Source organism: Aphelocoma coerulescens, chromosome 18, assembly GCF_041296385.1.
Source record: "Aphelocoma coerulescens isolate FSJ_1873_10779 chromosome 18, UR_Acoe_1.0, whole genome shotgun sequence".
In the NCBI taxonomy this organism is placed as follows: domain Eukaryota; kingdom Metazoa; phylum Chordata; class Aves; order Passeriformes; family Corvidae; genus Aphelocoma; species Aphelocoma coerulescens.
In genome coordinates, this window is record NC_091031.1 from 11566457 (window position 1) to 11816068 (window position 249612).

A 249612-nucleotide genomic window follows, 5' to 3' on the forward strand; every position below is an offset into this window, starting at 1 on the left:
CCAAATCCACTCAATGTCTTTAACCCATGGAGGGAAGATAATATTTCTGTCTAACCCAGGAGACTGGAAAGAAAAGAGACTGGAGAAAACAGAAAGAAACATTTTCCATATAGGATTTTTATTTGAAATAGAAACTCAGCTGGTCACTAACCCTAAAATTGCCCCTCTACCTTTACACAGAAGCCTCTTGATACCATGGCTACCAGGGCATGCTTAAGGCAAAGCCTGTCCCATGGGTGTTTCCAGAGCTGGAACCAGGCAGGTAAATAAGAATCTGAGATTTTTAAAACAACACGGAGGATTTAGGCAAAAAATGCTCCACTGTTTCTAATTTAGAGGTTTTGCTACTGGTGGCATGTTCTGGAAAGCTCCTTTCCATACTGGATGATGTTCCCCTCCAGCCCCAGGCTGCTTGGGACAAACTGGGCAGGACACACTTCTGCAAGGGGAGAACCCCCCTGGCATCCCACAGCTGCTTGTTCTGTCCCGTGTCCTTGCAGCATCCACAAATGAGCCAAAAAACCTCATTCCTTGGTTATTTGTCACTTTTGCTTCCTGCACAGGCTGGTGTCCTCCCTTTCTGTCTATGGAAGCTTTTGGATGCATCTCCAAGAGTTACAGACCCGGGTCTGGCCCCACCCAGGAGCCCCTACAGAGCAGAACATCTTGGCCTCTTTCTGGGTCAAATAACTTCAAGCCCTGAACGATTTTGAGCCAGGGTTTAGAGTCAATATTTCAATGCAGCTGTTGCCCATGCACAGAACAAGGTTTGTGCTTAGTGGTGACAAGGGGATGCCTAAATGAAATCCAGTTCCCAGTTTGAATCCTGACCTGCCGTGACTTTGGGTGGCCACAGCACCTCCCCTGCCGAAGGGAAGAGGTGTCACTGTGCCCATTTGCCATGTCAGAGGTGAGGTCACATTTGATGCACAAGGTGCTGTGACTCCTTCGGAGGAAGGTGGAGGAAAAGGAAGAATTGCTCATGTACAAACCGGCTGCTTTGTTGTGTGGGATCAAAACAGAGAGGTGTAGGAATAAAAGATAAATTATTCCACGAAAAAATTGCTTTATAATAAACATTTCTATGTGAGAAGCTTGAAAGGAATGGGAAATTCAAGCCTCATGCTTGATGCTTGAGTTTCAAAGCTTTCTGAGCTGTGCTAAATGGCAGTAAGATGAGGTTACATTTATTTCTTGCAGCAGACTGTCCTCCAGGGCCACACCAGTTATTTTATCTCGTGTGTCAATAGGAAACGTTCCCAAACAGGAGGTGTTCACACAGGGATCAGCACCAAACACGAGTTCCATTGTCTCACCCAGCATACATTTCAGTCCTGGAGAGTTTTAAAAGTTCGCTAAATCAGGAATGGAAAGTCTGCTCCTTCCTCTCAAAAGGGGATTGCACAAGGGTTGCTTGGCCAGGCTGCTGTGAACCTGATGTCACATCAGCAGAAATAGCCACCTCTGCAGGGCGAGTCAAGGCCTGAGCTGCAGAGGGACGGGTTTGCCTTCGCTCCGAGCACACCTCGCCAGCCCTGCAGACGTTTCCTGGCTGTGCTGGAAGCCAAGGCATTCCATGGAGCATCTCGAGCCTCCTCGAGCAGGAAGGGCTGGAGCAGAGGACAGGGGTGGGATCTGTCCTGGATCATGCTGCAGGCATGCTGGACCACGACCTGGGCGTGCAGGGGGCACCTGTGCTCAGCTGCTCCTTGCTTTGTCCCTTCCTTCCCTTCCCTCCACCCATCGCGCTGGGAGGAAGTGGAAACTGGGAAGGTAGAGCAGGATTTTCACAACTGTGCCTTCCACTCTCTGCACAAGGGTTTGGCATGCAGGGCTCTTCCCTCAAGGAAAAGGAGGGCTCATCCTCAAATCTCGGCTTAAAACCATCCAGAAATCTGAACCTCCCTTCTCCCCTCGAAGCAGGAATTTGTTTGCCAGATCTGCCCTTCCCTGCCCTGCTCACCACGCCCTGGGATCGGAAATGTCCTGGGAAAACCATGTGCAGCAGGTTTGGGAAGCTGCCCTGGTACTTGTGTCTGACTGAGAGCTTCCAATAATCATCCCAGTTACACCAGCTTGCACTGCTGAGGCACTTACCACTTGCAGTATTGTTTTAAGGGAAATTATTTAGCCATCATCAAGGCCAGAAGAAACTTTTATTGGGCATCTCAGGATCAGAGGGTAAATCAAGCTCAAATGAACATCACAGGATCATCTAGTTCAACCTAGCTGGGATCTTTCAGACTTGAATAAAGAGAATGGTGGAGGGTTTCCCATGGAGCCACTTGCAAAGGGCACATTTCCCCAGCGATCTCTGCCTTGTCCAGAACTGGCCTTTACTCAGCACAACTGCAGGATTAGGTGTGTGGATGCCAGCAGGATGAGCCTGCCATGCAGAGCTCTCCTGATGGGAAAGATTCCCCTCCTCACATTTTGGCTGTGGGGTTTCTTTGTAGCCTGGTTTCTCATGTCCCACAGACAGGGCTCAGTCCTGGTCCACCACCCAGCACCCTGGCTGGAAAATCTATTTATCCCCTGTTCCTCTGCCCACATTGCTGGGGGGACTAAATGCCCCATAAAATGGGGAGAGAAATGCCCCATTTGTACCTGGGCAGTCCCTGGGCAGGATTGTCTGACATCTCTTGTGTACAAATACAGAAGTGATGCCAAGGCACACGAGCCCCCTGTGTGGCCCAGGGCTTCTCACCACCCTGCACTGGCCCTTGGCTGTGCTGAAGGGACCAAATCCTTCCTCTTGAACCAGAACCTCCATTTGACACCAGTCACTACTTTGTGGAGAAGACTTAACTAAACCCATCCATTCTTTACCCAATTAAAGGATCAGAAGAGAAGAAACAGTGCAGAAAAGTTCCCATTGGTGCCCGTGAGGGAAGCCCTGGCCATGGCCTGTGGACGAGGAGAACAGGCCTGGCAGAGCAGGGCATTCTCTGCAGGACTGGGGGCCAGGCTGTGCCAGGGGGGTGGGATGCTGAGTAATGAGGGGACCCTCGGGCCAGGGCTGCCCCAGGTGTCCCCCAGCCCTCGAGCTGCACTGGTAGAACAGGATGGGGCCACACTGCCAACCAAGCCTCTCCCTGCACATCCCAGCTCCACCTCCCACCTGCCCTCAGGGGCTCTGCCAGGGCCCACATGTGCCAAGAAGGAGAGAAACCCTTCAGGGCCCCCTCTGAGGAGCAAACCACACAAGAACTGGGTGAGGACAGCATCCAACAGACCCCAGAGGAGAACCTCCTGCCAGGAGTGGAGATCTGATGGGTGCTGGGGTGCCTTGGGAGCCTGGGCCCTATTTGTAAAAACAAATAACACATTTGGGATGTCTCCCTGCCTGTGAGAAGGTGTGAGCTCCTCAGGGCCCACCTGAGGAAGGCACGGACGTTGTCCAGCGCACCAGCAGTCCCACCACACCGGCAGCAGTGTCCAGGGCCAGCAGCAACTTCAGCTCCTTCAGACCTGACCATAAGAGTTTGTGTCTGCCTAAAAAACCACAGAGAAGCATTCCCAAGCCCTGCCTTGTGTTTGGACATGGGCACAGGCACAGCCAGCTCCCCTAACCTTGTCCAACCCTCTCACACTTCAAAGGTGTGCGCTTGCAGGGCCAGGCTTCAGCCCTGCGCCTCTGACCAGCTCCAGTGGCCTGCAAGCGGCAAGTGATGGCGTGCAGGGTTTGCCCAGGCAATTCCAGTGTACTGGGGGTTTTCCCAGCTCCAGTTGGAGCCTCCTGTTAGACTCTGCAGTCCTTAATTGGAGCTGATTTACAGCATTTTTATTGCTGCAGACAGCCAGCAGTTGGCACAGCAGGCAGCTTTAATATTACTTTTGCATTTTGTTATTGAATCACTAGCTCGGAAGGCAATTGCGGGGCTTTTTATAGCTGCAGCCTGGCATCACAGCTCCTCCCTGGGCTTTGGAGAGCTCGCTGGGCCCCTCAGAGCCAGTGGGAGCACGGCCAGCTGACCGGCAGCGGACCCGAGCACGGGGCAGGAGTTTGTGTGAGCAGCTCAGGGAGCCAGCCCTGCTCAGCAGCTCCAGCACGACGGCCACGGTTCAGCCCTGGCTCCGGGGCTCATCATGGCTTCAGTGGCCTGGAAGGTTGGCCTTGAGGTTCTTACCTGGAGATTTTCACCCTCTCAGGGTGCAAAACTCAGCTTCTGCTGTGGAACAGGAGACACCATCCAGGCTGGAGCTTGAGGTCCCAGTCACTCCCCACTCAGGACAGCTCAGAAGATGCAGAGGAGCATGTGCCAGCTGCTGTCACCCTCCTGTGTCCAGCAGAGATTGTGACAGGCACAGTGGCTGTAGGATGTGTCTTTTGCTGCAGCTCAGCCTTCCCACCCGTGGTATCCCTGCATTTCTTGGTCTCACAGGCGTGAAGGATCTCTGTCCTGGTCCAGTTCACCTCTGTGCAGGGGTGTGATAAAGTGTGCCTGAGAGGGAGCAGGGTGGTCTCCTGTTATCAATTTATTACACACAGTTTGTTTTACCATGTTCTAAAGGAGCCCATTGCCCTTCACAATCCTCCTCATGGCTTGAGAGCAGGAGGGTGAGGCCTGCTGGACACCAGCTCCAGACACTGGTTAATGCGAGCTGGAGAAAGCCTCACCCGTAGAAACCCAGCAGCTGAGTGCAGTGCCTGCGAGCTGGAAGATGAATTCTCGCTGGGGAATGTCCCTCAGTCAGTGTCCCTGCTCCCATCCCTAGCACAGCTCTGCGGGGGAACGGGGAGTTCCCTTGGCAGCCGGGCTCGCCCTGGGATGGCAGCCCACAGACACCGTCTCATTCAATCTCACTCAATCCAATTTAATGATTGACTGAACCCTGCTGGTTTAATTAACCAGCCAATACTCAGCTATCAGCTGGTCCGTGAGTTTGTAACTCATATGCCAACCCCTTCCCTGGGCTGGGGAGGGAAGGGGGGGATCGACCCCAGCAATCCCAGCGGACAAACGCCCTGGGGCAGTGAGGATGAGCAGGGTGAGGAGCAGTTAACCCCTGGCACAGCCCACGCAGCCCATCAGCGCTGCAGAGCCCAGCCCCAGCCTCACACGGGCTTCCCTGGGCCGAAGGGAAAAGGAGCTTGCATGTCCCTGCTAGGGTCAGGGAGTGTCCCCCTTTGTTGCCTGAGCACTGGGATCCTGCTGGCAGTGTCTGGTCCCCTCCAGACCCTGTGAATGTGCTCTGAGGGTCTACCTTGTCCCCAAGCCACAGCCCTCAAAGGATCACGGCATCATCAGGGTTAGAAGGGACCTTTGGAGATCATCCAGTCCAACCCCCCTGCCAAGGCAGCGTCACCCTGAGCAGGTGACACAGGAACCCATCCAGGTGGGTTTTGAATGCCTTTGTTGATGGGAAGGGTGGTGATGTGGTGAAGTGTCCCCAGCCGGCAGAAGGGGACCTGCAGCAGCTGCCTGGGCTGGGTGGGGAAAGCTTCAGCCTCCCCTTCTCACCGTGAGCAATCCAACACTGGCAAAGGGCTGGAGCAGAGCACTCCCTCACCAATCCCAGCAGGGACAGCTCAGCCATGGGGTGACTTCGAGAATATCTCCAGTGCTTGTTCTCACTCTGCAAACGGCACCGGATTGTGCGCTGTTGGTGGGAAATGCAGGTGCTGCCATGGGAAGAGTGGGAGAAAACCAGGACACAGAGCTTGGAGCTCTTGGGTGCCACAGAAATGGGTGCCAGAAATGCAGAGCACAGTTCTGACAGGGTGACATTGGGGCTGAAAGGGCAGAGCACCTGGAATCAGGGTGCAGCCAACATGGGCATCCCACTCCTCTCATCAGCATAACCTGATCCCCATGGTCATCTCCCAGTTCCTCTGAAAATCAGCCCATTTCTGTGGTCCTGTCCCTGTTCCTGTGAGCATCTCCCCATTCCCATGACCCCTGCCCTGCTCCCATGCAGGCAGCATTCCCAAATCCCACCTTGGCATTGGCACAGCCCGTGCCAGTGGGACAGAGAAGCTCACATGCTCCTCAGTGATTGCTCCCAGCTCCCAGACAGAGGAGGGCTGAGCACCACAGAGGCCGTGCTTGGGAGAGCTTTAGGATGAAGAAGACAAAGGTGATTTGCAAATGATTCAATGATTTTGTTTTTAATTGGACTCGTGCCTTTCCTCACCTGTTTAAGATGGATGGGATTGGTCTGAGCCTCTGAACAGGCTGTTTGTAAAACAAACAAACAGGCTATTAATTATCCTGGATGTTAACCTTGGCTGGAAGGCACTGGAGGAAGGTCTGCTGCTCCTCAGGGATGATCCCTTTTGGGTTCAGGTAACCAGGTGCTGCTCCTGGTGCAGGGGTTTGTGTATCAGCACAGGAGCGGCTGCAACCACCCCCATTTAACCCATCTACAGCCCCAGTGGCACCAGTTTAATGAGCCTATCTGGCACAGGAATTTAAGGTCCTCTGCAGATGAAACCACCGTGACGTCCCCCACCTCTGCTGCAGGATCCTGGTGCTGCATATTTAACAGAGATTCCCCTCCTCTGCGTGCATTGGCACCCTGGGGTTTAAAGGGGCTGAAATGAATGGCTCTTTGGTAGCTCGGCTTTTTGGCAGGGTTTATTTATGTATTTATTTATTATTTTTTACTTGTCATTTTATATGTGTGCTGTTATTCAATCACCAGCAGGGTGGAAGCTGAACCTGATTCTGGAAAGAATAAAATGCCCTTTTTCAGTGTTGTTTTCTACTGGAACAGCCTCTGCAGGTGCTGCTGTGCCTGCAGGGCAGAGAGTCAAGGGATTTTTCAATGTTAAATCATGTGGAAATCAGCATAGAGGGGGAGTGTTCATACAGGGACTGTGTTTGGATAGTGCTGAGCAACGATGGGTTTGCATGGTGCAAAGAACACCAAAGGAGATGAAGCAGCACAGAAGGAACCAGCAGAGCTTCGAGGTGAAGGAATCCCCTAATTCCAGCCCCGCAGCAGAGCAATGTGGAATCACTGACAAAAACTGCTGGGCCACTGCACCCAGGGGCCACTCTCAGCTCTGGGGGCAGGGAAATACCCAGGGGGGAGCAAAGTCACTATTTTAGGGTGTGTAAACCCCTTGAGCAGGCTCGGGGTAACTGTGTCAGCACCACATCCAGGCAATTCCCGAGCCCATGCTGCAGGGAGCAGAGCTCGTGATTCACAGCGGGACATGCAGCCAGTGGGGGGTTTCATGTACACATCCCTGTCAGGAATTTCATTTTTCCATAGGGCTCCTTCCCCTCCATCCTCCCGTTTCAATTTAAATTCCCTGTCAGTGTCCCAAAAGAGGCCAATCTTCACCCCCAGCCGAATGTCTGCAGGACCTGCAATGAGTTAGGGCTGAACTCCTGCCAGCCCTTCTGGTAACGCTTAGAGAGGCCCTGGCTCCTGGCCAGAGCCGAGCACTGGAGGAGAGAAAGGCAGAGCTTGACAGGAGTGAAGATATTGCAGGATGTCTGGGAGACAATCCCACTTCGGGTCAAATCACAACCTCGGCAGCCGATCCATAAACAGGGAAAGGCTGGTGGGCTCTCTCGGAGCCTAAAGTCCCTTCAAAGCCTGGGAGGCAGAATGCAATTTATTTGTTTCTCGTATTCAGAAACGTACTTGGAGACATCTTGGGGGGGGGGGTCAAGATTTCAAATCCTCCTGTGGTGTTTTGTTGTTTGTTTGGTTTTGTTGGGGTTTTTTTGAGGGGGAAACAGCCCTTTTCTGGAGCTTGGTGTAGCCACAAACTGGGCAGGCCCTGTTCAGCAGAGGATGGTTTCACACTCTGTGTTCCCAGCCCAGGTTCTCCAGAGGAGGCAGCTGAAAGTGCTGCAGAAGAGGGGCTTTCCAGCCGCCTCCCACAGGCTGGATCCACCGAGGGCTCTGCCTGGAGTGCAGATGTGGGATTGGTGTGGCCAAGCCCGACCAAACGCCCCACAAGTTGTCCCTGCACCCACCCGTGTCCCCAGCAAGAGGTGCCAGGAGGAGGGGGAGAGTGGCTGCCCTGCAGAGGGGTCAGGGCACGGCCCCTCAGCCCCTGAGCTCTGGGAGCTGGGGAGAAACCGGGTAGATTTTCAGAAGAGATGAGGGGAGGCAGCAGCCTGAGATCCCACTCGACCCCTGCCTCGAAATCAGTGCTCCAGACTCAGCAGCCCGGGGCTGGGACGTGCTGGGAATCACGGGGCTCATGGAGATGGGGTTAAAGGAGCCCCAGGGACCCCCAGGGCACGCTGTGGCCGCGGGGACAGGCTGCAAAAGCATCCCTTCACAGCTCCGCAGCTCCTCCGGGGGAAATCCCGGGGAAATCCCGGGATGCTCGGTGAGGGCTGAGCCCTCCATCGCGGGCCAGTGCCAGGCCACCGTGTCACCGTGCCTGAGGCAGCACACGCTCGTGTGGTCCTGCACTTGCTTTCCTGCCTCGCTTTTTGCTTCCAAAGGCCTTTCTCTGCCTGCCCATGAGCTCCCAGCGTGTCCCTGCGGGGCCGGGGGTGGCACAGCAGCACAAGTCACCGCCGCGCATCTCTGCGCGACAGCCAGGAAAGCTTTCCCAGCTCAAGGATCCCTGCGGGCTATCCCACACCTGACTCAGGGATCGCACACGAGCGGGGAAGAACCTACATCCCCCCAGCCCTCACCAGATAACCCGGGATTTCCCCCGGAGGAGCTGCGGAGCTGTGAAGGGATGCTTTTGCAGCCTGCCCCCGCAGCCACAGCGTGCCCTGGGGGTCCCTGGGGCTCCTTTGACCCCACACTTGTGGCCTTTTCTGTGCCCCGCCGAAGGTGTCCCCTCTGCCGTGCTCCCTGGACCTGCTCCTCTCAGGCTCTGGGGACCTCAGTGGCAGCACCTGGGTGTCCATGAGCCACCTCGGTGTCCCACGCCTCCTCCCCTAGCCTCTCCTCGCAGGAATGCTGCGAATGCAGAAGCCGACAGCTGCCCAGACCAGCTTCTACCCTTACAGAGGGTCTGCTCACACTCTTCCCTCCTGGAAGCGGGGCTGGGAAAGCCTGGTGACAGTGTGGGAAGATAAAGGGCCGCTGCCAGAGAGGGGATAAATATTTGTCGTTTTCCATCACTTTGTAAGAGGCATCGAGGATCAAAGGCAACCCGCAATTAAACCGGACTCCAGTGTGATCAACCCCGACTGTGCCGACCTCACCCTCCGGCGCCCACCCAGCTCCGCAGGGGTTAACGCTCCTCCACCAGCGAGCAGACTGTCACCGGGGATTAATGGCAAATCCCAGGGCTGCACGCGGTGCTCCGCTGGCAGCAGGGCTGGATGCAAACAGGGCTGGATGCAAACAGGGCTGGATGCAAACAGCGGGGACAGCTGGGGGCGGGGAGGGGTCCGTGCTGAGCCCCTTGCCTGCCACAGCCCGGGGTGCTGGGAGCTGCTGTGCCAAGGGGCAGCACGGAGTCCTGCTGGCTGTGCCAGCTGGGGCGGGTGTGCTCTAGGGAAGTCTTTTCAAGGCTTTCTTTTACTTCTCATTATCCTGCTCTGATTTTGGTAGCAATAAATTCCATTAGTATCTCTAATTTGAGCCTGTTTTGCCCGGTATTTGCTGAGTGATCTCTCCTGGTCCTTACCTCAAGTCCCTCGCAGCACCTCACTTTCCATGCACTCACCCCACCCGTGGGGCTTGTCCCGTGTCCCTGGAGCTGGCAGGAGCCTGGCTGCACATCCCCTGTGCCCCCTCAGCACCAGGGCTGCGGCTGCCAGCTCCTGTTCCCAGCGTGAGCTTCTCCAGTGTCCCCAACACGGGCTGCTGGGCCCCAGTCCCCACTGTGACAGTGCTGCTGGTCCCTGCAACAGAGACATTTGTCCCCCAGCTGGGCAGCATCCCCGGCTGGAAACTGCATGGGAAGGGGCATGGATGCAGCCAACCTGGAGCCAGGCCTGGTCCCACAGCACTCCAGGGCCCAGAGCACCCATCCCCAGCTCTCTGCCAACTCAGACTGGGTGTTCACATTTTCAGCCTTCCCTTCGCAGGCACAAAAATTAAATTTTTTCTCTTTTTCAGCCCCTCGAGTCTCTGGTTCTCTGAAACATCCTCATTGCTGCTCAGGAATAACCAAAAGCTGGATGTGTAGGGGCAGGAATGCATGCAGGCAGGCTCGACCACACAACCCAGCCCAGGAGCTGGGAGCAAATGGAGCTGTTAATTCACAATTCCATCCCCCCCTTTTCCTGGGCTTTCCTGGAGGTGCTGTCCCTGCTCCACAGTGACACCGAGGAATGATCCACACACCGTGGCTGGATTAGATGTAACCCACTTTCAAAGACCTGTTTCATTTCTCCCCTCCCTGGTTCCACTACAGGTGTTTTGTGCCTGATCTCTGCATTCCTGACATGCCTGAAATTCCCTGATGCTTAACCTCAGATCCGAATTTCCTGGATTTGTAACATTTGGGTTTAAGTGAGTGGCAATGACCTTGTACAATTATTCACCCCAAACCACTGCTGTTTGAGCCCCTCCATAACTCCAGCTCGATACCATTTTTGAATGTAATTTATAAATTTGTTTGATGCCAAATCAGCCTCCAGAGTGTCAGCTCTGTCCTTCTGTTCAAACCCATCTGATATCCCAGATCTGGTGTTGAAAGGAGCGAGCGGCTTCAGTCAGAAATCTCTCCCTCTCTCACACACACGTGTTGTGCAGCTTGGTGGGATGCAGAGCTGGAGCACACCCGAGCTTCCTCCAGCTCCCACCCAGCACTCCGACCTCTCATCCCACAGCCACGAGCAGTCCCACGGGGACAGCTCACACCTCCGGGGAGCTCTGGCTGACTCCCAGCCAGCAGCTCGCTCTTTCTCAGCACTGAGGAATCTCTTCGATGTTCCCCAGCTGCTGAGCTGTGGTGCAGAGCTCTTCTGCTCGCAAGGAGCCACACGGTGAGCGGGTGTGGGGCAGCTCCAGGGGCTGCTCAGGGTCTTGTTGCTTTATGCCACATGAAAATGTGGCCTCTGCTGCTTGCAGAAGTTGTGTTTCCTGGGAGTAACTGCAGGGCAGGTGGGTAAAGGGTGGAAACCTGAAAGCCCTTGAAGGCAAACACCCATCGTGGAAATGTGTGAAATCCTTCTCAGGGAGAATTTTGTCACAGAAAGGGTGGCCAGGCAGGGGATGGGGCTGCCCAGGGAGGTGGTGAGGTCCCTGGAGGTGTCCAAGGAAGGCCTGGATGTGGCACTCAGTGCTCTGGGCTGGGGACAAAGTGGAGATCGGACACAGCTTGGACTCCATGATCTTGGAGGTCTTTTCCAACCTCAGCGATCCTGTGATCCCATGTGTTTTACACCGTGCGTCACCTCCCACCCTGATCCGAGCAGGAGAAGGTCTGGTGGCTCTGGCAGGCTCGGTGCCCGTGGGGATGGAGGATGCAGAGTGGTCCAGGCAGTGGTGGGGTGGAGAGGCTGGCACGGGAGCCAAACCGGCTTTCATGGCTGGGATGGGACTGCGCGGTGCTGCCCTTCCTCCGCACCAGGAGGAATTGCCCCGCTGGGCTGCCTGGGTGGAAAACCAGCAGGATCGGGGCCAGGGCTGACTCACGGCAGCACGACCCGCCCCACGCCCTGCCCCTGCTCACTCAGCGGCTTCCTATCGCCGGGAATCGCTTCCCATCGCCGGGAATCGCTTCCTCGGAGGAGCTGCTGCCGGGGAATGGCGCTCAGCAAGCCTGAGCAGCCCCCACGCCCTGCCTGCAGCTCAGCCTCCCCTGACCTGCCCAGCCGGGGATGATCCTGGCCAGGGATGTGCTGGAGAGGAGGAGGAGGTGATGATCCAGGACCCATCCTGGGAGCGGAGGGGGTGTGGAGCTGCTGCCTCACACCTCACCCTCGCCACTGTCACCTGTGGGCAGCCCTGCCAGGGGCCCTGCAGTGGCCTTTGGAGAGACCCTGGAAGACAGCTCAGAGCAGGGTCCCCCTCAGCCCAGCCCAGGTCCCCTCAGCCCAGCCTCCACAGCAGCCCAGCTGATGCTCTTGCCCAGGACCAGGTGTCTGGTGCCTCCCACCATCCACAGTCCCTTCTCCCACCCCTAGAAGCCTTCCCAAGGACGTGGCCCCCCGATTACTTGGCTCCCAGGTGGGCAGCCCCCACATTGCCATGACTCCGGGGCTCCCACAGACCCTGGGGCTGTGACAATCCCATGCCCTGCTGGCCAAACCCCCCAGCTCATCCAGGAGAAACCACAACCCACAACTGTCCCCGCAGAGGGGGGACTTCAGCTGTCTCCCAGTTGAAGTGGTTTGATCTTTTGACTTCTCCCTTCCTTTGTCACCCCCCATAATCACATCATTTTCTCTTTCTGAAGACCAGCTTGGGAAGGAGAGGAAGATTCCATGACTGATGGAGCGGGTCAGGGGAAATCCAGTGGGGACAGTGGGCAAAAATGACCAGGGCAGAGTAAGATTGGTATCAGCAGGTACAGGTTGTCCCCTGGACACATTCCCAGCCTCCAACTTCTTCTGTTGTGCAAGATTTTCTGAGCCTGGTGTGGTTTGTTGGTTTAGCAAATCTCCACAGATCGCCTTTTCAAGCACTTTCTCAGTGCCTCCTGGAATCCACCTAAACCTTCTGCAGACACAACTCTGGCAGGGAGCTCCCTGACCCACCCCCTTCCCGGGATGAGCCACACCTTCCTTTGGGCTAGGTTTGGCTTCTCCTGCCTTCATCCTGGGACCCTCAGCTTTGCAGTGGAGGGGGTGATGAGCTCATCTCCATTTGCAGGGGGTAACTCTGTTCTCCAAACCCTTGGGCCATCTCCAGTCCAGGCTGAGCAGCTCCAGGGGCATTGCTGCTATCGCAGAATTCAGCTCAGAGGAGCTGAGGGAGCAAATGACCAGAGCCAATTCACCATCCAAAGTGGGTCATGTCCAGTTCTGGTCATCACTGTATGAGGAACAAAATGGAAAGAGGTCTCCCAGCCCAGTGCTGCCTGAGCAGACCCAGTGAGCGATGGGCTCTGCTCCCCCCATCCCCACCCAGACAGGGTGTGCAGGTGTCCCTCAGTCCCCGTCCTCACACGGAGGGTTCCTGCTGCTCCTCACCCCGCAGCCCCACAGCCAAACCCGCTCTGCCCTGACCCCTGAGCCCCTGCAGCCACCAGCACCTGGAGCAGAGGCAGCTCCCAGGAGAAACCTGCACCTTCCATGTGTGCAGGAGCCGGGCTGGGACCGGGGTCACACACCGACCCTGCCTGCAGGAGCGCCTGTGGCTGTGCCAAGAGAGGCACAAGAAGGAGCTTGATGAGTGTTTCCTAAACCTGCCCGTTGCCTCGCTCCCAGCCCAGCCTAACTGGGCTGAGCAGGGCTGCCCGACTGGTTTCTATCCAGCTTGGCTGGTTTGGCCGTTGCCTCGCTGGCTGCTGGCGAGACAACTGTATTTTCTGGTTTTGCGTGCAGCAGCTTTCATGTGGGATGAGCTGCTCTGCTCCTCAGAGACCCAGCCTGGGACTGGGGGAGCTCCTGTGCACACACAGATCTGTGGTGGTGCCACCAGGCAGGGCCAAGGCCTTCTCACCGGTGACATCCACTGGGAGTGTCCCAGTCCCAATCCACGCTGTCCCCTGTGTGGTAGCCCTGGAAGGCCTCGGTGGCTCAGCACTGCTCTGCTTCCCGTGCCTGGACATGGGATGTGCATCCAAAGGGCAGCAGGGCTCCGCAGGTAGCCACGGGCTCTCAGTGTTGGATGGCCAAAACATGTTTGTCCTAATGCCAGGGAGGCTGAGAATTGGCCCCATCCCTGAGAAGAGAGATCTGTCACCCCTGGAGGTGTTCAGGACGTGGCACTCAGTGCCTTGGTCTGGTGACAGGGTGGTGATGGGTCACAGGTTGGACTCGATCACAGAGGTCCTTTCCAACCAAATTGATTCTGTGATTCTGTGATCACCTGGAAAAGCTGCTGGAGGGTTTGGGTTTAAGGAGGCTCCTTACTTGACCCAGGGAATGTGCAACAGAGCCAGGAGTTGGATGCAGAGCTCCTAAATCTCCTTTGAATCTCCTCCACCAGGCCTGGCTTCTTCTGCCAAGTCGTGCCAAGGGTCAGTGACAGAGGTGAGAGCAAGGAACCAAACCCAAGTGCCCCAGCTCCTCCTCACCTCTGTTTGTTTCCACCAGGTTGAGTCTCCACAAATAAAGGATTAATTGAGGCTGTTACAGTTAACCTGAAAGGGCCCTGCAGCATAAATTCGGGATCCTAAACACAACCAGTTTCAGGTTAGTAATTAGTGCACTTCATTGCAGGTGCACCCTGGGAGCTCTGAAACAAGTACAGGATCAGCAAGAAAAATATCTGGAAGCAATGGCAGGTATTTCAGAGAACTCTCTGGCTTGAACACCGATTGGATTGCTGCTGCCTGCCTCATTAGAACTGCTCCGTTACTGGAAAGCCTTTGGGAATTGGGGAAAAATCCTGACACTTCATCTCCAACCTACAGAGTGAGGGCCCCCCATAATTCCCATATCACGGGGCTGGCTGGACCCATTCCAGTGTGAGCATGGACAGGTCACTTCAGCATCCTGGGGCTCATTTTCTTCTCTAGAACAGCAGCAGGGTTTCTGTGCCTTGGAGGGTGAAGGGTGTTTGCACAGAGCTTTGGGGGAAGGGCTGAGGGGATAAAATCCCTGTGCAGGGCTCAGGTTCTGCCCCTGCTTCACGGCAGCCTCATGGAGCTGGGGAGCACTTGGAGCATTGCTAGGGACCAGCACCCAACACGGGACAGGAGGAACAGGATAAATCCCAGCTCCTGCTGAATCCCCCCACGGGCAAACTCGGAGCTGCTTTGTCCAAGCTTGTTGGGTTTAATGCGTTAAGAGGAAGCCGACTCCTTTCTCCCAGGAGCCGAAACTCTTCCTGAACAAAGAGACATTGTGGGATGTGATGGGCCTTCCTGGGCAGTGGGTGGCCTTTGTGCAGTGCTGGGGGCTGAAGGCTGTGCCAGGATGAGATTAGCAACCCTTGGGTGGGGAAAGTGAGTTCCTGCAAGTGTTTTTATTTCTGGGGTTTGCACAGTGCTGTCTTTGTCCCTCTGCTCTCAGCCCCCTCACCTCCCCAGCATCCTGGTGGGAGCATCCTGCTCGGGTCAGCCCTGCAGAGGGACACAGGGGTGGAGCCTTTGCTGCTCCAGCCCAGCATCCTGTGATGCTGCTGTGACAGTGGCTCCGGCTGCAGTGGCCCCAGCGGGGCTGGGGGGGTCCCTGGTGTTGGAGCAGCACCAAGGCAGGTGTTAGCTCACCCTGGGCCTTGCCAGGAGGGGATGTCCATGGAGCTGTGCACCAAATCCCTTGTCCTCATTCTCTCTTTCTCTCAGTCATCTTCCTGTGGTTTGTGATTTTCCAGCCACCCTCATCTGTGATTTACCAGGAATTCTTCTCTCCCTCCCCATCCTGCCCCTCCCCATCCCTTGACAACCTCCTGTTTCAGGTGTGTCCAAAATTAGGCAAAGGACGTTCTGCCTGGGGCCCTCGAAGTCCCTTGTGGGGAGGTGCCTGTGGTACCTGGTGACCAGGGCCATGTCCTGATGTGATGGCCCAGGAGTGGAGGTGGCCCTGCTCGAAGCCAGGGCCGTGGGGACAGTGCAGGAGTGTTTATTTCCCCTGCTCCTTCCCCTGCAGCCCGTGGCACTCCCCTGGCTGACAGTGGGAGCACCACTGGGTGCCCTTGGATGGGTGAGCTGTAAAGGGTTTTCCAGAACCCTTCCCTTGGCCAGGGAATCACCCAGCTCCCTGCAGAGAGGCAGAAGAGCCCTGAGGTGCCCCAGTGCATCCCCACAGGAGGGGCCAAGAGCAGAGGCAGGCAGGACATTGCCCCAGACACCCACACAAGGGTGGAGATGTGCAGAGCTGACACAAGCCTGCACTCACACCCTGCCCCAGCATTCTGCACATGGAGGAGGAATATTTCCACTGCTTCCAAGGGGGAACATTCTGGGCGAGGTGACTCATGCCAAATAATCTGACGCTGTGTGCATTAGCAGGGTCTGGCAGGTAGGCTTGGAAAAACAGGAGCAATCTGGTGCAGCTCCTGCAGGATACTCTGACCTCACTCCCGCTGGGTGGTGAGCAGCACCGGGGGTGGCACAGAAAAATAAAACCATGGAGCTGCTGGAGCCAGTCCAGAGGAGGCACCAGGATGGGCAGAGGGATGGAGCAGCTCTGCTGGGAGGAAAGGCTGCGAGAGCTGGGATTGTTCAGCCTGGAGATGAGAAGCTCTGGAGTGACCTCAGTGTGGCCTTGCAGGGCCTGAAGGAGCTCCAGGAAAGATGGAGAGAGAGGATTTCCAAGGGAGGGAGGGACAGGAGACAGGGAATGTGTGGGTAGATTTAGATTAGGTATTAGGAAGAAATTCCTCCCTGTGAGGTTGCCAGGCCCTGGCACAGGGTGCCCAGAGCAGCTGGGGCTGCCCCTGGATCCCTGGCAGTGCCCAAGGCCAGGCTGGACATTGGGGCTGGGAGCAGCCTGGGACAGTGGGAGGTGTCCCTGCCATGGCAGGGGTGGCACTGGATGATTTTTAAGGCCCCTTCCAACCCAAACCAGGCTGGGGTTCTATGGTTTTTAAGGGCGTGTTGGGCATTTCGTTTTACACCAGCCATGTTGCAAAGAGTAAAGGAAGAGGCTTCATGAGTCTGAGCCACCCTTTGACCCCCAGAGCTGCGGGGCTGCGGCTCAGTCTCAAAACCAAAGGGAACACAGTAAATCGCCCACGATGGAAATAATGTGCCTGAGTGGGCAGTTGGTGCAAGAGGGTGTGGAAGGTGAGGGTGAGGGTCTGGCAGCAGCCCCTGCGATGCCAGCAGGGCTGGGTGTCCCCAGTGTGGCAGCTCAGTCCCACAGGGGTGAGCCCAGCCTGCCCACAAAGGGCACTGGGCATCTCCCCAGGAGAGATGAGGCAACATCAGAGCTGCCGAGGAATAGGGGAGGGGGCACCATAAAGGGGCCACAAAGACCCCCTGTGGGACAGCCTGTGGTAGCTGGGACCCCCTTTAACTTTCCAGTGGGAATTCCTCCATGGACAATTCCCTGTTGTTCTCCTGCAAAGGGCTGCAAATGCCGCCAGGAGCTGTTGGTCAGTGGGACCCCAGGACATGATACCCATGGCACGGCTGAGCCCAGAACACAACCTGGGCTGGAGCATCAAAAGCCCCGGGAAGGAGAAACCAGCGTGAATATTTCATGTCTTTATTCACAGAGAGCCAATATCAGTGAAACCTGCCTGACAAACTGCCCCCTCAAGACCGCAGAAATACCTTTTCCATTTCTTCAAATGGGCTGTTAATAGGAGAAGATTTAGTGGCTCCAAATGCACTCCCGGAGCATTTGATAAAAGTGTGTGGGAGCAAAGTCCAGAGCCTGAGCTAATACCTCTCTGCTGGATCAGAAACACTCGTCTAGACTCTGGCAGGATGCAAACAGTGCCAGAGCTACTGCTGGGGAGGCTCGGGGAGCTGCTGGGTCACTGCCCCAGCACTGCTGGCTCTTTAGCAGGGGCTCTTTATACCCAGTAGGGGCTTGTCAAAAGCTTGGTGATTCATAAGACAAAAATACGGTCTAGAGGATATATGGTGTTGCTTCAGCACTGGAAAATCTAAGATAAAGGCCAGAAATATTTTAAACTGAACTCCAGCGAGCGCAGAGATAGGGAAGGACGTTAGGGCTTGTTGCATGTGCCAAAAATAGAGTACATCAAGGAAAATAGCCTGGAACAATGGTGCAGGAAAAGCTTATCTCCAGGAGCAAAGGAGCACAGGTTTCTCTATAGTGCCTGAAAAAACCCCAACAAAACAAAACGATGACCTTGTGCTAGATCCTGATTCTCAGCTTCCTAAAACAGCTCTCCCAGATCCACCAGAGCTACTGAGGATGCAAAGCACTGAGGGTGGAGGTGGCTCACCTGGCCAAGCAGGGCTGGCCACACGTCAGTGCTGATGTGGCTCAGTAGTGAAAAGTGGAAATTCAGAATTTAATCTTCACTGCCACAGCTCCATAAACGGGAGCAACCCGAGGAGCGCCGTGGTGAGATCACCCCTGGTGCCAGTGCAGGCAGCTCCCGGCTGCTGAGGAGGTGCCAGAGCCGATGCCATGGGCAGGGTGAGGTGTGTGAGCTGTCAGCAAAGGCAAAGCAAGGTCCTGGCCCAATCTCAGTTGGGATCTGCCACAGCTTCCTGAAAAATCTCTGGTCACGTCTCCCTGCAGGCAGTGCTGTCCGTCGGGAGGGGGCTGCAGGAGGCACCCCTCGCTCCCTTCTCTGGGGGGGGGGGGCCTAGAAAATCACCAACCCCTCTGCAAACCTGAGAGGACGGGAGCGCCAGGTCAGGCATTCATCCAGGAAGGAATGAACACAACCTGAGGGATGTTTGGGTAGGACGAGGTGGGCTGGACAGCAGTGGGTCTGGTGGGATGAGCTGGGATGCACAGGGAGCTGCTGGGTGCGGTGGGAGGAGGTGGGATGGATGGAGCTGCTGGATCACAGGAGGGCTGGTGGCCTGGAGGGGAGGAGCAGCTCCTTTGGGCACTCCCTGGCAGCCCAGGGTGGATGTGGCTGTGGTTCACAGCCCGTGACAGGACAGGGAGTGCTCCCTGCCAGCAGGATGTGGCTTTGCCATCGCTCCCATCTGTCTGTGTGAGCAGAGGGGGAGGAACACCTGGGCACCTGCCCAGAGGGCACTGCCCAGTCCCACAGCCCCAGCCAGTGCCACTGCAGGGCACCCACACTCCTGGGCAAGGTGGGCAAGGGAGCCTCTGGCTCTGGGATGTGCAGGAGCAGATCCACAGCCCCGTGCTGAGCACGCTGAGCTGGGCAGCCCAGGGTCCACCAGGCTCTGTCCTGTCCAGTGCTGTGCAGGGCTGCAGGTTTGAACCTGCTTTGCCTTTAACTGGCCCAGCCCAGTGAGTGAGAGCTCTCCCTCTCAGCCCCAATTCCATGGATGTACAAAGCTTCCATGGAGGTACAAGGCTTCCAGCTGCTGACAGACACAGCTCCTTGCAGGCACCAGGGCAGGGTGGGACAGGGACCGTGGGCATGGGGAAGCATCACAGGGACTGTGTGAGGTGCCCGTGGGCACCAGGGCTGGAGAGACCAGCTCGGGATTTGCTCCCCTGGGCTGGGGCGATGCTCGAGGGGCACCTGCTGCAATCAGGAACAAAATCCCTGGCGAGTGCAGTATCATGAGGATTGTGTAAATACTTTGATTAACTTCACCTTGAATCTACATGAAGGGGAGATTTTTATCGCATTTACTGACAAAACAGCTTTTTTTTTTTTTTTTTTTTTTCGGGAGGGAGGAGGAGGATGAGTAACTGCTAGAGGAGAATTCCTGCAGTGATTTCACAGCAGATGAAAGCAGCCAGATAGGAGCTGCTGCTCCCCGGAGCAAGGGGACAGCCACCCCCAGCAAGTGCTGAGCATGGAGGACTCGCAGTTCCTGGTGACTGGGACACGTGTGACAGCTCGGAGCTGACACAGGAGCACGGGGCAGCACAAGGAGCGTGTCCAGCCCCCGGCAGCTCCCGGCCCTGGCTGCCTCCTCCAGCAGCTCTCACGGTCCGTGTGAAGGGCCCGGTTTAATCCCTGTGTGCTGCTGCCAGGGTGTCCCTGGAACTGGCACAGCCTGGGCATATCCCTGCGCTGGGCTGGGGCGGGGGTGATGGGCTGGGCAGGGCGGCTCCTCTGCCCCACGGCCGGAGCACAGCACGGCCTCTCCCTGCCAGAATTCCCCAGGGAACTCCGGCGGAGGGGACAGCAGGTGCCCAAAGGGCCGGAGGAAGACCGTGACTAATGAAGATGGGATGGGTGGCATTTCCCTCAGCAGATTGGCCTCGGTGAAAGCCATGGCAAGGGACTCTGTGGAGGAGGCTGGGAACAGGGAACAGATCCAGAGCTGAGGCATCACCGGGGCCTGGATCAGTCCAGGGGTGTGGACGGAGACAGAACTGCAAAGCTTCACACCTCGTCTGCATCCCCAGCCCCGGGGGCTGCCAAAGAGCGCCCGCGGGGGATTCCGCGGCTCCTCGCTCGCTGCGCATCCATCCCCCCCGCAGCCGGGAGGATGCGCGGCCACGGCAGCGGGATGGCAAAGGCCTCACCCCTCGGCCCATCCCGCTGCCGTCCCACCGCACCCCGGGAGCATCCAGGGGCTCCTACAGAACCACGGACGCCTTCTGTGGCCCCACTTTCCTGTTAGAAAATACACCAAGCTCATCTTCATTTCCTCGGGCAGGGGCTCCCTGGGGCAGAGCCCAGCGCCCAGCACGGCCAGGGACAGCTTTGGCTCCGAGGCCACAGGGACTTCGAGTCTCCTGTGTAGCTCAAACATTTGTGAATGCTTTGCAGGAAAGATCTCACTGTGCCTCTTGATCTGAATAGAAGAATGGAAATAATGAAAATATGGTTCAGGGCATGAAAAGGTGTCGGGGCAAAACCATAAAACCTTTGGTAAGACCCCCAAAAAGAGAAGTTAAACCATTTTTCCCAAAGAGTTTTCTTAAGGGGAAATTTGCTTCCCTCTCAATCCAACAAAACCACGGAGGCATCTTTTGGTGCATATTCTGTGTGTTTTATCACTGGAGGAGTGTGTGAGAGACTTGAGTGCAGTGGTGGGGAGCTGATGGGGGAGCTGGGGGCACTCAGGGGTTGGCTGTCCTGAAAGCAGCCCACAGTGTCTGCATCAGGACTTTGGGGGCAATTTTGGGCTTTTTCTCTGCTGGAAGAAAGCCCCAGAAGGTGCCCTCAGCACATGGGGGTGCAGGGGCCACAGCCTTGCTGGCAAATTAAACAGTTCTGGGGAAGGTCCTGGCGGCTGCTCTGGGGTCCTGCAGCTGCTCCCGGGCTGTGTTGGCTGTGCAGCCCCTGGGACACTGCTCGGAGTGAATGAAAGGTGGCCAGGCCAACTCGATGGCACGGGTGGCACCGGCACAGCCCGCGGGTCCGGAATGTCCGGAACGTCACCGCTCTGCGGCTGGAACGCCCCGGAGAGCAGGGGGACACAGCCCCATGATCCGCAGCCCTCACTTATTGCTCAAGCCCTTCTTGTCAACAGATCGCTGAGATAAGGGCAGGGACCGAGCTGCTCCCGGGGCTGATGAGCCCTGCCCGGCCGGGAATGCTGGCAGGGAATGCTGCCATTCCCTGGGGATGGCTGTCCTGAGAGGTGACTCACGGCTGGGACTGCTTCTCGTGCTTTGGAGTCTGCAACCCCCCCCCAAAACCCACAACCTGCAGAGCTGTGGCAAGGGAACAAAGAGAGCTGTGCCGGTGCAACCTGCAGAGCAATGGGGCACTCTGAGATGGGCACTGCCCCACCTGCAGCCCTGGCACGGGGAAAGAGGGGAGGCAGGGGAATAATGGGATTTCCGACCAGCCCTGGCCACTGAGGGACTCCTTCAGCTGCCTAAAAAGTGGCAAGGTGAGGGCCGGGCTCTTTGCCCAGGCAGCCAGTGACAGGACAAGGGGAGCCCTCCATCCCCAGTTTGGCCCAGGTACATTTTCAGAATTAATCCGTTTTGGTGGCTGTTTTCTCTCTGCCATGTTGTGTTCACCTCCAGCCTGGCAGTGCCCCAGGAGCGAGGAGCTCCTCACCATTTCAGAGAGAAGGTCAATTTAGTGCAGTAACTGCTGCATGAGGAACGGGTTTGGCCGTGGCTCTACGGGTCCAGCGCCCTGTTGGCAAAACTTGTGCTGGTTGTCACACGTGGGAGCCCCTCACCTTCATCTCAGGGCTCCCTGGTCCCATCTCACCCACCCTGGGGACAGATGATGTGCTAGTGGGGGCTGCAAACCAACACCCCAGGAGTGTGCAGACAAATCCAGGCTCAGCTGTGCTCCAGCCCTCTCCCTGCACCCCCTCAGACCCTGGGTGCTCACCCCACTTCTGCTCCGTGGCTGTTCCCAGATTCCAGCCCTCTCTTCCCTTCCCCTGCAGCTGGAGTGTCCCTCACTCTGTCCTGTGGCTGCCCCTGCACCCCCCAAGGAAAGAATGCAGCTTTGCAAAAGCAAGGCAGGAGCAAAGCAGAAAAAGAGCAGTTTTGTATTATTTTCTTTTCTTGGCCATTTTGAATTAATTAAGGAATGTGATCTAAACTATAAATACCCTCCTTCACGTATGATTTATGGCCTGTTTGTTCTGGATTGGTATGTGCTTAATCTCTAATTGTGAGCCCACCATCTGTTTTTATTGATCTGCTTGCCAGGAGACTTATTGCTCTCCTTGGCCTTATATGGGAAAATTAGGTATGTGGTGAGGGAGCCAGAGCCAGGGCTGCCCTGACGTCAGCCTTGGAGCCTCGGGATTGTGCTTCCCAACATTGCTCCGGCCTCGTGCTCTTGCCAGGCCCCCTTTACCGTGTGAAACTGCAGCTCAGGGGTCCCACAGAGCCCCGTTATCTGCAGGAGCATCAGCCCACCCCAGCTCCCTCTGCATCAATCCCCCTTCAGCCCACCCCAGCTCCCTCTGCATCAATCCCCCTTCAGCCCACCCTGGCTCCCTCTGCATCAATCCCCCTTCAGCCCACCCCGGCTCCCTCTGCATCAATCCCTTCACTGCCCGGAATGGGTTTGCTCTTCTAAAAAACAAAACAACAAAAAAACAAAAACAAAAAAAAAAGGGGGAGAAGAAGAGGATGGCGTGGCCTTGGCGTTTTTTGGCTGTAAATCAGGATTCCGCCAGCCCAGCCTGAGTGCTTTCAATGGTGGGAGTGTCTCCATGAGAAAACAGGATTTATTCATGGGACCTGCAGGGCTCGGGTGTGTTATTAAGTGGAGAGATAATAGAGCCCAAGCCCAGCCCGTGTGCTCTGCATGGCCGGAGCAGGGAGGGGAGGATAAGAGCTCCCAGGAATATTTTAAGGCTTAAAGGAAGCCTGTGGATTTGAAGGAAGAAGTGCAATTTACCTGCAAAGCTGGGGAGCGGCGAGAGGCAGTGACAGTGCCACGGGAGAGCCACCCCCAAAGGGAAGGGGGTCTCTGTCCCCCTGCACCAACTGGTCCCAGTGGGGCCAGCTGATCCCTCTGGCTCCCAGACCCAGCTGGACTGGGGTGGGAGCCCCAGCGAGGGGTGGGATGAGGCTCCCTGGGGCACTGCGGGCACGCAGAGCTGCTGTGGCACAGGTGGTGGGGATGTGGCGATGCCACAGCCCGGTGCCTGCAGGGAGATCCGGGAGGTTCAGCCCCCAGCCCGTCCACGGACAGGGACAGGGGCAGGATGGGGACCATCCCTCCCCATCCCGTGGCTTGTGTGGGCTGAGACCCTTCCCCACAACCCCCGGAGATGGGGTCACATCGAACGCTGGCTCTGCATTTATGTATCCTCCACCAAATGCCCCAAGACACATCTGCAGTCAGGAAGGAGCTGCTGTAATTTGCTCAGTCTCCCACATCCTCCCGTGGTTATTATTTTAAGCCATTTCCCTGATTTCAGGGCCTGGTCTGGAGATCCCCATTCCCAGACTGACTGATGCCTGCGATGACAGAATTTCTGCTGTTGGGCAAATTAATTTCCCATGGGATTGTGGCCTACTACATAAATATAAAACTGACACATTTTTACCCGGTTGAAAGGAAAATAGCTCCAGCTCCAGCTTGCATGAGATAAGGCTTGCAGGAGATAAGGCAGCAGTTGGAGTGTGAATTGCCATGTGGATCCCATCTTTCCCACAGATCCCTGGTGATGTTTGCTGGCCGGGCTGTGCAAGCCCTTGATAAGCGTCAGCAGCATTAATGCAATGCTTCGGTTCTGCTTCATCTCACCCACACCTGCCTTTTCCCGGGCACAGCAAATGGCTGGGAGGGTGGGAAGTGGGAGTTCCGTGGCCCAGTGTGCTTGGAATTCACTAAGGGATCTGCCTGGAGCTGTGGTGGTGCTGGAGAAGCTGGGTCAGCCCGCAGCCCTGAAGCCCCCACGCCTGGAGGAGGGCAGCGAGCCCCTTCCCACAGGGAGGAGAAGGACAAATAGCCAAGGTCCAGCTGGACTGAAGGGACGTGGATCTCCTATGCCCTCCTCCAGGAAGGGAAGCATGGAGAAAATCATCTGGGGAATGGAATTTCCATGGCTCTGGGCAGGACTGTGCTCTGGGTGCTGGCGGCTGGAGCCGAGGCTCCTGTCCCGCTGCCCAGGAGCTGCTCTAATCCAGCGCTGTCTCCAAGGCCCCTTTGTGCAGGAGCAGGAGGAGGTGACCCCGGCCTGGGGGTGGCTCGGTGCCCCAGGGACCAGGCTGTATTTGGAGGTTGATCTCAGAGCCCTGGAGCCCTGGGTCCGTTTGCTCACGCAGCAGAAATGAGGGTGTTTGATCCTGACCTCAGCCCTTATAAATAACCCAACCAGGGCCGTGCAGGCACCCAAAACAATTTGTTCCTCTTCCCTCCTCTCCTCTCTTCCCAGCTCCCTCACTGCCCTGGGAACCTCCCCTCACCCCCAGGATGATTAAATCCTGAAGAATGTGCTGGGAGCCCTGCAGGACCAAGGCTGGGGCACACACACGGTGTGGGGGGCTGGAATGAGCAGAGGATTTATCTGCACTCTGTGTAACCCAGGCACGGCCAGAGAGCTCTTGGCTTGTTCCTGTGTCCAGGCAGAGCCATCCCATCCCATCCCATCCCATCCCATCCCATCCCATCCCATCCCATCCCATCCCATCCCATCCCACCCCAGCCTCTTTGCTTGGGGCCTCTGTGGTGTCAGAGGTCACAGCAGCTCATTCCTGAGCCTTCCCTTCCTCCAGCTGTGCCGCCTGAAGGTCCCCCAGGGATGGATCCGGGGGTCTCTGCTCTCCTGGAGTGACATTCCTGTTGCCATTGGTGGCTCTTTGAGCTGTCACACACTGCCAGGCCCCACCAGCCACGGGTGACCTCTGGAAAGGCAGCCTGGGACCTGCCGTGAAGAGGGAGAGGCGCATCCTGGAGTGCTGGGAGCACTGGGGGAACACGAGGTCTCCTGCAGGCTTGGGGTGGGTGTATTTGGATAATCCTGGGACAAATTTCCTTGTATTTAAATCTGGAGCATCCAGACTAGAGCAGGGTGCCTGAGTGAGGGATCTCCCCTACCAGAAATCAGCTCAGAGCCTAAATCAGCAGTAAATCCATATTTATTGTCCAAAAGGGCACAAATTCATTTTCTTTTATGACAGAAAAATACAAAATCCAGGAAAAAAAGCAAGGGATGATGACTTTGTAAATATTTGCAAAAACACTTTTATTGCAGAGGCTTAAACTGTTCTGTTTTCCTGCCTGCCTGTCTGCTGCCTCTACTCAGCTGGAATATGCTGACCACTTCCCATCAGCCTCAACAGAGACATTAAAACGTCAAAAATGGTTTATTCCTGCAAGAAAATCTGGGAAAGGAGAGACCAGACCCACACTTAGGCTGCCATCAGGAGAAAGTCATCCGTGTGAGCTCAGCTCCACTGCCAGACATTGGAAAAATGCACAAAGGAAAAGAAAATCAAGTCTCAGAGGTTATTTGAGGTGGGAGCCGGATCCTGAAATGCAGCTGCTTTCCAGTGGGGTTCTCCAGCTTCCATGGCTTTCCCATCCCTGTGGGTTCAGCCACCCTGAGCACCTGAGGCCACATTTCCGAAGGGGAATGTGCTGGGAAGAGGTGTCGTGGGCAAGCAGCTCCTGACAAGTAGATCTGAGCAGAAAATGCCAGACCTGGAAGGATTTGTGCTCTTCCAGAGCACCCTGCCTGCCAAGCACGTGCAACACTTAGAAAGAGCTCTGGGGTGGATTGCAAAATCTACCCTGTTTGGAGTTTGGAACACTTTAATCCCTCTTTAATGATACTGCCCAGGAAATGACAAAGCTTTGGGAAAACAACCGGATTGGATTCTGGCTTGGGACATTGCAAATTGTTGCACACACTTTTTTCAGGCAGCTCAGCGAAACCCTACAACATCCTGCCACAGCTTTCCTTCCTTGTTTCCCTGACACTTCTGGCACAAAAATTGGGCACTGCAGCAGATCCCAAGGCTCAGTTCCATCCAGGTTTGCCCCGTGCTGGAGGGATCTAGTTTGGATGACTTTTTCAAGTTTATGGTGACAACTGCTGGGGGATTTTGGAAAAGGGCTCCCCCTGACACTGACACTTGGTGTTTCTTCCTCTGCTGCCCCTGCAGTGATGCCTGTGGATGGACACTGCCAGGGACGCTGCAGTGGGAAGAGATTTGTCTAAATACAACAGCCACATGCAGTGCCACGGCTCAGGGAATGCCAGGTAGGAACTGCTGGGTGCCCAGTGTCCCATAGGGACCATCTCAGCTGTGAGCTCAGAGCAGGGACTTCTCAGAGCTGAGCAAACTGCGCTGGGGAAAGGAAAGAGAATAAAACATTGGTGTTCTTCCAGTGGTCAATGAGTAAATATTAAGCTGTTTTGAGGTTTTGTTACAGGAGACTTTTCATGGGGTTATTGCTTTTAAAACAGAACATTGAGAGCCTTTGTGCTGAGTCCAGCTCATTCACAAGAGGAGGTTACACTTGAAAAAATCCACATTAGCTTTAGTACTGTTTGCTTTAGGCCACAGCAAGAAGGGAGACCCAGGGGAAGGATCAGAGGCATCTCAAGAAATCCCTTTGGTCCAACCTGGGCCTGCAAACACTGAAAAGCCAGGTTTGGGTTCGTGTAGGGCTTTTGTGAGAGCAAATCTTGCAGCCACAGGTCAGGGGCTGGCACCTGAACCACAGGACAGTGTGGGGTGTCCCAGGGAAGCTGATCCAGCTCAGCAGGAGCTGAGGGCTGAGAGCAGCCAGGGTGGGCAGGGATCCTGCTCCGAGCCAGCCCATCCCAGCCCTGGCTGCACTGCCCTTCCCTGGGCAGTTCCCTGGGATGTCACAGCACTGGGTCTGCAGGGCTGGGGCAGGGTTTGATGCTGTCCCCCCCTCAGACATGGTCAGGGAGCTGCTGCACATCCCTGCACCCGGCTGCAGCTCCAGCACGACTCCTTTGCTCTTTCCCGGGAGATTTCACACAAAAATGCTGTTATGCTTTGTCCTTCCCCATCATTTCCTTTCCATGATAGGAAATCAGTGTCTTTCCTCTTCCTTGACAATCAGTGGTGTGGCAGCACAGCTTTGGGCTCGGGAGCCTTCACTGGAGCAGTTTGGCTTAGAAAGCTGTGTGCAGAAAGCTGCAGCCACAAACGTGGGAATTCCTCCCCGGGAAGCAGGTGGGAAGGGGCTGCCAGTTCCTGTCAGCCATCGGCTGTCAGGGGCATGTGCAGCAGATACTGATTTCCTCCAGGACCTTCAGACATCAGCCTGAGTGAAGCAGCTCATTAAAAGCAGCTAATTGCTGCAGTCATTTGTGAAATGAGTTTTTCAAGGTTAATTTAGTTTAGCATTGAGAGGCCTCCATTTAGCTCTGGAGAGGGTGAACTGCACAGCCCTCCCTGCCTCCCTCCCTCCATCCTCTGTGGACAGAGCACCCAGGATGGGGAGCTCAAATTTGGGGCATCCTCAGGGATGGCTGCGAGGGAGCGCCCTGAGCTGTGACAGGGAAGCCCAGAGGAGGCAAAGGGCTGTTCCCACCGTGGCAGGGTGAGCAGCAGGCCAGCTGGGCTTGTGCTCGATGCAGACACCAGCTTTGCTTTGTCAGGAGATGAGCAATCCCTTCAAAAGTTCTTTTAACCATTTACTGGAGCTCGCAGGGATACTGGGGGACGCACAGTCTGAAATGAGATGTGTTCAGTAAAGCTTTGGGGTTCACCTCCCTTATCCCATTTCCTCTTTGCCATGGAGTTTCCACAAGCAACCCTCCCTGTCTGATGGACGCCCAGATGGGCTTAAAGACAGCAGGGACAGTCTGTGGGGGAAAAGGGACATTTGCTGCAGCTGGGATGGTGCCTGCTGGTGGAATCATTTTCTGCTCCTTGCAGACTAAAAGCAAGTCCAAGGAAGAAGCAAGTGCAAAGCCTTTTGCTTTCTCATTGTGGCACAAAGGGCAGGGGTCTCAGTGCTGTGGGACAGCCACAATGGGGTCTCTGCCCATGTAGGAGCAGTGGGGACCTCTGTCCATCTCTCCACTCCCATCATGTGCATCATCAACAATGTCCCACATTGGAAGGAATCAGCTGCAGAGCCCAGACTTGCCCAGAGCTTGCTCCAGAGCTGGTGGAGCTGGAGAGAAGATGGTGGAGTTGGAGCAGAGCTGGTGGAGCTGGAGCAGAGCTGGTGGAGCTGCACGTGTCCCACCTGAGCACAGCCCCCCTTGGCGCTGGCCTGGGGGGAAATCGGCTGTTTAATGGATGCATCCTGTACTTGCAGAGCGCTCTCCAGCTGTGACAATGCAGATGTTTCCTGTCTCCCTGGATCTGCAGAGAGCCTTTTCCCAGCTGGAAACAGTTCCTGCATGTGGGCTCTGTCTCTGGGATCACAGACAGCCCCTGACCTCAGCCAGCGGGACGTGCCTGGGGTGAGTGACCATCGCAGCCTCCCCGGGTCAGTCCTGGCTGTGGCCAGGCTGGGAGGCAGCTCCAGGGAGGAAAGCCCAGCTCCAAGGCCAGTGCAGGCTTGGCTGCCCCGTGGAGCGATGCCAGCCCTCCCAGAGAGTGTGAGCAGCCCTGACAGGACGTGGGGATCTGCAGGTAGGCAGGAAGATCCCACGAGTGAGCAGGATGGGAGGATGTGACTGTACTGACTGTCCCCCCTTGTTGAGTCTCTGTCTTTTCCTTGTCTGGACCCCTGGAGCCAAGACTGCATTTGGGAGACAGATGAAAGCCAGGTTCAACCCCTCTTCAGCCGGGGCAGAGCGCAGCTGGTGGAGCCCTCACAGGTAACTTTTGCTTTCCAAAGCTGCTGTGCTCCGGAGGGACTGCTGGAGCCAACCTCGCTCTCCTCCCTGCACAGCTTTTGGGGCTCCATGGCAAGGGCTGAGCTGAGGGAGGGGTTTCACTCTGAGTTTTCCTCCGGTGCCCCCTGAGCTGCAGCGAGCCCCGTCCTGGCTCTTTGCTTTCCCTCCCCAGTGACAAACCTCTGGAGCAGGGAGTGCCTGGGCATGACCACGGCCTCACCCGGGCTGACCTGAGCACTTTCCCTGCTGCAATGAGCCAGGAGCAAATATTTCCTGTGATGTGTCACGCACGGCAGAGCTGGAGCAGGCCCTGGGTAAGGATGCCACCCTCAGTGAGGATTCCTACCTGCACTGTTCCCGATGAACTCCCTACCTCCCAGCATGGAAATGTGGAGGCAAATTCGCTCCGGTCAGACTGCGAGCGATTGTCTCTGCGTGGAGCAGGAATGCTCCCTGTCGGGAACAGCTCACCAGCAGGCCAGGCTGTCTGGGGCACAGGGACAGCTGGATTGTCACTGGTGTCACCTCAGACAGCCTCTCCACTTCTCCTTGCCTGGTTTCTGCAGACCCCGGGAGGACTCGGGATTCAGAGCAGGGCAGATCCCCTCCAGCAGTCCCGGGGGAGGCACGGTGGGTCCTTGGGGGCAGTTCCAAGCTGTGGTTGAGCTCAGGGAAGCCTGTCCTTGTCCTCGCAGGGCACCCAGGACCCTGGACAGGGATGCGGGACGGGGTGCTGAAGCACAGGCTGCTCTGTCCCTTGGTGTCCTGCGGTCACACAACCCCTTGGGATCCTTCCCGCTGAGCGGGGACCACTGGCTCCAGGACAGCTGTGGACCTGTGCTCTGCATCTGCAGCTGCGGAGCTGCAAACTCTGCTTGGATCCTGCACGGAGGGGGCAGGAATCGTTCCCCAAATCATTCCTTTTCCTACCTAGCTGCGGGACGGCCTCGGTGACCTCCAGCCCTCCCTGCCTGCCGTCTGCTCTGCCCGGAGCAGCACTCCCGACACCGAGAGCAGAGCCCCTCACCCTGCCGCAGGCTGCAGGAACCGGGGTGGGAGTGGAGGATTCCCAAATGCCTCAAAACCAGAGGAGGTGAAAAACTCGCGGGAATTTAAGCCAAAACTGGACAATTCCGTCGCTGTTCCTGGAAATGCCACGTCAGAGCCAGAGCACTCGGCACCCACCTGCATTTCCCAGCCTCGGCCGTGCAGTCCCACACGCAGGGACGGGAGCTGTGGGGAACGGGGCTCTGGGAGAGCACTGCTGACGCATTCCTGACAAAACCGGGGTGAATTTCCCAGCAAAGGCCACGGCGAAGCAAAGGGGAGAGGAGGAACAAGAGACAAAAGCACAAGCGGAGCGCTTCGGTCTGGCAGCCGGAGTGCCGTGCTGGGAAAATCCTGATTTACTGCAGGAGTTCTGGCAGATGAGGAAAGAAGGGAGCAGAGTTTCTAAGAAGTGACGGCTCCCTGAGTCTTTTCTTTTCTTCCCTGGCCAGCTTTGCAACCTTGCTTGAGACCTTTAGTGGGTTTGGGGGATCTTGTGCTGGATTGCTGAGCCCTAGTGCCCAATTCAGCTTGGGAACAGGGCTCTGCCAAGCTCCTTGCACTACCCCTTGCTCCTCATGAGAGCCTTCATCCCACCGAGGGGACTCAGTGGGCACAGCTGAGCCATGGATGTGAGCCAGGAGCTGTGCTCCTGCTCCACCAGGAGCCATCCCGATGTTCACGGAGTCAGGCTACAGATGTGCCCTGGACTCTGCAGGAGCCCTGGGAACAGCTTTGCTGCACGAGGAGAGAGAGGGAGTCAGCATCCAGCCCAGGCTCCCACAGCTCCAGGTGATGCGGGTGGTGAGCCTTGGGAAGCATTTGCCTGCCCATCCCGGCAGGTCTGCACACGCTTTTCCACTCCGAGCTGCTGCCGGAGGTTTCCATCCCAGGAAAGCCATGTGAGAGCAGCAGCTGTATGTAAATCAGTGGGGGAATCGGTGGGTGGCAGGGAATTCCCATGAGGATGGGGGTGGGAGGCCCTGGGAAGGCTCTGCCGTGCACCCCCTGTTTCCCCTGCTGCGGATGGTGCATCACTGCCCAGCAGTGCCCGGCTGCCCCGTCCCTCTCTCCGGGAAAACCCTCTGCTGTTTATTGCTCCCGGCGCCTGGGGATGGCATCACCTCCTCATTGTTTGGGATGTGCGGTGAGGAGCCTCCAGCTTTCCCCATCCCCTGCACCCTGCAGAGCGCGGGTGAGGCTTGTTTGGGTGGAAAACAGAGATGCCACATTAAAACGCGAGCTCTTCGTGCATTTCCAGCCTCAAGTCCCCGGAGCTGCCGGGTCAGGGACCTCCTGTCGCCACGGCCGTGTCCTGACACCGCCCGGCTGCCGCTGGGGACACGGGCAGGGCTCGTTCCCGGTGTGCAGCGCCAGCTCCCACCCCAAGCCCAGCGATTCCTGCAGTTATTTCTTTATTCCTTATTCTTTATTCCGCCTGGCCAAAGCAGGAGCTGGGGGTTCCCACAAAAGGCTCCCTGCTCATCATAACTTGGCGCTATTTATACTTTTTAACAAACAAGGGCATCAGCCTTCACTGATTGCTGATCACATAACTTCATTAATTTTTACATTTTATTAACTACAATGTACATCCAAGCCCTGCTCGCTGGGTGTATCCGGATCAGTCTCTTCCCTCCTTTGGAGCTGCTGCCCGTTTGAGTCAGTGACTCGGTGGCCGCAGCCTCCCACTGCCAGAATTCCCTTCCCCCAGGTACTGCTCATTCCCGCTGGTTCCCCTCCTGGTGGCTCCAACCCAGACATCCCATTCCTCTTGGGACTGTCCCCTGGATACCCTGTGGAGGCTCTGAGCCATTCCCAGTGTGCCTGTGTCCAGCCCTGTGTGACCTTTGCCATCGCGGCTCACGCTGGGCCCTCCTGCCAGCGCTGGCACAGCCCCGAGGCAGCCACAGCTCCTGCCCCGAGTGGCTGCAGAGCTGGGACGGGTGGGATGGGAGGTGACCCCACCTGGGAAAGTGTGTTTGGGGTGGGAGAGGTTCTCCTGCTGCAGCCAGAGCGTTCCCCGTGGCCTCCACCCCTCCTGTGTCTCACAGAGCGACACCAAATGCTCCCATTCCTCGTTAGAATGGCCCATCCCGGTGATCCCACTGGGGAATCTCCTCCGTGCCCAGCCCTGCAGCCCCACGCCCGCCTGGGCTCAGCACAGAGCAAAGGGCTCAGCCCCAAACGTGGGGTCCCCCCGGGGCTGTCGCTGCCCTGCAAACTCCAGGCAGGGCTTTGCCATCCCCGGGCAGCGCTTCCAGCCAGGCATGGGAAGAGTCTCTCCCGGTGCTGGTGGATCCCGGGCAGTCCTGGATACCCACGGAGGCTGCAGAGCTCCGTGGATGCTTGGAGGGTTGTGCTGGGCTTGGGGCCAGGGGGAAGCGGATCTGAGAGTGTTTCTGGTGAGCTTTGGAGCTCGGTGTTGGGTTTTGCCTGGGCTCAGAATTCCCACAGAATCTGCCCGTGCTACCACTGGTTTGCTGAGCCCCACGCTGCAGACAGGCCAGGGAGGTGTGAGAAACTCCAGACTGGCTGCCCTCCCCTCCAGCACCCCAAACTGGGACAGACTGGGTGGAGTGGGCTGGCTTTAAACTGCGGGAGGGGACCTCGAATGTCCCCAGGGGCAGCGCCCGCAGTCCCGGTCCTGGCACTGCCTCGCCCTCTCTCCACGGCACCAGGAGCGCTGATCTGATCTGATCTGATCTGATCTGATGTGATCGGAGCGCGGAGGGGACGATGGAGAGTGGAGCTGCCGCAGAGGTGGCCACAGCCCGGCCGGGGGTGGCCAGCGCGGGGAGGGGTCCCCGTGCCCGTGGGCGGCACACGAGGGGTGTCCCCACGGGAACTACGCGCTCTGGAAGCCCCACACTTCCAAGAGCTGCACCTGGAAGTTCTCCTGGCAGAGCGGGGGGTTGTCGAAGGTCTCGCAGCGCTCCGTGTGTCCCCAGAGCAGGCTGGCATCCAGGGACAGGGCTTGGCCTCCCCCTCCACCTGCAAGGGCGAGCGCAGGGTCGGAAGGAGCTCCCTGGACTGGAGGAAGAGGGGGCTGTCCTCTCCTCCCCTGACTTTAACCCGATATCCCGAACCGGGAGCTCTGTGCCTCTGGAGGCAGCTCCGGGTTTAACCCGGAGCGGGGCCCTTCCAGCGGGGCAGCGGCGGGCGGTGGGTGCCACCCTGGGGAGTCACCGATACCGATCCTTGAACGATAAGGGCCCTGTTACTGATAGCGAGCCCCCCTTACCGATAACGATCCTTTAACGATACCGATAACGATCCCTTTAACGATAACGAGCCCTGTTACTGATAGCGAGCCCCCTTACCGATACCGATCCCCCCTTACCGATACCGATCCCCCCTTACCGATCCCGATCCCCCCTTACCGATAACGATCCCGTCCCGGGAGCCGGACATGAACATGGAGGCAGTTTTGGAGGGCAGGAGGAAGTGCCTGATGGCCAGGAACGGGGACAGGCGGCCTCTCCTCTGCGGCGAGGGCACGGCGAGGTGGTTGGGGCTGGAGCTGCGGCTGTCCCGGGAGGAGCCGAGCCGGGATTCGGGAGCGGGGGAAGGCGAGCGCTGCCGGGAGCGCGGCACGGCCTTGGCCAGCTCCGGCTTCTTGATGAGCACCCACTCGTACCTCTCTGCCTCGGGGCGCACCTGGGCAGCGGGACACACCCGGTGAGCCCTGTCCCTGCCCCTGGAGCACCTCGCCACCGCGGTGGGAAGGTGCTGCTGCTGCTCAGGGGGCTGGGGCCAAGTGCTGCGTCCAGGTCTGGACCCGGGGCAGGGAAGGGACAGGGCGACCTGGCAGGACAGTCATGAAGGGACAGACCCAGACATAAACCGTGACTTACAGTGAACACAAAGCACTCCCCTGTCCCAAAAAAGCCCGATGTGGCACCGCTCTTCTTCCTTTCGCTCCAGTCGGAGGAGAGAAACGCCCCACACACCTTGGGAGAGAGCACAGGGAGCCGTCAGGGGATGGGCCGGGGGCAGAGGCAGCCCCGGGAGCGCCGGGCATCGCCCTGGGCTCAGCAGGGCAGGGGCTCTGCCCCTTCCCCCGGGAATCAGAGCCAAATCCTGCTGTGCCAGCTCCATCCTGCACTGCCCATCCCTGGTGCCCTGCACTGAGCCCACCCAGCCCAGCGCCCAAGGCTGACCCTGCTGCGGACACCCCTGACCTGACCGTGGCTGGAGGGGCCCTGCCGAGGGCTGGGAACTGCTGCCTGTCCTTGGCACAGCCAAGGGATAACAGGAGCTAAAACCTGTAGCAAACAAGGTTTTCTAGGGACCTTCCCTTGCCTGCACGAGGCCCTGGGGTGGCAGGTGTTTATCTCCACACCACTGAAGTGTCAGGCCTGGGACATCAGCACTGTTGGTCAGTAAATCTTTGGGAGGCCTGAACAATTCACAGAATTTTCCTCCACTGTGGGACGAAGAGTGGAGAGATAAATTAGGGGTTTATGAGGCACTCAGAGTCCCAGGGAAGAGCCCTGGCTCAGGGGCCTTTGCAGTTACCTCAGCAGGAACTGTCCTTATTTCTCCTCCTTTCCCTTGTGCGGCTGCTCGTGCAGTCAGGGAGAGAACCTTGCCTTTAGTGCTCTGAAAGCAAGTCCTGGCTCAGACAAAGCATCTGCTGACTTCAGGAGAGTCGGCTCAGCAAGGATTCATGAGTCAGTCTGTATTTGCAATTAAAGTCTCACTCGGGGCCTCTCTCCCTCTCGCCCACTCCTCCCGTTTCCCCCGGCACCCCGGCTGAGGTGTGTCCTGGGGGCCAGAGGTGCAGTTTGTTCTGTCCTGGGAGCTGGGACAGACCCGGGGCGGGGCAGGACAGGGACCACACAGCCCGTGGCTGCTCCAAGAAGTGCCAGTAGGGTCACCCACCCTGTCCCCTTCCCAGCCCTGCCTGGGACACGCTCACCTCCCCCTCGGTGGTTTTGATGAGCAGCACCGTGGGTTCGTAGCCTTCACAGCACGTGTAGAACCTGCAGAGATGGACACGGGGGTCAGGCTGGGGGCAGCTGGAGCCCTGGGCAGGGTGTGCTGGCTGTCCCTGGGCGCTCACAGCGTGCCTGGCACAGTGTGGCACACGGGGACATCCCTGCGTGGCACATCCACGGGCCCCGTGTGCCCCGGGCGGTGCCCAGGTGTTGGTGGCCATCTGGCCCAGCCTCTGCCCTCTCCCCTATGCCCCACTCAGGACCCTGAATCGAGCCCGGGAGGGTCCCCAGCAGCCCCTGGATGTGCCCTGGTCACCGTGTTTGCTCCTGTCTCCAGCACCAAGCCCTGCCCGGGTTTCTCCCCACGCCCGACCCGCCCGGCCCCGTGGGGCAGGGGAGGCTTCACCTCTGCAGGCTGCAGCCGTGCTCGGAGGTGGAGAAGAGCAGCAGCGGGGGGAAGAGGGAGAAGCGCTCGGGGATCCAGGACCAGACGAGGCGCATCTCCTGTGCCGTGACAGTGCTGGAGCTGAAGTTCTGCATGTCCACGGCCAGGTGGAAGGACGGCCTGCGAGGGGAGGGACATCAGGCCGGGCTGGGCCCCCTCTGCTTTTCGGGGCACAGCCCCCTGCGGCGGGGCTTGTCCTGCTCTTTGCACCGCGAGCTCTCTGCCGACATCCCCGGCTCCGGCTGTGCCGTGACCCCTGGCAGGGTCCCCGGAGGGGCTGGGAGGGCCCAGCACAGCCACAGCTGCGGGAGGTGCCTGGAGCTCCCCCCGGGCGTTCTCCACGGAACTCACATTTTGTCAGCTCAGCCCCAGGGCTGGGGAGCGCAGAGCTCTCCTCACCTGCTCTGCACCACGGTGATGCCCCTCTCCATCAGCGCCTTCCTGTTGGCCATCTGGAGAAGCCAGATCTCCTTGCGGGAGAACAGCCGGATGCCAAAGGCCCTCTCCAGGAGTTTGTCGACGGTCACGTGCTCGGCGATGTTCCTGACGAAAGCCTGCAGTTCTGCCTTGATGTCGGAGCCCTGCAGCCCGGCCGGGGTCACCGAGAGCCGGAACTGCTTCAGCAGGGCCAGCGCGATGCGGTACAGGACCTTCTGGCCCTCCAGCAGGAACACGTCCAGCACCCGCACGGCGTAGCCGAAGGGCAGCCCGGGAAAGAGCCACGACAGCCACTCCGAGTAGACCTCGAGGACGTTCTCGGCAGCGCCGGCTATGAGCTTGTGAGCTGCCGGGCAGTGCTTGTTGGCCAGGTCCCCGAAGGTCATGCAGGAGGCCTGGTGGGCCAGGAAGGACTGGTCGATGTAGCCGGCGTGGGGAGCGTTGCTGGCGATGAGGCGCGAGACGCTCTCGAAGCACTGGGCCTCGTCCTCGCTGTAGTGCAGCAGCAGCGCCGCCAGGGCCGGCAGGAGGGGGCTGTGGGTGATGTCGGGGAACAGGGCGCCCACACAGATGAGGATCTTCTTCAGGGCGGTGACCCCGTGCGGGCTGAGGCAGTAGGTGGGCATGGGGCAGCCCTCCAGGAACTCGGGCAGAGGGTGGGAGCTCACGCTGGGCTTCCCGAAGAGCCGGGCGGCCACGTCCCTGTACACGAGCGCGTCGGGGGTGACGAGGCGGCAGGAGACCTGCTGGATGAGCCGGGGGTAGAGCCGGGCCCGGCCCGCGTGGCTCCCGGCCCAGCAGCCTTCCCTCGCCAGCCTCTTCAGCTCCTTCGGGGGCCTGCTCAGGACGTCCCGCGGGATCTGCGCCGGCTGCTGCGGCTCCGGCATCTTGTCCCAATCCACGAACTGCCCACAGCCCAGGCAGGACGAGGTGTCGATGTCCCAGCTGTCAGCCTCGGACGTGACCACGATGGTGACTGGGCACGAGCCCGGCGCCTCTGTAGGACAAAGACCTTTTATTGAACACCTTTCACCGCCCCACCAACAGCGCTTCACCCTGGCTGAGGGCGCTCCGAAGTCTCACGGCCACGTCCTGGATTTCTTTATTCTCCCCTGCAAAGGGAAGGGTTCTGGGCTTTGCCCTCTCCCACTCCCGTCGGCTCAGGGCCCTGGTGAAGTGTGGGGCCAGGTTCCAAATGGGTGTCAGGGTTTCTTCTCCCACTGTGAGGGGCTTTTCAGCCCTCCAAAAGCTCCGGACTTCCCAGCCTGTGACCTGCTGAGAGGGAGGTGCAGAGGGCAGGGACACGGTCCCTGTGCCCCGGGGATGACCATGGGACATTGTCACACCTCCCAGGAGGACGAGCAGCCCTGTCCCAGCCCAGCTCTGCAGGGACCAGGAGGGACCCCACGGGCAGGGGGGTCCCAAGCAATGCTGAGGCTGAGAGGGACCATTTCCATCGTGTCCCCTCCCAAGGACAGCACGGGGCAGGAGGGTCCTGTCCGTGTCTGGCAGCCCAGACCAGGCTGCTCTGAGCCCAGCAGAGCAGGCAAAGCCGCCCTCGGGTGTTTGCCCTCCTCTTGGGCCTCCTGCCGAAGTCTTCCGGCCCTCCGGCCCCTCGGGTGTCAGAGGAGGAGGGAGCAGAAGCTGCTGCAGCCGAGGGGCTCGCCGGGGGTGCGGGGCCGGTCTGTGGGGGCAGAGGGTCCCCGTTCCCCACGTGCCCCCGTGCACTGGAGGGACCCTGTCCGGGGACGCAGCGGGGGCTGCTGAGCCCCTGAGAAGCCCCCTGGGGACAGCAGGGGACCCTCGGGGGAGGCTCCCGCTCACAGCCCCGTGCCGGGCTCGGGCAGCCGCCAGCCCGGCGCTGGGAAGAGCAGAGCCTGAGCTCCTCCTAGAGAGACGGGAGCGGCATTTCCCCGGGGCCGCTGGAGAGCTCGATCCAAACCCTGCAGGGACACGGGAGCCGTCCCCGCGTGGGGAGCTCTGCTGGGCACTGACTATCGGGCAGGGATAAAGGCAATTAGCGCACTCATTAACTCTCGGATGTTTTTATCGTGGATGCGCTCAGTTGCCGGGGGAGCCAAGGATGGATTCGCACTGAGCCAAGGGGACACGGGGGGACAGCACGTGGTGGCCCATCGGGACGGTCCTGACGCCCGGGCTGGCTCCGGCTCCGGCTCTCCAGCTCAGCTGGGCGCTTGCCCAAGGCCAGCAGGATCGGGCTGAGTCTGGCTCAGGGCAGGAGCTGTTGGATGCGGGGCTGCTCGGCCCCGCTCCCTGCCCTGGGCACAGCCTGACCCGAGCACAGTCACGGGGGCTCCTGGCCACAGAACCAACACCGGGGGTGAGTCAGGGGCTGTTTGCACCCCACGATCCCCAAATTCAGCTCGTCCCCTCCCCAGGGTGCTGCCCTGCCCGGGTACCGAGGAGCATCAGCCCGAGCCCGCCCGACCGCCGGCGCCCCGGCCCCGGGTGCTGAATGGAGGCTCCCGCTCTGCCCGCCCCGGGACGAGCCGGGGGGCTCGGGTCAGGAATTTGGGTCTGCCCCAGCCCCTCCGCTCTGCCGGCCGGGTCCCGGCACGGGCGGGTCCCGCTCGGCGCACTCACCTCGCCCGGTGCCCGCGTCCTCGCCCGCGGCCGGCTCGGCCATGGGGAAGGCGCCGGCCGCGCCCCCGGGGCAGCGGGGCAGGCTGAGCCCCACCTGCAGCATGTGCCAGCTCGGCCACCCCTGCCGGGCCCCCTCCGGCCCCGTCACCTGCCCGCGCTTTTAAGGTGAGGGCACCGGGCTTTGTTTGGGGTAAATACAGCGAGGGGTGGAGCAGCTCCGCGCCCGCATCGCCCCTTCCTGCCCCAATTCCGCTCCGAGCCCGGGCGGGGGGGGGCTGTAAACACCCCGTAGGCTGCGATACCATCAAACAGCAGCACGAGCACTAAACGAATCCTTTATTTTCCCGAGGATAACCTTCACGTTCCCGCTCCGGGGTTCGCTCCCTTCGCAGGAGCTGCTGCGGGGCTCCGGCCATGGCCCGTCCTTGAGCAGGGAACCCCCGGCACAGCGAGCGGGGCTGGCAGCGCTTCCCGCTGCGGGGCCCGGGGAGCCGGGAGAGGAGCTGGGAGCAGCAGGGCCGGGAGCCGGGGCCAGGCGGACACCGGGGCCGCGGGGAGCAGCGACCCCCGGCTGCCCCCGCCGTGTGCGCCCTCGGGCGCTGCCCGGCGCCGGGGCCGGGGCTGCTGCAGCACAACCGCGGGGAAATTCGGGGCGATGCGGCCCCGCGGCCCCGGCTGCCGGCGGAGCTCAGGCTGCGGCTGCTGCGGGCACGGCCGCGGGGCTCCGGCGTTCCCAGCCTGCCCCCGGGAATGGTTGGTATCGATTGATTTTAGCCTCCAAACGCGCTGCAGAGCTGCAAACCGAGCGTTGTATTCACGGGCAGAAGAGCCGAGCTGGAGGAAAAGCAGCCTCCAGCAGCTGGGAGAGGCTCCCAGGCCGGCGGCCCGGGCCGACGCTGCTGCCGCAGAGCTCTCAGCTCAGGCTGCGCTCAGCGGGCATTTTTATAGGCACCGGAACGTGCGAAAGGATTTTTATTTGCCTTTGAAAGTCGGATTGTTTCTGTTGTGATAAGAGCAGCCGCAGGTTGCTCCTGACCGGCCTCCCTGCCCGCAGGCCCGTCTGCCCCGCAGCACATCCCCGAGCATCCGCTGGCACCGCGGGCCTGGGGCATCTCCCAGCAAGTCTCCCTGCGGACCCTTTCCTCTTCCTCACCTTCCCGTGTGTGCCAGGATTCCTTGGGAGCAGCTCGGCTGTCCCGGCGCCCCTCCCCGCCTTTGCTCCTGGCAAGCTGGGAGCCCAGGGAGTGGGGGCGAGGGGCTGTGTCAGCAAAGATCCCCGGGGCTGTGCCGGGTGGGAGGGAGGCGAGGGGGTCTCCTAGTGGGAATTATCCTTATCCTTATCTCCTTATCCTTATCCGCCCCCGGAGCCCGCCGGGGCGCCTGATGGGCGGCTCTGCTCCACAGGCTGCTCCCGAAGGGGCAGTGATGGCCCCAGCCCCGCTCCTGGGGCCCGCGGGTCCCCACACCGCACCCCGCTCTGCTTCCCGGTGCCAAGGGGCCGCTCGTTCTCTCTCCAGCTCCCAGCCTTTGCCCAACTCTGCCAGCAGCGGCTCCCGCTGCCTTTCCCCGGCCCCTGGCAGCCGCCTTATCCTCGTTTGCCTTTTCCAGGACAGCGGACGCCTCTTCCTGCCAGCCCGACGCAGCTCTGAAACCTCCGGCAGCCGCTCCGGAGATGGGAGATGGGAGATGGAAGCGAATTAGGGACAGGGCGAAAGGAAATGTCGCTTCATGCGTTTTTAATGGCGTAAAAATGAAATATGTAGAGGCCGTGGGGCTCCGGCTGAGCAGCGCAGCCAAGGCCATGAATGTTTGATGGCCGCGGCTGCGGGAGCATCTCCGGGTGTGCGGAGAGCCGGGCCGGGGGGACAGAGCCCACCCCGGGGGGCTGCCGGGGCCGGCGGGCGGCTCCGAGCCCCTCAGGGCGCTGCTGGCACTGGGTCCTCGTGGGCAGGAGCGGGACGTGTCCCTGCTGCCCACCCCAGCGTGTCCCCAGCCCTGCCCAGCCTAGGGACAGCAGACGGGAACCGAGGGGTGCCCGGGGTGCTCAGCGCCTCCCCAAAGCCGCCCCGGCGTTGGGGACTGGATCGGGGCTGGTCCCCAATGCTCGTGGGGCTCCTCTCGCTCCGCGTTCGGCAGCCCCGGCCCCGGGGCACCGCCGGGAGCAGCGCGGGGATCGGTCCCCGGCGACGGGAACGTGCTGACGAGGATGCGCTCGTTGTCGTTATCATTATCGTTATCAATACCGTTATCACTACTGTTATCATTGTCCTTATTCCTATTGTAATGATTGCCGCTATCATTGCCCTTATCACTATCGATATCAACACGCCCCAGCGGTGCCGCAGCAGCCCCGCGTCACGAGGGCGATAAAGCCTCGCTGGCAGCGCCCCAAGGCTGCTCCTCAGGCACCCGGGTTGTGCCCGATTTGCGTCACCGATCGCACCCAAAAACAAAAGGAGAGGTCAAATCCTGGCGGATCAGGAGTGGGAAGGGCTTGGACGGAGCTGCTGCGGGAGCGAGGGGCTGCGCCCACCCGCCGGTGACTGCAGCCGAAACAGCGACAGTGCCAGGAGCGCCAGTGTCACCCGGGAGAGGGGGAACGGGAACACCGGCGTGGGCAGGGAGGGCAGGGACTGTCACTGGAGACGGGCAGAGACAGGGCACAGGGCTGGGCATTTGGAGAAGGAAGCGGTGCCACTGCTCAGGGTTGGGTTCATGTGGCATCAGGGAGGGGTGCGGTCAGCTCTGGCTCTGTGCTGTGCACATCTGCACATGTCTGCACCTTGTACCGCGCACCTCCACACCCTGAACATCTGCATCTCTGCACCTTGTACTGCAAACCTCCGTACCCGCCCCTCTATGCACCGAACCTCTGCACCCTGAACACCCGCACACCCCGAACATCTGCATCTCTGTACCTGCACCCCTGCACGCATCTGCACCTCTGGCCCCTGCCCCTCTGCCCCCGGTACCGCACACCAGAACCGCCGCAGCACCGGGCACCCCGCTCCCTGCACTGCTGCAGCGCTGCGGCCGGCGCCCCTCTCCCGGCCCCGTTCCCCGGTACCTCTCTCCCCTCTCTCCCCTCTCCATCTCTCCCCTCTCTCCCATTTCCTTCTCTCGCTTCCCTCTCGCCTCCGTCCCCTCCCGGCGCCTGCGCGCGCCGCGTCCGGGCGGATCCGGCGGAAGCTCCGGGAAGGTTCCGGGGCCGCGATGGCTCCGGACCCCTGGTGAGCGCCGGGCCGGGCCGGGGGCTGCGGGCCGGGACCGGGCTGGGACCGACCCTGCCGGGGCTGCGGAGCCTGCGGGGCCCGGCACGGGCGGGGCGGGAGCGGGGCCGGGCAGCGCCGCGGTGGGGGGGTTGTGCCGCTTTAGAACCCGTCCCGGGGTGGTGCCTTCCCCTGCCGGGGCTTCCCCAAAACCCATCCCGGGGCTTTCCCCAAAACCCATCCCGGGGCTGTGCCTTCCCTTCCCGGGGCCCTTTCCCAAAGCCCATCCCAGGCTCTGTGTCTGTGTTTTCGGGGTGCTGTGCCTTCCCCTCCCGGGCCCTTTCCCGAGGCCGGTCCGGCGGGTCCCGGCCGATCGCAGGGTCCCGGCTCCGTCCCGCGGCCCCGGCGGGTCCCGGCTCCGTCCCGGAGTCCCGGCGGGTCCCGGCTCCGTCCCGCGGGCCCGGCGGGTCCCGGCTCCGTCCCGCGGGCCCGGCGGGTCCCGGCTCCGTCCCGCGGGCCCGGGCTCAGCCGCTGCCGTCCCCCCAGGCTGCCGCTGCTCGCCGCCGCTCGCCAGCTCGCCCAGGACATCGCCGAGAAGATCCAGGAGCGGAACCGCTGCCAGCGGAGCGGGGAGAGCTCGGCCAAGGTGCCCCGGCGGGGAGCGGGTTCGGCGGGGTTTGGGGCTGAGCTGTGCCGGACACGGGCTGAGTTTAAATGTGCCGGGGTCAGACGGGCCCGGAATTCCCGGGATATGGGGCAGAGGGAGGCAGGAGCTGCGGAAGGGGCGGGTCAGGGCCGGGGCTGTGTCGCTGTCGCTGCCGGGACCCGCTCGGGAAGGTTGGGTTCCGTGGCAGGAACCCAGCGCCGATGTCTGTCCCTTAAGGTGTCTGTAAAGGAACGGAGAACGCAGTTTCCGAATGAACAGTGGCTTTTCAGTGTCACAGACCCTGTCTGGGCTTAGCAGCCGTGAATCTCTGCGTGCAGCAAGGCTGGTTTAAGGCAGGAGGTGTGGCAGTGCTGGGCACACAGAAGCTCAGGGATGTTGGGATGGAGCTGTCCCGGAGGCTCAGGGATGTTGGGATGGAGCTGTCCGGAGGCTCAGGGATGCTTGGGGTGGAGCTGTCCCGGAGGCTCAGGGATGTTCGGATGGAGCTGTCCCGGAGGCTCAGGGATGTTGGGATGGAGCTGTCCCGGAGGCTCAGGGATGTTGGGATGGAGCTGTCCGGAGGCTCAGGGATGTTGGGATGGAGCTGTCCGGAGGCTCAGGGATGCTTGGGGTGGAGCTGTCCGGAGGCTCAGGGATGCTTGGGGTGGAGCTGTCCCGGAGGCTCAGGGATGTTCGGATGGAGCTGTCCGGAGGCTCAGGGATGTTCGGATGGAGCTGTCCCGGAGGCTCAGGGATGTTGGGATGGAGCTGTCCGGAGGCTCAGGGATGTTGGGATGGAGCTGTCCCGGAGGCTCAGGGATGTTGGGATGGAGCTGTCCCGGAGGCTCAGGGATGCTTGGGGTGGAGCTGTCCCGGAGGCTCAGGGATGTTGGGATGGAGCTGTCCGGAGGCTCAGGGATGTTGGGATGCTCCACAGCTGCTCTGTGCCCTCTCTGTGAACAGGGAACAGATATTTCTCCCCCAGGGCTGGCTCTTGCCTTCTTCAGTTGCTGCAGATCAGAGGGAATAGGAGTTTTGCAGCCTTGTTTTAGGTGCATTTCTAACAAAATGCAAGCTCAGAGTTAAATAGGAATGAGAAGCAGCAGCTGGAGCTTACCCAGGAATGTCGTGTTCCCCACGTTTTTCACACTTCCTGTTTAAGAAATAAAGGTTTTCATGATGCTGCTTTCCCGGGGGCTAAAAGCCTCGTCCTTTCCTTCAGGAGGAGGTTGGAGCCATTAACTGCTCCCTTGGCTGTGTTCAGATGAAAATTGCTGCAAGCCCTTGAACTGGTCTTTTATAATAATTGGCATAATTAAAGCCCCACTGGTTGTTCTCGCCCCTCTCTATATCAGGGGTGTGATGCAATGCCTGATCACTGGATCTGCAGGGTCACTCACTTTGCTGAGAGCTGTTCAAATCAAATGTCATTTTTGAAATGTTTCCTCGGAAGAAATGCTGAGGAAAAGTGGGCAGGCTGTGCACAATAATCAGTGCTGCTGAATGGGTGACTCAGTTCAGCAGGAATTGAGAAGGGGTCTCAGGAGGCCCAAATCAGTGGGATTTGAGGGCAGTGTTTTCTCTGGCTTTGGGGTGTTTGGAGGTGCAGATTAAACTCCTGCTTTCAGGATGGTGAAGTATCCGAAATTGTACAGATACACCTGAACCACAGCAGACCAATAAAAGATTGCTGCTCAATCTGTCGGTATTTATAGAGGGCAAAGTTCTCTATTGCCATCAGTGCCACCTCTGACGAGTCCAAAGCCCCAATGAAACGTGGTGCTGGTGTTGTTGGGAGCCTTTCTGGGGCTGGAGCTCTCCGGGGTTGTGTTTTATGGAAACATTGCACGGCTGACTGACTTCTCCATAAAATCATTTGTTCCATGCCCTGTGTTTTCCAGTTTCCTTTAATCCATTAACAGGTAAAGAGGAATATTTGGCAGTGTTTGATTCTACTCTAAACAAGTTTCCAACAACGAGAGAGGTGTTTTCATAACAGAAATGCCTGTTGAGAAATCCACGGCTGAGCAGTCGTGTGTCCTGTGCCTCCTGAGTGCTGTAATGCAGGAAAATGTCTTTGTACAATGTTGGCCTGTTGGGGAGAATGTAAACAGGGTTTTATTTTTGTAGTATTTTGCCATTAGCATGGATGACAAATTTCTTGCTTGTTGCTGAGCCAAAAATAGAGCACAAAATCTAAAATGGAAAAATAAACTGTGAGGAAAGATTAGAATCCAGCACTTACCATCTGTGAACTCTGCTCTATTAAGCTGATCATAAAACTTCCACTGGTTTCTTTTCTTTCTTCTTTTCTTCTTTCTTTATTTTCTGTAAAGGAGGTGAAATCTTTTGTTCTCTCACTGCAGTTTCTGACCAGGTGTCTGCATCTGGTGACTTTTTGGCCGTGTCACCTTTGTGCTCTGTTGCTGTTCTGGGTCAGTCTAATGCAGCATTCTCCACCTGGACCTGAGAACAAATGAAAAGACCTTTAATTACCTGATTGCAGAGCTGGAGGCCACGCAGAGGCTTCAGCATTCCTAAAAGCACTGATCCCCCATCCTGGTTTGGATCTGTTGCCATGGTGGTCTCGGGCTGCTTTGGGTCCAGAGGAGGATTTTGGCTGCCTCAGCCTGGGTGCCTCTGCTCTGTGTTGTATTTGGTGGTGTTTGAGAGCAAACCTCACTGAGCCAGAGAGGTTCCATCTTTGGAGGCTCTGCTGCTCCATCCCTGAGCAGACACCCAGGGCGGTGTGGCCGTGCAGGGTCTGGCAGCACGGGGACCCTGCAGGGAGCTGCTGCTGCCTCTGTGTCTCCAGGAAAGCAGGACTGAGGGTGGAAGCAGATACTCTGCTGTGTTCCCAGTTCCCCACGGAGCAGCTGGGGTTGCTGCCCATTGTGAGCCACAGCAGGGCTGGGAGCTTGTAAACAAGAGGCACAGCAAGTCTTAATTAGGATGACTTGCATTGTTGATTGCAGTTGGAGTGTTTTTTCTACATGACTGGAATGAAAAGAAATAACATTTGAGGAGGAGAAACTCGGAGGATAATATGAGTTTGACATGGGAAGGGGTGGGAGAAAACAGGAGGATTCCTGCAAGCCTGGGGTTTGCTTGCAGCAGGGAAGAATGAATTACATTTTTAGTGAGAACAGACACATCTGGATCTTGGGCAGGTCAGTGGTGAGAAAGGATTGGGTGCTGCTGAGAAAGGAAGGGGAACAATCTGAATTTCTCTGGGGTCTTAAGTTTCAAGTCTGGAGGAGTTCAGTGCAGGGAATGTGTGAACCTGTAGCAACCTTCCCTCTGATCCTGGGAGCTGGGAAAGAAACCCGGTGGCCAAAGAAGCTGGTGCCTGTATTTGTATTAAACATCAGAGGAGAGAGCTGGAAAATTATCTGGAAAATATTAAAATGTGCTGAAATGTTTTGCCCATATAAAGAAGTGTGTTTATAAAGACTTGAAAGACAGCTTTCCATATTCAACAGCGTTAATGCCTCAGAACTGTGCTTGTGAAACTCTTCCATTGTTTTGTAAGCAGCCTGAAGCGACTTGTGGCTCTGAGCAGCTCCGGGGCTGCAGTGGAGCCCTTCACACCTGTGCAGTGAGAGTTAAATACATTGCCATGAAGTGGGGTGAAATGTCATGCAAATACAGCAGGCCAGGACAGCGACCATCTCTGTGTCTCCCCAGGTCAATGTGGCCATCAGATCCTCGCTGCAGAGTCTCAGGGAGAAGATCGAGGAGCTGCGGGAGCTGCTGCTGCGGGCGGTGTCGATGCGCCAGATGTATCTGTGTGAGCAGCACCTCTGGGCTCTGGGGCACGGTGGAAAATGTGCTCTCATTCCTCTGCCACGCACTCTGGGCTTTCCCCTCGTGCCCTTTGCAGACGTTGTCACCTGAACTTTCTCTGTTGTTGTTTTCACGGCAGCTGCAGTGCAGGAAGGGCTGGGCACCCCTGGGGCGGTGGGAGGGAGCCTGGCTCTGGTCACCTCTGTGTCACCATCCTTAGCAGCACGGTCTGAGAGGAGCTTAACGAAATGGCCGAGCCACCTCTGAGCTGCCTGAGCTGCTGGGGTGTGAGCAAGGTCACTTGTCCAGCGCTAAACTGGCCAGGTGACAGTTTCTCTTGCTAAAAGGAAGGAGGAAGCTTTGTTCAGGCTGTGGGCAGGGCTGGGGTATCCTGACTTTGGCTGACTTGAAAACAACAGATTGATGTCAAAGTGCTGCAAAATACGCCTTGGGAAGAAATCACAGATTCTCTGCTAGGAGTGTTGCCCCATGGCTTGGCTTGGATATGCTGGGAGAGGCTGGTTAAGGAGTCACAGGTATGTCCATCGCCCTGAGGGTATCCAGGAGCAATCTGGTTTGAGGGAGGAATGTTTAATGTCAGCCTAGCACAGCAGAAATCCCTCCTGAGCCCTTGGGTTCTGTGCTGATGGCCAGGGCTGGAACTCCCTGCCCAGTGGGTGCTGGAGCAGGCCAGTGCTGCTGCTATGGCAGAAAGCACACGCAGACCGGCTCAGGCACTGCTGAACCCACTCAGCAGTACTTGGGGCAGAGTTAGAAGCCCTTCAGGATGTCACTAAGGTTAATCTAAAAAAGCACTCCCAGGTCCCCTGTGGAAGCCACAGCTCTTGTTCCTCTGCTCACCAGTGGCTGTCGGGGTGCTCTGCTCATGAACTGCAAGTGGAAACAGATGCTCAAAGGAAAATTCTGGGTTTTCTCTTCATCACTGGCTGGGAGCTGCTCCCCTGGTCTGTGTGAGGAGCCTCCAGTGAAGGGAGATGAGAAATACCCCGCTGATTTTAAAGGCTCTGTTCTGTTTGGCCCTGCCCTGTTGGTGTAATTTGGAGCTCTTGTAAGAAATCTCATCCTTCCCTGAGCTTAACCTGTGCAGTACTGTTACACTGTCAGTGCTGGAGACCAGCAAATAAACAAAACATGGCTTTGGTTGGATTTTGCAGGGGGAAATGCTCTTCTTAGTGCTAATTTGGCAGTAAATGTCCTTCCAGTCCTCTCATTACTTTGAGGTGATGACATAAAGATCATTCTGTGGCCACTGTATGAAACCTTTTGTTAGAAATATGTAAAGAGCAGAAACACACTTAGAATAACAGCAGATTTCATCCAGAAAAATGTGAACAATCCTCTTGGAGCCTTTTTTTGGTGTTAAAATTTTTCATTTTGGTGATCAGGAAGTCTGATTTATTTTAAGAATGTATAACAGGTATTACTTTATGTAATGAAATGAAAGCTTTTTGAGTTTGGTCCTTAACCCAGAGCCATCAGCACGCAGCTGGAGGGAGACAGGAGGCAGAATTTGGTGGACAACCTCCTCACACGGCACAAACAGCTCGAGGCATCCTACAGGAACGAAGGCCCGGAGCCAGACATGACCAGGTATGGCACTGTCCCCTCAAAACCCAACAGGATCTGAGCTTTGGGTGTATCTGAGGTAATCCCTGAGCTCATTTGCCCCTGCAGGTAGCAAAGGGAGTTTCATTTGCCTAGAAATGCTGTGTTTCTGTCAGGGACAGTCGTTCCTGGCAGTTCTCCGTGGGTGGTGCCTGTTGGGCACAGGCACTGGTTTTGGTGACACTCAGAGTCCAGCTGGTGCAGTTCCCTGCCTTCCCTGTGTGTTTGTGCTTGGTGAGGGTCTCTCCAGGGAGGAGGTGCAGGGGTTGGGTTCAGTGCTTCTGTTCTCTGGGGTGCTGCCCTTGTTGCCCAAAGCAGCTGGGGCTGCCCCTGGATCCCTGGCAGTGCCCAAGGCCAGGCTGGACATTGGGGCTTGGAGCAGCCTGGGACAGTGGGAGGTGTCCCTGCCCATGGCAGGGGTGGGAATGGGATGAACTTTGAGGTCCCTTCCAACCCAACCCAGTCTGTGACATGTGGTTGTGATTTTTTCAGTCATCTTTACATAACCAGACATCAGGGCAGCACCTGCTGCAGGTGATAAACCTCCAGACTGTGGCTGAACCCAAACAGTTGCTCTAGGTTTGGATTCTCCAGAGCTCAGTGCACATCCAGTTGTTGTGTTGGCTCTTAAATCTATCCCTGAGTCACCCAAAATGTGTAAAACAGTGAGTGGGTGAAATGTCTATGGGTCTGTGACATGGGACTCTTGTGTGTCGCCTGCTCTGAGCAGTCCTTGAGCTGGAGTGGCCTCTGTGGCCATCCCTGCTGTGGCAGGGCAGTGCTGGCAAGGTGCTGCTTCAGGGATTCAGCAAACAGGAGGAAAATATCAAAGTCCCCTGATAATTTCAAGCCCCATTAGAAATGATCAGGGAATCCAGTATTTTCCAGCAGAAGATAACATCAGAGAGTATTTATTTGCTGGTGTTGCAAGGCTTGGTGTTTTGTAGTTCTCTTTTAACCTCTGTTATTAAAAATGGATAAAACTATGCCAAATATTCTGTCTGGTGAACTCCCACCCCTTCCCTATTGTCCGTGTGGGTCTGGTTTTCAGGGGTGCAGGCAGAGACAACTCAGGGCCTGAATCTTGTGCCAGTGAATCCAAATTCCCTCTCTTGCCTGAGCCTGGGCTCTGTGGGTCTGTAGGGAAGGGGCTTGGAGGGGGCTTGGAGGGATCTTGGGAGGACCCTGGAGGGATCTTGGAGGGACCTTGGAGGGATCTTGGAGGGACCTTGGAGGGATCTTGGCAGGAGCTTGGCAGGGGCTGGTCTCAGGCCCGGAGCCCCCAGGGTCTGTAGGGCTCAGCTGCCATTCCCAGCTCGGGGTCCCTCTGAAATCCTTGCTGAGTCCTGGCCCAGCTTTGGGATTCTGGAGGTGGCAGAGCCCACCCTGGAATGTGCCTGGAGCTGACACTCAGCTTGTCCTGCATTAGAAAAATCGGCGCCTGGAGTTTGATGAAGCTGAGCAGTGACACTTCCCTGGTTTGTGCTGCTTTTCCATATCTAATCCAGCCCTGATGTGACAGCCCACGTCGGCCAGGTCCTGTTCTTGCAGCAGCCCTTCCTTTCATTAACCTTCCTGCACCACTGATCACAAATTTATTGTCCCAGGGCCTGGGGCTGGGAGGGTTTCCCTGGAATTAATCTGGTTTACGTTTGGTCACCACTCAGTGAGTTTCACCTCCTTTGAAAGCTGCTCTGAAGCCGTTTCTGGGGCGCAGGGCTGTGGTTTAATGCTCTCAGGGTTGATCCCAAGTGACAACTGCGGGCAGGACGCTCCGTGGCTTGGGGACGGCATTCCTGCCCCTTCCGGCCCCTTCCGGCCTTAATTAAGATGCCGCTGGAATTTTCCAGGGAAAGGTTGTGCTGTTTGCGTGACTCCCCGTGAGCAGGGCCAGTCAGATTTCCTTTAATTGGGTTTTAATCACAATTTCAGCATCTTCTGCCCCCTTTTCTCCTTGGGAGAGACCTGTGTGGGTTGTGAGGGCCATTAATGGGGCAGGATTCCCAGGGTTTCACTCCATTCCAAAGGCAGGGGTGGAAAAGCAGCCAGGAATGCTGACTTTCTGGATATCACATGTCAAACTTTTAGAGTATTTAAACATTCATGGAGACAGAGGAATGGGAATGTTCCTGCTCCTGTCTGACCAGGTCTCAGGCTGGAGAGGTCTGTTACCAGTCACCAGAGAATCAATAAATTAACTGGCCTTCCTTGATTTCTCTTGGAATTCCTCAAAAATAGAAACAGCTTCTGGTATCTGTGAGACACAAAGCACCTTCGGTGAGAGCTACCCCAGGTACATTTCAGAAGAGTCCATATTCTTTTTTCTCTTCAGTGTGGCTCACCATTTTTCGTGGTTGAACACTTTCCTGTCAGATGTAAAGTATTTCAGCCTTGATCCGAACAGGAATTTTTCCAATGCCAACCAGGCTTCAATCCATGAGTGCCCCCTTCAATCCATGAGCCATCAGGTGTCAAATGCTTTTGGGAATCTGGCTGTTGTTTGTGGGGGGCAAATGCTCTTTAGGAAATAAGATCAACAATGGTTGTTCAGGTGCCTGTAAAACTCCTTCCTGGTGTCCTTCCTCCCTCCCAGTTCCTGCTGGAGCCCCCTGGCTGCAGCTGGAGTGTCCTGAGCTGGGATGGGATTGGCCTCAGCTCTGGGAGGTGATAGGAAGGGTGGGAGAAGAGGGAATTGTCCATCCAGGAGAACCCCTGAGAGCTGAGTCCCAGGATCAGATCTAGGGATGGGCTGGGGTTTTCCAGGATTAATGTGCCTTTGGCTGTGTGGTCATGAACCAGCGTGGTCAGGATTGTCCAACACTCTCCTCAGGCAGCACATGCAGCTTCCAGTCCTTGAAGCAGTGGGACCAGTGAACCCAGCCACAGGGAAGTGGTGTCGAGAGCAACATGGAATTTCCTGGAATGTGGGAACAGCAGTTCTTGTGCTGCTGGGGCTGCAAGTCCTCTGCCAGCTGCAGGGAGTGCTGGAGGCTTCCCATCAGGAGCAGTTCTCGTGGGGAAATATCCACCTGGGATGGTACCTGGAGGGGATTGGGAAGTGCCTGTGCTCTTGCGGCCTCTCATGGGTTTTTGGAGGGATAGAGAGCGCTTTTATTTTGCATGGTAAAATTATATTTGTTTTATTTATTAGCTTGGAGCTTCCTAAAAATACAGTGTGAGCACTGTAAGTGAGAGAATGCCCCAATCCTTCCTCACCCCTGTGGAGAGTGACCTGTGAAGCCAGGCTGGGGCTTCAAAGAGCCTCACTGTAGTTAAGGGAATGTTCAAGTGATCATCCACCCAGCTGTCATATGACCCAGGTTTGTTTAAGACTCAGTCTTGCTGATCAGTCTTCTAAAGCCCTAAGCCTCGATGTGTGGCCTTGGCCTAAAGTAAGTGCTGCTTGAGTAATCTAAGTTACTTGGGAGGTGTTATAAGAATTATCAGTGAAACAATAAGATAAGCCCTCCCTTGTTAGGCAGTGACATAGCTCCCTGATTTTAAACCCCATCACCTTTTATACTTGGGCGCATTGCTGAGCCCTGTAATTAGTTAAATCTGCTCCTATAATCAAAAGCTATCCCCACACTCCAGTGCTCTGTGACGGCTTCCAAGATTTGCCTGATTAACCTGGCGGAGGCAGTGGGTGGCTAATTGGATAAGCTTTAATCTTCACACCACCGAGGCGAGGCAGGGCAGGATCAGAGGAAGGAGGAAGTTGTGCTGCCTTGTGTGGGAAGGTAGTTACCAAACATGTCACAAAGATTATTGTAACGAGCAGACCACTTGTCATGACCCAGCCTACAAGAGCAGGGCAGAGCACTGGGGGGAGGGAGGGAGACAGAGCCACAGATTATTTCAAATTTGCTTGCCTTGGCTGTTTTTTAACAGGCAGAAATAGCCGTGCTCTTTTTAGCAAGCAGAGCGCTTTATGTTCCCTTTGCTTTAGTTAAACAGCTTTGTCAGGTGTTGTTACCCTGGATTTTGTGTCCTTCTAATTGAACTGAATTGGGTGAACTGCAAGGGTTTTTCCATCTTGAGCACTGTAGTGCTTCTGTCGTGTTCACAAACCTGGTGCCAGTTGTGAGACTGGGAGATAAAAGAGCATGTTTAATGCCCCAGAGCAGGGAGGAAGGCTGGGTAGTGTGTAAAACTTCATTCCAGGTGTGTGTCAGTTTGTCCAATCAAGCCCGGTTGCCAGCCTCGATAAATACATGGAAATTTAATGGAGGTGCAGGGCTGGAATGCAGCAGAATCCCAGCTCCTCTCTGGTGCTGCCCTTGATACCCAGCTGGTCGTGGCACAGCAGGGCTGGCTCTGCTCTGGTGTTCAGCATCACTGGCATGGTTAAGGGACATGTTGAGATTTATAAAAAGTGATTTTTAGCCACTTTTAGCAAAAAAAAAGTGGTTTTTTTTTTCTATTTTTCATTCTTGAGCTGGAGTCCCGTGGCCCTGTCCCAGTGTCCGGGGAGAGGAGGAGCTGCAGAGCTCTGTGCGGGGATTTTCCGGCCGTGCTGCTCCATCCCACGGCCAGGAGATGTCCCCAGCTCCCCAGAATTCCTCCCGGAGCTCCGGCCCGAGCTCGGGGCTGTGCTTGGACACCCTTCAGTGTCAGCAGGGCCCTGACCCCTCCTGGCCCCGCTGTCCTTGTGCAGAGTGACCTCCTGCCCCGGGGCTTTGGCCACAGAGGGATGTCCAGCAGATGTGGGCACTGGGCAGCATCAGAGCGTCTCCTGGAGAACAGCTCGATTGAAAACTCGATTAAAAACACCAAAACAACTGCAACATGCAAATTTAGGTCTTGGTGTAATTAAAAAACATCGAGAATTTAAGAGATTCTAGAGTCCTCTCAGTTCTTCTGTTTGGGGAAGTGCTTTGGGAAAGGGCGGGGAAAAGGTAAAATAGGAAAGAAATACAGAGTTTAGAAAAAGCAAAGCAGAAAGCAAAAGCTCCAACTTGGGAACATCTGTGGGGGAACCGACCTTACCATGACTCCCCCTGAACCTGAGCTGCAGTTCTGGGTTCAGGGGACTCTCAGTCTGTCATGAGGTTTGTCTTGTAGGAAAAACCAGTGAAGAGCTGAAAGGCAGAAACCAGAAATCTGGTATTGAGGAAATATTTAAGTGGGGTTTCATTTTACTGATTGGATTTATGTGCCCTGGACATGGAAAACTTGTTTTCTGTGGTCACCAGGGAAGTGTCTGTAACGTGAACAATCTCAAGTCATAACTCTTTGAAAAGAAAACCCATTATTTAATTACTCTTTCATTTGAAAGTGTGTGTTCCTGGCTTCTCGTTCAGGTTGATGCCAGAGTAGGAAATGCAGGGGGGGAGCTGTGTCCACCTACAGCTTTTGAAATTCAGGAATGTTCCTGGTTAGGTTTGGTCAGGATTGCAGGGAATTAAAAGTCTCATCTGATTTGCATCTCTGTTAACAAGTGGATCCTTTCACTGTTTGAGGCTGTAGCAGTGTTTTTATAAGTTTGTGTTCTGATCATGTAGCAAATACAGGCATAATGTGCATTCCCAGGAATGTTGTGTGTTCTGCACACAAACATTTTATATGGATATGTTACACAGTCTGTGGGATGTATTTCACTCTGTAGCCTAATTGTTCCCTGTGAAATGAGTTCTCTCCTTCATTACCACGGCCAGCCCGTGAGATGGATTTGTTACCGGGGGTTGTTCTTGGCTGGTTTCTCCTGGGGTTGCACAGAGCCCCATGGAGTGCTCAGCCCTGGGTGCTGCTGTCTGCCAGGGGCTTGGTGTTGGACATCACTCACTGAAGCTGTTTTCAGATCCAGCCTCATGGCAGGAGGGGTCAAACGAGGCGTCACCAACCCCTGGCTCTTGGAGGAATCGGAGGAGACCAGAGGACTCGGCTTTGATGAGCTCAGGCAGCAGCAGAGAAGGATCATTGAAGGTACAAGAGTCTTTCTGGTTGTTTTGAGCATTGCTGGGACCTGAGAGGAGCCTTTATTTGAACCTCAGTACACCAACCTGTGCTGAAGTTTTTTTATTTACAGATGTCAAACACAACAGCTCCAGGCAGCTGGAGCTTTCTGCTTTCTGTTTTTGCAGGAGCAGCATTGTGCTTGCAATGCTCTGAACTGGATGCAACTTCTTAAATTAAATTTTGGAAGTCCTGATTTTGCCCATATTCATGGTTTTGGTGTGCTGTGTGGTCCCATAACTGCACTGGGTGCAGGGGTGGTGCTGGGTGCATTAAATGAATTGGAACGAGGTAAGAATTAACTCATCCAAAAAGGGTCTTTAGATTTTGGCCCTCAGCACCCATAAGGAATCTCTGACTTTGGAAGTGTTGAGAAACCTCAGTCTGAGGACTTCAGGTGGTTAATGAGGTCATTTCCAGGCAATTAAAGTATTGGAAGTGGTGGAATGAAATCAGTCTCCAGATAAGACCTGCTTCACTCTGCGTGAGTGTCCAGCAACTTGTGTACAGCTCAGGAGAGCAGCCTGAGCTCTGTCTGGATGGTCCAGGAGGAACCTCAACTGCGTTTTTAATTACATTATAGGTAATTAAACTGAGGTGAAAGAGGTGCTGGAGGGCCATTGAGGAGAAGGGGGTCCTGGCCACTCTGTTTGGGCAGCATCACTGCTGTGCCCTGGGCGCTGACCCTCCTGCAGCTCCTCTCTTGCCACTCCCTGGCAGCTTTGGGCAGGGAGAGCTGCACATTTTGGCTGAGGGGCTCCCTGGTGCCTGCAGGGCACGGGGGATGTGGTTCTTCACACAGGAGCTCTGCAGAGTGTGGGAGCACATCACACTTCCACTGCCCCTGTCCCCTCTCCCTCAGCTCTCCCCCAAGCTCTGCATCCTCTTGCAGCTTTAAAAGTCTCTCTGAATTCTTTGGTGTTTGCATCACCTGTTTTCTTTTATTCATGTTAAAAGTTGCTTGGAAAATTTAAAAAGGCTAATCAGGAGCTTGCTGTGTATGCCAGAAAATCCCCTGCATTTATGATTGAGTAACAGCTGAATGTTAAATTCTTGGATTTTGTTTTTTTTTGGATCCTCAGCAAAATGTCCCAGCCAGAGCAGAGAAATTATTTACCCATCATTCACATTATTTCAAGAGTACTGTTGCCATAAGGATTAATTTTCATGTTGTGTTCATGTGGTTTTCTTAATACATTTTAGCCCTTTAAGCACAGAGTAGATTTTTGTTCTTCACTTCTACCTATTTTATGTAGCCTGGCATAACAGCAACTTTTCGAAGTAATTTAATATATTTTCCTGGTGCAGAACAAGATGCTGGACTCGATGCTCTTTCTTCAATCATATCCCGGCAAAAACAAATGGGGCAGGAAATTGGGAATGAGCTGGATGAGCAGAATGGTAAGGACAAGATTTTGCCTCACTTTTATGTAAGACTGGGATTAATTTTTTTCTCTCCTCGCACAACTGCTCTTCCTGCCCACAGAGCAAGCAGCTGACACGAAAGGTTTATGTTCAAGCAACCACTGCAGATTGTGCCCATTCATCTCCTGATTTTGCTGTGCCTCTCTCTGTTCCCTGGGGGCTGGGTACAATGTGTAACCTTTGGGGTGCTTCCCCAAGCCTGACTTTTGAACAAAGAGATTGGTGATTGCTGGTCCAAAGCACAAAATTAATTTTGTACTCGATCTTCTACGTTTTTCTGTTTCATGACAGTTTTTATGTGGTGCAGGGCTTCACTTGAGCATTCTCATTCTGTGTCTTTCCTGATGAACTGAGTGGAAAAGTCTTGAGCCAGCGATTAAAGGGGAAGCACTGCACTGTTTGCTCCAAATGATTGGGTTTGGGAGGGTTCATGGCAGTGAATGTAGATCAAATTAAGTGCAGCACTGAAGCAGGAGTACCTATTTCCTTTCAGAGGAGCCAGTGTCCGAGTGGTGGGATTGCTCTCCGGGTAAATCCTCTTTGTTGCCCGCTGAGCTGTGCACATGACATGAGCCGGCCCTGGGAGAGCAGATCCTCCAGTGCTCCTGACTTTTCCATTCCTTCCAACTGCTGACAGTTCAGTGAGGGCCCTGCCAGCTTCTCCCTCTCACAAAGGCTGCACCCCTGTGCTTTGTCCTTGGCTTGTGCTTCCCTGCTGAGGAGGGCAGCGTCCTCTTCCTTGCTAATAAATGCTAACCCTGAAATCTGCTTCTTCCTGGGATGGTATTTTCCCTTTGTATCTCCCTGTGAGTCTGCTCAGAGTCAGGAGTTTCCAAATTCACAATCACTGCTGTGAGGTGCTGCCTGGGAGCTCTGTTCTGAAGCAGAGGGAAGCGAGAGGATGGATTTCTCCTGTTTGCCATGGCTAAATCCAGGAGGGATCAGAAATGCCTAGAATATGTCTTTGTTTATTAATCTTAAGGTTGTTAAGGAACGGTTTGTGCAGCTGGGAGAGACTGCTCAGTGCTCTTGTCATGTTCTGATCCTCTGCCTCATGTGAGGAAAGACATTTTCAATTAGGGGTCTCATCTCATAGGTTTCTTTATTAATCATTGCTTAAAAAGTCACATTAATTGCTTTTTTTTTGCTCTAAACAGGAAACAGGTGGGAAGCATGAGCATGTTTATGGATTCTCTGTGAAACTTTGGTTTCTCCTCAGGAAAATACACAATCTGTGTCCCATTTCTCTGTTGGGGGTTGGGGATGGTTTCCCCAAATCCTTACGTTCTTGGGACCCTGAAGGTTCTGTGTTTTGTGCCATTGCATTTCTGCCAGCCTTTCTCTAGCAATGAGGCCTCAAAACATCTGTGAGATGGAATGTGTTTAACCCTCCTTTTCACAAATAATGCAAATAATTCTGGAGGTGTTTGTCTTACAGACAGTTACAAAACCCTTGAGCAAAATTCCTGTGTTTTCATGGGAGCTCTTCTTTGAGCTACAGGCAGCTCTTTCTCAAAAGAGGGAAACTTTCCCAAGTGCTTGGAGTAGGAAGTGGTGAGGACTGTCTGTGCTGATCCTGAGGTCCTGAGGAAACTGCTCAGAGCCTGAGCTCTGCTCCTCGTGTCCCACAGCCACGAGCAGCAAACCTGCCAGCCGTGTAGGAAGTGTCATCAGGAGATGTTTAAGCTGTCCAGAGAGTTGGGAAATAGCCTGACTTTACAGATGTGGGGGCAGATCACTCAGCACTTGGCTTCATCCCTGCCAGGCAAGTGGAACTCCCATGTTTCCGCTGACTTTATGCAATCCCTTTTTTTGGGATTTTTTGGCGGATATGGGGGGATAAGGTCAGACATTTTGTTGCCACTGGCACCCTGGAAAAGCTGAACTCCTGAGCAATATTTTCCAGGGGCTGTTTTCCTGTGCACATCTTACTTCATGCCCTGTGCTTAACCATGAGCAGACTTTGCTCAGGCGCTCTGCCAAGCTCCTGTCACTGCTGCACGCTCAGGTTGATGAGGATAACTGCCCTGCAATTTCCCCTTCCCTGGAATCCCTTTCCTTCCTAGTGCTGAGTGATAATGGCATCGTCTGTATTGTGGGGAGGCAGGGGAAGTTCATCTTCATTAAGTGCTGCTTCAACGTTTCTTTTTCCTCGAGTCAGACTTTCCACCAAACCTCCCCTTTCTGTGGGAAGCTTGACTTCCACTTCCCTGACCTGCTGGGGATGTTCCCACCTTCTGCAGCTCAGGAGGTGCCTGTAGCTTGTCCCGGTGTTAAAATAAAATGTGGCTTCGTTCAGAAGCAGCTGATAATGTGCATTAACGAATCAGGCTTTGGGGAGTTGGGTACTGATTTTCCAGACTTGTTCCTCGGCTCTGCTTTCTCCATTCCGAGGCAGCTCCGGCTCTCTGGAGATGTTTGCACTTCCCAGCTCTCCGAGGTGGCCAGAGGCATTTTCCCCTGAGTGCCAGTTGGTGTAGCTGTGCATTTGCAGATGCGCCAGGACCGAGGGATTAATTATGCAAAGTTTACTCCTGCCCGGAGCTGGTACATGTGAATCCTTTGTGTTTGTTAAATGACTGCAAAATGATTAAACTTTGCCTTCGGGAGGGAGGAGCAGTGCTGGAGCTTTGTCCCAGGGCATCCCCGGGCTTTGGTGGGAGCTGTGCCCAGGGAAGGGTCGGTCCCTGTCCGTGGACAGGCGGTGACACGAGGTGACACCAGCCTGGCCCACCCATCTCTTCAAGAATCTTCTGGAGCCAGCAGGGACTTGCTCAGGTGGGATCCCTCCAGCCTGCCTGGCACAGAATATCCTGGAAAAGCCCGTTCCCCCCGGGGCTGCAGCTCGGATGGAGGTGGCTGCTGTGTGGCTGAGTCCCATCCTTGGCTTTCATTGTGCAGCATCCAAGTTTTAATGGGTGTCTCACGTGGTTCTCCACTCAGGTTTTCACTATAGCCCTGTCCTGCAGATTTTATGGCTCTGCTTAAAGCTGATGTGCCTTTGCAAACCTCCTGAGCAGGGCATTTCGCACTGATGAGCAAAATAGAAGCAGGGTACCAGGAGGCATTGTTTTTTTCCAGCCTCAGGAGTCTGCTAGCAGTGGGGATTAGCAAAAGAATTTTCCCATCATTAGCTCCAAATTTGGCCCCAGAAAACTTTCTGTAATCCTTTCATCTGTTCCATAAAAAAAAAAAAAAGAAAGAAAATAGTGTAAATGGCCTCTGGCCCTGGTGATGAGGCAATCTAATCTAGTGCAATAATTGTGGAAGAATGCTTTCAGAAATTTTGAATGCTGTTTGTTTTACCCTTATAGAGAAGTTGTTTTCTCATTGGGACATGCTTGCATGAGAATGGAGTACTCTGGGATGGATGGTAAATATTGGGAGCTTGCAAAACTTGCCCTGCTTGGCATTTTCACCCTGTCAGTGTCCGTTTGCTTTGCTCCGTTGAGGATGGGTTCTTTTGCTTCTGGCTCCTCTAAAGTTCATAGCAGAGTGCAAATAAGTTCATAAATAGATAAGCTACAAAATCAGACACTGTTTGTGTCCTTTTCCTGGTTAGGAGAATGCTGTACCCAGTCAGGATGCTCTTAACCAGAATGGATCATTTTAAGTAAACTGTCTCTCATAATAATCCTTTAATTACATGGTTACGTAACATTTTCAATTTCTTGTCAAAATCAAGTTTCCAAAACCGACCAGAACTTGTAGCATTATGTTTTTGTTTACAGTAGCTTTGCAAGTCAAGGTTGCAGTGTCACCTCTGGTCACAGTGGGTGGCACAAAATCCTCCAGGCTGATTCAGCTCAGCCTGGTGTGAGATTTTTGTTACCCTGCTGCTCTGCCATCAAAATGCTTGAGACTGCAGCCCTGTTCTGGCTGCTGCTCTGCACACACCTGGAGAATTGTTCTGGTGTCATCAATGAAGGGAGTGAAAATATTCCTGGTGGCGCAGAGACTTACTGGAAACAGCACCAGGAATGTGATGCCCCCCTCCCAGGGCAGTGCCCAGCCCCAAGCTCCTGGTGCAGTCAGGATATGGACAGTAAAGGGCTCCTCCTAAAGATTATTTACATGGCTATTGCACAGTCCAAAAGTCGTTTCACATTTCTGTTTATTAGGAGCATTTTTGCTGTAATACAAACTAATTAGCACTGTGTATGGGCTGTGCTGGAGTTATGAGCCTCGGACCAATGGGGCTGTGGGTGCATTGCATCATTGTTAGGATTAGTTTGTAAATCAGAAATGATTGAAGATTAAATTTTTAGAGATGTTCATCATCCTGTCTAAACAATATCTGTTTTCTTCCTATGGAGTTACAGCCCTGCCTGCTGTGACCCCCTTGGAGATGGCTCCAGTCCTGCTTGGAGGGCTCTGGAGGTGTTCAGCATTCCCTGGGAAAGGCTGAGCACCAGCAGGTTCAGGTTTGCTAGAAACCTCCATAGAGAAGCATATGTTTCTAATATTCAGATTTAAAATAACCATTCCTAGCCTGAGTGACCTCAGACCATGCAGACAGATTTTAATTTTGCTTCCTGAGCTTATTGTATGGAATAGAAACAACTTCAGTGTTACTGAGGCACTGCTCTGTCTTCATTGCACACTGTTTAAGTGGATTTAACCCTTCCTGGGGGAAAAATTGACTTTGCTTTTTGTCTTGAGTGGTCTGAATAGTGCAATACTTAGGCTGGATATGAGCACTGAGAAGCTGGGAAATGGCAAACCTGAGGTTACACAGCACTTCTTGCGTGTATTTCTGGTCCTAAACCACTTGCACGCTGTTTTCTGCAGGTCTTGCCTCATTTTGTGCATAGGACTGCATCTCTTCTGGGGTTGAACTGTGTGTATGTAGTGACAAAAACCATTTGTAAGGTCCCTGCCTCATTCCTTCCAGGTGTGGGAAAACGTTTAGAGAGTGAGGCGAGGGTTGTAAGAGGAGTTTGTGGCAGCAGCAGCAGATAAATGTTACCTTAGAGCATAAAACTGCCTGTGCTGCTGCCCAGGAGCTCGGTGTGAGGGTGGTTAAGCCATCCCAGCTGAGCTTTTCCAGGAGTGATTCCCTCTGCATGCCTGCCTTGGCATCCCAGGCTCTGGTTTGCCGAGGTCTGGAGCGCTGGCACTTGGCAGGAGCTGGTGCAGGCTGAGCTCTGGATGTGATAAATCAGGGAATGGCTGGGCTTGGAAGGGACCTCTGGGGATCATCTGGTCCATCCCCCAGGAGGGATTGGGGAATGCAGAATCATTTCATTGTGAAAGACCTTTAACATCGCTGGGTCCAACTGTAAACCTGACACTGCCAAGTCCACCACGAAACCACGTCCCTGAAATCCATCAAAATATATTAAATATTGCTTGGAAAGGTAGATAAGGTTTGGTTTGCATGTGGTTTTAAAAAAAGAGAGAGGTTCAAACTCTCTTTTACGGAACATCCAAAATAAACCTTAACTATAGTTTTCCTATTTTCCATCTGAGTTGCAATAATAGCGTTTCATCTCCCAAGGAAGCTGTCAAAATCAAAATACACTCAGACCTGCTGGCAGGAGGGCCATCGTGGGAAGCTCTGTGAGGGAGCTTTAACTCTTCAGAGCAGAGCTGGAGTTGTGTGCAATCCATGAGGAATGCAGCCTTGTGCTGGGTGATGAGGATAAAACAAATTATTTGGTATCTGTCAAGGAAGTAACCCTGCCTGTGCTGCCTGCTGGGTGATGGAAACCAAGGCTACACTGAATTTGCATTGCTTTGAGAAAGGTGTCTACACAAAATAGTATTTATAGTGTTTCCTAACCTTTTAAGCACAAGACTTTGCTGCTTCTGTGTTTATTTATCTGTGAAATTTCCTGGTATTCTTAAAAGGAACATGGAAAAGCAGGGAAGCCACTGCAGAATGGATCTGTCTCCAAGCCTGGGTCAGCAGCCAGATGGGAACCTGCAAAGGGAGCTCTGGAGCTCAGGCTCAGGGTAATTTCAGCAGTGTTGGATGATTGGAGCAGCATGAGGGAGGTGTGAGGTGTCCTGCCCGTGGCCTCACGGAGGGCTGCTGACAGCACGGGGAAGAACAAGGAGCAATCACCCCTGTGCTGCCTGTCAGCCTCTGCTGGGATGGGTTTCCACCCCTGTGCTGCCTGTCAGCCTCTGCTGGGATGGGTTTCCACCCCTGTGCTGCCTGTCAGCCTCTGCTGGCATGGGTTTCCACCCCTGTGCTGCCTGTCAGCCTCTGCTGGCATGGGTTTCCAGCAGTCAGACTGGGACAGCAGAACAAACTCCTTGTAAGCACAGGGGAGACAACAGCTCTGTCCTTGTAAAGAGTCAAATGAATTGGGATTTTTTTCTGGAAGAGCCTTATGAAAAGAATTAGGTGTCATTTGAACTTCAGGGCAGCTTTGGTGCTGTTGCATGAGACGTCCTTGTAAGTCTGTGGCAGCATGGGCACAAATGATTTCCCTTCCCTGGGTGTGTCAGGGATTGGATAAATGTTCTTAGGGACTGGCTGTTCATGGTTGGAATTAAACACGGCTTGAGCTGGGGTGCCTGGCTCTGTCTGGAGCTAAGGTCAGGAGGAGCAGGAAATCCTTCTACCAGGAGTGACACAGCCTGTGTCAGGAGGTTGGGAAGTCCTTGTTGTGGGACACCTTTAAGGAGCATGTATCGTTCCAGGTGGCTTCAGCTGAGTTAGAGCAGGAGATGGAGCAGATGAGTTCTTATTTTCTGTTGTGACCTTCCCTAGCTCGCTCTTCCCTCTCTCTTCTACAGCTTGGCTTCCTTCTGACTTCTCATTCTGCTGCTTTTATTGATTTGATCTTTAATTTCCCCTTCTGAGTGTGTCTAATCCTCACCTTTGGAACCACCCATCCATATTCCAGCATTCTTGCTCAACCAGTTCCCCTCCTGGGTCCTTTTCCATCCCCCTCTCTCTTCTGTGTGTGTCACTGAAAACATTGGGGTACTGCAGCTCCCGAGGCCGCTGCAGAGTCTTAGCGTGGAAGAGGCAGCGTTGTTCTGACATGGCTCGGATATTTTGGCTGAAACTCTAATTTTATTTTATTTTATTTTTGAAAATTCATCTGGCAGCAGGTTCCAAGCTGGGACTCTCGAGCCTGAGTTGTTACGGCTTTTCCTCGTTGTGAGCGACTGAAGATGGGGCTTCTCCTGGGAAGCAGCAAATGGCCTCAACAGGGGCCTGTGCTCCCCAGCCCTGGTGTGGATTTTGCTGCTCTCCGTGGCCGTGGAGATGCTGCTGCTCCTCCCGGTGGTGCTTGCAGCGCTCCCAGCCCCGTGTGAAGCACCTGGCGGGGGATGAAAGCGCCGCTGCTGCCCAGGGCTGCGAGCACACACAATGAGCCTGGCTGGCCCCTTGGCACGGGCAGCCTTTTTCCTTGAATAGTTCAAGCAGTAAAATAACTGTTCAACATTTGTCTTCTCAATTATGTGGATTTTTCCACAGTTAGTCAATCCCTACCTCACCCACCCCACGCTGGGGAGGGGGAAGCCGTCTCCCTGCATCTGTCTGTGCGGGGACCAGAGCTGCTGGAGAAATGAGTTTCCAACTTCTTTAGGCCTTTCAGGATTTTTTGATAAGAGTTACGATCCTAAACATCTTCTTTGTTAAGCCTTGTCTTTAGTTTCCTAACGGGGAGCTCTGGTAGAAGCCTCAACCTTTAGCACATGAGAGTTTCCCATCTGCTTCTTCAGACGTTTGATTTAAACTGTTTAAAAAGAAAACAAATCCTAACTGTAATTGTAGATATTTCAAAACGCTGATGATTTTTTTCCATGTTAATTTAGCTTTTCCTCCGTTCAAGAAAATCTCAAGACCAGGGAGAGGTGATTTATTTTCCCAGCCTGCTTTCCTGCTTTCTTAGGATGTCTGTCATGTGTCATAAAGGAGCAGGAAGGGACAAACCCAGCCTGTTCTCCTTTACAGCCCCTTTTTGGTAGATCCCTACCTGTCTGGGAGCAACTGGAATTCTATATCCTCACCTTACAGTCGCTGCTTGTGGAAAAGAAAGGCAGGGGATAAATGGCCCTGTGCAGAACAGACTTTGCTAGAGGATCTTGGAAAATGTTATGTGAGTTTCTGCATAGTTTTATTTATTTTACCCTCGTAGATACACCAAGGTGTTCTACCTTACTCATTCTCCTCTGGTTTTTGGCTGAATCAGGGAAAGTTTTAAGGTTTGAGACAGGATCCCAAATGCTTCCTCTCTGCCCTGATCTGGTGTTCACTGAGCAGGACACGGCTGCTTCAGCGTTTTCACATGGTGACATTTCCCTGTCTCTGGGCAGTGTTTTATTCTCGAATCCTTAAGCACCACTTAGGCTAAAAATAATGTTTTATTTTTAAATATTTGCTATTTGTGGCAGTGAAATACAGCTTGAGGGTTTCTACTTCAGTGTATACATTAAAGACTCTGACTTCAGTGCTTCCTCTGTGCCTCCCCCTTCTCGGAGGGTTTTTTCAGGTTTTATGGGGGGAAGGAGGAGGTGGCTGCTCAGTCCCACATCCCTGGAGAAGCTGCTTGCCCAGACATTACTGGAGAGGAGGTGATGTCCAGGCTTTAAAGAGAGTCATGCTTGGTGGGAACCAGATGCTCCTGCGTCATGGTGATTTCGGTCAGGGCTGGTGGGCACTTAATGGCCTTTTAATAGATTTCCCAGAAAACCTGTAGGGCTGGAAGCTGCACGGTTACAACGCAGGGGAGAATAAGAAAACCACGTTTCTGGGCACGTTGTGCTCGTGAGGTATTGCTGGAATCTGAGGAGTGCTTTGAACTGGGCTTACTCAGCCCGAGCCGGCAGCTCAGGGCTCTCCAGCACATTCTCCTGGTTTTCCCATTACCTCCAAGTGCGTGTCCAGCTCATCTCTCCTCCCATCTCTTCTCCCATCTCTCCTGTTCTCCTGGACACTGAGCACAATATATTGCTGCTCTGACTCTTATGGCCAGTCCTCTGGAGATGATGGCTTACCGTGCCCAAAATGCCTGGTGTGGAATTGTTCCCCATCAGGCTGGTGTCCAGCACAACTCACAGTTCCAGTTTGTTGCTCCCAAGAAGTTGGACTTGTGGTGAGGCAGCAGAACCAATTCCTAGGTACAGCACTGGGGTGGATTTGTCACGTAATTTTTAAGTGTTCAGTTTAAAGAAGGTTCAAGTGCCAGGTTGTGCCCACAGTGTTTGTGGGAGCTGATTTTTTGGTGGGGGGCGGATTTTGGCCTGTGCTGTGTCAGACCTTTTTGTTTAATGCCAGGGTCATGGCAGCTTGATGAGGCAGAGGGAAAGCTGGGAGCAGTTGCTTCCTCAAAGCTGTGTTTCAGTCAGAAATGTAATTAATGTGACATAAACATGGCATTCTTTTAAAGTGGTCAAGGTGATATCTTGGAGCATCACTTAAAAACTGATCAAATCATTTTGCTGTAACTATTATTATAAATTAAAGTAACTTCCTTGCAAGCTTGAGTGTAACCTTTTTGTTTGAATTGCTGATGTATTAAATGTGTTTCATCCCTCTGCATCCCAAACCAGCTGAGCTGATGTGGGTATTACCCTGTTGATGCCATGCATTGTGAAAAATATTCTGCCTTGCTGCCTGACTCCTGTCCTTTCCTATGATCCCAGTGAGCTCTGGGAACAAGTGGGATGTGCTTGTTGTTCCCAGTGAGCTGCTGCTTCCAGACATCAATAACTGGAATAATCCTCCAGCACAACAGTAGTGCAAGTCTTGGATGTGGAAGCAGACAAAATTCCACTTTGCTTTCTCCCACCAGTTTTACAAGAAACGCTTCAGCATGAAGGGAATAAATCACACAAGGTCCCATAACGTGAAGTGTCTGGCACCAGAGTGCAGGGGCACAATCAAATCTGGCTTTTGGCTGCGTGGATCACATCGTGCTGAAACAGCTCCAGGGGTGTTTGATCTCAGCATTTTGTTGGAAATTCTCTTACAGGACCAAGTTTGCTGAAAAATGCTGGTTTGGGGCCAGTCTTTAGTCTGAAACATCTGGGCCTGACAGCTTTTTCCAGGCTCGGGGTAGGAATTCAAGCGATACCTTTGTGATAAAAAGTGATGGATTTGGCTCTGAGATAGCAAGGCCACAGTTCCCAGTTTGGAGCAGGATCCCCTGGGCTGGGCTGGGGACCAGGGACCCCAGGGTGCTCAGCTGAACCTGCTCCTCCAGGTGTGAGCACAAATGCTGAAGGGAACATTGGCTTCCAGTCCTGCCAGGATTTCAGAAGGTTGGGTTTGGTCTGGTTTGGGCAAATCATACTGAAAAATAAGGTAATATTTGGTATAAACTGCCCAAGTGTGTGTTCTGTATAACCCTGAGCTTTGTGTTCATAGTGCTGGGTTGGAACAGGAGAGCAGCACCACGAGACAGCCCCGTCCCGGTGACAAAGCCCCAGGTCTGTGTCAGCACTGGGGTTGTGGTGCCCTGCAGCAGCACTGGGAAGAGGGGTCAGGATCCAGCTCCTCCTCCTTTGTGGGGCAAAGAAGAACTTTTGGGGGTGGAGGGAAGATTTCTGGTTCTCACTGGTTGGTTGCCATGGGCTTTGCTGTGTTTGTCACTTTGTGTGAGGGAATCAGAGTGGGAAACGGTGATTTGGCAGGAAACTTAGAAATTATTTATTTCACTGTGTTGAAACCGTTTTAAATTACTTTTGTGTTGCAGAGGTGTGTTATCTCTGCTGTGGCATCGACAGGTAGGGGTGGAGGGGACTGATGTGGGAGGGGCCTTGGCTTGAGGAAAAATCCATCAGGACTTGGCTGAGCTCAGGAATCTCCTGGGGGATGCTCCAGCAGAGACCTGTCCATTTGTCTGCTTCATTTTCTCCAGATGGCATTTCCCTGAGCAAGCTGTGCTTGGGCCTGCAGGGGTGAGCAGGACCGTTCCTTGTTCCTGGCTCTGGAGGCTGGGACAGTGTGGAGCAGGGAGAGGGAGAGCAGGAGGTGCCTGCTGGCTCTGGGGCGTTCAGTGGGACAGGGAGGGATCATTCCAGGCAGGGACAGTGCCCCAGGCAGGCTGGGGACTCGGAGGGCATCTCCTAATTTTGGTGTTCCTTGCCTCTCAGACTCCTGCATCCCCACGGGATCTGATGTTAAGAACCCTGTCACCTGCCCTTATTTTGGAATATGAACGTTTCCCACATCCCTGTGTTACCCAGTTGCTGTGCAACAGGGTGTGGGTATCACATTGCTGCAGTTGGGTTCTCAGCCAGTGTTTGCAGATAACGTGGGGTCTTGCCAAGGAAAATTAGCAGTGTGAATTGAACTCTGAAGTGGCCTTCCGAAACGTGATATTTGAAATGAATAGAAAATCAGATAAGCTGGGAGGAAAGCTTCCTTCTGCTCGGGCTTAGGACATGGGCTGCTTTATATGTACTCATTGTAAAAAGGTATTTTCACTTGGAAATTATTATTAGGACCAAGCTGTGTCAGAGCACCAGCCTGGGGAAGATTCCAGCATGGCACACATTCGTGTGCTAATTATCACAGTTCTGAGTTTTGGGGCTGGATTATGATTTTCTGGTGCATCTGGGTGGCAGCTGGGGTCAGTGCTGGGTTTTCCAGCTGTTCCATGTCACTGATCACAGGTCACTGTGGTGGTGCTCAGACTTGAACTGGAGCCTGTTGAGCTGCATGTGGTTCTTTCCTCTGGTTTAGCTGCTGTGACTTCCCTTCGTACGGAAAACCCCCATTGGATGCTTTGTTACAAGAGGAGCTGCAATAGTTCTGCTCCTGGCTAATGTGGGTGGTGTGTTTTCAATGAAAGGAAAATGACTTTCGTAGCTGGAGACCCCAGGACTTTTGTGAGGGAAGGGCTGAGGGTTTGAGTGTAAAATCAGTGTATTCCTCCCTTGTGTTCCAGGCCAGCCTTCGCCCTCAGTGGTTGGGGTGTGCTGCTAAACCTCCCTGAGCACTCGGAGCAGGTTGTGTGTCTGGGCATGTGCTGGGGAAAGGACAGCAGGGCTTGAACCCAGTTCTGCCCTGACCCGTGTCAGTGTGCAGGGCAGAACACCTGTGAGCTGTCCCCCACGTGCAGGGAGATGTTGGAGAGGTTTCTGTTTCACTTGCTGGCATGAGGGAACGCTCTGAAATGGGAATTACCCCCACACCTGCCCTGTGCTTCCTACCCAGCTCTGTGTCCAGCTGGAATTCCCGTTGGAAGGGAATGGCAGGAGGTTTTATTGAGTGAGGGGAGGCTGCATCCCTCAGAAGCAAAACAAAGCAAAAATACAGCAATCACATCTGATTTAAAAGAAATCTTAGAGCTTTGTTGTAAGCATAAGGCAGATTTCTCACTCTGCTTTCTGCTGGGTATTCACAGGGCAAGTGTGATGGCAAAGTACCCTGAACAGCTGTGTCTCTATGTGGTTTTATTCTGAAGGTAAAAATTGTTCCTCAATCCCTGCTGAAAGAGGGAACTTTCAGATTTCTGTGAATAATGGAGGAAAAACCCATTGATACAGGGGCTGGGGAACCTTTTAAACAGAGCACGTGCCAGGCTTGCTCTGCTTCAGGCATCGACTGGTGCAGGATACCAAGCCAAATTAATGTATTTTCTGGTATGTGTGGAGTTTTCCCTGGTTGATATTTATTAAAGATGGTCATATTTGGTTTTTTATCATAATCTGTATGTATTTGATATGCAGCTGAGTTGAAGGAGGAGGAACATTCCTGGCTGCAAGTGCAGATGTGGCCCTGACCCTGTCAGACACCTCCAGGGATCACCTGTCTGGGAAGGCAAATCCAGTCCCATGCACAAAATGCCCAGGAACTTTTTCCTGCTGTCCAAGTCCTGGTGGACGCTTGGTACCATCACCCTCAATTAGATCTCAATCAATGTTTGCTGGAAGGTGCTCAGCTCCTCTGCAGGACTTGGGGACTCCTGGTCTGTGAGAGCTCATCAAGAGACCTTGTTGGAGTGAGGGCAGAGGGAAGCGGAGTGGGACCTCGGCATTTCTGTGGCCTGGCTTCTCCTCCAGCTCCTTAACATCACCCACACTGTGACGTGGTGACAGCTGAACAGTTTATCCCCTGAAGTTAGCAGGAAGATTAAGGAAAACTCTCATTTCAGAGTTGCCAGGAGCCTTTATAAGGGATGTATTTTAAACAAGCCTCCCAGTAGTGTTTGAAGAAATTGGAAGGGGAAAACCAGTTTTAACAGGGATTAAATAGAGCAGCTGGGCATTAAAGGCAGCAGATCTTGTCTGCCTAAATCATCCAAATGTACAGACATTGCCAAACACAAACACAGCCAAACCCCCATCCTTCAGTTTGGGATAAAAACATGTCATAAACTGACTGGCACTGCTGGCTTCAGCGAGAGGTTTGGTTTTTGAAAGGGGGGAAGCTCTCCAAAAGCTCTCACTAACAGTTATTGTGTGAAAATCAACCACAGACACTGCACAGTTCTGGTCCTGCCCAGCTGTCCTTGGTAACTTGGGCTGTCCGTGGCTGCTCCGCTGAAGCTCCCATCACATCCTCTGGTGTTTCTGGATCAAAGGGATGGTGAGAAACACTGAATTCTCCAAATTTAGCTTTGTTCAGGAGATCTTGGGTAAAATGTGTCATTGCTGGCAGCAGCTCTTTCTGCCCGAAGCTGCAAACTGATGAGCTGCTGACACAGCCAAAGCTGTCCCCAGTGCTGCAGCGGCCGCTGGGTTTGTGTTCCCTCCTGCAGAGGATGCTCTTCCTCTTGTTCCCACTAATAAAAAAGGGTTTTAGCACCAGCTGAGGGAGTTGGGAGTCGAGCTGGTGGAGGCTGCTGTGAGCGTGTGGTGCCTCCCGTGTGGTGCCCAGGGGCTCAGAGGGGTCCCTGCACTTGGTGCTCCCTGGTGCTATTCCCATGCACTCTGCTCTCCTGGTCTGCTTTGGGGGTTGGAAGACTCCCTCCTTGTGGAAAAAAAGGAGGAGGAGTGGGGGAAGAGAAATGCAGCAATTTAATGGGCTTCGGTGTTCCTGCGTGTCCTTCCTCACATCCTAAACATGAAAAATATCAGTGAGTTTCCCTTTGGCCCTGGGGGAAGAGAAAGGAGTCTCCAGCTGGAATTCATGAAGGTCTGCTGGAGGAAGGAGCGGTGTCATGGGCTTGGGGTGATCTCTCTGGAGCACAAGTGCTGTGCTGAGAGTGAACAGCCGGTTCATGCACACTTAAACTGTCCTGAACCACGACCCTCCCCAGCATTTCTTCATCCCCTCCACGTGGGAGAGAAGCACAGGAAAAACAAAACGTTGGAAAAGGAGAGTTAGAAATCCAAAGGTACATTTTGTCCTTTGTGAAAAGAAGGCACTGCTTTTCTGCTTGCTTTGAGTATTGCCTGAAATAATGGCTGTGTTTTATTTTCAAGGTGCTTTTCAAGCATGGGGTCAGCAGTAAGGCTGGATGATGCCGCAGTCCTGTGCCTGGCAGTGATGCTGTTTCAGAGGAATGTGTTTTTCCCCTCTTAGACTTCTTCAGACAATTGCCCAACTGTTTGAAAAAAGGTAGTGCTGCCTGAGGGGAGGAGGAGGAGGTGGAAGTGTTCCTGCCCAACCGCAGCGCTGCAGCCAGGGAAGCCTCGGCAGGTGGAGCACATCCAGCTCCTCCTGATGGAGTCTCTCCCCTCTGGCCTTGTCCTGGGAGAGGGTACCAGGTTCCTGGGGCTGTTTCTCCATCCCAGCAGGGAGATGCACTGGTGCCCCTCGGGTGTGTTTTGCACGGTGCTGAGCCCAGGTTTTGGTGCTGCTGTAACATCCGTGTCTGTCCCTGCTGCTGTGACTCGGCTCCTCCAAAAGGGTGGCTCTGCTCATTTGGTTCTCCTGCTCCTGCAAACAGCCCTGAGTGTTTGCATTTCTCCTTAAGTTCTGACAGTCGCTGCTGGACTCTTCTCCAGTGTGAGAATGCAGTGAAGGAAATAAGGGAAGGACTAAAGTTCTGCATCCACGTCTCTCTTGAGCTGCTCTCGGCTCAAGGTGCTTCTGCTGATGGGGAGGAAGAGACATTGACCATGCAATTCACAGTTATTCCTGCCCCTCTTGGGCAGGAACACCGAGCTCCTGGGGGTTGTGCCTGAGTTTCTTTGGAGAAGCTGTCCTGAAGCTGTTCCTGTGCTGAGTGTGGTCCCTTTGTGCTGAGGTTCCCAAGGATGGTGTTGGACCCGTTTGGCTCCTCATTGTGCTTGCTGCCCTATTTCTCTTGCATTTCGCTGATTTATTTTAGTTGTCTCCCCACTTGTGCTACTTGTCTCAGTGAGAGGGATGTTGGTATTTTAATTTTCCCTGGAAATTAGTTCCTTTCATGGCACTCGTGTAGTCGATGGCATTAATAAAACACGTGTGCATCCTCTCCATTTCTCTTGGAGAACAAGAGAAAAAAGCCTTCTGTGGGTTTCTGCATTCAGTAACCAAAACCCTTCTTAGCAAATAGCTCTGGCTCTTGGGTTTGCTGTTTTCAGCTGTTGAATTCCTTGCAGGAATAACACAGGCAGGGCTCTGCCCGTGTGGGCTCCAGGAGCCTGCCGTGGTCACGGCACTGAGCGTGGCACCAGCGCCGAGCAGCCCCTGGTGCCTGCAGGCCAGGCAGCTCCTCCCTCCTGCCGGGGTGCTGAGCCCTGGATGGGCTGGAAGAGGTGAATTCCTTGCCGAGTGCTCTCGGTGTGCACAGGAAGGGGAGGCTGCCCTGGAAGCGGGGCCGGCGGATCCCGGCGCGCTGCATTCCTCCAGCTACTCCCCGTGGGCGCTGGTGGGATGATGGATATCTCAGCATCTTTGTTCTTTGTTTTCCTTCTAACACTGGCAGAGTTTAAATCACAGCAAGAGAGGGCTTGACACTCCTCCAGTTACACAAACAAGTGGTGCTGGGCTCAGCAGAGATGAACAGCGTGTGGCGGGAGAGCCGAGGCAGAGCCCGGCTGCCATTCCTCGGGAAGGGTCTCTGGGACTCACGGCTGTGACAGGGGCGTTGGGCTGGGAGGGGCTGCAGGAGTGGGGATGTGACTGCAGGGCCTGGGATGCTTTCCAGCAACAGCCTCACGAGGAGCTTATCACTGTGTGGCGTTTGGGATGGATCCTGAGAAAATATACTGTGTGTTGTCAGACACTTCACTAAAAGAAAATAGAAGCTGTTGGCTTACCTTTGTGCTTCTGCTGGTTCCTTCTCTTAAAATAATAGTTCTCAGGGCAATATTAATTTGTTCCAGCTTCCATGCAGCAATCCCCCGTCCCCCGAACCTCAACAAGAATAAATATGACTGCGTAGGTGCAGCTTCACCAGAGGAGGAGATCTCAAGTTGCACATTAATGTCAGCTTCTCAGCAGTAGCATGTGAATTTAGAGGAATCCAAGCTGTGGTATCAAAGGTGCTCTCTCCTGTACACCCAGGAGCAGCTCTGTTGTGGCTGCCTTTGAGTAGTTGTGGTCTGGTGGTCGCATTCCTGGCTTGCCCAAGGACTCACTGTGTGGTTCTGGGCAGGGTTCTCTACCTTGCCCTCTGTTTCCAGGCCCCCCAAAAAGGTATTTCCCCTGTGGTGGTGCTGGTGAACCTGAGCTGCTCTTCTCTGAAAGCTGATTTGCTGAAAGCCGTAGCATCTTTGATGGGCCACGAGATTCCTCTTGCCAGATCCTTCATATTTTCTTCAGCGTGGTTCAGGTCCTGGTGTGATGAGGGTGGAGTTGCTGTAAAGTTGTGAGGATGAAGCCCTGAGTTTGCTTTTGATCCTTTGAGCTGCAGCAATGGACTGACCACGTCCTGAGCTCGTCCCAGCCCTGACCTGATCTTTGTGGGTTTGATGGGGAGAGAAGCTGAGGTGGAGCAGGTGACAGCTGTGCCTGAGGCTGAGACAAGTCACTGCAGCTGGACACAGCTTTGTGAAAAATACTCTGAACTTTCTGGTTCTTGTTTCAGGAGAATAAATTGGAGGGGAAGAAGGTGTGGAGAAGAAGTGAGGGCTGTGGAAGTCAGTGGGAAAGCACAGAGAGGGCTCTGGTGTCTGGGCTGTGCAGTCTGGCCAGCTGGGGATGGATTGGAGATAATGGTTTGCTTTCTGTTCGTGTTTTGGCAGTAAAATATTGGGGAGGGAAAAAACTACTGAAGCTAAGAAGGATATTGGTTCAAGAAAAAATGGGAATGAATTGACCATAAATAGTACAGATGAGAAAATTTCTTTTTTAACTGAGAGATGAGAAATTCCAAAGGAGCTTCCAGAAAAAATGGGCAAAAATTATCAGTTTTTGAGGTGGAGTTCAGTTTAGTAAAAAGTTTGTGGCTTGATATGGAGGGAACTGGCCTGGATCTGCAGATATTTCTGGGGTTTCTATCTGTGAATATGTGCTGCTATTTCAGAGTAATAAAACCAGCTAAACTGTGTTTGAAACTGACTATTTAATGTATAACACACCAACAATGAAAAACCAGCTGTATTTTGAATCCAGAGAGTGGCAAACCCAAGTATCAATTATTTTCATTCTTTCATTCTATCGAAAGGTCTGATTATCAAGAAAATTACCAAAAAATCTCTGTGTATTCTGAGAAGGCCACTGGGTTGTGTAAGGCACAAAGATGCATCCAGGGAAGGAACCTGCAGCCCAAAAAAAATCTGCCCAGTCTGGTCAGCAGCACTGGGGGAGGGAGGGAGATTACCATTAATAATTTCTGACCTTCATGGGCGTACATTATGCTGCTAATTTTTTCCTGCTGCTGAATTCATGTCAATGTTGAAAGTATAAACAATCCCCTGAATAAAATTGTGTTTGGTTTGCCTTGTCCCACGGATTAACAAATCTGATTACTGCATTTAAATTTAATGCCCCAAAAATTCCCTAAATGAGTGATTCAGTGTGAGGCCATGAGCAGATGTAATTATCTATGAAAACTAATGAATCATGTCGTTAGGAGAGTTCTCCTTGCAGCTGCCTCCAATTAATCCGTCCGTCAATGCTGGGAGTAACGACGTCGTAATCCCAGGGTAAGGTACTGCCACATCTCTGCTCTCCCCCGGCCTCTGAGGCAGGAGGAATCTTCCCTCACTTCGGGGTTGTATTTTTGGAAAGTGCAAAGCACTGAGAGCGTGTGTTGCCAGTACTCGTGTGGTGGAGCGGTGTTTGATTTGACTGCATCCCTTTCATCTTTCCCTAAACAGCCAAGCGTTTACAGAAGTGACTTTTGGGGAGGGTTCAAAGCCTTTCCCTGCTGATTCTGTCTGTCAGTGTTCTGAGCTGGGATCAGGGTGTTCACGTGGGAGGCTTCTGCTGAGCAGCCCCTTTTTCTGTGCAAGGCAAGTCGTAGTTTGCTCAGGGGACTCCGGTACTACAGGAGTGGATCAAGGAGCTTTTCCCCTCTCCAGATAAGTGGCAGAGGATGTTGAGTCTTTGACAAACAGCTCAAATGTCCTGGAAACAGCTGAGTGAAAGGAGTTAAGTACTAAAGGAGGCCTCCAAAAGCCTGGGGAGGAGGGATTTCCTCTTGCCCAAGTTCCAGTGTTTTGGTGCCCACGTGGCCCTGTGGAGCTGGTCCTTGCCTCTCCACCAGGTCAATGTGCTCAGTAATTATTTTCACCTTCATTATTTTGTCTGTCAATAACCAAAGCTTTCCCAGGCTGGGGGTAACGTAACCAGGGGGTTCCATGCCAGATGTAGGTGTGGAGCAGTGGTCAATCAGCCTCAGTTTTCTGGGCTGCTGCAGTTGGGTTGTGCACAACAAACCGAGGGATGCCCAACGCTGCTGGCAGTGCTGGAAGCGTGTTTGAGTTTAACGTGTGGGTGGTGGGCACCTGAGAACTGCTGAAAATGGTGAGAAAATAAGCTCCATGGGTGGTTGCAGTACAAGGATTTTGGAGGGAAGAAGGAGCGAATCCCTCGCGTGGAAGGAGGGATGTGGCCCAGCTTTTGAGTGTTAGTGGGGACAAAGACCATGGCTGCAAGAAGTCTTTTCCCACATCGCGTTCCCAGTCTCCATGGATATGGAGAGCTGGATAAAGGGGTGTGGGGTGAGGACCTGTGCAGGAGGAGAGGGGGGTGTGTGCCTGAGTCCCCTCCCTGCAGAGAGGGAAGGGCAGGCTCAGCGCGGGAGCTGCTCGTGCCTGACCAGAGCCCAGGCAGGAGTTTTGTTGTTGCAGGGAGCCCGACTCATTTGCAGTGGTTACCCCTGCTAGAGCAGCCCTGGCTGGTTCCTTGTACAAATGGAGCTCCTGCTGGGAGCGGAGTCGTTCCACCTCGGGCTCACAATAACATTGGCTCTGTCCCGCCTTGTGGATGTATTGATGGGGTCTCCTGCGAGCACAGCCTTGCTTAGAACCAGGATTAAGAGGGAAACCGAGCAGATTGCAGGGTATTAACAACTTGTTCTCATTCCTGGGGCGGCGGGAAGGGACGCAGAAGTCGGGCTGCTGCGATTCCTGGTGAGGAATGTTTGCTTTGTGGTGCTGCTGGACAGGCACGGTCCCAGCACAGCGCTGGCGTTTGAGGCATGAGGCATCTGTCAGGCTGTGGGCTTTGGGACACCTGTAATTGCAATTAGCAGCAAGCAAACAAAAAGTCACGGGGCTGGAGGAAGGGGGGGAGAGTTGGAGGGGACGTGATGGAGTGGGGAGGTGGATGTGAGCGGCGTGGCCTCTCCTCAGCACGGGGAGCGTTGTTAAAACACCCGAGTTCGTTTTCAGTCTGTCCTGGTGATCAAAGCCAGACAAAATGGGATTTTCCTGTGCACTTAGGGGGACTTCCTATAAAAGGACTGTGTGAGGTTTGTTTATGAAAGTGCAAACCTGGAGAATTGCAGGGAGCAGGAGTTGACAAAGGAGCGGCAATTTCTGCTTTTCCCAGTGAGAGTGCGCTCGCAGATACACGGACGGTGTGACCCCAAAAACACCCGGAGTCGCTGTGCACGGAGAGGGAGCTGGTTTGTTGTACCACCTGTACTGCACTGTGTTCTCTTAGCTGGTTTAATAGCTAATTAATCTTGATTTGCTTGGATTTAAGAGGTTTTTTTTTCTCTTTTGGCACATATGTGCAGCCTATTATATCATAAATCCCACACATTTCAGCAGATGTCATCCTGATTGTTCCCTACAGCACAGCATCCTACTAGGGAAACATTCAAGGTCAGGAACTTGGATTCTTTAACCACTGTATTCGAGGAAGCCGATTTATTGTTCTGTCGCAGCAGAACGGGGTAATTTCTTTTGGACCTATATCACATTGGCAGCCAATCTGGAGAGGTCAGGATTGCCTCAACGCTGGAGGGTTTGTGGGTACATTAATCTGTCTTAATAAATTAACTGTTGCACCCCACAGATGCCAGCACAGGGCATTTCGGAGTATTTAGTGCTTTTATATTCCTCTAGAAGCAGGAATTATTTTTGTGCACTCAGTGTTTCACCTGGCTCTCACATCCTAAAATCGATACAAGTATTCCTTGTCCTATTTCCTTGTGTCTCTTGAAGGGTTTGAAGGAGTTTACTTGGGGCTGGAGGAAGTGACCTTCATATCAAATAATCCTGACGTGGCGAGTTGGGGCTTTGGGTAGCTTTCTTGTGGCTATTTGTGCTGTGAAAGCTGAATAAAAAATTTGCAACCGAAAGTCTTAAAAAGTGAATTAGGTAAGTGTTGACTGCAAAGAGCCATTAGTGTGTCCTCAGCGTGGGATGTGCCTTGTTTTTCCTTGCTGCTTAATGTATAGCTGTGTCTGACCTTCTCCCCAGGTTGTTTTGGTGGGCCTGTGAAGGAGATGTCAGGAGGAAAATGTGAATTAAAACATCTTGCATAAGGGAATGACTTTCCTGCTCTTCTCCAAAAGGGAAAAAACCCTGAAAATAAACGAAGAGGGAGAATCCTCTCTTAGTTTGCCACCTCTAATGCTTTTAATTCCTGTTTCCTCTTGCTTCAGTTGCAGTACTGTATTTTTTTCAGGTGTGTGTGGTGCTGGGGTGTCCGTGTGTCCTTCTCCATGTCCCTGCCTGGCCCCTGCAGGAGCTCTGGAGGTGCTGTCACTGCCTGGCTGCTCCGAGCAGCATCACACCAGAGCTGGGTTCTGTGTAAAACTCCTTCAGCCCCAACAGCTGAGTGTTCCCTGAGGTGGGATTCCCTTCCCAGGTAAAACAGAGCTTAGCTCAGACGTTTTGTTAAGTTTAAGTAGCTAAACCAAACTTTGTAGACATTCCAGTTCTCAAATCTGTGGTTCGAGCTCAGAAGCTTTTTATTTCCTTTTTCAGAAATCTTTGGGGTGTTCTTTCTTCCTTACAGTCTGTATCAGGTTTTTCGAGTACTTAGTGCTGATCAATGGTTTTATGACCAGGAATTGCTGGGCTTTAGGGCTCCTGACAAGCTCCTGGGCGGTGCCTGGGTGCAGAGCCTGTTGTACAGCACAGCCCTTTCACAAGCAGAGTGGGCTTGTGGTCATGTTGACAGCTTGACACTGCCATGGCAGTGATTTGTTAAAGCTTCCTCAAACACCCCTGTGAGCAGAGCAGACAAAAGGGAGGCATGGGCAGGACCTCCCAGAACGAATTGGGATTTGAGAGGAGGCTGGGTTGAGAGATCCCTGCGGATGCTGGAGCCGAGAGAGGCGCTTGGCACCAGGATCACGATGCTTGTGCAACAGAGAGGCTTGATTCATCTAAATGTGGTGTTGCAAAATACACTTTTGAGCACTTGGTTTATCCTGTAGCAAACTATAGGAGGAGAGGGAGGAATCTCAATGGGAGAGGGGAGAGAATACTGGCAGTGTAGGTTGGGAGGAGCCTTAATAAAGGTGGGAGCTTTAGCAGGGGCTCCTGAAGTGGACTCAGAGCTCTGAAGTGTTGAGGGTAGAGCAGTCCTGGGCACTGGTGGGTGCAGGAGGGCAAGAGATGGCTGTGCCCAGCCTGGGGAGCTCTGAGTGCTGCTGGCACAGCTCCCTGCCCTGCAGAGCCTGGCTGCTCTTTGCTCAGGGTGACGAGGACTCGCTGGGAGTCGGAGCTGGGGAAGAGCTGGGATCTGATCTCTTGTGAGCTGTGAGTGGCTGCAAATACAACATGAATGGCACGAGCACAGGCAGAGCTCTGGCAGGAGGGAACTGCTCTGGGAAACACGACATCAGGGTTTGAATTAAAAGTGTGATAAGCATGCACAGCGTTCTGCACGAGTTTTGAAGATTTTCTGACACAGATGCATCAGTCCTACAAGTACGTGACCCACTGTCACAGACCAGCACCAGTGTCCTTGGCTGTGGGGAGACTCAGGGTTAGAAGGCACCCAGGCAGGAAAACTGATTTAATACAGAGTGGATCTGTGCTGGGGTCAGAGGATCAAGTGCCATCAGCTCCTTTCCTGGCCTGGAAAGTGCTAAATTCTGTTAATGTCCTAAATTCATGGGGCCTGAGATCTGGTAGGTGAAGGTGAGTGGAAGGAGAAGTGCTCCAAGTAAACCAAAATACTCCCATTTTTTAAAAATAAAAAGGCTTGTGAAGAGAGGGAAGAAAGATGTGTCAGGGTGAGTTTGTAAGAGTGGGTGCTGCTGTGTCCTCACGGGAGCTGAGCTGGGGTTTGGTGTGTCTGCAGGGAACAGGAGGGACCCAGAGGGGGAAGAAGTTGTAGCTGGGCACGGGCAGCCAAAGGGCAGCACCCTCTGTGTGTGATCCTCGGGAGGCTGCTGAGCTCCAGGGAAATGCCCAGCCCTGAAGGAAAGCAGCAGTTTGATGGGCTGTGTTCTGCCTGTGGGAGTCAGTGCTCCTGGGGCTCTTCCCCAGTTACTTGTTCCCCTTGCAGGAGAGAAGCTTTGGGGTGAGCTGGTTGCAGTTTTCTGGTACCTGAAGGGATCCAGCAGGAAAGATGAGGAGTAATGATTTCTGAGGGATGGAGGGACGGGACAAGGGACAGGGACAGTAACAGAGGGCAGGCTTGGGTGGGATATTGGGCAGGAATGCTCCCTGTGAGGGTGGGCAGGCCCTGGCACAGGGTGCCCAGAGCAGCTGTGGCTGCCCCTAGATCCCTGGCAGTGCCCAGGGCCAGGCTGGACATTGGGGCTGGGAGCAGCCTGGGACAGTGGGAGGTGTCCCTGCCCACGGCAGGGGTGGCACTGGATGACCTTTAAGGTCCCTTCCAACCCAAACCATTCTACAATTCTATGGTAATTAACTCAATTACTGCCTCATTTCACCTGGCTGCTGCTGAGCTGTGCTGTGCTGGTGGCAGGAGGGAGGGTGACTGGGACACTGCAATGTGGGACACTGGTCATGCCAGGCACTCATTGGCACCACAGGTACAGGGAGACCAGACATGTGGAGTGAATCACTCCGTGGTGCTGTGATGCTGTTTGAACACACTTTTTTTGTGTGTTGAATGCAGAACTGACAAAACGTGGCCGGGAGGGGTCTGTGCAGAACAAATCGCTGTGAATGCGGCTCCTCACACGTGGGGTGTTCCCCTGCCTGCCCTTTGTGTCCCTGACACTTCTGCCAGCTCCTGGCTGCTCTGGGGAGTTTGCCTGGGGCTGTGTTTTCTGTAACAGCTTGCATGGAACAGATATTAATTTGTGGGAATTTACTCACTGTCCTAAAACTAAGAATGGAATAATTGCCCGTTTCCTCAGCTTCTGATGTGCAGCAGAAGGTGAAGGTGCAGTGCTGGTGTTCCCCAAATAATGCAGTATCACAGCACAGCCAACAAACACCGTCCCTGCAGTATCTCACCAGAGCCCCGTGACTGCAGAGGGATTCTGGGCTGATTTCGGTGCCCCAGAGTTGCTCCAGGGAGTGAAGGATTTGTGCTCCGGAGTTGCCACCTGCCCTGCCCCTCTCTGTGGGCAGTGCAAGGTGTCCCAGAACTGGTGCCCAGAAGGTCACTCAGCTCCTGCCAGCTTTAGGTTGGGATTATTGCCTGGGGCTCGTGGTTTTTACCTCCCAGATCAGTCCCAGTCTGGAGGAGCAGTGGTGGGCTCAGTCCTTGTCCCGTGCTCCCCACGGCCCCACACATTATCGGGGCTCAGCCTGCCCTGGGCATGCTCCATCCCTTGGTGGGCCAGCTCAGACACAGGGAGCACAAAGGGCAGCTCTCCTTTAAATCTCCTTCAAATCAAACTGTCCACCCTGTGTTTTCTGCTGCTGACATCCAAAGTGAGCACACCAGGATCTCTCCCATCCCTGGTTTCAGTCAGGAAGCGAGGCAGAGTGCGGCTGAGGAATAAATACTACCTCAGATGAAACTTAATCTGTTTTTAAAGAACTCCCTCCCACTGAAATAGGGGGATTTTTTGCCTTGTTTTTTAACAGTCCTCCCCTGAAAAGCGTCTCTTGGGGTGTCTCTCATCCTCACTTAATGATGTTGAGGTTTTTTTCTTTTTTATTCCAAGTTTCTGGAAGCTCCGTGGTTTTCCCTGTTACACGTTTTTAATTCAAAATGCCTCCGTGAGCCTTTCCTGTTCCGAATCTCCAGAGTACTCCATGGGGGAAAATTTAAAAAATAACATGTAAGCTTTACATAATTTACTATGAGAGTAATTGGGTTTATACAGCAGTTCATAAACCTTTAGCTGGTAAAAATCAAAGTACCTTAATCTCAAAAGCAGATGGGGAGATGTCACGGTGAAGGCTTATAGAGTTTTCAAAGACAAATTGTTTAATTCCATCACTGCTAGGAAAAGAAATAGTTCTGCTTCTCGATTGAAAACAGAAACATCTCAGAAATGAGACTTTCTTCGCTTTCAAGCATTGTTAGCTTGACAACAAAGAAATCCAAAGAAGCTTGGTGGAAAGATGTGATGGGGTTCCAGTTTATGAGAAATGAAAGGCGAAAGCCTCTAAACCACATTTTACTATTCTTGGGGAATTTTCAAGTGCCTTTCCTGCGCTGCTTTCAGGCCCTGACACTGTGTCCCAGGCATGTGTTTGGTGTGAATCAGCGAGGCATGGGATGTCTGCAGGTCATTTCCTTCTATCCACGGAGGTGGCCGGGCTGGCCACGGTCCGTGCCTAACGACGGGAGCGGTGGGTGTGGGACGCTGCTCCCAAATCCCACTTTTCAATGCAGCCAAACAGTTTGCAGGGGTGGATTGAAAGCTGGGAGCCATGCCTTGCCTGTGTAATGAAGGCTGCATTTGTACCCCCACAGTAATGCTGCTCACAGTCCAATCAGTGGTATCTGGCCAGCACATCCCCTCCCAAGTGATGGTCTTGCTTTAGTCCTAATGGACTGATGAGATCACCTCTAATTTGTGTATCAAGCTGGTTTGTATCACATCGTTCAGGAAAAAAAGAAAGGGGGTAAAAAACGCCACACAAACCCAACAAAACCCTCTTTATTTTTTCTTTCTCCCTTGCTGGACTTCAAAAGGTTGCATTATACCCAGTGTGCTGTGCCCTGTGAAAGCTCAGAGCCATTACCTCAGCCAATAACCAGCAGAAAACGAGCGCCCGTTTTGGTGGAGGCTCATTTGCTCCAGAATTATGACAGTGCTGTCAGTCCAGGAGGAGATGCCTGGAGATGGTTGCTCTGGTGGCTACCTGGGCTGCTGACTCGGGCTCTGATCCGCTCTCAGCATCCACAGGTGCAACATCATCCTCCTGTGGCCAAGGGAATGAAGGAGACTTGGAGCAGGAAGCTTGAAAAGCTGGTGGGTGACAGCACAGAAATAGCAGAGGAAGATGCTGAGGTGGCTCAGGGAGCTGATAGCAGAGTGTGGGGGGTAACAAGGTGCTCCCACAGAGTGTTTTGGGTATCCAGGTACAGACACCACAGCACTCGAGTCATTGGAGAAAAACTTGCTGTGTTTTCTTGCTCGCTGAGGAAGCAGCCAGGAGAGACTGAGTGTGGATTTAGTAGCTGTGTGTGTCAGCAGGCTGGCTGGGTCACAGGTATGCTTCTTACAGGGTGAGGGGATTTCCTGGCAGCCTTCCTGCAAGCAGCAGAGCGTTGTGGTGATGCTGTTAATTCAGCAGAACTGGATGGAGCTGGTTGTGAAGAGTGTTTGTCCAGTTTTTGGAAAAAGAGGACTCAGCCACGGCGTTCAGCAGTGATGGACTCGTTCCTGGTGGGCTTAGAGCAGTGGAGACGCAGGGAACCAGAACTGAAGGGATAAAATAATCCTCAGAGCCCAGCACACAAAGCTCTGCATTGTGTTTGGGAGGGAGAGAGATTTAATAAAGTGCTTTGGTATAAAGTATAAGAAATAATGGAATTGGGCTGTTGGATATTTGGGAAGTGAGTGCTGACAGAGGAGTGAACCAAGCACAGCACTGGTGCTCAGTATCTTCTGTGCATCAGCCAGGCCTTTCTTCCAGGTTGTTCCAGAGCTGAATTAACCTCAAGTTTGTCTTTTTCCAAAACTGCTTTCCCTCTAAAGGAAACAAATGATTGGCAGAAATGGATTTCTTTTTAGCAGCTAACTTTTAAATCTAAAAACCTAACAAATATATGCAGCAATGATCAAAAAATGTTACATTAACACTTCTTTATGACCTCAGCTGAGACACTTGGGAACATGCTGTTGTCCTGGGGCAGTTTTGATACTTCCATTTTTATTATTTTTACTCTTCTACACCCTTTTGTCGCTGAATGAGTTTTGCATATTGCAGTGCTGGCATTTGGACTTCTCCTGAAATCTGGCTGGAGGAATTTAGATCTTTGGAGATGAACTTGTCCCTTTCTATGTCCTTGCTTGTGTCCCCACACTCGTGAGCAGCAGAGTGGGAGCCCAAGGGAGCAGGGAGCTGGGGCTCCCAGGGACTGAGCATTCAGCTCTCACAAGGCACGTTTGGAAACTGCAGTTTGCTTATGAAATCAGGGTGCTGGCTGTAGAAAATGGTGCAAAATTCAACTGTGTAAGTTGCTCTCAGTGGGCTCTTAGGTGTCTGTTTGGGATCAAACCCAGGTAAGTGATTCTGCTTCAGTCTGAGGTGTTAGATGAGGTTGGTTTGCTCTCTCAGGCAGCAGGATTCACTTCCAAAGTTGTCTTGGGGCTGCCTGCATTGTTTTGGCTCTTTATGCTGCCTTTCTTGCTGAACTGGGCCCGCAGTTAATGCTGAGTTTCGATTTCCATGACAAGTTCTCCTCTCAGAGATTTACAGCTCAGCTGCTTTGGTTTGCCAGGCTAATGCTGTGGAATGCAGGTTGACAGTCCAGATGTGAAACCTTTCTCCTCGGAAAGAAAACAAAGGATTAAATGCGTTTTAAGAGGGTCTGCAAAAAATAATTTAAGGCTGAGGCCCCGAACCCAACATCTGAAGCCTTGAAATACTGCTGGGGATGTGAAGCTTCAAAATCCAGACACTTGGAAGCGTGGCCAGGCTGTGAGTTCCCTGAGGCTTTTGGAGCACCTGATGCTGCCTGTCCTGGGGCTTCCCAAGGTTTTACAAAATGTCAAATAATCAAATTCTGCACCTTCATGCAATCAGTGCAGGTTCAAGAGTGGTTTGGGTTTTGCCCCTGCTAAAAGCTGTGCAGTGTGGGGACAGCTGTGGGTGCTCACTTGGAAACGACCACGTTTCCCTGATTTTCACAGCTAAAGATAGTAGCTCATGTCTTCTGATTTGACAAACTGACAATTGTCCTGATCCTGTTATTATTCCTGAATTATCCCTGTTTCCAGGGGGTGCAGAGGAAGGCCCAGGTGGTGCAGGTTTGTTCACCAGCGTCCCCATTGCAGGGGGAAAGGTCTGACCAGGGTGCAGGGTCATGACTGAACTGGGAAAGGGTTTAATAGTGGTGTTTAATGTCCAAAACATCTTTTTTAAGAGGGAAACACAATGGCCTCAGCCGAGCCATTGAATGTGATCCTTTGTGCTCGTGAAGATTTGTACAATGCATCTACCCATGAATGCCCGCTTGGGTTTCAGAATTATTTGGGTTGGAAACAATGCAGCAAGAGTTCATTGTCCCTTCAGAAAAATGATGAAAACATCCAGAACTTTCTCCCAGCCTGTATGGGAAGAGCAAACATGAGGAGTCTGTACTACCAGATGTCTTAAAATTGAGCTTGTAGCTTCAAAGGTAGAAAGGGCAGACCTTGCAGGGCAGGTCATGCTCAAGTTGCCTTGGGGAATATAATGGGGTTTATTGGGATTTATTAAAACTGGAGTTGTAAAGTAAAAAGCTTGTGGCTCTTTTTTTGGGACTAATAATCCTGTGGGTGTTCTCTTGTGGTCAGGCTCAGGAAGCCTCTGCAGAACAGCGACTTTGCTGTAGAAGAGGCACATTCTGTACACTCAGGTATTTGATACTCGTTTTGTTCAGAAAGGTCTCTGCCCTTTATTCCAGGTTGTGGAGCAACAGATGAGTACAAGTATGCTAAAAAACAGGTTCAACAAATGATAGAAATGGCTTATGTTTTTCCTAGGTAAAAATCAGGAAAAAATTAAAAACCCTGGGCTAAGCCTGCCTTTTGTAGTCTCAGTGTATCTTTTTTTAAAGTGGGATGTCCTAAACGGAGCAATTAGGAAAAAACAACTTTGAGATTACACACATAGAACTAGGAGTTAATTTTTTGCCATATATATACTCATTTAAAAAAAAAAAATACTACCTCTTTGGAAAAAATGTATTTTGGCTAATAAGATGTTGTTTGGTGTTGAACTCTGGCTGCTGCAGTCGGGTCCTGTGCTCCCTTGTTCCCATGCACTGAGAGCCACCAGAGCTGTCCTGCACACAGTTGCAGGCAAAGCACAATGAGCCCCAGTAATCTCTGCAGGTTGATAAAGCCTCTGCTTGTGCAGCTTGATAAAGCAGAGGCTCGAGGTTTCCTTCCTGCGCTGGGCTTTGTCACGCTGGAGTTCAGGACTCGTGTGTGGAGATCAGAGCAGGGTTCAGGCACTCAAGTGTCCCCAGCCTGGTGGCACTGACCCCTGAGCTCCGGGCAGCTCATGCCAGTGAATCTCTCTGGGCCCTTCCAGCAAATGGGCTGTGGAGAGGAGAAAATCACAGAGGAGCGGAGCAGCTGTGGAAGGGTTCCCTCTGGGTAACAGCCTCCCCTTGCTCTGCAGAAATCCGTGGGCACAGAGCCACCCCAAACACCAAGTGTTCAGCCACATGTGCAGAAAATCCATGGGAGGGCATGTGGAAAGTTGGCACAGCTCTTGGTGGGAGGAAGTGGGAAGAAAGAAAATCATTAGCTAAGGCTAACGGGGATGTGTAGACTCGAGGTTGTCTTATCTGTGGAAGTTCTTCTTCCACCCTTTCTGTTGTTTTAATCACTTCTGTCAGTAATCAGAACTTTTTCCGTGCTTGCAGACTGGGAATGGAATATTTTTGAGCCATCAGCTCTGGAGACACGTTTCTCTGCTTTTGGCCTGTCGGACTCCTGGGCAGGTGGCCGGGCAGGCAGGACACTGCGATGCCAGCAAGATCCAAGGAGTGCCATCACTGCAGGGCATCTAATTCCTGCCATTTGCCCAGCTCTGAACACGTTGTTAGGCAATGTATTCCTCTTGCTAATTTACTCAATTTATCACTGATTCCAGTAGAGCTTGATGAAGGATGTCAGCTGGAGATTAGTCCCAGATGCCTGGGTTGACCTTAGCTTTATCAGCTGCTTTCAATACTGTAACCATGAAGCACTTGCAAGTTTTCTGGTTCCTTCCATGATTGATAGCCCAGTTCTGGAGTGGCTTTCCTCCTCCTTTGTGATCCAAGAGGATAATGCCCTGCAGCTGTCCACAGCATGGTGCTCTTGTGGTGAGCACTCTGATGCTCTGCTGGCTCCCTCCCAACCCGAATGTTTATTAACATGGCAGTTGTGTTCTGCAGGCCTGACATCCCACTGATACACGGTTCTGCCTTCTCCTCTGCTCTAAATATCTTGAGCAGAGTGAAACAAGTCCCTTAATGCTGAGGTGAGGCTGAGGTATTTTAGGAGAGGTTTACCTGTGGATGTGCGGAGAGGATGGACAGACCAGCAGAACCTGTGGGAATCAGCTTTTAGCACTTGGCAGCGGTGTTTGGTAGATTTGAGTGGGGTTTTGGGGAACTTTCCTGGAGTTCTCAGCTCCTGTGGGTGTAAGGGGTGGGCTGGTGAGGAAGATCTGTCCTTCTGGCCTCGTGACCTCTTCTGCTGTGTTTGTCTGGCTGTCAGCACGTGGGAATGGGCTGCAGGGTGGCATCTCCCCAGGCTCTGTACATTAGGGTTCAGAAGGTTGTGTGGACTCCCAGTATTCAAGAAGCTGTGGGAATTCTGAGGCTCATGGCCGCCTTCCCATGATTAAGAGCCAGGACTTGACCAGTGGAATTTTTTTACCCTACATTTTGCATCTGCTCCTGCCTGGTGTTGGGGTTCTGCAGAGAGTATTGATGGGGAACTCACCATGTTTGAGTCACTCTTTCAGACACAGCGTGTAGGGTCAGGCTGCTCTGGCTGTGGGAAGGTGCTCGTTGGGCTTCTAAAGTGCATTTTCATTTAAAAAAAATGAAAAAGAAACACACCAAGCCCCACTTTCCCTTAAAGGGTGAGGGTGCTAGGGCATGAGCTCTGTCCTGCATTGGCCACCTCATGAAACCCTCCCCAGTGTGGTGGCTGCTGGTCCTTGTGTCTGTGCCACGGGAGAGGGGCACTGGCTGCTCTGAAAATGAGTGAAACTGGAGGGACAGGAAGGCTCCCTTCAGCCAGAGTCCCTGGAGTCAGCATCCATCCCTGTTCTGCTCCTCAAGCTGCAGTCCATGCTTTGGTCTCCAGTTGTGCAGGAGCACTGCTGGTCATTTTTTCCAGTCTTCTTTAATCTGTGTCAAAACCAAGAGCACTCAGTCTGCAGCTGCAGTTCTCCATTGTAGGGCCGTGGCAGCAGTGAAGTGTTTCACTGGTTTGGAGCTCCTTAATGTGAGAAATGGGGGCGTTCTCATGGGTTGGAAATGGCCTTGCAGTTAACGCTTGGGGGACGGTGTGGTCCTGCTTTTTGGATTGAGTTTTCTTTCATTTGAGTAGGAATGAGTTTATACATCCTGCTCAGCCTGCTGGACATCCCAGGAATTTCGGTATTCCTTTCTTTGAAGGTGTTGGCCATGGAGCCGGGCGGTTCTTCCCAGGCAAGCTGAACAATCCGGTGATTTTTTCTCCTGGGGACAAAATGACATCAGTCATTTATAACCATCCCTTTAATCACTCTGGAGCTGGGGCTGCCTCGTGGGCACGTTTCGAGAAATGAGGTTTATTTCATTCAGAGGTGCTTGGGAAACTCCTGCCAGGGCTCCTTTGTCCTGGAGGGAGCAGTGATCCATCAGTGGTGGATCCCACGTGTTCCAGGGCATCACAGGGGTGCTCAGGACCCCATCCCAGTGCCTGGCCAGGGTTTAGGCACGATGGATGCATGGATGCATGGATGGATGGGATTCCTGCAAGGGGGTTTTTGGCAGCACCTCTTGTGAGTAAACCCTGAGCAGGCTGTCGAGGGCATCCTCTTGTTGAGGCATCAACTGTGGTTGCTCTTGCAAAAATAGATGAGAATTGGTTTTTATCTCATGGCAGGAAGGTGTAGATCTGGGTTGAAGTGGCTGCGACCAGAGTGGATGAGATGCTCTCCTCACTGTTCCACTTCATGTTTTTCTCTGTGAACTGAGGCCTGGTTTGTTGGTACCCACAAGGATTGGGTTACGTTCCTGGGGTGGGTCCACCTTTTAGGAAGTGTAGGAGCAGGAATTGCCAAGGAGATCTTAAAAGTGGCAACAGCTGCACAGAGAGTATAACACAGGGTTTTAAATTTTTTTAAAAATGTTTTTGTTTTGGTGTTGGTTGTTTTGGTTTTGGTATTTTTGTGGGGTTTTTGGTTTTCTTTGCTTTGCGAAATGGACTCGAAGCCTCAGCTTAGGGTGTTCAGTAGCCAAACAATGTTTAATGGGATATAATGTAGCTCTTTTGGACTTAGTTTTCGGTGGTTTTGTTTTGGTGTTGGTTGTTTTGGCTGTAGGTATTTTGGTATTTTTGTGGTGGTTTTTTTTGGGTTTCTTTCTTTGTGAAATGGACTGGAAACCTGAGCTTGAGGTGTTTAGTAGCCAAACAGTGTTTCATGGGGATTTGCTAAACCACCTTAGGAAATTGTGGCAACTGATGTGTATTTGTAATGAAAGCTGTTGATATCTATGGAAAAGGGTTGCAATGGTGTAAAAACTTGGGAAACATGAGAGTTGCTAAAAGAAAGCAGGGGTAAGTGTTACCAACAATTTCTGAAGGCAGTATTTTAAAAAATGCTGCTCAGATTTTGGATAAAGGGAAAACAAACAAATGGGGAGTCTGAAGTAGCTTCTGTCCTTTCATTTTCTGCTGTAAGTTTGCAGAGCACAAACACATTGTAGCAGGAGAAGTGTTTTGCTTGGCAGGGATTTGCTATAGCCATGGAAGTGGCCTTCCAGCCTCCCAGTGCTCCAGGCTTTCCTAGACATGCGGATTTTATGGGTATTTTATCTATTAGCAGGATTTCCTTGCTTTTTCCCAGAGTCACGTCTGTAGGAAAATAATTTGATGACATTGTCCCTATAACGTGAAGATTTTGCTGGAAGTTTTGATAGTCTGGCCCCAAAATCTCTTGTTTGTGTTGCTGGGGCTCTTGGGTTTGGGATTTGGATAAAAATAAATATTAGTTACAAGTGCAGAGAGCCCAGTGAGTGCTGTGAGCTTGCAGTGCCCAGAACAGTGCCCTGGGTGCGTGGCACTGGGGACTTGAGCCACTGCTGTAAACTGGAGGCAGCTTTTTATAATTCCTACAGGAGTGTTTTTGTTCTAAAGGGCTGTTTGATCTCAGGTGACTGTGCTGCTGTGCCTTAAGCACGGTGGGTAAAAGGAAGGGTCACTTGTTGGGAGCAAAGGGGAGGAACAAATGACTTTACACTCAAATACTTCCAGGGAAGGAGACTTTTATCTCCTCGCAGATAGCTGGGAGAGGAAACTCCAAATGCCATATCATGTGAATATAGTTCTTGCCTGCCTTGTATCACTGCGAGTTCTCAACACATCTGGGCTGAGAGCAGTTCCAGTAACATTCAAAAGTACTATTTTGGTTGGCACACTGGGGCTGTGGTAGATGCCAATTAGTAATGGCTCTTGGAAACAGCCTGCCTTGAAACTGTCCCTGAACCATTCCCCGGAGAAATTATTCAATTAAGTACAGCTAAAATTAATGTCCATGGGTTTTGTTCGAATCAAACAAAATAAGCAGCTGGAGAAGGGAAAACTTCTCAGTGTGTGCTTTTAAAATAACAACTCTTAACTAATAACTGTGTGAGCTGGAATTGATAGCAGTGTTTGTTTTCCCAGCGTTGCTCTGTGGCTGTGGATGAGCTGGGGAGGGCTTCCAGGGCTGATATCCTTGGATGGTTCTGTGTCACCTCCACACAGTCTCCAATCACCATCTGCTGCTCCTGGACCTGCTTTGGAGAGGATGACGTGTTCTGTGTTGCTTGGGGGTATCAGAGTTTGACCCAGATACAGTCAGATATTTTAGGATGGATGAATGCAGCATGGAAGGTGGTGTGTGGTGGAAGCAGTGGTCCTGGACATGTCCTTGGAGCAGGTGGTGAGGTTTTCTGTGGCAGAACAAACAGGTTCCTCTTGTTCTGGCATGTGTTAGCCCTGAGGGTGGTGAGGGTTTGGTTGGGGGGAAGGTGTGGGCTGGTGCTGGGCTTTCTGAGCTGGGTGCTGGGGCTGCTTCTCACTTGCCACAGGCAGGCAGAGGGCACAGGACTCTGGAGCAGCTCATTCTTTCCAGTCTGTGCCTTTGTCACTGCTGTCAAGAACTTGGGGGAGCAAGAGCAGTCCCTGTCCTGAAGGAGTTGCTGTTCTTCTGGAAGAATTCCTGAGGCAGAAGCTGGCATGGCCTGGAGCCTCTGTTGGGAGGAGCAGGACCTTCTGCCAGGAAAGCATCCAGTGCCTCGGGATGTGACCTGGGCATGGAGCAAGGGCTGGAGGTGTCACCAGCTGTGAGGGCAGAAGAGCTGTCCTTCCCTGCCAGCTCTCCTGGACACTGCACACAGCTCCTGCCCCGCTCCTCTGCCAGCAGGGCAGGGACAGGGAAGGGTGAGAAATGTCTTTGTGCCACCTGGACCCTATGGAGCTGCAGGGGAGGCACTGGGGGTGAGATCCCCTCTGGCGTCCCTGCAGCTCTGGCACTGCTGTGTTCACCTTCATAGCAGAAATGTTCATGTAGGAATTACAGATGGTTGTCTCCAGTTCACATCCTGACACATTCCCAGCAGGAGCCCAGAGAGAACTTCTGAACCCGCCTGTCCCCAGGGGCCATCAGGATCCCTGTTAATTAAAAGAGCTAAAGAGTGAGACAGCTGGAACACAGAGGAACAAGTTGGTTTGACCCCTTGGACAAGTTTGTATTTTTTGGGTTTTTAATGCTTACAGGAAGTTCTGCCAAAGAAGAGATTAAATGTCCTCAGTTAAATTTGGGATGGTGGAGGGAGGAATCTTGGTCTTTGCTTGAAATGCAGAGCTCATCCCAGCAAGGAGTGTCGGTGTCCCGGTGTCCTGAGCAGCACCGAGCGTGGAGCACTGAGCACCACTGGGATTCGAGGTGGAGCTGAAGGAGGAGAAGCCCAGGAGTGCACTCCTGTGTTGCCTTTGGCACAGGGAGCTGCACACCTCGGAGGGGCTGCAAAAACCAGGCACGGCTGCAGCCAGGGAGAGAAATTAGGATTCCTGGCTTGTGTTTTTTACTGTGTTTTTTCTCTTTTCACTCTGCCTTGACATTACAGCTGGCACATCGTGCTGAGGTTCTTCAGGTTTCTGATGCACTCACATTATTTGCAGTCTTCATTTCATAGCCCTGGCACTTGGAACAATGCTTTGCTTTCTTATTAACATGTAATTATGGGGTTTGGACATACAGAGGTTGGCATTCCCTATGTGATTCATTTATTTGGTATCCAGCTCTTCTCCTGAGGCACCAGAGACCTGAAGGAGGGAGGGAAAGCCTGCTTGGCTTCTCCACTAAATTCCAGCCTTACTGTAATTGGTTTTGTGTCGGGATTTTAGTTCTCTGTGTGTTTTCTTAAGGCTGACTGGAGTCTTCCATGACTCAGTGGGGTAGGCCATGGAGGTGCATTACTCATCGATAAATGCTATTGAGTGATCCATAAATTTCAATCCACGGAAAATCCAAACAATTCTAAGGAGACGTTTGGTCAGCAGCACCGCTCTGCTAAACTGATCAAACCCCAGATTTGTTTCTCTCTTCCAGTGCTGAATTTCACGTGGCCACTTTCGCTTGGCTTTTGGGTTTCTCACTCCACAGACAGAATGGGTGAGGTCAAAGATGGAACTGCCAGAACCAAATGTGGCTTTTTATGCATTTTAAAGAAACCAATCAACCAAACAAAACCGATTAGTGTCTAGTCATGTATGCAAGCAGAGCTCTAAAACCTGTTCCACTTCGTGGGAAGAGATGGTCATCCTTCCCAAGGAATTCCATGAGTTAAGGAGAGGGATTTAAAAAAAAAAAACGCCCTCAGAAGGGTGGTGCAGCTACGTGGGACATGGGGAGAGACAGGGAGTCACAGGATGGGAAGGAGCCAGGTTATTTTCCTGCTCTTGAGTGAGGAAGGAGTAGGGAAACCCCACATGGTTTCCTGCAAAATGAAACATAAAGTTCCTCATGCTCTCTGCCTCTGCCTGGCTTTCACTCCCGTAAGGAGCTGCTCGTTTCTCCAGAATGAGCTGTTTAATCGCTCAGGAAGGAGCTCCTTAACAGGAGAAACATCTCGGGTGGCCCGTGGCACTGAGAGGGCCGGGATCAGCTCCGTGCTCCGTGTCCCTGTGCTGCCCCTCACGCTGGGGCTTGTCCTCTCCAAAGTGGCACCTTTTTGGCTGGAATGTGCACCTTGATCCCTGTGCTGTCACTCGGCGTCCTCACTGCTGTTGGGGCCGTGCAGAGGACGGTGGAATATTAATTTGTGGTGGGATCTCATGGCCTCACAGTCGATTTGCTCCTCTGCCCTCGGGCTGGAAAGGGAGGAAAGACAGAGTGGCTGGAAGAGTTGGAATAGGGGCTCCTGCTCTCTGGAGAAGTTTGGGCTCCTCGTTCTGTTGGCAAAACAGAATTTCATTTGGTTATTCACTTCAGGCTGGCCAGGGAGGAGTTCCAGCACAAAGGGCACCCTCGAGGAGGTGAGATGCTGGCGGGCCCGGCCTGCGGAACGCTCTGGGATGGGCTGGTTTTGTCATCGCTTTCCAGGGGAAGCTGTTCCCTTGGAAAACTTCTGGCCAGCTGTAGAAAGACTTGATGGCTGAGCTGACACAGAAGATGGGGCTGCCAGAGAAGTCCCAAATGGATGGGAAGGGTTGTCAGGAATGTCAGCAGAGAGGTTGGGGATGTGGGAAAGGCAGCTGGGAGTGCTGCTGGCAGAGCTGTGCTGGGCTGTGCTGCTTCCCGGGGCTGTGGGCAAACCCAGGGCCGGAGCTCGTGGCCTTCTGAGGGGAAGCAGAGGAGAAAAGCAAAAGGATCTGTTTGGACAGCGCAGGCTGCTGCGGCCCCTGGCTCGGCTCAGCTGAGGTTTGCCCTCCCTTCCTGCAGGGATGAGTTACAGCTCCAGCCTGGGGGGCTCCTGTCCCATGGGAGGCACTGAAATTATCCATGCCGTGGCTGGAGAGAAGCAGAACCAGCTTTTTACAGGAGGTATCGGTGATTTCAGGAACTAAAACAGAACATTTCTGATTTTCATGGCAGCGGCAAAGTCTCTGAAGAAAAAAGGAAATGAGGAATGAGCTTTTTTTTTTTCCTGAGAAATTCCTAGGATCCCATACAATTTCTTCTGCTCAATTTTTTATCATCTGTCTTCCCTTGGTGTCCTTTGCATAAATCTTTATTTTTTTAGCTCTTAGCACATGTGGTTTCAGGGATGTGTGTAAATCCACCCTTACTGCTGCTGCCAGGTGGTTGTTCCCTGCAATTCCAGGGAAGGATTTTACACCCTGGGAGTGACTTTTAGCACAGTCCTTGTGAAACCACACACACAAACATGCACATGGATGGACCCCAGAAACTGGGAACAGCAAGATGTGGTACCTGTGTGGCTTGTAATGCAGCTGATTCAGAGATATTAAAAATCATCTTTCTTAGCCTTTCACAGAATCCCAGAATGGTTTGGGTTGGGAGGGACCGTAAACTTCAGCTCATTCCCACCCATCTACCATGGGCAGGGACACCTTCCACTGTCCCAGGGTGCTCCAAGCCCCATCCAACCTGGTCAAGTGATTTTTGTGTTCATCTGTATGGGTAAAAATTTGTTTAATGCAAATTATTAAACAAAACTGAAATTTATTTGGTGTTTGGTTTAAAAAAAAAAAAAAAAAAAAAAAAAAAGGAGGATTTTCTCACTGTGCTCAGGCTTTTTCCAGTAAACACCTCTCTGCTTCCTGGGAGGCAGGGTCACCTTGGAATGGGAGAGGGCTGCACTTCCAGCCTCTCCCACCTCTTCCTCAGGGATGCTTCTGACCTGGACCCATGCTCAGCCTGCTCTTCACTGTCCAAAACACATTGCCTAAGATCAAAAACTGCTGCTGTGTGATTTTGAACCAAAAAAAAGTCAAGTGTTTCAGCATATATCAACCTACATTTTTCCTGTCATGTGCTGGCTTTGCTGCTCCCTCCTTGCATGTTTTCTTTGTAAATCCCATGTGTGGAATTGATGCCGGTGTCCCGAGGGCTGCCCTGCCCTGCCCTCCCCATGGCTGCAGGAGCCAGGACAGCACTGCAGCCACACTTGTGTCCCCAGAACGAAGACCTGCCATGGCTTTTGTCCTGCTTTCATGTATGTCTGTGTTGACCTCAGATCCCACCATTATTTTGCTGTCTGACACATACCTGAGGAAATCCTGCCCTTGCTGAGGGCTCCATCCCAGATTTTAGAGTTTGGCTCACTGGGAAGAGCACCCAGATTTGTAGGGACAGGTGGTGCTTCCCTGCCACAGCCTGGCAGGAATGAGGTGGGGAGACCTGGAAGTGCCTCTGCCTTCCTAAGGGGACCGGGCCCTTCCCATGGGGAAGGTTGGGCTGCCTCAGCTCCTGCCTGGCTGGTGGCTGGCACTGCAGCACGGGGACACGTGTGCAGGGATGGGGACAGCTGTGACACTGGTGTTTGAGCAGTCCCTGCTGATGGAGCAGCTCCTGGCCGAGCTCACCTCCGGCACTGACCTTCAGACTGCTCCCACTTCAGCTCCGAGTGACTCCGAGTTTAGTGCTGGGGTTGGGCACCGGGTTTTTATCCTCTGCTTCAAGATCCTGCTTCCCTGAAAGGAGACCTTGGCTAAATTTGTGTTCCTGGCTGGGTTGTGGTTTGCAGTGCTGTGTTACAGGAGTGTCCTTTGGAAGGTCACCAGCAGCCAGCCTGCCTTCCCCGTCTGCTCCCTCCTCATGGGGGGACCTGGCTCCTTCCCTCTTTTCAGGTCTCTCTCCATCTCTTTTTAGCCTGTTCCTTGCATAGCCAGCTAAATGGGTGGTGATAGAACATGGAATTGCCAGACTGAAGGGCAGAGGGGGTTGCAGGTGGGTCAGGAGAGGTGGGAACCTGTGGAGTGTCCGTGCTCTGAGGACTTCCTTGGCCACGAGTTACTTGGTGCCCACCTTAGAAATTCAATACTAACTCTCAACTCTGCCATATCCAACACTGATTTCCTTTGCTTTGGAGTGGGGAGAAATGTTTTCATTTCCAGGGAGGTTGAGCACTGCCCTGTGCTTGGGTGTCACCACAACAGGGGGTTGGTGGGTGCAGACGATGGATGGGTGGGTGGATGGGTGGATGTTTCTGTGCTGGGTGTTTTTGGTTACAAGGACACCCTGGCCTGGGGAACCTGCTGGACTGGACTTCTGGTTCAACTGGGAGTGGGGTCAGACCCTTCCTCCCCATTCCAGCTGCTCAGAGCTCCAGGTCCTGCCATGAGCACTCCAGAATTCTCTAGGTCTCAACTGTGACATCAAAGGGGCGGGTGCTTGTTGAGCTTTGGGCTGTGTGTTGGGTGAAGTGCCCTGCTCCCCTGGAACCTGACTGTGTCACAAAACATGTTTATATATCTATATATGGAGAAATGCTTCTTCCAGGATGTCCAGGGCAGCCCTTTGGTTCAGAAATGAGTCCTGGCAGGGGGATGGGAAAGGAGAGGCTCTACAGAGAATCCAATTTGCAGTGCCTTGGGCTTTGAAATGATGACAGAAAATTTTCCTGCTCACATTTGTTCTCATTTAGCTACAGCTTGTTCACCAGGATGTTTTTCAAGGAGGGTCTGGTCAGTGTTGGCAGAGGAAAGTCTCCAGTTTCCCAAGCATGCTTATCACTTTGTCCTTGACAACGATGGGAACTTGCAGCACTTTTTTTTCATGGAGAGGCAAACATGAGCAGTCCTGCCCTTGCAGGCAGCATTGTCCTGCTCTTCCTGTGTGCTGAATCACGCAGGACAGATAAAGTTTCCCCAAAATATTGTTGGCTTTGCAGATGTCAGACCTGGGAAAGTTGGGTGGAAGGGGGAGGAGAGGGAATATCTGAACTGCAAACTGAACAAACCTTGTAGCTTAAACAAAATGCCTCCCATCCCTTGGGAAAATCTGTTTTGTGTAGGGTGGACAATACTGAGTATAATAATATTGATGAACAATAATTTAAAGTATTGCAAACAGCTTTAGAAACATGGAGGGTTTGTGTCTGGAATAGAACAGTATTGGTGGGGTGGATGGGTCGGATCTGGAGGATAAAACACAGGGAAGTGGTTGATGTTTGCCCTCTGCCCTCCCTTCGTGGGGATACAGGGGTGGTTTGGGCTGCAGGACATGAATCAGGAGCTCATGTTTTAGGAAAGCTGTATATTTTCAAAGTACAGGATTTTTTAGCTGCTGCTATCATTTTACATGGGGATTTGCTGGGGATGACAGAGTGTTTGTGGAGCAGATGGAAACATGCACTGGAGGGATGATGCTTCAATGTCTCAGCTCTCCGGGAGAGTAAAACCTCCGTGCTCTGTGTGCCTTGGACATTTCCTTTGTGCCTGCAGAACTTTGATAATTGTATGTGGTTTTTGTTATCTCTCTGTACGATCAGATGGGTTTTATCTGTATGTGATACAGTGCTTGTTCCTTGATAAGACTGAGAACATAAACACCCTCCATAAGGAACATCTGGGGCCAGAGGGAATGGCTGGAGCTGTGTCAGCAGAGATTTAGGTTGGATATAAGGGAAAGGTTCTTCCCCCTGAGGGTGCTGGGCACTGCCCAGGCTCCCCAGGGAATGGGCACGGCCCGAGGCTGCCAGAGCTCCAGGAGTGTTTGGACAGCGCTGCCAGGGATGCCCAGGGTGGGATCTGGGGTGTCTGTGCAGGGCCTGGAGTTGGATCAATGATCCTGGTGGGTCCCTTCCAGCTCAGGAGTTTCTGTGATCTTCTGCTGAGGGAATGTGAATGATGGAGAAAACCGTTCCCATTCAGTTCCTGGTGTCAGAGGGATGACAGCAGGGAAGCTCCAAGAGCTAATGTCACGCACTGGCACTACTCTTGGAAGGACGAGGGTTCCTTGCTGTCTCACAGGGAAGTTTGGGAAGTAAAAGGAATGCCCTTGTCACTGTCGTCCCCTTTTTCCTTGCAGAGACATTTGGGAAATCTTTTGTTTGAAGGAATACAGTCAAAACTAAAAAGGCTTAATAATAAGGGCCCTGTCCTGTTGATGGGAGTTGCATTCTTTAAATGTTCTTTAACCCTCTGCCATCATCCCTACAGGGTTATGATCCATAAATTTGGGCAGGATATCACTTTATCTTGCTAACTGGATGCTGTGTGCTCTGACTTCTGCTTTTGTTGCTTAAGGGCTGTTGAACCCAGGGTTTCATTGGGGCAGAGCTGCAGTGCCAGGACCTGCTGGGGTACAGAGGAGCTGAGGGCACGGCCACTGAACCCAGCCCTGCCTCAAAGGCAGGCAGGACTCAGAGAGACAGGGCTCAATATTGGGGAGAATGCTGGAAGTGTAAGCAGAGCAGGAGGCTGTGCAGCAGCACTGAGGGCTTGGCTGCTGTCCTCTCCTGATTTATCATGCACGAGGGAAGCCTCTCCTACCTGCGGCGCCCAGGGCAGCCAGACGTGGTGTGTGCACACACCAGAGGCACTGGCTGTGTGTTCCAAGGAAATCAGAGCGTAACAGGCACTGAGAGGGAAATTTAGTGCCTGAATGTGGCTTTTAATTTTCAGCCATCCCATCAACCACTCTCACTGTAAGCCTTGTCCCAGCTCTGATTTCCAGGACAAAATTAAAGCCATCAGTTACAGGAGGTTGAGGGTGGGTTGGCTTGAAGTTTTCCTTTCTCCTCTCTTTAAAACTCGATGTAGGGGAAACCTTGCCCACTTTCCTTTTCCCAGAGGACCTTCTGGGCTGCAGGAAGAGCTGCCAGACCCACAGCTCCAGGAGGGAACCAAGGCAGGACTTTGTGACCTCAGTGGTCGCATGGTCAGGACTGCACTGAGTTCTCTCAGAGGCCTTTATGGAGATGGTGCTTCTGGATGTGGTTTAGTGATGATGTCGTGGCCAAGTGTTGAGATGCTGTTCCAGGGACTGAAATTCCAGAATTCCTATAGCAGAGGCACTAATTCCCTCACTTTGGCTCAGTGAGGGAATTCACCTCAGCTTTGAGGCTGCCCTCCTGTACCCCTGACCTCCCAGACTGATGCTGCTGTTTCAGGCTGTGTTTTTTCCTCCACTTTAGGCTGTACTTTCTCCTCCACTCTTGCAGTGGAGCACTGCACTGAATCTGAAGTCTATGGTGCAGTATTTCCCAGGATTTGGACCTTTCAGTGCCGTGTGAGCACTGCTCTGTCCCAGTGGGGGACAGAAGGATGCAGCTGGTTCCCATTGCGGGGCCTCCAGCAGGAGGGTGGTTGAGCAGGGATGCTGTGGGCTCAGATTTAATGCTGCTGTTCCTCTTTCCCCAGAGATCATCGACGACCTCACGAACCTGGTGGAGAACACGGACGACCGGCTGCGCACCCAGACACGGCACGTGAAGATGGTGGACAAGAAATCGACGTCCTGCGGTAGGAAATGGCTTCAGCACAAATCCTTCGATGCCAGGGCATTGGTAACTGATGATGTGCAGTTATTAACTGTCACTAATTGCTGTGCAATGCGCTCCCCCCCGAGGACAGCTTCTTTCAAAGGCACAAACCCCAGCACTCCAAACATCTCCAGCAGCTCTGACTCGCTGTGCTGAAGTTGCCGTTGATTTCCTTGAGCCATTTCACTCCAGCATTGCACAATATCCTGGATGTCTGAAATGGTTTGAAATTAGAGCGGTGCATGTTAATTAGCTTTACACAAACTTGCTACCAGCTCTCACAAAGCTGGCACAGCGGGGAGCGAGGCCGCAGGGGCGTTTCTGGGGATGTCCTGCAGGGATGAGCTCTTAACCCAGCAGCATTCAGAGCCTGCCAGGCATGAAACCCTTCCTGGTGACTCCTGAAGTGATGTGCAAGCTGCTAAAGCTAAACTGGCTTCCCTCTCCATAGAGCCAGGGAGAGGTGGCAATCACAGGCAGGTTTGATGAAGAGCTGAGGGTTGGTAGCAGTGACCAGGAGAGAATGCTGTGGGTGATGGCAGAAATTATCTTTATGTGGGGAGGGTGAGTGGCTGAGGGATGAAGTCCCCGGGGAGGTGGTGGCAGTTCAGTTCTGGAAGCAGCACGTCTGGTTCTGGTGTTCGTTTTTATCGTGCTAGAAGACTCACAATGCTCTACAGAAATTTGACTTACAGTCAGAAATGGAATTTGTTAAAATTTGGTTTATGTAGTTTAGTAAAGAGAAAGCCGAGGGCTGATGTGGTCACATACCTGTTTGTGGCTGGTGGGAGATGGCATCCTGTGGAGTGAGGCTCTGGCTGCAGAAGCTCCCAAGCTTAGACTGGCAATGAGGCATCTTTCCAGCTCTGACAATTCCAGGGATTTATTTGGCTCTCCATCAGTGATAACTTTTCGAAAGCTTGGTTGATGTAGGTTGATGAAAACCTGTGGCTTCTTCTGGAGGTTAAAGTTGACTTGTCAGAGTCATTTGTCTCCGAGCTCTCTCGTACCAACTGCAGATGGAATTAAAGGCGTGACTGCAGAGTTCATGACTGACTCTTTTATTTTAGATCTTGAATGTTGATGCAAGATGGATTTAATTTAAAACTAAGTGCACTTGAATGATGCTGAGCACCCCGTGTGCCTTTGGAGTCTCCCCTTAATTCCTGTGGCTTCGTTTTCCGCACGAGTTCAGGGCAGCTCAGCGTGACGTGGGGGGCAGGCAGGGGGTCACTCCCGTGGCTTCCAGGAGGGATTTCTCCCCATTTTTAGGTTCCTCATGCAAGTGCAGCCCCAGACATGTTGCTGCATGATGAGCCTGTCTCTTTAACTTGGGAAGCCCATCCTGGCTGCTTGGGGAATTTCAGAGGAGGAGGAGGAGGATGGGAGAAGCGAAGGCTGGGAGGATCCTGGGCTGGATTCCTTGGAGGTGACCTCTCTCACCCTTTGCACATTGAAAAACATTTTGCTTTGGTGAGAAGTGCTGCCTCCGGTGCCTGTTCCCTCTGCTCCCATAGGTCTTCCTGTGTTTGCATAACAATTTGGGCATAAGTAAACACCATATTGCCTCAGATGGCTGCTTCCTGCTGCCCAGGCGAGAGCTTTAGAACAATAATGCTGAGGACACAGGCTTTAATGGCATTCCTCCCATCCCTCTGCCACCGTTATCCCTGGCACTGGGATGAACTGGTGTGCTGGGATGAGAAGTACCCCCCCTGGATGTATGATTATCCCCGGAATGAGGCCAAGCCACAGGAAAACTGGCACCTGCTCGGGGACTATGTCAGAGTGCTTTTTTTATCCTTTAAATTGATAAAATCCTCAGTAACTCTTTGGGTTTGGTGTCGCACTGTGGATTTAAAGCAGGGTGAAATGCTCAGCCTTCCCCCTTGCCCACCCCTTCCTTACTCAGACCCAGTCTCCACTCTGCTCCAGCATGTGGCTGTTGATGTGTTTTTCCCTCCTTTTTGAAATCATGGTGTCTTTTTATTTTCCTGATGAGTGCCTGTGCTGGAGCCACGGGCTGTGGATACAAGCAGAGCACACTGGCTGGAATAATGGAATAATCCCTGTTTTACAAGCAGGAATGTAATGCATTAATGGGTGTGTCTTTGTTAGCAGCCAGTATAATCATAAAATCAAAGTATTGCTGATGAAACCCAACTTTAATCAATATTTCAACATCTCCCTCTCAGGCAAACCTTGTTTCCAGCTGTGGGGGCTGCTCCCAGTGCCCGCTGTGGTTTGGGCTGTGCCCTCGGCGTTACCTGCCTGGCCCAGGGGCAGCCTCTGCCCCTCTGCCCTGCTCAGGCCTGGCACAAACCCCCAGGTTGTCCTGGGTGGGTTGTTTCATTCACAGCTTATTTCCAGTGCCATTTTTCTCGCTGGCCCGAGCGCTGTTGACAGCGCCCGCCCTCGCCGTGCCCAGGGAAGGCTGTCCTGTCTCCCTTGGTGGCCTCGGGCAGCCCCACACTGGTGTCACTGGGAACTCCCAGGGGTTGCAGCGGGAGAGTAACCACGGGATAGACTCCAGCCTGCTGCATGTATGAAATTATTGTTGAAAATCATCAGTCATCCGCAGGCAAATGTTTGCACGCTGCCTGGCATTGTTTTCGTCCTTCCCAGTGAGTGCTGGGCATTAGGAGGGGTGGGGGGACATATAAGTTTCTTAGATTTCAGAAATTTGCATTGAGCTTTCACCAGAGTGTTCACACAAATCATCAATCAAGTGCTAGGCTGCCTGTACCAGCTTTGCTGCAGGAATGGCTGCGTGCACAATCCTGACTTTTCAGCCTCACCACTGGTGCTCTTGGGTTGGTTTGTGCTCTCTTTTCCAGTCTGGGCACCTTCAGGGGTTTCTGCAGAGCAACACTCACTAACCATTTCTCAGTAACTTTTTTACTACAAACTTTAACCCTCAGAATGCCCTCTTAAGAACTGCATTTCAAAATTTGCAAAGAAACTAAAGTATAATTAATGCTGAGATGCTAGGGGATGTCGTGGTTTAACCCCAACCCCCCAGAGCCACCCTCTCCCTGTCCCCACAGGAAGCATCCCTGCAGTCTGTGGGCCACCCCAGGGAAATGTCTGTGAAAAGCCCATAAAAGTCCAGAAGATCTTCCCTGAGTTCATTTAGTCCACGGCTCTGGACGCTGGTGGCCACTCAGGACAGGTGAGCTGGTGTTCTGTGGTTGCTGGGCACCAGAGCCAGCTCAGGTCAGTGCTGCACTTGCACTGCTGCTTGTAGGGCTTCTCCACACTGGGTCAGGTGGTTCCTGCCCCAGTGAGTCCAGTAAGGTGCAACCCAGCTCGTGGGTCACATCCATCACAGTGTCCAGCTGGCTGGGTTGGCGTTCCAGGCTTCACAGCACAGACTCACTGAGGCTGGAAAAGCCCTCCCAGACCATCGAGTCCAGCCTGAGCCCAATCCCCACCTTGTCACCAGCCCAGAGCACTGAGTGCCACGTCCAGGCATTCCTTGAGACAAGAACCAGTGCAGTGAACTCCTCCCCTTGCTCCCAGCCTGGCTGGCAACAGGGGTTTGGTGCTTTTGGGTAACTTTCCCCCCATCCTTGAGTTTTGTAGTGGGATTTTTTGTTTGGTTATTTTCCTTAGAGACACAAGTAGGCAGCTCCCTGCAGACAGGATGGTTAAGCCAGGCTTTGGCTGTGATAAGAACATCCTCAAGTGTTTGTGTCTGGAGGAGCCAAGGGGATTTTAGTTACTCAGGCCACAGCTGGGAGCCCTGTTGGCAGTTGTGACCTGTGCAGAGGTGGTTGAATCTGAGCTGTGCCATGTGTGAAGTCAGAAATGTTCTTCAGGTCCTGCTGAACCAGACCATGAACTGGGGAGGGGACCTGGGCATTGCTGGTTCTACTCCTGCTCCTGCCCCAGTCACTCTCTGGTGGTTCTCCTGTAGCCAAGGAGAAAAGCTGCTTTTGTTTCCTGGGGAAGCAACCCAGAAAAACCATGACTTTGTCACAGTAAAAACAAGCAAAAAAAGAGGAAGCTTTTATTTCTGATAGCTGAGTCTGTGTCCCTCCCCCTGCCTGAGGGCAGCAGACCATGTTCTCCCCGTGTGCATCCCTCTGCCCTTTCAGATAAATGAGGAGAATGAGGACCAGCCACAGCAAATCCCCTTCTGGGCCAGGGCCTGTGTCCTGGAGGGCACCACCCCACTGCAGAGAGGGGCCCTGAGCAGTTTTTCCCTGTCCCTGGTTTTCTCCTGTTCCACAAGATGGCAATGCAATCTAATCGCCTCCCTCAGCGCCAGGTAGATGCTCTCAGCTCGCCTTTGCCTTCCTCCCAGGGAGGGGCTGGGGATGCCAAAAGCAGGCTGTAAACTACATCAAATTAATCTGTACCAGGTGGGGTTTGTTTTGTTTTTTTGGTTTTTTTTTTTTAATCTTACCAAATCACCTGAATTAAAAACAGAGCTTTGCTAAACCCATTAATTGGAGTTTTTGGAAGGTTTGGTTTGTTTTAAAACAGGGTAGCTTGGATTATATAAGGTTTCCTGTAGAAAATAATGATTCATGCAGGCTGGGGCCTTTTTCTGCCAGGTTCTGTGATCTCTCTGTTCTAAGTTTTGCTTATTTTTGCCATGGATTTAATTTGTTTTATAAATTATGATGGCAGTTGCTCAGGTCTGTTCCTCTGACGTATCCTGTGTGTTTAGATGAGCAAGTCCCCATCCATTTGTTTTTTTCTCAGTGGAGAGGAGGAGCTGGTTCAGTTGCCATGAAATCAGCCTTTCCTGCAATCTGACTCTTGGAGAAGTTACTCTGATATTCCTCCCCAGTGCTGCCCTGACAACTGCACTGGCTCTGAGTCACCTGTCCAGCCTCTGATGGGATGAGATTTCTTGGCCTGGCAACTTGTGTGTTTTCCTGAGTTTCTTTCCTTTTTTTTTTTAATTATAATTTTTCCTTCCTTCAGTTTTGTTCTGGGTTTGGGTTTTTTTTAGCGAATTTTTGTCCCATCTGCTACCTGGAAGAAGGACAATGCTGGTGGGGGGGGAGGGCTTTGCCTGAGGGCCAAATGGGGCAATCAGGAAACTAAAGATGGGGCTGGGTGTTGGAACAATGTGCTGAAATGGCCCTAGCTGGGGGGCTGGATAAAGCTGAGACACCGAGACCTCGTGGAACACGGAGAGGTTGGAGAAAGTGATTCAGAAGTGGAGAGGGGGGAAGCCTGGTGCCTGGAGTAGAGGACACCAGGGAAGAGGAGGAGATCGATGATGAGGAGGTTGAACGCGGGTGATGCGTCAGCGAGCACAGGAGGGGAGAACTGAGGAGATGGAGGTGATGGAGGTGATGGAGGTGGAAGATGAGGGTCGGTCTGGAGAAGAGGCCGAGTCAGAGTCCAGGTACGAGGAGCACACAGACAACGAAGGTGAAATGGAGCCACGTCTCAAACCGGTCTTCATCCACAGGAAGGACCAGATCATGGTTCAGGAGAGAGAAGCAGAAGCCCTGGAGCAGGAGGCAGAGAGGATGGCAGAGGAGAGGCACAAGTACACGCTTCACATGGGAGAAGAGGAAGCTAAGAAGGAGCTGGAGGAGGGCAAGCAGCCACTGGCAGCACTGGATGCGCTCGTACAGATGATGAGAAGGATGGGGAGGAGTACGAGGCCTGGAAGGTCTGGGAGCTGAGGCCTGGCAAACGGGGCCGTGGAGGAGGAGGAGGCAGGGATGGAGCGGAGCAGGAGCGCCAGGCCAGCAGCAAAGTCACCACCAACAGGGCAAGAAAGGGCAAATACAAATTCCTGCAGCAGCACTGCCACCACGGAGCCTTCCTCAGGGATGAGGAGGAGGTGCAAGAGGGAGTTCGGTGCTCCGGCCCTTGGGGGCAACTTCAAGCTTTTCCACTGTCACATGTTGAAAAGTTTGTTCTGAGTTGTTACCCCTGCAGGAAGAGTTGAAAAGAAACTTCAGCAGAAGAATGATGAATCTGTTGGTTAAATTGGGCTCATTTCTGGTGTCTCACTAATTAACTAATAACACCAAGGTCGTGGATTTGATCCCTGTATGGGCCATTCACTGAAGAGATGGACTTGATGATTGATCCTTGTGGGTCCCTTCCAACTCAGAACATTCTGTGATTCTGTCTTCACTGATCACTGTTGTCTTTAACCACACAATCCCAGACTGGCTTGGGTTGGAAGGGACATGGGCAGGGACATCTCCCATTGTCCCAGGCTGCTCCCAGCCCCAATGTCCAGCCTGGCCTTGGGCACTTCCAGGGGTCCAGGGGCAGCCCCAGCTGCTCTGGGCACCCTGTGCCAGGGCCTGCCCACCCTCACAGGGAACAAGTTGTTGCTTTGCCATCTTGCTTTCCCATAATATGAAACACTTTTCCTTGGTTTTGTTACCTCGGAGCCCCCAAGGAGCAGGTGAGGAGCCCCCAGGGGACTGATGGTGAGAGGGGATGTCCCAGAGGGTGTTCCCAGCTCAGCAGGGACACTGGGACACATGAGGTCAGTCATGGTGCTGAGGTGAGGCCTGTGCTGGTGGCAGTGTCCCACAGCCTGGTGCTCACTCCTGCAGTGCCTTTGTGCCCTCCAGCCAGCTCGTGGCCTCGCTCTGCCTCCTCTTCCTCCTTTTCCTCCTCCTCACACTCACTGTATTCACTTCTCAAATATTTGCCTTAAAATTGCTCATGCTGAGGTGTTGGAATGGATTCAGCTGATAAAAGAGAATGGACCTAAGCAGTCATAAACAGGGTTTTTTTGTAAAAAATAAAGGTGGTTTGGGCTTGCTTTATGGCTCCCCTTCCAGGTGGGAAGCACAGCATGTCCTGGTGCTGGCAGCTCTGTGTGTTGAGCAGGAAAGGACGGGAAGAGCCTTCTGGGTCAGAGGATCCCTTCAAGATAAATTTCTGAGAACAAGCTTGTTTTTTCCCCCCCATTACTCCTATTGGAAGGCTGGAATGGTCATAAACTTATTTCCAGCCTGGACTTGTCAGGGATACTTCATGATGCCCACGTGCAGCCCTTGTTCTGCTGTCCTGAATAGTTCTTTCCCCTTTTTTATTTCTTTTTCCCTCCAGTATGTGTGTCCAAGAGACCACTCAGTGTGCCCTCCCAGCTTTTGTTTTGCAGGGCTGAACAAGTGTCTTTACATTTTAATCTCCTAAATTAATCTGTTTTCTGCCAACTGTTTTTTTTTACACTTCTTCCTACTTAAACTTTTTGAATTTTTAACCACAGGAACCAAGTGCAGCTTCCCCAGAGCCTTCTCAGGATTCTGGGTTTCTGTAAACCCTATAACCTGGCTTGTCCAGCAGCTCCAGCACTTCTCTGGCTGTTGGAAATACTGCAGTTCCAGCGTGTTGGTGTCCCAGTCATTTTGGTTTTGAGCTGTTTGCTTGGGCCTTTCTCACTCTTGAACATTTTCCACTCAAGTTCATTTTCTTTTCAACTCACAGCAAAAACTATTGTTTATCCCCAGTGCGTGGCTTCCTCTCCCATCCCGTGGAATTTCAGCCTTCTTCCATTCATCTTCACAGTTCCCCCTTTTTTTCCCCCGTTCAGTCCCAGCTTTCCTGTGTGTTGGTGCTGCTTTCCAGCTTTGTGTCAGCAGCAGATTTCATTAGCACACTTACTTCTTGTGCCAAGGTCATTAATAAAAATATTTAATAAGATCAGCCTGCTGACCATTCCTGGAGGAGCTCTGCCGGTGACCTCCATCCATTCTGATCCTTCTTTCAACGCCACTTCCCCTTTCACCAGTTTCCTGCCCTTCCAGTTCTGCTAATCCCCAGTTTTTCATTTCAGGATTTCCCATGTGGTGCTGTATCACTTTGCTGAAGTCTGTGTGGGTAGGATCTACCTCACTTCCTTTGTCTAGAAAATTCATTATCTGACCAGCTAACCTGGTTAGCTCTGCATGATCTGATTTCCCCTCAGTGCACTCCCAGTGTTTACTACCCCTTTTAGCATTTTTTTAATGTTCTAATTAGTCTTGGTTTGTTCTGGAGCTTCCATCCTGCTCAGGTTGGTCAGACAGCCCTGATTTTAAGGACACCCTGAGAGTGGCATTTCTGGGACTGGGCTGTGAGATGTAAATCGGGCAGAGGTTGAAGCCTGGAGCTGTGAAATGCCATCCCTTCCCATCAGGAGACAGGGTGAGGGGAGAGGGGGAGCAAAAGGCAATAGACATCTTCTTAATTACATTTGCATATGCAGCTGTTCAAACAGACTGAACTTCACCAGTGCCTGTTCATACCTATCAGGAGATTTAGAGCAGCTGTTGTCAACCCCCGTAGTGAGACCCTACAAATCTGGTGGTAAAACAAGCCCCTGGGCACCCTGCTCACCCAAGCTGTCCATCACTGCAAAAGGCCAAGCAATTAATTGTATTTCAATATTGAAAAAAATGGAATTGTGTGAAATATCCATGGGCGACTGCTTACAGCTTGGTTTCCAAGGATACATGTTGCAGAATTAAATCATTAATTTATATTTCTGAAAATGGTGATGAAATGTGTTAATTTGTACATGACCAAAGAGGCTCAAAGTTGCCTCCTTCTGCCTTTTCTTTCCTAATATGCTCAATGACAAAATAATTGCTCTCCCTGATCCGGAGCTGAAATACAACGGTGTTCAGGCTCGGGGATTCCGTGCCACATTAAAACCTAAATTAGGGGGCAAATCATCTGGGTTAAATGTTTTCAGTGTCCCTGTTTGCAGTAATTCCTGCAGACTGAAATTCTGCCTTAGTCTTTGGCTCCCGAATGCTGGGCCTTCTGCAGCCTCCCTTGGTCCTGTCACCCTGAATGCACCCCGAGCCAGAGCTGTGCTGAGCACACAGGGCCTGGGCAGAGCAAGGGTCCAGCATCTGGAATTCTGCTTCCCAAGCCCCAGGCGCTGCAGGGACACAACAATGCATGGAGGATGTGGTCAATGGAGAAATTAGTCTGCTAGAGACAAGTGGTTATGTTGTCTCTTCAGGGCTTTGTGAGATGCATGGAGGATGCTGATCCCACCAGAATCCGGGGATATAAATCAGCAGGGGCTGTGAGCTCAGATATTTCTTGTTTTGCAAAAGTGCAGTAGGATTCCTGCCAGTGGACTGGAGGGAAAGTGTCCTCAGGCACATGGGAGGAGCAGTAAGAAAGCCCTGCCCTTGTGGGGGGTTTGTCAGGTCTGGGGATGGGGGGGTGTTCCTGGTGTTGCTTTAGAAAATGTACTGACTCCAAGTGAAAATCAAGGTATTTGTGCAGCGTTCACCCCATGGCATTCAAACCCAGGAGTCCTGCTTCCAGCAGAGGGGTAACGAAGCCGCGTTCATCCCACGTCTGGAGCGGGTGGTTCTGTTTTGGGAGAGGATGAGGATCTGTGTGTCCGGCCAGGCCCGTGAGCCGCGGCTGCAGAGCGGCCGGGCCGGGCAGTGTCCCTGTCCCAGGGCTGTGCTCGGGGTGCTGGCAGCGCTCTGGCATGGGTGGGATGTGGGGCTCAGGTGGGAACGGCCCCACTGGGAACGGTGGGTCCCTGTGACCCTCAGGAGGTTGGGCAATGCCAGGTGCAGGGTCCTGCACTGGGTCAGAGCGATCCCAAAACAGGCTGGGTGGGGACGGATCGGGAGCTGACGCTGGAGCTGCTGTGCCATCCCTGGAGCTGCTGTTTGCAGCGACTTCCACACCTTCCTGGGGAAAGCAGAGGAGGGACACTGGAATGTCCCACTTGTTTGCAAACCCAGCTGGATGCTGGTGGTAGGAATGCTCTCCTGCCACAGATCTGCAGCAGCGCAGTGGGGTTGGCTGCTGGAATATGCAGCCTGTCTGCTTCAGGAGTGCGGGGTAGGGAGGGCAGGGGTTTGTGTCTGCTGCAGGATGATCACCGTGGGACTTTGGTGGGACACTGTGGTGCGTTCTGGGCTCTGCAGGTGTGAGGCTGTGGCTCGTGGGGCACTGGTTGCATTGTGGTTGTGTCCCCAGAGGGATTGTAGCACACAGTAGCTCCTGTGTAATACTTATCTCCTAAATATTCAAAAAACCTGCACCAGAACATTGCTCTGTTGGCAAGGAGAGCAGTACCACTAGCTCTGTTTCAGTGGAAACTTCATTTCCCAAGCCATCCTCTCTGAATCCGTCTGGTTATTACATTTATCTGTGAGGTGCATTGGGAAGGCTTGGAAAACTTGCCTCTAATTTGCAGTAGCCTTTTGACGGAGGTGCTGCAGGCTTGCACCTCACCCTTGGGTCTTTGTGGGACTGATAATTAATTATATTTATCACTGTGGCTCCTGGGGCTGAGGGAAGCAGGAAATGGTGCAGGGTGTCCCTGGTCTCTCCTTCCCACCCCTGCTCTGCAAGCATCTTCCCCTTGATGCTGTCTTTTGTCAGAAGCCTGAAAGAATACACTTATTTTAAACTTCTTTCTGCCTCCACAGAAGGACAGTTTTATAGGATACAGACACAGTGCCTGCTGGGATTTTTATGGCCTATAGTTTTCTCAGCAAATGGTTTTGAGCACAAGTTGGCTCGGCTGGAATGACCTTCTCTTGTTCATTAACTGTCTGTTGAAAAATATGCGTGTGGTGGTAGTTGGAGAGCCTTGATTGGGGTTATTTTAGGTGGTGCAGGGAGGTCTGGGCCTTTCCTTCCCTCCTCATTATCAAGCAGCAGAGGCTGCTTAGGGCCTGGTTTATTTACCTAATAAACTGCCTCTTTATCGTCTAGGAAATGCTCACATTTTTCAGCCAAGAAATCCTAGTAACAGGCAAACAGAGGTCTAGCAGTCAGGTCTGGGGAAACAACAAAATGAAGGTCAGCTAATATTGCTGTTATTCTCTTTCCTGGTGGCCATGACAGCAGGGGTGGTTTATTTGAAGATCCCAGACTCGGAGTCATTGCTCGCATTGTTGGTCCCCCGAGCATGGGAGGCTGTGCCAACACTTGGGATATTAATGTATTCTACAGATCAGTGAATGAGGAATTCCTCTGCACTCCTTTCTTTTGAAAAAAAGGGGGAAAAAAATCCCCTTCTCCCCCCGTCCCCCTTCTCCCCACACTTTGTTTGCCGTGGCTTTGTCTGCGGGGTGTTGCTGGGCATCCCTAATGAGCCGGGCAGGAATCGTGGCTGGGGCCGGCTGTGGGCCCTGCGGTGGGGCCGGACACGGCTCCAGGTGTGGCAGCTCCCACACGGGCCGGGCTCGTGCGAGGGGATCCCCGAGGAGGAGGAAGGAAAAGGCTCATCTGGGACACGCAGAGAGCCCTGATTTGCTTCCTCCCAGGAGAAAATCCTGCCCCGTCCCCCCGCGATGCCTCAGTGCTTCCTTAGTATTCATCCCAGCTCCCAGCCCACCCCCGGCAGCTGCTCCGAGGGGCAGCATTAAAGCAATTCCTGCTCCCAGTGACTTACTGCCAGGGAAAAAGTGGGATCTCTTTGGGAGGAACACGGGGCAACTCGGCCCTGATGATGGAATAAGTGCAGGGGAGCAGGGGCTTGGTGGGATGGATGTGCCGAGACTTTCGCGGGGTTCAGTGGGAATAAAAGCTGGGTCCATGAGGAGACAATTATCCCACAGTAATGCCAGGGATCAGGGAAAGGCACCCGAGCAGGTTTTTATATATTCCCGTTCCATTGCAGGAATTGTACTTAGGTATTTTTTAATACATTCTTTGATCCCTCATGGCAATATTAATGAGACGAAAACTCCTAAAGAGCTCTCCAGACACTGCCCTGCTTTGGAGAAGGGTGGACTGAAACACAGCCCCTCCGAGGGCTCCTGACACACAAGCAGCCCCTTTGTTCCCTCCTCTCTATCCCAGAGACACGTCTAAAACGGGAGGGAAATGAGAGGAGGCTGAAGAGGCCGGGAGGAGGCCGGGCATTCCCATTCACAGGAGGAAAATCCCGGAGCAGCTATTGAGGCCGGGCTGCCGGGCCGTGCTCCGGGCGTTTGAAGTCCAGACAGAGCTACTCCCAGGACGTAAGTGGGATGCTTGTGGGCTGCCTTTCACTTGGGCTTAATTAAGAAACTCCCAGGCTTTGTCCCGAGGGGGCTGTTAATGTGTGAAGCTCGGGCCCCCCATGCAGAGGGGCTGGGCTGGAGGGGACGCGCACACGGACACGGCTCCTGTGCCGTGGTGCCAAACTGCAGAGCAGTGAGTGGGGGCTGGCACTGCCACAGGTCAGCCCTGGTGTGGGAGCTGGCACTAGCACAGGTCAGCCCTGGTGTGGGAGCTGGCACTGCCACAGGTCAGCCCTGGTGTGGGAGCTGGCACTAGCACAGGTCATCCCTGGTGTGGGAGCTGGCACTGCCACAGGTCAGCCCTGGTGTGGGGGCTGGCATGAGCAGAGGTCATCCCTGGTGTGGGAGCTGGCACTGCCACAGGTCATCCCTGGTGTGGGAGCTGGCACTAGCACAGGTCAGCCCTGGTGTGGGGGCTGGCACTGCCACAGGTCAGCCCTGGTGTGGGAGCTGGCATTGCCACAGGTCAGCCCTGGTGTGGGAGCTGGCATGAGCAGAGGTCATCCCTGGTGTGGGAGCTGGCACTGCCACAGGTCAGCCCTGGTGTGGGGGCTGGCACTAGCACAGGTCAGCCCTGGTGTGGGGGCTGGCACAAGCAGAGGTCATCCCTCATGTGGGGGCTGGCACTAGCAGAGGTCAGCCCTGGTGTGGTGCTGAGCTGCCTCAACCACAGTCAGCCCCTGCCCCAACCCCACTGCCTGTGGGGAAACAGAAGTAATTCCTGAGGGTAGAAAGGGGTTTTGTCCATGCAGGATCCTTCATCTGTCCCAGTGTTGGGGCAGAGGTTGTCCCAGTAAAGGGCCAACAGCGGCTTGTACGTAGCTGGTGCCTGGGTGTGCGTTTATGTGGGGAGGAGTTTGGGGTTCCCCATCCCGGGAGGTGTTCAGAGCCAGGCTGGAAGGAGCTCGGAGCGCCCTGTCCTGGTGGAAGGTGTCCCTGCCCACGGCACGGGGTGGAATGAGACGTTCTTTAAGGCCCCTTCCAGCCCGAGCCGTTGCATTATTCCATGATTCTGTATTTTGTGTCTAGTGAAAGTGTTTCTCCCACTCCAGTGGGAGACTCCAAACCTTGTGGTTTCACTGGCATTTGCCCCTTGGCTCCTTGTTTCTGGGTGCCTGTGGGAAAAGACAAGTGGTTTACACAGCCCAGCGTGTGTCATGAGGGGTAGATTTGGAGCATTGTAGGCATATTTGCAAAACTGTCCCGAATCTACCAAATTCCAGGTGTTTGGAAAGTATAACCTCTCCAGAAGTGAAGATATTCCTGGCTTTAATGCTTCTCCCTGAGCTTGGAGATTTTATTTAGCTCTGAGGTTTCCAGCTCCTGCAGGGCTGGGTGGGTTGGTTCTGCAGCAGTGTTTATTATAAAGTCTGGGGGATCCCAGCAGACAATGTTTGGTGTTTAGCTCTAGAGCATTAGCAAGGTGACAGTGCTGCTAAAAAGCTTTGGAAAAGCACCTTATTGGAGCCAAAGTGACTCATTCCTGCTAGAAAAGCCACAAATGTTTTTCTGGCATTTAAGTAAAATGCAAAAATATTCATTTCCCACCTTGATATTGAATTAAAGACTCAAAAGTGAGGGGAAAAAGCCCCGTGCTTAGGCCTTCTAGAGAAACAGCAGCAGTGCCAAATGATTCATGCTGGGTATTTTACAGCATGGGGCAAGGCAGTGCCATAAACAGGAACATTCCCAGTTTCCTGAGATGAGATGATTGGATTTCTTCCTGTGAGTTGTGCATTCTGTGTTTCCAGACTTAGGAACACTCCATTTGGCATGGTGTGTTTGGACAAGACACTCGGATCCCTTGGGATCTGAGTTTGGGGAGAGGTTTAAAGCTGGACTCTGTTTGCTGTCAGACCTGCCGGTTTGGATGGGGGATGTGGGGGAGAAGTGGCTCTTCAGCCTTCTCACTGCACCTCAGCCCTTTGCTGCAATTAGAATTCCTTCATTTCTGCACCTTTCCCAGTGTCACTGCTTCTGCTTTACTGGTTATGGTGGTAGTGACAGCACTATTGACATTCCCTTGGTTCCTTTGCCATGTCCTGAGCCTCTTCCATCATTCAATGCTTTAATTGTTTGCCATCACCTTTGGTACCTGGGAGATGCTGTTTGCTCTGGCTCTGGATGCAGCTCTGCCCGTGAATGCAGGATAAGCTCAGTCCTCCCCTGTGTTCCTCTGCCCTTGTTGGAGCAGTCACAGCGTATTTGTGTGTGAATGTTGGTGGTTACAGAGAAACTGTCTTGGACAGGAATATCTTGAGTTTGGATCAGGCAGCCCTGCCCAGTGATGAAAAGCTGTTCCTGTGCTGGGATCCTCTGCTGAGACCTCTCTGCCACTGGATTTGCTCCAGGCCGGAGTGTATCCAAGGAGCTGCTGTGCTGGTGTCCCTGCAGCAGAGTCAGGCTTTACAGCTTCAAAATAAGGAGCTGGTGAATGTAGGGGCTCGCTGTGTTCTGTGCTCTACCAGCCCTGAGGAGACAGGGAAAGCTGAGTTCAGGTACTCAGCAACTGCCCAAAATCCTGGGTGGGGAGGCCCTGGAGCAGCCTGGGACAGTGGGAGGTGTCCCTGCCATGGCAGGGGTGGCACTGGGTGGGCTTTAAGGTCCCTTCCAACCCAAACCATCCTGTGATTCCATGATTCCAGGATGCCCAGGCTTGCTCCCCTTACAAAATCCATGCTGTATTTTGGCTGCCAGAGGGGCACTGGAGATCATCTTCCCGGGAAGGAAGAGTAGAACTGATTCTCCTTTGCTGCTGTGTGAATGAAGATCAAAGCGGTGCTGGTGGCTTTTTGGTGGCCATCTTTTGTCCTGCTAATTCTGGCAATAAGGACGTGGTTAAGTCATCAGAGGGCCTGGAATTGGGGAGTATTTAGGTGTTAAATGGCCTGGAAGTTGAGGTGGCAGCTCCCAGAAGGGAATGGTGTCCGTAGGTGGGCACTCAGGTATTTTTATGGGATGTGACTGAACAAGTTCTACAGCAGACAAGTTCCAGTCGTCTGCTTCCTGCTTGATTTGGCACAGGACACGGAGAGCCCAGCGTGAGGTAAGGGTGGGTTTGCCTGGGCTCTGCTCAGTGCCTGCCTGTGGTGTGGCCTGGCTCTGTGACTTGGAGATGGGGGGGGATCCCATCTCCTTTTCAAGCCTGCATTCAGCATTAGTCAAGAAAGAAATAGGGATCGGGGGGGGGGCAGGAAATGTGTTATTTCTGCTTTTGGGTCCTTAGAGAAACACAGAGTGGTCTGTGTTGGAAGGACCTTAAAGCCCATCCAGTGCCACCCTGCCATGGCAGGGACACCTTCCACTGTCCCAGGCTGCTCCCAGCCCCAATGTCCAGCCTGGCCTTGGGCACTGCCAGGGATCCAGGGGCAGCCACAGCTGCTCTGGGCACCCTGTGCCAGGGCCTGCCCACCCTCACAGGGAGGAATTCCTTCCCAATATCCCATCTAACCCTACTCTCCTTCAGCTTAAGGCCATTCCCCCACCCTGTCCCTCCATGCCTTTGTCGGAACTCCCTCTCCAGCTCTCTTGGAGCCCTTTTAGGCACTAGAAGGAGCTCTAAGGTCTCCCTGGAGCCTTCTCCAGGCTGAACAACCTCAAGTCTCTCAGCAGGAATACCTAGCCTGATACTTTCCTTCTTCGGAGCTATCCCACCACGCAGCTTCCAGGAAGATGAGCCCTTCTCAGCAGGTTGGTCACTGGGTTGTGCAGTTTATCCTTTTAGGTACCAGGGGTGAAACCTTCCCTGGTGCTGGAGTTTCCTTTGATGGAACTAGACTGCACTTGAGGAGTCCTCAGCTGTCTAACTTCTTGCATAAGAGACTTTCTTTGAGAGATATTTTTAAAGACATCTCTGATAAAAATACCACAGGTGGGAGGGAGAACTCTCGGCACACTCACCTTCTCCAGTGTGATGGGGTTACGCCCTTTGCTTTATATAGATCCAGAAAACGGGGGATTTGTAATTCATAGGATAATGGAGGGTTGCTGAATAATGCTGTATAGACTCCTGTTAAACTTGGAGTCTTTAGTGACATGAAGTGTTACAAAGCCGTGTCTGAAGCCTCGGTGGAACGCCCGCTCCTCGTGTCATGAGTTGGCAAAAAGTCGGGATTGCTGCCAGTACTCCCAGTATTCCCGGCAATTAATCCCCAGCCTCAGTCCCAGTGCTCTGTCAGGTCATGGTGAGTGCAGAGAGGAGCATCACCCATCTCCCATGGGGGCAGCCAGACCCTAACTGGGACCTCAGAGTCTCTGTCCCACAGAAGCAGAGCCCAGCCCCAGCGCTGCAGCAGCCGCTGGCTCTCCTGCCACAAATGGGATTATTTCCCCTCTTTTTGGACTGCAGGGGCTGCTGTGCTGTGCTGGATTTGTTCGGTGCTCAGGGCAGATAACTGCTGCTCTCCTGTGCAGTCCCAGGTGCCTGTGGAGGCTCTCATCAGCGGTCTGGGTGACCCTGCTGGTCCCAACCTCGCTCCAAAAACGCTGATGATTTTCTGAGTTGCTTCAGCATGAACTGCTGGCTTGCTAAACGCTGCTGCAGCTTCTTCCCCTGTAAAATTTTAACATCATCTTCCTTTTTGGCGGGGGGGGGGGGAACAGCGAAATGGAAGTCCATTGGGAAATGAATATTTAATGCTGCCAGGGAAGGTTCCTGATTGCAGTGGATCCTGGAGCTGGTAATGAATGTGCACTGTCGGGGCCGGGGGATTTGGGGTGTGAATTTCCCAGGGTCTAATCATCTCATAAGGCTGCTGAGTGTGACTCCTTCCCCAGTAATCTACTTAACTCAGTCATTTACCCCTCCTCTTGCCTTGCCAGGAGAATGAAGCTCCCAGGTTGTTTGCATGACAAGTAGCCCGGGATTGTCTGGCGCTTTGAGGAAGATGCTGGGAGTTAATTGGAGCAGCTGGAGTTGGTGGTTTCCCATGTTCACTGGCTGAGGAGCAGAGCTTTTATGGGCAGCTCTATTCCAGGCTTCACCATGTGTTTTGATAGCTAAAATACTAAAAAAAAAAAAAAAAGGTTTGCCTTCCAAAGGATATTTTTCTCCACCAAAACTAATCTCAAAGGAAAGTGATGTTTGGTAGCTCTAGAATTATTGGATTTGCAGATAGGAACTGCTGTGCTAATGGCAGCTACTGACTGATGACCAAAGCAGCTAACTGGGAGATGTTCTTGGCAGCTGGTCCTGCTAAAAACCTCCTCTCAAAGCCATGAAAACCACAGTGAACAATATTGAAATAACAAAAAAAAAGCTGCTAGCAAGCAAAAACTAATCACTGCATCCACCTCTTCATTTTAAAATTAAGGATGCTCCATTAGAAGTGTTGTCTTTTCAATTTTATTAGGATTCCCTCCACCAAACCTTGATTGTGCTAAAAATAAAAGGATAAGCATCCCTTCATCTCTGTTTTTAATTTGCCTGCTCTTAAAGCCAAGCACTGTGAGTAAAATTCCTGCTTGGAGATGGGCTCTGGGATACGTGGTCAGCCTGTGCTGGCTTGGATGGGAGCAGAGACAGAAAGAGAGGCTGAAGCACTGGATAAACTGTACAGGTTTTATTTAAATTATTGTCATATTCTGTGGCTTGCTTGAAATCAAACCCTGCCAGGCATCTCACTGCAGTCCCAGTGGTTTGCACCTAATATGCATTTCATTAACCATTTGCAGATGACTTTGTTCCTGCTGTAGTGCTGTGTGTGCAGTGTGGAGCTTTTGAAGTGATCGAGGCAGGAGTTGATGAAACCTTAAAAAAAATTCTTTTAGCATGACTTGAGAGTCATTCATGAACAGCCCTGGCAGGGTGACACCAGGCAGGAGTCCTGGTGTCACTTTTCCTCAGGGTGGCTCAGAGGTGGGATTGTCCTGGAGATTTTCTCGTGCTGGCAGGGCAGGGAATCTTTTGTGAGTCTGTCTCAACCCCCTGTTCTGGTCTCCAGCTGCCACCAAGGTGGGTGCAGATGTTGGGGTTCAGCTCCATCTTCTTAATATTGAGCTGGTTTGATTTTTCTGGTTTCCAGCCTGTTTTTGGTTTCACAAATGACAGAATGGTTTGGGTTGGAAGGGACCTTGAAGATCTTCCCATCCCAGCCCTGCCATGGGCTGGGACCTTCCACTATCCCAGGCTGCTCCAAGCCCCAATGTCCAGCCTGGCCTTGGACACTTCCAAGGATCCAGGGGTGTCTGTTGCTTCTGCCCCTGTGCTGGACAGGTCACAGCCCCCCCAGGTGAGCTCAGGCCCCCCTTGGAGTAGCCCCATTCCTGGCCACTGTCCTCAGGCTCGTGGGAAGCAGCCTTGGACCAGAGGTGGAAAGCCCACGCTGAGTTCTCCAGCCCTCTGCACAGATTCCGCAGGGCTTTGCCTCCAGTTCCCAGTGGGAATGACTGCATCCAAGTGGAGTCCATCTGAGCACAGCTGGAGGCTGCTTGGGCTGCAGGGTCAGCCCTGCCTGTCTGCAGGACCAGGGAGAGCCTGGAGAGCCAAGGGGCCTCTCCCTGCTGCCCCACGCCTGCATGAGCCCAGCTCTTGTTAGCACAGCACCAACGTGATCCGTGGTTTTCATGAGGAAAGATAAACATGAAAAATCATTTATGTAAACTCTGTATAAGCTGGGGGAAAATCAGAATGAAATCCATGTTGCAATTCCAAAAGTGCATGGAAAGGCATATTTGTTTGTGACTCAGAAAGACGTAGTTGGCTTAAGAGTGTAATTTTAGCAGAACTGTATCACTTGGTTTGAGTTAATGTTTTGGAGACAGCAGAGTCCTCAAAACAACGTGAAATCTGGGGGATAAATAGGGATCTTCCCCATCAGAGCCCACGTGGAATCAGTGGAAGGCTCTCATAGGCAGCATTGTCTCTGCACTGCAGACTGATTCCCCTTCCTCAGACCTGGGGTCAGAAATGGGGACTGGCAGGGCTGGGAGGGAGCAGAACCTTCCCGCAGCAGGGGCTGATCCGTGGCATCCACGGAGCCTCCCGGGAGCAGGGCAGGGGCTGGAGGTCAGCTCAGGCCAATTCCACGTCCGTGCTGCTCCCAGCCTCGGAGCAGGGACGTGGGGGAGCCCAGGGTTCCAGCAGTTCCCAAGGGACACCCAGGAACACTCCTGCTCTTTATCCCCCACCTACTCTTGGCCAGGCTCGGCGTTCCCGTGCCGGGATTGTGGAGGGCTGCGTGCTGTGCTAAACATTCCCTTTCTTCTGCCAGCCCAGGGACTGCGACTTTCTTAATTGTGGATTCTTTTCGTTAATTGGGAGTGTTTGGAAACGCCTTGCACCTCAGCAGGGTTCAGTCCTGCGGGGTGCCAAGGGCTTTGTTCCCCGGCCAGCAAAGCACTTCAGCCTGGCTCTAAGAACACTTTACAGGCTGGAATAAGCTCATTGATTTCGGGGCACTGAAGGATTGAGCCAATACCAAATTTCTTCCAATGATCCCGGCTCAAATAGTAACATCCAGGAAAGTGTCCCTTGAATGTTAATGCTACCTTAAATAGCCACGGCTCCGGCTCCACAGTCAGGGAAACAAAGACTGAACCAGTGTTTGAGGGAGGTTCTTCTGGGAATAGAGGAAAAGTTGTGGTTAAAGGTGATTTTCCCCCTCTCCCCCCTTTTTTTCCCCTTCTGTTCTGTAGTAGCAGAGGTTTGCTTTAACTGTGGTCATCTTCAGCGAGCTTTTAATAGATGAAGAGGAAACTGGAAGAGTTTGGAAAAGTTTAGAATAAGCAAACACTCCAGAGGGACTTGTAGTGGCAACATGATTAATAAGGGACAGTCCTGGTAATTCTATCAAAACAGAGCGATTGCAAAAGCATATGGAGCATCCCGTGTTTGGGCAGGAGCAGGATTGAGGCAAATGATCCAGGGAGATTTATGTGCCTCTTTGCTGCGAGGGTTTCTTCTCCCTCTGGAAGTGTGAGGGGAAAAGCTCTGTCGATTTAACCATAGGATTAGACTCCAGGAAAAAAAAAAAAGAAATTAGTAAATCAGGCAACTTCCTTGGCTCCCAAGTATTTTTATGCTGGTTGGTTGGTTGATAACAGGCTCCAATCCTTACACTGATCTTTTTTCCTTAACTTAAATATTTATCGTTTTTCTCTGTCAACCCCCACACGTATTCTAGGAATAACCTCAAGGAGCTGGAAAAGGGAAATGTTCTCCAAAAGGAAAATATGACACAAAATACAGAATCACAGAGTGGTTTGGGCTGGGAAGGACCTTGAAGCTCATCCATTCCCACCGCTGCCATGGGCAGGGACAGCTTCCACTATCCCAGGGTGCTCCGAGCCCCAGTGTCCAGCCTGGCCTTGGGCACTGCCAGGGATCCAGGAGCATCAACAACTTCACTGGGCAACAGAGGAGGTTTTCCAAGGCCTCCTGCCTCTGCAGGTTGTCCCAGTGCTCTCCTGGGTTTGCTGAACAGAAGTCCCTGCTGGGAGTGGAGGTGCAGAGCTGTGCCCTGGCAGTGGCGCAGTGACAGAGCAGCGTCACCGGCTCAGCCCTGCTCGTGTCACCCAGGCCAGGGGTTCCCCAGCACTTTGCTCTCAGAGCAGTTATTTCCTTATTTCCTTTGAAGACTTTTACTGTGCAGCTGCTGCAGCAGCTTGGAGCTGTCATGTGGGGAGGCAAAAGCAGGGAACTGGAGTTAAGAGCTTATAAACTTCTCAGCTTTTAGGAAGGTACAGAGATGAAATGATACCGTGGTTTTTCCCTCCTCCTTTCTCTTCTTTTTTTTTTTTTTTTTTAACACAAAATGAGAGGGGACCTCTTGTACTGCACGTGCATAAATTGTACAGGTTTGGCTCTGCTCGAGGCTGAAATTAAAAAATAAAGTCAAATAGTCATCCTGACACATGAGACAATGCAGTCGTCCAAAACCAAAATAGTTCTGTGTAGTACTCTGCATATAGGAGTCAGGGATCTGTGTGTGGGCTTCAAGAGATGCCTTGCCTTCTTTTTTTGGAGAAGAAACTTCTGTTAACGTCTAAATGATGTCAAGAATTCAGCAAGGATTGAATTCCCTGCTTCATCGGCATGAAATTTTCGCATTGCTACTGAACTCTGTTATTTTATCAGCCTCCTGCTCTTTAGACTCCATTTTCCAAAAACTTTTCAAGTGATTATGCAAGTCAGACCTAATTTCTTATCACAGTTCTTGTGTATATTGGCTCAGTTGTTTGCAAGGGATTGTTTCACCCACCCTGTTTCCCTTGGCATTTTCAGAAGGTTCTTGTAGTTGTTAGCAGCTGTAAATGGCATTAATAAGGAGTATTTGGTTGCTGGTTTCTGCAGTTCTCTCTGCTGATTAGGCTGCGTTGCCAAAGGTTGAGCAAGTTTCTAAAAGCAGGATTGTTCTTTGAGTTGTGAAAACACAATTCTCAACAAAATAACAGCTGGATCTGTGTCAGGAATCCTACAGGCAGGCTGCTACACCCCTGCAGAAACTGGGGTGAAACACTTCATCCAAAGTGGTATTGGTGTTAACATCAGTGAAGTTTCACCTGAGTGTTTAAAGATCCAGCCAAGAAGATGCTGAGGTTCTTTCCCTTTCCTCAGGGTTGTGTTTGAGGTGAAAAGCACTTCCCCACTCCAGCATTTCCCTGCTGTGCTGGGCTTCCCAACGCAGCTTTGGTGGGTTGGGAAGTGCCCTCCTCAGAGCAGCACGGGCTGGTGGGGACAGTGGGCACATCTTTGGCTGGGTTTCATCCAGGGCAATCCAGGGTGTGGGATCCCTCAACAGCTCCATGTCCTTAAGGGTTTCCAAGGCTCAGGCTGACAAAGCCCTGAGCAGCCTGAGCCTGGTCTTGGAATTGTGGAATCATGGAATATCTCAGGTTGGAAGGGATCCACCAGGATCATTGAGGCCAGCTCCCTAACTTGACCCTGCTTGGAGCACTAAGTTGTGCTGGAACCTTCCATGATCCATTTCCTCTGGATGTTTTTATGAGTGATGACTCCAGGTGTCTTTCTCCAGAGCATGTCCTTGCTGTGGTCACCAGATCCTGATGTTGGAGCAGGAGATTCAGCCAGATGAAGTTCATGGAATGAATCAGCTGAAAATAAGAGCTTGAAAAAAACCCTTGGTATCTTCCCAAGATAAACATTGAGGTGAAACTTCATTGATTTTAACAGCAATACCACTCTGCACAAATGGTTTCACCCCAGTTTCTGCTGAGGTCTGTCAGCCTGCCTGGAAAGCTCCTGACACAGATGCTGCTGTTATTTTGTAGACCCTGCAGTTTGAGCCTGGCTGCAGGTGGGGAAGGGCTCAGTGAGGTGGGATTCACCCAAGAAAGGAAAGCTGATGCCCAGCAAAGCCTGTTGCTGGCTGGATCCCATGGAACAGGGAGTTTGCCATCTGTGTGGCAGCAGGGATGGGATTGTCCAGCCACAACACCAAAGTCAGGTTCACTTTCCTCTGGGGCTGTCGAGGAGTAACCACGTCCTACCTGTGCTGGGCTGTGCTCAGGTGAAGGCTGCAGCTTGTGCTCCATCCAGCACGTGGGGATCAGCCTGTGGCTGAGGGTGTGGAGGGACTTCAGGAAAATTGCTGGAGCAGAGTGAAGGTGTGAGCAGCAGATTGGAGGTCAGGTTCCCAGTAGAGCCCCTTCGTGTGGAGAGAAGTGACCGTGCCAGGAAAATGGCTCAGAGCTGCTCGGGCACCTCTTGCAGCCAAACCTCCCCTTTCTGGGGAGCCCAGCCCCTGCTGGGCTGGGCACCCTGCACTGCTGGGGCTCGGAATTCCATCCCTGCTGGCTCCTGGAGACACAAAGGCTCTGACAGTGGAGGCTGAGCAGGGCTGGCTGCTCCTGTCGGCGTTCCTGGAGAAGCTGCTCGGCTCAGGCAGGACATCAGTCCTGGCTCAGGCAGGGGCCTCCTTGCTGCGTACCTGGAATCACCTCCGAGCTGTTCTCCAAGGTCTGTAGCAGATGGAGACAGACATCACGAGCAGAGGGGAGAACAGTTTGGGCTTCCAGTCCGTATGGACTGGAAAAGCAAAAGGAGTTTTGGGTGTGTGGAAGCAGTTCAGATGTGCCGTGTCATCAATCTTCATCTGTGGCTTTTAAAATCGGCAGCAGCCAGAGTCTCCCAGATCTGAAAGTTGTGTTTGTTCAGATGGAGTGGATGTGCAGGGAATTTTTTCTGAACTTCACCCCACCAAGGCAGGTTTGTGTCAAGTGGATTGACTGGAGCAGCACGGCGTGGCTCTGACCATTGCAGCAGCCCTGGCTTACAGGGTCGGCCCAGTGGTTTCATGTTTAAAGTTGTCACACATTTAATTCTTGACTGTTTTGTGCCCATTCTTAATTTCTAAAAAGAAAAAAAAAATATCCGTGCTGCTTTTGAGCTGAAATTTCTCATACTTAAGTCTGTGCAAAGATGATTTATGGTGCTAGAAGGGCTCCACTGGAAATGCAAGATCTATTATGAAGTGGATTGAATGGCCCATGCTGAAATGTTTATTGCTGTCTTCAAAATAGAATACATCAGGGTTGATGGGGCCTGTCCAGGAAAGAGAGAGAGTGCAGTGCAGTGGGGCTAGTGGGGTATTTTTAGTATTCCAATAAAAGACAAGGCTTTTAAAGGAAATCACTTATTGCCATTTTGCAATCAAGAATGCAGGAGTGTTCCAGGGACTGCAAGAAATATGCTTCAAGAATGTGGGAGCCATAAGGAACTAATCATTAAATATTCTCCCGTTTCCACCCCCGGCCCTGTGCTGAGGAAGCCATTTAGGAGCTTTGCAATTTGTATGGAAATCTCAGCCCTCCTGACCACTCGGTCAAGCATCCCAGGGGCTTGGGAGCCAGCAGCCCATTTGCAAAACTTCCTACAATTCCTGGGCAAGGAGGGCACTTTGGAAAATGGGAGACACATGGACCAGCCTTCAAGAACACTTAATTTGACCTTAAATGACTGATATGAACACAATATGATCTTTTTTGTGCTGCAGCCTCTTCTCCTTGATCAGTGCCTTGCTGGGGAAGTTGTCCTTGCAGCTTTGGATGGATCAGTAAAACTGGGAGGTTGTTGCTGTTGTTGTTCCACTCGTTTGACTGAGCTGTGCTTATTTCTATTTCTTGTTTATTTTTTTCATGTGATGCTTGAAACATTTTGGAAGCGTTTTGTTGCTGTAATGCATCCATCTAAGTAGGGAGGGAGCAATCCCAGCAGTTGCCAGAGTGAAAAACAAAGGCAGAGGCAAAGGATAATCTTTTCCCAAGTGATTCAAGAGCCTAATGGGACAATTTAGTGATGCATCTAAGCAGAGCTGGTGGTTGCCTGCTCCTTCTCCCCACATTCCCACCTTTTTCCCTGTCTGGCCCTGGTGTCCTGGTGAGGCAGCTCAGGGAGCTACAATGGCACAAAAGTGACCCCACCAAAAACAAAGCCGGGCTCTGGGGCTGGTGGCAGATGGACGTGTGCAGATGTCCCCTTCTGCTCCAGGCCACCAGAGCTGGCCTTTCCTTTGATTATTTTTCTTTCCCCATTTGTTTTTGCTGGAGAAAGTAGTGCAGGAACACCAGTTCCCTGCTGAGATCATCTGTCACAGCTTCTGCCCGTTCCCAGCTTGCTGCAGGTACCAGAGCTGGGGTGTGACCCTTCCTTTCAGGAAAACCCTTTGGAGTTTGCCAGCTGGGCTGGGCTCCTGCATCCCCTGCTGGAGTCGGGGCTGGAGAGGGAAGCTGAGCTGGAGAAGGTCCATGGAGGCACAGATTTGGGAGGAACCCCAGCCCTCAGGGCACTGCCCCATCCCTGGGATTTCACTTGGCCCAGGCTGGTGGCTCCTTGCAGCCAGGGCTGGCAAACCCCCCACATTTGCAGTGCAGTGAGAAGTCTCTTCAGTGACCTGTGACTTGTGCTGCTGAAGGTCCCACCTGGTTGGATTTTGCATTGGAAACCATTGGATTTTTGGAGGTGATTTTGTTCTCCCCTGGCTGTCCTCCACAGCCTGATCCCAGCTCTCTCCCCACCACGGTTCATGGCACCGTTTGTGCCAAACCCTTCTGTTCCTCCATGCTTGTGCCATGGGGGGATATCTTGGGGTGGAGATGGGGCTGTCCCAGTTAAACCTCTGCTTTCTCACCCTTCCTGCTGGTTTTTCTTACTCCAGAGCAGGAGGGTTCAGGTGACACCCTTGGTGTCATCCTCGGCTTGGTCAGGCTCACTTGAGTGAATTGAGTGCCCCTCATCTGAATTAAGGGATTTTTAGAGCCTTTGTGCTCTTGTTTGAGCTGTTTTGCTTCCTTCCTTCCGGGAAAGCTTCACACTGAGGTTTGTGAAACTTTCACAGGTCTCATTCCAAGCTGTAGCTCTGTTGCTCAGAAGTGCAGAGTATTCCTTGCCTGCTCCTGTTCCCTGGTGTCCCTGACGTAAGGGAAAGGATGCCCGAGAGTTTGGAGGAGGGACAATTGGAAACTGTGCGTGCTTGTTTAATTAAAAAAAAAGGGGAAGAAAAATAAGCCACATGCAAAGAACTCCAGTAACCACATCTGCCGATGACCTTTGGGGCTGGAAAGGGTTTGATGATAGTGTGGGGCCAAGCAAGGAAAGTCTGTGAAGTCACTCCAGAAGAACAAAAGGAAAAACCATGAGGATGTTTCCAGTTTGGGGCTTGTCGGGAGCTGGGTGATCTGCACAGCTCTGCCCCAGCCCACCCCTCAGAACAGGCAGAGATGGGTTGAGGTTACCAGTTTTGGGTTGATTTGGGGTTTTTGGGGTGGGGAGTCCCTTGGAGAAGCTGTTGGCCTCTCACACCTGCTCTTCATGCGATGGTGAGTCCAGGAAAGGATTTTATTATCCGGTATTTTTGCAGAAGGTGTTTGGGTCTGTGTGTGGATTGCCTTAAAGCTCTCTGGTTCAGTCATTCTGTCTCAGAGGTACATGAACCATTTCTCCACCATTGTCCTCTCCCAACTACCTGCTGCTAATTGAAGGAGATACAAATTTAGCTCAAAGTGTTCCCTTTCCCACAGACTCCTCTGAAAGTTAAAACTTGTGACACTTTAGTTCTTGCTGTGCTCTTGCCTCGTCTTCAGCTCCAAACAAATGTCTTGCCTGTCTCTGAGCTTCACTTCTGGTGGCTCAGAAGGTAAAATAATTTCTATTTCCTAATTTCCATGGGCAACTTTCCTGCCTTCAAGCTGCCCTTCCTGACTTGTGGTTCTCAGGGCAGCGCAGGAGGCTCAGGAATTGTTTCATAGACACAGAGTCAAATGTGCCCCCTCAGACCATGGGATGGGAGCCTCCCAAAGGCAGGAGGTGACCTTCCCATGGAGCAGCTGAGCATCAGAGGTGCTGAAACGTGAGCAGCAGTTGGAGGCTGTGAGCAAAGCCCTGAGCTGCTGGTGAGGTTGGGTTTGTGCCTCTTCTTGAAGGAATTTGGGATTTCGGTGCAGTTGTGCTTGGAAGCAGTTCAAGGCATTACCTGGCACGTGTCTGTAATTTGAAAAATAGATTAAAAAAGAAGCAAATTGAAGTATAACAATAATGGATTAGGAGAAACACTTATCTCACTTCCCTTCCCTCAGCCAGGCTGCACATGGGGTTTGGGACACAAAGTTTGGGATTACTGGATTGCTGAAGTCGTAAAGGTTTGGATCTAAACTCACTCCACGCTGCTTCTGGGGCTGATCTGACATTGTTTTCTATGGTGATGGTTTTCATCCTGCTGGTTTTTAGCCACTTTGTTTGCCCCCAGGCCCTTCTGTCAGTGAAGTGAGGTGTCTCCATGCCCTGATCAAAACTTGTGTTAGCAACAAACTCATCTCTGTGCCCCAGAGGGAGCCCTATCTCCAACCTGGGATGACCAAACCCCACAAAAATGCAATTTCTAATGTGTGAAATCATGTTGACTGAGGAGTTAATGTGCATAAACAAAGTCTGCACCTTTCCCTCAGATAAATCGTTTCTTCGTGTTAATCTGGCATCGCGTGAACAGCTCCAAATGTGGAATAACTCATAGACCAAGAGTGTTTTCATCTTACATAGGAATGACCTGGGCTTTTCTTTCTTCCAAATAAGGAATTAATAATGCAACAGTTGTTGTTTCCAACGAGCTCAGCTTTTTTGAGAAGTGTCTTTTTTCCCCTCCTCTAGACCCAGTGAAACACGTGAGCATTTGGAGCCTTTAATAACCGCTCGCGGAGCCTGGTCTTGATTTCTCTGAGAACTGCCAATGATTTTGATGTCAGGGCTGAGAGGTACAATTGGAGTGTTAAATTTCTCGAGGCAGAGCAGTTGAAAAGGAAGGTCAAAAGCAATAAGGGCCAGGTTCCTCTGGGCGGGCGGGGGCGTGGGGTAAGGCAGCGTTTCCCCGGCCCTCTCGCCCAAGAAAACGTTTGGCTGTCACAAAACTAATAAAGAAAAACCTCCAGAGAGGTGCATTCAATGATGCAGGTGTAGGAACCAGGGCTGTATTTACACACAAGCCAGCTTAATAGCGTGGGATTTCTGCTCAAGTGCTTCTTAATGCAACACAAATTGAATACCCGGCTCGCTCGGCACGGGGAAAATGTTGGAGGGAAAGGCTCTTTATGGCTTTTGGGGGAGAAAGTGTTTGGCTCTTTTTTAGGGAACATAAAGGACAGCAAGATGGATTTCTTGGGGTGCTTCCCATGTGAAAGTAGTGCTTTAGGTATGTGCAGAGGGTTCAGAGCCAGCCTCCGAGCTGGTTCTCTGCTGCCTCGAAAAGCAGGGCTTTGAAGGGATTTGGGCAGGGTTTCTGCCATATATCTGGCAACACGGGCTTAAAATTAACTTACTGAAACAGCAGATAAAATTTGGGCTCTTTAAAACTGTGATATTAAATAGAAGTCTCGAGGAAAGCAGCCAGGCCTCTGCAGCCCCTGGTTGAAGCTCCCATCCTTGCCCTGCCTCTCTGCTGCCCTATAAAACAACAATTATGTGGTTGTAAGTTACTGCTCCGTGTCCCTTATAAAAGAAGAGTTATTCATAAACTTCTGGATAGACAGTTCTGTGGGAATATAACTTCCTTGGCCTAAACCAAGCTTTTTTCCAGATAATGTAACACTCTACAGGCTCTGTAAAGTTAGAGCATGCTATTTATTGTTATTTTATTATCTATAAAAGACACCAGTGTTGAACCTACACTCAAATCAGCAGGAAAGATAGGGAAAACCCCAAGGACAGCTGCTGTTCCCAGAAACCCTCACCAGCAGGGTGCTGGGGGATGCTCAGGGCTTGTTTCAGGCCTGCTTTCCCTGCAGCTCCTCTCTGCAGACACAGAGCCAGGGCATTGCCATGGGCACATCCCATTTTTGGGGTGGGATTTGCCAGGTGCAAGTTGGACATTGTTGGAAGGGACTTGGGTGCACCCTTGCAGCTTCTGAAGCCAGGGCAGAGGACTTGGCCACACACACACGTGCACATGCCTTAGAATTCTTTTTTAATGGGCTCAGATCAGAATTTACTTCAGTCCCCAGGACCCAAGCACCACGTGGCTGTGTTTGCTCTCTGAATAGCCTCAGTGCTGAGCCCACAGAGCCACCCAGCCCACCCAAGGACAGCCACTTCCCAAGGCTCCAGGGCTCCAGCTGAGGTGGATTTGGGGTTGGCAGATGGGATCACATTGGTCAAACCTGTCCAAAGGAGAGTTCCTGCTCGCTGTGGGGAGGGGCTGCCCTGGCAATCTGCTTCCAGGCTGGAAGAGAATCCAGGGCTGGGCACCCCATGGAGAGGGGACATCCCCCCTCAGCATCTGCCCAGGTCACTGGCCCTGGACACCGAGGGGCCAGTGGGGTGGACGTTCCTCTCCTGGATGCCCTCAAGGTGGGTTTGGACCTCTAGGAATTATTTGTGTTTCTGTGTGAAGCCAAGCTGGAAAGTGGGTGGTGTGGGAGTAAATCAGGCACGGTGGGGAGGGTGTCCATGAGGAACCCCAAACCCTCAGAGCTGACACATCCTGGGCAGTGGGAATGGACTGGGGACTTGGGCTGCCCCAGGAGCCCTGGGAAGGGGGGCTGTGGTGTGAACCCCAGCTCTCAGGGCTGGCCAGAGCAGGTGACACAGACCAAAGAGCAGTTTTAACCTAAATTACATGTATTTTAACCTTTTCTTTCCATCTTACACCTGAAAATGTGATCCTGACTTCATTTGGAAAAGGTTTGGTGAGATCTGGAGTATTGAACCCCCTGAGCCAGGGACCGGGGGATGAGCAGAGGAGTGGCTGAGCTCAGCAGTGGCATCAGAGCCATGGGAGTGCCATCGTTCCCAGGAATGTTGGGGACATCCCCACCCTGCCATGGGACACACCCTGGGACTCTGTGCGAGCTGGGAATGCACTCCCTGCGTTCCTCGGGGCTGGATCAGCAGCTGGAGCTCCGTCCTTTGGCAGAGGGAGCTTCAGGAGCATGGCATTTACTCCAGCCTGCCTTAATTACTTGCTCTGTAATTGCACATGGAATCCTGCTTCCCACCTTTCCCTGGGAGATGCAGTTTGGATTTGTATTCCTGTCACTGTTTTCCTTTGCACGAGAATCTTTTCTTTGTTCTCTTCCGACTCCTGTTGACTTTAAGAATGGCTTTGATTCCTAAACTTCTCCTTGGGGGTTTCTTGTCAGGGGGAATATTTATATTTCATAGCATTTGAGCAAAAAAAGGCAAAGCAGGCAGAGACCCCAGAATGCAGAATTCCTGTCAGATCCTAGCCACGGCTTTTGTGGGGAAGGCACGTGAATCAGCCAGGTTTTAAACCTTTGGATCCTTCTGATCTGCTGTTCTGAGGTGCAGGGGGAGCAGCGTGTGCAACATCTGGTCTCTATCGTGCGAGAGGTGCTCTGAGCTGTGTGTGCTGAGGGCAGTCCACGTGCTCCTGGTTTGGTGTCCCTGGCATTGCCTCTGACGAGGGCAGCACCTGGCCACTGCCCTTTGGCTGCAGGTTTTTAATGCCAGCCTTGTTCCAGGAATAAAACGAAGTTTGTTTCATTCTGCTGTCCCTCTCTCCCTGCCCTGACCGTGCCCTGCAGTTCCCTCACTCAGCACTGCCCATTAGCACTCCTTTATTAGTCCCCCACCTTCCCCTCTTCCTGCTGGGGAATCATTTGGGGTTTATGTGCAGTTTTTCTTGGGACTCGTCAAAGAATAATTACACCCCATTAACTCCCCTCCGTATCATTACTAATTCACACCTATGGAGGATTTTCCAAGCAGCTGATCTCGGTTGTCTCTTAATTGCTGGAGTCCATAAACTCTGTTAGGCTGAAACTGTGCGAAGGATTTGCACCCTCTAAAACTTCTCCCTCCAGTGCAAAACATAACAGAGAATCGGAATGTGGCAGCTTTATCAGATCTGACTTCTTCCCTATTTAGGCAAATTATTTGCTTCTGGCTCTGTTGAAAACTCCAAAATGTACATTAAGGTGTAAAAAATATGAGACCAAAAGGGTGAGAAAGTTGTGGCTGTTCAGCCTGGAGAAGAGAGGGCTCCAGGGAGAGCTCAGAGCCCCTTGCAGGAGAAGGACTGGGGACAAGGGATGGAGGGACAGGACACAGGGAATGGCTTCTCACTGCCAGAGGGCAGGGCTGGATGGGATAACAAATGGTTTCAGCTGAGCATAGGAGAAAAAAATGCTGGTGGTGGCAACTCTTATTTCCCTGGAAAAAAATCCTGGCCCCCTGGCAGAGAAGCAGTTTCTGCACAGAAAACATGACACTATTTACAAAAAGCAGTGTCTAATATCCTTTTCCAGCTTGGAAAGAGGAGTTTATTTTAATACATCCTTTTTTAATTGCCATGAGCTGGCCTTGTAAATATTGTAAGTGGTTGAGTAATCGTCCTCTGTGAGCAGAGCAGAGGAAGGGACAGGTTTTCCGCTCCTGGAACCCTCTGTGTTCCCTCAGCTCGGGCAGGGAGACAGCACGGAGCAGATACTGAACACAGATTAAAGCCTCTTAATTAAAAGATCATTTAAACCCAGGGGATGCCCATGGGTGTGATGCCAGTGCCCAGCACTGTGATCCAGCTGGGTGAGGAGGTTGTTTCTTGGGGGTGGTTTGGGAGGTGGATCCGGGATATTCTCACTAAAGCATTTCTTTCTTTCCTCTAAAAAATGGGAGAGAAAGGGGAGAGTTCTCCCAGAGAAATGGGGAGCTGGGGAGAAGGGAGGGGATCTCGTTTTGTAGGATCTCATTTGTCATTGAGTTCTGCAGGGATCCAGTGGGTTTTGGGGCACATGGAGCCACACAGAGGTGGGGCAGAGCACTGTGGGGTTCTCTCCAGAGCTGGATGATCCCTGTTTTCCCAAGTCAGGTACATGCCTGAGAGCCCAGCTCTGCACAGAGTTCTGTCTGAAAGCAGGAGTACTTTGTGTTGGAAACAATTTCCTGGTGCAATTCAGATTTCCTCCTGAATAATCCTTTGCCCCAGTGGGATGGTACAGAGGGATTCTAGCAAAGCTGAACTGGCCTGGCTGGGAGTTCAGCATATCCCTTAACGTTTCCATGGCAGATGTTCAGGCAGGGACGTACCCCACTGCTGGAAAATCTTGATTTGAAGGGTCAGGAAGGAAGGAACTGCTCTGCCAATGTGGGGTTTGGGTCCAGGTCTCTGCTCAGGTCACCAGTGTGCAGGGCCTGTCAGGGGTGAGCAGGGGGAAATCAGGGAGGAGGAGTTTAACCCCAGAAAACCATTTGTAAATGATGAAGGCAGCAGCCTAAACCTGGTTCTGTCTCCCCAGGGATGCTGGTGGTGATCGTGCTGCTGCTCATCGCCATCGCCGTGGTCGCGCTCTGGCCGACGCATTAACCCGGATCCCGCCGGAGCCGCTGCTCTGTGGGGAGCACCAGGGCTCCAGGGAGGGCCCCCCTGCCTGCAGGGACCTTCTGTGCTGGGAATCAACTCCACAGCTGGGAATCAACTCCACAGCAGCAGACTGAGCAGCATCCGCCAGACATCCGCTCTCCTTGGAGTGCAGCTGAGGAGCTCTGTGGGATCTGGAGGATTTCAGCGGGAAAAGAGGATTTCATCCCACCCTTCCCACCTTCCTCTGGCACTCAGGCAGCTGCAGCTGTAGGATGGACCCATCTCTCCTGCATCTGCATCTGAGGACTCGCTGGTGCTGCTGCCCTGCCCGCTTTGCTGAGCTCAGACCTCCCAGGGGCCTCAAACACCGAAATCCAGGAGTGCTTTGGAGAACAGCAGCGTTCCCCTGCTTCGGGATCCCTCCTTCAGAGAGAAAATGCTCCAGGGTTTTCAAGGAACAGTCTTGGGGAATGACTGCATCTGGATTCTCATAGGATGGGAAGCGACAGCCCTGCAGGACCCCCGTGGGCTGCACAGAATCGCTGGTGGCTGGGTCAGAGCTCAGCCCTTGGGGGGAGGTATTGGTGAGTTATTGATCTCCAGGGATGGAGTTACTGCTGAGTTTCTGATCTCCAGGGATGGAGTTACTGCTGAGTTTCTGATCTCCAGGGATGGGAGTTACACAGCAGCAGGACTCAGCCCAGCCTGTGAGGGTGCAGAGCTTTGCCCTCGTGTGCTGCCCAGGGGCTCTGCCAGCCTGGCCTCGGGAGATGCCCCAGAATTAACGTCCTAACTGAGCTCTGCCACTTCCTCTGACAACTTCTCACACACTTCTGCAGCTGAGGGGAAGGATTACCTATTTCAAAACGAATGGAAAAGAAGTATTAAATGTTTGCTTCTGGCCAAGAGAATAATTATTTTGTTACACATGCCAGTTTGATTTCAGGATTAATAGAGCAAGCAATAAATACTGATTAAATCCATTTATATACAGTTTCTCTGCCTAGGGTTTTATTGTTTCCTACTCTCTTGTGTTGTCTGTGAATGATTTATCCAATGCTGCCATATCCTAAGAGCTGGTTTGGAGGAGGAAATAAGCAATTTCTGTCAGACTTTGTGTGTGTTGTGATACATGGAATACACAGAATCCCAGAATGCTTTGGATGGGAAGAACCTTAAAGCCCATCCAGTGCCACCCCTGCCATGGGCAGGGACACCTTCCCCTGTCCCAGGTTGTTCCGAGCCCTGTCCAGCCTGGCCTTGAACATTCCCAGGGATCCACGGCTTCTCTTCTTCACCTGTCATTGGTGGTGCCGTGTCCTGCAGCTGTGGGAGCCCTCCCCTGGATCCAGAGAGCATTTTCCTGTCCTTGTGCTCCTGGGAAGGGCAGAGCGGAGTGGAGAGAGGAGCTTGGTGGAGAGAAAGGCCCAGAGATCCAGCTGTGCCCCTGCCAGCTTCAGACAGGGCTCTGTGCCCGTGCCCAGCCCATCCTCAGCACTCAGAGCTGGAGGAAACTGGAGGTTGGAGCTCCTCCGGAGTCTTCCATGTCTTTCCATGGAGAAAATCCTTGAAGCCTTTACAAGTCCAGCCCAGGTTGTGCCTGGTCAGTTTTCTTGGAGAGAGGCTTCGCCTTGTGGCTGTCGGAGGAGGGGAGGGGCAAACAGAGGTGCTTTGATGTTCTCTGGTTTTCAAGAGGACACAGCAGGGCTGTGATGAGTTCATTGTTGATGTCAGATTAGAACCGGAGCTTTAAGCAGGGCTGCTCCAGCTGGAACCAAGGAAAGGCTTTGGGGAGGGGTTCCAAATCTGTGCATTCCTGCAGCTCTGCGGAAGGAGCAACACTGGGAATGTTCCTGGAGCTGTTCCTCAGCAGCAGCCCCCGAGCCCAGAGCGGGATTTCACTCCCAGTTCTGGAGCAGCCCCGTGGCTCTTCAGTGACAGCGGGAGAGCAGCAGGGTTTGTTCAGATGAGACCACGGGCCTGGGCTTCTAATTAAAGCTGTCAATTGTGGAGGGAATTACGGCTTTGTTTGGATTCCCAGGACACGCAGGGTGGACGTGGAACTCATCCTGATCAGCGTTCCACAGGGACTTTGTCCTGGCCGAGGCTTTCAAAGGCACTTTCTGACCCACTGGGCCCTCCAACACATTTTTCCTGTGAGTGCCTGGGAAGGGTGGAAACACCAGGGTTTGCTCGTTGTGCTGGCGAACAAAGAGGTTCTGAGCCTTGCCCTTTAGGTAACATTTAATGTGTCGTGTGGGTGAGGAGTTTTATTAAAAAGCAGTGGATTTGGCAGCGCTCTGCTGTGTGCAGGGAAGCTTTTCTGTCTCCCTAGAGAAAAAGAAGGTTAAAATATGAGAGACTCTGGGGTTTGGCTCTGAGCAGCGGTGTTGGAGAAGCCAGCCTGGAGTGGCTTCTCCAAGCAAAGATCTTCCAGGAATGTGCCCAGAGACATCCCAGGCTTCTCCTTCCCTGCCACCTCCTCCGTTTCTCTCCTGGAGGATGTGCTCAGGAGTTCAGCTGCTTCCAGCTGTAGTTCCATCAGAACTCGGGGTGCTGGGGCAGGTCTGGTGCGTGCTCCAGGCACTTGGATGTCCCAGTGCCCTGGGAAAAATCCCCACCTCCTACACGAGAATAGGGATCATCCTGGAAGGCTGCTGGGCATTTTCACGTTCCCTGATTCCTGGTGTGAGCTCGGTGTGTGGATGGCTCCTCTCCCACACTGCCTGGTGGGAAAACCACTCCAGGTCCAGCCCTCTGTGGGAAAAGCCTCATCCCCCTCTTTCCAGAGCCACCACGTCACCTTTGGACAAGTGGCCACCTGCAATCTGGGAAGCCCATTTGCCCCTCGGAGCAGAGGGCTGGCACTTGTGACCCATTTGTCTCTGCAATAAAGATCTGACATTTCTGACCCCCGGGATGTTTTTGGATTCATAAATTCCCAGCGATGCTGAAGGCTCAGGTCAGCCGGGCTGACCCCCCGGCGCTTTGGCAGCACCTTTTGCCTGCACTTTTGTCCCTGGAAATGTTTTGCTGCCTCAGTTCCCCCCCACCTCCAGCTCTCCATGCTGTCAGTGCCACCAGCCCTTGCCTGGCCCCACAGATCCTGGGGTGGAGCTGATGGAGCCCTGAGCCCTGCACTGGATGGGGGGCAGGAAGGGCCAGCGCTGCTGAGCAGCCTCTGGGTGGGACAGAAACGGGTCTGGAGTGGGGTTGGAGCTTTCCTGACTCCAAACTTTGGCTGTCCCCTGTCCCCACACCTGTCCCCCAGCTCTGGTCCCACAGGTTCTGGCTCTGTCCCACTGCAGGGCACAGCTGAGCCGTCAGGAGCTGCTGGGGACCCCCCATCCCACCCACCCATTGTGACCCTGCTGTCCCCAAGGCCACGTGGCCGCTGCCTGGGGGTGCTGGGCAGGGACAGGGCTGGGACTGACAGCCAGAAGTAGCTGTGCCACCTCAACCCTGCCAGGGGGACAGCGGCAGAGCCAGGGGCTGGAGGGGACACCATCACTTCCTCGCCCAGGTCCTTGTCCCACAGGTTCTCCGACCAACGGGGTGGGAAGAAGCAGAAATTCCTGATGGTTTTTACAGTTTACAAGAGTTTATTCCACTGGTTTCTGACTTTAGTCCTACCGAGGGGGTGCTGAACAGTTACAAGCTCCTTCGGGTCAATTACAGCCAATCTAACGAACGAACAAACAAAGGGGGGAAAAAAAGGAAAAAAAAAGAAACAACTCAGAAAAACAATAAGAAAATCCACAACTTTTTCACGTGTCATTAAATATATTCATATATAATAACCATAATATATTAGTATGCATTGTAAAGAAACATCGCCCAAAGCAGTCTGCCATGGTCATAACTAAACAACATTTACAGTTCAAGATATTAACAGAAATAATAAAAAAAAAATCAACAAAAAAACCCCAAAACGAACACAGGTTTGTGAGGGGATGAGGCGGGGGCGGGGAGGGGGCACGGACACGACGAACAGAAACGAGACCAAGCGACTTCTGTCGGGTGCTACGGTCAGTGATGATTGTTTTGGCATTTCAGCTGCTCTCCGAAGCCTCTCTGAAGGCACCACAGCCCCTTCCCGGCCACCCCACTGTCCTCGGGGTCCCCACTCCTGTCCCCAGGGCGATGGGTGGGCGCCGGGTTCTTCGCTGGCCAGAACGGGGTTGGTCCCCCAGAGCCGCCCCCCGGCCGTGCAGGTGTTTAGGGGGGCACCTTGTCCCTCTGGGTGACCTGGCAGAGCTGTCCTGGAGCTGTCCTGGAGCTGTCCTGGAGCAGGGGTGGCTGCAGGGAAGAGCTGCACCTCTGGACCCCGAAATGGGGCTGCTCTGCCCTCCCAGCAGAGGCTGTTCCAGTGCCACCAGTTCCAGCAGCAGCTCCTGCAGGTCAGGGTTACTGGGAGCGCATGAAGGGCACTGGGATGGAGTGAGGGGGTTTTTCCTGGTCTGACTGGAAAGCACAAAACTCCAGCAGGGATGAAGGGACAGGTCCTGGTGGGACAGGGCTGGGGACTTCCCTCCGTGGCAGGATCTGCGCTGTTGTGCCAACTCATTTCCTTCGGAGTCCCCGGGCTGTGCCAGTGCCTGGAGGGGTCTGGCCGTGGGATGAGCGGGTGGGGGGTCTTCTGCAGCCTCCGAGACCAGTGGGAGCAGGGAAGGGGCTGGAGGGTGTCCCTGGGGGGGTTGGGGTGTCCAGGCTGTGCTGGGGAGGGCGGCTGTGCTGGCCAAGGGTGGACCTGGGAGTGAGCACTGCGTGTCCAGGTGTGCTGTGGGCAGTTCCCCCGGCCTTTCCTTGCTGCTCTCCAGGTGGAGAACTGGCTTTGGGTTGGATCCTGTTACTTTTAGGCACCATTTGAAGGTCTCCAGAGGGTGGGGACATCCCAACTCCATGGGGATGTGCTGTCTCCAGCTCTGTGGGTCCCTGGCAGCAGCTGGCATTGGCTGCAGGAGAGCATCCAAGTCCTGGTTTGGGGCTTTAAGCCTCCATTTAGACACTTGAGGTCAGATTTTATCCTTCAAAACTTGGTGGCTTCACTTCCCTTGGCTGCAAAACCATTGGCTCTCCTTGAGCTCTGAGATAAGGAAAACCAAGTCCATTTTGGGAAAGGGGAGAAAACACAGACTTGGAGCAGGGGGGGGGGGAGTTGCTTGATGTCCAGGGTGGGATTTTTCTCCTAATACCCAGATTAATTTTGGGGGCCTTGTGGTGGCAGGGGAGGCTCAGCAGAGCTGGGTCCCTCCGGGTGGTGTCTCCAGCAGCCCTGGGAGCCTCCTCTTTGCACCTATTTACATGGCTGCTCTGCTTTATGGTGGTTTATGTCATTATATAAATATTGTCAATTGCTATAAAACAAGGCAAAACCACTGGAAAATGTCATAAAAGAGATGTTTCCAAGTTTCCTAAAAGGAAAAATACCGGGGAGGTTTTGCTTTTCATAGCGACTAATGTTTGCTTCTCCTCCAGGTACCCGTCCTGCCCTCCCTGCCTTCCTGCCCCAGCTGTTCCCGGTCTTCATGGATGGGGTGGAACTGGATATCCCCATTCCCCATGGGCTGGTGTGGCATGGGGGTGACAACTCCAGAGCCCGTCCTGCCCGCAGGGTGCCCAGGGGAGGATGCTCCAGTCTGAGGTGAGGCGGCCTCCACTGTGCTCAGTGCATCAGTGACTGGAAATTGGGAATTTTGGATTGGCTGTTTCCCCCCCAGCAGGAGGAGCAGAGCTCCAGGTGGGTCACACCTTGCTCCTGGCTGAGACCCCTTCCCTGGGCACTGCCCTGTGCGGGCTCTACCCCAGCCCAGCCTCAGAGCTCTGCACTGACCCCGCTGCCCATGGGGACAGTCCCTGGCACCCCCTGCTCCCCTCTTCGTCTCCAAGACTTTTTGCAGGGATGCTGGGGAGCTGCAGCTCCAGAGGGAGCGAGGGCAGAGCTGGTGTGGGTTTCGGAGAGCTGCCCGAGTCTGGGCCCAGCACCTTGGTGTCACCTGCAGGGATTTTCTACCATCTGAGGGTTCCTGGTGTGCTGACAGCAGCAGAGGGGACTGAGCCACAGTGGAGACTCAGGGACTGAGATTGGCAGGATCTTCCAGGGCACTTATGGGATCTGGATGCCAACTCATTTTTTGTCAGGTCTGGATGTCTCCTTGGGGATCCTGGTTATGATTCTTTGCCTGTGAATGGGTGGCTGGAGGGCGACAGGGCACCAGTGGGCTCACACTCCTTCAGTGTGGTGGGGGCAGCCTCCTCAGCACCAGGGGCTGAGCACGGAGCCATTCCCAGAGTCACGCACAGCAGGAAGTCACCCACCAACGAAGTCACCCGCCAACGTTGTCCCCTCTTGGCTGTGCCTAAAGTGGACCCAGAGCATCAGCACAGCTGGAGACCTCGGCCGCCCCAGGCACCATCAGTGGGTGGTGGCCACGGTTGTCGATACCAAAGCCCTCCAAGAGCCCGCCCGTCGATCCTCGGGTCTGTCCTCAGCAAAAGTCTCGGTTTAGTTTCCTCTACAAGAACTGTCTCGGTCAGCCTAAGTTGCAAATACGTATTTTGGGGATGGGGAGTTAATTTCCAGCGGTGCTGTTGATTAGTTTCTTACAGGGTGGACGTGCCCATGCCGTGCTTTGGAGGCAGCAGATGTTGGTGGCTGGAAGGCAGTTTGGTGGCTCTGAGTTCTTCAGCAGCGGGGCAGGAGGGAGCTGGGGGGCCCCGGGTGCCGCACACCCGCATCCCACTCTGGGTTCTGTCCGTGTGTGTGTGATCTGTTTCGTTGGGTTCTGTTGGGTTCTGTTGGGTCCTGTTGGGTCCTGTTGGGTTTTGTCTTCCCTGGAATACGAGGTGCAAGCCCAGCACCCCCCAGCCGTGCTCACTGTCCCCCTGTCCCCCCAGCCCGCCCTGGCAGCCGGTCCCTGCCCGCCCCAGCTCTACACAAAGCAGCATGCACAGTCAGTCTCTCCCTCTCCTCCTCCTTTAGGCTTTCTTACACTTCCCCTTCTTCTCCCGCTGCTGGAACTTCCGGAGCCGCCGGGCCCACGTGTCCCGCCACTGGATCACCAGGCTGGTTTTGTCCGCAATGATGCCGCTCTGGTCGGGAGAGTCCTCGTTGTTGCCCAGCAGCAAATACTTCTTCATGGGCTTGATTTTGGGGCACTTGCAGGCTATGTCCTTGGAGTGGATCCACAGGGTCTGGTCTCCGCGCCGGATCCGGTTGCTGCCTTGTTTGTAGACAGAGATGATGTTCACCGTGAACTTCCACCAGTCCGCGTTTTTTTCCGCCTTCAGGATGTGGATCTGGACAGCTGGAAAAAAACAACACACGAGGCAAGAGAGGAAAAAGTGTTACTCTTTGAGCTGGTGAGGAGAAAATGAACTCCAAGCCTTACCTAATGCGCTGTGGGAGGGAGTTTGTCTCCAGAGCCCAGGCTGGGGCACAGCAGCCAAGGGTTTTGGTGCCCCAAAACTCTGTCCCCAGGCCACCCCCAGGAGCAGGAGCAGCTGGTGCTGCATCTGAGGGTCTCAGCAAAGCTTCCAAGACCACCACAGGCTTGGGAGATGCTCTCCAGCTCTGAGCTTGGCAGAGTCACTGGAGCATCTCTGCAAGTGCTGAATGGCAGCGCTGGGCTCCAAGGAGATCTCCTGGTGTCCTGGCAGAGGACTGGGAGAGCACCAGCTCCCACAGCAAGACTGGGGTTGGAGGACAACCATGATCCCTACACAAGGTGGTGGTGATGCTGCTGCTGCTGCTGGTGATGATGTTCTCCAAGCCCGTGGCTGATGCTGTGTAACCTCCTCTGTAGCCATGGACTGAGGAAACCTCAGCCCTCCACCACTGCAGCCCTTGGTCTTTCCTGGAATAGGGCTAAAAATCAGCTTCCAGGAAAACACCTTCCCCAGGCAGGGCCTGCCCAGCCCTGCTGGGTTTGTTTGCTGACTGTGGGACGAGGAACCCTCAGCAGCAGAGACAGAGGGAAATCCCAGGTGAGGATGGCCTGGCTGGGAGAGCAGGCAGGGAGAGCCTGAGCTCTGCACAGGCTGCTGCAGCACAACCACAAAGGGCTTTTTTAGCCAAATCATTGAGCTGCTCCCTTTTTCCCCACTCTTCCCTCCATGCCCTGGGAGCTGTAAACCCCTGCCCATTCACCTGCCTGGCTCAGCTCCAGTGGGGCCAATCCTGTTTGTATAAATTAACAGAGGCAGAAGAAACTCCCCCAAACCCCGGGGAAAACTCTCCCATTTGCCTTGTAACAGTTTTCCCCCCCGGGTTGGTGGTGGAGGAGCATCCCCCTGTCTCTAAACCCAAGTGATTCCAGGCTCTGGGAGGAAGCAGAGCTCTGCAGCCCAGCACAGCTTTTTAACACGTTGCAAAATATATGGGGTATTTTTTTTCAGAGCATGTCATGGAGGCCAGATGCTTTCATTAAAAAAAAGGGAAAAAAGGGAAAAAAAACAACCCTCTGCTCTGACCGTGTATTTCCCTGTCTGGTGTGAAGGTAACAAAATGTGAGGAGTAGCCAATTTTTATTTTTTGGAAACAAATCTTTCCAAAAAAGCTTAAACCTTTGACCTGCCTGGGTCCTCACTGACAAAATGGAGAAAATGAATGAAAAGGAACCGGAGAGAGGTGGTTACAGGAAACTCTGCTCTAAAACACACAGTCTGTATTTTTTTTTATGTCAAGGCCCCCGTCTCTTATTTTTCCCCTTTTTATTAATGAAGTGGAAGGAGTGAAAGCTTTGAGGAAGGCTTGGCTGGCGCAGCCACAGCTGCCTGCCCTGACAGCCAGATTTCTGCCCATAGTTTCCCATCCAGGACGCTCAGTTTTCCTCCTGAGCCGGGTTTTGGAGCCCAGCTTTAGCGGTGTTTGCCTGGGTATTTCAGAGGTGGGATGGGATCAGCGCCTCCAGCATCTCCCAGGGAACACAGGATGTGCAGAGAGGCAGAACTGGGCCAGGATGAAATTTTGGAAGCACCTAAGCTGGCTCCCCTGAGGAAATCCCCAGGGATTTAAAGGCTCCCTTCCCATGAAGGAGGTTTCAGTCCCTTCCTGGTTTGGGGTAAGGGACTTGGCTCCCTCCACTGTGCCCCTGCAGTCCAAAGCTGGCTTTGGGGCTGGGTTGTCCTTCACTTGCCATCTCCTGGGACAAAGCTTGGCCATGTGGTGAGCTGCTCTCACCTGGCTGATGTTCCCATCGAACCCCTGTGCTCAGGACTGTCCCTGTCTCTGCATCCCTGGAAGAACATCCCTGGGAAAACATCCCTGGAGAAACCCCTGGGGCAGCAGATGGGAGGATGTGATGGGGGATGATGGTTACTCATAGGGATGGTGCTCCCCTCGCTGGGGTCCCCTGGGAGCAGGTGGTGTCCTGGAGCAGGAGAACAAAATCAAAGGGGCTGCAGCTTCCACAGCTCCAGCTGAGGCTGGTGACACTGGTTTCACTGAGAATGGGCTCTGATCCAGACTGGTGACACTGGTTTCAGCAAGGAGGGGATCCAGTCCAGCTCTGGACCCCGCTGGTGCCTCAGGGCTGCCTGTGCCTCCTGCCTGCTCCTCCCTGAGCTTTGCAAACTTTGGGCAGCTGAGCCCTGGGGGAAATCTGGGGCTGCTGCACCCCAGGCACTCCCAGAGATCCAGGTTCACTTCCCCGCACCCTGCTCTGGCAGTAAATGGGCCGGGGACAGCTGGGGGACAGCTGGGTCCCCGTGAGGGCAGCGGCTGCCCCAAGAACCACATCCCACCTGACACCGACACCTGAGCCACAAATCCCACCTGGCTGGTGGCTTCTCTGTCTCACCACCTTATGGTTCTTTGCAAGAAGAGGGCGGCCGAGTGGTCCCTGGGCTGTGGGAGGGGACAGAGGGGCCCCGGTCCCCTCCTGCATCCCCGCAGCTCAGGGATGCTCCTGGCTCCTCGAGGCCTGGCTGGGAGCCTCCAGCCACAAGAAAGCCCCAAAGGCTGGAAGCTGGAGATGAAAGCCCAGGGAGGGATGGTTTGATGTTAATGAAAACAAAACCCAGCCCAAAGCCTCAGAACAACGTTTGAGGGCAGCTGCTGAAGGCTGAAAGCAAAGCAGCGCCTCGCAGCATTCAGGGATCGTGAGTCAGGGCCCCAAAACTCCTGAGGCTGCCATGAAAAGAGGGAGGCTGGGGAAAACCTAATTATTGAATTATTTTTTTAATTTACATTTGGGGTTTTTGATAAATCTCCTGAGTTCAAGGCTTCCCCTGCTAAGGCTGACTCAGGGCTGGGCTGCAGGGCCAAATCTGTGCATCCTGCTGTGGAATCCTGGAATATCACACGTATCCCATGCACAGACCTGTCTGTGGGAGCTGGAAATTTGGGGGACATCCTTGTGCTGGCCCCTGGGAAAGACCCCGAGGAGCGGCAGTGGGAACAGAGCGGTTTGAGGGTGTTCAATATGGCCAGGTGGCAGGGGGTGCTGGGGACAGCGGTGGCAGGCACAGATGTCCCGGTCCAAGGCAGGGTTTTCCAAAGGTTTGGCTCCCCTCTCACTGCACAAGTGGAGTGGAGTCCATGTGGATTTTATTCCAACCAGCAGCAAAAGGTGACCCCGACACCATCTGGGTTTGGGAATGTAAAGGGCTGGCTCCTCGCTGGAGCAAAGACTTAAAATGGGATTTTTTTTCCCCCCCTTTTTTTCAGTTTTTAATTTATTTGGCGGCAGCTTTGCCTCACTCCGGTTGCCAATTTCCTACCGGTTCAATATTGGAGATTTATGAGCCCTAATCCCGGCTGGCCTGGGTGTGCCCTGGTGCTGGGGGACCCCTCACTGCCCCGGCCCTCCCTCAGCACGTGGCTGCAGCCGGGATTGCTCCGCTCCGGGAATGGCATTTCTCCACCTTCCCGGGCACTGAAGGGGCTGTGAGCACCGGGCTTGGTGCTTCCCCCTGCCTTGGCTTTTTTTGGGGGATTCAGGTTTTTCATCCCCCCTCCCTCCCTCCTTTCAAGCTGCCTTTTGAAAACACGTTTTGCTTTTTTCCAGCAGCCCCTGCCAAGCTCCTCTCGACAAAGGGGGTGACTAAGAGAAAGCTCCACTGAAGGAAGGATTTTTTTACTTTTTTTTTCCAAGAAAGGGCAAAGTGAGCAGATGATCTCACCTTTCGGATGAGGATTCTGTTCCTCACCCCCATTCCCTCCCCAGTGCTGGGATGGGGACCCAGGGCCGGCATGGGAGCGATGCCTGGGACCACAGTGCTGGTACAAAAACGTCCCAGCATCATCTGGGCAGGATTGGGCCCTGCTGCAGCACAGGGAGCTCAGAATCGGGGCAAAAGGGAGATGTAAAAACTCCAGATTTCCTTTACCACAGTTGCACCCCACTGAGAATGGAAAAAGCCCCAAAATCGGGCTGAAAATGTGTCACCTGAGGGAGTAAAGGATTTTCTTCATCACCTGGATGAGCATCATCTGCTCTCATCAAATAATCCCCTCTCCTTTTGGGAATCTCTGCCCTCCGTGGGTTCAGCAGAGATCCCTCCTGCTTCCCCGGGATTTCACTGCCCCCACCCCAGCAAACCCCTCCTCTCTCCCTGCTTTTCTGGGAGCTGAGTGACCCTGCGCTCCCCCACGCAGCCAAAATAAACCCAGAAGAAGCTCTTCTGCCTCTGTTCCTGCCTCCCCCCTCCCTGAATCTCCCAGCCTGCCCTCCCCGCGTCCTGTTTCACTCCAAATATTTGCACCCAAACCCATCTCGCGGGAAAAAGCCCAAATTAAAATAAAAAGAAAAAAAAACACAAACCCGACAAAAACAAACAGATACGAAAAATAAATAAGGGAAAATATCCCCTTTGAAAGGCTGAATGAAGCGGGGAGCTAAAAGGCCCCATTGAGGAGCGCGGGGCGGATGATAGCTCCCGATTGAGCCTGCGGGAGAAGGAACTCTGTTCAAGCTAATTAGGGCCTTTTAGGACATTCAGCCCAGCGATGCCAGCAGAACGGTGAGGAAAAGAGCCTCCTAATTGGCTTCCTGCTGGGGTGTCAGTCCCAAAGTCTTTATTATCCCTCCCTGCACCTTTTCAACCCTTTCTTCCCTCCCTGGCCCTGGTGAAAGCCTGGGCTGCCCCGGCACCGCTCACCCTGCTGCCTCACCGCCATGGTTTGTCCTCCAAAAAGCAAATTTGCCGTGGTTGTGGGGCTGGTTGGGGCTGTGGGGGACCCTTCATGGCCAGGAGGGTCGGGTGGGAGCGCCCCAGTTCCAGCACTGGGACAGTCTGAACCCCTCACCTGAGCCAGCCCCAGCAAGCGGCTCTGGCTCGCTCGTGAAGCCGCAGGGGTGATGCTGAGTGAGAAAAGAGAAGGGAAAAGCTCCTTCAGCTCCCCTAATCACTGCTCCAGCGGCATCTCTTCCCTATTCATTGCTCCGGGGGTATCTCCTGCCTAAGACACCTCCTTGAGCCACCCACACTCCCCTTTGGAGAGCTCAGCCCTCGGGAGATTCTGGAGAAGCCAGGTGGGAAATGAAGGGATGCACATCCACGTGCGGGAAAAGTGCATCGTATCAGCCAGCAGAGAATCCGGCCACAGGAAAACCCCACGGCTTTATTACCTGGGCCCAGCCTCACTCCTGCCCTTAAAAACCCCATATACAACCTGAACAACCTCCAGCAGCTTCTCGGGTGCCATTAAACTCTTTTATCCAAGGGAAGCCATTCCTTGGACTTCCCAGCACCTGATGAACCTCCAGCAGCTCCTACAGGCATGGCCTTGCTGGACAGGGACCACGATCACGCCCCAGCTCACCCTTGCCAAGGATGCTCACTATCCATTTTGCCCCATGGATAATAAATGGGAATGCAAATAAAACCTTTGCCTCCAAGCCCTCCTCCTTCCCCTGGGCTCCCAGGGAGGTGCCAGAGCACAAAACCAATGTGGAGCATCCCTTGGCCGGCTCCCCCTGGGGTCACCCTGCCTTTGTCCCACATGAACCCACGTTAGAAACAACCCCAGGAGCAGAGAGGAGCTGAGGGAGTTCGGGATGCGCCTGCTCCGAGCCGCTGCTCTGAGGCAGAGCTGTGGAAGGATTCCCAGGGCCTTGAGTACCAGCAAGGATTCCAGAGTCTCCTGGCTTGTCCCAGGACTGCACCAGCCTCTGACGTCGCCTGGGAATGACAGGGGGATTGGATCCAGGTGACAGGGAACTGCTTGCTGCTCATCCCCACAAGCAAAGGGCAAGCTTTAAAAGCTGTGGCACATAACAGCACAGTGAGAGGAGAGGGGACGTGGTGTCATCCTAACCCAGAAGACACTGGGAAACACTTGGAAAAGATGAGTCTCCTGCAGATGCTGAGAAAACCCCCAAATCAGAGAGCCCACAGTGTGCTCATCCCAATTCCCCGAGGGACACACTGCTCCACCAAGCATCGCCGCCCCGGGCTGCCTCTCCAAACCTGGCAAAAACCATTCCCAAAATTGCTCAGATCCCAGCACGGGCTGTGGCTGGGACCCAGCCTGGGCTGGGTGGGCTTTGGGACGCCCCGAGGGGATGGATGCTCCTGCCCCGCATCCCTTTGGCACCGCTCCTCCCTCGGACGGGGGACACTCACCGTAGTCTTTCTTACAGTACTTCTTCATGTTGATCTTCAGCTTCCCCTTGGAGGCTTTGCAGTATGAGTCACAATCTGCACGCAGAGAGGGGGAGGGCAAGAAAACATTAACAAAACAAATTAGCCTTAAAATGAAGAAAGGGCTGGGGGGAAGGGGGGACGGCTCAAAGCTGCAGCCTGCCATGAATAAGCAGCGTGCCTGTGATATCCATCTGCCAGAGCCCGATTGGGTCGTCGGAGGGGGCATTGAGAAAGCCCTTCCTTTCTAAAGAAAGCTGCTCACAAAGGAGCCCATCCTCCCTCCCGCCCGCCTCCCCCGGCCCGGCTTCCCCGGGCCGCTCTGTCTTCCTGGGAGACCCCGGGGGCCTCCCTTATTGTGCCACCCAGAGCTTTTGAGAGCCACACAAATTCCCCCTGTTCTCCAGCTCCCAACTGGAGCCCGCCCGGAGCCCACAGAGGCCCCATTGTCACCCCTAACCCGGGCCGGTGTCAGCCTTTGGCATTCATTGCCGGCAGATTCGGGCTGGGGTCAGCCCGCCACAATGCGGGTCAGAGAGGAAATTAGCAGCCCATGAAGCATTAGCAAAGCCTTTTGGTGTCCACTCTACTGAAGTGTGCAAATAAAATACCCCAGTAGGAACATTTCATTTCTAATGGGCCCGCACCGCTGGGACACGCTGGCCGGGCCTGGGCCGAGCACGGCCGGCAGGAGCCTGGCACGGCCCCCTGGCACTGCCGCGGCCTGCAGCCCGCGGGGACGCGGAGCCCTGCCCCGGGAGCTGCTGCCCCTCCGCTGGGTGGGCAGTGCCCTCCGGCCACTGCGGGAACGTCCCCGTGGCACCGCGGCCAGGCCAGTGTGGCTGGAGAAGTGCCAGCCCCATGCCAGCTGCCAGGATGGGGCTGGGCTCGTGGATGTGCTGTCCGTGAACATCCACGGCTCCTCAGCACCCGCGGGTGCCAGAGGGAGGCCCCCAGCAGCACAGAATCCCCTAATTCAGGGGAAAGGGACACATCTGTCTGCAGTAGGAGGCCTTGGTACTGTGACAGCCCTTGGAGGCCTCCATCCCTCCCAGCATCATCCTTCCCCAGCTGCTGCTGGAGCACCGGTGTGGGACCTGCTGAAGTGCCCCAGAGGAGCCCCAGGGGGGTTGCTGGGAAGCTGGGAATGCTGCTGGCATCCCATGGCCAGCACACACCGGGTGCCAAGACCATGAGGAACCCCCTCAGCAGCAGCCCCTGTGAGCCATGTGTGCCCCAGCCCCTCTCAATGTGGCCATGCAGAGCCCCCATCTGAGCCCCATCCTCCTGCCCCATGGCTCCCTGCTGCTGCCACTCCTCAGGAGAGACCCTCAGGAATACAAGGCTTTGTGCTCTTCCAGCAAGACCCAGCCAGGGCCAAACCCAAACCCTGTGATTTCCTCCTGCAAGAGCCCCAGCTGAGATCTCTGCCCAGCTACAGCCCAGCCAAGGCCCCTCCAAACCCTGAAGACTCGGGGCTTCCAGCCACTGATGCCTCCCATTTGTTTTTCTCATCTAACATTTCTGAACATCAAGTAAAACTTGAAATGCACTGGGAAAGGAGTGGATATTCCATAAAAACTGTAGCTCAGTGGATGGAGATTCGCTAGCAAAGCCCCAGCCATGCCCACGTGGCAGGATGCCACCATGCAGTGGGACGTGGCTGCCTGGTGTCACTGAGCTCAGGGAGCAGAAACATTCCTGATCCAGTGCACTGTAAGATGTTCCTGGCCATAAACATTGAAGGAAAAGTCTCTAAGGGAACTGAATGTCTATGGAGTGACCTAAGAGCCCAGGGAAGCTTCTCCTGAGCTTTTTGGGGGAAGCAGGGAATGCCAAGGGACAGACAGGCCATCGGCTGCTCTGCCAGGCTGCTGGCACCGCTCTGCTCAGTCCAGGCTGCTGATGTCCTCAGGACACCAGTGTGGTTGTGATAAACCTGGTGATGGTTGTCCCTGGCACAGAAATCCTGGAGCTCTGTGGGTATCCACAGCCCCTGGGCAGCACAAGAGGTGACACAAGGACAGGTGGGCAGTGAACAGTGGAGCAGGGACAAGCTTGGAAGCTCTGGCTGCACATCCTTCCTGCCCTGGCCAAATCCAGGACACACTGGCCAGCAGCTGCCCCCAAGCACTGGGGTGGGCAGCAGCTCCCACCTGCACATTCATGGCTCAGCCCCACAAGGGATCTCCAGCAGCCAGGCTGGCAGAGCCCACCTGGAGCAGATCCTCCTGCAGCCCCACTGCTCTGGGATCCAGGCCAAGAAACAGCAATGAGAGACACCATTGCTCTGGAGCCCAGTCCAGAACCCTCACAAGAGCAACCCCAAGTCACCTCAGCAACCTCTCCCCTCAGAAACATCCCTGAGCACAGCCAGGCTCCCCATCCCTGCACCATGACAATTCCACTCTGCCTGAGATGACAGGAATCCATCCCGGGGCTCTCTGCCAGCCAGGGAGGCTGCGGGGTGACGGGACAGCACTCAGCTGCCCCCCACACCCTACAGGACAGCACCCCATGCCCACAGCACCCACGGCCTCTGTTTCTGCCAGGGTGACAACCTGGGGCTCAAGACACCCAGCTCCAGCCAGGGCTGACCCTGCTTTTCCTGAACACAGCCCTGTCCTGCCCTGTCCTTCTCTTCCTCGTTCCCCAGCCCCACGGGCTGTGCCAGAGCCTCAGCTGGTTTGAATGGAGCTGGCCTGGCCAGAGCCAGCTCGTGTAAATCACTGGGAATCACCAGCACTGGTTTCTGTGGGTGGGGGATTTTCTCCAGTTCATTTCCTTTGTCTCCCTCGTGGAGAGCTCTTCTGCCTCCTGTGTGACTTGGAGATCCTCTGGGGCCTCTTTGGGAGGGCAAATGGGGTTCCTCTGAGCCAAGCATTGAGCTCTGTGTGTGTGGGGTGGTGCTGTGGGGTTCCTCTGCCTTAGGGGCCGTGCACGGAGGGGATGCTGTGGGATGTTGTGTCAGTGCTGCCAGGGACGGACCCTGCTCTCCTCACCAAGGAACTCTTCAGCAGTCTGGGCTCTGGGGAAGCATTGCTGAGCTGCTGCTCCCAGCTGGAAAGTGATGGTGGAGCTGGGGAAGGGATGGGAGGAAGGATCAGCCAGTGGAAAGGGGGGGAGAGGATGGGTGTGGAGCTCAGTGACTCGCGGGCGTGCACAGGAGGCACAAATCTCACAGGATTTGTCCGCAAATGTTTATGTGACAAACCTCTGGAATCCCAAGACTTGTGCTGCCTGGCTGTGCCAGAGGCTCCTTGTCCTGCAGGTCCCTCTCACCCCTCTCCATGAGGCTGCAGAGGATCAGCCTGGGATGACCTGCCCATGGAAGGTGATGCCAGAGCCCAGCCAAAAACCAGGCTGAGAAGGAACAGAGCTGCCTGAAGGACACCCTTTGGCGTGGGGAGCAGCCTGGTACCTGCAGCGTGGGGGGTCAGTGTCCAGCAGGTCCTGCAGGAGCGACGAGGGGGGCACCAGGACGGGTTCAGCCCCAGCTCCCTGTCCCACTGTGCTGCCCCAGTGTCCCCTGCCCACGGCGTGCAGAGCAAGCCTTGGTCTCACCCTGCTGCTGTCCAGCCCTGCCCTCCTGGCCCTGGCAGGGCTCAGCTGCCCTCAACAGACCTGGGACCTCCCTGAGCCCCTCTCAACCCGTGTCCAACCCAGCCACCCTCCTGAAGCACCCAAACCCCCCTGGCCGCATCCCCACGGTGCAGGACAACCCCGTGGTAACATCCAAGCCCCCGGCTCTTTTCTCCCCGCCTTTGCTCAGCTGCACAAATATTCCAGTGCAAATCCCCATTTCAGAGCCGCAAGCCCAAAGCACACGCAGCCCTCGGTGCTTTTTTCCTGTCAGCTCTGCATCCCGAGCGGGGACATCCTGCTCCTCCCTGCTCTTCCCTGCGGCCGGCAGCCCCCGGGCTGGGGAAAGCACAACCTGCCCACGTCTCCCGGATAAACAGAGCGGGAGGGATCGGGAAGAGGCCGCTGGAGCTGCTTGTTCACAGAGGGAGCAGGTGGCGGGCGGCTGGTTCGTGTCGCTCGCAGCTCAGTAAAACGTGTCAGCACAGCCTTCAGCAGCTTTGCAGCTCAGCCCGTCCCCTTGATAGAAGTAATTCTCTGGCTGGGCAGAGACTTTTCACAGCTAAACACCTTCTTTGTTTTGCTTAATTTCTTCTTATTTATTTTTTTTTTTTAGAATGTTGAATTTTTTCTGTTTAAACATCTTCGGTTTGGGGGTTGTCTGGGGTTGCTGCGATGAGGCTGAGAGCTGCAGGGTGCTGAGTGCCATCCCACGATCTCTCTCTTCCCAGAGCGCTGATGCTCCCAGGGCTGGGCAGGAAGGAGGTGCTGGCAGCAGGGCTGGGGGTGCTGAGTGTTGTTGCAGGGAAGACCCTGCACCAGGCGCCTCTTGCTGTGCTTGCAGTTCCAAAATCAGCTTTGGGCCGCTGCGAAAGCCACATGTCGGGAACGGAAATTAAAGGCCCCTTGATTCTGACATGATAGAGCGATTAAAGCCACATTTCTTGGCCTGGGTACCTAACTGGAAATGCAGATATAAGGCTTAGATCCCCAAGGGGATTCAGATTTCTAATCCCAATTTATGCAGCTAAATTCCTATTGATTTCCCCCAGGTAGGGCCCTAAATGCCTTTGTGGGCTGCGATCCAAGGCGGAGGTGTTGTGGCTTAGGAGGGGAGCCCCAGCCCTGACAGTCTGACCTCAGCACTTGGGGGTGGAGGGCATTTTCCTGCCTTCCCTCCCAAGGGCTGTGCTCTCTGCGGGTGGGGGTCTGGGTGCCCCCATCTCCTGTTGTCACCGGGGAGGGGATGTGCAACCAGCCTGAGCCACCGAATGACGGTGCAGCTCCAAATATCAAATCCTAAATCTGTGATTCCTTCACCAGAGAGAGCAGGACGGAGAAAATGGGACTGGGGTCTGCCTGGGGTCCCAGACACGCCCAGAGTGGGTCAGTGCAGATCAGTGGGGCTGGTTTGATTTGCTCTAATGCAAGGGGAGGCTGGTGGTGAACAGCTTTCAGATTCCTGCCCCTTTCTCTCCCTCCCCAGTGTTACTGGTCACAAATCCTCCATGCATGAGCTGCCCCTCCTGATGGGAGTGAGCAGCAGTGACCGTGGGGGACACGGCAGCTTCCAGGTCCCCACTGGCTCTGGGTGAATCTCAGCTAAACTTCTCCACAGGCATCCCTAAACCTGCACGTTGCTGCAACTCCTGGCTTTCCAATGGCCCCTGCAGTGGGAGGGTCTGTCCCCACCCGAGGGATGGGGTTTGTATTTCAGTGTCCCCCACGAGTGCCCAGGGGGAGGAAGGTGCATTTTTGTGTATTTATTGAAGCTGGGTCTGAGTGATCCCTCCCTTCACCAGGAGCTGGGGAATCCCAGCTCTCGGCTGTGTCTGTGCCCAGACCCCCCTGCCATCAACCACAGCCCTGGGCTGCCTCCCTGAGCCCATCCAACAACCACAAAACTCTTCCAGGTGCTCCCAAGAGCTACTGCAGTCCTGTGGGATGTGCAGGACATCGTGTCCAGCTGCTCCACAGCTCTGCAGAGCTTTCTGCTGCCCCATGCCCATGGCACTGAGAGCTCCTCCAGGCTGCTCAGACTCTGGAAAGAAATTTCCAGCCCCTTTCACAGGCAGCAGCCCCACATCCTCAGCTTGTGGCTGGGGCCTGGAGGAAAAGCACATGGATCCAAACATTTCTGAAAACATCTCTGTGAGCTGTCCCAGAGCATCCCAAAGGCAGGTGGGAGCCACGTTCCCAGGTGACACGGGACAAATGAAATCCAGCACTGCCCAGCCCTGGGACTGGACAGGATCACCCTGTGCCAGGGTTGGCCTGCAGCACTTATGGCAGGGATGCCTTTGGCTTTCAGACCTCTGGAGATTTCCCTGATGACCGTGAACTCCTGGTTCACTTCCCACTGCACTGAAGCTGCCCCTTGCTTCCATCCCAAAGAATTATTTTACCATCTCCTCCATCAGTTCCAGGGGAGGACTGGTGGAGTCATTTGGAGAGCTCCAGCTCTGCTTGCTCCGAGCTTCTGGCTCTGGGCCTGTGCTAACCACACGTCCTGAGGGAGGGGATGCTCTGGAGTAGCCCTGTCCTTTTCCAGGGAGCGTGGATGGGATCATCCCCGTGGGACAAGAGCAAGGACAGCAGTGTCTGGCTCACAGAGCAGGCGCTGACTGTGAGGGTTCACTGCTGTAATTTAATTTGGGCTGGACTCCGCTGGGACTGTCTCAGAGCTGGCTGCTTTAACGTAAAGAAGCTTTAATAAAACAGCAAAGCTAAGGCAGAGAATCCTTCCCAGGTTATTCACTTGAGCGATGGGATCTCTTCTCCTGTGCTTTGCTGCACCCTTGTCCGGCCACTGAATGGAGCAGGGGTCTGTTACCACAAAACAGGGTCTGTTATCACTGATTGGGTCTGTTATCACTAACTGGCTCTTCTCCCCTCACCTGGCTGTGACCCAGCTGTCCTGAACGATGCCCTTTGCAATTATCATGTGCAAATTAGTGCCCTGCATCCCTGTCCAGCTGCAGGACAGCCGGTGTCCCCAGCAGGATGGCCTTGGCCGTCCCTCCAGCATGGCCAGGAGCTGGAATAGGGAGGCACATCCCTTCCAGGCCTTGGGATGAGCTAGGGCTGGGCTGCTCCAGCCATGCTTGTGTTACCTCCAGGATGGTCCCCAGGTCTGAAGCAGTCTCAGCCTGTGGACAGAGATTCCAGGGGTCTGGATCTGCCCCCTGAGAGTCTGTGCCAAGCCCTGGTGCACAGCAAGCCTCTGGCACCGGGTTGTATTTAACCAAGTGACTGTGGTCTGTCACCACAGCTGGGAGGAGCTGGCAGGGATTTGTCCCACGAGCTGAGGTGGGTCTGTGACCAGTCTGTCAAGGCCGAGGCACCTGCTGGGCCCCAGAGCATCTTCTGGTCCCCAAAGCGGGCTGAGGAGCCCTTGGCACCAGCACAGGAGTGCGGGGGGCACCGAGGCCAGCCCTGCCCTGTGCCAGGCACAGCCACCACGGCACTGAGCTGTGCCACTCCTCGGCGGGGCAGGAAAAGCGGGAGGAGTTATTTCCACTCTTTTTGGTTTGTTTGCTGTGGTGCTCTGCAGACCCAAACCTTCCCCGGGACCCCACTGGCAACGGACACACAAAATCTTCCTGCAAGACGCCTCGGCTCCTTGGGAGCACCTGGCAGGAGCATCCCGAGCCCTGCCTGCAGCGGATCCTCACAGTCGGCGTGTCCCAAAGATGCCCGGCTGCTCCGTGCCACCCCGGGAACTTGCTGCCCGTCTGCGGGAGAAGATTCCCGGAGCTCCCGGCCAGGCCGCCGAGGGAGAGCCGGGAGCGCGGATCCCAGCGGATAACGGCCATTAACCTCTCCCTTGGAACAAGAAGGTGCAAATGAGCCCACAGCAGCCTCCTTTCTTCTGGCTGAGCAAGATTGATTGAAAAACAAATTGGCGCAAATAAAGCATGTAATTAGATTAAAGCCTCTCGCCTGGAGCGGCTGGAAAGCGGCAGCGAGCGATTCCCGGGAGCCCGAAGCCCCTTCCCACCTCCGCAGCCCCAGCGGGGCCTGGGGGCCACCGGCCCCAGTGCTGCAGCAGGACCCCGGCACCTCCAGGATGTGCCCAGGCTGTCCCCACCTCATCACGGGAGTGTCCCTGGCAGGCCCCTCGTGCTCGGCCACTCCGGTCCCGGCTGTGGCCCAGCAGCATCCCGGCAGCTGGGTCCGGCACGGCTTGGGTGCCTTTGGTCCATCCCTGGGAGCTCTGGTCATGGTCAGAGGGGACCCATCCCAGACACCACCCCAGCCCCGCTGCAGCTCAGGGGGAGTTCGCTCCCTGCCTTGGAGCCGCCGGGGGCCAGTTTGGGGATGGGGATGAACGGCCTGAGGGATTTTTGGTGTTTTGGGACAGGGGTGCCCAGAGCAGCTGTGGCCTCACAGCAGCATCCCAATTTTCCCGAATGTAAAGGGAGCAGGAGGCAGCGGCTGTGGCTGCTGGTGGCACAGTGGGGACAGTCCAGCTGTGCTGGACACCCACTGGAAACCCTGCACTGGAAACCCTGCACTGGAAACCCTGCACTGGAAAACAAACCCTGCACTGGAAAACACCTCACTGCACTGGAAACCCTGCACTGGAAAACTCCACACCAAAACGGAGTTTTACGGCTCATCCACCCCACCTCTGCCCCCTCCTCAGCCCCCTCCCCGGAGCAGCCAGGGCTGGCTGCACGTTTCCTACCCTTTCCCACAGGATTTATCGCAGTGATGAGCCCCAGGACACGCTGGGGACATGGGGTGCAGATCCAGGAGTGCCCTGCCAAGCGCCACTGCCAACACCATGAAATACATTCCTAGGAAAACATCTGTCCTCGGGAGCCAAGCACCCCATAAATTCCTGCCTGACAGCAGCTCCCAGCCGAGCAGGAAAATCACAGTTTTCTGTTTGGGGGGAAATGCAGAAACAGGGAGCTGATGCTGGAGACAAAAGCTTGGTGTCACCAAGGGGAATCAGCGTCTGGAAATGTCCCAGGATGGGGAGAGGGAGCTCGTCAGTCCTGGCTCTGAAGCTCGAGGGTTGGCTGTGGTGGGATGTGGGGATGAAGGGCTGCAGGAATGGAGAGATATGGGGATGAAAGAATAAGGGGATGGAAGAATGGAGGGAATCAGGTGCAGGGATGTGGGGTTGGAGGAATGCAGGGATTTGGGGGCAGAGGCATGCAGGGATGGAGGAATGAATGGATGTGGAGCTGCAGGAAGCCCTGCACTGGGATGATAAGAGCACGGTGCAGTTGTGCATAAAGCTTATCTACATCTCAGCAGTTTTGGGGGGGTTGTTTGAGGTTTTTTCCCCAGACTTTCTGAGCTATTTTGAAGGGACCAGGAGCTCCCTCACTGGAAGCCCCTTTCCCCTATTGTGCTCCCAGCCATTCACTGGAGATCACCATGAGAAACCTTTCAGAGGGAGCTGGATGCTGCTGATCAATCAGTCAATCAATCATGCAGTCAATCCATCACCTCACTTACAGCTGAGACAAGCCAGAGAATGCCCAGGCAGGGCTGAATGAATTCCTCCTTTGGATGGGTACAAAGCTGGAGACCCCCAGGCTGAGCCCAGATGTACCCCAGGGTGAATGAAATGACAATTTCCCCTCCCAACTGCACTGCAGGGAGCTGGGCAGTGCTTTGTTCCCAGGCTCTGGGATGCTCCTGGCTCTCCACAGGGCTGACACTTCCTCAGAGCCAGGAGCTCCGGCTTTTCTCCCTACCAGTGCAAAGTCTCCCCATCCCTGGATTTGGGAGCATCCTCACCAAGAACAGCCGGCTGTGCCCCAGCCTGGCAGCTCCCCCAGGCAGGAGCCCTTCGGGGAGGAGGCTGAGCCCTGTTCCCAGCTCCAGCACTGCTGATCCCATGCACACACTCCTGTTCAGGGAATATCAGTGCTGGGAGATGGCTCGGACCGGTCCCTGCTTCAGATCCAAAGGAAAGCTCGGGCTGCCTCCTGTGCCCCTGTCCCCACGCTGTCATTTCCAAGCAAGCCTGGCACCCAGATGTTGTGGAGGCAGCTGGCGGCTCACAGGGGTGACTCCTTGTTTCCAGCTGCTGCAGCTCATGAGAAGGAGCTGTGGGATATTTAATCCTTTCCTACTGTCACTTTTCCCTTGGAGCTGCTGCTGCAGTGTTTGTGTGGCTGGAGCTGGGGACAGTTGAGCTGCTCAGCCAAAAAGGCCACGTTGCCATGGGGATGCCCAGGTACAGGAGGGCTGGAGGCTGGAAATGAGGTGTCTCTCAGCTGTCCAAGCCCTCGACCTGCAGTGGGAGAGGGGATTTCCATGTTCCCCCTGTGCTTTGTGAGGTTTCCCTGGGCTGGTGCAGGTGCTGGGGGCAGCACACCTGAGGGACCTCTTTTCCCTCCTTGTCTATCCATGGGAATGGCCTGGGAGCCGCCCCCTGCAATCTGCATTTTGCCCTTCTGCTGAGGGCAGAGGAGTCTGTTCCTGCTGCTCACCCTGGGATTGTCCCAGGAGAGACAGAATTTACCTGGGAGCAGAGGGTGGCTCTGCCTGACCTCAATATAGGCATGGGCAGGCAAAAATCAAAGCTGTTGACATCCACACAAAGGAAAACCAACCCTTTTATAGGGCAGGAATACTCTGGCTACCTGCAAATGATGCTGAAACAGCAGTTCCAGCTCGTCAGGGTCAGTGTTCCTCATTCCTGGTTCTTGGGGCAGGATTCAGGCTAGAATTTGGATTCCACGTACGCCCATCTCTGCACTGGGTCTTCTGCCCCCTGGGAAAGCTGCAACCAGCAGCCAAGGCTGCTCTGGGTCTGTGCACCCTGGGGTCCCTCAGAGCTGGCTTTTCCCTTTCCTGCATTTACATCCAGCCTCTTCCTCACCAGCCAGGAACAAAAGGGCCCAAAATGACGTTTGGAAGGGCCAGATCTGGTTTTGAAACTGCAGAGGTTGATTTCCAGGGGAAAAGCATGGGGAGCTGCATCAATCCAATCACCTGGTTTTATTTAAGCCCACTGGCTGAAATCATCCACCTCCAATAATCATTCCTGAGAAAATCTGGATTTGATTCAGATAAGACAAGGACTGACTGGCAGGTTTGTAAACCTTCACCCCCCACTGCTATTTTTGTTTGCCCTTTCACTGTGGTCTCTTCTGTCTGAGAGGGACCAAAAAAGGACCAGAAAAGCTCCTCATGCCTGGCAGCAAAAAGGAGCAGCAGCCCCTCCTCATCCTCCAATCTCCCGGCATGGGAGAGCATGGATGCATTTCATCTAAACAATCCAGTTTTGGACTGTTTTCCCAAACTGATTGGGACCCCTGAGAGTTCAGCAGAGCCAGGCAGGACCCCCCACGCCAGAGCTGATGTTGTCCCACCCCTCCTTCCAAGGCCAGCTCTGGCCCCTGCTCCTCTGCAGTGGCTCAGGTTGGGCTGATGCTCCCTCAGCTCTTGGCTGCTTTCTGTCCCACGTGGCCACGAGCACAGGACATGGCTCAGGGTTCAATCCAAGGTGACATCCATCACTTTTAGTACAAACTCCTTAATTTATGAACCCTCCTGCACTGCTGAGACAAAAGTAAACAGCTTTTACACCTTCACAGATGGGGCTCAAACACCCCGGGAACCTCCAGGCAGCAGGACAGGACAGTCAGCCTTTCCTGGGACCCTTTGGCTCCTGCTGTCATCCCCTGGTCAGAGCTATCCGACACGAGGGAACTGGGAACAGGGGAGTCCCTCGGTGACATGGGATGCAGGTGTGGTTTCACTTGGATACAACACTGGGTAACCCCCCTGTGCTCCCAGATCCAGCAGGAAAACCTCCTGCACCTTCCCTGCTCTCCCAGGTGCTCCAAGGAACACCAAACTCTCAGGATGCTGCACACATGTTTCCAACACATTTGGCCATAAAAGGAAACTGCTTGTCCCGGCACAAACAACAGGATTTATGCATTTAATGCAATTTATCTCGAGGGAGATGATTGCTGAAGAGACGTTTCACCGAGATGCTCCAAAAGAGCAGAACGTACCTGCGGGCTCCTCGGCGCTGCTGGCGGCCGTGGTGGGAGGAGCAGCCGGGATCTCTGCAGGGCAGCCAGGGGCACACGGGAACAGAGAGGAGAGAAAAGGAGGAGTTATTCCAAACCCCAAAGAGCCTGGTCCCTGCAGGTTCCCTTCCCCACCATGTCCCCCAGCAAGAGCCCCCAAACCAGTGCACCGGGAACTGGGCAACCAGGCATCCCCCGAGGGTGTTGCAAAGAGGGTTTTTAACAAAAAAACTTCGGCTCGTGGCTGCGTGCTGCACTGTGCCCAGTCCCTGCGGGCTGCTGTCCCTCCCTGTCCCTGGGGTGTCCCCTCCAGCTGCTGTCTCCCCCACGTCTGAGGCAGTGCTGGCACTCCCCTGGTGTGAGGCAGGGTGCAGGTACCACACTGCAGCTCTGCTGGGGTGCCAGGGGTGCCTCCCGCATTTAAAGGAAACACAAACACATCTGGTGCCAATTCCCTGGTTCCTGGCTCTGATTTGGGGCCAGCTTTGCAGAGCTGAAACCACATCATGCTCTGGATGTTCATTCCCAAGCCTGGCTGTGTTTGGTGAAAGGATGGACTGCGGATGGGGGCAGTTGTACGGTCCCAGCCTTGCAGGATGCTCTCCTTCCCCAGCTCCCACCATGGACGTCCTTCCTGCATTTGGGGCACGGTGCTGCCATTTCTGTGCGTTGCTGGGAATCCTGGTGGGGGAACACCCCACAGTCCAGCTTCGAAGTGGAATTTAGGCATGAGCTGGGAGTGGGCATCTGCCTCTTTCTGCTTGTGCTCTTGGGAAGATGCATGGCCACAGAGGCAGGGTTTGCACTCATAGGGGTGCAGCCCAGTCAGCATCGGGTGGTTTTTGGGTCACTCACCTTCATGCACAAGACACGGTGCATGGCCAGGCAGCACTGAGAGCCAGCCCAGCCATCCCAGAGCCAGGGCTGGGGGTGCTCGTGCCTGGCCTGACACAGACCCCATGGGGGTCTTGCTCCTTCCCCCAAGGTGTTCTTTCCATGCCTACAAGTCTCTGGGAACAGGGAATTACAAGCCGTGGTAAATCAGAGAGCGGCTGTGCCCAGCCCCAAAGCCTGGATGGGCCATGTTGAAATCCTGGGTCTGTCTTTATTTAGTGCCAGGAATCCCGAGGGAGCTGATGCAAGGAACAATTTGCTCTCTGATTTCCCCGGGCCCTGAGGAATGAATAATGATAAACCTTTGTGCACACTTGCTGCAGAGCAGACTGGAGCCACAGCTGGACATCTTGGGGACAACAAGCATCTGCTTTGGGCTCTTGCTGTCCCATTGCGACACGGGGAAGAATGGATCTCAAGTGACCCCAAACCACCCTGGAATGTGTTTCCTTCAGCAGGAGAAGGTGGAGAAAGGGTCTCTGCCCCAGAATTTGGCAATGGCCATGCTGAGAGGGAGAACGGTGTGGGAGCAGAACGTGGGTCCCCAATAAAAGCCTTATTCTTCCAACCTTCACTTTTCTTGGGCCTTTTTCTCCTTTTGGCAGCAGGGGATCACCCTCTAGGGGAGCAGTTCCTCCATCCCATCCCATCCCATCCCATCCCATCCCATCCCATCCCATCCCATCCCATCCCATCCCATCCCATCCCATCCCATCCCATCCCATCCCATCCCCACTAATGTTGATGCTTTGTTTTGTTAGGGCAGGTGGAGATTTCCCACAAGGTGCATGAGCCACTGAAACATCCAACAGCAGCAAATCCAGCAGGCAGCAGGAAAGCTTTCCTTTTCTTCTGCAGCATCCTTGGGAAGGAGCCAGCAGAGAGGGGCACAGGGCTAAAACCCAACTTCCCAGGCAGTGAGAGCTCAGCAGGGGCTGGGGGGGCTCCTGGTGTTTGCAGAGCAGGTGCTGCAGTGGAGGCACTCTGGGAGCTGTACTGGTGCTTCTGCTGTTGTTTCAAGAGCAGAGGGTGAGAGCAAGCCTTGGGAAGGAAAATGGAAAAGCAAACCCAAGGAAGCCGGTGGTAAAACCACCCCTGCTTCTGGGAGGGTGGTGTGGGTGCAAGAGCCCCTTCAGCAACCCAGGTGTGATGGCAGCTCCATCAAATGAGCAGCTCCTCTGATCTGAGCTCTGTGCCAGTGCAGCACAGCCTGATTTTGGAGAGAAAAACCTGTTGGAACGATCTGCCTTAACACCCAGACCTGACTTGGCACCCCTAAATAAACGTGCTCTTGGGGCACCTTTGTTCCATGGAGCAAAACAAAATTCCCAGTGAACTGGGCTGTAGATGCACTCACAGAACCCGCCCAAGAAGGCAGGTGAGCTGCTGGAAGCTGCTGCTGGATTTGGGACCACGTTTGGGCAGTGTGGAGGGCAGGGATCCCCAGGCAGCTCTGACCCCGAGCACCGGTGGGGTTCAGCAGCCCCCAGCCTGAGCAGCGGCTCTGGCAGGTTTTCAAGGGTCAAAATCTCTACTCTGCAGCCACGGAAAGAAGATCCACCTACTTATGCAGGGGGCAATGGGTGAGCGGCTCTGCTGGTAGCCCTTGGCACAGCGGTTGCAGGTGATGCCGGTGACGCCGTCCTTGCAGGGACACTGGCCCGTGGTTTGGTTGCAGGTCTGGCCGGCGGCACCCACGGGGTGACAATCGCACTCTGCGGGGGGAACACACGACAGCAGGGTCAGGGGAGGGCACAGCGGGGGCAGGAGGCGATGTGGCATCGGCGGGGAGTGGGAGCTGCGGGAGCTCCCCCGGCACGGCTCCACTTCTCTGCCGCTGGCAGCTCCGGCAAACCTCCGCGACTGAGCTGAAACAGAGCTGGCATTTGGCACAGGGCGTGGGGGCAGCGCTTGGGCACGGGGGCAGCCCTGGAGAGGGGGTGGCCCTGTCACAGCCCCGCCGCGGAGATGGAAGTGCAGCCAGGATGTCCGAGCCCGGGAGGCAGCGTGGGGATGGGTCCCACGGACACTCCTCACCCCATGGGTGCTGAGATCAGGAGTCTGCAGGATTTAAAGGGAGGGGAGCAGCACCCGCTGTCGCCGCCCAGCAGCCCCAAACTGCCCGGGGCTCCCGGGAGCAGCGGTGGGGCTGGTACAGAGGTACAAACCCGGCAGGGCTCCATCTCCCCTCAGCACACCGAGCTCAGGCAGGCAGCAATCGCTTGCGGGGAGCTTGGGAATTCATTTCACGTGCACTCGGAGAAAAATCAAACCAGTCCTTTCAGAGCTCTCGCTCGAGCCCTTCCCGCTGAGCAGCATCCCTGGCAGCTGGCACTGCGGGCACAGGAAGGAAATGCCCTTGTGGGATGCAGGCAGGCTGGAGGACCTGCTGTTCCCGGCCAGATGGATGGAGCCTTGACGGCAGAGCCGGGCAGATGTGAAGGGTTTGGCAGGGGATGTAAATACTGCACTTGAAAACATTCACCATCTCATTTCCCACAGTGCGACTTCACTGGCGCAGCTGTTCGGGGTAAAAAAATTTTAAAAAAAAGGCAAAAAAGAAGAAAAGCCAAAAAAAAAAAAAAAAAAAAAGAGAGAGAAAAAAGAAAAAAAGAAAAAAGCATCAGGGCTTGTTATCATCACTGCTCCAAAAGGATTACGGCCTCACACATTTGTTAACAGCCCTGATTTCTAAGAGCTGCAAGCGCCGTGCCAGACTGTGGTCTGCCCCTGCTGAGCGGTGGCAGCGAGAGGCAGGCAAGCAGGAAAGCTTTCCTTTTCTTCTGCAGCATCCTCGGGACGGAGCCAGGCAAATCCCTCCCTGGGGAGCACTGATCCCCTCTCCTCCTGCCCCTCAGGGGAGCTGCCTGCCAGGAAGAGGGGCTGGGGGAAACCTGTCCCACTGCCTGGAGGGGGCTGGGCTGGGGGTCAGGGCCAGGGCGGGTGTCCCCATGGGCACCAGTGGCTTCAATCCCCCCAAGCCCCCCAAACTGGGCACATCACTCCCATGAGGACTTTTCCTGGACCCTGCAATGCTGCTTTGTTTGTTCTTCATCCCCCTGGCTCTGAGACACCCTAAATCTGCCTCATTTGGGGGCAGCAGATCACATCCCACATTGATTTTGCGTTTCCAAGTTTTGGTGTTTGGCTGGAGGTTCCCTCCAAGCCACCCTAGCACGATCCTGCTCCCTGCACCAGCAGCGCTCAGTCTGACCCTTACTGGGCAGCAGCTCCCAGGCTGATCCCTTCCCAGCAGGGTTGGGATCAGCCTGGAGCACCCCTGCTCTGGGATTGTCCAACTTCTCCCTGCACGGGACACCCCAGAGCTCCAGCAAACTGCCACCAGCCCTGACCCCACCAGAGCTGGGTGGGAAGAGAATGAGCCTTGCCAAAACACGAAGATTTTTCACATGAGGGGGAAAAAGACCCTCAAGAAACCAAGAAAGCTTTTTTTCCTTTTCTCCTCTTTTCCTAACACTTCTGATTCGGGGTTCTCGATTAAAAGTCCTGCTCTTCCCCCTACCCCGAGCTGCCCCTGGGAAATGGCTGCTTGCAAACCTGCCCACAGCAGAAATCTGCGTTTCTAAAGCTAATTTAGACCGGAAAGGTTTTAACGTGAAATCAGCGTGGCTGGTGATGAGCAGAGGGGTGTTTAAGTGGGAAAACCTTCACACTGCAGTCCCAAGGGATGGCTCAGGTAGTGCTGGGGGAGAGAAAATAAAACCACATTAAACGAAAGCCTGAAGGAGGAACAGGAGAGAAACGAGTTAAAGAAGAGCAGAGAGGCAGGAGTTAATAGAAAAATAAGCAAATCAGGGAAAGGTTACCCAAGAAGAGGCAAAGGGCAGGAGGATGGGGACGAACACGCCTCATGTTTCAGGCGTCCCCTCCGGGGCTGCTCCCAGGCATCGCCTGCAGGGCCCATCCTGGGAGGAATCCTCCCCCATTTCAGTGGGACCGCTCTGGCGAGAGAGGGAAAAGAGGGGGAAAAAAGCCTTGGTGATGAGTAAGATTTCCAGAGTCAGGCTCCTGGAGGCCGGGCTGAGAGCACAGAGCGCTCTTTGGACAGCACAGAAATAAATAAATCGCGATGCTGCCGCTTCCTTCCCCCATGAGGTAACGGCTCGGCCAGAGCTGCCGGGGTTATTTTTACAGCCCTGTTTGTCTGGGGTTGTCTCCTCTGTCACGAAGCCGGCTCCTGTGGGGCTCTCACGTCCCCATGTGTGATGTTCCCGAGGTCGCAGGGGGCACGAGTGACAGAGGGTCTGGGACTCAGCCGCCCGTGGGCCAGCATTTCCCCAGGATGAGCTCCCGGCCGATCTCTGCCAGCTCGCTCTGCCGCTCCGTGGGGAAAACCCTGTCGGGATGCAGGGACGGGCTCTGTGTCACCGGTGCCCAGCGTCCCTCCGGGGCCCCGCGGGCAGCGCAGCTCCTTCCGTGCCCGAGCCCGTTGTGCCGTGTCTGTCTGCCCCAAACTCCGGGAATCAGCAGCGGCTCAGCGCTCCCGGCGCAGGGAGGCAGGAGGTGCTCTCGGCAGTGTCTGCAGATGTGGATTTGCTGTCCCTGTCCTCGAGAAACTGAACCAGCGCCAGCAATTAGGAGCAATTAAAGGTAATTTACAGCTCCCCGGCCAGTGCAAACACTTGCAGCCAGCAATTACGGGCTCTTCTCCTTCCCCAGCCATGGAGGGCCGGGCTGCTGGTGCTTGATGCTGATTTTTCCAATCCAGTTCAAATTCCTTTGGGTTGTAACCCCAAATGGAGGGAAGCGTGCACCAGCATCTCAGCGAGGGGGTGATTGGTGCAAACGCCCCTTTGGCATCGCTGCCTTCCGATGGGCGCCTTGGGACTCACAGAACGGGTTTGCATTCCTGAACTTCCCTGGCTTTCATTCCTGAACTTCCCTGCGTGCAAGGATTTGTGGATTTGGTTCATCACCCACCGGGGCGCGGAAATTCAGCAGTGCCCTGCACTGAGCAGAGCCCTCGAGGCATCAGAGCTGAGGGAACCTCTCTGATCAGGAAGGGAGGGTGTCCGGGGCATCCCTGGAGATGATCAGTGGGATAACACGTGGTTTTCCCTCATGCCTTGCTCGAAAGGATCCCACCACAGAGGGTAGAGTGGGATGGGAGAGAAGCAAGCAGGGATGCTGCTGGAGCAAGAAAAAGGGGTGTCTGCAGTCTGTCAGCCCACAGAGCATCAGGAGGAAGGGGAATAACTCCCAGAATTTCGTTTTTTCAGAAAATCTTTGAGAAAAACTTATGCTGAGTGTCTGTGGCAGAAATGACCAGGAATTCCTAGTGAAAAATGAAGTTATTTTTTAGTTGAAAACATGGCTGTGGAGGAGAAAGCAAGGAGTAAGAATGTGTGGGGAGGGCAGCAGTGGGGGTGCCTCTGCTCCCAGAAGCTGATTTTTCCTGTAAAACAACCACGGCCTGGGAAGCAGGGAGCTGAGAGCACTCCCAGGTGAGCATCTTGAGCGTGGCTGCTCCAGATGTGAGGAGACCACGTCGCTCTCTGCGAGACAGACCCAAAGTGGCCGAATGGATGAGGGGAGAGCAGCCAAAATCCGGAGTGCAGAAGGATGCATAATTGGAAGGAGGGAACAGGATGGCTCATCCACGCTGAAGGGTCCCAATTAACTGCATCCACTCCAGGAAAAGATCTAGGAGTCAATGAAACATCTGGCTGATTGCAACGGAGCTCAGAAGAGCCACAAGATGGGAGGCTGTGCTGTGAAAGGGGGAGAGAGAAACTCTGAATTCATATCAGGGCACTATAGAAATCAATAGCACGTCCTCAGCTGGGAGCCAGAGTGAAAGGCACGGAGAGCACCCACGGCAAAGATTCGGGATGCCTTGCCAAGAGACGGTGGAGGGCTGCCAAGCAATGCACAGCGCCGGGAAGGTCAGACAGGTGCTCCTCTTCACTGGTCCTCAAAGCCCAGCGACAAAGGGACATTGAGGGCGTTGAAAAGGCAACCTTTTCAGTGATAAAAGGAAACGCTGCCTTGCACCGCATGTAATTAACTCGTAGAACTCCTGCTACGAGACACCATGGCAAGGGCCCAACAGGATTAGATAGGGCTCTGAATGAGAACATCTGTAGTTACATTAGCTGGGATTAATATATATATATGGATATAAGCACTGCCAGGCAGCTCCTCAGCGCCTGCAGCCAGGAGATTTCCCCCGGGGCCAGGCTCTGCAGAACTGGCTGCCGGGGGCTTTTATAGCTCTGTCTGGAGTTTCCAAATGAGCCCCTATTTTCTGTACAAACCTGCTGAGGCAGAGCATCGCCCACCCCAGCCCAGCCAGCGCCACGTTTCTGTGCTTCAGCTCAGGTTTGGGGCTAAAAAACACCTGGAAACATCTTGGGGCCGTGCTTGGGATAAAAAAAAACCCCACAGTTTTTCAGTTCAAGTGGTTGGACTTGCTGAGATGGTTCTGCCTCACTGAAGGTTGACAAATAGCACGACAGAAATGCAAATATTTTTGCACCCCTGGTGTTTGGGCAGAGGTATTCCCAGCTGCTAATCCTGCCCCACACTCGTGTGGTGAAGGGTAAACAGAGGGATAAATCTCCAGGCTCAGCTCTCCTCAAGTGTGACCTTTATGGAGAAGGTACCTGAAAAGATTTGCATTTTTGGAGAATTAGCATCTTCCTGCTTTTGGGGAAGCTGCTTCCTTGGGAGGTTTTCAGAGTGATGAAAATCCTTTTGCCCGGACAAGAGCAAAAGGCTGGATTTCCCAGGGTGTGCAGATTCCCTTTTATCACCCTGGATGTGCCAGGATCACAAACCTCACAGGGCTCCAGATCCAGCCTCTGGACAGAGCAGGAACCCAACAATGCATTAAACTGGAAAAAACCCTTAATTTGCAATAATCATTGATGAAGGCTCCTGTATTCAGGAATCACACTCAGTTTTAAGTACAAATTCAAGTCCCAGGTAGCCAACATGCCTTAGGTGCACGTTTATATTTCACCAGGCTTTAAAATGCTTTTCCAGAATCGTGGCCAAAAATTGCTTCCCTTTGGTTGCTTCCCTTCTTTCCTCCAAAGACTTCAACAGGAGTGAAAAAATGTGGCTACAGAAAACTTCTGCTGGAAAACAACGCAACAAACCCAGGTTTGTTGTCAAAATGTCAAAACAAATTCAGCTTAAACTCTCCTGTTGCCTCAATAAAACATCCTGATGCAGCAAACATATCTCACTTAACCTTATGGTTTAGTGTTTATGGGGGTGGTTCTGACATTATTACTTAAGTGAGGGTTTGTTGTTGTTGTTTTTTTCCTTCTCCACTGTCTTTAGGAGCTCAGGTGCTTTTAATCCTGCTCCCTCTGAACACATCTAACCAGGGAACTCAAGGTGGGAGAATTCCTGGGGTGAGTCCTGTTGTCCCCCATAGCTGAAATCCATCCCAGAGGTGACCTTGAAGTGTTCCCAAGGAGGACAGGATGTTCTTACAGCTTCTCTTCGGCTCCTGTCTTTGGGAAATCAATTCAAAACAAGCAGGGCTCCTTCCTTTGGATCCCTATCCCGGTTGTTTGTCTGTGGGTGAGGGAAGTCTGAGCTGAACCTGTGCACTTGAGTGCTGAGGAGAGGTTTGTGCTGGCTCTGGGGACATCCTGTGGGGATGGGAGAGCCCACAAGCACCACCAGAGCATCTCCAGCATGGGCAGCATGTCCTGCAAATCCCATGGATTTATGGGGAAGAGAAACTGGAATCTGGTGCGCACCCACCCAGCCTGGCCCCAGCTGGTTTGCAAAGGGGTTGAAATGTCTCTGTGCTAACTCTGCATACCAATAATGACCTCAATATTAACCATTAACTGCGAGCTCGGCAGCCTGTCTGCGACACTGGGAGCCGGATTTAGCCCTCCAAAGGATCATGTTCATGCTCAATGTCCCTCAGCACATTCTCCTGGAGATTTAAAGGTTTCTTGCCAGCAGAACATGAATTCCTCCTTTTATCAGGCAGAGCCAAACAATCTCTGGGTGTCTCCTGCTGTCCCTCCTCCTGCCCCACTTCTCAGGGCTCTCCCGTTTCCCCTCCTGAACTGGCACTCGGGGGAGCCAAGGGCTTTGGTGCCCTGCAGTTTGGGCCAAATTTCACAGATTAGACCTTGGCTTTGTCTCCTCCGTAACAAGGAACAGACAGGGCCACAAAGCCTCCACTGAGCCAGAGTCGCCGCTAATCCGGAGGGGCCTTGGAACCCCGGCCATAAATCCACTTTTTGGGCAGGAGCTCTGTGGGCAGGCATCAGTGACACACACAATGGGGCAATTATGGCAGCACTTCCCAAAATGCTTGAAAATTCCCTTGTTCCAAGATGGCTCAAACTTCCCCTGTCCGCTGAGAGCAGCACCTCCCACTGATTCCAGCAGGGCTGCAGAAGCTGCCAGCGATGCTGAGATGAAGCATCGGGGCTTCCTTCACCCCACTTTGCTGGTAAGACTTGGGTTTTATCATGGGGGATGTGATCCCTTTTATTTTTCCATCAGAAATGCCAAGTGTGGTCCAAGAGCTGCAGGTGCAAGAGCAGCAGGTCAGTGGGGCACGGTGTCCTCATGGATCTAAAGCAAAACCCAACTCCCCCTGCTCTCAGGGGAGATGTCGCATGAGGAGGAGTGGGTTGGGAATGCTGTTACTGAAGGAAAAACATAGAGGCAAAGTTTTTCTCTTCCTGATGCGTTTTTAGCCTGGCTCTGGAGGAAGCGAGGTTCCTACAAGTGCACTCTCCCACTAACAATAAAAACCAAATCTGGCAGCGGAGCAGAAGTCTCAGAGATAATGAGGTTGCCACAAGCCTCAGGAAGGGAGGCAGTGGGGAAGGTGAGGGAGAAGCTGGAAAAGCTCTGCAGAAAAGGATCCTTTTGGTGTGCACAGCCCTTGTGGGACACAAGGATCCACAGTGGGGAGAGTCCCCAGCTCCCCAAGAGCAGGGAGAAATCCCAGTGAGAACTCCTGGGGCACAAACCCCAGCCCCTGGCTTGTGATGCTCTGAGAAGCATCTGTTTAACTGGAAAAGAAATCCTTTCCTACCAGAAAAAAAACCCCTTTTCATTTTAGTACACTGAAAACTGGAGTGTGGGGATCAGCAGGACTGAGCTGGGGTTTAATTCTCAGGATCTGAGAGCCTGAAGGACTTTCCACTCCTGAGAACTGGTCTGAAGCAGGAAATTATCCCAATTATTGGAAAACATTTCTGGGCAAGGCAAATTCTTCCTTTTCTTTCCTCTGTCTTGCAGATATGCAAAGGTCTGGCTGTGCAAGTGAATTTAGCAACTTTTGTCCTTAGTCTGAGACCAGCGGTGGAGAGCTGGGCTTTAGTCTGGTTTTATTTTCTTAACGGGGTGCAAATTCCCCTCTATTGTGTCGCCACTTCTGACAAACCACAGTCCCAACCTGCCCTCCGGGATTGCTCCTGGATGTTTCTCTGCTGGAAACCCAAACCCCAGTTTGGAAGGTGGTCGGCCCCCAGATCATCCAGTAAACTCCTCCTGGGCACCAGGATTGCCAGGATGTGATTTTTCAGGAATGCAGAGCCGACTCTTGTCAGGGAATCAATGCTGTCTACATTTTCCTATTCAGCCGGATCACCCACGTGTCTGCCATGGATTTGGGACTCAGCTGTGTGTCTCTCCTCTGAAGGTGCTGAGGTGGTTTCCAGATGGCAATGGAGCCTCCAGGTCCTTCTGAGAGGCTCTGGAGCAGCCTCCTCTGTCCTCCCCACGGCTCCCTGGATTCAGCAGCGTCCTGCCCTGAATTCCACAACTCAGCAAATTCTGCCCATTCTGCCTCACACAGAGGCAGCTGCCTAATTTGATGTGTCTGCTCATCCATCATTAAAATGTGGATTTTAGTGGATGTTTAAAAGGCTGGCATGGCCAGGGAGATGCCTTGCGTTGAGCTCAAGTCTTCATCCGAACAAAAAATCCCTGCTTTTCCATGGTTTCATTCTGCAAACTCAGAACAGCTTAAGAGTTTCAGCAATGCTCATGTCCCTTCTTTTCTCTGGGAGCCTCCCAGCCCAGGTGGGTGAATGGTGCCACGGAGTCCTGGGGGTGCCACGGAGGAGGTGGCACTTGGTGGCACTTGAGCCTCCTGTGCTGCCCCAGGACACCCCCGCAGTGACCCGTGAGCATGGACAGCATACAGCTGCATTTCTAGAAACCTTCTCCGATGGTCTGTGTGTGTCTGGGGGCTGTGATGACAAGTTTTGGATGCAGGAGCCGTAAATCAGCTCTCAGGGCTTGCAATAATATCGATATAAGGAATTATGGGGCCATGGGGAAGGGGTGGCTCAGGCACAGCCACTGACAAATGCAGGATGGAAATGCAACTAGAAAATCATTCCTGTGGCAGTGGAAGAGAATCTCCACAGTCCTGGGGAGAAATTAAAGTCTGTGCTTGGCAGATCGATGCCTGGGAAGTTTGGAATTTCTCCAGGGATGTGATTTCTCCGAGGTGACCAAGCCCTCACACAACAGCCCAACCCAAGCCGGGCCAGCACCACGAGCTGGCTCCTCTCTCATCTCAACAGTGGCTCCAGCTGGAACCCAAAGAGCAGGAAAAGGAGGAAAGGAAGGGAAGGAAGATTGGCCATTAAGGACAAACTCCCTGGGGTGAATTCCTGGAAAGTACTGCCTTGGACTTCTCCTTACAACCACAGCTGATCTGGACGAGAGATGGGCATCCAAATGAGGCCGCTCTGGAGAGGGGAACATCTCCCTCAGGCTGCACCTCAGCCCGTCCTGAGGTGACCCCAAGGGCAGAGCTGCGCTGGCCCCAGCAGAGCCCTGAAGGAGCCACCCCGTGGGCCCTGCTGGCCCTGGAGCCCGGGTGTAGGGGCTCCAGCCAGGCCATCCCAATGTCTTTGGGATGCTTCAGCTGTGAGCTTGTCTGCCCCACCCAGGTGTGGGTTGGGGACCGTGGTGACAGGGGACATCCCCAAGGCTGGAGGGATGCTGACCATGACTGGAACCATGGACAGGCTGCCGTCCCTGTCCTACACTGGGACACCAGCAGCGGGACACCTCTGGCGGCAGTGGCACCATCCTCAGGCTCTGCTGTCTGACGTGGGTGTTCCGCCCGCCACCTCCCGCACCCCAACTTCCCAGCGGGATCCGGCAGCAGGAAGAGAGAGGTTCCATCTCCCCCGGCCCAGCCTCCAGGGAACGAGCTCTCGGCTCTAAGCTGGTCACGCAGCTCCCTCTATAGTCAGTGGAGAGAGACGGGGACTGGTGCCACTGGTCCTGTCACCGGGGGCTCTGCTCCGCTCTCCCGGCGGCATCCGGAGCCAAAGGGGTTCGGGTGCCCCCCACTCAATGCCTGCAGCTGGGTGGGAAAAAACCGCTTTATCCGCACTCCTGGAATCAAAGACAGGAGGCTGAGCCCGCTGGGACAGATCTCACCTCCCTCTGCTCCAACCCAAATTGCCTCCAAAATGCAAATGTCAAGTCTTGACCCCCGGTGGGTGCAGGCCGGGCCGGGCGGGGAGACTGGGAGTGCTTTTTGGGGTTTGCACAAGGCATGAAATCCTCCAGCACAGCTGGAAAACTCCCCAGGCTGCAGCAGCACCAGGCGCACAGACAATCAATCCCATTTCCTCCCCAAACGCTGAGCCCTGATGAATGTGACCTCTCCAGGTGCCAAATCCTGCCCCTGCACGAGGGGTTTGCGCTGGCAGCCTCAGCACAAGTGCATTCAGAGCACGTCTCGTTTGTCATCTTTTCATCAAGAAGTGTGCAAAGCCTCTCCTGAAGTGCAGAGCTGTTTTACAGCCAGGCTATAAAACCCTGCAGACCCTACTCCAATGGAATTACATTAGTGCCAATAATCTGGCAAATATCAGGAGGGAATTTAATCAAAAGAACCAACACCAGGGCCCTGATTTACAGCAGCCCGTGACAGAGCAGAGTGGACGAGGGTTTGCAGGACCCAGATGTGGAATTTCACTTGCAACATCATTTGGAGCAGAGGGAAAGCAGAAGGAACTGGAAGCAGGGCTTCGGCGTGCTGGGAGCTCTTGGTGATTTCTCAAAAGCCAGGGAGAAAAGAGGGACAATTCATCCTTGTCTGAGCCTGGAAAAATGAACGTGAAAATTTCTCATACCCCGAGTTTTGTTTTTCTCGGGACAGCCACCACATCAGGGGTGTGTCCAGGAATAGGGGTTGGATGTCCCTGTGCCCCAGGACAAAGGGCATCCTGCTCCCCTGCCCGCAGGGATGAGCCCATCCATCCCCCTGGAGGAGGAGCAGCAGGACTCCTCCAGCCCAGGATCCGTGGCTGGGGCAGGGATCAGCTGCAGCTGGACCTCGGAATGCCAGGGGAGCCCTGGCTTGGTGTCCCTGGGCTTGCCTGACCACCCACGCGCAGCAGCCACATCCTCCATGCCCAGCTCCATGCCCAGCCACAGCCTGGCAGGCTCTGGCGCACACCCAGCGTTGCCACTCTGTGCAATATCCCTGCTCCATCTGTCACCAATTCCTTTGCCTGTGGTTTGCAGCCTCCATGCCACGGCCTGCCTGGCGTGCCTCTGTCCCAGGGCATCTCTGGCCACTGACAACTGCCAGGCTTTTATCAACTTTGCAAGGAAACCACTGGAAGCAAACACAGAGCACAGCACCTGGCACGGCTGGATCCCTGTTATCCACCAGGGAAAACTATCCTTAAACCCCAGCTTCTCATGCTCTTACCTGCACTGCTGATCTGAACTTCAGATCATTAGAAAAATCTTTTCTCTAACAATTATTAAAGGTTTGGCTGTTAGCAGCAGCCCTGAGCTGGCCAGGGGGTGTTGCCCAGCTCTGCTTTCAGCTCATCTTTTGCTGCCTGAGCCTCACCCGTGCCCTGCAGCACGTGTGGAAGCTTGTGGAGCTCTCTTTTTCTCCAAGTTAAAAAGAAGGACACATTGTGCAAGCGTTTCTGCAATGTTATATTTCTGCATAATTACCCAAACCAACCATCCCAAACAATGCAACTCCAGCCTCTTTAATTTGCTGATGTTTGATGTGCTGGGAGCTGAGGCACCTCATGCATGGGATGGAGTGGGAGATGAGGAATGCAAGGGAGAGGAGTAGCAGCTTAGCTGGATGTGTCTGTTAGGCTGAATTAATGGAGTTGAATTAATAAAAAAATGCCTCTGGCAGCTCTTTCATGGAGCCTTTGCTGTGAGTTCTCATTGGAAGAGTTTTTTCAAGGTAGAAAAAGGCGAATAGGACTGTCTGAAAAAGGGATTTCTTTTCTGCTATGGCAAAAAGTGTCTGTTTTCAGTAGGGAAAAAAAAAACAAAACAAAAAAATTTAAAATGCTGGAGACACAAAACTTCCCAGCCAAAAATACCCATTTGAATCCAAAAAGCTTTCCATTTCTTGTTGAAATGAATCTTTAGAGAGAAAAGAGCTGAGGATTTGTGTGGGAAACCCCAGCATTTTCTGACCTGGCTTTTGAATGTTTGTTTGATTCCTTTGCTGCGCCTCAGGTTCAGGATTTCCATCTCTTCAGCAGCAGCTGAGAGTTAAAAAGGTTCATTTGCAGCATTTGTTCTTCTTGCTGCTCCCGCCCCAGCTGAAGCCCCGCTCGCCTCCACGGCCACACGAGGAAACCTCAAAATACTCTGAGCTCAAAATAAACTCGTTTCCCCTTTTTCTGTTCTCTCCTCGTCCGGAGGAGTGACAAGTTCTGTGCGTGGGCTCAGCTCTGCCTGAAGGGTGGGAGCTGGAGACGGGGCTTGGAGGAGGCTGATTTAAATCCTACATCTCACCCAGAGCTGGGACTTTGTGCCCCTCTGCCCTTACAGAGTGATGGCCAGGTCAGAGAAGATGAAGAACAATTTATAAGTGATAAACCCTGAAATAATTTGAAGTCATCCTCAGCAGTGAGGACTTCTCTTTCCATGGCCTCGTCCTCAGCAGGAGGCTGGGGAGACCAGGGAGAGGTGATGGCAGGGGATGTGGGTGGCCTTGTCCTCACCGGGAGGCTGCAGAGGTGACAACAGGGAATGTGGGGGCATCAGAAGTCATTCCGAACGGCAAAAAAAGCAATTCCAAACCGGTTTGGGAGCGGGAGGAGCGGGAGGCGTTTGGCGGGAGGAAGAGCTGCGGAAGCAGAGCTGCAGGGAGGGGCTGGGGAAGGAGGAGCGGTGCATTCCCACCCCCCGTCCCTGAGTCCCTGATCCCGTACCTTTGCAGGCCTTGCGGTGCGAGATGGGCTTGCTGAGGTCGCGGTAGAAGCCCTCCTTGCAGTAGTGGCAGTGCCTGCCCGCCGTGTTGTGCCGGCAGTTGAGGCAGACGCCGCCGCTCTTGCGCCCCGACAGCTTGAAGAGCTCCATGTTGAAGCGGCAGCGCCGCGCGTGCAGGTTGCAGTTGCAGGCTGAGAGAGGCAAAGAGGGGACATTGTCACCATCTGTGCCCAAGCAGGGAGGTGCCAACCCCGGGGAGCTGCTGCCAACCCCTCTGTGTGTGCCCTGTGTGTCAGACGGGGGGGGTCACAGGATGCGAGGCCCCGGTGGCACCTCTGGCTGTGGGAAGCCAACTGCTCACCCACATCCCTTCCTGGCCTGTGCTGGGAGGTGGGCGCAGCTTTGTGGAGGGGAAAATGAGGTTGCCAAGACCACATTTCACTGTCCTGACTTGCAGTAAGAATGGCTTTGCCTCTGCCTGCTCGCAGTGTGGGTTACGGGTGGGCTGTGGGGACAGGCGCCCGTCCCTGGCTGGAGAACAGCACACAAACCCCTGTGGCACCTTCAGCTTTGTCACAAGCACTTCCCCCATGGGAGCACCGCTCATCTCCCTTCTCATCCACCCTCACTTTGTGTTGTTACTGCTCAGTGCAAAGGTCCCCAAACTGCTGTGAAACCCCCACTTCCCAGCGCCTCAGGAACCCCCTCTGCCCTGTGGGAAGGGGTTTCCATCATCACCTGCCCGACCTTCCCAGTATTCCCACTCTGACCAGTTCTAACACACGTGTTTGAGCTCCAAACACCATTCCAAGACCTTCCTTGCTGGTTTCTCCCTCAGCTTTCCACACCATGGGCTCTGTCACTCATCTGCAGCCCTGACCATGCTGATAATCCTCATTTCTGCCCCCACATCCCCCATCCTGCCTAGGACAGTTAGCCAAACTCCAAAAAAGTTGGAGTTTGCTCCAACTTTGCTCCCCCTGCTTTGATTGCTGTGGCTGAGATGTCCAATTCCTCCACCATATGCAGCCTAAAGTCAACACCGAGCCTATTTTAACAGGGGGCCTTCGCAAAGGACAACTTCAGGACTTCAAAAGCTCGACCCCTCGCCTGCCTCTCCCCAGAGCTGTCACGGGGCCATCAGGAGGCAGTTGCTGGGGCTCTGTGCTTTGCTGAGAATTTTATAGCTTGTTTTCTTTTCCCGTGGCTTTTATTTGCTCTTCACCCCTGAACAATGCAGCTGTGCCATGCCAGCCCACAGCTGGGCCCCTCGCCTCGGCACAGAGGTGTCACAGCTCCGGGCTTGTCACCTTGCCTCAGAGCAGAGACATCTTAATCCCTCATTCCTTCCTGTTTACCTTATGGTGCTCTCCCAGCACAAAGCCATGCTGTATTTGCTCAATTATCAAGTTTCAGCCCAGAAAATGACAGTGCAGCTCCGCAGTATTTCTCAGGAACAATCCCCAGCTGACACACGCCCTGACAGCACAGGGGAGAGCGGAACCCACCCGTCCCCACGCGCCCAGCGGGACGGAACCGCTCTCTCCGTGCTCTGCCGTCGGAATTCCTCCGGCTGACGCAGAGAGGCCAAACCTCACGTCCCCACCAAGGCTGGCAGAGCAGGAGCAGCAGGCACCGACGTGCTGATGGTGACAAGAGCGGCCTGGGACTGCTTTGCCAGGCATGATGGAGTGAGATTCCTGCCACGGAGCTGGGCCACAGCTTTGAGCCGCGGTTTGGCCCTCCTGGGATGAGCCCAGCAGCCTGCAGGAGCTTTTGTCATCTCCCCAACAGGACACAGGCATGAGGGAGCCCGGAGACACCGCTCCTGCCTCCAGAGAGAAAGGCCGTGTTTCAGATCTGGCCCGGTCCCACATGTGCTGAAGCTGCACTTTCCGCAGCAAAAGCAGCACTGGAGCACGCACCAGGCACTTGTGTGTCCCCCCTCGTGGGTTTTCCCCTTCCGTGGAAAGCTCGGGAAGAGCAGCCTGCTGTGTCCTGCTGGAGCAGCCGCTCAGCTCTGCTTTCTCCTCGTCCCACACGTGCTGAGCAGCCCCAGCCGCCACCACAGCTCCACCACAGAAAGGCTTTTGGAGATGATTCCTGCCCTGCAGAACGCACGAGCAAAGCTTTTTCAAAGCAGGTGGGGGTTTTAAATTCCTCTTGTTTTACAGAGGTGAAACGCTCTTCCTGGGGGTGCAGGACTCAGGGCTGGTTCCTACCCTCAGGGCAGAGCCTCTCCCCGGGCACAGACCAGGGCTGGGACACAGGGAATGATCTCCTGGCCACACCAAACCCCCAAGGCAGCACCTGTATCCATGGCACAGCCTCAGGACTTGGCTCAAGCAGAGGAGAAAAGATTTAAATCCCTCAGTCTGAGGGCTGTTGTAGGTTGTGAGCACGTGGGCGCATCTCCATCAATGCAGCTCTGCCTTTGGTGCCACAAACCGCAGGATTTAGTCCCTGTTGATCAACACGAGGGGACATTTCTCCAGGGAGTGGCATGGCCTCACAGAAGCCTTAGTTCTCCCTCAAATCTGTCAGAAATGCATGTTTTCCAGGAAAATGAAAGCTCACCTCCTCCTAAAACTTGTATTTTAGGAGAGCTGGACTTGGCACTGGAGTATTTTGCAAGATTGCATTGGCAAATCCCTTTTTAAAATTCAAAGCTGAGCCCACACGAAGAGCGAGTGAAAATCTTCGCATTTCTTTGGGTTGCTTGATAAGCAGAACTGTTTTTGCAAAGCCAGGAAAACGGAACTCTGGGGATTTTCTCGAGTTCTTTGCTAACATTTCCCCTGGTGCCACCAGAGCAGAGCTGAACAGGAATGTGGAGGAATAAGTGGAGTGTGCAGAGGAACTCCCAGCTCTGCTCCCACGATCAATTTTCCTTGGTGTTCCAGGGAAAGCAAAATCCTGAAGGAGGGAAGAAGCTGAACCACACAAGAAGCTGCAAGGAGCTCCCCAAAACAGCCATCTCTGTCCTCATCCAGAGTCAGTGACAGAAATATTGCAGATGCCTTGGGGATAAAGCCTCCAGGGAGGCAGTGAACGAGCTGGGAGAAGGCGTGGTCTGGCCCAGCCCCACTCCATGACCAGCATGGCCTCCCTCGAGCTCCCCACAGGCATCCAGGGAGTGACAGCCACCCCTCCACAGTGACCTCACAGCTGCTTTTGGCTCGATCCACTCAGCCTTGGTTCTGTCTCCTCCTTCCACTCCCAGGGCACCAAGGAAACAGCTGGGCACCAATTCCCTCCCAACCCCACACACTTGGCCACTTTTCCATCATCCACCCCTCCTGATCCACCTGTTTCTGCAGACAGAAGGGGCCAAACTCAGGGAGTGTGACTTTAATTGCAATTACTGTATCCTGTGTCCACCCTGAGTGCCTGGCTGGAGTGGCCAGTGCTGTGCACCGCTGGCCACCAGGCAGGGCAAGCTGGCAGCTCTGTCTGTAGCCTGGTGTGTTTGTGGGAGAGGCTTGGTGTGGCTGAAGGAAGCATCCTGTTGCTCCTGACAATAGCACACAGGGATGCAGGAATCGAATCGGGGCAGTCCAGGAAAAGTCCCAGCCAGGCGTCACAAAGTCCTTGTGGGGACGAGGCTGGGACACGCCGTGATGGGATCACTCTGGAGGTGCAGAGCGTGGGCAGTGCCTGGGCACGTGGCTGGCCCCAGCAGCAGGTCGGGTGGTTTTGGATGCCAGCTCCGGATCCCTGCATGTCCCCAGGGCGTGTGGCTCCCTGGCCACGTTTTCCCTGGATGGAGGCACTCAGGAAACGCGGCTCCTGCCGCCCTCGCTCTGCCTCGGCCCGAGGTTAATCCCCTGCTGTGCTGAAGCCTTTTGCCTTGTTCCTAACATGACTTGGCCTGGCTTTAATTTTCAGCCACTGCTTCTTGGTTTGAATTTCCCTGAATTCAAGTGGCTCTTTAGCAACCCATTTTTTCTTTCTATGAACGCCTTTGAGGGCTGTAATAAAAATCACCTCCCAGGACTGGCATCATGTCCATTCCTCAAGCTTTGCTTTGCACCTGGTGGAGAAGACAGCCCTGCACCCCTGCAGACCCAGCTATGAGCAAAACACAAGCCAGGTGCTGAGGGCTCTGCGATGAAAGGTTTTGGCTCCGGTTGCTCCACTAAGCCCAGTCCTGCTGTCTCCCGCTCTCTTCTTCCTCTTACTCTGCCAAGGACCTCACAAGCCTTTTGTTCCCTGACTTTATTGCGCACAGATGTGCAGAGCTTCATCAGAGCATCCCTACCTGAGCTGCCAGGCTCAGGTCTGGATAACCAGACTTCATTTAAACACAGATGTTCCAAAACCTGGAAAAGGTTGGAGAGGGAAAGAGGAAAGCTGCGGTTTGGAGCCGGGCGGGGAAAGCACCGCGGAATCCTCTCCACGTTGAAACCAGCGACATGGTCAAATGAATTCCTCAAAGAGGTCAAGGTGGGCAGGAATTTCCACGTGGGAGAAGGAAAGGAGGGACATGGGTGGAGGAGCAGGCTGGGGCTGTGTGCTGGCAGCTGTGGTTGTGGTCTTTGTGCTGCCACCGCGTCCCCCGGGCCCCGCATCCCAGCGCCCTGCATCTCCCAGGACGAATTCCTCTCCGTGGTTTTCATTCAGCAATGACAATGCTGCCCTTTCAAAAGACCCCACCCTCCCAAAGCTTATATTTTGGCAATTTTCAAAATGCAAATTGCTTTTTAAACAAACGAAAACCCCAAAACATTTTGTTTTAATTTTTGCAAACAATAATTCGGGGGAGGGGGGAAGGAAAAGGGGAGGATGGAAGAATCCAGAGGCTGAAAGTAATCTCTGAATTTGACTTGAATTTACGAACAGTCTCAGTCTCCTTAAAATTTTCCTTTTCCCAAACAAGTTTTTTTTTTTTCCCCAGAAAAGTGCTAGCTCAGCCTGAGCTATTATTTCTTTTCTGCAGGAGAAATCCTGACGTGCAGGGTCCTGGTCCCTGAGAGGGACACCCTGCCCATGCCCATTTTGGGGGGACTTTGCTCCCAGGGAATCCCTGGAGATATCTTCAGGGATGTTATTTTTGAGGACCATAATGGTCAAGGAAACACCCACAGGGACAACAGAGGTGACAGCCAGAGCCAGTGGAGACCTGTCTGGACTGGGAAGTGGAGAGAAATCCCCCGTGGACACAGCAGGAGGGTGTCCCTGGTCCCCCACAGTGTCCCTTCAAGCCACTGCCGACTGGTTTGAGGTTTTGGAGCAGCTGGGCATGAACTCGGATCTGGGGGATGAGCTCTCACACCACTACAGGTGACTGGGCCACACCAGTCCAGCACAGGCTGCCAGGGCTGTGCCCGGTGAGTGATTCCAGGTGTGGCCTTGCAGGGATCTCTCCTGGGGGTTGGATGCTCCCAGGCTAGGAAAGGCTTTCTGTCCATGCTTGCAGCAGCAGAATGGCCAAGCAAGGATGAACACCAGTGGCAAAGTCCTGCAGAGCAGAGTCACCACATGTGGCCCCAAGAGCTTGGATCCATCAGGATTTAGGGATCAGATCTAGACCTGCTCATGGGGAAGGCATCCCTGTGCCCTCCCATGTGGCCCAGTGTCACCCACCACAGCCCCAGTGCCACCCACTACAGCCCCAGCGTCACCCACCACAGCCCCAGTGCCACCCGCCACAGCCCCAGTGCCATCCACCACAGCCCCAATGCCACCCACCACAGCCCCAATGCCACCCACCACAGCCCCAGTGCCACCCACCACAGCCCCAGCATCACCCACCACAGCCCCAGTGCCACCCGCTGCAGCCCCAGTGCCACCCACCACAGCCCCAGCATCACCCACCACAGCCCCAGTGCCACCCGCTGCAGCCCCAGTGCCACCCACCACAGCCCCAGCATCACCCATCACAGCCCCAGCATCACCCACCACAGCCCCAGTGCCACCCGCTGCAGCCCCAGTGCCACCCACCACAGCCCCAGCATCACCCACCACAGCCCCAGTGCCACCCACCACAGCCCTGGTGCCACCCACCACAGCCCCAGTGCCACCCACCACAGCCCCGGTGCCACCCGCTGCAGCCCCAGTGCCACCCGCTGCAGCCCCAGCTGGCCACCACCAAACAAAGATGTTTTGCTCAGGGAAATTCATGTGCGTGAGCTGTTGAGTGTGAGTAAGGAGGAGGCTCGGAAGTTGGTTGGGTTGGCTCAGGCAAGGGGAAATCCACGGGGGTGTTGTGGCTGCGAGGGGCAGACACAAGGTCTGCGCCAGGCCCAGGTTTTCCTGACAGTCAGAGCTAAAGGATGGAGGGAAGTGTGTGGACACACCACAAAAAATGCAGCTGTGGCTGGCATCGCCCACGGGGCCGGAGCCACAGACCTGGCCTGCAGCAACAGCCAGTGGGGATAGGGGGAGAGGGAAGGAAAGGCAGAGCCCCAGCCTGGCTGGGACGCCCCTGTTGGGGTGAGAGCTTTTTGGGGAGCCCCTCACACTCTGATTACTCCTCATGAGGGCAAATGCCTCTGAGCCTGCTCCACCCGTGAGGGCAAGGAATGTCCAAACTGCCAATGCAGGAAAGGCAGGAGAGCAGGATCCTGAGGAGGAACACACTGCGGACATCTCCTCCTTGGCACAAAAAGGCCTTGAGGATCAGAACACTTTTCCATGCCTGAAAATCCTCAGGAATGACAATTCTGGGGAAAAGCTCTGGACGAGAGACGTCATCAGAGTGACTCAGGACCTCCCTGGGGAGGCTGCACAACCCAAGTGCCCTTCACTTCCCACTTTGCCAGTTCCCAAATCCCCACACGCCTCAGGGACAGAGAGGCCCTGGAGATGTCCCTGTCAGCGTTGGTTCTGCAAAGTAACAACTCTCTGTGACACTGAAGTTGGTAACAGAGCAGTGACACCCACCTGGGATTTCCAAGATAAGACCCTCATTCTCTTTTCCATAAGAAAAGCCAGACTCAGTGTTTGGGCTGAAAGGTTTGAGGCCGGGTGTCTGAGTCAGGCTGAGCGCTTCTAGAAAAGTCCCTGCTAAAATGATTCAGCTGGAAATGAGAAACAAGGCGAGTGAAAAATCCTGGGCTGTGCCAACCCCAACAAATTTGGGGATTTATTTCCTTAGACAAAATCTATTGTCCTTATGTTTGAAGCCAAGGCTTAAAAAGAAGAACACTGCTCCTGCTAGGCATGTGTCTGTTGCTGTCTCTAAGAAGATCAAGCTTGGCTGCATTTCTCAGTCACTGAAAAAGGGGACATTTGGTTAAAGCTGATGGAGTTTTGCAGCTGAATTCCCTGAAAATCTGATTTTCATTGCCCAAACCAAGCCCAAAACCAGGCCTGTAGAGAGAGGGCAGGGGATTCCTGTCCTGATGGTGGATTCTCAGGTGCTGAGTGTGGCAGTGCCACCCTGATCCCTGCCTGAGATCCACCTCCATCCATCAGGCTCCAAGGGAGCCCTGCCCTGCCGTGGTCATCGTCAGGCAGGAAGGGAGAACTTCCAGCGATGCTGGGCAGTGGGGAGGAAAAGCAAATGCTAAACAGTAGAGCTTGGCACATTGAACCCGCGAATGTTTTGGGGATTGCCCTCACCCCAGCAGACAATAGGGGCAAACCAGGCATGTCCATGCTGAACCAGCTGTCCATCAGCACCCAGAGCCAGATGAAATAGTGCTCATCCAAAGCGGGCAGCAGATGGACAGCTTGGCACGGCCAAATCCCAAAATGCGGTGTCTGGTTTTGAGAGCGGATCCGGGGAGAAAGTCCAGAGCTGTTCACAGATCAAACCCCAAAGAGGAAAGAGCAAGTCCTGTCAGATCAGCTGCTGAGGGTTAATTGTCAACACTCAGAATTATCAAATTTCTCCAGCGTGGTGAGACCAAAACTCTTCCCAGCAGCAGCAGATCTCTTTGGAGAGTACCCAGCAGCTGCTGCCAGCCAGGCCCTGTGGCTGCCTGTCCATCTCCCAGCCCCACAAGCCACGGGGGCTGATCCCGACAGCCACGGACACCTTGGAATTTAACCTGCCACGTGAACCTGTCAGACTGGGGTCTGACCTAGGTTTGGATTAATTTCACGGAGGGAGACATTTCCATAACTCTTTCCACATTTATTGGTTCCAGCCTGGACTGGAGCACCAGACTCTCCCGAGGTATTTCCTGGCTGTACACGTGGCGTTTCTGGCCCCACAGGAAGCATCAGAGGAGCAACAGCAAGACTTCTTCCTGGGAGATTTACAGCTCCCAGATATTTGGATTTTGAGCCAGATTCGAACAATCTCTGGGCAGTGAAGCTCTCCCCACTGCCAGGCAGTACACGTGGCCAACAGCTGCTGGCAGCCCTCGAGGTCCAGTGGAGCTGTGTGTTCCTTCCTGGAATCCTCGGGGACATGTCCAGTGACCTGCAATGGCCCCTTCAAAGCCACCAGGCAGCTGAGGGTCCATCAACAGGCGGTGGGGGTGGAGGAGGAACCTACGGGCCCGTTGAGCTGCATTGAAATGTTGGGATTTGTGGCAGCCTCTCACCCAAGGCATTTTCTCCCAAGACAAAAGCAGTCTTACTCAATACAGGATGGGGAGCACAAAGCCGGCCGTGCCCTGGTGCAGCACACACGGTTGGACTCAAAGCGCCTGGAAATGGGCTGTAAATTGCCTTCGCTTCCTCCGGAGTGCAGAGAGGGGACAGCGCTGCCCTGAGACTGGAGCGGAGTCTTCTGCCACGCGGAGAACCTCTGGGAGCTGTGTCAGGATCAGCCTTCAGCCTCACCAGGAGTCTGCCTCAGGAGCCAGCTCTGAGCGCTGGGATGGGAGCTCCAGGGGGGTCTCACCCGAGGGCTGCTCCGTGGCGTGGGCAGAGCACGTCCCCTGCTCTGTCCCGCACTGACCGCCGGCATTCTGCACCCACATCCAGGTCCCGGAGTGACAGAACCAACGAGCTTGGAAAAGACCTTGGAGATCATCGAGTCCAACCTATGACCTACCACCACCTTGTCAGCTAAGCCATGGCACTCAGTGCCACATCCAGCCTTTTCTTGACCGCCAGCGCTTCCCCGCGCATCCCATTCCAATGCCCAACCCTCTTTTTGTAATGACGTTTTTCTAATGTCTTGCCTAAACTTTCCCTGGCACAGCTCAAGACATACAGCAAAAGCTTTGACTGACCAGGATTTGATCTGGATTTTACCATGAGATTTTCTCTGAAAATCAGGTGCAGAAAGTTTGCAGATAAGATTCAGATTGGAAAGAGTTGTGGAGGTTTTTTTTGGTTTTTTTTTTTTTCTTTTTTTTTTGAGAAGGGAAAAGTCAAGAAGTGAACTCTCTATTTCACTCTGGGAGATGCTGCCAGCCTGTCATCAGCTTGCTTTGTTTAATTGCACCATCCAAACCCAGTCTCCTGAGATTGTCAATCCTTTGAAATGAATTGTTTGCATCCCGTAATTCATCCAGATGCCATCCAAAGGCAGGAGCCGATGGGAGAGCTCACCCTACAACCCCCAGGTTATCAGGGATAGCACAGAGCCCCCAGCCCCCGCTCTGCCCCCCTAGCCCAGCTCCAAGGTGCTCCTGAAGTGTCAGCGTTTATTTAAAGTTGAGGGGAATCCTCTTGGGAACAGTTTGCCCACTTAGACCCTGCCCTTGTGGTTTCCCTCTTATCTGGTACCGATCTCAGCAGCACTTCCCTCGCTGCTCCGGGGCTGTGGGGCTTTCCAAGACCTTTCTCCTCTCTCTACCCCACACCTTGGTGTTCCTTGTCCAGCCTGATCACCTCAGGGCAGCTCTGAACTGCTGCAGGTTGAGGGAATGTTTTTCAAGTCGCCAAAAACCTCATCCCAGTCCCCAACGGCTTGGTCTCATCAAATCGTTTGTGTTTCTCTAAAACCAGAGCCCTGCAGCTCAAAAGGAGGGCAAGTGGGGGAGCTGAGCACCCCAAAGCTCCAGGTGATCCTCCTGGACATTTGCCTATGAGCTTTCCTGCATTTCTGAGCCAGCAGGGATCAGCCACTTCAGTGTTAAAGCCACAGCACAGATCCTGAAAGCATTTGCTCATTCAGAGCAAAGGTTACCCAAAATGCACAGGGCTGATAACGCAACCAGCCCAGCGAAGAGTCGAAGGCTTTTCAAATCTGGATTAGAACTGCACAGCCCAGAAGGACCAGGGATGCAAACAGCCTCAGCTCGGCTTCCATCGGTGCCCCAGGGAGCCAGGAAACTTGGCCGTGCTTCCCCACAGCCAGGGGTGAAAGCAAAGCGAGGCGGTTTTAAACCAGCTCAGGCTGTGCTTCCCCCAGGGCAGACCCGGCTTCAAGTGATGCCGCTCCCGTGCCCGGTCCCTGCTAATCCAGCCTCCTGTGAGGTCGGGCTGAGCCGGCCTCCTCTTCATAAACAGCGTTCAGGAACGTGTTGTGTTGTTTTAACCCCAGACCATTTCCCAATCTCCTCTGGAGCAGGGCCAGGGGAATTGTTAAACCAGCCCCAGCCAGCCTCACTTCCGAAGGGACCCTGTGGCTGCAGCCGGAGCCCGGCACAGAGCTGGGCACAACCCAGGGCTGATCATCCCTCCCCAAACCCAGGAGCAGCCCCACCGCGGTGCCACTGTACCAAAAACACCTCTCTGAAGACCACCCCTGCAGGATTTCCCTCTGGAGTCTGCATCACTCTCTCCTTTTGTCCTTTCCCCACCACTGGCTTGGTGCTGCCTTCCCTCCTCTCTGCCAGGACCCTACGGCCTCATCCTCCCAGGCACTGCCAGTGGCTGCAGCTGTGTATTCACCCCCCTGACCCCATATCCCCATGGCAGCAAGGAAAAGGGGACGCCTACACACGGGAGGGATAACACCCTCCTCGGAGAGAGCATCCTCCTTGGAGCTGGGGAAGCACAGTATCCTGCAGGCAGATCCCAGAAATCCCACAGCATGGACAAAAGGCCCAGGGAGGGGGACTCTCCAGAAACAGGGGTTCCCCTCTGTTTTGTCCCACATTTCTGGGACTGGACCTGCCTGTGCCTGTGGGTGCTGCTCCAGCCATGCCTCACCCTGGGCGATGGAGCTCAGGGTGGCTTTGGGAGCACTCCCGTTCCCATGAGTGACAAACCTCAGCCTGGCCACTCGAGGTGCCAGACAGTAACCCAAGCTTGACAGATGACAGCTCTCGGGAAGGGTTTTGGTTTCTCTCCGAGCTGAGCTGGCTCAGGGGAGCTGTTGGCAGCTCAGCGCGTTGGTTCCCACCCGGCGGAGCGGGACCGAGCATCGGGGCTGGGGTGGAGAGCTTGGCCCTGGGCTGTCCCGTGAGCCAGCCACTGCTGCTCAGCTGCTCTGTCCTTGGAGAGGAGATGCTCCCCAGATGCAGGAAAGGTCCTGCTAAGGCTTGGCCTAACTCCGCTGTGCCTCAGTTTCCCTTTCTGGAAGTAGGGAGAGGGATCCTGGGAGGGTTTTGTTGTGGCAAAGGCTGAGAGCTCTGGGTGACAGGAGTCAGAACTGTCTGTGGACCTGCAGAAGGATGTAAGATGATATAAAAATTCAGCTCTAGATGGGAAACCTCAGCAGAGATGGATTGTAGTTCTGCTTTCAAGTCTTCCTAAACCTGAGCTGATCCCACAACCCAGTCCAAGCAGGAATCACGAATCACAGTGATTGGTGGGGTGAGCATCCAGCTCCCATCCCGCAGCCACCGGGACCCGGCATCGTTCCGGGCTGGCTTTGGGAAAGCCCTACAGGTGTGAAGAGCTGTGTTTGCTCAGGGATATTCGCACCTTCAGGGCTGTGGACAAAGCTCTCCTGCGTGCCCTGGGTAAACAGAGCTATCTTATCTCCGGGACACTATCGGGGCATCTGCGAGGGGAGGAAAACTCCGGCTGATGAGCCTGACCTCCCAGCTGTTACCCTGCAAGGACATGACAGCATTTCAGGGGGTGTTGGGACGAGCTGTCTGCCCTGCTCCCCCCACACCGCGGCTTTCTGCTCCCGGCCGGGCTGGGCGGTCCCGGGACTCCCGACAAGGCACTGGTGCGTTTTGTTTTCCTGGAGATTGGGGTTTTATCGAAAGCTGACAGGCTTATCCTGCCTTATCAGGGCAGCTGTGCTACTGTGAATGGTTTTCTGTAACGGGGCAGAAATGTGGATTGTGCTGGGCTCAAGCAGCTCAGGGAGGCCGGGCGGCCCTGGCTGGGCTCAGCATCCTCTGTGGGGTCTCCATGGAACGCAGCACCACGATCCCGTGCAGGAATGGGACCGTCCTGCACTGCCCATGTTTAACATCCAGACCCCAAAACCAGAACATTCTGAGGCTCTATCCCCCTCCCTGGAAGGGAGCAGCTGCCAGCCCGGGGGTCCCACACCCACCTGGATCACAGCATTTCCCCTCCTCCCTTGCCCTGGGCCATCCCTCCTTGCTCCGCCACCCCAAGGCTGTGGGTGGCAGAGATGTGAGGCTCCTAGGGAAAGAATTCATGAGCTGGAAACACAAATCTCTTTGGGGTCATAGGACCTGTTGTAGGGCAGGGACTTCAAGCCAAATCTCTTCTACCTTAAATCCGTGTTTGGGTGGAAAAATGCCTGGTGAAAATGCCTGGTGGTGCAGGACCAGGGGAATGGGTGGGCATGGACACACTGCCAGCAGCAGAGGACACCCTATGAAGGACACAGCTCCTGTCTCTGTCCTGAGGTGGTGCGGGGCTGGAGTGATCCCACTGACCCAGCAGCACCAAGGATGAAGCAGGCAGATATCTGCTCAATCCCGAATCCAAACCTGAGCCTGCAGCCTCCCTCGGGCAAGGACAGCACACCTGGAAATGCAGCAGCTCCACCCTGTCCAGCCCTGAGCCTGCAGCTGCCTGCTCACTTTTCGGGGTCGCTTAGGGCAAACTTTGATGGCTTCAAGTCAAAACACACAGGAAGGCCGTTCCTGTTTGTCTCTGAAGGATTTAATCCAGATCAAAGCAGTCAAACACAGGGATTTCCCAGCTATTCTGCCAGGATCAGCCTCCCGTGCACGCCATGGCCCTGGGACACTGCCTTGGCCAGCCTGGCCCTCACTGCTTCTTTCTCCCAGGCAGGGAGGCCAGGGAAGAGCAGGACTGTTTGAAGAGGATGGGTAATCCCTGGATGGGACAGCATTCCTGGAAACCGGGCAGGTCTTTGGAGAGGAGCTTGACATGAACACCCAGACGCACAAAGCTGCACGTCCTGCAGGGCAGCAAAGGTGGCTTGGACTGTGGGAAGCCTTTACTCTTCATTTTGGCCAAAACTTGAGGAGTGGGAGTGCCTGGGAGTGGGTTCCCTGGGGAGGAGAGAAGGATCCTGTGGTCCCCCCTTGCCTAACACCACATCACCCATGCTTTCTGAGCCCCCTGTTCTCCACGGGGCTGTGGCCATGCAGCCACTGCACCCAGGTCACATCTGTAACCCCAGGGTCACTGCCAGAACCCACCTGGAGCAGAGTGGTGACACCGAGACAACCCAAGAAAAGGTTCTGACAACGCCTTGAGGGCAGGGGAGGAGGAAGAGGGGATGTGATGGAGCCCTGGGCGTCCCACCAGCCGCCTTCTCTGTCGCCCTGGGGGACACCGGGGCCACCACACGCTCCTGTGCCTGCCAGGCGGATTTTATCGGGACCCTTTAATTAGCTGATCACGGGCAATTAGCTCTGACTGCCCCCGGCACAGGCTGCAGACCTGGCTGGTTTCAAAGGAGGGCTGCAGAGGTGCAGACATTCCCGGGAATCCCGGTGGGCCGTGGGGAAGAGGATGCTCAGAGATGGGCTTGTGCCAGTCAAGCAGTCAAGCCCTGGGTTGTGCCAGTTTGTCCCTAAAATTGTCTGACCCTCCACCATGAGGGGGAGGCTTCGTTCTGTCCTGGACCCACGGTGGGGGTCCCTGACCACCCCTACAGGAAGGATCATGGCTGGTGCATGGACACGGGACAGCCTGGCACGGGAAGGAACTGAGCCATGTGCCCACAAATCCTGGAGCCAGCCATGAACAGATTCCCATCCCAAAATACCCTGCAGTTATACCCAAAGCTTAAACCTGACCTGCCAGGGACACTGCAGGGACTGGCTCATGCCCAGAGTGTCCTCCCTCCCTTCCATCCCATGGGAAGGGTCTCTGGATGAGTGACCCCGCAGAGGGGCTGGGAACAGGGAAAGCTGGGCCAGGCCAGCCCTGTGCCAGGGCCCACGTGGTGCTGACAGTGCCAAGAGGGTGACCTGGCTCTTGTGGGACAGCGTGGCCACAGCGTGGCCGTGTGATGTGGCTGCTCCTCAGGTCACACCTCAGGTGACATCTCCGTGCCGTGGGACAGGGCTGGGAAAGCTGCTCGCCCTGGGCTGGGAGAGGAACGATGTGGAGCAGGGTGACAGCCTGGTCCCTTCATCTGAGGGGTTTTTCTTCCTTTTTGGACATGATTCCCCCTTTCCTGCAGTCCAGCTGCTGCTCCAGACTCCCATGGAGTCTGTCTCGGTGGGAGACTGCTCCAGGCTTCAGCTGCAGTCCCTGAATTTTGCCCAAAAGTTACAGAGAGGAGATTGCATTTCTCTGAAGGAAACTGCATTTCCTCCAGTTCCAGCAACAGGCTGGGAGCAGTCCTGGATTTTAATCTGGCCTCTGCCTTTGAATCTTGGATGTTGCTCTGAGCCAAACCTCTGATCCTGCTGTGGTTCATTTTCAGGCGCGTGTGCCCCAGAAACTTTTTTTTTCTAAATTAATTTTTCATACAGAATTCTTTTGTTTGATGGATGCAGTGAGAAACTATTTCCCAAACAGGAAAGAGGACCTCCCTCCCCCTGCTCTGCGCCGTGGATGTTTTTAATAACAACATCAATTGTCTGCAAACAACTTATTCCTTTCTGACCTCAAAACAACTCCTGGTTAGTGCATTCCAGCCTGGCCACAGACCGAGGCTCGGTGACTTCACAGGCCCTTCAGGAGCTTTTCCATCACAATGCCCGCTCAGAGAAGGGCCTGATCCCAGCAGATGGGAGCTGCCTTGGCTGTGCTGGGATGAGGGTGCTGAGCAGCTCAGCAACACACCCCAAGCCCTGGTGCTGCTGTGCCAGTGGTTTCCCTGCTGTTCCTAATTCCAGCTGCCCCCTCGTCCCCCAGCTCTCCAGCCAGGAGGACATCCCTGCCTGTCCTTTGTCCTGAAAACCCAGAAGAGTTTCTGCTGTGGGCTCCTCGTGCCTGAGCCAGCTGTGCATGGTGGGAGCAGCAGGAGACACCTCCCAGGACTCCTTGATGCCCCGTGCAGGTCAAGGAGGGGTTTGGGGGCGGGTCAAGTGGAAGGGGAGTCTGCAGCCCCCCAGTGCCTTCGAGGTGGGATGTGTCCCCCAGCCTGCTGCAGGCTGTGCCACCCACAGCCCAAAGCTACACCATGACAGAGGTTTAATGGGATAGCACAGACACAGACCAGCATTTAAACCCAGGCCTGACCCGGGAAGTGGGATCATCTTCCAACTCCATCCCCAACTTCCACTGGAATCACCATGCCATGGTGATGTGGCCAGCACAGATGATTCTCTCACAGCCACCTCCCTTGGTGGCACACCAGGTCCTGCCCCTGGCCAGGGCAGAAGATTTGCTGTGCCCCTGGAGCAGCCTCAGGAGTGCTTCTGGTTCAGAGGCTCCTCTCTGGGCCCTGAACATTCACAGCTGCTACACCCCATTTTCACCTTCATGGTGCTGCACAGCTGGACCTCAGGGATCACAGCTGGACTGCAGGGATCACAGCTGGACTCCAGGGATCACAGCTGGACCTCAGGGATCACAGCTGGAGCACCAGGATCACCACAGGACCCAGACCCACTGGCCCCAGGACTGCAGGATCCCAACCTGGCTGGGGCATTTCCAGCCAAATAAGTTATTGGTTATTTAAGCAGCTTGGGGCCAGCTGGAGATGCTCACAAAGTCGGGGTGATGGAGCTGCGAAGAAATGCTCTTTTTCCCGTTAGGTCACTGGAAATACCCGTCTGGGCAATTTTGAAATGCAATATTTTGGTTTTCCGGTGTGAAAGGGCACTGCAAAGCCAAGGTCACCTCAAGGCAGCCAGAGCAGGGATATCAAACCACAGAGAATCCAACCAAAGGGAGCTGTGGTGGGGGGATCACATCAAACATTTCCATGCTGCAGGGAAGGGGGAAGGGACGTGTGCAGGACAGCAGATGCTTTGGCAGGGAAAAGGAAGCCGGCTTGAGCTCGAGCCCACCTCCAGACAGAAAAGCTTTTGCAGCTCCCAGCTTGGCCCGAGCTGCCGGCACTCGCCCACTCCCGGCTCCCTCTGGGGCCACCGAGCTGTGCCCTGGGACGGGAGACCCCTCCGGACAGGAGGGGACCACCCCACACCCACCTTCCCACCCCCGAGCTGCCTGAAGCACAGCCCTGCCTCTGCCTCTGCCTCTGCTGGCCCCAAACAATCCTGCACCCCTGGCAGAGACCCAGACTGTGAACTCCAACACCCCTGACTGCAGCAGGGGCTGATGTGCAGAGCCTCTCCCACAGGAGCTTTCCTGGCTGGTTTTGCAGCCCAGCTGCTCTGCACAACACCAGCAGCTCCATGGGGAGGCCCAGCTGTGCCCCTGGGGCTGGTGGGTGCCTCTGTCCCTCATGAGCCGAGTGGGACAACCATCCCCACCAGCTCCCTTCACTGCTCTCCTCGGGGTGACCCTTTCCCAAGCCCAGCTGTGAAGTGTCTGTGCTTTGCCCAGTGCTGAACACCAGGCGTTTAATCCGTGTTTGCCATGGTTTGTGTCTGTGGCCCCGAGCTCGCTGCAGCCCTGGCAATAACCCTGAGCTGGAGCCTGCTCCCCACAGCAGGAAATCCACATCATTTTCTGAGCGTTAACAGGCAGCGATCCCGGCAGGAACACGCGGCATTTCCCAGGAACCCAGATGTGTGGGACCCCACGGGCCGCTCCCGCTGGTGTTGGGGAATGCGCAGGGCCCGCAGGGATATTCCCACATCAGGAAACAACACCTTCAAAAGCCACAACGCCAGGGGCTCCAGGGCTGAGACGGGGCAAACAAACCTGTGACAGCCACCAAAGTGTCACCTTGCTGTCACACCCAGAGCACAGGAGTAAAGCCCAGCCTGGCAAGGGTGGTCCAAGGAGAGGCTGAGAGGCAGAGGGAACACAGCCTAAGCCCTGCCTTGGGGGCTGAGGATCTTTCAGGTTCTTGTATTTGGCCCTCAGCATTTCCTGGCTGCCATGGGGGTGTTGGATTGAGGTCCTGGCACTCAGCAGGGGGATGGCTGCTGAATCCACTCGGAAAATAGAGGTGTTTTCACCTGGAAGACCTGGGAATTTCCCATCACAAGCAGAGAAACAAATGAATCCTCACCAGGAAAAATATTGCTTCTTTTGAAACCAGGCTTGGCCTATCAGCCTGACACTGTCTCTGCTGTCCCTTCCCTCAGGGAAGCTCGAGTCCCCTTCACCCAAGGGCAAGCACGTTCCCTCCCAGGGAGCAAACCCTTCTTCTGCCTTGGAACAGCACGGCAGATCCCTTCCAGCGGCACCATTTCAGGGAGTGCAAGTGAGAGGGATTTCTTTACTGCCCTTGCTGACAAGTCAACTAAACTGACACTTGGGATGTGAAATCAGGGGATCTGCTTCAGCCTGGCACTGAAGGGCTGTGCCTGAGAGCTGAGCTGCTGCCACCAGCCGGGCTCTGAGCACGGCTCTGTCACATCACACATCCTGCCCTTCCCGGGATGCTGCCCTGCTCCTCCAACGGGCACGCAGGGCCTTCGGGCTGTGTGTGCCAGGGGAGGGGACCCATCATTCGCAGGGTGCTTCAAATGGCACTTCAGAGCCTTCCCCAGGATGGGCCGGGGGTGTTTGTGCCCAGGGAGCAGCGGTGGGTGGCTGGAGAGCTGCAGCTCCTCACTGCTGGCTGCTGGGGCGGGCACCCAGACTGCTGGGCCCTGGGGCACAGCTTTCCCTGCATTTCAGTGGGTGGCACACAGCAAACCTCTCCAGCTACACAGCTCATCCCAGGAGCTCCTCTGGCAGATGGCCAGACCGCTGTGGGTGCTGTTTGGGAGCTGGGACTGCTGCCAGAGGGGCTGGAGCACCCTGAGTGTCTTGGGGAGGAGGTACCCCCTTGGCACCCCAGAAGTCCTGCCCATACCCCTGGTGCCTTCCTGAGTGAGGGAGGGAATTTCCTCAGCAGCAGCACGGCCTTGGGCAGGTCCTTTCACCTCTGTCTGAACAGCATGGGGAGCGTCCTGGCTGAGGAACAAGACTTTGGTCTCATTTTTTGCTTTAAAATTTTGCTGGCTCATTTATCTCCAGTTCCAGTCCTGGATCCATTCCCTGAGTGGCTGTGGCCAGCATTGCATGGACAGGAGAAATGCCCAGGGATGGTGGAACCCCAGGGACGGTGGAACCCCCAGGATGGTGGAACCCCAGGGACGGTGGAACTCCAGGGACGGTGGAACCCCAGCCTGTGCAGCTCTGGCTGAGGAGGGGAGCAGGAGATTCCCTGGGTCGAGCATCACCCCAAACATGCCATTTTCTTTGAGAGCCCTTGGAAGGGATGGAGGACTGAGGAGCACCAGCCCCAGGGCGTTTGGTGTTGTGTGCCCACCCTCCTGGCTCAGAGCTGCAGGGACTTTGCACATGCCCCTGAGGACACGGGCTGCAGGCTTCATCAGCAATAACCTCTTGAAAACAACCTTTGGAGTTGCTGACACTCAGCTCACAGCTTTCATAATCCCAAAAGCCTGTGCTTTCAGGCATAACAGCCCCAAATAAACACCCTACAAACTGAAGCTCAGGGACTCTTCCTGGCTGCAAGAACTGTTGCTTTCACGATGGCTGGAGATGAAGAGGACGGCCATGGGCATGGGATGCTCAGCTGCTCTCAGAGAGAAGCGACTTTAAGTTCCCACCCTGCGGTGACACTTTGGGATGCTCTCCACGGGCTCCAGCAGTGCAGGGAATGGGGAAATGGCTGCGTTCTCCATCCCGGGGTGCTCGGGGTGACTCCATTTCACCCGGGGCACATCGGCACGGAGAAGAGACACAGCCCGTAACGCCTGGCCCTCCACCCTGATGTCATTTATCCCTTCGTCCATAACAATTCCCACCCCGAGAAACGGGCATGGACGGGTTTTCCCCTGACCGTAGAGGTCTTTAACTCAGCACCATGCACCTCCAACCTCACTCCTCGTGCAATTCTCTTTCCCTTTAGAAATGCGGGGTACAGTTCCCTTCGGAGGGGTCTTAGGCTCGGTTTCAAGCCTGCAGCCCGCTCTGAGCCGCCCCTTGCCTGTGCAGCCCACACCAAACCCTTTTAAGGAGCCCGGGCAGCGCTGCCATGCCCGTGAGCCCAACACATCGCCGTGCTCCGGCCGATTGTTCAGCCCAGCTCCTGCCCGGATCGTTTTTAACCTTCCCCGGCTTCGGCTGCGGCAGAACTAAGGCTGCTCGGTGGGAAGCCGATTCCGAGCAGCGCTGCCTTGTATTTGCCTCTCCAGGTGGTAACGGGCTGAAAAGCGCCTGTAATCCCCCTGAATGAATCCCAGAGCGCAGAAACAAAGTCAGGCTCCTTTGTGTTGTGTTCATCCCCTTTTAACACGGGCTACTGCAGCCACCCAAGATAAAGCAGGCAAGGATCTCCCAGCTCCCTGTGCCAGCATCCCAAAGGAAGGGGTAGGAAAGGTTCACCGGCCCTGCCGTGGTTTGTCGGCAGAGCTGCTGCTGCTCTTGCCATCCTTTTTTTACTACACTGAAGAAAAAATTCTCCTGGCCCATCTCCTGCCACAACTGGTGCCTTTCAGCACATTTCTGGCAAAGTTTAATCTGATTTTTTCTGCAGCCTTAGTCAGGTTCCCCATTTAACCAGAAAAGCTCCTTTTAGGGCATCATAGCTAAAGATGGGAAACACCTTTTAGGCTTCAGCAGAAAGACATCAGCCCATGGCCGTGGGCTCAGTTGACCCCTGAGACATCTCTGCAATCCCAAGGTCAATGAGAAACCTTTTGAAAGAGTTCACTCAGCAGGGACTGCAAAACCTTCTCTGTGCCAAGCATCACATTTATGTCTCTTTCTTCAGGTCAGCTTCAGGTCTTCTACAAAGACTGTAGACGGGAAACTCTCAATAATCCTTGGCTGGTGGGTTCAGTTGGTGGATCTGCTGCTCTGCCCGTTCCTGACCCCTGACATGACCGGAGCAATGGGATTGCTGCCCAGAGGCTGCACTGACGCTGCTCAGAGCAGGCTGAGGATGCAGAGGCAAAGGCAGAGCTCAGCCCCAGAGCTGCATTTCATGGAAAGGAGGTGGCCACGCACCGAACCCAGCCCCTGCTTCTCTCCTACAGAAACTCCTCAGGGTGGTGGCCAAAAGAGAGCTCTGTGCCCCCTCCTTGGGCGATCCCTCCCTGCTGCCCATGGCAGCAGCACTCACCCACCCCAGCTCATCCCACCGTGCTCCCGCTGCTGCCCAGCCGAGCCGGGGATGCTCCACACCTCCGTGTCCAGCTCCTACTCATTCCCAGCAGCTGCAAGTGCTGAAAGCCCTGATTCAGTAAAATCGGCTCTGTGCTGGAGCTCAAATTCTGTTCAAACACCAGCCAGGGCAGTGCTGGGAATGCTCCCACTGGGATCCTGAGAGCTCCCAAGCTGGGAGTGACTGGGACTGGGAGGGAGATCAGAGCAGCTGCTGGACCCAACCCTGGCTGGGACTGCCCCGTGCTGGACCCTGTGCTGGAGCTCGGGGGCTGGCAGGGGCTGTGCCTGACGCCAGCCCAGTTCCTGGCTCCAGCCACACAGACTGCCCTGTGCTGCCCTTTGCACCTCTCCCTTCCCTGCCTCCCCCACCAGGAGCCACAGCTTTGCCTCCCTGACCCGGAGCTGCTCAGGCCAAGATGAACAAGAGCTCAGCGAGGAAGCAGCCATGAGCTGGGCTCTGCTTGAGTGAAAACAACTGCCCTCTGCCAGTTCAAATACAGCTCCCCTTGCCTTACTTATATAACATGGGAACCTTCTTGCCACAAACTCCCTTTATTCCTGGCCCAACAAAGCATTACAAGCCCTTATGTTTCTTGGCCACCATGGCTGAGACCCTCGGAGCAAAGGTGGAGTCAGCGCCGGGTGCTCCTCGCTGGTCCCTGGCCAGGCTGAGGTGAAACCCTCTGTGAGGGAAGGGCTGGATGTTTGCTGAGGGCTGGGGGAGCTGGCAGGGTGAGGGAATTTCTCCTGACGGATCTCTGCCTTGTGTCACCGCGGAGCTGGATCCGAGCACAGAAATATCAGCACTGCTCAGGCACCTTGGCACCTCCTCTGTGGGGTCTGCCTTCCATCCAGCACACCTTGGGTGGCCCCAGACATGTCCTTGACCCAGCCTGGGAACACCCCTGGTTCTTCCTTCCTCCAGCTGGACAGGGGTTTCCAACAGGATGGGGCAGGATAAGATTTCTACTTTGGGTTCTCATAACTCTTGAACTGGTCCTGCATCCCAGGACCTCCGTCAGAAGTCAGGTTTGGCTTGTCAGGAAAGAGGTGGAGAAGGGTCTGGGTAAAGGTGGAGTTTCCATTGCCAAATGCAGGCAGTGCTGGGGAGAGGGAAGGACAGATCCAGGGAGATCCAGCTGGGTGCTGTCTGCTGGCAGCAGTGCCTGCCGAGCCAACGGCCGGGCAGTCCCTTCATCAGCTGTTGTTTGGGAAGGTGTCTCGTTAGCCCAGGGTTTTCCAAGAACATCAGAGCCTTGGCAGGGCCAGGCTGCAGCCTGAGGTTAACAAAACAGCCTGGTGCTCTCGGAGGAGTCCTCAGCCAGCACTGCTCTGCACCACGGGATCTGTGGGAGCACCAGGGATGTCGCTCCCTCCCTCACCTTCCCCAGCCCTTCCCGAGGCCAGGAACAGCTCATGTCCCTGGGACAGTCCACGAGATGGACACAGAGAACAAATCCTGCTGGTCCTGCTGGGACACAGCCTCTGCCTGGCTCCTGCAGGCGTTTCCCCACCACAAGTGAGCGTTGGAGCCAAGAGCAACCTCGGCACCGTCCAACGCGTCTGCTCCAGCCGCGAGAGCAGCCGCTGTCCCGGGGGACAGCCCGGCTGGAAATGTCATCAGTCTGTGTCACCTCTGCCTGCCTGGAAGGATCCATCAGAGCGAGGAGCTGGTGTTTAACGAGCCCTTTCATGGTGCATTACCGGGGGAGCAAAGAAATGCACCACCACCACCCCCCCTCCCCCAAGAGAAACAGATTTTCCAATAAAATTTATAGAGCATGGAAAGGGCTTCTGGCGCTGGGGTTCAGAGGTGGCCGGCCCTGTGCGTGTGGAGGCACCACCCTCCTCCTCCTCCAGGGATGAAAACAAAACAAGCAAGCAGAGAAATTCCGGGAGCAGATAAGTGAAGTCACGTCCTTCACTGGAATGACTGAGGTGCTGTTGGAGGTGGTGGATGGATGGACAAACGGAGCCCTCTGAGGCTGCTGGGCTCTACAGGACAGGCCCACAGCCACCACCATGTGCTCAGCTCCTCCAGGAGCCCTGGGGACATCCCTGGACACCAGAAAGAGACTCAGAGGCTTTACTTGCCTCAAAGTGGAATTCGGAAGCCTCATCCCAAGCTGTGCCAAGGCCAAGGGTGTGCAGGGGATGCTCCTCATGGAGAGCTTGCACAAGGTGCACTCAGACGATGAGCAAACTGCGGCTGCAGGGGAGCCCACGGGCCTCAGCCTGTGCTTCAGTAGCCACATGGGCTGCCCTTGAGCCAGACACCCCAATTCCCTTCCAGAGGCACAGGCAAGAAGCTGCCACCTCTGGAGTGCTGCATCTCACCCCTGGGCACGTTCTGAGGGGTGCAGTGAGCTGCTGGCAGCATCCCCTGCTCCGGGTGACATACTCAGTGTCCCCCTTCCAGCCCTGGGGCAGGGGCAGGAGTGTCCCCAGGTTGCCACTCACTCTGTGAGGGGACAGGGGTCAGCCTGTGGCAGGGCAGCCTCAGGGCAGAGCAGGACCTTGGGAGTCAGCATCCCCTCACGGGTGAGGGCTGGGGGACGGAGCCTGTGGAAGGGGGAGCAGGATTTCCATGCCCAGCCAAGAGAACAAATTACTCTTGCACAGTCCACCCTTGCCTCCAGTCGCGAGTAATCCTTGCAACCATGACAGCCACTTCTCCTGGCCCCAGAGAATTGTATAAATCAGAGCAGAACAAAAGTCCTTTGCTGGGAGCTGGGCATGTGCGCTGCCTTTCAAAGGGGAGGCACATTTCTCTATAGATCTGCATTCTCCGGGGACTGCAACTCTGGCAGCACAGAGATTAAGCAAAACAAGCCACTCAACCTTCCTTTCTCCAGCATCTCTCCGTGGGTGGAACAAACCCATCACAAGCAAACCACAGGGCAGGGCCGTAATTCACACTTGTTGCTTTGCTCCTTAGTTGTTTAATGGCCTATTTTTCCTGCTTTAAGTTTTCAAAGTTTTGAGTAATAATTACATCGAATGCAGCCTCCTTTGGCGTTAGGGCTGGAAAACTTGGAAATAATGAGGCCCAGCAAACCGAATGTAGCAATTATGGGAGTCCTGGGGGAACCTGGGGAGCTGCAGGGAGCTGGATCCGAACGTTCAGCGCAGCCACTCCGGCTGCATTCCTCGCTGGAGCGGGGCACACGCACACAGCCCTCGCCCACACGCCTCCGAGAAAAGCTTGGAATCAACCCCACCACACCAGGCCCAGCTTTAAAGCATTCCTGTGTCACGGGCAGTGCCACAGGTGGCAGGTCCCCCTCGGGAAGTGCTGCTGGTGGTGTCTGTCACTGTCACTGGGACAGGTGATGGAGGGAGGGAGCCGCAGATGCCTCCTGAGCTCTCCCAGATCAGGGGGGGTTTCCAGGAACTCTTCTAAGCAACCAGGACAGCAAACTGATTCCTTCTGCACTTGTATTTGCACCGGGGGGGACCTGGCTCAGCCCCACTGACCGAGGGGCTGAAAATCAGAGCTGTGGGGAGTTCCGGCCCTTCAGCTCCTCAGCGGTGTTTTGGGAAGGGGCTGTATTCCCGTGAGCTCCCAATTATCAGCTGTTTGTATGGATCAGTTTGGGCTTCTGGCTTGTGCCCTGGTGCCTGCTGCAGGGCTGGGGCACTGGGGAGGTGTGGGTTTGTGACCTGTGTCACCTCCTGTGTCTCCTCACTGCTCCAAGGCTGGCAGGAACAGATTTTGGTGCTCTCTGTGACCCCCCAGTCCTGACCTGCCTCGCATCTCCTGCAGAAGCCTGTCCTGGCACTGGGGATCAGTCCCCACCTCGCTGACATTGCTGGGAGGAATGTTTCTGAGGTGGCAGCTCTCTGCAGAGAGGGGACATGGCATGGTGGGCAAGGGACACTCCCAATGTCTCCTGAGCCACCCTGGAGCCACCCAGCCCCTCCTTCACCCTCCAGGGACAGCAGAACCAGGGTCACAGCTGCCCTGGGGAAGTCAGATGGACCCAACTGCAAACCTGGCCAGGAAATGGCTTTGGAGGAAAAGGAAGTATTAAAGAGCAAAGGATGAACAACAACCACATGTGAACATCATCAGTCAGACGAAAAAGTGCCATCCCCAAATCTGTGCCAGGAAACCTCTTCCTGCGATGTTCCTCTGCAGAAGGAATAACAGGGAATTGTGCAACTGCCGTTGATGTCAGAGCACAGAGCCCGAGCTGGGGAGCTGAGCTGTGGCTTTTGCCAGCCTGCCTGGGTGTCAAAGCTAGAGCTGGTCGCACAGTGTGAGCCTCAGACAGAAATCACAGGGTGGTTGGAGGCTGTGGGAGGAAGAATTTTCATTTTTCCAAGGAAAAACATCTAAACGTAGTCGAAACATTTTTGTGTGGATTTCAGATTTAAGTGATTTCATTTGGGGTTTTGAAAGCTGAGCCAAAAGTTTGGGTTTCAAACAAAAAAAGGGAAATATTCCTGTCCTGTTTTGAATTGCCTTCCATCAGATAATCAAAAACTTCATGGAAAGGGAAGAGTTTCCTCCAAACATTCACATCCAGTCTGAGACAGTAAATGAAAAGGAGTTGGATGTTTTTAAACTGTTCCTTTCTCAGCAGCAATGCAACTTCCTTCCCTACAGGGCACTGCCTGCTCTCCCTCCTGACTCCTGGGTTAGTTTTAGGGCTCCTGCTTTGCAGCTGAGTTGTGTCCAGAAGGTTCCAGGGGGGCTGAGCTCTCCCTTTCCCTGCCTGCCCTGCCCATGGCTCTGGAATCGCTGGCATGGGAGCATCCAAGCTGGCGTTTGCCTGGCACTGCTTTGTTCCCCTCTCCCCTGCTCAGGGTCTGGATCCCCCCAAAATCTGGGTACGCACACAAAGAGTAAAACCCACCCTGCTCCACAGTGTCCCCAGACTGCAAAACGGGGCTAAATATTATTTACTGTCTGCAAGCTCCGCATGAAAAATGCTAAAATGAGGATAAATATCTGTTTTCCTTCCCCCCCGCTCTGTTTGATGTAGGGAAGGTAACACTCCTGGGCCCTGGGGATCGCCTTTATTTTCTCTTTTCTGATATTTACTAAAGACTTAAAGACGGCCAGAGGCAGAAGCCTCTGGAGTGCCTGGGCTGAGATGAAAAGGTCCCGGATCCCCAGCGGGATAGGAAGGCTTCCAACAGGAGGCACAAGCTGCTCAGCTTTGTTTCCCAATTCAAACATGGGCCCGGGCACAAAAGGAGGGGAATAATATCGCTCTCCCAGGGGCGAGCCCACGCCTCGCTGCTGCCCACAACCATCATCATTCCCAACAAAAAAAGGATGCCAGCAAGAAAAATGATTTGGGATTACGGGTTCCCGTGTCCCACCTGCTGGCTTGGGGTATTCTTGTGCTGAATGGACCTTCAGCTCTCCCAGACCCCGGGCACCCTGCGGCACAGCCCAGCCCTTTCCGGGCCACCATTGACAAACTGTGGGATCAAAACGCCTCGGGAAAGATTCCTGGGGAGCCGGTCATGTGCATAAAAGGGCAGCCTGTCGGTGACTCCATGACAGCACAAACGCCGGGGCTGTGGGGCAGGGACAGTTCAGGTTTTCCTGCGAGGCAGAGCTTGGGGGAGCGGCAGCACAATGAATGTTAATGCCTGGGCTGAGCAGGGCTGGGCAGCTCAATGCCACCCCAGGAACTCCCTGTAATCTGCCATTATATCCCTCCTTTGACATGGCTTTCCTCTGCTTAACGGCCCTCTCCGGGCTTTCTCCCGACCAACAGGGCTGAGCCCCTTCCCGATCCCTCCCCAGTCCCAAGGTGTGCGGACAATGCTCAATTTTCTCCTACCAGCACAAACACAAAGAGGGAGTCAGGCTCCCCTTACATGTCAATAGAGCATCTGAGCCCCCCCCTTTCCCCCACAGTCACTCCTTGAGGCCACAAAATCCCCTGTCATCCTCTGCCTCCGAGTGTGAGGAGCTCCATCGCTTGCCCACGGTGCTGGAGGAATTTACTTGGATCAAGATCCCACCAGCTTCATTCATCCCCTCCTGCACGAAGTCCCCCATGTCCCCACAGAGCCTCCTGCCCCACCAGCAGCCCCCAGCCCTGTGTCCCTCTCCGAGTGCTGTAGGGGATGCGGCTCCAAGGCTCAAGGAGGAGCTCTCCCTGGACAGAGACTCCTCCTGCTCCATTCCCTGCACAGGTCGGGCTTTGCTGAGCAGGTTCAGGGGCTGTGAAGCCCTCCCAGCCACAGCCAGGCTCAAATCCAGATGCAGGACAAGCAGCTGTTCCCAAGCCTTCACCACAGCCACCAGAGGAGCATCACCACCTGCACTGGCCAGGCTGGAGGAGCATCCTAACCCACCCTGGTCAGGCTGGAGGAGCATCACTGGCCTGCCTGGCTGGGCAGGAGGAGCCACCACCCTCCCTGGCTGGGCTGCAGAAGCATTCCTGCCCTCCTTGGGTGGTGCCAGGGCACCTTGGCAGGCTCTGAGTGAAGCTCCTGGGCAACCTCGCTGAGCCAGAAGGTCTTTGGTGCTCACCAGGTACCACAGCAGTACCGAGAGTACAGCTGGGAGTGAAGCTGGAGGGAGCTGAGCTCTGATTGTGGCTTTCCTGGAAGATAAACCCACTCTGGTGAGGCTTTCAGCTGCCTTGGAAGCCTCCTGGGCCCCTGGAGAGCTGTGCCCTTTGTGCAGCAGGAGTTGCCTGGACTGGCAGTCCCTTTATCCTCGGCGTGGAGGGAGCAGCACAGGTATCCCAGCACTGGCCTTTCCCCTCGGAGCTCTGCCCTGCTCCCACTGGGATCAGTGGGAGGCTTCCCTTAACTCCAGAGAAGCAGCTGCCACCAGCTCTTCCATCGGCTTTATCCAACATGAAACGAGCCCTTCGAATCCCATAAATAAATTACGGCATTTTTCATCCGATTGCAGAACCAAGCTGAGGGTTTGGAACTCATTAAGGGCCACTGAGCTGCGCCCTCTGCTTGCCCAGGGCGTTGTGTGGGTACCCAGCACTGCACGGCGAACCTGCACTGATCCACCCCCGCTTACCTGGGGAGATGCCACCTCTCCTTTGGGGTGACCCCCATGGTGACACCGCACACAGGGGAGCCCAGATTTGTCCCTTCAGAGAGCAGCCACCCTTTGCAGCGAGGTTCCGAGGTTCCGTCCCTGCCCAGGCACAGGGGGTGGGGCACCTGTAGGGTAATTCCCCCTGAGGCCGCTCTGGAATGCTGGAGGAAGCAGGAGTCCCTGGGATGTGTCAGACACAGCTGGAGCTCCCTGGCCACACCGTGCTGGGGCACAGAGTGTCCCTGCTTTGGCTGTTGGGAGTTTTGGCTTTCAGCTTTCAGTGGAACCCCATATACCCCCTGCTTTGTACAGTATTCAGAATGCAGAACTGTTCCTATTTCAGAGCTATTTGCTCCTCCCGTAGCTGTCTCCGGGTGTGTTTGAGCTCCAGCCCTGTCTGTAGCACAAAGGTGCTGCTCTTCCTGCAGAACGTCCCGAACCAGCTGCCGAAATCCAGGAGCAGAGGCTGTGCCACGCTGGCCTGACCCTGCTGAGCCTCATCCGTTTTGTCTGCGGAGGCTTTTGCACAGATCCTGACTGTGAGCACCAAAGGGGGCTCTGGGGCTGAATCAAAAGGCAGAGTCTGCACCTCAACACCTACAGCAACCCCACGAGGTCTAATGGAGCAAAAGTATCAGAAAAACACCTCACCTGCCTCAGGTGAAGGGCTTGGGATGACGGAGGAGCAGCCCCAACACCACAGGCACTTTATTCGTGTTTGCCAAGACTTCCCTGGTCATCCCTTCCCAGGGAAAGGGCAGGATCTGCCTGTCCTTTGAAGAGGGACATCAAAAGGCATTGCCAAAGAGGACAATCTGGGGACACCACAGTCACAAAAAACATTTCATCATCCATCAATTACTCGTCAAAGCCCAGCTGAAACCCAGCTTTCAGTACCAGACGGTGATGAAGTGACAATCTCACCACATCTGGGAGAAAGGTCTGTCCCACGCTGATCTCAGGGAGAGCTGGGAGCCTCCAGGAATTTTGCTTAATCTTTTCTATGAGGTTCTGAGTTTACAAGACTTTCAGTCTGGGTGTCTGGCCAGAAAGGGAAACCCTGGCATGGCCTGGGCCCTCGTGTCCTGTGGTGCTGTGACAATCTCCACAGCATCTCCCCGGCCTGGCAACCCCGATGCCCAACAGGGTGTTGAATTTGGAATTGTCTCCGAGGTTTCAGCTCTCTGTCTGGCGTTGCTCCCTCCTGCAGGGCTGGGAATTGCTGTGAGTTTTACTTCATTTCGAAAGAGGGGAGCTCTTGCCTCCTGCTTCCTTCAGCCCCCAGCTGCTCTGCTCATGGCTCACAGCCCGCGAGTTCTGTGGGACCGTGGGACCAGACCCAGCATCTGCTGGGGGCTGCTCCTGCCGGGTCCCTGCAATCCCGAATCCAGCCTGGAAAGGAGAGCCCCGAGCAGAGCAGGGAGAGGGGCAGGATGGCCTCTCACAGAACTCCCTGTTCCTGCTCTCCAGGGTCTCTCCTCTCACAGGGCGCCTGCACTGGAGGTTCTGCACTTCGTCTTGTCCATAAAGCTGATGCTAGGCAGGAGGCTTGGCTCAGCCTGAGCCTGACCCAGGGCCATAAATCTGCCCTGCTCCCCCTGCTCACGCCCCCACGGAGCTGCTGTCACTGCCCATTTGGAGCTGGAAAACCAACCATGACATCTCCCAGGTGCAGCTGGGTTTGTCTCCCTCCCTCCCTGCCTTGGTTTCTCTCTGCAGAGGCAGAGATTGAGCAGCCTCTCCTCCTGCATGGAAACGCTGAGGCCGTGGCTGGGCTGGGGCAGAGGGGCAGCTCTGACACCCGAGGGACGCAGCAGCCATGCAGGCTGAGGAGCAGGGCTCAGGGTCTCGCCTGGCCCAGGAGGACTTTGGAGGAAAGGAGCTTCCCCCACCCCAGCACCGAGGCACTGGGAGGCTGGGGAAGGGCTCCTGGTGTTCCCTGGCTGCAGGAGGAGCTTCACGGAGCGAAGCAATGGGTTCTGAGAGGAGGATGGTGGGGAGGAGGTGGACAAGGAGGAAAAGTGGTCTTGGGGAAGAAACAAAACTGAGCTCTGGTACTGCTGCCCTTCCTGCAGGCACCCAGTAACCCACTGGGCCCCTCCTAGGGGTGACAACGGGCTGGGGCCACAGCCCACTCGGAGTCCAGGGGCCCTTACAGCCTCCTGACCTTTACACATGGGGAGACAAATGCAGCACAGCTGAGAATCAAATTTCCAGACTCCAAATGGTCCCGAGCACTTCGAAGCCCCGATCCCGTACCGGTTAATCCATATAAACAGCTTGAAAATGTCCTGGATGTGTGATCCATAGAAGTGGAAGCCATTGAACTACTCTTACTACAGATATGCCACTAAAATGAACTGCAAGGATCCCATCTGTGCTTCAGAACCCCCTAAATCATGGAGAAACCCCTAAACTACAGAGAAACCCCAGCTGCCACATGGCTGCTCCATTCCCAAGCACCTCCCAGGGAATCTGGTGCTGCTCAGATTAGAAGCAGGATCCAAAACCACCAGGTGCTTTCTTTGGACCAGTATGGCCAGTCCAAGGACCAGTTCCAGAGCCTGAGGCTGGGCTCCATCCCCCTTATTGCTGACGTTTTGGCTGGTGCCCATTCTAGGCTGCTCTGCCCTTCACCAGCAGCCAGGAAGGGAGGGAGGATTTCCAGGAGGAAATGCAGAGTGCAAAGGGAAACACCTCTGCACTTCACAGCCAGCATCTCCATGATCCCACAGGGCCATCCCCCCAGCGCAGACCAAGGCTGGCATCAGCCACTCAGGCCAGCGTCACCTGGAGGTGGCAGCCCCTGACCGCCCCTCTGGGGGCTTTTAGAAGAGCAGAAGCAAAGAGCTCCCAGCTGCAGCCTGGGGACAGCAGGGCTGGGGTGAAGGCAGCAGCAGCAGAGTCACTGTCACTGGCCATGTGCACCCCGACCAACTCCCAGCGACAGAAACATTCCCAAGCCCTGCTCCTGTGGCAGTCCTGGGTGACTTTCACAGTTCATTGTCTGCTCAGAGGCAGATTTCCCCTCTCAGTGCTCTGTGGAGGTGGGTCTGATTCTGCAGCTGGTGCTGGCAGCCTCCCCTGCAGATCCCACAGTGATAAGGGGTGACTGGAGCTCTTTATGATGGTGCTTAACGAGCTGATGACATTTTTACAAATGAAGACAGTCCCAAGGAGATCAGACTTGGTGATTCTTCAGAGATGCCAAGACCCTCCCCTGGCTAACAAACCCCATTCACATTCCTCTGGGCAGATGAAATCTTTGCCTGTCCTCTCCCTCTGACCAGCCCCACTCAGATTTGGGAATAACCTGACTTTCCTTCTGCTGGGAATCTGATTTCTCTCATACAGAACGGGAGGCTCTCAAGTCCGAGGTGTCCATGGCACTGAGGGCTGGAGCTGGGGAGGGCGAACAAGGCTGTGTGTTGGCTGACCTTCCCGTAAGGTCAGGAGAGGGATGTGGGGTGAGGAGACCACAAAGGCTCTGCTCTATAGGGCCTCCCAAGGGCCGACCCCGACTCCTCCAGGGATGGGATGGCTTTGGAAGAGCCAGTTCGGTGTGCCGGGGTACAGGGAGACTTTGTGGGGGCTTTTCTAAGATCCCCCCCAAGGGGCTGTTGAGGACACCCGGTTACCAGAGGCGAAGAGGCAAATTCCCACCCCAAACCCAGCCCGGGGTGGCAGAGACAAATGGTGTGAGCCCTGCACGGCTTGGCATGGGGGGAGGAGCAGCGCCCGGGGCCAGTCATAATTAAAAATAATAACACTGAGCACTCTCAAAGCACGCGGTAAACATGATTAACTAATTAGTCAGGTCTTTACTAATTAACCAGTCACAGGACTGGTGTTGCTCAATATGTTTAATGATCCGGAGAGAGGTTGAATAGCTGGGGGCAACGTCTGGAGGAGCGGGGGCTGCGGAGGGGACGGACGGGGAGGCTCAGAGGGGCTCACAGGGGCTGGGACAGGAGGCGACAGGCAGGGACACGGGACGGACCCTCTTCTGGCAAAGGCAGCGCTGTCCTCTCCTCACTGCTGGCACAGCCCTCTCCACCTCCTGTCAGGACGGGGACTCGCTGCGTGTCTCCCGGATCTGCCTGTGGTTAATGTTTGTCGCTGTTTAGGGACAGCAGAATGAGATGGAAACGTTCAGGTGCACCTGAAACACCTGAAACCAGCCCAGTCTGAAATCAGGCCGAGCTAAAGGAGAATCCCCCAAAAGCCCACAGGCACCAGGTTAATGCTCACCAGCACAGCAAGGATGGGTTTCCTCTCCTTCCTCCCAGTAAAGCAAGAATTGGAGTGAAACCAGTGCAGGACTGGGGAAGAGAATCAGGACCAGGGAGCCTCTCTGGTTGCCCCTGCCTGGCTCATTGCCTCGGTTTCCCCAGGACAGGGACAGGATGCCACACCAGATGTCACGCTCAGACACTCCAACATCAATTTGGTTTCTAGCCAGGGCTGCAGTTGGAAACTCCCCCACAAGCCGAGGGAAAAGCACCTCCCCAAAAGGCACATGGGGCTGGTTTGAACCCTACAGCTCATGACTGTCCTGCACCTCTCTCCCTCTGCGTGAGCCCCGTCCTCTTCCTCTGCACTGATCCCCACAGGCTGCTCTCAATCTGTGCCTGGTGGCACCAGGCTGTCCCTGCTGCTGTCACAGGTGTCACACTGAAGGAAGGCTGCTCCTGGCTGGCGGCTCCAGCACATCCCAGGGCTCTGCTGGGCACCTTCGTGCCCCTGCCCTGATCCTGCCACTGAAAGCCACGTTGGGGACTGGTTTGAAGCATTTCCTAGCTGTAATTTGGGCATTCACTACTCGGAATCCGGGTTCCCGTGTAATTAAACTTTGGATTTCACAGCAGCACAGATGCCTCTGGAACAGACCTGGAAGGCTGTGCCCATGGCTGTCATTAAAACCTCTCTTCACACAGATCCCTCCCCCAGCACCAGGAGTTTATTCCCTGCAGGAAGGATCTGCCAGGACAGAGGGAGCACCTGGAGCCCCCCGGGTGCTGAGGGGGCTGAGTGATCCCTCTCCCTGCTTTTCCTGGGATAGCTGGGAGGTGCTGAGCTTCCCGTGGGACCTGCAGGGCTGCAGGATCTGCAGGCAGCACCCAGTGCTGAGGGGGTGACACGGCCAGGCAGCGCTCAGCGCAGCTGTGGCCTGTCCCAGGGCTCTACAGGGGAAACCAAGACTTGGAGAAGGTCTGACCTCGGGCTTTCACTGGAGCTGGATGGGCTTTTCCCATCAGACACCCCCAGGGAGGTGGGGAAGGGCCCCCAGTGCTTTGTGGGGAGACAGAGGACTGGGGCAGGAGCTGGCAGCTCTGCGTGTGATGGCACTGGGGGCTCTGCTCGTGGTCACAGAGCATCCCCGCCCTGCTGGGGTCATCACAGAGTGCCTGAAAAGAGCATCCTCTCATTCCCTCCCAGCTGGCCCCTGGACACTGAGAATGGAGAGCCACCACTGGGCCAGCAGCTCCTGGCTGAGTCACCAGCTTGCCGTGGTGGGAGTGAAACCTTCCAACTGCAAACTCTCGGTTCTGCAGTTACCAGGAGAGAAAGAAAGAGAATTCTCCCATGCAGAACAGTGTCTCGAGGTCAACAGAGAAACCCCTGTGGCCTGAATACCCAGTCTGGGGAGCTGGGGAGCCTGGCAGGGAGGCTCGGGGTCTGGGTGTCTGCGTTGTCACACTTGTAGCCAGGTTACCATGGCTCATCCGCGGGGCATCCCCGCCCCGGGGCTGCTGCCTGCGGGCTTTCAATGGGCTCTGCTCCTCCAGCATTGAGCGGGACACGGGATTTGCAGGAGAAAAGCTCATCCTCAGCGGTGCTGTCATGTCATCACCCCGGGGCTCACAAAGGAGTGCGGGTGCAGCACAGGGAGGGGACGCCGGCGCTGCCCCGCAGCCCCCGGCACGGCCCTCCCCAGGCACCCACCTCGCCCTGCTCAGCCCAGACACAGCTCAGGTGTCCCACAAAGGCCACCTCAACCATGGGGGCAAGTGGTGGGGACACAGCAATGGCCACGTTGCCCTCAACTCCTGCGTTCTCTCAGTGTCACCCTGTGCCTGGTGCCCCGGGGTGCTGGGACCTCAGTGCTGTCAGACATGGATCTGGAGCCACCCAAGCAGCCAAAAAGGGACATAAGGACCCTGGTTTTGTTTTTTTTTTCCTAAATGCTGGAGCTGACACTCAGAGTAGGGTATCCAAAGGCCATGGGTGCTGCTCAGTGCCCACAGGACACCCTGGCTGTCCCCACTGTCCCTCCATGGATGGGGACCCTCAGCTCTCTTTCAGGGCTCCCCCTGCCAAGCCCTGCTGCTGGGGGAGGAGAGCTGGGTGCCTTGGCCATGTCTGCCCACCCCTCCCTCCTCCCGGGGGATGAGAACTGGAATAAAAGGTCCATTTCTTTAGAAAGCCAGGCCTGACTATGGGAAGGGTCCCTGTATCCATGCAGCTCTCCCGGCCTCCCGCTCCCCTGTTTAGTAATCTCACTTCTGGGCCTGAATTCATTCAGACGCTGTGAAGGATTAGCTGACCTTTCTTTCAGAGCTTGGTAAGCTGGGGATGTTAAAGCTTCCCAAAAATTAAACTCTCAGGAGGCTGGGAGCCTGGAGAGTTGTTTAGAGGCTGCGGCTGCTTCCCCAGCATCCACCCTGGGACTGTCCTTTGTGTCCCCCAAAAGTGCTCAGATCCACACACAGCCCCAGATCCCAAGTGCACGGTGCAGGTGGGGGGTAAAACCAGAGGGGTTTTGTCTCCTCTGAGAGGGTTTGGTCATTTTTTTCCTGTTTGCCATCGTGGGTTTCAGCTCCTGCTTTCCCACTTTCTCTCTGCTGCCATGAGAAGAAGCAGTGAGGGAAAATGTGAGCCCATGAATTTGGGAGATGAGGTTTGGAAAGGGGGGAAGCTGTCTGAGAAGGGATGGTGCTGTCCCAGCTAACGGGGCAAGGACAAGCTGCTCTCACCACTGCCAGGGTGTGTTCACTCTGAAACCAGGTGACAACCTGAGGCTTGAGGAGCATTTCTCTGCCTGGGATCTCAAACTGGAACTGAGTGTGAGAAGGTGATTTTAAGCTCCTGAGCACAGATATGATGGACTGACCTGCAGAGTGCTTCCCATGGATGGGAATGTTCATACAACACGGCTGCACTCCCCTGACCAAATGAGTCTGATTTGCAGAGCTGGATGCACAGGAGATGCAGAAAAATTCCCCTTTTTTCTACAGTTTTCTATTAATTTTCTCCTGAGAGTGAATCTCAGAGCAGAGGGATTTCACCTGGACATGAGCAGAATGGGCACCACTCACAGAGCCCATTTTGTCTCCCTGGTCCCAGGAAGCAGCCAGGGAGGTGAAATCGCTGCTCCTCCAATTCGAGGAGCAGAAGAGAGCAGGTGGAGCTGGGGGAAGCTGGAGACTGCGTGGTCTGCGCCCCACTGAGCTGCAAAACGCTGGGGCTGGCTTTGGGGAGCCCCCAGAGCAAAGGAGGGGCTGCAGGAGCTCTCCACCCCCCAGCACTCAGGGCAGCCAAACTCCTGGAGGCAGCACCTTCCCCTTTGGTCCCAGATTCTCCCTCTCGGGGCTGTGTTGTTGCCTCTGGCAGAACAGGAGCAAATCCATCAGCCCACACGCACCAGGGCCGGCCTTCCATCCAAACCCCGAGTAAATTGCACAGAGGGAGAGCAGGGCTCCATCCAAAGCCCACGGAAACCAGTGGTGAGACGAGAAATGACTCCTCCTCCTCCTCCCCCTCGCTTTCCCTCTGTCCCGTTGGAACTGGAGCCGTTTGCACACAGAAAGGATCCCCGGCAGCAGCATCTGAGCACACGGAAGCCTGGCTCAAACAAACCCTCCTTCCCATCCACCTCAGGTTTTGTACAGAAGCTGCGAGGCGGGTGAGGGGCTGCCTTTGTTATCCGTTTCAATTGCTCCTTTAAACGGGCAGCCGGCTCCTAACAGGGATAATTTTATAGGCCCCATAACCCAGCACGAGGAGTCTCTTTTACGACCCTGCACTCCCCCTGTCTGAGGCAGGAGCGAGGCAGCGGCCGGAGCCCGCGGGGCTCTCTGGCACGGAATCCATCGGTAATCCTGAAAAATAAAACTGTCTTATGAGATATAAATTAAATTCCTGCCCTGGGGGGACGAGCAGCTTTGCTCCCCCACGGGGCCACCGCTGTCGGAGAGCATCTGTTGCAATTACAGGTTCCTGCAGCCTGCTCGGCGGGAATGACCTCCCAAATATTCCAGCAGCAGCTGGAGCTCGCGCAAACACTCCGTGTTCCCTTTACAGCCCAACAGCAAGGGCTTGCTCCGTGCTGAATCGCTGCTTGGTGGCCCCATCTCCTCCCAGGACTCTGGGGGTGTCCAGGGTCCCCTTGCTGGGGGTGCAGATTGTCACCTGGAGGCTGAGCTCGTCTCTCCTCACAGGTTTGTGCAGTGCAAAGAGCACCTTTGGCACGAGATCAGCACCATTAATTGCCCAGGAGAGGAAGCAGCCTTCAGAGCTGTGCAATTACACAGAAATTACCAGAAGAAATTAATTCCAAAAGGTGACCATATGGGCTGTAACGCTGAAGCCCAGGCTGGATTTTGCCTCTGGTTACTGCCACTCAGAACTGAGGGCAGAATCCAGGCCAGAAGTGTGTTTCTAGTTCGTGATTTATTGCACCAAAATGGAGCTGGTAATGAAAACCGTGTTCCACTTAATACTCAGGCGACTTCCAACAAAAATGCCAGCAGGAACTCTTTCTTCTGCTCCTTGCCTTACAGCTGCCCGGCAGCAGAGGATCTGCGTGCTCAGCCCTCCTGCCGTGCCACAGGGAGAGGCCCCACGTGTCCCACACGTCCCCAAACCCAGCTGATGGCAGCAGGCTCGGCACCGGGCACCCACCAGCCACGGACCCTGCTCTGCCTCATCTCCCCCATCCTCCCACTCCTTCCCCACCTGGGCAGGCTCAGCCTGAACTGCAGATGAATTCAGCAAACAAAAACCATCTCTGTGACATTATTTCAGCCCTGCTTTCCAAACTACCCCCACGGGCTGGTTCTGCTGCAGCACTGACCCACCCAACCCCAGCCTGTGGGTGCTGAGTCCCCTCTGCAGCACCCAATGCTGATGGAGCCAGATGAAGTGAGTGCTTTGCTCCTTCCCAGCCCAGCAGGCTGCTCCTTGGCTTTAAAAATGTCATTTTCCCTGCATGCAGGAAACAGCAGGAGCCCTCCGCTCTCCTCCCGGAGAGCAGCAGGTGGAGAAAGCTCTGAGGGAGCTTCAGAAAGGACCCGCGGGCCCCTCCAACCCCTCCTTGCAAACACGGGGCGACCTGTGGGAAATGGCTGGGAGATGGCCGAGTGCCACGGCTGAGCCCCTGCGCTGCGGACGGGGGTTCATTTGCATGCCGAAGTGGTAGCCGGGCTCTTTCCAACACGGTGCAGGCATAGAAATGTATTTGAATGTTCAATATCGCCCAGCAGAGAGCTCCCCGTGGAGAAAATCCCCCCGGGGGGCTGCTGGAAGGAGCTTCCAAGTCAAAGATGCCCAAAGGAAACCTCGGGTCCCGAGGGCAGCAGAATTGCCGGGGAGCTGAAAGGCACCGGGCTGAGGCTCGAGGCGGATCCGCGGCGGGGCTTTCCCAGCCAAAGCCAGGCGTGCCAGCGACAACAGGAAACGCGCGGGCTGGGTGACAAGTGCTGCGGCCTCTCCTCAGCTCTCAGTGCTCAATGGCTCCCGGGTGACTCCGCAATCAAGGTCCCATTCAAGCCAGGAAGAGTCAGATCCCGGGGATGTGTGTCAGGCCAGCACTTTCCACTTCTCTTTCAGCCCATGGACACCTATAAATTTTCCAGGGACAGTGGGACAGGACATGCCTCCGCTGCAGCCACTTCCAAAGGCTCCTTAAAAGCAGCCCGGGACAGGCAGAAATCCATTCTATGGAGCAATTACCAGGGATGAGTGGGAGTCCATGGAGCTTCTCCCTGCCAAGGACCCGAGCACAAAGTCCACCACCCCCAGCCAAGGCAAGCGAGTCAAATTATTTGCAATAAATATATTTACTCCAAATGTCGACCCACTTTACACTCCTTTATTCAACACAGCTGCTCTAAACAGGGGCTGGGATAAATGGAAAATAAAGTTCTGGGGGGCTTCATGGCTCCCTGGTTCTCGGGCAGAGCTGGCCGGGCTCTGGTTGCTATTATTAGTGTAACGATTGTTGTTGTTATTATTATATTATATGCATTTCATTCTCTTCTGGGTAATGAATAATTTATGACTCTGTCTCGATCCCCTTTCAATGGATTCACTATCCAGGGAGACTCGCTGAATAATTTGGATCATTCGTTTTCAAGTGCAGGGGCTGCCGACAAATTGTTCGCTTTTCATTGCTGGGGACATTCATTGGTCACCCAAATCAGGGATTTCTTTGGTCGCCCCCAGCACGTGAGGCACTGTCTGGGGTTTTGTTGGGATTTTTTGTTGTTGTTGTTGATTGGGTGAAACTTTGTGAAGTTGGAACTAACAAGCAGCTCATCTGGGGGGCTGGATTTGTGCAGAAGTCAGTTTGCCAATTTTCTGTGAACATTTGGTGGTTTTGCAGAGGCTTGTGGAAAGTAAATGCTACAGAGGATATTAAATGTTATTTAAATGTTTTAAAGGTGACGCTGCTCTTGCTCTTTGATTTGATCTGAACTATTATGCAGCTGATTATTAAATTTTGCTCACTCAGCTCACACTAGAGAAATGCTGCAGTGTTAAACCTCCTTTGCCCAAAATCTGGAGGGAAAGGGATTTTTCAAGAGGGTTGCATTGGGGATCTTCTGCTCCTTGCAGAAGATCAACCTCATTGTATAACCTCGCTGTGTCCACCCTGCGATCCCTAATCCCAAATTCGCGTCCACCCCACAGGATCAGCACCCTCCAGCCCTGGGCGGGCTCTGAGCTCCGCAGGGATCCATCCCCGAGCACGCTCGTAGCATGGTGAGGCTGAGCGTTGGCCCTTGCCCTGGGATGGGATGGGATGGAGAGGGCTGACACATCAGCGCTGGTACCCACGGTTTGGCTGGCATGTCCCCACTTGGACAAATCCCGGCGGATTTGCTGCCAGCTCCATGAGAAATCATCAGGACATGCCACGCTCAGCTGAGGAATGAACTGACAGCAGAGCTCTGCTGGTCCACAGACCCCCTCGATACATCTCTGCTAGGTTAGATGTTGAACTGCGCCCAAACCCGCCTCTGGCTAAACCCAGGAACAGCTGGGAATTACCAGGGCTGAGCACCCCCGGCCCGGCTCGGACCTGCCCAGCTCAGCGCCGTGCGACTGCCACCGCGCAGTGGCAGAGCTCCCAACTCCCGGCACGGCAAAAGCCGCAGAGGACAAACCCTGGTCCCCAGGGCCGGACCCGCTCGTCCCGTCCCGTCCCTGTCGCGCTCATCCCATCCCTGCCCCGCTCATCCCGTCCCTGTCCCGCTGGTCCTGTCCGTATCCCGCTGGTCCCATCCCCGCCCCGCTGGTCCCGTCCCTGTCCCGCTGGTCCTGTCCGTATCCCGCTGGTCCCATCCCCGCCCCGCTGGTCCCGTCCCTGTCCCGCTGGTCCCGTCCCTCCCGCACCGCCCGCTGCCTGCGCCGCCCGCCCAGCCCCGATTTACGAGCAGCGTGTGAAGGACAGGCACTGGGCCGCTGGGCTGAACAATGCGGGAATATTAGCCGAGTTACAAAAACAAACAAACCAAACCCTGCCGGGAGCCCGTTTCATTTATCTTCCTTTGTCCCGTTTTGCTTCAGCGTGAAAGTCGCTCTTTCAAGCGCAGCGGTTGCGTTCCAGCCCCGGCGGGCAGCTGATCCAAGGCGCTGCACCGCGAGCTTCCCAAAGGCGTGTTTGCACAGTTCAATTCATCCCTAAATATTCAGCCCAGTTTCCCTCCCTCCAACCCTCCCAGGACTTTTTGCCCAAGAGCCGAGGGTGTAAAGCCCGGGGCCGGGGACGGCGGTGCACAGAGCCTTTGTGTGCAAACACAAGCTGCTGTTTGTATTTGCCTTCCCACTGTCAGAGCCCGATTGTGCTCGGGGCAGCGCTGGCCACCGGGCTGCTCTCAATATCCGCCCGGCCACCGCCGCTGCCAGAGGGACGCTCCCTCCCTCCCCGGCCGCTTTGAAGCGCAGCGATTTAATTTCATGAGGCTTTCGGTAATCACGTTCCGATCTCCAACATTAACCAGAACTGACTCCCTCTTGCAAAAGGGGGAGGATGAGCCAGTAAACAGCCCCGGCTCGGGACGGGCGGCACTGACAGAGGAGGGCGAAACGCGGGGCTGGTTCCGCGCCTCTTATCAGATGGGGCTGGAAAACAACAGGCTCTGGGCAGCACCGGGAGGGAGCGGCTTTGCCCGTCCCGAGGATGCTCCTCAGGCTGCTCTCGTGCACCACAAACGCTGATTTTTAAACCCAGACATTTTCCTCCTGTCTGCAGCTTTTCCCATCGTTTACCTTCCTTCCTCCCTGTTCCACTTACGGTGTCCCGGTGCCTCTGCCACGTTCCCCAGGGCTCGCTTTGCTGCTGGAACAGGCTCCTTCTGCATTGCTACCTGCCGGGGTAGCCGCTGGGCCAGGAAGAGCCAGGGCCGCCCTTAGGGGAAGGTCTTGCATGAAGAAGAGGAGGCTGCAGCCAGGGAGATTTAGGTCTCGCCTGCCCGCTCTGTGCCTCCCTCCCCTCTCCTCCCCTCCCTGCACGCAGGGCTCAATTCTCCCCAGAGCATCTCCTGACCAGACAGAGATGACACTCCAGACCCAGAAGGAAAGTCCTTTTGGGGCTGGAAGAGGTAAGCAAGTGCTGGGGCAGTCCCCAGTGAGTGTAAAAATTCCCTTTTCCGATCAGATGTGCCGTTCTTTCTCTCCTCATCCACTCTGGTCTGACAGCCTGAGCCTGCACACTAAATACCCACAGAGCTGACATTAAGGGACAATAATTATTCCCACAGAATAATTAATGAAAATTCCAATCAAAATTGTCGCACTTGGTCAAAACAAAGCACAGATCCCAGTGATCCACCCAGTGCAGCCTGGCAGGGATCTGGGTGATGGATGGCTCCGAAATACCACAGGGAAGATGACGTGGACACCTCATCCATCTTTCCATCCCAGGCTCTGAACTTGGAGCACGCAGGCTGTGTGAGGATGGGATCAGGGAGGGAACAGCTGGGCTGCTCCTCGCAGGCTGGGAGCGCACAGACCCAGCACGGAAATGGCACCGAGCCCGGAGCGGGGCCTGCTGAGCCAGCAGCATTCCTCCCGTGCTCCTCCTCCAATTCCCACCTGGGACAGGGGGGAGAACATCTCACCTCCCTCCCTCGTGCCCTGAGAAAGAGGGTAGCGCTCTTCCCACTCCATGAGGCACCATCAACAAATCTGTGCCTACTTCTCACTGGCAGAGAGAGTTTCCCACCCCAGCGTATCAAAGAGGATAAATGTGCTGTAAAACAACCCCACAGAGCCAGGCTGCTCCCAGCCTGTGCCACTGCACTACCTGATCCTGCCCCTCATGGCATTTTTCCCCCTTTCCCAGGGAAAATTAGGGGTGCTGGGTGCAGGCCCTGGGCTCTCCATCCTCTCCCCAAACAGGAGATGCAGCAGCTTCGATCCTCAAGCAGAGATTCCCAAGGTTGCTCCCCACTACCTGTACTGGAATTTCCACTTTCCTGCCCACACAATCTCTTTTCCCTGCTCATTTTTGGCAGAAGATGGCCGAGGTCTCCTGGGCTCATCCATTACGAGCCCCTTCATCCCCAAGGGGAACAGGAATTGGGCTGAGGGCTGTGATTCCCAGTGCAGCATTCCAGGGCATCCTGTCTCAGCCCAAGAGGGGATCCCTTTCCATGAGAAACCACAACCTGGGTGACAACAGGCATCGGGCAAAGCCAGAGGCTCCTTCCAGCTCTTCTGTGAAATAATTTTAAAAACCCTGTACTTCCAGGAGAGAGTGAAATAAAGGCTTGCCCCTTCCCTGCTCTCCAACCCTCTGTCCAGGTGGGGAGTGCAGACAAAATTTTCAACCCTCCTGTCACTAATGAGATTTTTTGAAAAGGTTGGAAAGGAAAATTTCTTCCTGCAGAAATTTCTGCCTAGGAAAATTTCTTCCATGGTCCCACAGCTGTGTGCGGGACATGAATCCAGGCTCTTTCCCTGCCTGTTCCTTCCTCTGCCCTCTGTAACCCCGGCGATGCAGGAGGTGCCCGCTGTGGGCAGCAGTTCTGTGCCCAGTTTGTGCTGTCGATGCCCCCCGTGCCAGCTGAGACCTCAGGGTGCTCAGCACCATCCCTGCTTGTCTTGGGGTGATTTTATGATAACGCTGCATTCCCCTATTGTCTGCTTCTTGCCCAGAAATGGGTCCCGCAGCTTTAAGCTGGGTCCGAGGGAAGAGTGGGGGGGAGCCGGGAAAATTCCTCAGCCCGGTTTGTGTTCAAGGGCTCACACTCTCTCCCCTGTGTTGCTCGGCTCTGCTTGCAGCGGGAGAGAGTGGACTCCTGCTTCTGGCCAGCTTGCCAGCTGAGGCAAGAAGTTTTCCCAGGACTGCACACCAAAATTGTCCGGTCATTTCTTCTTGTTCTTCTGGAACTGTTCGGCCCCGTGGATCAGCACGGAGGCTGCGGGGACGCCGCATCCCGGCCTCGGACCTCGGGAGGGGCCGAGCCAGCTACAGAGGGAACTCTAAAATCCACCAGCTTTCTCTGCAGCGAGATTTATTATCTAACATTACTCATTTTTCTTCTGTGCCTGCTGGTTAAATAAATAATTTTTTTCACTTTCATCCAAGAAATTCCTGTCGTATCGGTGGGGGAGGGAGTGCTGAACCCTATCTTCTGTGGAGGAGATGTCCCTTCCAGGGCGTTTCCCCCTAAACTTGTCTCAAATCGAGATACCGCTGAGCCCCAGAATGGAGCAATCTCTGCCCACATCACTCCATCAGTTTTTAAGCTCCAGTCTCCACTAAAACCAGCGCTGTACAAAATGCTTCCATAAATCCAGCTCCCAGCAGAGCGGAGTGTCTGCTCCATTCCCGTGCTCTCCCGGGTCAGAACCCGTTTCTTTAGTATCTCCCAAAAGAAGACAGGACTTTTCCCTCCCCGCCGTTAATTCCCCGTTTTCTGCTGAGCCTAAAGCGAGCTCCTATTCCGTGTGGGGTTGAGCCCCTCTGTGCCACTGCTCCCTCCGCCTCTGCCTGGGATGGATCGGGAGCAGCCGAGTCCCCGTTCCGCTCCCTCCGAGAGCCCCCACGGCTGCCCTGGCTGAGAGCAGGAAAAGCCTCCCTGTCTCCTTATCAGTCCCCAGGGCATCCTAATCCCCTATAAACGAAAGCTATTATGCAGATATCTTTTTAAAAGCCCGCCTGTCACTCCAGCCAGCCCCATCCCCGCTCTCCGGCCTCCGGAGCGCGGTCAGCGGGGATGAGCCTCTGCCGCGGGCAGAGCCGGGATTGGCCCGGGTGAGGATCCGGCCTGTCCCTGTGGCTGTGCCGTGCTTTGATCCCTGCTCAGACACGGAGCGGGTCCCCGTCCCGCCGGGCGGCAGAGCCAGGCTGAGCCCCAGGCCGTGCCAGCCCCGGCCGTGCCCGCTCCGTGCGGGAAGCAGCGGGAAGCAGCGGGAAGCAGCGGGAAGCAGCGGGGATCTGGCAGGGACGCTCGTGACGGGAGCTCGGCTTATGCAAAGCAAACGTTTCCTGCTGATCGCAGCGGCAGAGGCCAAACGGCAGCCGCTGCTCCAGAGACACCCTGGGGACGGAGCAGATGTGGCTCTGCCACCGCCGAGCCCTGTCCCGGCTCTGAGCTCTCTGCAGGGGCTGATCCTGGCAGCAAATCCTCTCCCGTCCCTCCTGAAACACGGGGGCATCTGTTCGGTGCAGTCAGGAACGTGCTGCAAATAAACCATCCTGGTGAGGTTGAGTCAGTGAACCCCCGTGCGCTGGGGACTCAGCCCTGCCATGGGGTCGGTGTGTCCTGTGCCCCAGGCAGCTGTGCCAGGGCTCTCCAGGAAAAGCTGGATGTTGGATTTGATGGGTCCTGGGGCTGCTTTGGGTTTTTTTTCTGCTGCTTGACAGCAAAAAGGGGCAAAATGATCTACAACCTCTCAATGCCAGGCAGGTCACCAGACCGCTCCAGTCATCCTGACCCACGATCTCCTTTGCCCTGGATGTCCCCCGGGACAAAACTGGTGGAGGAAAAAACTCAACACAGCACCCTGAAATCCTCCAGAAAGTCCTCAATAAAATTCTGCTTGCACAGCCCAACCACAGAATGGTTACAGACAGGATGGGAGCTGGGAAGGCTTTTGAGGCGGAGGTGATTAATTAGGGTAAAGAAAAGGGATCACCCAAATTTAATAAGAGACACCAGGAACTCCCCGGAATGAAATCCTGCAGTCCCATAATAACCACAAGAGCCTCCGAAACCACTGTACCAAAAAGCTGGGTGTCACAAAAGGGAGGCAGGAGAGATCAAGAGCCAAAAAGGCATCAATCCTCCATGGTCACAAAAATCCATCTCATCCCTGAGGATGTAGGGGGGATACATTAAGAATACAGAGACAAATTTGTGTGCCCCAGCTGCTCCCACTTCACAGGCCAGGTAGGAACCCCAGGATCCTGGCAGTGCTTTTACAGGCAGTGGGGATTCCAGAGCTCTCGGGTGTTTTTTGCTCCATCCCTGGGGAGGCAGCACGTCCCCCCCGGCAGGCACAGGGAGTTTGAGAGGCGAGGACAGCAGAGGCTGAATAAGGATGACATGATTTGGCCCAGAAAGAGGAGGGCAGAGATTAGCCGTGGACAAGCTCAAGGGAAGGCAAGTGTCCAACCCGGAGTGCCAAGCCTGGTTTTGTTTTAGCCTTAACTGCGCTTTTTTGTTTGTTTGTTTGTTGGTGTAAAAACCTTTCTGTTGGAAATCAGTTTAACTTTAAGCTTCCTGAGAATAAAAGGCTGTGAGAAAGCTCTGCCCATGCGAGGCTCCCTTGGGAGGCTACAATGGGAGCCTCAGCAGCTCCTGGGCCCAAATTTCTATGGCTACAGCACCCATCTGCTCAGCAATACAGCTACCCCTGCTCACGCACCTCCCCATGCAGCACGATCCGCTGGGAGCTGCACCAGGAGGGGCTGGAAAGGACCTGTGGCTCCATGGATGGCACGTGGAGCCACGAGAAGTCCAGCCCTCACAGGGTCTGGTCCAGTTGCTGGTGAAGCTGCCCCCGTTGCAGTTTCCCTGGGTACAAGGATGCTGCAATAAAGCTTCATGCCTTTTTCCACCCAAGTCCAAAGGATTTTACACAGCCCTCCTTTGCTTCCTATAAAAGGGGAAATTGAGGCCAAAGATAAGCTTGGATATCAGAAATTTAGAGCATTCTTGTTATCATCGGGAGGTAACGGGCAGTACCACCACAGAGCAGCTCCAAAACCCACCTGAGAGCCTTGCCTGGATCCAGCCAGAGGCAGAGTCGTGCTGTGCTGCCAGATCCAGGCACCAACGCCTGCCTCAGGTGGGCGAAGGATGTTACACTGTGGGCATCCTGCTCTGGCCCCCTGGGGATCCTCTACGGGACCCTGGGGATCCTGCAGAGCAGCCTGGGGATCCTGCTCAGAGCCTCTCTGCTCAGGTTGGGGATGTGGCTGTTTTTCCAGGCAAGGAGGGAGGGATGCTTGGCTTCCATCCTTCCCCATCCCTCTGGAACAGAAGTGGCCATAACCAGGGTGAACATGGGGAACTTCAGAGTCCTCATCTCCTCACAGAGGGATTTGCAAAGCCACTCAGTTCCTCTGTCTGACTCCCATCCCACCACGGAACCAAAGGGGCCCAGGGTGCTTTGGTGGCCAGGTCCCTGCCAGCTCTGCCAGTCCCACCCACACTCCGCTCCCCACTGCTGCAGCCAGGGCCTCTGTCCCTCTGTCTCCCTCAGGATAAACCATCTGCAAAGCCCTGAACCAGCACAGGAGAGGAGAAGACAGAAAGAACATCTCCCACCAGCCCAGTCCTTCCTGGTCGGATGCATCTCGGCCACTGTGAGCCATTGTCAGCCCCTGGTGGCCCAGGCCTCGTCCTGGCTCCCTGCTCTGCCCGGCTCCGGGGGTGCCTGGACCCTGCAGACAGGCACCGGCTCACAAGCAATTCCTGCCAATTCCCAGCCAAGCAATTCCTGCAGGCACTCTCCAGTGGGACAGAGCCCAAGTCGCCACCAGCTTGACTCCTTCTCCCATTTGGAGGCCAAGGGGAATGGGAAGGAATCATCTCATGGGGCTCCCCAACATCCCACTGTGCTGACCTCGGGAAAATGGTTACAGACAGGATGGGAACTGGGGAGGCTTTTGCGGTGGACGTGATTAATGGAGGGTGAAGAAAGGGGATCACCTGAATTGAATGAGGGACACCAGGAACTCCCTGGCATGAAATCCCTCCCATCCCTCTGTGGGAGAAGAGCTGGCTGTGTGGGAAGATTTGATTTCCCTGGCTGTGATAAGGGTGGAGGGGGCCCAGTTGCTATTTCAGCAAGCGCTGCTCTGCAAATGCCTCCCTGGACCACCACGGAGGTGATAAAGCCCCAGGTTTTTCTGGAAGGAAGTTTTTCATTGGGAGTGTTTGGCAGGCGCTTCTCTCAGAGTTCCTGGTCAACTCCTTGTCTGAGGTGAAGTTTCCTTTCCGCTGAGCAAGAAACTTGCTCGGAAATTGCTCTGACATGAGACACATCCCAGCCTGGGAACCCTTCGGCAGCGGAGCAGAGCCTGTCCAACACCAGGCTCCCCGTGCTGCCTGTGCCAAATCCCCAATCTGGGAACACAATGTGTTTCCTTTCTCTCCCTGCACTGGCTCCCGGGTTTGTTAAACACTCTCAAGGCATCACAGAGGGCCAAAATCCGAGCGGCGCCCAGCACCTGCAGCCACCGCTGACGTCAGGCACACGTGCAGGTACCGGGAGCATCTCCTGGGTCCGTGGGGGGAAAGGCTGTGGAGATCCAGAGCCGGCACTGGGAATGGAGTCTGGAGTTCTCCAAGTGCCTGTCAGCGAGATGCAATCTGGACTTGTCCAGTAGTGCTTTATCCAGGGCAAAGGCAAAGGTCTTCTATGCAAACTAAAGGGATGGTGCTGGTCCGGGTTCATTCCCAGCACTCTGAATAACACCGTGGCTCCTGAGAAATTGTGGAATGCTGCCCATTGCATTTTAGTGACGTTGTTAAATCTGGTTGAAGACCCTGCCTGCATTTTCCTGTGTCCGCACAAGCTCACCAGCAGCTGAGCTCTGACAGCGTTTCGGCTCAGACCTTTTCCAGCTGCAATCTCCTCTCCCAGGGGAGCTGGAAGCTGCATCAGGATGAACTGGGCTGGAGAAGGGGGCTTGGGCTGGACCAGCGCTGAGCAAAGAGCCAGCCCAGCGGCTCTGGGGAGAGGCAGGATGGAGAACAGACCTCTGAGCTCTTCTCCAAGCTGAGTCCTCCCTGGAGCACTCCAGCTCCCAGGCTCCCGGCCAAAGCAGGACCGCAAGGCCAAGCTCTATGTGGATGAGCTATTTGCCAGGTAAAGCTGATGGGAACCTGAAGCTGTGAAAAGCTCTGCAGGAGCAGATCCCTAGAGATCATCTCCTTGGGACAAGCCCTGTCCTCTCCATGTGCGGTGCTGGGATCTCACAAGGAGCAATAAAGAAAAATTCGATCTGGCTGGCAAAAACCGTTCCCGTGGGAAATTTTGACTTTCTGTCAGAAACTCCAGAGCATTTATTTTTCAGCCCCAAATAAGCATGAATAGGAACAAAGATTCAGTTTTGGCAGGGGGAATGGGCTTACCAAAGCAAACACCCAAATTTTTAAGCAAAGCAGACACAATCTATAATTTTTCCCGTTGGATGAAAAGAAAAAGAAAACCCCCAACGATTTCCCAGAAAGGAGAAAAGCAAATTCAGTGAAAAAAAATGCAACCAGTTCTCCCACCGCTACTTGATGCAAATTCAGCTGATTTGGCTAATTCACCTTTCCCTCAGCGCGGCGGCTCAGGACTCTCTGGCCGCTCTGATTCCCCCTGCAGTGCTGGAAGGAGCCTCCAGCGTGCGGCGGCCGCATCGGCAGCGACTCCGCGCTCGTCCCCGGCCCCGGCCCGGCACAGGCGGCTCCGCAGCCCCCGCTGACCCGGGGCCTGACTTTCTCTCGGGATTTGGGAGAGAAACCAGGGTGGGCCGATGGTCATGAGCGAGTGGGTGGGAGTTGAATGGGGTTATTGTGATCTTTATCTGGGGGGATTATTCCAGGCGGTGTGGGCTTGGCAGGGCAGCGCGGGTTTTTGGCCGTGGCTGGTTTTACAGCCTGATAGGTGCGGCCCCAGGGAAGGCGCAGCATGATCGGGCTGCGGAAAATTGTTTTACGGTAGCTTCATCCTTGCAAAACATTCACTTCCCAGCAAAGCCGGTGGAAAAGGAAAAAACAGAGCGATTTTCGTTTGCAGAAGTCTGACGCGGCTAGAACTGCACATGGTCTGAAATGCAAAGCCTGGCATAAAAGTGACATATTTTACTGGAAACTGGGAACTTGCTTCCCTTTTATTGGAAATAAATTGGAAGGGAGAAGGATGGTAGGAGCACGGCGCCAGCACAGCAACTGAATAGAAGCGTTTTCAGGAGCATTTGGGGACCCTGCAGAGAAGACCCGGGGGTCCGATAGCACCTCGAGACCGCACCAAAATTTATGGCATCGTTTACAGCGGTAACGCTTCAGGCAGGGAGCGGGGCTGAGGCCGGGAAAGCCGCATCCCTCCTGCCCCCCCGGCCTCGCTGCTGGGCAAGACACAGCGCTGGGAAAAACGCGAGACGCGGAGCCCCGTTCCCGAGTGCTGCCGGGCAGCGGAACCCTCGGGACGGCGGAAAAGCAACCCCGGAGTGAGCCCGGCAGCCGAGTGGCACCCGCCGCTCTCCCTCGGGACCTCCCCGCCGCTCCCCCTCGGCCCGACGGGATCCGCAGCCCGGGGGAGCGGGGGCTCCGCGGCCGAGCATCGCCCCGAGGCTACCGGGACCCCGCGCCACCGCGTGTGCCCCGGAGCCGCCACCGCGTGTGCCCCGGTGCCACCGGCCCCCTCTCCGCGTCAGATAACCAGGCGTGGCCGTGCCTCCCTGGTGAAGACGCCGGAGAAGAAATTGTGCTCTCTTCAAGGGACACATCTGATTGTGATTCGGGGGAAAAAAAATAAAAAGGAAAAGGAGGGAAAGAAAAAAAAAAAAAGGCGGCCAACCCCGGCCGCTCGGCGAGGGTTTTTTCCTATCGTCGGAGCTGCAAATATTTTGGAAGACGGGGCCGTGTTTTCCGTGTAAACAAGGCGGCGGCGGCGGCGGCGGGCGGAGGGGCCGGGGGCTCCCGGCGCGGGGAGCCGATCCCAGACCGGGGCATCCCAGCCCCGGGGCCGGGTCCCCGAGGGCACACGGCTGAGCACCGGCCCCCTAAACCGCGAGGAAAGGAGCGGCAGAGCGCGGGGATCCCGCCGGGAAGCGGGAGTGGAAGATCGGAGGGAACATTCGGCGGGATGTGTGGGGACTCACGGGGAAGAACTCTCCAGACCCTTAACCCTTATCCACAGCGGTCAGAGGCGAGGGACACTCCGGGGGACAGCCAGGGGACAGCCAGGACGGCGCGTTTCTCTCTCGAGGTGCAACGAACCGGCTGCTGCCCTGTTCTCATTTGGCCCTGGGGCTCGTTCAAGTCCCCGCCGCCGCCTCTGCCCGCACCCCCTGAGGATGCACGGACGGGAGCCGCAGGCTTTGCCGGGCTTCCCTCCCCTGCTCCCGGCCGCCTTCCCCCTCCGGAAAGGGCCGGAGCCCGTCCCCGTCCCGCCGGGACGCGGAGCCTCTCGGGCTTTGCGGGGGGCTCTGAGCCGGGGAAGGGAGCGGGGCTGCCGGCGAGCTCCGGGCTCCCCGGACCGGAGACGGGCCGTGCGCTGCGGGCCCCCCGGCCGGGACCTGCCCGGGACGGAGACACTGCCAGACCAGCCAGGGCCCCTCCGCGCTCCTCCGGACACGAACGGCGTTTTCCCGGAATCGCGAGTGTCCCTTATCCCTTCTCCTCAGCTCCTCGGTTTTTTCCTGCCTCTCGTTTCCGAACTTCCCCTTGCTCTGCCCATCGGAGTCCCCCGGTAAGCCCATCCTGCTCCGCCGGGTGCCTCCGTGTCCCCTGTGTTGCCCCGGGTGCCTCCGGTGTCCCCCATCCCACGCCTCCGCGGTTCTCGGCATACCCTGCCCAAATTCCTGTGCCCTGCCCGGTGCTCCCAGGTTCCCCGTGCCCTCTGGAGGTGCCTCGGTGTTGTCACCACCGCGTTCCCGGGTACCTCAGCGTTCCCTGCCCTGAGCTGCCGGGCGCCTCGGTGTCCCATCCCGTGCGCTCCGGAGTGCCTTCACATCCCTGCTCCACGCTCCGGGGCCCCTCGGTGTGCCTTCCTCTGCCCCACGCTCTCCGGTACCTCAGTGTCCTCCTCCTGTCCCGTTCTCCATCTCCCTGGGTGTCCCTGAACGGCTCCCCGTGTCTCTGGATGTCCCCGTGCCTTTCGCTGCCGTTCCCCGCGGCTCCTTCGCTCTGCCCTCCCTCTGTCTGCCCCTCCGGGGACCTCCGCGCCCTGTCCCCGTCCGTCTCCCCGCCCGTGCCGGAGTGTCCGCGCCCGCGGCCGGGACTCACCCACACACTCGTTGGCCTCCCGGGCCGTCGCTCGCTGCCAGGGCCGGTCGTAGTGGAAGGGCTTGCAGCGGTCGCACTCGGGGCCGGCCGTGTTGTGCTTGCAGTCGCACACCAAGCTGTCGTCGCGGTCCCGGACGCAGCGCGACGCGTGCCCGTTGCACTTGCAGCGCCCGCCGACCTGCAAGTCGGACACGGCGTAGAAGTAGGAGTCGCGGGCCAGCTCGGAGTCGTCCTCGCTCTCGTCGCCGAAGGTGTGCAGGCGGCTGAAGGTCACCCTGATGTCGGTGGCCGTCACCCAGTCCTGCAGCACGGGCGAGTTGTCGAAGTCGTGGGCGGTGGGGCGGCCGTCCAGGGTGCTGAAGGCGATGAGGCCGCCGGAGAGGGGCCGCACGTCGGTGTGCGAGTCGGTGCACACCGCCTCCTGCTCGTTCTGCTTCGTGATGGCGGCGCGGCTCGGCTTGTTGTACATCTTGCGGCACTGCGTGGAGTAGAACTGGAAAGGCACCCAGGTCTTGCCGTAGTCCATGGACTTGTGGATGGCCATGGACTCGGGGCGCGGCGAGCAGAACTGCAGGCTGACGTAGGTCACCTCGAATTTCTTGCCGAGGGAGAGGGTGAGTGTGACGTTGTGGGGATACTGGACGTAGCTGTCGGACTGCCAGCAGGTCAGGTTGTGCGGGTTGTTGAGGTCGGTGAGGAAGGAGGGCGGGTGGGCGCGCTTGGGGTCGGAGGCGTTGCAGAGGTGGCAGGTGCGGACCTGCTCCTCGCCCTTCTCCGTCACCACGCAGTACCGCGACGGCGGCTTCCCGCAGGTGCTGGACACCTTCACCTCCTTCCCGAAGGCCGAGTTGACGAAGTCGGGGATGCAGCGGCGGGGCAGCCCGTGCTCGTCGTAGCAGGGGTCGGGCTGGGCGGTCTGCACGGCGAACATGCTCACGCCGTGGTAGCCGCCGCGCAGGGGCTGCGCCAGCCACGCCGCCGCCAGCAGCAGGGCCAGCGGCGCCTCCGCTCCCCTCCGCGGCATCCTGCGCGACCTCCGCGCGGCGTGGGGACAGCGGGGAGGGGGACACGGGGCAGACCGGGGAGCCGCCGCTCGTCCGCGCCGCTCCGCGGGGCACCTCGGCCGGGGACGCGGTGCGGCGGCTCAGGGAGCCCGGAGCATCGCCCGCCCCGCGGCCAGCCCCGCGGAGAAAGGGGAGACCGCGACGGCGGCGGCACCACAAAAGTGGGGCTGGCGGCGGGGCTGGGTCCCGCCTGCCTCCCGCCCCGGCCCTCGCACGGAGAATGACTGGCGGTCCCAGCCCCCGCCGCGTTTGAGGTCATGCTAAAGGAGTGACATCGCGCTCAAGGAACAGAACAACGACATCCACTGGCGGCTCAGCCAGAGACGCGCACAGGCCTCGGGGAGGGCGGGGGGGGGGATGGGAGTGGGACGGAGCCCGCCTCGACACCGCGGTGATGGGCGCCAGCTCCGCCGCGGGGCTCCCGAGCCGCCCCGAGGAGCCGGGAAAGGGCCCTTCTCCTGCCGCCCGCCCCCCCGTGCCCCCGACGGGGCTGGGGGAGCCCGGGCCTCCTGCGCCCAGCAGCTGGGGATGCTCCGTGGGCGTGGAGCGGGAAGGGGGGAGAAGCGGCCGGGAGGAGCCCCACGCCCACCTGTGGGGACGCCGGGGGGGATCAGGATGGGGACGTCTCCCACCTGGTCACTGCTGGCCTACCCTCTCCACCGGGCCAGACAGGGACTGGCCCCCTCAGTTGGATCGGAAGGGGCACCGGCCCGAGCGGGCTCCCACAGCCTTCGCCCCTGGGACAGAAAACCCGGTGCCGGGGAAGTTTCATGGGGGGGAATCACGACACGGGAACTCCCGGGCCCGGAGACCCTCGGCAGGTTGTTTTAGGGGGCTGTGCTCGGTGAAGAGGGGCGGTGTGCCTACCACAGCCCCGGGACAGACCAGGCACAAGGGGCTCCGCGGCGCCTCTTGCCGCCCCCCACCTCGCTCTGCAGTTTGTCGACTCTCCCGTTAAGGCGAGGAAGGGGTTAAAGGGCGGCACTTGTCCCGCACCGCGCCGTGGCCCAGCCCCGGTCTCCCCTTCCCACCCGCCCAGCAGACCCCCAGTGCCGAGGGGCCGCCCCCGATGGCCGCCTCCCCTCGGATCTGCTCCGGCTCCGCTCTTCCCGCTGTGATCCCGGCCGGGGACTCAGCCCGGGGGGACGGTACCGACATCCCGGAGAGACGGTCCCGGTAGGGAGCGGAGAGTTTCCCTCCCTCGGCTCCCGGCCGCCCTGCTCGCCCCCCTTCCCTCCCTCTTTGATTAAAAGGGCACTTTTATTTTTCCAACGGAGGTGCCCTCTCTCGGAGCGCTGCCCACGCCGTGTCACTCAAGCGGCCGGGCCCTGGCACGGCGGCGCGGTCCCCTCCCCGGAGAGCCTCGGCGGGGCGGCCCGAGGGGACGGGGGCTGCCCGGGCAGCGGCGAGCCCCAGGCCGGCCTCCGCCCCCTCCCCTCCGCCCGCCCCTCTCCCGGCTTTGAATTCCTTGCCACCGAGCTGAATAAAAGTGGTTGTTGTAAATTGAATTAGTGCCTGATTAATCTGCTCCCGGGCCTGCTAGCCCAGCGGGGCGTCTTTGGCAATGCAACCGCCTTCCCTGCAGGGCAGCGGGGCTCCGCAGCCTCCCTGCCCCCAACGCTCCCCCCGGACCCCCCCAGCCACCCCCCCAGCCCCGCCGCTCCCGGGATTTGTTAACTCTTCCCCGGAAAACAGCCCCTCCGTCCCGCTCCCGGCGCCCTCCATTGCCGGGGCAACGGGGGGTGTGGATGGGGACGAAGCCGGCCCGGGATTGGGGGATCCGGTCCCGCTGGTCCCACCTGAGCCACACAGGGACTCGGCCGCAGCCCGGCACACCCGGGACACTCACGGGCAGTCCCGGGATACCCCAGCCCCGGAGAAGGTTTTATCCCCACTCCTGAACTGCGGCCCTATTTGCAGAATTGGGATGGGGGTGTGCGCTCCCGTCCAGCTCCGGGAGGGTACCTCAAGGAGGGAGCGGGACAACTTAGACTAAACTGTTCTGGACCGTGGGGGCCAGGCCGGGACAGAGGCTGCGGGAGCCTGGGCCAAGGCGCGGCTCTGCGGACGACGGAAATGGGAATTCCCAGCCGGGAGCCCCAAGTTCGGGCCCCCAGGCCCCTCCAGGTGCCTGCTATGAGCATCTCCGCTCGTCGTTTGTGATCCCCCGCTTCACTCGCCTGGCGCTTTTCCTTCGGCCACGCGTGTCCGGGACCAGCTCTCGCCGCGGGCTCCCTGTCCGCCCGTGTCCGGGCCGTGCCGGGGCTGCGGAGGGACAGGGGGACGGCTCCTCTGCCCGGGGGGGACACGCGGAGCCGGCTCGGGGCGCAGCAGGTGCCGCTGTGAGGACCCTCGTTCCTCCGGGGAAAGATGCGGGTTTGCCTCCGGTTGCTCCGGACGCCCCTGGACCCTCTCGCCGGCCCGCGAGTGCCCCCGGTGCGCAGGGCAAGGCTGAAATTTCAGCGTTTCTTTAAAACCCGTGAAGGTCGCCCTCGGCACCTCAAAGCCCGCACGGTCCTTCCTCTCCTCACAGCAAAAACTGGGGTGAATCTAAGGAAACCTGGCCCCTCTGAACTCCCCCGCAAAGCCGAGGTACTGCCTAATCCCATTAGCAGGGTGTTAATTTAACAACCTCCCGGCGCTGCCGAGCGCGGAGCTCCGCGCTGCCCGCCGGCGTTCCCGGGCTGCGGCTCTCGCCTCCCTCCTGCCCTTCTCGCTGGGTTTATTCGGTGTTTCACAACCCCCGGGGTTTGTAATGGCTCTTGCGGTCATTAACGTGATTTACGGAGGCTTTCTCCTCTAATTACCTCGCCCTGGAGCTATTAAATGCATGTAAGCAGCTCCGCGGGGACCGAGACGCAGCTCAGCGGGCCCGGGCCCGAGTCTGCCGGGCCCTTCCGGGGCAGGGGTCCGGGGCCGTCCCGGGAGGATGAAACGGGGCGATGCTCGGGGCACCAGGCCGTGCCCGCCACGGATGGCCCCTCACTTCGGATTTGATTTTCCTATCATGAAGCACCAGCCAGCCCCGGCCCTGTTCTGGCTCGGGAGGGGATGGATCCTTGCCGAAGTCAGCCCCGCTGAGAGGCCGAAGCATCTCCGGTACCTGCACGGGGGCCGAAACATCGCTGGTACGAGCACCGGAGCATCTCCGGTGCCTACACCGGGAGCGGAGCATCTGCGGGATCTCCAATAGCGCACTGGGAACGGAGCATCTCCGGTACCTACACCGGGAACGGAGCACGGCTGGGACCACCCCGGAGCATCTCCGGTCCCCCTGGTCCCTGCCCGGGAGCGCGGCCGGCCCACGTGCGGGCCCAGGGGCTGAGCGGCGGCGGGGCACGGCCGGGCTGGGGCAGAGCGGAACGTCCCCGTTCCCTCGCGTTTGGCCCGGGAGAAGCCCCGGGGACGGAGAGCCGAGAAGGGCTTTATTTCAGCCGCACCGGGGGCAGCAGGAAAGGCGGCCCCGGAGCTCGGAGCTGTTTTAAAAGTCAAATGGCTTCGGGTGCCGGAGCTCGTCCTCCTCCCCGGGAACAATGCGCTGCTCCTCGCCCACCTCCCCCTGCACCGCCCGGGCTTGGAGAAGGGAGGGGGAAAGCCCGAGAGGCTCTTCTCCTCCTCGGCTCTCGGGGGGCCGTTCCCCGGCGGGACCGGGAGCGACTGGAAAAGCAGAGAAGACCCGGGTTGAAATAATCAGGAGCGATTTATTCCCCTGGAGTGACAGTTCTTTTGAGCAGTTGCCGAATGGCAGTTTCTGTCTTTCTGAAAGCTTTTCTTCCAGATTCTGTTCAGATTAGGCTGGGGAGATGAATGAGGCCATTATCCAGCCCAGTAGCTATTCTGAAATGCCAAATTAATTACCAAGGGCTAAATCAAGGCGATGGGGGCTGGAGGGGAGAGGGGGGCGGCGGTTTGAGGTGTGAAAATATCTCCGCGATCTTTTAAACACGGGCACGGCGGGCGGCCCGGGCTGCTCCCCCCAAACCCCCCAAACTTCGCTCCGCAAGCGCGGGGGCAGCGGCGGCCGGAGCCGGGCGGAGAGAGCGAGGAGACCCCGCGGGGTCCCGCTCCGGCTCCCCTGCCCCGACTCCGGCACGACCCCGCTGCTGCCGCATCTCTCACCTCCGGCGGGGCCGCCGGGCACCGCGGGGCTCCGGGAGGGGCTAAACCGGGGCCGCAGCCGCAGCCGAGGCCGCTTGTGCCGCTCACGGGTCCGTCGGCCCCTCCGGGCACTCCCCGTCACCTCCCTGCTCCCCATCCCAGGGGTTCTCCGTCACCTGTGCGCGGGTCCCGGAGCGCAGGGAGGAGGAGCAGCCCCGCTGCCCCCAGATCCGTTTGCAGCCGCGGAGCGAGCCCGGGGCATTCCCGATCTCCTTCAGCTCTGAAGGGCCGGCTCGGGGACGCGAAAATGATCAGCCGGTGGCTTCCTTGCGATGAGAGAGGGAAGGGGGAGGGCGAGGGGTTGTGCAGGGATGCTAATCCATAACTTGGTTCGCGTTGCCTAGCTTGGAGGGTCTTAGGAACGCTGCGGGGAAAAGGGAGAAAGACCGGTCCCAAGGGAATTCGGGAAGAAGGCACCGCTGGCTCTTCCCGGACTGATGTCTCTCTGCCAGCAGAGATCACAACATTTGCACATGACATTTAATCCTCCACCCTCAGGCACTGTGGCTCCCGGCAGGCAGTTATTGTTATTATTGTCGCTCTAATATTTACGCTTTGCTCCCAAACAAGTGTAGTTTCCCCGATCGCTTTGTAGCTCCGTGGCCCCTAATCCAGTTTTCTCCTCAACTCCCGGGAGACCACACCTCTGGCTCCTCTATTCACGGGGAAAAAAAAAAAAAAAAAAAAAAAAAAAAAAAAAAAAAAAAAAAAAAAAAGAACGAATTTTACATAAAAAAGTAACCGTTTAGGGATCGGCGGGTCAAGCCCGACTATCAGTTTGGGATGGGGGAGAGCTGGACATGGGGCTAGTGCTGAATCCCCTGCAAATGCCCACGGTCACTGAGGGACATCCCGGCTCAGCCTGGGCAGCAGCGACAGCAGAGCCATGCAAGACTTTTCCTCGCACTAGACAGTCCTTGCAAACGAGGAATAAGCGACGAGGAGATTTCCCAGGGGCTGAGAAGTGGGCTGGAGAAGGAATCAAGCCTTTAATGTAAATTGGCCGTGGCTGGCAGAGACCACTGAACACTGGGCTATTCAGCATCTCTGTGAACCTCTAATGATCAGCTCGGTTTTCAATTATACACCCACAATTGCCACCAAGTGAGATAAGCCTCCGGAATACTATATTTTCTCTTGCAAAATGTTTTCTTTAGGGCAGGCAGGCTGGGAAGCTCAGTGAGTAATATTTGATTTATTTTCAGCAGAGCTGCGGGACACCCAGCAGCCAGGAGAGCTCCCGGCTGGCCCAAACAGGAGCCAGAAGGGCTCAGGCACTCCCAGGGACTCGCAGGTGGATTCAGCCGCTGCAGCACTGCGGGTCCCAGATATTCCCAGGAAAACAGGGGCGCTCCTGGATGCTGAAGTTGTCAAACCCTTTGATTTGTCTGTGTGCCGCCCTGCAGAAACAATGGCTTCGTTCGGATGGGTGCAGATGGAGCACAACAAAAATGAGGCAGCTCAGGCTGGGAAACGCCGCCGTGTGCGGGACACGCTGCCGAGGTGTCATCCAGGGAAAAGCAGGTTTTGTATGGCACAGACCCTCCAGACCCCAGCTCCTCCTGCACACCAGGCAAGGCTACCCTACATTTTCAAGCTATTTCCAAGTCAAAATGACTTTTCTGAGCAATACATTCCAGGGATGGGACAAGGGCGGCTTGGTGACCTCGCAACAACGTTCTGAGCTCCAGAGGAAAAAACTCCCCAAGTTGGGAGCTCGGGCCACTGGGAATGCCCAGGCACAGCTGGAGAGACCTCCCTGCACTGGATTGTCGGAGGCCTGGCAGGACCCCCTGCACTGATGGGGGGAATATCCCTGTGTTTCTGTACCCCGTGTTTCTGTAACCCCAATTTCAGGGATCTGGAGGACTCTGCTGCCAGGCTGAGGTGTGGGAGATGTGCAGTGAAGGAAACAGGTTTGGGTTTGGAGGAGGCAGATTCCTTTATAAACATTGCTGGGGATCTGTGTGGAGAGGAGGGGAGTGGGACATCCAGTTTATTCACTAAAATGTTTAATTCAGAGAGACTTCACCGAGTGTTTGGTGCCACTCTGCAGATCTTATTTTTAGACGATCAAAGCACCCACCTGGATCTCAGGGGACCTGAAGCAACTCCACCCGTCACAACGGCTTCCTACTCCACTGTTTTTAGGACTATTCTCTTTAGATCGAGTCTTTCTGGGTCTGACTGACAGAGGGACACCGGAGCAATTCACAAATCCCCACCCCCCAAGGCCTAAGAGCCATTAAGGCTTTTGGGGACTCGGAATGAGCATCCCCACCCCAAAGCACCCAGCTCTGACCCCACACCGCATTTTGCACAGGGGTTTGGTGTCGCCACTCCGGCTGCCCCTTCACTCCTCCCCAGCACCGCCTGGCAGCAGCTCGAGGGAGTCCTGGGCACTGTGAGCTGCTCCTCTGGCAGCAAACCAGCCTTGACTGAGAATCATCCACACCTGGGCCCTGCTGGGGGAGGATAACAGCAAACAAAGCCTTTTCCTTTTGATTTGAGCCCAGTATTACTCAGAGAAAATCGATCTCTTCATTCACTGCCTTGAGCTGCTTTAGCAAAATCTGAGCAGCAATTCCAGCACAAGAGTTCTGGAGCTGAGGGAATGTGGATGGAGAGGACCAGACTTGTCCAGAGCGAAGAGAGATCAGGCAGGACACGGAACCGCAGCTGTGCTAAGGGCAGGGACAGCGCAGTGAGCAGTGCACCACGGTCCTTCAAAATAACAAATATTCCCTTAAAATAATTAATTTGAGCAGAGACAATTCCTCATCTACATGACAGAATTGTTTCTGGGCACAGTGAACACTACAGGTATCACTCCAGTGTGGGAGTTTCTCTGGCTCTGGCATAAGAAACTGGCCCGTGCAGAGATTTTCTGCCTCGACAGAGACTGTTTGGGAGAACCCAGGATCGCAGTTTTCCACAGGACCTGTGGAAGGTCGTGTAGCTGAAACCCTGATCTTAGTGGGAATGTTCCTCCCCGCTGAATCAGAACACAGCTGTGAAAAGCAATTAAATCTCCTTAATCCGGTGTAAGGTAAAGATGGAACCTGGGCTGGGCTTCCAGGGGACAGGGAGGGAGTGTGGCAGAGGCCGGGCCAGGGCAGGCCGGGCTGGATGGATTTCAGCTACCTTAGGAGCAGGATTATCGAAACATGGATCCCGAGAGCCTCTGGATTCCCAGCTCTCAGTAACTCCCTTTGCCAGATAATGAACTCTTCTCCAGCATTCCCTCTGCAGTGACAAGTGGGCTCGTGGGACTGAGCTCCGATTGCAGCTGGGGCAGTCCTGGGGCAGGCTCTGCTTCAGCGCTGCAGATGAAGGGGGTGTTTTGCTGCTTTCTTTGTTTAGAAGTAATAAAATATATATATATATATTCCAGAAAGCATCCTGTTCCCTGAGGGAAGGAGTGGGGGATTGGTAGGGATTGAGCCAGCGAGGCTGGGGCAGGGCACAGAGGGTCAAGCAACAGCCCCATCTGGGCTTTGGGTTTGTGTCTTCCTTAGGGGAAGTGTCCTCTGGATATCAGACAGGGCACCGTGCGTGCTGGGGCCTTCCTGGCACCCCAAAATCACGGGAGGCCGCCAAGAGGGTGCTGGGAGCGAGTCCTGGCCCAGCCCTGTGCAGAGCCCTGGCATCTGTCAGGACGAGTTTTCCAGGACCTTACCCAGGGCTCTGCGCAGCGCTCGGGCTCCTGTTGGCAGCCATCCTAACCTAATTATAATTAAGGATGTATTAAGCCGGGATGAAGTGGCCTTCGAGTGGCTCGAACCTGCTAATGGGGGGCTTGGGGAGAGGCAGCGGGAGCGGCTCCGGCCGGGCCCTGCGGAGTCCTGGGAGCCCGGACGGGGCTTTGGGGATGGGCCACAGCTCCCCCGGGGCACAGAGCCCTCATCCCGCCCCATCCCAGGGCTGGGTTCATGCAGAGCCCCTCTGCCGGTGCCGGGCTGAGCTCCTGGGCTTTATCTCGGCGCTGTGTCCGCACTTCCAGCCCTCAGCAGCGACGTTAACCGGCGCGGTGCCCATGCCAGGCCAGGGGGCACGGATGGCTCTGAGCGGGCAGAGCCCGAAGCCCCGGCACTGCCCTCCCTGCGCATCACCCTGCGTGCCGGGGGGGCCGCACCATCCCAAACCCAGCCGGGCCCGCCTGCCCCGCTGCCGCCGGCGGGCACGGCCCCGGCCCCCGCGGCGCTGGAGCGGCTGCGGAGCGCTCGTTTGCCGAGCCGAATTCCTCGTTGTCGGCTGCTGCTCAGCGGCACCGCCGCCTGCCTGGAAACCGATCCCGCCGCGCACGCCCCGGCGTGCCCGAGCCCCGGGAATGCCGGAGGAGAGCGCAGGGGAAGCACGGAGGGGAGGGGTTTGAGGCGCTGGTGGGAGAAAGCGAATGGACAACTCCGGGCCAGCCTCAGTTTCCCCAGATACTGAGCCGAGAACGATGCTCACACCCTTGGCAAAGCTCTTTGCTGTCCGTGGTAGGAAAGGCAGCTGTGAACTTCAGCCAGGGGTGGCTGCAGGTCTCATTCCTGCTCCCGATGCCTCAGGCACGAGGGGGAGGAGAGGGTGAAACTCTTTTTTCTGTCCCTTCCCTCTGTGGCTCCAGTAACCCCCTGCTGTTTTTCAGTGTCCATCCTGTGCTAGAGAAAAGCAGAATCGTTCTCCTAGCACAGCGCCTGCTTGGGATTCTGCTGGATCCTCATCTCCACATCCTGCCTGTCCCGCACACCCCGATGGATGCACACAGACCCTGCCCATCGGAATTCCAGCTGCAAACACCTCCCATCCATCAAACGCTGCTCCAGGACCTCGCTGCCCACAGCGCTGCTCCCTCACACAGGTGCCTTGGTCATTTGGTGGCATCGTGAAGTGTGTGGTGACAGAAGCAGTAAAATGTCACTGCCGTGAGGGTTAATGCGGGGCGTGAGCTGTTCCTGGGGCACCCAAAATGCACAGACAGCTCTGAGACCTGGAGATACCTGTGACACATCCACCCTGCTGGCCTCTGATAAACCAGAGGGCTGGGGTTATAATAATCTGCTTTAAACACCCCAATTTGCAGATTTAAGCCTGGACCCGCTGGTGGCACCCAGAGACTTTGCTGAGCACGGAGTGTCTTCACTACAAATGTGAATGAAAACATCAGGATGAAACTGGCCACTAGGAATGGTGCAAAATGGATTGAGGTTTAAGGGATTATGGACAGCAGAGGGCCTGGGGGGTGCCTCCTGCCCGGAGGAGTCCTGGATTTGCTGTGGTCCTCACTCAGAACTCCCCGTGCCCACCTGGGCACCTCCCCTTGCCCTGCCCGCCCCCAAAGGAGGACTGAGGATGGGCTGCTCCAGCCCGGCTCTGTCCTGCTTCCAGCCTCTTCTCGTTGGGTTGGGTGACATCTCTGTCCCATTTTTCCCATTTACTCGAGGGTGAGACAAACCCCGGCCGCAAACCCCATTTTCTCCTCACGGCGGGTCTGGGTGCGTCATTCCCATGCCTGCAGAGGACATGGAGTTTGTCACCTGGATAAGGCGCAGGGCAAGTGTCCCTGCCGCAGTTCAGCTTATCCCAAGGTGCATCTGCAGTGGATTTGCACGGGGTGATTAATTTTATTTAAAACAAGCATGGAATAAAAGGAAATTCACGGAAAGAAACCATCCATGGGAGCTCACCCTGAGGCCCTGCTGCCATCTGCTGGGGTCTCTGCGCCGAGCCCGCTGCGCCAGCCCGGGATGGGGACGGGGATGAGGAGTGTCCGGGGGGAGGGACCCCCCGGGGGGCTGGAAGGGGATCCCCGTCCTTGTTTTTCTGGATTTGGCCCTCTCCTGCTGCAGCCTCATTTGGGAGCAAAACCTCCGGAGAGGCCAAACAACCCCAAGTGTCCCAGCTGAGGATCTGGGCTGTCCCTTGCTCCTCTGGGCTGTCCTTTGCTGAAATATTTCAGCCCCTGGATTTGGGAAGGCAGAGCCCAGCTCCTGAGGGGTTGCAGGACCCTGTGGTTTCTACTCAGATTTTCAGAATTACGCCTGATTTACACCTTGTCCATCATAAAATGTGCATCCAAAAGTGGAGGGGCAATGGCAATGACAGGGGTGGGACTTGGCTGGGCGGTGCTGCCTCGGTGCCCTCGTGGCCGTGCTGGCTGACAGGGCTGTGACCCGGGGAAGGAGCACAAACTGCGGCTGCTCTGGGCTCACAGCACCCTTGGAACGCTGCCACCTCCACCCCTGGACGTGTGGCTGCCCAGGGATGTGTCCAGCTGTCCAGCAAAGCGCAGCCAGCTCCAGGGATTGCCCAGGTTTATTCAGTCCCATCAGGACCTGGAGCGAGCCCTGGTTATGGACACGTCTTTACCTGGCAGTGTCCAGAGCGAGCTCCCGAATCCAGGTTTGGTTTCTGAGGGGTTCACCAGGAGCTGTGGCGCTTTGGGGAGTGGAAGGTGCTGCTGGCTCTGGAGGCTCAGAGTGGCCGGGACAGAGGGCTGAGGGTCACGGCGGTCACAGATACCACGGAACCCACGGAATTTCAGCACCCTCACATCGTCCCTCCCACGGGATGACCCAGGGAGCCTGCCAGAGGCAGAGCAGTTCCTGGGAAGTGTTTTCCGGGGATTCCCTGCCCAGCTGGTACCCAGGGCCGGCTGAGCCGCACCCCCGGCGGATGCTGAGCCCTCCCCGTCAGTGCAGTTCTCCGGCAGGACACAGGGTGGAAACCTCAGCCCACGGGAAAGCCGCTCCCAGCCCGGCTCTTCCCAGCGCTCTGCCCCTTCCCGGGGCCGCCTGCGCTCCTCCTGGTCCCGGAGGATGATCCGGACAGGAATCTCCTGCTGTCAGGGCAGGGAGCTCTGAAAAGTGAGGAAAGGGTGTTCCAGCTTCGGCTGAATCCCGCCCGGAGCCGGTGGGGAGCGAAGAGCTGGGAATGCCGGCAGCCCCAGACCAGTGCAGATCAGACTCGTCTGCCAAAAGTGGGGCAGCTCTGGAGCCCTCCCAGCCCAGAACTGGCCGGAAAACCTTTGACACCTCAACAGATCGGGTCATGTAAAGTTTCATTGTCACCTCCTCCATGGGAGGTGGAAGGGCAGCGTCGGGTCTGCCCGCAGCGAGGTCTCTGCCCCAGTTTCATTTCTCAAGGGCTGCAGCAGAGTCTGTCAGGATCCTCTGAGCTTGCACTGAGAAATGAAAAACACAACTTGTGGGGAAAACCAGAGAGAAGAAGGTTCCCTTTTCAGTGACGCTGCTTCCCCTTCCCTCCGAGGGACAGGCGGTGGGGAGAGGCTGCAGAGCTGCTCTGCGGGGCTGGGATGCTCCCATACTGTGGGAACTCAGGGAGAGGGAGGGAATGGGCTCACCTGGAGCCTGCGCAGCCCCAGCAGCAGCAGCAGCCTCGGGGGCTGCGTGAGGACAGGGTCAGCCATCCCAAAGCTGTGCAAAACCTCAGTCTGGGGGGCACGAGCAGCAGCACTCCAGGGAGACATGCCGGCTGCACTCTGCAGAGCCTGGCCTGAGTGTACAGCTGCTGACTTCATGGCATTTTGGGGGAGGAGGGGGGGGATGCTCGATTTCCACTGTGGGGCTGGGTTGGGGTTGCTGTGTCAGGGAGTGGGTCTGGGTGTGGAGCAGACAGGAATGGGAATGAGACCGTGATGAACTGAACTTCACTGTAAGGTGAACTTCGGTGTCCAAAGCCAGGTTGGAGGGACCTGGAGCAACCTGTTCAGTTAAAGGTGTCCCTTCCCCACGGGGGCAGGGCTTGGGACAAGGTGATCTTTAAGGTCCTTTCCAACCCAACCCATTTTTTGACTCTACAAATCCATAATGCTGTGAACTTCTGAGCACCTCTTTGAGCTCAGGGTAAGTCCCATTTTCCAGCAGCCACCCAAGAGGTGCCTTTGTGCTCATTTGGAGGAAAAGGAGTCAAAGTAGAAGCCAAGGAAAGGAGATTTATGTTTGTGAGTTGCCATTCCTGGAAACGCAGGATTTGATTGCTGTCACAGGACACGTTCACAGCTGCCCCCCCCCCAGCCACCCCTTTGCATATGTGGGAAATGTCATTTGCTTGGAGATGCTCTCTATGGAGATCCCTTTCCAGCACCACAGGGGCTTTGTGCACAGATTGCTCTGCTCCCAGCCAAGGCTTCCCATGAGTTGCTTTGGAGTTGCTTGTGGAAAAATGACTTTTACAGTTAATGGCTTGCTCTCTATCCCGGCACTGGCTGTTGAGCATCCCTGGAGCAGAGGTGGTGTCCCTTGGGCACTGGAAGCAGGGATGTGGCCGGATCTCTGAATTTGCACCAATGTGGCTGTTTCTGTGGAGTGGGCTGGAACTCACACTTTGATATTTGGGTGGTTTTCCCTTGCCCTGTGAGCTGTGAGGGACAAAGAGGCTCAGGGGAGCACAGAGGCAGAGCAGTGCTCCCAGCCCAGCATCCCTGGTGTGCAGCTGCTCCCCTGGCACAGGGAGCTGCCCCCAGGTCAGTGTTTCACCTCCTGTGCCCTGGGGTGTTCACAGAGAACCCAAAGGTCTAAACGAGCTCATCAGAGCACAGCCTCAGCTTTCTCCTCCTGCTGGGGCTGGTCGGCAGCTCCAGGGGCAGGAACTGAGCTGGGATGTGCCGGAGCTGCCGGTGCTCCATGGCCCTGCTCCAGCTGCAGCTCCAACAGCTTTGGCATCGCTGTTGGTGTCATCACAGCCACGCTTGATGCAACCCCTCCTCGTGGGTGGGAGCCACCGGGGATGCCATTCCTGCTCTCTGTGTGACCCCTAAAAGCCACCTGTGGCCCCTAAAAGCCGCCTCCCGCTGCCTGCTGTCACCTCAATGTGGTACCAGCATCCCCAGGATCCCCTGAACTCAGACCAGCTGAGCAATAAGGAGGAGCACAGCTCCCTGCTCCAGGAGCTCCCAGGAACGTGGTGGTGTCAACATCCCTTGGAGGTGTCCCTGCTCCAGAGCCCTTTCCCCGAGCTGGCTGTGTCAGCCCGGTGGCCCCACGCTGCTGTTTGTCACTGCTGCAGCCCTGGCATGGCCCCTCCCTGCCCTCCTCCACTTCCTTCCGCCACCACGAGCCCCCCCAGCCCATGTTTGGTAACTTCCTCAGTTGCTCCAGGCCCCCAGGAGCACAACAAGGAGCTCCCAGTGCCTCAGACGGGGAGGGAGGGGGCCGGGAGGGGACACACTGCAGCCCCAGCAGCCAGAGGAGTTTGGCCTCTGCAGCTTTGGCTCTTCAGACACCTCCCAGTTCCTCCAGTTCAGGGATCTGCCTGAAAAGCTGGGTCTGAAATGAGGAGGTGGGAATGGGGCAGAAGGGGTGGGAAAGATCAGATTAGCATCCCAGGCGGCATCCAGTGAAGAGCTCAGGCCAAGAGGAGCTGGGACACAAAGCTGCCCCGAGCACTCGGCTGTTTCCCAGGGCAGCGCCTTGGGGCAGGTGGCACCGCGACATCGACACCAGGCCTTCCCTGTCCGGCTATTTTTGCTGCCTCAGGATTTCTGCTGAACTGCTGGTGGCCGCTCAGCTGGCGAAGGCCGAGCCCATGCGCCCCTGCAGGGGTTTCACCTGGCACAGGTGACACAGGCAGCCGGGGCTCTCGTCCCATGCGCTTTGCACAGCGGGCGTTTGTCTCTATGGGTCACCAATGAAAGGGGATTTCGGCTCTGACTGGGTTTGCTTTTTTTAAAATTCACTGGAATTTCACTGCAGAACCCACAGCTATTTTGGCCCCCGAGCAGGTTTCGAGTCTCGGAGCCGCAGTGGCAGCGGTCACTCTCTTCAGCAAACCGAAATCCGCAGAGAAACCTGCTCAGATTCCTGCCCCTGCCCGCAGCACCGGCTGGGCAGGATCCGGCCACAAGCCCCGTGAGCAGGCGGGCCCGGGGACAGGTGTGGGCCAGAAATCAAGGTGGGACGGGCCTTTGCTCAGGAGCAGCCGTGAAGGCAACAGGAAAGGCCACTCCCAGGTGCCACCAGAGCAGTCACCGGCAGCACGTCCCCAGCCTGGTGCCACCAGTGTGGGCTTGGCACTGTCACGGAGGGGCTGAGGGTTTGCCCAGCAAAGGTGAGGTACAGGGCAGTGCAAGGAGGGAAGGAAAACAAACTCACATCATGCACAGGATGGAGGAACAGAGAGAGGGAGGGAGGAACGGAGAGGTGGATGGCTGGATGGATGGATGGATGGATGGATGGATGGATGGATGGATGATGGATGGATGGATGACGGATGGATGGATGGATGGATGGATGGATGGATGATGGATGGATGGATGGATGGATGATGGATGGATGGATGGATGGATGGATGGATGGATGGATGGATGGATGATGGATGGATGGATGACGGATGGAAGGATGGATGGCAGGTGAAGGTGGAAAAGTGGAAAAGGTGCATGGATGGATGAAAAGAAGGAGAGACTGATGGAGGGAAGGGCAGATGGATGAAGAGCAGGATGGTGGATGATGCATGGATGGTGGGGGGCAGAATGGCAGGAGCAAGGGATAGATGGAGGGGTGGGTGAATGGAAGAGTGAAGGGTAGAAGGGAAAGTGGTGGTGGTGTCAGGATGGATGGATCCATGGATGGATGGACGAGGGGATGACCAGCTGGGTGACCGGCAGGGCGGAAGCAGCGAGGGAGTAAGAGAGGGATGGCTGTACGAAGGGAGGGAAGGCCTGAGGGCCGGCTGGGCGGAGGAAGCGGGGGGCAGGTGCCGGGGCACGGCCGGGGCGGGGCGGGCCGCGCACATGTGCGGGGCGGACCCGCCGCCAGCCCCGCCCGCCCGGTGCCGCCGGTGTCGCCCGGCGCGGAGCGCAGCCCGGCGACAGCCCGGCGGGGCCGGCCGAGGATGGGCACGGAGCCCCGGCGGCAGCCGCCCCGCAGGTGGGAGAGCCGGGGGGACCGTGCGGCAGGGGAGGGGGACCGTGCGCACTCTGTGACCGGGGCGGGGGAACCGTGCGGGCACTGAGCCCGGGGTAACCGGGGCGGGGGGCTCCGTGCATCCCGTGCACGTGGAGGAAGAGCGGGGGTTTCCTTGTCTTCCCGGGGTGTCCGCGTAAGCCGTGGGGTGGGGCGTTGGTGCCCAGGGCACCGCCGTGCCCGGAGGGGGCTGTGTCCTTCGCGGGGGGCTCGCTGTAAATGGGGTAACGAGGAGGGGGACAGAAACCGGTGTAATGCGGGGGTCCCACGTAGCTGGGGGCTTCCTTTTAAGCCCACCAGCGGGGTGTCACTACCCGGGGGCGGGGGTTCCCCTCGCACCCTTGGAAGGGGCCCCCGCACCGCGTCTCCCTCGGGGTGCCCTTGCAGCCCAGGGCGGTCCGTGCCTGGCCAGGAGGAGCCGGTGTCACCCCGCGGGCGGGGACGGCCCGGCTGTTGTGACTCATTTCGGGACTCTGTGTTTGTTTTCCTCCGCGCGGCCCCACGGAGCTGCTGCTCGGGGCCAGGTGTGGGGCTGTGCCCGCCCCAGGGGACCACCCTGCCGTGGCGGGGTCCCCGGGAAGTCCCGGGGGCTCTCCAGTCCCCGCCTGGAGTTTTGGCAGGGCTGCCGGCAGCGTGGCAGTGACTCACGCGGGTCACTGCAGCAGCAGCCCTGCCCTGAAGGGACCCAAAGGTCACAAGTCGCCTGTTGCTCCCTCAGCGGGGTCTCCGCAGCCCGAGGGAGCTGAGGTGCAGACCCAGGGAAGGCTCTGCTTTGGCAACAGGATGTGGTTTGGGATGTGACAAGCTCAGCAGCGTCACCCCTCCAGCACCGGGGGCTGGACACGCACCAGCCCCGAGCTGTCCCCGCGCTGCCTCTTGCAGCAGCCCGTGCTGATCGTCGGGCCTGCCAAGGAGCATCTTCCATCAGGTGCTTCTGTGCTCCCCCCGTGTCGCCAGCGTCACCCAGTCAGTGCCCAGCCTGGCCTCGGGCCACGCTCCCTCCCGCACCGGCCTGCCAGAGGATGTTGAGCTGCTTTGGAGGTGAGAGCCCTGAGGGAGGAAAAGGCTCTGCTGATTCAAATCGCTAACGAAAGCGGGAGAAAAGAGCTTTCAGCCCTTTGTTGTCATGTTTGTGACAATCTGGCTGCTGTCACCCAGCACCGTTAGCTTTGCTAAGGGCTGGTTTCGGGGCTGTGCTGCTCCCGGTGCAGCGAAACTGCTCGGCCAGCTGCAGGCTGGTGCTGCTCCTGCTGCTTGCCCTGATGCTTGAACAGCTGCAATTTATTTCTTTTTTCCATTTAGATCAATTTTCTAAATCTTGGTTTGGTGTAAAATCCAGGGGTGTGCAGGATGTCGAGGCTTTAATTTTCCTGGGTGTCAGAAAGGCCTGCTGGTTTTGTGTTCGGGCTTTTTTCTCTTGTTCAAAGCACGAACTCGGATGGAGTTGCAAAGTGTTTCCGAAACCTGGTTGCAAAGTGGTTTGGAGCTCTGGGTGTTGCTCAGATTAGAGCTCAAATGCAGAGAGGTGAGAAGATAACAGAGCCCGGCTGTGGTGGTGGCAGCGGTTCCATCCCTCAGTCACGGTGACTGCGTGAGGCCGGAGGGCTCGGGTGATGCTGGGGATGCTCCACGGGTTTCTGAAGGAAGCAGCTGCACAGCGGGGATGTGAGCGCGGTCCGAGGGCAGCTGCAGCCTCGCGGTGTGGTCCTGCTGAATGGAAGTGGGGGGAGCTCAGTGCTCTGCTCTCCCTGGCTCTGTGTGGCCACCCCTGTCCTGCTGCTGGCGGTTCTGCAGCCTGCTCAGGGCAGAGGAAAGGGGGTGAGAAGTGTTGGACGTGCTTATACAGAGGGAGAAAGGGGAGTTCTGGTGTGCGTTGGTTGGGTGAGGGGCAGCCCCACATCTCTGGGGCTGTAGGATGGTGCCGCTGGCTTTTCCCTCCTCCCCATGGAGAATCAGGGCATCCAGCCAGGACAGAAACCAAACAAAACTGGCCCCACATGCCTCTTTGCTGAATGTGGAAATGAAGATGTGGATTTTGCACTAAGAAAGAAGAACTGAGTGCAGTGGGAAGTGCTGGCAGAGAGGAGCAGTGGCTGCTCCAGCGGGATGAGCGCTGGCAGGGCGAGCTGCCCGTGCTGCAGCAGCCCCAGGGCTGAGGGATGCCAACTTCAGCGCTCTGGCTCTGCTGGGGACCAGGGACATCCCAGCGTGGCATGGGGACCTTGCCATGCTGCAGCTCACCCTGGAGGAGTTTCAACTTCTCTTTTCGGGGTGCCCGCTGAGCACGGCGGGGCTCCCCATTTTTGCGTTATTATCCTGCAAGTGGAAGGTTGTGCCTCAGGGTGTCAGGGGAAAGTGCCCAGGTGAGTCCCCCAGGTGGTTTCGAACAGTGAGAAGCTCCTTTTGTGTCTGAACTCTGCTCCCAGCAGCGGTTTGAACTTCCAGGCGGGAGGATGAGGTTTTTATGGAAGCTCTGCCCCCCAACTCCGTGGGCATTGCACTGCTGCCCGGCAGCTCTCCCTCATTGCAGCTCTCTGCATTGCTGGTTCGGGCTGGAAATGTCCTTCCTTGGAGGGTGCAATCCGGGCTCCGCGGCTGCAGTTTCCTCCTCTCTCCAAGACTTCCCTTCCGCTTTCCTCAGAGGCTCAGGACCCCCCATCCTTGCCCTGTCTCTCATGTCGGGTGTGAGGACAGGGTCCTACCCATCGAAAGCCATCACCGGGGGCTCCAGGTGACCTCTGCGCCCACCTGGTGTTGGGTCCGGGTTGTTTGGTGACGGGGGTGTGATCCAGTGATATTCCCGGGGACCCAGAGAGCATCTCCCTGTGCCGCAGCCCGGAGGGGCGGACAGGACCTGTCACCAGTGCTCCCTGCTGGCACCGAGCCCCGTCCGCGGCCTCCTGGGTGGGAGCCCGGGGAGCGGCCGCAGCCCCCGAGCGCCTTTCCCAGCACGGAGACCAAACCCCGCCGTTCCCGTCCTTCTGATCGGTCTTTGGCCGCCAATTAGCACGACGTGAGAACTTGTCTCCCTGCTGACGCGCCCGTGTGACTCCTCAGATGCTTTAATTGCGGTGTTTTCGGCGGCCGGGTGCAATGAAATGTTAATTGTTGTGATTGTGCGCCGGGCGGGAACTGAGAGATGCAGCTCTTTGGCGAAGCCTAATTAGGAAATAGGGACACTGTTGGGAATGGCTCTGCGATGTGATTTTCCTAATGAAAGCCACTGAATAGGCAGCCTTGTCATGAAGAACAGCTTCGCAAGGGCACTGCCAATTGCTCTTCTCTAGTGTTAATTTTGTATTTCCTCCCCATTGTTTCTAATACCCTCTTGGAAAAGCTTGGAGATAAAATGCTTTATTTCCTTGCGCCTCGTATCCTGTTTGGCAAGCGGCGATTGGAGCATGTGCATCTGGAATACATGAGAGGCCAGGCAGGAGCTCCTTCAGACTTGTTCATCTCTGATTTCAAGCTCTGCCACTGAAAAAAAAAAAAAAAAAATAAAGCAACTTCAGCTTGCGGCTGATGGGCTCCCTGGCGGCTGGAGCAGCGGGAGTGCTCGGCCGGGATGGCAGATGTGCGGCTGGGTTGTGGAGCCGGAGCAGAGCGATGCTCAGGGAGCGTGGTTTGGGTGGGAGAAGCGCGGGGAGTTTGGAGTTCCACCTCAGCCGTGTTCCCCTCGCTGTGTTGAACCTGCAGCGGCTGAAAGCTCGCCTAGGTTCAGTCTCCGGCTGGTAAAGCCGAGCCTGGAGGCCGGACCTGGCGGGGCAGCTGTGGCTCAGCGCTCCCACCTGGGCTGCCCCTTCCCGGAACGGGGCTGGAGCCCTCGGGGTGCCCGGGCACGGCTCCGGGGCTGCCTCCCCACCTGTGCCGGGCAGGGAAAAGCTCCGCGCGTGTTTTCAGCCAGCAGATGCGAGCGTGAGCCGCTGGCTGAGTTAAAAGGGGAGTAGGAAAGCGCTCCCTGGCTGGCTGGGGTGGTGCCGTGGCGCTGTGACAATCACCAGTGACAGTCATCACTGACAATTATCAATGACTCTGGGTGCCGCAGGGGCACTGTTTGTATTTGTAAGAGACGCGCCTGGGCCTTGGCTTCCCCTCAAATGCTGCTTCATTGCTCAAAATTCCCCCCAGTGCTTGGGCTGAGAGCAGCTTGGGTGCTCCCAAAACGCTGCCGGTGCTTATTTTGGGGTGGGCTGAAGCAGAAGCGAGCAGGGCTGGCATGAGCAGCCCATGTGATGGGGGTGCCTGGGCACGGAGGACACGGGGCACCGTCCCCGGTCACGCCGCTCGCCGCTGCCCGACGCTGCTTTGTCTGAGCAGGAAGAGCTCGGCTTCACCCCGATCTTGTGACTGCCCCAAGCAGCCGCCGGGGGAGGGAATTTTTCATGGTTGTATCCTGCGCTGGAAGGTTTGCGGGCCACTTCGGGAGGTTTTCGCTCCCGTGTGTGCCCGTTCCAGCGCAGCGCTGCGGGGACGGGGCACGGCTGCTGCGAGCACACTTTGGGAAAGGCGCCGCTGCCCTGAGCCTGCAGAAGTGTTTTCCATCCCTTCCACAAAGGCCCATTCTTTGTTGTCTCAAATTAGGATGAAACGCTTCCCCTTTCAGCTGCTTCCCCCATCGCTCTGTGTCTATTTAAACCCCCAGCCCAGAGGCTTCTCGGCAAACAAGCTCCCATCCTTTCAGGTGGCATTTCCCTTTTCTCATTGTTTCTGGCAGTCTGTACATGTGAAACTCCACAAATGGTTCTTCATTCTCGGTGTCTTTGTGTTGATAGAGCTCGTAAATGGGCACACACCGAGTGTGCAGCTGCCCGGGGGAGTCACAGCATCTCTCAGGTGTGGAGCCTTTGCGGTGGGACTCAGGGAATTCCAGCCCGGGAAAGATCCCTGCTGCTCCTCATCCAGCTGTGGGAATCCTGCCTGAGGCTTCCCTGGATGAATTAGCCGGGTTGCAATCAAAGCCAGCAAGGTCAGTGTTCCCAGAGGGCTGCTCATTAACTGGAAATTGTCCGCAGGTCGATCTGGTCTTGATGCCAGGGTGTGCTAATCCCTCAGGGAGCTCCAGGGTGAGGAGGAACGGTTGCAAATCCACTTTTATGGCACAGAGAACTCCCAGAGCCTGGGAACCCCGTGGCCCTGAGCTGCCAGATCCCGGTGCTGGGTTTAGAAGTGATGGAGGATAGTGAGTGTTAAACAGCATCCCACCTGCTCCATGTGGGCTCCAACCAGAGCATCACCATGAGGGGATGCTTTAGGATGAAGGGAACAGCCTCTGCAAATTGAGTTTTTCCAGTCACTGCCAGTTCAGCTCCCAGGAGCGTGGCTGGGATGAAGGACTGCTCCTTTTGGGAGAAAGGCCCCTGTGCTGGGATGCTCCAGCCCATCCTGGGAGGACCTGGGGGCTGCAAGTTCCTGTGCTGCACTCCCTGCTCCTGTGATGGGTGCCTGCCTGGGGGGATGTGGGGACTTGCTCTGAGGTCAGGGCTGTGCCAGCCTGGCTGGAGGCTCTTCAGAGCTGGGTTGCTCTTGGTGTCACCTTCAAATACAGTCCCTCTCCTTGGGCTGTCTCCCCATTTGGAGATTTCCTTCCTTCCCCTCACTGTGATGGGGATTCTGTGGTTGTACCACTCAGAGTGGGGCTCACACCCTCCTGTCAGATTTGGGAATCCCAGCCCCGATTGCCCTTGGCCTGAGGGCGATGGGGACCAGCCAAAAACGTCCCTGCCATCATCTGTCCTTTGTGGTGCCGCAGCCAGCGGTGCTGGGACTAAACTGAAGGGTTTGGGCAACCAAGCCAGGGACTGAAAAGGCTCCTGGGTTCCCAGCAGGGCCTCCACAATGGCAGGAAGCAACTTCTAAAGCTTCCTTTGGATACATAGGGCCTTGGGGGAAAGATTTACTTGCTTGTTTATGCGGGAAGTTAATCTGTTTAGTGGGTTTGGCATTGGAGCTCACAAAAAGTCCTCAGAAATAGTCACGCTGCTCGTTTGTAGGGCTTTGTCTCTCACTTACTTTGTTTCACAGCTGGAGGAGTTAAGCAGAGGCAGAGCCAATTGAAATCTCACGTGTAAACTTGTTTTTCCAAGTAGCCAGAAGGAATTAGGATCAGCTCTCCCCTCCTTCATCACCAGGGAGCTGCAGGGGGAGGACAGTAGGGCAGGGATTGGGGTCCCCTCTGGGAGGGACCCTTGTGCTCTGTGCCACCTTGCTGGGATGGTCCCTGACCCTGTTCAGGCTGGGAGATGTTTTTGCAACAGAAAAACCCCAACAAACCCAAACCCCAACAAAACCCAAACCCCAAACAACCCCTCCCTGTGAGCCAGGGTAGCTGAGCAAGGAGCTACATGACATTTGGGGGCAGGAAGTCTCGGGAAGGGTTTGGGGAGGCACAGAGAAGTGCTGGCTCAGTGGAACACAGAATGGGCGATGAGAAGTTTTCCTGGTATCGCAGTGTTGGTGTTTCCCTCTCGTTTGATGCTGTCCTGAATGTGACCGTGCCACCCACACGTGACCTGGCACACTGAAAAGGGATTTTGCCCAGGGACCACGGCCAAGGAAGCCCCACGTGCCAGCAGCTGCTGTAGGAAATGCGGGACCCAGGTCCGTGCTGGGCTCCCTCCTGATCCAGACACTTCCTTGGAGCATCTTCAGCTGCCAGGAGTTCATGGGAGGGAGCTCAGCACCTGCTCTGTGTGGGCATGGACCCCGATCCCAGGTGGCCCACAGGCTTTGGGAGGGTCTCCTGCCGAGCATGGAAACACCTGGGGTTTTACCACCTTCACCCCAGGTGAGTGGCCATGAACCCGCCCAGCAGGGATGTCCCCTTGTGTCCTGTCCCTGGGGGTGTTGGGAGGAATCCCTGGACACTGTGGTGTCCTTCACTTCCTTCTCAGCAGGAACAGCTGGGGTGGCTGCTGGACTTTGGGAAACACCTTTTTTTCCTCTCTAAACTATGCACTTGCTGAATTTTTTATTTTTTCCCCCGTCTCTCCTGTGACACACAGGAACTCCTGTGCTGAGCTTCCACCTTCCCTAAGGAGCAGCCCTGGCGTTTCCACCACATCCCGCTGGTGACACCCAGCTCCTCCCAGGCTGAGACCACACCACGGCTGTCCCCAGCCTAAACCCTCTTGGGATCTCACATGGAGCCTGGAATTGCCTGTGATGTTGGGTGGAACTTCAGCCTTGCTGTGGTGACAATGACTGGTAGAGGCTAAAATTAACTCTTGCATCATGTGGCCAGGGGTTTTCAGAATTGCTGCCAGGAACAGAAAGAGCATTTCCTCTCTGAAAACCAAGCGCGTAAAACTGGGCTGCTCTTACTCACACCAGATCGGTGTCATTTCTGTTGGCCTTGGGGTTTTTGAGGAGGAAAAGACAGGCTGCTCTTACCCTGGCTGAGTTTTGCCAAACTCATAGAGCCCCGTGAGTGGGCAGGGGTGGGGTGGGGTTGGTGATGTCCTGGGTGGCCTCTCCGTTCCTCTGCATCGCTCCAACTCCTGCTTGAACACAACTGTTGAGTGTCCTGGAGCTGCTCCTGAAGGAGCCTTGGTGGGGTGGGTGAGAGATGAATCTCCCTCCAGGAGGGTGGGAGGTGCTTGGTCAGACGCACAGGGCAGTTGATTCCCAAAATAACCTCGGGTGAGGTTTTGTGCCTGGTCCTGCAAGAGTTGATGGGGGGTTTGCTCCTGGCTGAAGAGCCAATGCAACCTTGGTGTGGAAATGAGACCTGTGCTGCCCTGTCCCACACATCCCAGGCTGTTGGTGTCCCTGGTGTTTGTTCCCAGCCTTCACATGCTCCAAATAACTAAATAACGATGCCTTTATCTTCTCTAATTTGTGTTTTCTGCATTAGCAGTGCTCTAATGTAGTTCATCGGTGAAATCGCCCCCCAAAACTGACCTTAGGAAGGTTTGAAGTGCACACTCCACCTTCAAAGGTGGGAATAACTTGGAGCAGAGGTTTTAAAGTGGCAATCGTTGGACTTTCTTGGCCTGGTGGTTTATGGAGAGCTGCTCATTCCAGCCTCTGGCACTCAGATTTTACATCTGGCTTCCCAGAGGTGGAACTCTAGCAAGGAATCCCCTCTAGCAAGGGGGTCTTCAGCAGACAGAATCACCTGTAAAAATGTTGGGTTCTGCTTTGTTTGGTAAGAATTGAACTTGGGCATGAAAGAATTAAAAGCTAAGCTCTGACTGCAATTTCCATGTTCCCAGTATTGCGTTATCTGAGCTTCTTACAGGCTTTGAAACATTTGGTTGTGCAACTGCTGGCGAAGGAAGGAAGTGGGATTATTCCTGTTGTGCACGTGGGAAGCAGCTCAGGAGAACAAGGATGGGAGTTGTCTTGCTTAAGGATGGCCTGAAAGAGGCCTAAAAATTCAACTTAGGCTGCCCTGAAGAGGGGTTCCAGCTGGGTGGGGTGAGCTGCCCTCCACAGCAGGTGCTCTGTGTCTGGAGATGTTAATTTGTTTAATCACCTCAGTTTTGCATAGGTAAAGTTGGAGGCAATGACTCCTGTCCCTGGATAGACCCAGAGCCACCACGGAGCTCTACAGCAGAGCAAAAAGCTCATGGGGTGCTCCAAAGCACTGCATGATTTATTTCTTTTCATTTTACTTTGTGGCTTGGACTCCATCGTTTTTCGGGGCTCGGGATGATAATCCTGAAGTTTCTGGCCTTACTGGCGTAGTGGTGAGGAACAAGACACCAGGAGTGTGGGCTGCTTTGCCTTGTGTGGTGTTGGCTGGGCAGAAGTTCACAAAGATTTCAGGGCTGGACAAGGTCCCTTCCAACCCAAACCAGTCCACGATTCTATGAACAAGCTCCTTGTGGAGCACAGCCCTCCACAGCCAGCTCTGGACAATTTAACTCAACCAAGTCCTTGTCAAGATCAGTATCTTGTTGGCCAGAAATGGCAGTTTCCTTTAGCTGGTGTTGAGTGTGGACTTTAATCCCCCAGTGGTTTTCTCCTCTCTGAGCAGCTGCACTTTGGGGGAGTTTTTGGAGGGGAACTGCGTTTTCCTGCTTATTCCACTCCTCTGGTGGGGTTGTCCTGCTCAGCAGGGGTGGAACCTGAGTGACGCCTTCTCTTGGGCCATTGCTCTGGGCTCGCAGCTCGCTGTTGCCGTGGGCGCAGTGGGAAGTGTGGGAAGGCCAGTCCCAGCCTGAGCTGCTGGACACTTCCTTGGCAGTGATTTGTACCCAGGGGGAGAGGAGAGGCTGCTCAGGGTGGGGCCAGGGTATGAACTGCCTGAGGGAAGACGGGAATGGCTCAAAAGGTGAATCTGCCCATCTGTGTGACCAACCAGCTTAAACCTCTCTGATCTTACCAAGCCTTTCACACAGGCAGCTCCAGCCCTTCGATTCAAGTTACCCCATCTGAAAGGCTGAGGCTGCATTGTCGGTTGAGGAGAATCAGTGGCCACTGACACCAAATGCAGCCAAATTCTCTTTGTGGTTTATCCCAGAAGAGCAAATGTTCACCATCCCTTGTTTCTTTTTCCCCCCAAACCATCAGGGTGGACAAGGGCCTTGAGTTTCCTTCTCCACCTGCCTGTAGAGCCCCCAGTGAGTTGTGCTGTCCTTGAGGACTTGGTCCCTCTGAGAAAGTCAATTTTCCCCATTTGCTGGGGGGATGGAAGCCCTCAGAGATGGCAGCTCCTGTGCATTGTTCCCTCAGTGACTCCCAACGAGGTGTGAATTCCGGATGTTGTGTTCTGACCTTGTGACTGTTGGGATGCTCTCCCTGCTAATTAATGCACCGGTAATTCTGGTGCTCATGGATATTCCCTCTAAAAATACCTTGAGGGTATTTTAAATATTAAAAATATTAAAATTAAAAATACCTCAAGGTATTTTTTAGAGGGAATATTTTTATCTGGTGATGAGCTACAGAAGGACTTTTAAGAAGTGAATGTGATAAGGCCTGAGCCACTCTTGAGCTGTGCTGGAGAAAGCTTCTGGTGATGGGGCTTGTCAAGCCCCCTTGGAGAAGGGAGGCAGGAGATCTTTCCCTCTAAATGGGGATGAGATTACCATCGTGGCAGCAGAAATCCAAGCTTTTATGGCTGCAAGGAAAGGAGTGATGCTTGAGTCTCATCCAGACTGGAAAACAGCCCTCATGCTGAGCAGATGGAGCAAACCCTGGTGATGGATGGTGGGAAGAGCCTTCCCTTCAGTTTTTGGCAGCAGTTGGTCAGGATGGAGCTGTTCTTGCAGCATCCAGGTGGGAAGACCCAGCTCCATGAACACACAGGGAGGAGTGGATCTCTTGGCTCCTCTGGCTCTGCTGTTCCCCAGCACCAGACGGTGCTGCCTGAAGGGGAACTGACCCCTCAGACAAGGAGAGAGGGGGCCCCAGGATTGCCTGAGCCCAGCTTACCCACATGTGCCATCATTTAGGGGGCACAAAGTCCTTGCTTGGCCCTGGAGCTGCCCTCGGGTGTCTCTCCTCACCCAGCCCTGCTGGGGTGTCTGACAGCCCAGCGAGCACCAGGGACAGCCTGGTTATTTCTGACCAGATCATCTGTGTGTGGGCTTTATTTCTGTATTTTCTTGCTCATGACTGTTGGGGTTCCTGGAACTGTTCACCCCAAAGCAGGGCCCTGGGCAGCCCCAGCCCCGTTGTGCAGTGTGGCCGGAGCCGTGCGTGTCCCTCGGATGTGGCAGGAGCCTGAAATCCTCCTCAGAATAGGAAAGGGTGCCACAACTTCCCCCCGGCTCCGAGCACTTCTCCTTTTGGCACAGCACACGGAAGGTGGAGTAAGAAGATCTCTGAAATTGCAGAAGTGTGGGTTGCTCTTGGAAACCTGTCCCTGGGCAGAGCCACAGCCTCGGGAGGGGATTTGCGTGGGGATGGATTCGGCTCTGGGCCTGGGGCTTCCTCCTCAGCCGGGAAGTATCGGAATGCCAGGAGAGCCAGGGGATGGGGGGCTGCAGGCCTCGCTCTGGGGAGGTGCCTTCTCCCGTCTTTCCACCCTTGGGAACCGCCATCCCATGTCCTCGCTCGCCCATGGGTTGTTTTAGGTGTCGTGGAATGCTGCCGATTTCCACAGGATTATTCCCACTTTGTGATGATTCTCCTGTGCTGCCAGAGAGGGAGAGCCCTCGCTCAAACCTGAGCTGTGCTCCTGGGGATGCTCCTGGCTGGTCCCTGGGAGCTGCCAGGGTGGGACCGCGGCCGCCAGGGTTTTGGCTGGAATTTTCTTTGAGCTCATTTGATTACCGAGCCCTACGTGCTCAGCACTAGGGCAAAACATCCCAGGGAAAGCAGCTTATGCAAAAGCACCCAGAGCCAGTGCATTTCCAGAGACACAAAGGACTTCCCAAGGTCACACCACAGACCCCGAGCCTGGGAACAACTCCCAGGGCAGCTGAGGGGGGAGAGGAGGAGTTGGGCCCATGCGGGAGAGCAGGAGCAGTTTGGGACATGCTGTGGATGGAGATGGATGGGGAGGGGGGTGTCACCTCATCCCTGTGGGCTCTGGGGTCTCACAGCAGCACCTCCCCTCAGGGCTGGGCTGGGCACAGGGCTCCTGCTGCAGCTGCCGGGGCTTTGGGGTCTGGGGGAAGGAAGAAGGAGCATCCCCAGTGAGGGGAGCAGCCTGAGCCCCCCAGCTCTGCCTCCAGCTGTTCTCCAGCTGTTCAGAGAGGGAGATGCTGGGAGGGACTGGAGGGAAATCTGGGAGTGTGTGAGGAGAGGAGGTGCCACCACAGGGAAGTGTCTGAGGGTTGGCAGCGGGGACGGGCGGACTGGAGCCTTCCTGGGTGGCACAAGAGCTGCTGCAGCCCCTCTGTGCTCTCCCCACATCTCAGGGGGTGGCCCTGACACCTTGGGTGAGTCTCCTTTTCTCCTCTCAGCTTTTCCCAACCCTTTCTCCTGCCAAGGGCACAGTGGAGCAGCAGGCCCATGGCTGGGGCCAGAGCAGAGGCTGCCACCCCAATTCTGCCAAGGAGGGATGGGAAGGGGGGACAATCCATAAGTGACAGTCTGGGCTGCCAGGTGTCCCAGTGCAGAGCTGGTATTCCTGGGAACTGGGCTTTTCCTGCTCGAGCTTTCCTGCAGGAGGACTGCATACCAAAACAAGGAATATCCACATCCATACAATCCCCAGAGGTGAGGAGTTGGTGGCCCTGGTCAGGAGCCTCTGGCCAGTCCTGTGGGTGTCACTGACACCCCCCAGCATGCAGAGGGCCATGATTCAGATCAGCTGCTGCTCTGCTCCACTCAGCTGAAATGGCCAAGCCCAGGGGATGGACACGTTTGATTTGGGGGGATTATGGAGTATTTTCAGGCTTTGCTTTGGGGTTTCTGGTGTGAGAAGCTGTGGCTCAGCCTCTGAGGCTCTCAGACTCTGCAGCTTTGTGTCTGAGAGGTTCAGCATGGAGAGCACCTCCCTGGGGATGCCTCACCTGGCACTGAGGGGTCTGGAAGTCAAGGCAAAGCCACAAGTGCCACCTCCATCCTGTGTGACAGCGGAGGCCATGGCAGTGCTGCTGCAGGGCCACATCTCCAGCTCCCGGTGTCCCCAGTGTTTGTGTCGGGCTGCTTGGAGCACGTTTGGTCCCACACAGGCAGAGCAGCTCTGCCACGGTGTCACACAGTTTGTGCACTGCCTGGACACCGTTTCTTGTGTCCAGGTTGCTGCTGGAACTGCTGAACTTGTAAGAGGATGCCTTCATTGGGATGGGATGGGATGGGATGGGATGGGATGGGATGGGATGGGATGGGATGGGATGGGATGGGATGGGATGGGATGGGAGCTCATGGTCTGTAGCACCCAGGGACAAATGCTGGATCCTTTGATGCAGACTTAACCCCAGATCTCTTGGGTCCCAGCAGGCAAAGCCATTCTGGCCTTGTACACAGGACTGAACCTCCTTCCCAAGCCAAAGGCAGGGGGTGAATGCGCTCAGAGCTGCCCCTGCCTCCTGCAGCCCCGAGCAGCCCTGCCAAGGCACCGTGGGCTGGGTGCCAGTGGGGACTGGTGGGACTGGTCCGGCGTGGGCCCCTCAGAGCTGGGTCCTTCTCTGCCAGGTGATGCCTTGCTCTGGGGGTGAGGAGCTCCTCCAGCATGGGGGGTATCCTGAAGCTCTGTGCTTCAGAGAGTTTGTTGGGGATTTTTTTCCCTTCCCCAGCTCGAGCTGTAACCGCCGCGCTTGGGATAAGCACTTTGAAGCCTTAATTGCAATTATGAATCTTCCTCTGTTCCCAGGTCTCCCCTAATTGGCTTCCTGTGCAAACTTCCAGAGCTGGTAAAAACAAAACTGCTGTTTTTGTGAGGGAGCTGCTGGCGTGAGAGTCCCGAGCCCAAATAAAGCCGGGCTCAGCCGGGCCCTGTGCGCTGCTGTGCCCAGATGCTCACAAGGGTGGCATTATATCAGACCTAAGCTGATTTACATGCTTGCATTTGCAAAGTACTAATCTAGTGGGATTTTTTTTTCTTTCCCCCTCCTCTCTTTTTCTTTTCAGCCCCCTCTAATCTCCTGCTCTCCCTGCCAGGTTCCCAGCTCCTTTGGCTGGAATAGGCCCCAGCTAAATCCTTTATCTGTCTGTTTGGCAGCCCTGGGTGCAGTAGTTAGCAAACGAGTGACACTTTTCCTGGCTCATTAATTAGATTTACTGAGCTGAGTGCTCGCTGCAGCAGCAAGAGTCTGGACAAGGCAGTTCTGTATTTTGTTTCTTAGAAATTTGGGGTTTAAAAAAAAAACAAACCACTTCCAATGCAGTTCTGGTCCCAGTGGCCAAATCCACAGCTCCCCTGCTTGCACTGCTGCTGGGAACACGTGGTTTTCTCGTGTGCAGCTTTATTTCTGCAATTTGCTGCTGCATGGGCACTTCTGGCTGTGTGTCATTGTTTCACTGCCCAGAAAGTTTGAGGACGGGTGGCTGGGTCCTGTGTTGGGTGCCCGTGGCAGGATGTCTTGGTTAAGGCAAGTGGTTCTTGTGGGTTAGAAATAACCTCGGTGAAGTATTGGGATGTTTTTATGTGTTATAAAAATGCTTTTCGGCATGTCCTGCTCTGCCAGCTTTGCATGCCAGGTTTATAAATGGGGTTGGGAAGGTTACAGTAGGAGATAAAAGTGAGAGGATGGAAGAAAGTTCTGGTTCAGCTTTACCTGAGGGACTGTGCTGAGCAGGAGCCTCTGCCCCTCCTGTTGGAGGGGAAACTGAGGCATGGAGAGGTCTCACCGGACTCTGGGCTTTGATTGTGGACTCGTGGCTGGAAGCACTGGACACCACCAGCTTGTGTTGGCTTGGCCTGGGGGCTGAGCAGTCTGGGAGGGTGACGAGTGTTGGGGCCTTGTCACCCTCTGGGACACCCTGGGGATGCTCCTGGTGCTGCTGGGTTACAGCTCGAGCTGGGGAAGGGAAAATCCCCAAGAGACTCTTGGAAACAGGGAGCTTTAGGATACCCCCCAAGCTGGGAGAACACCAGGCTGCTGCACGAGCCCAGCCAACCGCGGGCAAGTCCCTAATTTCGGTTTTAGGCGTTCATGCCACCAGACAACGCGCCCCGCACACGAGGAGCTCGAA

The 249612-nt window shown here is 55.0% G+C and overlaps 3 protein-coding genes across 7 annotated transcripts; 1 reads left to right on the forward strand and 2 right to left on the reverse strand.

Annotated features, from left to right (window-relative positions):
- Window positions 1–32554: 32554 nt before the first annotated feature.
- Window positions 32555–38362, reverse strand: LOC138119921 (TBC1 domain family member 24-like). Its single transcript, XM_069032213.1, has 7 exons — window positions 38225–38362; window positions 35582–36617; window positions 35144–35302; window positions 34719–34782; window positions 33652–33747; window positions 33178–33454; window positions 32555–32788 (listed from the first exon to the last, which is right to left on the reverse strand). Exons 1-7 carry the CDS (start codon window positions 38325–38327, stop codon window positions 32643–32645), a joined length of 1881 nt encoding a protein of 626 aa, XP_068888314.1. The 5' UTR covers window positions 38328–38362; the 3' UTR covers window positions 32555–32642.
- A 1450-nt stretch (window positions 38363–39812) lies between these two features.
- STX8 (syntaxin 8) lies at window positions 39813–129549 on the forward strand. Of its 5 annotated transcripts, none has more exons than XM_069032218.1 (8): window positions 39817–41454; window positions 41980–42079; window positions 45767–45861; window positions 47366–47476; window positions 53292–53416; window positions 54755–54847; window positions 96691–96792; window positions 102247–102454. In XM_069032218.1, the coding sequence occupies exons 1-8, from the start codon at window positions 41438–41440 to the stop codon at window positions 102417–102419; spliced, it is 816 nt and encodes a 271-aa protein (XP_068888319.1). In that variant the 5' UTR covers window positions 39817–41437; the 3' UTR covers window positions 102420–102454. The 5 variants fall into 5 exon arrangements, with proteins under 5 accessions (XP_068888317.1, XP_068888316.1, XP_068888319.1 ...); XM_069032214.1 differs by lacking the exon at window positions 102247–102454 and adding an exon at window positions 128489–128641 and having other exon boundaries at window positions 41328–41454; XM_069032215.1 differs by lacking the exons at window positions 96691–96792; window positions 102247–102454 and adding an exon at window positions 75747–75925 and having other exon boundaries at window positions 39814–41454.
- A 5938-nt stretch (window positions 129550–135487) lies between these two features.
- Window positions 135488–220346, reverse strand: NTN1 (netrin 1). The gene is made up of 6 exons (XM_069032765.1): window positions 218949–220346; window positions 168818–169006; window positions 156194–156343; window positions 153717–153770; window positions 142123–142197; window positions 135488–135860 (listed from the first exon to the last, which is right to left on the reverse strand). The coding sequence occupies exons 1-6, from the start codon at window positions 219970–219972 to the stop codon at window positions 135532–135534; spliced, it is 1821 nt and encodes a 606-aa protein (XP_068888866.1). The 5' UTR covers window positions 219973–220346; the 3' UTR covers window positions 135488–135531.
- Between the last annotated feature and the right edge of the window lie 29266 nt (window positions 220347–249612).

What these genes read in the sequence shown, in the direction of transcription:
- LOC138119921 (XM_069032213.1), bottom strand. Translation starts at nt 38,327, where the DNA reads ATGCTGCAGGTGGGGCTCAGCCTGCCCCGCTGCCCCGGGGGCGCGGCC. An exon ending in TCAAAACCACCGAGGGGGAG is followed by an intron (nt 33,748 to 34,718) that starts GTGAGCGTGTCC and finishes CTCTCTCCCAAG; the next exon opens with GTGTGTGGGGCGTTTCTCTC. An exon ending in GGGAGTGCTTTGTGTTCACT is followed by an intron (nt 33,455 to 33,651) that starts GTAAGTCACGGT and finishes CCCGCTGCCCAG; the next exon opens with GTGCGCCCCGAGGCAGAGAG.
- STX8 (XM_069032218.1), top strand. An exon ending in CCGGAGCCAGACATGACCAG is followed by an intron (nt 47,477 to 53,291) that starts GTATGGCACTGT and finishes AGCTGTTTTCAG; the next exon opens with ATCCAGCCTCATGGCAGGAG. An exon ending in TGAGCTGGATGAGCAGAATG is followed by an intron (nt 54,848 to 96,690) that starts GTAAGGACAAGA and finishes CTCTTTCCCCAG; the next exon opens with AGATCATCGACGACCTCACG.
- NTN1 (XM_069032765.1), bottom strand. Translation starts at nt 219,972, where the DNA reads ATGCCGCGGAGGGGAGCGGAGGCGCCGCTGGCCCTGCTGCTGGCGGCG. An exon ending in GGAGGCCAACGAGTGTGTGG is followed by an intron (nt 169,007 to 218,948) that starts GTGAGTCCCGGC and finishes TGCCTCTCTCAG; the next exon opens with CCTGCAACTGCAACCTGCAC. An exon ending in GCACCGCAAGGCCTGCAAAG is followed by an intron (nt 156,344 to 168,817) that starts GTACGGGATCAG and finishes TTCCCCCCGCAG; the next exon opens with AGTGCGATTGTCACCCCGTG.